General features: G+C 41.5%; 3 protein-coding genes across 15 annotated transcripts in view; 2 read left to right on the top strand and 1 right to left on the bottom strand.

Moving 5' to 3' along the window:
- The window catches only part of LOC125464582 (E3 ubiquitin-protein ligase RNF43), a 341,070-nt gene extending 304,450 nt beyond the window's left edge, over positions 1-36,620 (top strand). For 3 of the 5 annotated variants that reach the window (XM_048557139.1, XM_059655199.1, XM_059655198.1), the window contains exons 3-9: positions 16,330-16,404; positions 19,766-19,906; positions 22,595-22,696; positions 27,261-27,431; positions 27,953-28,055; positions 28,815-30,407; positions 35,786-36,620. In XM_048557139.1, the coding sequence (XP_048413096.1) occupies positions 16,330-16,404; positions 19,766-19,906; positions 22,595-22,696; positions 27,261-27,431; positions 27,953-28,055; positions 28,815-30,407; positions 35,786-35,832 (2,232 nt within the window). In that variant the 3' untranslated portion in view covers positions 35,833-36,620. Of the gene's footprint in view, positions 1-15,375; positions 15,447-16,329; positions 16,405-19,765; positions 19,907-22,594; positions 22,697-27,260; positions 27,432-27,952; positions 28,056-28,814; positions 30,408-35,785 lie in introns of those variants that run through there. The other 2 variants (XM_059655200.1, XM_048557140.1) reach the window with 2 other exon arrangements.
- hpda (4-hydroxyphenylpyruvate dioxygenase a) lies at positions 23,232-77,985 on the bottom strand. Of its 3 annotated transcripts, none has more exons than XM_048557142.2 (15): positions 77,882-77,985; positions 72,945-72,971; positions 72,772-72,834; positions 66,808-66,912; positions 64,356-64,398; positions 60,778-60,860; positions 59,060-59,149; positions 57,725-57,831; positions 57,250-57,327; positions 54,963-55,125; positions 53,307-53,378; positions 51,876-51,998; positions 49,523-49,639; positions 47,400-47,521; positions 23,232-25,675 (listed from the first exon to the last, which is right to left on the bottom strand). In XM_048557142.2, exons 1-14 carry the CDS (start codon positions 77,882-77,884, stop codon positions 47,408-47,410), a joined length of 1,188 nt encoding a protein of 395 aa, XP_048413099.1. In that variant the 5' UTR covers positions 77,885-77,985; the 3' UTR covers positions 23,232-25,675; positions 47,400-47,407. The 3 variants fall into 3 exon arrangements, with proteins under 3 accessions (XP_048413099.1, XP_048413100.1, XP_048413098.1); XM_048557143.2 differs by lacking the exon at positions 23,232-25,675 and adding an exon at positions 43,328-43,531; XM_048557141.2 differs by lacking the exon at positions 23,232-25,675 and having other exon boundaries at positions 47,130-47,521.
- Positions 77,986-90,470: 12,485 nt separating this feature from the next.
- Positions 90,471-262,336, top strand: mtmr4 (myotubularin related protein 4). Of its 7 annotated transcripts, none has more exons than XM_048556834.2 (20): positions 90,471-90,535; positions 146,172-146,243; positions 166,633-166,722; positions 180,899-181,015; positions 182,109-182,141; positions 183,982-184,064; positions 189,319-189,485; positions 189,768-189,864; positions 203,012-203,125; positions 207,505-207,686; positions 209,858-209,986; positions 211,844-211,955; positions 214,640-214,835; positions 216,403-216,588; positions 217,650-217,820; positions 218,215-218,366; positions 223,515-224,928; positions 228,244-228,354; positions 230,679-230,767; positions 233,146-245,452. In XM_048556834.2, the coding sequence occupies exons 2-20, from the start codon at positions 146,229-146,231 to the stop codon at positions 233,321-233,323; spliced, it is 3,636 nt and encodes a 1,211-aa protein (XP_048412791.1). In that variant the 5' UTR covers positions 90,471-90,535; positions 146,172-146,228; the 3' UTR covers positions 233,324-245,452. The 7 variants fall into 7 exon arrangements, 6 of the variants coding, with proteins under 6 accessions (XP_048412791.1, XP_048412793.1, XP_048412792.1 ...); XM_048556836.2 differs by lacking the exon at positions 90,471-90,535 and adding an exon at positions 91,049-91,500; XM_048556835.2 differs by lacking the exon at positions 90,471-90,535 and adding an exon at positions 133,336-133,797.
- The last annotated feature ends 26,022 nt before the right edge of the window (positions 262,337-288,358 follow it).

Raw genomic sequence — 288,358 nt, 5'->3', positions numbered from 1 at the left:
AGTATAGGTAGGGAGGGGATAGGTCAGTCCAGGGAAGACGGACAGGTCAAGGAGGTGGGAGGTTAGTAGGTAGGAGATGGACGTGCAGCTTGGGGTGGGAGGAAGGGATGGGTGAGAGGAAGAACAGGTTAGGGAGGCAGAGACAGGCTGGACTGGTTTTGGGATGCAGTGGGTGGAGGGGAAGAGCTGGGCTGGTTGTGTGGTGCATTGGGGGGAGGGGACGAACTGGGCTGGTTTTGGGATGCGGTGGGGGAAGGGGAGATTTTGAAGCTGGTGAAGCCCACATTGATACCATTGGGCTGCAGGGTTCCCAAGCAGAATATGAGTTGCTGTTCCTGCAACTTTCGGGTGACATCATTGTGGCACTGCAGGAGGCCCATGATGGATGTGTCATCTAAAGAATGGGAGGGGGAGTGGAAATGGTTCGAACCGGGGAGGTGCAGTTGTTTATCGCGAACCGAGCGGAGGTGTTCTGCAAAGCGGTTTCCCCAATGTAACACTTATGTTTAAGAAGTGAGAGAGGCAAAAGACAGGAAATTATAGACTGTGATTAGCCTTATCTCGGTCATTGGTAAGATTTTAGAGTCCATTACTAATGATGAGATTGTGGAATACTTTGAAATACTTGATAAAATAGGGCTGAGTCTGCTTCATCAAGAGAAGGTCATGCCTGATAAGTCTGTTAGAATTCTTTGAGGTAATGAGCAAATTGGACATAGGAGAGTCAGTGTTTGTGATCTATTTGCATTTCCAGAAGGCCTTTGACAAGGTGTTGCACAGGAAGCTGCAAAATAAGATAAGAAAGCGCCCATGTCTTAGGGGCAAGATACTTACATGACTGGCAAAAAACAGGATGGGGCCATTTTCAGGATGACAGCTGGTTACTAGTGGGATTCTGTAAGGGTCAGTGTTGGGACCTCAACTATTCATATTATACATTAACTGTCTAGATTAAGGAATTGAGGGTGTGGGTGCTAAGTTTGTAGATGAAACAAAGATGGAGGGACAAGGAGTGTGAGTAAGTACGGAAGCTGCAGAAGAATTTGGAAAGTCTGGGACACAGAGCAAAGGTGGCAGATGGAAATACAATTTGGGAAAGTGAGAGGCTATGCAGTTTGATAGGAAGAATAGAGGCATTGATTATTTGTAAATGGTTAAAGGCTTTGGAAATCTGAAGCACAAGGGACATGAGAGTCCCTAGTTCAGGATTCCCTTAAAAGCTAACATGCAAGTTCATTTTGGCAGTTGGGAAGGCAAATGCAATGTCAGCATTCATGTCAAAAGGGCGAGAATCCAAGAGCAGAACTGTACCGCAGAGTCTGTTTTAGGCTCTGGTCAGACTGCACTTGGCATATTGTGACCGGTTTTGTGCCCTGTATCGGAGCTGGTGTTGGAGGGGATCCAGAAGATGTTTACAAGAATGATCCCCGGGATGAAGGCTACAAGGGAGGATCTGATTGAAACTTACAGAACACAGAGCCCTGGATAGAGCGGATGAGGAGAAGTTATTTCCACGAGGAGAAGAAACTGGAATCAAGAGCATAATGTCAGAGTGACGGGATGACCCTTTCAAACTGAGTCAAGGAAGGACTTCCTCAGCCAGACGGTGGTTAATTTGTGGAATTCATTATCACAGAAGGCTGTTGAGACCAAGCTATTGAGTGTATTTAAAACAGCGATAGCTGAGTTCTTGATATGTAAGGAGATCAAGGACTAAAGGAAGAAAGCGGGAGAATGGTATTGAGAAACATATTAGGTATGCACGAATGACAGTTCAGACTCAATGGGCCAAATGGCCTAATTCCACTGCTACCTTCTAATCTAAAAATATATATCACTATATTGTCAGTATATTGTTGAACTCTCAGTTAATTGGCACACGGGAGAGGAATGCAGCCAGGCTCACATGACTAGTTTGGTGTTGACTGTCATGGCTTCTAATCAGCAGTTAAGAAGTGAACCAATCCCAGGGTTGCACTGATAGGTAAAGTACACCTGTTGCTTGAAGGCAAATGCTTTAAACTTTTGCACGATAAACACTGCTGCAGTTAACTTGACATGAGTGAAGTTTGTGCCGATGGTAAACCTATTTGCATCTCAGTGGGAAGCTATGTGTAACAAAAAATGTTTAAGGGTCATTTACACACCATTCCTGTTTCCTTGATCATATTTAGAAGGAACCAGATCATGTGAACACCAGTCACTGAGATACAAGTTCATATGAAACAAAAACCGAAAGAACTAAGCCAAAGAAATAAAAACTGAAAGAACTAAAAGTTCTGAGAAAGGTTCACTGGACCTGAAACATTAACCCTGATTGTTTTCTTCAAAGATGTTACCAGACTTGCTGAACTTTTCCAGCAACTTTGTTTTTGCACAAGTACATATTGTTGGATACAGAGGGCAAGTTAATTTTCTCATCTTCTGCTTTCAAAGAAATTCAGTGTAATGACAAGATTTGAAGAAACATTGGATCCAACGCATCATCCTCCGACACTTTCACCATCTGCAATCTGACCCCACCAAGAAAGACATTTTTCCCTCCCCACCCTTGTCTGCTTTCCGGAGGGACCACTCTCTCCGTGACTCCCTTGTCCGCTCCACACTCCCCTCTAGCCCCACCACACCCAGCACTTTTCCCTGCAACCGCAGGAAGTGCTACACCTGCCCCTGCACCTCCTCCCTCACCCCCATCCCAGGACTCAAGAAGACCTTCCACATCAAGCACATGGTCACCTGCACATCTGCCAATGTGGTATACTGCATCTGCTGTACCCGTTGTGGCCCCCTCTACATTGGAGAAACCAAGCAGAGGCTTGGTGACCACTTTGCAGAACACCTACACTTGGTTCGCAATAAACAACTGCACCTCCCAGTCGTGAACCATTTCAACTCCCCCTCCCGTTCCTCAGATGACATGTCCATCCTGGGCCTCCTGCACTACCACAACAATGCCACCCAAAGGCTACAGGAACAGGAACTCATATTCTGCTTGGGAACCCTGCAGCCCAATGGTATCACTGTGGATTTCACAAGTTTCAAAATCTCCCCTCTCCCTACCGCATCCCAAAACCAGCCCAGCTCATCCCTGCCTCCCTAACCTGTTCTTCCTATCACCTATCCCCTCCTCCCATCTCAAGTTGCACCCCCATTTCCTGCCTACTAACCCCATCCCACCCCCTTGACCTGTCCATCCTCCCTGGACTGACCTATCTGCTCCCTCCCTCCCTCCCCCACCTACAGTCAACTTTACCGCCTCCATCCCCGCCTCTTTAACTTGTCTATCTCCTCTCCACCTAACTTCTCCTCTGTCCATCGTCGATCCGCTTCCCCCTCTGTCCCTATTTATTTCAGAATCTCCTTCCCCTCCTCCATTTCTGATGAAGGGTCTAGGCCCGAAACGTCAGCTTTCCTGCTCCTAAGATGCTGCTTGGCCTGCTGTGTTCATCCAGCTCTACACCTTGTTATAATGAAAAATCTCACATACTATGTGATTACTGAAGACTATTTTGCAACTTTAGTTTTTCTACGTTTAAAATATCTCTTTAATAGAACAAAGTGTTGAGGTGTTAAACCAAGTGCTTCTGGTTTTCCTAGCAGCCGCTGCGAATGTGTTTTATGCAGTTTTTTTAAGGCTCTACGTCCTTTCATTCAGCTTCAGTGCCGTTAAATCACATCACTTTTGAAATCCCTACAAAGAATTCTTTTTTTCCCCTTTCTCTGACTTATCTGATCCTGCCCTTTTCCTATTTCTGTTACAATTCAAGCAGTTACTGTGAAGCTGTTGTTTTAACATAACTACCATGGGGTAACATGCAGCCTGTTCTCCTTCAAGCCTTATTCATTAGCCCACCACCTGACACAGAATTTCCAGTTCATTTCTGAAGGATGGAAGATGCAATTATGAACAAGTATTTTGAAATGTGTCTTCCTTTTGCCTTGTCACACTTCAGGCAAGATCACTTATTATCCTGTTATTTGACTGCCACCTTGGGCTGTCAACTTCACCTTCAGGAAAGAGCTGAAGTGAGCTCCTTATGATGGTTTGCAGCTGAGAGTTGACATAGTGGAAATTGCAGGCACACTCCATAATCTTCCCACTGTGATGAGAGATGTGTTCAATGTTGTCACATTCCAGTTCCATTTCAAACTGCTGAGACTGCAACAATGATTTCAGTGAGTGCAACCATAACATTGGAGTGAGGAAATGCATTGTAAAATTAAAACAATGCGTACTGGTATTAAAGAAATTTGTACAACATTGTACACAGCCAAGGACAGTGTATACTTGCAAAACGTTCCATCCTCTGTTCCATGGTCTTGCAGCATCTAAATCAGTGACTGTAGCATGGGTCACATAATTCATAGGAGTATTCAAGACTATTCCACCCAAAATTAGGTGCTTCCTTCAGATCTCAATCCCACTGGATCTGCCATTTCACTTGTTCGTTCTGTTAACACGTGCGTACTTTGCTTTAGCATACTGTTCCACTGCTAATTACCTTCAATCACATTAAACTGCAGGTCACATAAAACTGCCTTGTCATCTAAAATTTTATCTGCATTCCTAACTTGGTGTTTTCCTTTGTCCGTCCCTCATTGCGTCATAGCTATACTCTGTAAATATTTTATCGCAACCCTAACTCAAAGGAAGGGTAGGACTGATCAGGGTCCAAATGTGAAACAACAGACAGTGGATGAGATGCTAATTGAGTACTTTGGCTGTGTTTTCCTCGACCAAGATATGTCTAATTTAGAATGTTAAGTAAGAAATTTAGAGAAATTGAATGGTTAGGAAGAAAGTGCTTTAGAAAAGGCACAGCTACAAGTATGAAATTAATTCATTCTAGACAAAATACATTAGCATCTAGGTTACAAGAAAAGTAATTTGAGAGAAATTTAGGTAGAGGTGATCGAAGAACTGGTCATAACCTTCTAATCCTTAATTCCAGGGAAGACAACAAGACTGAAGGTTGCAAATGTTACATCCCTTTCCAGGACACAGCTGAGAGATAAACAAGTAATTAAAGATCTGGGGAAACTTTGAGGCAATAATCAGGAATAAAATTAATTGGCACTTTTGACGAGTATAGGAAATAAATGAAAAAGAGCATTGATTTGTTAAATGCAAATTGTGCTCCATTGATTGACGGCTTTCTTAGTAATAGTGAGTGTTGAGGAGAGTATTGTTGCTTTGTGTATTGACGTTCAAAAGGCATATAGCTAAGTGCCACAAAATAGAAATTGTTCGCCAAATTATAGATTATTGATCAAAAAGGGCTAGTGGGCACATGGATGTGAAATTGCAGAATGGGCAAAAAACATAGATATGAACAACTGTTTTTCAGAGTTGGCAGGTGACATTGGGAAATGCATTGATGTGGGAGAACAAGTTCAGACTTCAGGAGGACTGAAACATGTCAATGAATGTACACTTCAAATTTGAAATTTGATTGCAGATTAGTGTGAAATGGTGCACTTTAATAGAGACAGTGAGGTGGGAAAATGTGAACTGCTTTTAAAAGGGATTGAGGTACTCAGACCCTGAGGGAGTACTTACTGGATATTTTAAAGGTGGCAGGACATGTTGAAATTTTTGTTTTAAAATGGGACCAGGTACCCCATTGTGTTCAAGAAGCAGGATTATATAGACCAGACATTGCCTTTTTGCATAGGGAAAGGATTTAGATCGATAAACTGGATGCTGTCCTATTGTTAGGAGCAGGGTTAGACAAACAGGGCATTGTCGCTGTGTTAAGAACAAGGTACTGCCTGAATGTGTGCAGTGGCTTTATATACACTGTGGTCACTTTTGTGTGAAAGGAACTTGGTTAGAATACACTTCCCCTGTGTGAGTGGGAAAGCATTAAAACAGACACATGCCACTATTTTTAAGGACCAGGGTTAGATTGCCGAGAATGCTTGAATATGTGCAAGGCAGATACAGAGGGATTTTTGATGTCTCGAGAAATCAGCAGATATGGGGAAGGTGAATTTGCGGCAGAAGCTCAGCCATAAAAGCATTGAATGATGGAGTAGGCTCAAGGGACTTTGTCTGTTTCTATTTCTTAATGTTTCAACTTGTAACCACAGAGCATAGCTTTAAAATTAGACCTGTGCTTCTGAGGGACAATATCAGATAGCACTTCTTCACACACAAGGTTGTGGAAATCTGAATGATTTCACACTGTTCTTCATCTCTCTCTCTCGCTCTCTCACTCTCGCTCTTTCTCTCTCTCACACACGCGCTCACACATCCCTCCCCTTGCGCACACTGCCCCCCCACACACACGCCCTCCCTTCACACAGCCCCCTGCATCTTCCCACTCCCCTCATGCAGCACCTCCCACCCCGCATGCACACCCCACACTCTTTCTCCCCCTCATAGAAACATGTGCATATATACACTTGTTTATTGTAAATTAATTTAAACTGTAAAGCCTGGGAATCATTGCATTTTATCAGACAAAGTTTCTCAGAGTGAAGAAACAGTGGATTTAACTGATTGAAGAGGGTTCGGAGACAATGACCTGTACTTGTTCCTTTGGTGAGCACTGCATCATCCTCTACTGTGTACCCTACAAATCATTTTCTGGATGTCTGTACCCCAGATTCACTAGTGCATTCTGTGGCAGTCACTGGCTACACACTGCTTCCCAAAACTCTGTGCAACAAAGCCTGCTGCTCTGCCATTCATTAACTGCACCCATTCTCTGCAGTTCCCTCTACTTCACTGAAAGGTTTGGAGGGTTGGCTGCACAGAGCAAACATAGTTCAACTTATAGCAAAGCTGCAACTATTCTTTGATAAGAAGCCAAAAGGATCAGCATTGGCTATATTCCAACTACTTTAATTATTGTAGATGAACCTCATTCTTATTTTAAACCCAGGCATCCATACTACCCTCAAAGCATGTTCCAGTCCATGAGATTTTCTCACTTTTTAAAAATGGTTGTTTTAATAATACTAGAAACTTTTCCTACCAGGTCTCTGCACTATTCACTTTTGTTGCTAGTTCATTAGAATTGTCTGCTGCCTTGGTCTTATGTAAATGTTAATTATAGCCTGCAAGTAACCCATAACAACTAACAAAGCGAGGTCAACAAAGACTATGATCCCTTCTTGTCATCATTAGTTAAATATAAACCAAAACAATTTCAGGTAAGTCATTGCAAGCAAAGGGCAAAAGTTAAAAATTCTGAGGGGAGTGTTGGAGATGGCAGTAATAATAATATCATTCTCTTCCGCTGATAGTTCTAACCATCTTATCGGGATTGCCACCTTACACCTTCATCAGAGTTGGATTCTTTATTGTTAGATATGTTATCAACTGGTTTCCATTGCACAATCACTTCTTCCCCTCTACAGTTGCTCAGCTCATCAGAGGCTACCAAGCAACTAGTACCCAGCCGTCCATAATTTACTGCTTTTCTCTGAAAACTTTGCTGTCATCACCTTTTAGCACTTGGTCATCAGCTGAAGGAAAATGCAAAGCCAGTTAATTTTCAGACATGAAGTGCAAGTCATCAGCTGTTGAGTTGGACTAAGACCAATTCAATCATGGGAATAAGAGAAAATAAATGGTGCTGTGCATTTCACCTGTAGAACTTGCATTCAGTTCCAACCCTGAGTGATCCGATGAAAATCCGGCTTGTTGGATGTGATAAATTTGGGCCGTCAAATGCCATATACACATGGGAATGGGCCATAGTAGAAAGACTGCAATTCATTTGGTGTTAACCGGAAACCTCACAGAGCCCACAGAACAGCTGTTTTAGGAAACTGAGAAATCACATTTGGACAAGGTTTTCAAGATTATACTTTCATGACCCACGTAAATTTGCTTCATGGAGTCATGAAGAACGTGTATAATTTAAATCCACATGCCCATATATTTGTAACTATATTGTGCTGATTATGATAGCTGTGCTGTGATTTGAGATTTATCAGCTTATAAGGCAACAGCAAAGAAAGCCAAACTCCCAGATCTACAGAACAGAGCGAGGCAAAAGAGAAATAAGAAAACAAATGGGATGAGTTCCTACAGGATTTGAGTACTGGAACATTCCAACTCTGGACGTGGCATCTGAAACTATTTATACTGGAGTTGAGTGCTCGAGGGTGATGCTGGGTATGTGAAATGTAGAGTGTATCTTCAACACAAATTCCCACAAAACAAGACTCAATGATTTACATTGGAGATAATGGGAACTCCAGATGCTGGAGAATCTGAGTTAACAAAGTGTAGAGCTGGTGTTCATCTAGCTCCACACTTTGTTATCAATGATTTACATTGTTTTGATAATGTTTGTATAGTAGCGTATGAACAGTGAACGACATAAGTACCTTTGTAAAGTGGGTTTTTGTCCGTTTCTGTTATCTCCATTTGTTGGACCTTAGCCGTTTTGGTAAGTGATTTTTGTGAAGCGTTTGCTCTGATTTTGAGCTGAACTACTTTCTAAAGCAAGCCAGCAAACACAGAGAAAGGCCCTGAGGGTCAGGTGTTCAGAGTAAATAAATGTTTAATGTGAAAGGAGAAGCTTAAGCTATGGGATCAAAGGCTGAGATGTGCTGCAGCATGTTTGCAGAGTAACAGTGCTCCAGGTGATCACCTCCCTTGAGATGCCTGCTTTCAACTGGTGTGGAGAGGTCTTGACCTTTTAGCAAAATATGTATGACTGCCCCAATAATAAACAGCAAGAAGCTGCAGCACGAGACACTGGTTTTAAAATAGTAAATGCTGGACAGAACGCAGTAAGGTTTATTGGCATCTGAAGGAGAGAGAATGTAATACAATATCAGGGAGCCCTTTATCAAAATTCATTTTGTAAAAGTGCCCCGCCTCTGTCACCACCTGAAACATCGACCATATTTCTTTTCCTGCAAATGATTAATATTTTGCAATGCATTTTTTAATGTGAATGAGCACTTGGCTGGGTGAGGTGGCACCAGTTAACACTCCTTTTATCCTCCGAGGCCAAAGGGCTCTCTCTCAAACTGGTAAAACTGATCAGTAGTTAGTTTGATAGGTGTTGAGTCATGGTCATTACTGCAAGACTTAGACATGCCTGAGTTCAGAATCATTGACTATGCAGCTCCTTACCACTTTGAAGGAGAAATTGCTGGTGGAACATGAATTTTAAATTGCTTTCTTGAATTTCCCAGGGGAAAACGTTGAGTTTAACTTGCATTTCAACCAATGTTGTCACTCAAATTCCTCTGGCAAAATAGACAGAAGCTCTTGATCACTGTGTCTTTTTTCAGTATCATGCTCCCTGACTTTGTTACTTTACTTGCCCTGATTAATATTTATGATTCCAAGCAAATTCTCCTTTTAGTTGTTTTTGAGTACCTCTCCTGACTTGCATGAGCCAAAAACACAAATAGAGGTCACTGTGGTCTCTAAACATTGGTCTCAGCTGAAGCTTCAAGATCACAAGGAATTAAAATTAACTTAAAGAAATCAATCAGTGAGAATAACCTCCCTCACTGTCCCTAAAGTGAAGTCTTCGATCACGGAAGGATTTGTCTCAGAGTTGAGATTTATTGCATTGTATCTCCTGTGTTACTGTTTGATCTTTGTCTGGAATATTGCTTTCCACTATGGCAGATGCTTTGATGGTTTTTGTGAATGGCACTGATTGCGTATGTCCTTTAAATCCTTTTCTGGAATTCTGACCTCAGTACTTCATGGACAGAGCACACTTAATGAAAATAATGGCCAATAGCATGAGTTTGCAGTGCACTCTTTCCTGATGATAGTCCTGTTGGTGGTCCTCACATCGACGCTCGTTCCTATCTTTTTCAGCCACATTGTTTGAAAGGCCCTGAACAATTTTGATAACTTCAACCCAGGTGGATAGTGGTGTAAATTCACCATCAGATGTTTTACCAACTGTGACAATGCTTTTGTTGTCTCCCTTAATGTAAGAAATTGGCTCTGAAAATTGTAGTATTGATGAATCCAGTAGACATTTACTAAGCTAATTATTCTGTACAAACATTACATTTGTAAGCGCACAATGTCTTGACTAACATTAAGATTTTAAATCGCAACAAACCAGAATTAAGCAGCATGCTTCAAGTGATCCCAATGTAAAATGAAATATGTGAGTACTTTATGCCCTTAGGTCGCATGCTTTGTTACAGCAATAATATTATGATTGTGTCTGTCAACTATATACTGACAAATTCACGGAGACACAATGTAACATTACCCTTTTTCCAAAGATGCACACTTAATTCGAACAGATTTGAATAATTGTCTGTAACTGCATGCCAATCCGTTAATTATACAACAGGGAAAAAGTTAACAAGCCCGATATTACAGAGATCAATATAACACTTTGGAAGTTTGACATTTGTCCTAATTTGATGATCATATACCATCTTGGAATGGTGAACATTGTTCTCTGTTGCATTTGTTTGACAACTCGGTTATCGTGCTGTTGTTTGTTGCCTGTCAACATCATGGTATAATCCTTATTAGGGTTTTATTGTTCACTTTTTCATGTATGATCAGCGTGCTGTAGATTAGTCTGAGCTGCCTTCTGTTCCCTCAATGTAGCACCAGGATCAGTAATCATTTTGGATTATGTGAGCTGGCTGAATATTTTCAAAGTCTTTGCTGGAATACAAATATTTGGATTTCCAACCTGCATTTTTTTTTTCCCAGCCTGTAGTTTTCGAAGTTATCCTCGTCATGTATGTGATCCATTCTCCCTTCAGTCTGAAGAAAGAGCAAGATCATTTGTACTTGCTCTTTGGATGTAAATTGAGCTGGGATGATAATCTTGACCCCGTTGGTGTTGCATAGAGATGCAGCAGTGCAGTATGAAAACCTTGCACTGTTACTTGACAGTTGATAATCATTGATTTGATAGTATCTGCCATACTTGCTGCTGGACCATTGATCGTTGATGGTGGGGTGCAATATCATATGGGACACTCCCTACTTGGTGCACACTTTGAACCAGTTTGCTAGTGTATTGCAAAGCATTATCAGACTCTATCTGATCCACACTACCAAACAAACTGAAAATAATGCTGTTTTGTCCACGATTGTTACGCTTGTTGTGCTGATAAGTCAATGAGTGATGGAAAGTCTGGAGAAATAGCCTGTGACAAAGATGTAATCTTCCCCTTGATTGTGGATAGATGTGTTAACACTTCCATCCAGCAAATGTTTGGAACATTGCGTGAATGTAGAGGCTAATTCTGCTGCTGGAGTTGATTAGTTTGGTATGGCATGGCTCAGATGCGTTGTCATTGAATATCCTGATTCATGTGTTTGCCATCTTGTACGCTGAATACCTATGTGTCCATGATAACATGGACATGATATCTTAAAATAATACTTCAGTTACTATGCCTGGTTTATCCTTAAAAATGACTTATGTGATATAGCAAGTTGAACTCCTGTATGCCCAAAATGAACAAATCATGTTAGGTACCACTATAGTACTCATGCCATCCTGAGATAGTGATGTTTTGCATCACCAGTTGCCAATTACAACAGTTCACTCTGGCATTGGTCAAAGTATAACACATCAACTTTGAACCCAGCTTGCATTAATGTGTAATTCAAGAGTTCACCTTAGTCGTTGTCTGGGTTGGGTAACCTGCACATGTCATACTTAATCATTCTGGTACCTGGTATCTCACTTCAAAGTTATATGCTTGGATCTTGACAAAGGAGGCACTCATCACTGGTTTGTAGCATTTCATTTTGAACTGCTATGATCAGTTTAAATGACAAATTTATTGACAAATAAGTATGTGTGCAACAGTGTGATACCAAATACCAAATTAATATATCATGCTATGTATTGGAATAGTTGGCTTATCCATTGACAGGTTGTTGAACCAAAGAGAATAAGTTCTGCATCAAAAAAGACACGTGCCTGTGACTTTTTACTGTTCCTGCTTTCAGAATCGTAACATCTCTGGTTTTTGCAGTATTATAGTAAGCAAGATTTGTCTAACAAAGCATTTGTTTCACATCTCAACCTTAGCTGGATCAGGACAGGTTTGATGGTTGGAATAAAAGGGCCAAAAGATATTTATCTGGCTAAAGTTTCCCTTGCAGTTTGTGCTGCTATGTGTCAAACCATATTAACACAGTGCTGGCATCAGTAAGTGAAAGTTGTAGTCATGTGCTTTCTTTGTCTTACCCATGGTTGTGATATCGTCAGAATCGCAAATACAATCAGGTAGGTTCTCAATGATCCTACACTTATGCCGCTGGAATGTGTCTTGCCTAACTGAGAATGCAAATGTTAACCATGAGAAATTCTACTGATCAAATGACACCCTATATGTTATAAGCATTTAAGATTAAATGGACAGACCAATGTCCATGTTTCGCATCTAGACTGGAGAAGAATGTTGCCCTGGAAAACTTAGTGTTTAATTCGTCCAGTGCGGTGGTTTGTTTGGATGCCTTTTAAATGAATGTTTGAGGCACTTTAGATCTAAACAAGCCCATATGTTGCCATGAGATAACAGGAGCTGCAGATGCTGGAGAATCCGAGATAACAAGGTGTACAGCTGGATGAACACAGCAGGCCAAGCAGCATCATAAGAGCAGGAAGGCTGACATTTCAGGCCTAGAGCCTTCTTCAGAAATTCAGATTTCTGATGAAGGGTCTAGGCCCAAAACGTCAGCTTTCCTGCTCCTCTGATGCTGCTTGGCCTGCTGTGTTCATCCAGCTGTACACCTTGTTATCCCTTATGTCGCCATCATTGTTTAAAACACCGAGTGGAGCTACACCAATCTGTATGATGGTAAACATTCTGAATTATAACTTTTCACTCCATCTCATTCAATTCCACTCAAAACTTTGCTCAAATGTGCATGCTGCACTTCCTTGGACGATCAGTAAATGTGGTTGTGTCATCTTCAAGATACAGTACTGTGTTAGTCTTAAAATTGTCAATCACATCAAAGTTTGTGATCACTAATTCAATCGTGCTACATGTCTGTTCTGCCACATTGGATGTGATCTGAATTTCAGGAATTGTGACTATATCGAGTTCTGTGCATCCAGGTCGTCTTGAACCACTGCTGCACTGTTGTTATCTCGTGAGTAGAGAATGTCAGGAGGCCAAGATTAGCTTGTGTACTGGCAATGCAATGCACGAAATGGATGATCCATTATATGCTCTGAGATGGTCTCTTACAGGCTATGCTATCTTGTGTCATTTGCTGAAATACATGTCTTTCAGATGTCTATTGGTAATATGTTGGCACTAGCTCCTGTGTTGGTTTTGGCTGTTAGAATGTATTGTTCTGCCTTTCTAGTACACTTTAATTTTCATGATTGTAAAGACTCCGATCATCTTATACAGTCGACATGGTGTTTGATGTTAACATCACGCAAAACTTGATCATATCTTCTGATAAGAGATAATGGGAACTGTACATGCTGGCGAATCCGAGATAACAAAGTGTGGAGCTGGATGAATCATCTGAAGAAGGGTCTAGGCCCAAAACGTCAGCTTTTGTGCTCCTAAGATGCTGCTTGGCCTGCTGTGTTCATCCAGCTCCACACTTTGATGTCTTCTGATATTTGCCTTTTGCTTGGTTGACTCTAAACTTGATGTGTTTGTGTACGTGAACAATTTTTGTTCCGCCAGTGTTGTGCTGTTGTACCATTTTGTTAGTCATTCTGAGCTTTGGCTTGGCTTTTGAAACCAGGTTTCCTGCACATATGCCTAATGGCTTTTTGTGCAACATGCTTTACAGATATCAAGAAAAGCTGATCAGCTTTTGGGTAGATTGATGTTCCCCATTTTGTAACAATTTTGTTGGTTTGATGTGTTTTGTTGACTATAGTAATAATGTTGTCTGTACTTAAAATGTTTAAGTATTGACACGATGGCTTCATACTTGTGTCCATACTCAAGTAATGTGCCAATGGTTAAGACCCTTTCTCTTGCCTAGCAGATCCTTCCGCAAGACTTTAAATAGTGTAGAGGCAATGAGAAACTCAGTGAGTCTCTGATAGTTCCATTTGGGAAAATTGACACTTGCTTGTGACATCTTCTGACAACCTGGTCAATAGATTTTTGAGGTTGCTGTCTGTCTGACGCTGTCTGGAATTGTTAATCCTAAAGTTAACTTGTATATTGTGGTGGTCTCAGAGAACTTTCCTAATCTTTTCTGGGTTATTGTGATTGTCTATAGAAAGAACATCTGTGTAAATTCCCTGAAAGCCCTCTTTGCAAACAGCAAGTAGGATTTTCATAGTTCTTTTCTTGGAATTACCTATTGCTTGATCTGTAAAATATAACTGCACATATATTTGATTAGTTGTAATTCAGTAAATTATGGATACACATCCATAATTAAAGCTCACTTGGAGAGTGGAAACACTTAAAATTTTGTGTTGCACTATGATCTACAGATCTGTACAGCTGTTTCTACATATATACAGATCTTAATAATGGGTGAAAAACTGTTCCTTTGCCCAAATTCTCCGTTCATTTCGTTCATAATTAGTTTTCCAAATATCTGCCATGACAATATTTGGAACTCTTTGACAATGACTACTATGAATAACATGGCATGAGCTTGCTTCCAGCAGGGTATTTGTAACTGATGTAGAAATGCTTATGTTATCTTCTATAAGACACTGGTCAAGGATATTTTGGTACGGAAGAATCCAGCGGACGTTTATGATAACTAACTATTATTGACAAACATTGCATTCACAGGCACCAAAGTTGATATTAAGCTATTAGATTGCAGTAATAAGGCAATACATGGCACTCTGAGATCTGATTACTACTGAGGAATATTTTATTTGGTAATTGTTAAATTGTATTTTGAGATGAAAAGTCTTGAATGTCCAGGGGATGGAATCCCAGCACTTCGGGTGTTTTGAAGTAGGAAAACACATATCAAATGCGCTTACTGAAATTTTTCCATTGTAAATGGATTTGCTAGGACTATTCCCGCCCTTGGTAAAGTTTGATCCTGCTGGGCATGCAGTGTGTAGACTGTAAGATGTACATTGGAACGAAATTGAGTTCCATTGTTTAGAGCATTCCATTCCTTAGGATGCACATTGTGGATCTATTGTGGGGAAACTCAGAAAGTTGAAGAAATGCTGAGAAATTTTACCATTTTAAGGCGCAATACATGAAGGAATGAGAGAAAATGAGAGGATCAGTAAAAGAATTTCAGACTTATTAGATTCATTGTACAGTTGGCTGAGAAGTATTTATCAGTCATGTTTTTGCATTTCTAGATTGAACAACAGTAAGCATCAGCTTACACTTGTGATAGTTTAAAACCATCACACTTAAGAGGATGCCAAGAGTCAGCTTTTTGGCTTGTTATTCAGCTGTTCTGTGAAGATTTGAGCAGATGTTATCACTTTGGAGAGTTGAGGATCTTCTGAATTTTTGCCCTCAATACGTTGTGCCTCAGCAAGGAAAAGGTTGCTTTGCTATGAATAAATTGAAAGCTGTAACTAAAAATCATACACAGTTCATTCTTGGGTAACTGCACATGGATCAAGGGAAGTAGTTATGTTTCCACCAGTGTTGAACTGTGGAGTGCTGTGTGCCTGACCATGTCTCATTGCCAAATTGTGTGTGATTGTATCTATTAATGGTAGAATTCTGTTTGTGTCTAAGCATTGCTGAATTGTAAACTATCTGGAGGTGCTGCAGATGATTTGGATGGATAATCAGCGCCCCCTGCTGAATCGTCGGTTTTCAGTTGCCTGGATGTCTCAATATGGTTTACACGTTCAGCGTAAATTTGAACTTTAGAAATATTTGATGCCGTGGGCATTTACTGTTTAAAGAGTTGATGGGGAATCTGGGGATTAATTAATTCTCTGGAACATGTGAACCTTATAAAATTCAAAACTGAGACAAAAGATTTGTGTAGGAATGTGCAACAATTATTATTTTTTAAGAAACCTCTAGTACAAACCACTGACAATAACTGCGATGTATTTGGTGACCTAATTACTCAGAAACCCACCAGCACACTCAGTTGCTGTTTTTCCCACATGGTGCTGTATCTCTTGTTTTTATAGCGTCTGATCCGATGTTTGTACCTTCATTATTGTGGTGCTAACTCTCACATACAAAGGCATTGTATCGTACTCTTTCACTTCTGAATAATGTATAGCAAAGATGATCAGTGATATTTCCAGTTATTGTCCATCTTTTTTATCTTTATCTGAACACCGATCTGGAGCCTCTTAACTTTATGTAACAGTCACAAATAAGGAAGCTTCTGGTTTGACAATTTTGTGGAGTAGCATGTGTTATATCTATTTTCACTACTTTTGTTTTTGTCTCCTTTAGGCCAAGTTTGCTATTCAGAGAGGTGCCACAGCAGTGATTTTTGATATAACAGATGATGCAACTGCTGTGGGTCAGGTAAGATGTCTTCACTGTCATTAACAGCAACCAACAGGCTGTGCAACCTGGGAATAATTTGGGGAAAATATGATCTTTCATTAAAGTCCATTTTTCTACAACTCAACAAAAGCAACTGATTGTCACCTCTCACCAGAAGTGTGATGTAAGTGCACACCTTTCCAAACATAGATCCTAGTCATCCAATTCATTACTGAGGAGTTCCCATCACTGAACAGACAATATCTCGAATTCTTTGGGAACTTTTATTGAAACCATATTTATTTCCAGTTGAGCATTTAATGACTTCTGTGGAGATGGACATCCCCAACAAGTTTTAACAAGGTCCCAAAACCAGTCATGGGTGCAACAAATGAAGAATGTTAGTTAATTCAGGGGAAACACATCCTGTTATTCTCCAGATTTTGGCACAGACCGTATAACATTGTTCTGAACCTCCAGAACAGGGAAGACAGGACCTCAGTTTATCATGGAGCCTCCCTATTGATGGAGGCATATAAATAATAATAGCAACACCATCCAGGATGAATTTAACCCCTCTTGATTGGCATCCTGCCCATCACATCAAACACTCACTGGTATCACCACCAGTGCATCTTGGCTACAGTGTGTACTATTTTGAAGATATGCTGCAAAATCCACCGAGATTTTACTTTCAGAAGCACCTCCCAAATCTACAACTTGTACCAATTTCAAAGGATAAGGGCAGCAGACACATGGGGACATCACCACTTGCAAATTCCAATCTAAGCCACACGTGATCCTGCATTGGAAATATTTTGTGGTTCCTTCGTTGTAGTTGGGTTGAAGTTCAGAACTTTCTACCTAGTATCTGCATGGGAATGCATTCAGATGAACTGCAGAGGTTCAATAAAGTGGCTCACCACCTTCTCAAGGGCGGTTAGGGATAGGAAAGAACTGATGCCCCAGCCAGCGCTGTCCACATCCCATAACCAAAAACTGAAAAAAAAGCCATACTTACGACAAAGCAGCACATAGTATAAATACCACTGAAGTTTCACCGAGGATTATGGCCTCTGCCCAGAATGCAGATCAAGCTTTCAACCTCCATAGATGCAAGAAGGCTGTGACTGAGCATGTCTACTACAGAAGTAAAAAATCCAAAAACATCAAATATTGCACTTTTGGGACCCTTAGTTTAAGCACACACTGAACTGTACAACTGCTCACAACTTGGACACCGAACACTGACCACTAAGACACACTCATCAGTTCAAGGGTGGATTCTGTTTTGAAGAGGGTAATTGTCAGAAAGTGGCAAATTATGCAATGGCATGTAGGAATAATGGCAAAGATAAGCCCTTTGAACATTGATATGGGGACATGTGTAAGTAAAATGCAGCTTTCCCCAATCTGTTACTTTAGCATCGTGAGGGGTGGTTGGACTGAACAGGAAAATGCAACTAGTTCAAGAGTGTCACATTTATGTAACCAGATATGTGAGATAAACAGGATGAGATGTGTAGATTGGATATTGATACTAATTACAAGTTTGTGTTGTGCCAAGAATTTAAAGCTAAGAGGCATAATTCATACATAATTCAAATTTTATAAAAATAATGTCCAAAGTAGATAAATACTTGTATATTATGGAAGAACTTGCTTATTCATTTGACCTGAGAGCCCACATGCCAACTACTGTAGTTAAATCAGTGAATGGGTGGCACATGTGGTGAGAACTATTCTAAGCTTCACTAGGCATATGACTTTCATACGAGAAACTGAAGTCAGTCTGACTTCAGGACTTTTGTTACACTGAGCAATCAAGTATTAACAGATGGGAAAGATATACAAAAATCCATTTTTTAAAGGAAAAGACCTTTTGGCCAAAATTATTTGTCCTGCTTTCTGAGTTCAACCAGACCTATCTTTCTGAAGAAACTTATAAAACCTCACTGAAATCATTTGCTCAATGTCCTTCTGGAGAGCACAGTGAGGAGATTTGAGGAGTCCAAACCTTGACATTGACATTCTATAAATGTCAATATTTTGGTTACTGTTTCTGTGATTCTCCAAAAATGGGGTCAATCCCTGTTTTTCTGAAAACTGAAGCCTTTACTAAATTGAACCAGTTGTTTGGACATTTTTTTTTCAAATTAATGATAGCACAGAGTAGTCAATTGAAACCCAGTAACAGCTTCGGATTGGAAAGCTACCACAAAGAAACTAGAGATATCACGGAAATGGAGGGACTCACCACTGGGCTTATTAAAGTGAGCTTTGAAAACAAGATCAAGAGTATACCATGAAGGATGCAATGAATATTAACAGTGGGGAATAATGGAAACCTGCTAAAACTTTGAGACAGGAAAGAAAACAAAGAATGTGAAGAATGACACCATAGTCATTGATTTAGGCGATCATAAAAGATGACTGAGAACCTTGTATAAATTGGTTGTAGATGTTTCAAATGTGTTAGAACGTGAAAGGAAAGCTAAAGGTTGATAGTGAGGGGAAATCAAAAGCTTCTAAGTAGCATATGGGATATTCCAGCTCCAACAGACCCTTTGGGTGAACCAACTGATTGTTACATAATGGATCAAGAAATTATGGCTGATGTTCCTTCATCAGGCAGTTTTCATATTAAGTCTGAAGTTGATCATGCAGATCAGGGACATGCATCTTTTGACTAAAGAGGTGTCTCTACGCCACCTGTTAAAAAGCATCATAGACTCTTCAGAGAAATAAGGAAGCATTTTTCAAGGCTGTAGCTCATGCTGATGCAAGTTTCATAAATGCCGGAGCTGTTTGAGAAGAAGACTTCTCATCTAATCCTCAAATTGAAAAGTTAATATGTAGTACTGATAGTAAGGGAAATAATTGGTCATTTAATGAGCAGCGTGTTTGAGCGTACAGTCTGCCAAGCTGTAATCAGTATTGTATTTGGCTGTGGGATTCAGATTCCCTCTCTCTTGCTGTCTCCACGAGTTGTGTGTTCAGTTTCATGGGGACATGCAGAGTTTACCCATAACGTTCAGTGTTCATGGAATCCTTGTAGTCTTATTGTCCTGTCTTTTTCTTGAAGAAACATAGGTAAATTCTGCCTCTCTTACTGTGAAAATGAGTCGAAGTCAATTTATAATCCATCTGTGTTTATATATCATGTATCCCTGAGTGTTGAAGTCCTTTTGCATTTGTAAACACTGCATTTCTTTTGTATTCTTGCCATTGGGGTGGTGAACATTTCAAGGAATGTAAAGCATCAAGTTGTAGACAGTCTCTGTTAATTCTGTATTTAAATTACAAGTGAAATACCTATGAGTATTGCTGAACACAAGATAATTAATCAATCCTCCAATAAGACACTCCGTAACATGGCTTTTCCTTCTCCTCCTGGTAGCTGAAACTGAATCAAGAGGATCTTTTGCCTCGTCCAGTTATCCTGATCCAAGGCCGGGATGCTACCCAGCTGATGAAGGTCATCAACACCAATGGCGAAGCAGTGGTGAGGATTCATGTCAAGAGTGACAGACTGGGTCGGGTAAGTGTAAAGTCAGAAATATGTACCTCCAGCTCAGCTAAAGTCTTGAAGGTCACGGGGGTGTGTTCTCATTAACTATGGATTTGTGTAAGATCCCAAGTCCTGTGTACGCAACCCGACACCAGCACAGAACCATATTCAGCCTGGGGACCCACTCAGCCTTCCTGCTGTTTCATCATTTTTGGCACATTGTTTAATTAGAAGTAGGTTCATAATATTCAAGTACCGAGCTGCCTATACTTGCCTCTTCATTAATGGTTACCTACGGTATCACTTGCAAAGCATTTTTAAGTGACTTATTCAGAATTAATTCCCAACTATTTTTGCAGAGATCGTAAAAATTGGGCCACCAAGTGAGCAGGACGATGTGAGGCTATCTACATAAACTGTATATAAACCTTTTATGAAATACTTGGTTCTAAAGCGTCTAAGACAGATGTGGCTTCAACAAGCTAATTATCCCATAACTAATGTGTGGATGGATGTTTCCTGGGGTCTGCCTTTAAGACAGACCAAAAATAATTCCCCATTGTACATGTTTTTCAATAGAAAGTCTAAAACATTCTAACTAAGTCTGAAAAATCTAAGGTTGAGGTAGGAAATGTGACGACAGGCTGTGAGCACTTTAAGATAAACAAAACCCTTCTCTATTCATTCAACTAAGAGCATTTCCTGAAGCCTTCATTTATTCAGTAGAATCATACTGACCCCCATCAAGCCTACGATACCATCCTCACGTAGTCAAAGCTTTATCAGGTTAAAATATTCCAAGATGTGGAGCTAGATGAACACAGTAGGCCAAGCAGCATCTTACTTTCCTGGTCCTAAAATGCTGCTTGGCCTGCTGTGTTCATCCAGCTCCACACCTTGTTATCTCGGATTCTCCAGCATCTGCAGTTCCTATTATCTCTAAATATTCCAAAATTGGGATAATTCAGGCAAATTATAATCCCAGCTCTGTTGGTTAGATTGGATGGACTCGCAGGTTACATGTTAAGCAGTTGGGGAAAAAAGATGATTTAATAACTCATTCCCTTAACCCATCCACCATTCGTTAAACTTTGAAGTATTTTTGTGTGTTTTAACCTCCTGTCGTGTGGGCTCACTTTAGGGAAGGGAGACCACATCTGAGCCTTGAATATCTGTCACTAAAAGCCAGACCAATGGTTCAGCGTGAAATACTTTCATGCAGGGAATCTGAAATTTGTGAGATCTCGTTAAAAACTAAAATCCATAACTTTCCATGATACACCAGTCTGTCTCTGTAAAGATTAATCCTGATTGATGTTTTCATAAATTACCCCACAGAGACTTTTAGAAACAGAGTTTATCACTTTCCAGTGAGCAATCCCACCGATTACCTTTCCTCTGCAGAAATACATTTAATTGTCTCTATAAGCATTTTATACCAGGTGCCTTAATGTCCTTTCCCTCGCACCTTGTTTCCCCCATTATACTTTGGGTTATTAAGTACCTTCAGCATTCTTCCACCAGCACTCTGAAGTTCTATCCCTTAGAAACTTTGCCCATTTGCCATCTCTTTCCCTCCTGCCCAAAAGATTGTCTTCATTCACTTCTCCTAAATCCTCTATCATGATTGCTCCCTTCCTCTTCACCACTTGTGAAACCTTGTAGAAATATTTTTAACCTAGAATGTAAACCATTCAGCACAGTGAGCAATGTAACTGGAGCAATTTTGCTAATGCCCTTTATTTGAAAAACTTTGTTTCGGTCAGCAGAAAATTACTTTTCCAAAAGAAAACAAATCCAATATCTATAACCTTTCGTTGTATCTTAAATTACCAATATCCAGAATCACATATGTGAACCTTCTTTTCTTTCTGAAAGGCAACAGTACTCTTCTGGTTATTGAGTGCTTTGAACTGCATGTATCAAATGGGGCATGGGAGGGAATTGAAGGCTGGAACACAGAAGTACATTACAAATTCTGACCATTGAAGATTTTCTCATAGATAACCGAGGTGAAGGTCACATTCCAATAACCATGTAGAGAAAAATAGGCTTTAACTGCTACAACTATGAATTGTATCCTTTTCCTTTATTATGATCAGCCTTCAGGCAGCTCAACTGTTGCTACCTTCCATTATACGAGATGAGACTTGCAGCTATATACTTCACATTTGTTTAATTTCTCTTACACAGCAATTCTATCAAGTTGCAAATGTGTAGGTGATGGGGAGTGAGTAACAGACAGCTAGTAACTGCTGGTAATTATCTTTGATAACTCTGTGACACATTCAGTCTGAAAAGTGTTCTTGGAAATGATTCCGTGACTGTGTGCCTACTTGCTGTCATGGTTTTCTGAATTATTCCTCTGATATTTGTCATCCACCCATCTACTAAAAAGGTGATCTGTTGTCCCATGAGAGAAAATTACAAGGGTTGTGATTCCTGTGAAAATTTCTTCAGCACTTAGTCTTGCACACCAGGTAATATTCATTATTGTAATACGCAGAACTGAGTGTTTATACCTTTTCTCCCCACCCTCATTACTTCCTTTGAGCTTTAGTTTTCAAACTGAACCCAAGATGTTTAATGCCATTTTTAACATTTTGTTCACTTAATTAGGCCTTAGTGCTTGTCATGTTTTAACTGAGCCACTGTTATGCCAAATGATAGAATAACTTCTATGTTTCAATCAGTAATATCTCTTTGTCTCCTCATCAGCCCGCCTACGATGTGGGGATCCTCATGACCCTGATTGTGGCTTTCTCAGTAGTTGTCATTATCCTGGCGGTGCGAATCAAGTGCAAGCAGAACCGGACTCGGGTGAGAGTAGTCCCCTCCAATTTATAGCAGTCTCAGCTGTTAGTTTTCTGTTAAACTTTAGTCCAGTCATGTCACTTTGCTTTGGTTTGCATCAGTGAATACTTATTCACGACCACTCAGGATCTATTTTGTTACCATTGTGGTAACAAATCAAATTTAGGTTCTGAATTATGGCCTAATAAGACTTGTGTTTTCTGAAAGGAGACAAAATACAAATCTGCCAGCCTAAGAGTTGTTTAACTGCCTACAATGTGGCTGCAAACTCTCTAGACTCGGCGACTGCTTGGTTTTCGAAATTAAAATTTGATTCTGAATGGGAGTAAGGTATGATAGAGACAATTACAGAATTACAGAATCTCAGGGCTATGAGCAGTGCATACTGTACTAACAGCTCTGGGCTTCAGTTTCATGTTTGACCAAGACCAATGCCATCGGGTTGGGAAAGCTGTAAAAGCCCATATAATTTTTCTATAAGGCGTTGATACACAGTACTGTAAATATTTCATACTCTGATTTGATTTGATTTATTGTAGTCACGTGTACCTTAGTACTGTGAAAAACTTTGTCTTGCCAGCAGTACAGGCAGATCATATTAAGCAAGGACATACAGATCATAGAGTGCTTAGAGTGAGGCATACAGGTTACAGGCACAGGACGTGCACAAAGCAAGATTGAGCATTATTTGAGTTTAGAGAGTTCATTCATTAGTCTAATAGCGGCAGGGAAGAAGCTGTTCTTAAATCTGTTGGCGCATGTGTTCAATCTTCTGTATCTTTCTATCTTACTGAAGAGGTTAGAAGAGAGCATTGTCGGGGTGCAACGGGTCTTTGATGATGTTGGCAGTCTTTCTGCAGCAATGAGATGTGTAAATGGAGTCCATGGTTGGGAGGTTGGATTCCATGATAGTCTGGACTGTGCACACAACCTTATGTAGTTTCAGACATAATGGGAACTGCAGATGCTGGACAATCCAAGATAACAAAGTGTGAAGCTGGATGCTGCTTGGCCTGCTGTGTTCATCCAGCTTCACACTTTGTTATCTTATGTAATTTCACATGCTCCTGAGCAGAGCAGTTGCCATACCAGGCTGTTATGCACCCGGACAGTATGCTTTCTATGCTGCATCTGTAGAAGTTGGTGAGGGATCTTATGGACATGTCGAATTTCTGAAGCCACCCAAGGAAGAAGAGGTGTTGTTGTGCCTTCTTGACTGTTGCATCTACGTGTGAAGTCCAGGACAGGATGTCGGTTATTGTCACTCCGAGGAAGCTGATGCTCCAACCCCCTCTCTGTTGATTTAGATAGAGGCGTCTTCTCCTCCTTTCTTCCTGAAGTTCAGTTACTAACATTGAGAGAGAGGTAGTTATCATTGCACCATAACACCAAGGGCTCTATCTCCTTTCTGTATTCTGACTCATTGTTATTTGATATCCATCCTACCACAGTGGTGTCCTCAGCAAACATGTAGATGGCATTTGTTCGTAGTTTGTCTACACAGTCGTGGATGTACAGGGAGTACAGCAAGGGCTGGACTGCATCCTTGGGGAGGGTTCCAATATTGAGGATTATCGTGGAGGTGGTGTAGATGTCTGTCTTCACTGTTTGCAGTCTGTGGGTCAGGAAGCTGAGTATTTACTTGCAGAGCGTGGAGCCCAGTTCCTTGGTCTCGGAATTTTGAGATCAGTCTGGTGGGAATTATGGTGTTGAAAGCGGAGCTGTAGTTGATGTGCACGGGTCTGACATAGGTGTCCTTGTTGTCCACATGTTTCAGGGATGAGTGCAGGGCTAGAGAAATGTCGTCCGCTCTGGACCTGTTACATTGGCAGCCTCTGAAAGAACTTGATGATAACGGAAGTCAGAGCCACTGGGTGGTAGTCATTAAGGCACATTGCATGTGCTTTCTTTGGTCCTGGGATGAGGGTAGCCTTGAAGCAGGTAGGGACTTTGGCTTGTGGAAGGGACAGGTTGAAGATGTCACTGAATACCTCCGCCAGCTGGTCCACACAGGATCTAAGTGCACAGCCAGGGACTCTGTCTGGGCCTGTCGCTTTCCTCGGGCTCCCGGAAAGGCTGATCTGATGTCTGCTGTGGTGATAGAGGGAACCAGAGCATTCGGGGCTGTCGGGACAGGTGACAGAGTGCCCCTAGCATTCTGCTCAAAGCAAGCAAAGAAAGCATCGAGCACATCAGGGAGGGATGTGTTTTCGTCTGCTATCTTGCTCTGTTTCATTTTGTATCCTGTTATGTTGTTTAGGCCTTGCTGCAGGTGGCGGGTGTCTGTATGGTAGGTTTGGGCCTCTAAGTTGGTCTGGAACTACCTCTTGGCATCTCTGTTGGCTTTGCAGAGTCATATCTAGATTTTCTGTATAGGGTTGGGTCTTCTGACTGGAATGCTGCACGTCTCATCTTCAGTAAGCATTGGATTTCTAGTTCATCCTGAGATTTCCCCCGGGAAGCACCCTGATTGACATCTTTGGCACACAGTCCTCCACACAGTTGCTAATGAAGCCCATGACTGTGGGGATGTACTGGTCCAGGCTTTCTGCTGAGTACTTGAATACGGTTCCAGTCCACCGATTCCAACCAGTCCCGGAGAAGCTCTTCCACTGCCCTAGCCCCGCATTATATTATTTTCTGTGAAGGCTCCTTCCATTTCAGTTTCAGCTCATAAACTGGGAGTAGGAACACAGCGCTGTGATCTGATTTTCTGAATTGTGGACATGGAATGGAGTGGTGGGTGTCTTTGGTTGTGAAGCAGGAGTCCAGGATGTTCGGTCCCTAGTGGGACAGGAGACGTGTTGGTAGTATTTTCGCAGCACCATCTTGGACTGGTTACAATCGCCAGCCACGAAGAATAAGGTCTTGGCGATCTGGAAGTGATAACTTGACCAAGAAGGAGATGCTCCTCTCAGTTTCAGATTAAAGCATGAGGTGCTTTACAGGATCTTTTCAACTTGATGCTTTAAGACTTTCTCGGAACTAAAAGACAGAACAGATGATGAGCATTTAAAAAGGAAAGTGCAAGGAAATGGAAATAGAATCAACCACATGCCTAGAAAAATAAATTGAACGGTTTTTAGCATGCTCAGGTAGAGAATGAGAGACGGTCAAAATGATATTCAGAACAAAAAAAGGGAGGTGTGGTATGAATGAAGCATATGATGAGGCACCGGGTGTGAACAGCTAATGGAAAGGTTAAAAGGGAATTATGCAAACTGGTGAAAAGGAACAGATTGAACTGACCCAGGAGTGGAACAAAACAGTGGTTTTGCGTAAAGGATGCAGATGTGTTGTAACTGGAACATGTCCCGAATGTACAACCTACTCATTCTCCACTCGATGATATAAGCATGCCCTTCCCGTAGTAACTGAAAGTAAACTGGAACTGCAGTGAAGAGAAAAGATTGTTGAAGCCAAAGTTAAAACTAGAAGACTACTTGTATCTGGAGGGAAGATGAGGTCAGTCATAGATTTTCTTTTCCCCATTCAGTTTGGACCCTCAGCAAGCTTGTCATGTTTCCCATGCCCTCTCCCCATTCCCCTTCCCCCTCCCCACTTCCCAATCCCCTTCCCCCTCCCCTTCTCCCCTCACCCCATCCCTGCTTCCTTCCCTCCCACATCTCCTTCCCCCTTCACTCCCCTTGCCCCTCTTCCCTCCTCACCCCTGTCTCCCCTTACCCTTGGCCCATCCCTTTCCCCTTCCCCTTCCCCTCCCACGCAGCCTGCAGCACCCTCTCCCTGTCCTTGCTCCCCAGCTCCCTTCCCCAACACCCTCCCTCGCCATCACCCCTTCCCCTTCTTCCCCCCTTCTCACTCTCTCCCTCTCCTCTCTAGCATAAAATCCCCCATCTCCTCCTCTTCCAACTCGAATTCTCCTCTACTCAAATTGTCACCTAGCTTCAGTTGATCCTGCAGCTAAATTTATCTGGAAATCTCTCATCCCCTTTCATCTGTTATATCCAAAGTTGAGCATATCTGTTGTACCATCAACGTAGTTAGTCATCCCTTGCTAGGTTACATCAAGTGGCATTAGAATGTTTCTCCTACAGCAAAATCACTCACTCAAAAGCAAATGACTCATTTTCTTTATTAAAGGCTGTACTGCTTTTTAAGGCAATCTGTTGCAGCTATTTCTTCCAGCCCTGATACAGTCAATAAAATTCCTCATAGCTATGGAAAGATTTGCACAGCTGTGCTCCAATCTTGACGTTCTAAATGTATGATGATCTTCCCCAACCCTCAATCTCCCACATCCTCATGTGTAAATAAACACCTTTGAAAGCTGTAGGGCCTGTATAATATAGGAACGGTGATAACTCTGAATAATTTATTGCTATTATAAATGAATGACTCTTGCTGATAATAATCTAAGAAATCCATGAGTCCAAGAAGTATGGTGTTGCTGACTGGCTCTCCAATTGTGTTGTGCTATTCAACTGTTCAGGAGAGAACTGTTCCAACTTCTCAAATGATAGGTTGGGGTGCTCGTTGGAGGTTCAGTATAGACTGGCTGGACCAAATAGTCTCTCTCTAGTCTATTCTCAATGTCATCCTTTTTCAACAGAATTCCTTGCAGCAGCAGACTATCAATGCGATTAGCCAACTCGCCACCAGACATTATCAATCACGGCGTCAGTCTCAGGGCCATGAGCAGCAGAACAGCTTGGATTCACAGAGTAGCAATGTTTCGGAGCCAGTCTGTGCTATCTGCCTGGAGGAGTTTGCTGATGGGCAGGTGAGAAGAATCCATTGTAGACTGAACCGGAAAGCCTGAATAACAGAAATCTTCATTGTCATAAATTGGTGTAATTTCTCATCCTGCTATCTTTCAGTGAATGTTTTTCCCCAATTAGATTTTTGATTCTTGTTTATGTTACCAAGTATTTGTATTTAAAAGTTATTCATACAATATTTCGAAACATAGTGAGTTCTGGATTGTCAACGTGCAAACTTCGACCATCTGGAAAGGATCAGATTACTAGTTTGAATTCTGGTATGAGCAGATAGAGATCAAGGAGATTTTGATCTGTCTGGGCTTGAGTTAAAGCTATAATAAACCTTTGGTCATTAAATTCCCATTTTTTTTATATCACCTGTTGATGATGCTCCAGCCTTGCTGAAGCTGATCCAGGATGTTTGGTAAAAGAATCTCACTCACAGTCCGCACTGCTCTGTTGAATACTTGACTCTCACTGTCCATGTGCCTTGAGTTCACTAGAATGTATTGCTTATCCTATGTTTGATTGACCTTTACAGGATCTACGGATAATTTCTTGTTTCCATGAATTCCACAAGGAATGTGTGGATCCCTGGCTTCTTCAGCATCGCACCTGCCCTCTCTGCATGTACAACATTATTGGTAGGTGGAAGTTCAGAGTTTATTTTAGGCATTTTTGAAGGAAACAGATGATGCTGTGGGTTTGGTAAATGATAAGGGCAGAAATGGCTGGAATAAAACAGTCTGATGTAAATTGTAATTTACGTGAAGCATTGTCTGTGCCTCTGAAAGCAGTGACTTTGGTAGACCTAATATAAGTAGTATTTGTTTCATTCTGAGCTGTACTGAGACAGCAAGTGTGATTTTCACCTTACTTGCTGAAGTGATATCAGCACAGATCTGAAATCATGCGGGCAATTTTCAAACAATTGAACGGAGTAAAAATTGCTTTCCTCTCGGTCTTCAACAGCACTGTCTTACGCTGTGGTCAATGTTCACATTTGCTTCACTCTCATATAAAGTTCGAATGAATTTGGAGTAAAAGTGGCAACGTTCAAACCTCTGCTGTTGCTGCTGGTGGACTGTGATTAAAATTACAAATGAATGAATGCTAAATAAGTCCAGTTTTACAGCTTTGGTTTGTTGCACAGCCCAATCTTTGAGAAGCCAAAGTAAATCATCTGCAAGCACATGCAGGGTTAGAATGTGTTCCAGGTCCAGTTGTAATGAAAATTGACAGCTGTGAGTCAATGGCCTACCTTGTACTCATTATTTTATAGACAAGTCCCATTTTGTCGTAAAGCTGTAATGGCCCATGAGCTTTAGGAATGTAATTGAAGATTAAAGGAAATATTTGGCCTCAGTAGTTGCTAATGGTTCATTATTCCATTTTATTTTCAGAAGGTAATTCTTCAATCCCACAACAGGAAACTCACAATCAAGCCAATCCAGCTGCTCAACCAAACCAGCGTATCCATTTGCTGAGGCATTACCCTGGCCATGCACACCTTCACAGGCCAAACACTGCCATTCCTTCTAGGCCTCCTCGCTTGAACATTCCCAGAATCCCAGGATTGCAGATTGCTCCCCCTGACCATTACTTTGTTACTCCAGAAGTCTATCGTGCAGGATTTAATGCTGTGAGATATGTGGCCCCAAGGCCGCAACAATCTTCAAACTTGCATAGGTGCAACTATCGTCATGCTGATGGCCAAGGAGTTTTCTACAGACACCAGAGACCCATTACTGTACGAAAAGGCCCACCATGGCCGGACCAAGTTCTTCATCACCGATGCCTGCATAAACCTCCCTGCTGGCCACAGCAACTTTCAGCATGCAATACCCCACTACCTTCACATCATTCAAAGCCTAACTGTGCTCCTGATCATTCACACATCACCAGCAACCATGACAACCACAGTTTCTCAGGGGACAGTTTTGGTATTAACTGTTCAGTGAAAAGTGGATACTTGGCAGACAGCCCAGGTAGTGATTCCAGCTCAGGTCCTTGCCACTGCTCCTCCAGTGATTCAACACTGGACTGCACAGACATCAGCAACCAGTGTACTTATGGGAGCCAATCAACTTTCCGCAGCTCTCTGAGCAGTGAGTATGATCCCCTTGTATACTGTGGGGTGGGTGGGGAAACTATGAAGAGTTCATCCTTTGAAGTACAGAGACCCAGGTCCATGGACTCAGTTAATGGTCCTCTGGAAGACCGTGCGTTTAGCCATACTCACTACCACCATCATCGGCACCATCACTATGGCAATGCTGACCCAAGTCCTGAAGGAGCGCAATGTATGAACCTTGGCTGGAGCTCAGCAGAGAAGCAGGAAAACAAACAGTTGAAGGAGTTCATGAATGATAATCCACACTGCCAGCCTGAGGCAGAGTTCAGCTGCCAATCCCAGTACCCGGCTCATTCTGTCCAGTGCCCCTACATGGAGCAGCACCTGTTACTTTCCCCTGGACTTTGCCTTCCTGAAACATCCCTGCAAACTGTGGATGGGGAAAGGAGAAAGAGTGAGGTCATTTGTGCCAAACCAGATCAAGTGCCTTCAGAAAATAAATCCAATCGGACCAGCAACAGGAGGAGGCGAAGGAGGAGGAAAAGAAATTTCCAAATGGATCAGCCAATAGTTTACTTCCATCAGGACTGTGATACTCTGGAGGACTGTAGAGTACATATTCATTATGGGAACCGTGGGAGGCAGTGCCGTCTTCCAAATGTTCAGCCATCGGTGTCAATCCCTTTAATCCTTAACAATGGAATCTCTAATGAATGGAGTTTCCCATTTTGTAAGTGCCCTAGCTCCCTCTGTCAGCAACGACTGTGTCAGGTTGGTTCTGAGCCACAGCTGGCAGAAGAGCATTACATGAACAACAATGAGCCACGACACACATTTCAAGAGAGCTATACTGAAGGATATCATGATGGAGTACAATTACAAGACGAGTCCTTCCACTGCCAGACAATCCCTAACAATCCAGGTAGATAAGAGTGCATGTATTCCTTTGGAAGAAAGACAGAACTATTTTTGATTGGCCAAAAATAGATTATTGTCTGTATGACATTTTCAGCTTGTAGTTTCTTTTTTCTGGAAACAGCTTTAGAAGGGTAGTGAACCACAGTAATGAGGCTGTTCTGTAAAAGTGTAGTGCAGTAGTTTCCATGTGGTGTGGAGAGTCCCAGGAAAGTGTAGTAAGGGAGCCCAAGGTGCTAAATGCATTAAGTGGCTGGGGGAGATTTCAGCAAACCGAATAAACATCGTAAGTATTGTCAGTGATTGACAATGCATTTTTAGTACAGTTCAGTACAACACTGGAACAGGCCGTTCATCTCGCTAAGCCTGCACCAATTCTTATTCCTTCCTTAGACCTGCTACATATTGCCCATACATAGTTTCTATCCTTTTGTTTGCCTCCCTTCCACGTGTCTATCAAGATACATCTTAAACATTGCTAACATGTCTGCTTCCACCAGCTTCACTGGCAGTGCACTCCAGACGTCCACCACCCTCTGTACGAAAAACTTTCTCCCGCACTTCTCTCTTAAACTTCTGCCCTCTCCTTGAACTTGTGCCCTCTTGTAATTGAACTTTCCACTGTGAGCAAAAGCCTCCCTGACTATCAACCGTATCTGTGCCTCTAATAATTTCGTAGACCTCTGTCAGGTCACCCCTCAGTCTCCATTTTTCCAGTGAAAACAGTCTCAGTTTATTCAACTTCTCCACATAACTCCAGACTAAGCAAAATCCTGGTAAACCTTCTCTTCACCCTCTCTAAATCATCCACATCCTTCTGGTATCGTGGCAACCAGAACTACACACAATATTCCAAATGTGGCCTAACTAAAGTTTTGTAAAGCTGTAACATAACTTGCCAACTTTTACATTCGATGCTTTGGCTGATGAAGGTAAGCGTGCTGTATGCCTTGACAACCCTTATCTACCAGTATTGCCACTTTCATGGATCTTTGGCCCTGGATGCCGAGATCCCTCTATGTCTTTGCTCCTAAGAGTTCTGCCATTTATTGCCTAATTTGCACCTGAATTTGATCTTTCAAAATGCATCACCACATAGTTGCCCAGATTAAACCCAACCTGCCATTTTGTTGCCGAAATCTGCAATTGATATCCTGCTGTATCCTTTGACAATCCTCCAAACCTACTAATCAGACGACCTACATTTCCCTCCAAATCAGTTATATATTTTACAGACAACAAAGGGTCCAGCACTGATCCCTGCAGAAGTTATTGATTTCTCTTCCAAAAAGCACCCTTCCACCACTCTCTGCTTTCTGGCATTGATTAGAGAAATGCATTATTTGTGTTTGGATTTTTATCCCTTTCAACGACAAGTGATAGCACCTAAGGCGTTACACCAGCAGAGAGCCTCATAGTGGGAGGGAATTCCAGAACCTCATGCCTTAGCAGAAAATAGCACGGCCATATATGGCATGGTGATTAAAAGAACAAAATTCTATGAGTCCTTTGAAGATTGTGGGCTGAATGAGATTACATGATAGGTAAGGGGCCAGATGTTGAAGGAGTTTGAAACCAAGGGTGAGAATCTTAATATTGAAATATCGTTTGCCAAGAACCAGTGTCAGTCAGTAAGCACTAATGCAGTAGGGGTAAATGGCAATTTATTTGATTTAGGACCTGGGCAGCAGAGTTTAGAATGACTTCAACTGTGCAAAGTGTAGAATGTGGGAGACCAACCAAGAGTGCAGGGAATCATCAGGTAACAAGGGGTATCGATGAATGTTCAGATTCAAGGCTGAGAGAGACACGTGTTTAATCAATAAGAGGGTTATGGGGAAAAGGTAGGAAAGCAGAGTTGGGGATTGTCAGATCGGCAATAATTTTATTGAATGGTGGAGTGTACATGATGGGCTGAATGGCCTACTTCTACTTTTGCATCTTATGGTCTTATAGCAGTCCATCTGGTTCTGTAGAATGTGGAAATGCGTGATCATAGTACTGATGCAAAAATTTGGTCAGATGTTCATTTTGGGGTGCAATATGACACCAAGATTGCAAACAAATTGGTTTGATATCTGACTGTTGCTAAGGAGATAAATTGAGTGGATAGTTAGTTTGCTTGGAGGTTGGAACAATGGCAATGGAATTCAGAACATATTTCAGTGAAAAGCCTGAGGGAGAGATTCCTGCAGAAGTCAGGTGGACATTATGCTTAGAAAGCAGCATCTTTCTAGTGTAAAAACAGAGCTTCATTTCAAGTCATTGTAAGGGAGGGATGTTTTGTCATTTTAATGTAATTAATATGTAATATATTGTACAGCTAATTATTTTGTGATCTTACTTTCTCAATTTAGGCTGCTTTCCTCTATTTTAAAACCTTGAGAACATATTAAGATTTCAAAAGGCATTAAAATGGTATTAGGAGTATAGATTACAATTTTCAGCTTGCATTAAACTGAATCACAGCCATGAACCAATCATCATCCGCTCTGGCATCAGATTTTTGAGCTGACAGAAGATTGGTTACGTCTTAATTAGTGGTTGATTGATCCTGCATTGTAACTGGAACTTTGGGTTTACTGTGAACACGTTAAAGTCTAATAAATGACCAATTTTAAGACTGAGCAAGAAAAGGGGCTTGATTGCAATCTGCAATTCTTCATCTCATGAGAGTCATGGTGGGGTAGAGACACCAAAGGAATCTAGGGAAACAAATGATCCATTCTGGGCTTTGTTTGCAAGCTGATTTTTTTGTACCAGTCAGAAAATAGACCACTCTGTTCATGTAAGAGCAATAAATAAAATGTTTTCGAATAAACTTGGTTCTTTGTGGGCACAGGCCCAATTGGAACCAAAGGAATTGCCCATTGTCAGTGCCACTTGACATTGAATTAATCCTGCTTTGATAGCACACCAATGAGGAAGGAGTGATTTCTCATTCTGTTCAATCAACTTTGGAAATGTAGGACAATGTAATGTAGAAGCAGTTTTACTCTGTAGCTCATCTAAAATGATCTCAGGATTTTTAGGGAGCACACCGCAGTATGTGCCTCGTGCTTCAGGTGGTCTGGGAAGAGTTTAAGCTGACACTACATCCTTGAAATGCAAAATGCTTAACCTCCCCGCACTAGACCCCTCATCAAATATGTAAATGCAATTCATATCAAATGTGTATGACAAAAATAATTAGCTGCACCCTGACATTCGTTACACTTTCTTGTGGTATGGTATGGACAATTCTTCAAAAGTATTTAATTCCTGCAAAGCACATTGGAATTGTCCAGTGATGTGGTAGAGTGGCCATTTTAAGCGTGACACCAAGTCAAAAGTGCCATTGTTGGCATACATACCAGAAAGCCACTGGAGAGGGTTCAGAAGATATTTACCAGGATGTTGCTGGATATGGAAGTTTTGAGTTATAAAGAAAGGCTTGGATATTTTCACTATAGTAGAGGAGGTTAAGAGGTGACCTTGTAGAAGTTTATAAAATAATGAGGGTTAATGATAGATAACAAGAGATGGAGTTAATGATAGTTGTCTTTTCCCATGGGATTTCAAGACAAAGGGGGCACAATTTAAGGTGAGAGGGGAAAGATTTAGAAAAGACATGAGAGGCAAATTTTACACAGAGGGTGGTTCACATGTGTAATGAATGTCCTGAGGAAGTGATGTTTGTGGGTTGCAACGTATAAAAGACATTTGGATAAGTATGTGAATAGGAAAGGTTTAAAGGGATACAGGCCGGAAGCAGGCTGGTGAGACTATTTTAGTTTGGGAATATGTTTGGCATGGACTGGTTGGACCGAAGGGTCTGTTTCCATGCTGTATGATTTAATGACCATGGTGAGATAGCTTTTGCCTTCTGGAGTATTTCGTTGCTGTAGTTCACTTCAGAGAACTGGTGGACATAATCGTTACTGCTGCTACTTTCACAATATCTGCTGTGCCCTTCATGATGAAATAGGCAATTATCAGTGACTTCCAAAAATTTCTCATAATGAATGTCCACTTGGGAAAGTACAGAAGAACTTCACTGACCAGGCACTCTACTCCTATTAATCATTAGGGATGGGGGTGGGGACATTGGCAGGGATATGAAGACAGAAAACAATAAATTTATGTCCTAATTTATGTCAAAAAAGATTACCTCACTGAGCAATCAATCTAATATAATTAGTAATCCCTCACACAATTATTTCTTATCCATGGGATCCAAGTTCAAACCGATCCACATGAACAACAACATTAATAAAGCAACTCATATTAAAATGTCTTAAAGTGCTTCATGGAAGACTTATTCAACAAAATTCAAGAAAGCCACATGATGTTAGAGTAAGTGATGAAAAACATGGTCAGGAGTAGGTTTAAGCACATTTTAAAGGAGGAGAGAGAGCTGGAAAGTGAAGATTTTTAGGTAGGGAGTTTCAGAGCTGGCTGAAGATATATTCAAAGTGTGAAGCTGGATGAACGCAGCAGGCCAAGCAGCATCTCCTGCTGTGTTCATCCAGCTTCACACTTTGTTATCTTGGATTCTCCAGCATCTGCAGTTCCCATTTTCTCTGAAGATGTATTCAACAATTTTAGAGCAGTGAACATCCAGTCTGCTACAGAGCATAAACTTTAAGTCTCAGAAGTCTCTCTTCCTAAGACTAGTTGAGTAACTCTCTTCAGCCAACTGGTTGTAAGATTCCTGCTTGTAGGAGGTTTTGGCAGTACAGGTCCATTTCCAGGTGAAAAGGGCCCCCACACAAAATCACCTTCGCAGCAAGAATTTATCTAATGTAGGAAATGGAAACATGACCAGAGTAATCTTATGTTGGATATCTTTAATCTGGACCTAATGTGTGACTGTGTGCATCACTGGCAAGACCCGAATTTGTTACCCATTCTGCTTGTCTTTGAGAAGGTTTTGGGAGCCTTGTTAGAACCTTGATCACTGCAGTGCATTTTGCATGGATACATGAATCATGCATTAGGAATGGAACATGACCTGTGTTATACCTTATCTGGAATACTTGATGCTAACATTGTATCATTGAAATGAATAGTTCTTTGTTCTCTAGAAATTACATACTTGGTCTTTTGAAAATATTTGCAAAACAAAATTTCATCATTTTGGTTAGCATAATGATTATGCTCCATTTCAAATTAATTGTAAATGTGCAGAATCTATCTTTGCTGTGTTTTAACAAGAGGATATTTGCTTGTCTGTGCAAATTTTCCTCGCTTGTTACAAGATTGTTTTTGAGATTGAGGTCAGCAACTCTTAATTCAGGATACATTATCCATGTTACTTAGAGCTTTCAATTCAGCTGAACAGAACAATTCATGTAAAGCACTGAAAGTTTTTCAAATTGCTTGATGATGTTTTTTCTATTCAAGTAGGTTCAGAATCAAATGTGGAAGAGATCTGTGAAGAAGCTGTGTAGCTAACTGGACACCGAAAGCAAGTCTGAAGAAGCGTTATAACTGGTAGGACAAAGGGTACAGGAGTGAAGAAATGGTGAAGCCAATAGGACGAAGGGAGTAGGTGTGAAGAAACACTGAAGCTGGTGGGATAGCAGGGTGAAGATGAAGAAACCAAGTAGCTGGTAGAGTAATGCAGGAAGTGTCAACATGCCGTGTGGCTGGTGAGACGAGGTGTTCAGATGGCACATTAAAGTTTAATGGAAGATGGATCAACATGACAAAGAACAAATTATTTCAAAGTTTGGAATACTCAGTCCAGGAACATGAATCTTCAGAAGCAGCTCTTCATGATATTGGTGCTCATTATTCATTGCCAACTATCTACTTCACCAGAGACATGGGGGTAGCTGTATGCCTTCCATTTGATTGGAGAATTGAAGGGCTTATTGATGGGTCTATTCCAAGTTGTCTTTGTCTTTCAAAATAGCCCAAGGTATAGTGGACTCCCAGTACTTGCGACTCAACCCTGACTGTCAGATAGTAGAAGCACTTAAAGACAAATGTAGCCTTATGGGACCTTGTATTTACCAAGGTTCCTCAGTATATTTTGGGTACTTTGAATTAAGAGCAAAACTTTTTGAAGTGTTGTATTATATTTGTATAGAAAGACATTTCATTATGGTAATATGTTCTTAATATATTTATTTACTAATATATTTATCCTCTGCCAGGGTATGTAATGTAAAGTGCCTTATAAATGATCAGTGCTGTCACTAACTTGATGGTCTGACCCTATTCAGATTATGCTCAAATAAATTATTTTCAATTACAGAGATGTTTGAATGATTTTGTGTGACATGATTGTAACTAGAATGCAAGACTTCACAAATAGGACTTGTATCAGGTCTTTGAGCTTACCAAAGATGGGTTGTATCTTAATTAGTGTTTCATTGATGCTGCATTGTAACTGGAACTCTGGATTTACTACGAGCATGTTAAGAATCTGATAATACATTATTTATTTTCAGAGCATATGAGAAATCAGAGCTGGATGGAAATCCACAGTTCTTCATATTATGAGATAGACTAGCTGGGGTAAAGACACCAAAGGATCTAGGAAACAAATTTAGAAATATAGGAGTTCCAGAATTTGACCCAGTGACAGTGAAAGCTTGGCAATATAGTTCCAAGTCAGCATGAATTGTGACCTACAGGAGGATTTGCAGCTGATGGCATTTTAATGCAGTTGCTGCTGCTCGTGTTCTCGGTGGTGGAAGCCACAAGTTTGAAAGCTGCAGCTGGTTCCGGAGTATAGGTTTTTGGTATCTTTTTGGCAGTGTTGTCAGCAGCCATAGCCTTAGCTGTGCCCAGTGTCTTCAGTTGTTTCTTCATTTCACACTGAGTGAGTTAAATAGTCTGAAAACTTAAAGCTGTAACAGTGTCAACCACAGTGAGACCAAGGTAAATCGTCTACTAAGTGCTTCTGTCTGAAAAAGGTTCCAAATGCTTTAGCCTTTTTTGCACCAACCCTCAGCTACACTATCATTGATGTTGGGGATGTTTTCAGCTGTCCCCTACGGTCAGTTGTTTTGTTGCTTATGACCATCTATGAACATACCAGGATTACAGACCTTTGATCTGATGTGATCTGGGAATACTTATTTTTGTACTGTATGCAGATTCTGCTTTCTAATGTGCTTGTACTGCTATGCTGTACTTCATCAAGTTGGCGTTTTATTTTTCAGGATGCCTGCTATTGCCATTGCCATGCTCTGACATTGAGACTGTATCAGATCTTCAGCTTTACAGTAATGGTAACTGATGAACCATGAAGTTAAAGATGGTGACTGAATTGTGCTGTGATTTTTCAGAAGAAAAGCACAGATTCTGGCTGAGTTCATGAAGGAGAAACTAGAAGGATATATTTATTGTGTTTGATATGGGATCAGTTGTGCATTAGGAAGGTTGCCGGAGAAGAATAGAGGACCAGACTAATGCATTGGAGACATTGGGTCAAATCTTATCAAAAGAACCTGGTGGAAGTTAATTGCAGATATATTAATTGAAGCTAGGAGCTAGACTCAGTGATGGTGACCATGACAGTATTAAATTCTTCACTGATATCCTTCAGAGAAGGAAATACGATGTCCTTCTCTACTTTGTTACTTGTTACTCCAGACGTACCACAATAAGCTTGATCATTAACTGATGCCTAAAATGGCCCAGGAAGCCACCAGTTCTACGAATCACGGACAAATAAAATCAAAAAGGAATAAAGCCAGAAGGACCATTTGTCAACAACCTGGGTGTAAAAACTACAGAGAGCTGATACTGCCAAATCCTCCTCCCTGATAGCGATGGGCCTAAGCCATAATTGGTAGGTGTGCCAAAGAATAGTTGAGCAACTCCACACACAGGTGCTAAGTTTAGAAATTTAAATTTGCTGTTCCTGCCCCTCTCAGCGTGGATTCAGTGAAGGAAAGCAGCAAAGCCCGGAAGGTTGACAGTAACAGAATGGTCACGACTGTAAACCAGCGGGTTTAGAAAGTTAGGAGTGACAGAGAGCAGCCCCATAAAGGCACTGATCAGGTCATGTAGCCCTATGTCAGTCTGGTACAAAGCTACATAAAAACAAAACTCATGATGCTAAACGAGAAAACCATTTAATATCCAACACTAAAGCAAAGCAATGTAAAAGGTGACAACCTAAAATACAGCTGACTGTAATTGTGTTCAAGAATGTTTGTAAAGGACAATTTTTTTTGTTTCTAGAATTTGAATAGTTCAGAAGGGATCAATTTCAATTTTCCTGAATAGTAAGGAATATAGCTTGTGACCTGGATCCCTGAACCTGAAAGCAGTACCAAAAAAGAGGAAGTTAAGACAAATGATGTGAACCTGGCAGACACACAGGAGAGCTGCAGACACAAAAGAGCTAGAGGCTGAAAGCTTCGATGCAGATACAAAGAGAAAGCAGATGGACACAGAAGGAGGAACACTGAATTTGTAATGAGAAGAAGCAAATCACTCAGATTTTTCTATTTTGGCAGACAAGGAGAGGGAGTTCTTGGTAGCGGTGTGTGAGTTGACTTAAAACCATCACCAATCTGGGAAAGCTGAAAATTTATCTTGAAGATGATGCTGGATGTCTTCTTAGAAGTGGCTGAATCAAGCTGTTTTTTATAGATTCATAGAATCCCTACAGTGTGGAAGTCCACACCAACCCTCAAAACATCCTACCCAGACTCATCCCCTATAATCCACCTAATCAACACATCCCTGAACACTAAAGTCAATTTCGCTTGGCCAATCCACCTTTAGACTGTCGGAGGAAACTGGTGCACCCAGAGGAAACCCACGCAGACGTGAGGGGAATGTGCCAACTCCACACAGTCACCTGAGGTTGGAATCGAACCTGGGTCAATGGTGCTATGAGGCAGCAGTACTAAACACTGAGCCATCGTGCCACCCATATGTTATTCCATATCTGTTGAAAGGGAGCTCTGGGAAGCAGCAGCATCAACCTGAGTAGGAGAGGTCACCTAAGTGGGTCTTGCTGATTTATAATCATACGTGTAACATTTCAGAGGTGAAAAGATATTGTTTGATGAGACTCCTGACCCATCCTGAATGACCAGATAATTATGGAACTGCATAGCTACCCAAGGCTATGTTTGTGTAGGGATGCTTGCATTTGCATAAAGCGTATGTTCATTGTGTTAACGATCTAAAATGAAATTTATGGTTAATTGAGATTTTATTTGCCTGTTAACTCACGTGAAATTTGCACTGCTTCTGATTCCCATTAAAGAAAAATTGGCAAAAAGTGAAAACTAGGTCATTTTTTCAGGGCATGTTTAATAAATGTGGTTATTTTTGTTTATGGTTCCATACTTCGATCATACCATCATGCCTAGCACCAGAAAATGGTTGTGGTTGTTGGAAATCTGTTTATTTCAGCTGTAGTGTCCTCAATCCAATCATCCAAACTACATCGTCAGTGACGTTTCCTCCATCATTCAATGGAAATGAGAGAGTTTGCTGCTGATTGCACAATTTTCATTAGACTAATTCAGTATGATGAACTGCTGTGTCCAAATGTAGCTAGACCCAGACAGCATTCAGGCTTAAGTTGACAAGTGTCAAGTAATATTCTCACCATACATGTACCATCACCAAAAAAACAGAAATCTAACCATATGCCCCCGATATTCAACAACATTATCCCTGTCAACATCCTGGGGTTACCACTGACTCTGAACTTAACTGGACTAGGCATAAAGATACTGTGATTTCAAGGGGAGGTCAGATGCTGGAGTTTTGTGGCTAGAGCTTTGTTACCTCTACTCACCAAAGCCTGTCTACCTTTTCCAAGCCACAAATCAGGAATGGGATGAAGTACTCTCCAATTATATAGATCGGTGTAACCCAACAACACTGAAGATGCTTGGCATCATCCAGGTCAAAGCCTGCTTGATTGGCACCCTTCACCATCTACAAGATGCACTTTAGTAACTCAGCAAGCATCCTTCAATGACACTTCCAAACCCATGGCTCTTCCAGCAAAGACAACACATTGGAAGTTTGCTAACTATAGGTGTTTGTCTGAGCCATAAATGTACTAATTTGGAAATAAGTAACTCTTCTTTCATTATCACCGGGTCAAAATCTTGGAACTCCCAACATGCACTGAGGGTGTACCTACACTTAATGGACTGCAGTCTTTCAAAAAGGCACCTCACTGCCATCCCTTCAAGTTTAATGTGAGATGAGCCACAAATCGATGCTGGTCTTAACATTAAAAATCATGAAAAACAAAGTCATGAAATAAGGTGGAAGGTAGCTTATGCAAAATGCATGAATAATGACAAAGGCTAATTGTGTCAGATGGCCTGTCTATGTAAATTCTACGCAAATACCCTGTAATAATTGCACTGGATTGATTGACTAGGTAGATAAAAGCAAGATGCTGCACAAACTCAGCAGGTCTGGCAGCATCTATGGAGGGAGAAACAGAGTTAATGTTTTTGAGTTGGATAAGACTCCAGAACTAAATGGACTGGAAAATTGTACTTTTACAAGTTTATCCAGGAACAGTTCAGACAATGCACAATGTAGTTATAAATACATTATCATCTGGAAGATGTCTTTGTAAGGATGGACAAGAGGAAGACCAAAGAAAGGCCCAATCTGGACTAATATAGAAGGGTAATCAGGGACAAGTAAGTTTTCTTTTCTTTTTGAAGACAAAAGTAGATGGAGAGTGTCGGGTGCTTTAAATCTATCTCATACAAGAATGAAAAGGCATTAGATAAATGGGAAGTAAGACTAGTCCATATTGAAAAGGAATCAAGTGGAAATTGGATTGAAGGAATGAATGGGAATAAAGAGCAATGTTTAAGGTTTGAAGGCAGTCATCAATTTTTCCAAATGTTTATGTGGGATAAGACAAGCTTGATAACCTCACATTATTAGTGCAAGACAGTCTTTGTGCATATGGTTGCTCACTTTGTGAAAATCCACTTGAATGAGTGAAAAGTGTCAGGATTTCCTTGTACTTCAGAGCTTTACGTATCCAAAAACTGTGTACACCAATTAGTCCAGCATGTGGATTTGAATGAAATTTCTTAAAAAGGTTAACCCTTGGTTGAATGCACCACTTTAAAGATCTCTGCGACCCAGTGATGTGATGTTTTTTGTTTCCAGGATTGAATCTCTCTCAAAGAAAGGATTGCATCTCTCTCAAACAAAGGATTGCTTGCACGTTGTACCATGTGTATAGTCAATTACAAACAAATTCAGTTCAGTCAGTGGTAAAACATTGTCTCTTTTCTTCCATCATGACTTCAATATTAACTGATGCAGTTTTCAGAAATAATAGATTGAAGAATTTAATGAAAAAGCCAATGGTGTGGTGACATTTTGATCTCTGGGATTTCTTCAATGTTCCCTAATTCGACATTCAGAATTTTATTTATGCCAGGACTTTAATCAATGGCAACAACAACATTATATTCAACTACCATATGTAACCACATGGCTAGAATAGCCCCAGTACCACCGTTACCAATGAGCTAGGGAAGGAGCAGCATCCGGCATAATTAAAAATGATGTGTCAACTGGATAAGTATCAAGCCAGGATTATTTCTACACTACACAACAGAAAGTGCAATCAGTAGGTCTAAGTGATCGCATAACCAGCAGATCAGATTTAAGCTTTACACTCCTATCCAGTTATGAATGCTGATGAACAATTAAACGGCTCACAACTGTCCTCATTCTCAAAAGATGGGATAGCTTAGCACATCAGTGCACAAGGCATAGCTGAAGCATTAGCATTCAGTTTCAGACAGAAGCACTGCGTGAATGATCCATCTTGGTCTCCTCCTGAGGTCCCCAAGATGCCAGTCTTCAGCCAGTTTGATTCACTCTACATGCTATCACACAATGGCTGAAGGCAATAGATGCTGCAAAAGCTGTGAACCCTCACAACATTCTGGCAATGATACTGAAGACTTAGACTCCAGAACCTGCCATGCTTTCGGCCAGAATATTCCAAAAGAAGTACAACACTGGCATCTACCTATCAATGTGAAAAATTGCCCAAGTGTACTCTGTCCACAAATAAAGGTCAAATCCAACCTGGCTGACGTAAGAGATTATCAACAAAGCTATCAATTAACACTTGCTTAGCAAATACCTGCTCACTGACGCTCAGTTTGGGTTCCATCCAGATCACTTGTCTCCTGATCTCATTAAATCTTTATCCAAACATCAACAAAGGAGCTAACTGATGAAGCAAGAGTGGCTCCCCTTGACATCAAAGTAGTATTTGATCAAGTGCAACATCAAAAAGCCCCATCAAAATAGCTGTCAAGGGGAACCGGGAGCAACACACTGATTGTAGTCACACCTTGCATGATGATTTACACATTCTTTGTACCAATTAGACATATTTTGCTCTTTGAACCTGTCTCTCCAGCTGAAGAGTTTTCTTTTCTTCCCCAATATAAACTGGGTTTCCCACTTACTGCCAGATGGGCAGGGCAAACGACTCTACTGTCTGATTTGCTGATAATGCTTTGAAATATTTAACACTATAATGTGTAAGTGAGGTAAAATTATCTTTTTAAAAGATTTCATATCCAGTTAATATTTTAGGATTTCCTGTTCGGCTTGATTAAAACTGGAAGTTGGCAGCCCTGTTTTAAATATGGCTTTCTTGTTCCTATTTCCAATAAATCCCAGGTAGATACATTTTTGTTAAGCAAGGGTATCAGGAATATAGGCCAAAGGCAGGTATATGGGTTAGGCCACAGATCAGCTATGATTTAATCGATTGAGAATAGACTTAAGGGGCTGAATGTCCAATGAAGCAGTTTATTGACTCTTATCCCATGCAACTTTTCTTGTGTTGTAATTCAGGGGAAAGGCTTGGTTTCTTTGAAGTGCATAAATGTATCTTCTGGAATAGGACAGTCTTCACAGGATCACAGAATTATTACATTGCACCAAGGGATACCAGTCATCCGACTATGCCTGCACAGGTTTATTGTCTTGTATGGCTTTATTATCTATTGTCAATTTCCTGCCTTTTCCCTTGAACTTGGGCTCAGTCCAGTATCCACAATTCTCCAAAGAATAGTCTGCAATAATATCACTGAAGCACCGAAGAACACTGAGTACTCAGAGGACCATTTCCCATTCAAAAGTCAATACCTGGAGATGGGAGCAGATTAGCAAGGTAAAGAAAAACTGCAGATAAAGGGAATGTAAGCATTCAAAAACTTTAAATCATTCATCCCTTTGGCATCTTGAAGGATTTAATGGATCTTGCCACATGTACATAATATCCAAATAGAACTGATCGCATTTTAAATGCTGAAAGATATAAGGATGCTATTCGAGTTTGGTGCATGGGGAATCTTGTGGGCAATTCTTCCCCTCCAAGAAATACTGCTGGTACAGATTGGATTGTGATCCATAGGGACTGTTAAGAGAACCTTGTGGCTTTGTCCAAGTTTCCAGATTGATTCCATTTAGTTTTATTGTAGACGAGTATTTTAGTGGCTAGTGTTTTTTTTTAAGCCATGATTTGATGCTTCATTCATGAAACTTGAAATCTTTACAAATGTCGTCAAATTTTGTATTTTACCCAGACCCTCAACTCCGGATCACAAGATGGGCACAAGAGGAGATAGGAGACATGCTGAATCAATCTGTATTAAAGGAGGAATGCTTGCTATTGACTACTCATTGACTTTGGAAGGAAAAATCAGGAGGGATGTAAAACAGCCATTGATTTGCTGTAACTTGTTTGTCTTAAATTGTATACAGACTTTTGGAAATGAAGATGAAAAGACCAACAGCTTATGGTATAAACTGAAAAATAAGCCAGATTTGGAAAAACACTGAAATTTCTTTTATTTCTCAAGCAACTGTAGTGACTGATACACACTCTCCAACATGCATTCACCTTCTGTGCAAAGATATCTTGGAAACATTCAGGATTTTGACCAGTGGCATTTTGAATGTTGGTAATGAATACATATACACTGTCTCCTTGGGGTGTAGGATTTTTTCATGTAAAAGTGAACTCACAACTGTGATAACTGAGGATTCTTTACATTAGTTATCACTCTTGCAATTATTAAATCATTTCCCAAGAACTCTCATCAATCACCTTGAGAAGGGACAAACATTAACCTTGATTTGGAGAGGAGGTCGTGACCAGAGATCAAATCATATTCCTTATTCTGTATTTGATGGTCGAGGCAATGGATTCAAACACACAGTTGTTTTTTGTAATGAGGGTCACAGCGCCCAAGATCCTCTAAATGATTTATCACAGCTGTGTACTGAAAGCAGGAGCTGAAGGACAGTCATCTATTTTCAACTGCTGCATCTCTGTTATCCCCATCCCTTCTTCCCTGACTACTACCAACAGCCCTTTGTCTCCCTTTCTCTCTCTCTGGGCTTCTTCTCTGCTTATCCATTCCTTTTCACCCCTCCCAGCTTCTTTATTTTCCTTGCTGTTTCTAGTTCTGAAAAAGGGTCACTAGCTCAGAAACATTTACACTATTTTGTCTTCACAGATACTGCCAGAATCTGCTGACTTTCTCTGGGTGTTTCCTTCAGCTACTTCTGGTTTCAATACATATTTCTGTAAGATTTTTTCTTTCCTATCTAGGCATCTAATGAACATATTAAAAAGACATTTGCCAGATAAAAGCTCATTTCTTTATTCAGTTTGGATCTTCCTGCAAACTTCATATTTTCTGTGAGCCTCCAGTACTTTTGATCTGGTCCCTGATAAATATAGGGAACAGTGAGTGACCCTAACACTAATTCCTGGAGGATGTCATTTATGACCAAACCTTGACAAAACAGCCAGTGTCTATATGAATGCAACCAGCTCTTTCTGACCTGAAAACTACCTATGAATTCAACCTTTCTTAGTAGCCTGTTGTTCAGCAACTGGTTGAAAAGATTTTTTTTAAATTAAAATAGATTCAACCAGGACTGACCAAATTGTTCAAATAATTCAATTTGGTGAGACAGTGACCATGTTGGGACTCTAATAGCCATTCTGTGTCGAGTTGTTGGTATTGTGGTCCTTTCCAGCCAATCTGCTAATAATAAAGCATAGCCTCAGATGCCTGCAATAAGAGTTAACAACCAACACTACCTGTCTGACCAGGCCTATATCCATGCCTATATCTATTTTAGCAGCAAATCTACAAATGTGTACCTTGTGACTGCTATAAAAAATGTAATTGGGAACATCTGCCATATCTTGTTCTCAAACCAAGTACTTAATGGTCTCATTTAATTCATAATGAACCTTCCATTTGTAAACCAAAAGGAGATTTTTTTTTCTTAATTAAACCTTTCAAAACACAGGGCATGTCAAAATGTATTAACAATCAATTAAATAGTTTATGCTCCCTGTGTAGGAAACATGGTGGACAATTTATCCACAACAAGCTCCAAAAACCATTGTGACAATGATCAGTTAATCTGTTTCGGTGCTACTTGTGAGATAAGTTGGCATTGAAATCATTAACAAGGACTATGCTGCTGCGTTAAATCTTCATTTAAACTTGTGACGGTGTTCCTGAAAATTACAACTTTTGAGTTAAATGATTTTAAGAGAAGCATTGGTTCCTATTGAAACGAATGTCATAACTGAAGTTGAGTTCTATGAGCCTTCTCTTATGAGAAAAAAGCTACAACATTATTTAAAATGTTTTGCATTATTAACTTCCCTTGCACTGGTAAATTGAGTCATTTAATTTTTTTAAATTACAAATTAAAGAAAGTGATTTTCTGCAATCCCTCTTGTTCACTGCAAATCCTGCTGCCTGATCCCCCTAGTCTCTGCAGATCCTTCCCCTCCAATACTCTCCAGCTTGTGATCTCTCCACTCCCTGACCCTCAGAATGGAGACCGACTCAGCAGTACCTGTGATCTGCACCAGGGAGCCTTCACTCTGTCAGTTTCCAGACTGCCTGCTCGCATTGCCCCTTGTTGCTGGCTACACTGTAGTCGCTGCTGATAGCATTGTTTTGAAACACAGCCCTGTATCTTGCTGGCTGCCACCACTTCCAGGACCAGATCGGACATGTTGGAGCTTCTCCTCTTGACTAGCTGCAGGACCTTGGCCTTCCTCACTGTCCCCTGGCCAGCTAGGCTAGGATAAGCCTCGGGCACATTTCCCAGGGAGTCAGGTACGGGAAGATGCTGCAGATGGAACTGGATTCAAGTCAGATGAGGAGAGACCAATTTGTAAGGAAAGACAAAGGATCGTTATTTTAAATTGTTCGATATCAGAATCTGATTCTTTTCTCAAAGAAGAGTTACTTTTGGCATGGGCTGGTATCTTAGGTGGCAAACACTAGTTTGTTAAACTTTAAGAAGAACTAATTTCTGAGAGTGGGGGGGGGTCGGGCAAAGGGTCATTATCCTCTGTTGGAGGCAGAACATTCAGGACCAGTGTGATCTCCAAGATTAGTCAGAGACAAAGATTACTTTCTCTGCCCCCAACACCAATGACTGGATTCGTAGTGATTTCTACACTCGTCCAAGAGACTGTAGGTTATTGGGTGAAGGTCAATGGGTATATTGTGAATACAAAGTATTACAATTACATGAGACAGGTTGGACAGACCATAGGGTCATTCTAGTATGTTCAAATCATTGAAGTGCCCTGATTCCTCTCTAACTGTTTTGGGGGGGGGGGGGGAAAGTTGGATTCGCCTGATCCTGAGAATTGATCCCTTTTGCGAAAGTTACCAAAATAATGATCACCAGTTAATCAAGTAGGTGGCCACGTTTATTAAATACAGTGATTTCATGCATTAAATTCAGCCATTGTCTGACAGTGAATTCTTGCACTATTTTGATTTTGTCTGATTGTGGATATGGGTGCAAGAACGGTGAATTAAAAACCATGATTAGATAACGCCAGGGTGAGGTTAATGTTCTCGTGTCCGTAGGATGAAGGAAAGGCTAACGAACACAAAGAGTTCTTCACTACAGAGGATGCGGATATATAACTTCTTATCAAATTCTGTGATTTACTAGCCTGTTATGTCAGTAATATCGCTGTTCTTTCCTGTCGGCTGTGTAAACAGTGAGGTTTCCTCTTGCATCCTGATCGTGTTCAATCGCTTCAAACAATGATTTGAAGTTTCCAGCTCCAAAGCCCTTCAAAAAAAAATCAGCTATGAGATATATTTGTTTGTCAAAGATGATGTTTCCAGATGCTAAAATAAAACAACTTCTCATGCTGGGAACCTGCAACAAAAGCAAAAATTGCCAGAGAAACTGAGTAGGCCTGGCATCATATGTGGAGAGAGAAACATTAATGTTTCGGATGTAGTTTCTTGAAAACTGTTTAAAAGAAAGGTCATTGGACCCAAAATGTTAGTTCTGATTTCTCTGCACAGAAACTGCCAGACCAGCATTCTGTTTATATTCCTGTTTGTAGATACATGTGGCTGGATGCCAAATGTTGCTGACCAAGGGTGAGACAGTTGACTCTGCTGAGTTTTCTGTGAATCAATTATTATCATTTGGTATTGAAGGGACTTTTAATAGGCTGGACTATACGATTTCCAGACGGAGTAAAGAGTTAGAAATGCAAGTGTTTGATTTATTTACCTCCTCCATTGCTATCTCAACACAGCTATGATTAGTGATGCAAGGCCAAGTAGAGATTGCCAGGCAGTAGAGTGACCAAGTGGCACTGGGCAGAGACCCCCTCTTTCCAATCAGGCATCAATGACAGGGTATTAGGCTGCTGAGGTTGTGAACTGGAAGTCAGTTACGACCATAAATTTTAAATATTCCCTGTCCTCTCACTCCTTATTTCTGAAATCAGCCTAAAACAAAATTGAAAAGCTGAAATCTACTACCACCCAAAAGCTACCACCTTCATGAGCACACCAGAAACTGCACAACTCATATTGAATACTATGATTACAAGACCAGGTAAAAGTTTAGGAATCCTGCAGCAAATGACTTAGCTCCTGACTCTCCAAAGCCTGTCCACCATCTACAAGGCACAAGTCAGGAGTGTGATGGAATACTCCCCACTTGCCTGGATGAGTGCAGTTCCAACAACACTCAAGAAGCTTAACACCATCCAAGACAAAGCAGCCCACTTGATTGACACCACATCCACAAATATTCCCTCCCACCCATCACCACTGATGCACATTAGTAGCAGTGTGTACCATCTACAAAAAGCACTGCAGAAATTCACTAAGGTACCTTCGACAGCTCCTTCCAAACCAACAATCAGTTCCATCCAGAGGGACCAGAGTGGCTTGAACAGGGGGGAGCACCATCACCTGAAAGTTGCTCTCCAAGCCACGTACCAATCTGATTTGGAAATACTTCACCATTCCTTCCGTGTCATTTGGTCAAAATCCCAGAATTCCTTCCCTATGGGCATTATAGGTCAGTCTAAAGCATATTGACTGCAGCAGTTCAAGAAGGCAACTCACCACTGAGAGGACCTGGCCATGGTGAAGTACTGGGATAGCAGGAACTGCAGATGCTGGAGAATCTGAAATAACAAAGTGCAGAGCTGCATGAACACAGCAGGCCAAGCAGCATCAGAGGAACGGGAATTTCTGAAGAAGGGTGTAGGCCTGAAACATCAGCCTTCCTGCTCCTCTGATGCTGCTTGGCCTGCTGTGCTCATCCAGCTCTACATCTTGTTATCTCAACGTGAAGTTCTAACTGGAGCAAGGGTGGAGTGAGGATCAGTGGTCCATGACTGGGCAAAGGGTGAGCTCAAGAGAGTATTCTGGGCACTGGGACTGGGGCAAATTGGAACTTAAGAAAAGTCTGTGTTTGTAGATGTTTAAGAGAAGGACTGAAATTGCAAAAGTAGACAATTGTTTAGAAATAGAGGTTATAGTCCCATTTATAAAGGTGATTAATTCCCAATGAACCTCTGCATCTTTCACTTTCATGTTTCCCAACTGGCTGGAGATGTATAGAAGCAAGAGAGTGCAATGCTGAGCCCAATATCCATTGAATGCTCATTTTGACAGATAAAGAACTGTAATGTCTTTGTAATGAACCATAAAATACTGGACATAAAGCCATCCAAAAATGCTAAAATGTGGATGGTCTTACATAAAATCAAACAAATGGTCACCTCACATACGCGTGCCTGCTGGGTGCTTTACTCACATTATGGTTATATCTCTGTATGACCTCCAGGAAGAGTGTGGGCCTATCTTGGACAGGTTTGGTGAAGATCTGTAGCAGGTAGCCCTTCTCATCAAAATCCACAAGAATCTTGAGTTCCTGTTACATTACAGACAGTGACACAAAATGAACATTTTCTGACTTGCACACACTCTCTCTCAACACTGGCTACTACAGATAGAAGGAGATGATTTTAATTATTCCATATGCATCCGACTGACTAGGTCATACTGCCCAATAGCAAACTCAGTTCACTTTGAAGGTGCTGCATTAACATTCACCTGATAGATTGTCCTTGGGACACAAGATCCACAGAGCAGTCTATCACAGTTTTCAATGGCAACGCTTCCAGCCTTCAGACATCCAGGGAGCTGGAGAAGTGAAAATGAAGAAGCTGCCAATGTCCCCTGCTGGTTAATTGGATTCACAGACTACTAGTGCTATTTCATTCCCCACAGAAAGAGCAGTAATTCGCCTTTTGGCTCCTTGCTAGCCAAATGACAGACTAATGTCTGCATTCAAACCAGTACTCTCCCAAAATAGCAAAACAAAATGGCTTTCTCATAACTCAGGCTGGCGATTGTATATCATTCTGCTCTTCTTACCTAAAGATCAATACTCTTAACATTTAGGGAGTGAGACAAAGGGTCACCAGTCTGATACCTGGGATAGGTCAATTGTCCTCTGAGGAGAGATCATAGAGACCAGGCCTGGATTCACTAAGATTTATAGGAATGGGAAGTGATCTCATGGAAATATATAAAATTCTTACAGGGCTCAGTCGGGTAGATACAGGGGTGATGTTTCCTCAGCTAGTGGTTGGGCTAAACATGGGGGAATGTTCTAGATTATGTCTCTGAATAAAGGATAGGCCATTTAGAACTGAGGTGCAGCGGCATTTCTGGAGAGTGTGGTGAATGGAATTTTCTACTCCAAGGCATATGAAATTTCACTCATTCTAGGCAGGGATTGATAGATCTCAAGATATTAAAGATATCATGAGAAAAATGGCATTGAGGTAAACCATTGGCCATGAACTAGGTGAATAGTGGAGCAGACCCAATGGACAGAATGGCCTGCTCTTGTTCCTATTCCCTATGTTACTATCTGATAACTCAGTGGTTGGCCTGGGATGCTTTACATGGCCATAGCAATAGCAAAAGGGGGTAGTGTGCCATTTCTGTGAGGCTATCACCCCAGAAAAACAAAACTAAATTCCTCATAAATGGATTAATTTAGGATATCTGGTTAGCATGGATGAGTTGGACCGAAGGGTCTGTTTCCAAGCAGTACAGCTCTGTTAGCACAATCTGCCTCTGTGCCTCCATCGCCCATTGGCCAAAACACTTTTTTCTGCCTTCCCTCTAACCAGATTTCCCAGTGGATTTGTGTCTCAACAGCCAGGACTTCACTTAGATGGGTACACGTTGCCATCGGAGTGGGGCTTTATAAAGAGGAATCATCACCCACTCAAACTGGTATTTTACTGTTTTGGTTAATGAGATAAAGGGCTGTACAAATGGAAACAGAAATGAATCAGAAGGCTTGAGGTGCAAAATGCTCCAGGGCCAGGTTATTTATTTCTTACAGGAATTAGTGACAAATTTGAGCAGACAGTTGCCAGCGTGATTGAGATCTTGGTTAGCAATAGAAGTACAATCTCTGGCAGGTGTCAACAAGCAGCTGGGCATTTCCAGAGACACATAGTCTATACTCCCAGGCCCAGTGGCTCTCCAATGCATAATTTCTTCACCATTGGACTAGAAATTGGGACCTCCAGGCACCAATTCAGCAATGGCATGTGGCCCAGGAAGCTTAAAATAAACATGAGTCTATTTTTATTTATGAACATTCTGGGAACACAATGAACAGTTTAATGTAGTTGGGCCAGAAATCAATGAAATGAAACATGTAAAAGCTTTTAGAGGCAATGTCTGTTATTGTGTGACTGAAGATTTGATGGGAATTAACATCAGTCGTGGATTTTCAGAAGTTGAATTTGTCCCCAAGCAACTGCCAGAGGAAAAAAACATACACCCAGGTGGAAATAAACCATCTCCATTCGTTACAGCTGTGACTGGCATTACTTTGTGAAGGTCACTGTGCTGCATTGTCTATGTCATTGCCTTTTTTTCTGCAATAGGCTTGTCTCCACAGGATAATATAAATACTATTCATGACATGTACTTAACTGAGCACATCATTCCTTTTTGTGAAATTTAGTAGCTTTGTTGTTGCAATAGGAAGTGATTTCCCCATTACTAGGTTTGCCTTGTTACTTGGCTAGTTGTGTGTAATATCTGGTCTCTGCCTATAGGAATCTCTTCAGTTGTACCTGTAACTTCTTAAGGTCTTCTTTAACTTTGATTTTCGCAGTCTTTAATTTTTCTTTCAGCTGATTGTAGTAGGTGTCTGGGGCCATCAGAAACTCAGTTCCACGGCTTTTTAAACTCATGATCTGTCAGCAGATAGGAACAGTAATCAGTCATTCTTGAAACCACAGCTCTCTGCACTTGAGAAGTCGCAATGTCAGCAAAAGATTGTGAGAATGATAACAGAATTGTTGCATTTTAACATGAAGACAGGGACCAGCGCAGGGAGATAGTTACACAGTTCAAAGACCAGGATGGACGACTGCGGGGCAGACTGACAGATCAAGGGATGGACAACAGGGGAAGGGCAATTACACTGCCTCTTGACACAATCAAATAATTTTAAAAGATAATGAGGTTGATAGAAATAAAAGCCTACAGGACTACAGGAATACAGTGATGGCGTGGAATTAACTGGATCTCTCTCCAGGGGCCAGCTTGGACTGTGTGGCTCCCTCCTACGCCATAATAACTGCCTCTGTCAGATAACTAACACCCTCTCCAGATTCACACAGGGGGAAATGGCCCGTGAGACAAGGGACCACCGTGCAATTAACAACGGGTATCCCTGTGACAGGTCTCTGTGAGAAGAATTCATTCTTTACATTTGAAGTAGAGCCGAGTGATGGGTGGCCAGCAGGGCGAGTGTTTTTCTAACTGCTACCAGCAAAGGTCAATGTATTGACTTAGATCGTTACGAAGTGCCTGCACGAAGTACAACGGCGCCACCTGTTGCTATAGATGGAATAGTACTCAGTGAAGCAGAGTGTTCACAGGGACAAGAGGATCAGAAGCTTGGTTGAGACCCTTGTCCATCCGGCAGTGTAAAACTCGTGACTGCAGGACGAATTTAGCTCCTATTGTCTGAAATGCTCCCATTCCCTACAACAGGCAAGGCACGTTAGTGATTGGTAGATCCATAAGTTTCTCAATGATACACCAGCCCTGTGATTCCATCATTCCAGTAACAGCTTTTTGATTAGCAAACAGTATGCATTGGACTTTCTCTAGCTGTTGAACGATGTAATGAGCCGAAGTGTGATGGAGGATTATGAATGATGTGAAGCTGATATCTTTGATATCATGCAGCTTTGTATGGTGTAGTCTATGTTAGCTGATATGGGAATTGAAGAGAGTGGCATATTAATGATTCGTACCTATCCAGAACCAGGAGAATAAGCGCCAGCACACAGTGAAGTCAATCACAAAACCTTAAACTCCTGCCTGATACAAAGGCACGTTGGATCTGTTTTAACCGTACAGTAACTATCAGGGAGGACTACCTTTCATTAATCACGTTTGTCCGTATTTGCTTCAAAATGTACGTGACACAAATGCAATGATTGCGTTGGATAATCTGTGGGCGAAGGAGGAAATATAACCATGTGACTCACGGACTGAATGATATCAGAGGTGTTGAGAGCAATGTGCTGCACCCCGGATCCACCATTGTAATCTACGTACTCCTAGAACAAGAGAAGGTTGGAAAATACGATAAATCAATCAACAACTTGCCAGGCAGTCTCATTTGAAACGATGTGAATGTTGTGTTTCATTGTCTGATACTGATATTCCATACCACTCTGTCTAATCGGTATTTCTATCCCTCACTGTACATTATAAGAGGAGGTCCTGCACGGAAAGCTAGTGAGGCGAGATTTTCTCAGGCCGGGCACAACCCTGTACTGACAGAATGGTGCAGCCAATGCTGTTCGTGACTGCTGCTAAAGTACCAAGCTGAACGTGACCTTGCAGCAAACAGCAGGGCTGAAGATCTGCTGTACTGATCCAGAGGGTGGATACACTTATTCCAAGGGGATATTCCAGAGGCTGCAGAAATGGCTCATTGGCATCTGAACAGATGTAACCAAACAAGTGACACTTGCTCTTGATTGACCTTAATTCAAGACCGCAGTATAGAGTGGTGCCAAAAGCACAGGTCCAATTCCTACACTGCTGGAGGTTACAATGGAGGATACTCTTTCTCCATCTCTCCCCTTGCCCGAGGTGTGGTGATCCTTGGGTTAAACCACTTGTTCAACTACCAGTTGAGTCTCTTTAACGAGCGAGTAGCCCTATGTTCTGCTTGGACTATGACAGTTTTACCACATGCAAAACCCTGGCACAATGGTAAAGTCTTCCAGTGTTACGCTTGGACAAGCATCTGATGATACCTTGCCTCTGGAGTTTCGCTGGTGTAGCCATAATTGGAAAGAAGAGAATTCAGTAGCATCTACTACCATTGAGATACAACACCCCTTTCAGTAAATATTGTGGCTGGGGAATGTGTATGAGTGGGAAGCACAGAATCGCCGACTCCCTTCCCCCCCCCTCCCCCATGCTGATCTTTCCACTGAACACATAACAGCTATGGTCTCATGACTGACAACCCTTCTAGTTCAAACAGAGCAAGGGATAAAATTACCAGTACAATCAAGTGACTGATGAAAAACAAATGCCAGTTGGATAAAGAACGCAAGCAGCCTTTAAAAATGCCCACCATGTTTCCCTTTAAAATCTAAGCTCAAATGCGGATCTGATTGCCTCTGCCCCATCAGGTGTTTCTGGGCATGTTAGGAAACCAGTTCATTGGCACTTCAGAAAATGGTACACACCCATTCATGCTTCCTTTTATATTTGGGAATGAAGCTTCTGCCTGATTTTGGAGGGAGGTTCAATTGCTCATTCCAAACCCATTTGGAAGACGGGATGGAGTTCACATTGAAAGGAAATCCAACAGGCCTGTTTTCTGCCTGCGATGCAACACCGAGAGCTAAGTAGGTGAAAATAGCTCCTTGTAATTCTGATTACAAAACCTAAAAAAGCTCAGCTTTTCCATTTACTACTGTATTTGACATTTGTTGGCATTTCCACATTCTATGTCAGTTACCACTCAAATTGGCTCAACTCACTTTACAGTTCCCATCTCATTTTTTCTACCCCTGTCCAGCCCATTTCCTGGTTTTAAATGTGGCCCCTCTAACTGAAATTTGCTGCTGTTAATGTGTCAAAGCGGAAAATGGTACCAATGCAGTGACTGATGCTCAAACCTGGATTTGGGATTTTTTCTTTCCAGCTGCTGGTTCATTGATGGGCATTTTGATGGTCTCCTCATAGTTGGCCACAACGATGGAGCGCAAGGAGCTGTAATTTGTGTGGATTTGTTTGTCATCCACTGACCAGTATCGGTGAAACAATAGACACTTCTGATACCTGAGGAAAAGATTAAAGCTTGTATTAATGAGTTACATTCGCTGTGGATCACAAGCTTTAACATTACAGCCACTAGGAACTGTGTCTGAAGGAGGGACAAAGTCTTTACTTGCAGCTTCTCCACAAACAAGCATTTATAGGGATTAGAGATAATGGGAACTGCAGATGCTGGAGAATTCCAAGATAATACAATGTGAGGCTGGATGAACACAGCAGGCCAAGCAGCATCTCAGGAGCACAAAAGCTTATCAGAGATAATGGGAACTGCAGATGCTGGAGAATTCCAAGATAATACAATGTGAGGCTGGATGAACACAGCAGGCCAAGCAGTGAGATGCTGCTTGGCCTGCTGTGTTCATCCAGCCTCACATTGTATTATTTATAGGGATTAGTCTATTGTCTTCCTCTGATGTGTAGTTTAGTACACTTACTCTCTAGGTGCTGTTCCTGACTTTGTTTTATAAATCCTCATGTCTTGCTGTATGCCTGTGTATTCTCCCTGTCTTCAAGAGTTTATACTGAAGTGTTTTTTTTAAACCAGAGCCCAACGTGGATTCCATGATTCAAATTGCTCCATGAGTGTGTAACCTAAAGCTTCTTACCCTCACCAGATGAAGATCATAGATTGGATTGACTCACCATCCCCAGTTTATGATCAAGGCTGCCCCATTCCAACCACACTGCATCCAAACCTCACCAAAGTGAAGTTCACATTGTAGACACCCACTGTTCAAAACACTTTAAACTCCTCCAGTAAAATATTGGGAGGATCAAAGCCATCGTCTTTGGCACTGTCACAAACTTCGTGCTCTCAGCCATCAACTTCACTGACCTCAGCCCAGTGTTTCCGGTGCTCAGAGCCGGTTCACAATCTTGTACATTTCCCCTTCCCATTTGCCCCATCATTCACAGCTGTGTCTTGAACAGCCCAGGTTCTTAGGCTCTGGGATTCCCACCCTAAACCCCTGTTGATTTCTTGCTGTGAAACTAACATTAAACCTTATCTCTTTGACCAAAGGTTTGGTCCTATGGTCAGGCAACGCTTATGTGAAGTAATCCATTTTCTACATTAATAACTAGACTTTGTTATTGTTTACAGTGTTGCCCTGAACTGTGTAGAGTTTGTGTTTAGATCTCTCTTTGGTGATCGCAAAGGAACAAGTCCCACAGCACCCTTCTGGTATGGGTATAGATATGAGTATCAATGTAACTTATCTCCTTGTTCGACAGTCACTTGGAATCAATGACTTTCTTCCACTCAGGTTTTGTGGGTGCTGAGGTGGCTACATGTTCCAATTTTCAGTCTGTACATTCCAGCCCAGGTAAGACAAAGGGTGTTGGAAGAGATGGTTGGGTGAGTGGCTTTTCACATACTGTTTGCACTTGGCCTCCACCTGGGCATGTCACAGATGCTGAAAGTGATTGGCACCTTTTGTGGACATTTCTTTTCTGCTTTCAAAGCCTTGATTAAGAGATTCTCACAAGTTGGAAGGAGCGTCGCATTTTTTAAGGAGGCTGAGGATGTTCTTGAACTGTTCCCTCCAGCCTCCTGGTTGCCATAAGTTGTGCCTAAATGCTAGCATGCAGTAATCTTCTTTCGGAAAAGAGCCTCTTGTTATTTTAGTGCCACAAATTTTTTCTCTCTTGCTGTAAAGAAAGCAGATGTTGAAGATTCCCAACAGGAAAGAGGGTGGTGGAAGCAAATCCACAAGATTGATTTTATACCATGATGAGTTATGGAGAAGATAAGGAGATATTATTTTACTCTCAGAGGGGCATTAATCTGTGGATCTCTCTTCCCTAAAGAGCAGTGGAGTCATTTAACATTTTTACAGTTGAATTAAATAGTTAATATCTGATGAAGAATCACCAGACTTGAAATGTGGACTATGGGTTTCTCCTCACAGATGGTACCACACCTGCTGAGTTTTGCCAGCAATCTTTTATTTGTTTTCTATAGTCAATTCACTGACAATGAAGTTAAAATTTATATGGGAAAGACAGGCGAGTAAAGGACTGAATCAAATCACCATAATCTTATCAAATGGCAGAGCAGACCTGAGAGGATGAATAACTTGGCCTGTTCCTATGTTGTGTATGTTTGTATGAGAGACTGGCTCATACCATTCTACCACAGGCACCATCTCATCTTCTGGCTGGTTTCCTACGATGTGGTCAAGGAAATTCAGATTGACTGAGGGCCTGGAACACACATACAAATATCAGCAATGTCAGCTTCAATGCAGATGACGATAATTTCATCAGGTGTGCGGTGCATAAAACACATGCATAACTTATCTAAGTACGTTACATACAAATATCTTCCGAGTACGGTGCACACAACTAACAGTTGCGTCATCACTGTGTTATAATATTCCTGAAAAATGAGGTGCTGGCTGGAAAAATGATCCTGCTCAAAGCATTAGTAGCAACTGCACCCTGTTTCATTTCAGTGTGGTAACCTGCCCTGAATTTGCGTGACCTTTCTCATATCTCTTACAGGCTGTTGGTGTGCTACTTGCTGGTGCCCCAAATTTATTGTTCTAGCCTTTAAATATTTTACCAAAGTAAAAATTTCAGAATACATTGATCCACTTACAGTTTGGAAAGGAGTGGATCCTTGAAGAGAGGTTCCACAAATCCAGGGAGGAAGACACCACAGTATGGCTCCAGGTACTCCACAAAGGTGTGTGTTGTATCCCCATACTGAAAACAAGAGCAGAGCAAAAGGTGTTAGAAGCTCATGGTGCTAGCTGTGACCTAGGCATTCAGAGGCTTTGTAAATTGTTAAGATTCATCATGTGAAATCCATTCATGTTGTAATGGGGTGGAGGAAAAATTGAAAGTGAATCAGGAGGTAGTGATAAGATGGCTCACAGCCTGTGGGCCATAAGGGAAGGGAAAGGCTGTGAAGATGTGAAATTCTGTATCTTTGAATCCTGGAATTGTGAAATGAATATATCTTTCAACATCTGGAAGTTGAAGAGTGTGTAGGACAAGGGATGTGGAGCTGCAGAGGAATAAGACATTATCAGAATGGTTGTTCTATTATAATTGATTGTAACTTTCAAATTATATTAAATAATCCAGGGATTTTAGTTGTAGACCCTACATTTACTGTTCTTCCCAATTTTGCCCATTTGAGTTTCATGGGCTAGGTGCTTTATAAGGACTGCAATTGCAACAGTGGGCACTGAGCAACCCCAATGTGTTCTGGGAATGGTTTCTGACCAGTATGTCAGTGTCACTAGGTTTCAATCAAGCCTAGATTATATCAGCTCAGATCAATGTTGAGGTGGACAAACCTGCTATTGGCTGCCCTCACTCAGCATGACAGCGTGGGTGGCACTGTGGTCAACACTGCTGCCTCACAATTCCAGGGACCCAAGTTCAATTCTACTCTTGGACAATGGTCAGTGTGGAGTTTGCACATTTTCCCCAGATCTGTGGGGACTTCCTCCAGGTGTTCCAGCTTCCTCCCACAGTCCAAAGACGTGCAGGTAAGGTGGTTTGGCCATGCTAAATTGCCCATAGATTGCAGGCTAGGTAGGTTAGCCATGTGAAATGCTGGGTTACAGGGATAGGGTAGGGAGGTGGGTCTGGCTGGGATGCTCTTCGGAGGGTTAGTGTGGACTTGTTGGGTCAAATGGCCTACTTCCACACTGTAGCGATTCTATGATTCTGTTCTATGATTACATAGAATCTTTGATTTTGGAGGGATCACTGCTAAATCACTTCCTGTTCTCACTCCATATGCCCAGCAGGATTCCCTCAATAGTCAGCAAGAATAGGAGCCACAATTGCTTTGATTCCCCTCCTCTGTCCAAGGACCATTGAATCAATTCGGCAGCAGGATAGTGGGAACTTGTGAATATGTTTACTATTGAAACATTATTCTTTCAGGGATTGACCAGGAACTTCCTGCTGTACTAACCGTTTTCAGAACAGCATACTTCACTTTGCCATAGTCATCCTCCTCAATCCATGGCTCCTTCACAATGATAGCTCCCTGTTCCTTAGCTTTCTGCAAATACAGGTAAAACAGAAAACTTAGCCCCTCTCCACTCAGTCAGTGAAAACATCAGTCTCTATCACCTGTAAGCAATCGATTAAAAGGGACAGATTGATGTTGTGATCAAGTTTAAGGGAAATATTGACCTCAACTATTAAGTGTTGTAAACTACAGATTCTAAAGAAAAGATAGAGAGACAAGGACAATTAGACAGAGAGATAGTGTTCTGAACATTAACCACTCTTTCAGACATTGATAGATTTGCTTTACAATTACATTTAGCATCAGGATTGTGACTTATTTTTCTTTCATAGAAAACGTTGATGAGGGCATCTTTTGCAATCTCTATGATTCCAGACCCATTGAGTTGATTATTCTAACCTTCTCAATTCTCCAACATATGCAAAACTCTGAAGATGGTATCATTGTCAAAAGTAAGTTGTATTCATGCAGAATCTTTGCTATTATTAACCTATATCAGTTCCCCACCCTCTTCATGCTCACCTTTACACCTTTAGACATCTTCATCACACTGTTGGCTGAAATCTCTTCCAGTGTTATATCTCCTCCAAGAGACGCCATTCATTCAATAATGGTCTTCGTTCCTCTCACTGCTCCCTTCACCTTCCCCACAACCTGAACCTTCACCAATTTGCATCTTGCACTCTGGGAAATCCTCCCTGAGGCTTGCGAGCTTTCCAAGGACTTTTGAATGTCCAAGTGTTCTGTCATCTCCCTTAACCTTCCCCTTTCTAGCACATTGCCAATACTCATATACAAGTATTTGTGAAATGTTCTGGGATATTTCTTTCCATTGAAAGCATTACATAAATGTAAGCTTTTATAAAGAATCAAAATAATGAGGGCAACATGAGAACGCCTTCTTAGGAACATCCCAGATACCGAGCTCTTTAGTGATCCAGGATATAGGTCCATGGGAAGGATGAATTCTTTGTGATGAATCAGCGCTGAGGTACGCAGCTGCCACTCAGAGCAGCTAACCGCAGTGTGGTGCCAGGAGGTACCTGGCTTGTGGCCAGGAAGAGCAGTTTGCAGCATCAGAAAATTGAAATGTGGACAGACACTGACCTTGAGCTGCACTGGCAAAGATCAAAGTGCACACAATTTACAGCAGCTGTTTGGAGAACGATTGAGAAATAGCCAGTGTGAGGGTGATGAACTAGGTTTCTATAATGCCTGAGCCAGAAGGAAATCATTAACCCACAGTGACTGGGAGAACAGCACATCACCAAGGAGCTGCTGGTAATGGACTCTTGGTGCATCAGATTTAGCCAAGTTCAGAAGTGCACAGAAAGGGGAGTTTTCAAACAGTGCTGTGAATTTGACAGGATCGATCCAGAAAGTCCAAAGAAGCATGCAATTAGATAAGTATTCCCCACTTCTTTTGGAGCGAAACTTCACTGTACCTTTTAATCAGCAAAATTACAGAGCAACAACCCTTAATTCACGGAATCAAGCTCAATCCTGAAAAGGGTGATCACCAAAACAGTGATCTGCTGAAAAGGAAAGTTCACCGTGCCTTCACAGTCCATGTTGTATAAACCAAAGGCAGTGACAGCTGACAACGTTATACTACTGCCCCTGCAGACCCAGTGCTTCACACTCCTTTTTACTCATACCTTCACCAGGAAGTTACAGTCTTCTACTTGGAATGCGATGTCCTTCACACCATCCCCATGTTTCCCTAAATGATCAGTCATTTCTAAAGCAAACATAAAAATATGTCAGAACACATCTCAGTGCAAAGCAAGAAGTACAATAACAAACAGAGCCAGAAAGTTACAGGTATGGATTAAGCTGTCCAGATATGGAGACAGTAACGTCAAAATGGATTGAGTAGCCAGACACGGTCCAAGCAGTACACACCGCGACACATAGAGCCAGCAGTGCCAATCAAAGAGACATAGAATAGAATTGAGAGTGGTTACAGACTTCCAGGCCATCCTGGCTATGCCAGCTCTGTGACAGGAGCTCACCAACTCACATATTCTATGTTTTCTCACCAGCACTTCAGAATTTTCCCCCTCATTGTCCAATTCTCTTCAGAAAACCTCAGTTGAATCTGCCTCCACTACGATCTCAGGCAGTTTTTTCCAGATGTATAACTACTCACTGTATAACAAAATGTTATCATGTTCAACCTTGAATCTGGATCCTTTTGCCAATGGCATGTTTCTCCCAATGCACTCTGTCCAGACCCTTCGTGGTTTCATCCATCAAATCCCACTGAATCTCTTCCAATAGGAATAGCTTAAGCTTCTATAATATCTACATTACCATAGTTCCTCATGCTTGGAACCTTTCTCCTAAATTTATTGTGCATCCTCTCTACTGCCTTCGTATGCTTCCTAATTGATACTCAGAAGAGAAAGCAATACTCCACTTGAGACTAAATCAGTGTTTATGTGGAACTGCAGTGAAGACATGCATAACGGTGTCATTATAGAACACGTGGACCCAGCAGCACTGAGACACTCCCAACAGGGCAGACACAGATCCAGTTGTTCAGACAGACCATTTTCACCAGGAAATACATCTATGCAAATCATCCAGTCCACCAATTTAGATTAATATTGGAGAAGTGCAAGGATCACTCTAAACTAGAGCTTCTAACTCAGAAGAGAGCCAACTTTAATGGCCCCAGAGAGAAACTAACCAGGGTAGAATTGAACCATAAAAACCGAAAGAACTGCAGATGCTGTAAATCAGGAACAAAAAAGTTGCTGGAGAAGCTCAGTGGGTCTGACAGCATCTGTGAAGGAAAAAACAGAGTTGACATTTTGTGTCCAGGTTCTGAGGAAGGGTCACTGGACCCAAAATGTTAACTCTGTTTTAGCCTTCTGAGATGCTGCCAGATCGACTGAACTTCTCCAGCAATAACAAAGTTTGGAGCTTTTCTGATGAAGGGTCTAGGCCCGAAACGTCAGCTTTTGTGCTCCTGAGATGCTGCTTGGCCTGCTGTGTTCATCCAGCTTCACACTTTGTTATCTCGGATTCTCCAGCATCTGCAGTTCCCATTATCTCTGATCTTCTCCAGCAACTTTGTTTTTGTGTAGAATTGGACCATGTCTGGCAGAAAAACATTTTGTTAGAACACTGGGTGATCTTCTGGGAAGGGATGTTTCGGTAAGGGAAAGGTAGATGAAGCAGAGCGAAGGTTCCATATCTGGTGAAGTGAGTTTGACCAGCCTTGCTTCTTTCTTTATATTTCCTATCTGTCTTTAGGTGAAATAAATCCTTCAAGTGAGATACAGGTAAAATACCAAGTTGAGAAAAGAGTGGAGAGGAAGTAAGACTGTCAAAGGGAGAACATGAGAAATCAATAGTCGTCGACACAAAAGAGAGCGCCAACATCTTCTCCTGGTACATATGTAGTAGTAAGAGGTGGTGTAGAGCCTGTTAGAGTGAAAGAAGTTGATGAAGGTTTAGAGGTGCAGGCCAGGGCTAGAAATTTAATCTGTGTTTTCCATCACTGTTCTCAGAGGAAGAGAATGCTGTAAAAAGTCAATAGAAGAGAAGACAGTGGAAGTAATGGATAGGGTAAAAATTGAAACCCTGTATTGAAAAGGCTGGAATTGGCTTGAGTTGATAAATCAGCTTAGATCCTAGATTGAAAAAGGAATTGGAGTGGTGACAGCCAAAGGAGTTGCCATGTTTTTCCAAGTTCCCATTGTACAAGGGAGGTGTCCAAGAATTTGAAAGTGGCAAATGTGACACATTTGTTCAAGGAAGTGTGGAAGAACATTGATGACTGATCAGTGGTGAGGTGTGATGTTTCACAATCAATAATCAGCACAAAATTTAAAAGGTTTTGGAGTGATTTGAATTAATGAATAAGAACCAGAACAGATTTGTAAAAGATACACCGTGTTTAAACCAATTGAATTTTTTAAATGAAGTAACCATTGATGATGGGATGCAATGGATACTATCCAGATATTTCAGTGAACATTTAACAAAGTACCACATAAAAACACTGGTGTTGTTAGAACAGGGGGGTTCATGCAGCTTGGATTAAAACAGAATTTGGCTGAGAACAACAAGTTGTGGCAAATGGATATTTCTGAGGATTGTAAACAATGAGGTTCCCCAATGGCCATGAACAGGACCTTTTTCTTGGAGCTAGAGGTATACAAATGATTTGGACTTTGTACTGCAGAGTAAAATTTCAAAACTTGCCAATGATACATTGGAGACATGGAAAAGTGTATGAATAATACTCATCAACAGGAAATAGACTATCAGAAAGGATAGACAATTGATACATAGCATTTAAAGCAAAACAGTATGAGTTGGTGTATTCTTGCAGAATGGAGAGGGAGAGGCAATTCAGCTTCAATAACACAATTCTACAGAGCGTGCAGGAGCAGAAGATCTGGAATATAGATCTTTGTAGGTCACGAGACATAGTGCGAAAGGAGTTATTAGACCATCTAAGATCAGTTTGGAGTTTTTAAAAAGAGATGCTAAATACAAAAGCACATGTTATTTTGAGCCTATATGTTTTGATAAGGCCACAGCTAGAGCATCTGTTCTGGGCACCACATTTTACAAAGAATGCTAAAATCTTTGGAATAGTACACAGAAGCTTACCACAATGATTCTAAAGATGAGGGATTTTATCTACAAGGTTCGATTGGAGAAACTAGAGTTGTTATCCCAGGAGCACAGATAATGAAGGGAAATTAGGCAGAGATGTACAAGAATATGACAGTTTTAAATAGCATTGAGGAAAACTTCCCATTAACAGAAGGTACGAGGTATCCCAACTAACATTATACTTCTACAAATCATGCCCAAACATTAGCATTGTACATCCACAGGGCATACCCCAACTCACTGATATTGTGTCAACTTGTCTATATCTGAGCTCACCAAACACTGTACTCCAATTATTCATCACTCTCTTACTCTGGCTATAGCCCAGCCCAGAAAGCTACTGTGCCAATTCAGGCTTTTGCTCATCCTACCAATGGGATGTAACAAAGGCACACCTCTTGGGCACTCTTTGGGAATAGACTGTAACACAGCAAAACAGCAAAAGGTCCACTGCCCTGAAATCAACAGGAAGCAAAATTATTTAATGGCGGTAAGTTAGAGTCCTGCCGATGACATAGCTAATATCTAATTACAGGAGCTATTTAATGCACATATTTGCCTATATTAACTTTAGTTTAACACCACCAATACTACTCACCCTGGTCACCAGGATTCAATGCTGACTGGAAAACAAAGAAAATCTGTTGAAAAAAGAAACACGGGATTAAGTTTAAAACCTCTGATCAACAGAAGGGATAACACAAACAACACTATAGAAGCATAGGGACTTATCGCAGGCCACAGAATGGAACACAAGGGGCTCGTGTCATGTAACACATGTTGACCGGAGGTTCCCAGCATCATAAATGTTAGTCTTCAGCCAATTTGATTCAGTCCATGTGATAGTTCGAAATGGCTAAGACACTGAATAGGAAATGAATGCCGTGGGCCCTGACAACCTTCCAGCAACAGTGTTGAAGACATTTGCTCCAGAACTTGCTGCACCCCTAGCCAAGTTGTTCTGGTACCTCTATAAGACTGGCATCTACCTGACAATGCCCTGGTATGTGCTGTACACAAAAAGCAGAACAAATCTAACCCAGTCAATTAATGCTGCATCAGTCTGCTTGCCATTAACAGTAAAGTGATAGAAGTAAAGTGACATCAATGGTGTTAGCAAGCAGCACCGCTTAGCAATAGCCAGCTCAGTGACACTCTTTGGATTCTGCCAGGGCCACTCAGCTCCTGACCTCATTACAACATTAGTTCAAACATGGACAAAAAGCTAAACTCCAGAGGTGAGGTGAGTGTGACAGGTTTTAACACCAAAGCTGCATTTGACAGGAGCCCTAAAGTCAGCAGCAATTAGGTGGAAGATTCTTAGCTGGAGTTGCACCTAGAATAAAGAAAGATGGTTATGTTTGCTGGAGATCAGTTATCTCAGTTCTAGGGCATTGCTGTAGAGATCTTCACAGTCGAGTCCTAGGCCCAGATACCTTCAGATACTTCATCAGTGTCCTTCCCTCCATCATGAGGTCAGTCAGGGGTTTTTGGCTGATGATTGCACAATCTTCAGCACGACTTCCAACTTGCCACATACTAAAACATTCAGCGTTCAAACACAATAATATCCTAACAAGTGGCAATACTCTTTGCACCATGTTAGTGCCAAGTAAAGACTATCTCCAGCAAAAGAGTTTCCCCTTGAACTTCAACAGCATCAGCCATGACCGAATCCTCCCAGATGAAGACCCTGGAGGTTACCATGAACAGAAACTAAGTTCAATCAGCCGTTAAAAAATTACGCCTACAAGAGTGGCACAGACTCCAGAAATGATGCAGTGATTAACTAACCTCCTGATTCCCCAAAGCCCATCCCACCATCTACAAGGTACAAGTCAGGAGTGTGACAGAATACTCCCCACTTGCCTGGATGAATACAGTTCTAACAACAGTGAAGAAGCTTAACATTATCCAGGACAAAGCTGACCACTTGATTAACACCAAATCCACAAATACTTCCTCTCTCCACCACTGACGCTTAGTAGCAGCAACATGTACCATCTTCACAATATCAACTGCAGAAATGGGTGGCACAGCGGCTCAGTGGTTAGCATTGCTGCCTCACAGCACCAAGGTCCCGGGTTCGATTCCAGCCTCCGGCGACTGTCTGTTTGGAGACTGCATGTTCTCCCTGTGTCTGCGTGAGTTCCTGCCAGGTGTTCCAGTTTCCTACCACAGTCCAGAGGTGTGCAGGCTATGTGGACTGGCCATGGTAAAATGCTAAATTGTCCATAGTGTTCAGGGATGTGTAAATTAGGTGTGTTGGCCATGGGAAATGCAAGGTTACAGGGAGGGGATGGGATGCTTTTCAGACAGTCAGTCTGGACTTGTTGGGTACAAGGGCCTGTTTCCACACTGTCAGGATTCTAAAACAAAATTCACCAGGCTCCTTCGGCTGCAGCTTCCAAACCAACTGCCAGCAACCATCTAGAAGGACAAGGGCAGCAAATACATGGGAACTGCTACCAAGCTCCTCTCCAAGCCAGTCACCATTCTGACTTGGAAATATATCCCCGTTCCTGCACTGTTGCTAGGTCAATATCCTGCAATTCCTTCCCTATGGCATTGATGGTTGACATGCACCAAATGGACTACAGCTGTTCACCAGCACTTTCTCAAGGGCTGTTAGGGTTGGGTAATAAATTCAGCCAGTGACATATGCATCCCATGAATGAATAACAAAAAATATTTGGTGTATACAATACAGATACATGCTGAGAATTTCAGACCATCATGCCCCTTCAACATTGGTCTTAGGAATGTTGCATGCCAGGGACTTATTGGTGCAACAAGGCTAAGAGTACAATGAAAGAACTACCCTTCTGATCAATTTTCTCATTTGTATCAGATAATGATATAATCATTCCCCAAGGTGTTGAAATATCTAACAAGATTGGCAAAGGCCTGATACCTACTAGGTCTAAGTTCCACTTTGTTCGGATGTTTTGTTTGGACCTAGCCCCTTTCCAATCCAGAATTTCAAAGCCAAAATATCATGATGCAAAGCCAACTTTTAGTGACGTCTTTCTCAGCAAGCTAGTGCTTACCTTATTCTGCCTAATGACATGTGAGACTCTATCACGATGCCCCGTCTCCAATCCTTTGTAGGCTACAGATTCAAATCCAAATTTGTCGCAGTAATACATTGCAGCCTGCAGTGACAGATAAACATACAGTGCATGATTGACATTTGTTTAGTTGGATTGGTTATCCTCAGTGAGCATATTGTACTGTAAAGAAGGCCATTATTTATAATTTCTGAGTCTCATTCTTCTCCCCAATTCTCATAATAACTTACACCATTAACACACATAGAAAAAGAAATTAGAGATAATAGGAACTGCAGATGCTGGAGAATCCATGATAACAAAGTGTGGGGCTGGATGAACACAGCAGGCCAAGTAGCATCTTAGGAGCACAAAAGCTGACGTTTCGGGCCTAGGCCCTTCATCAGAAGAACTTTTTCTGATGAAGGATATAGGCCCGAAACGTCACCTTTTGTGCTCCTAAGATGCTGCTTGGCCTGCTGTGTTCATCCAGCCCTATACTTTGTTATCTTAGAAAAAGAAATTACTTGCTCTTACTTTGTTGTTAAGTATGTTAACCACTTGAAACTGAATGTAGAAGGCATAATTAGTAAGTTTGCAGATGATGTGAAAGTTGATAGTGAGGAGGATCGTTTCATGCTCCAGTCTGATGTTAATTCGCTGCTAAATTGGGCAGGGGAATGGCAGATGGAATCTAATCCTGATAAGTGTGATGCAATGCATTTTGGGAGGTCAAATAAGGGAAGGATATACACAATGAATGATAGGTCCCTGGGGAGTACTGAGAACTAAAGGGACCTTAGTGTATAAGTCTATTGATCCCTGAACCTGCCATCAATAGCTGACAGGGTGGTGAAGGAGGCATACAGGAAACTTAACTTCATAAGCTGGAAGGTCGTACATGGGAGCAAAGGAGTCTTGTTACAAAGTTATATAACATTGGCTAGGCCACAGATGGAATACTATGTGCAGTTCCAGTCATCAGACTATCAGAAAGACGTGATTGTACGAGAGAGAATGCAGAGGAGATTCAGCAGGAAGTTTTCTGGGTTGAAAATTGTCAGTTATGAGGAAAGACTGGGTAGGCTGGATTTGTTCTTGGAGCAGCGGAGACTGAGGGGGGAATCTGATTGAGGGAATACAATGTTATGGGAGGCATAGACAGAGTAGATCATGAGAATCTCTTCCCCATTACAGACATGCCTCAGACCAGCGGGCTTACGTTTAAGGTGAGGAGTAAGTGGTTCAGAGGAGATCTGAGAAAAGATTTTTTTCACCCAGAGGATGGTAGATATATTGAACGAGGGTAGTACACTTGCAATGTTTAAGAAATGTCTGGATGAGTACTTAAAATGCCAGGGCTTAGTAGGCCATGGGCCAAATGCAGATAAATGGGATGTGTCTTTTGGAGTTTGTTGACTAGCATAGACATGGTGGGCCAAAGGGCCTGTTTCTGTATGTGTGCTGTATGACTCTAAACACTTCATGGCTTAATGTCAGGCTCAACCTATCTGTAGCCGTTTTAGTTTATCACTTCAGCTTGCTACAGCTCACCCCCAACCTTCATTAGCATGAGAGAGACAAAGGCAACTGGTGTATAGAAAGTGACACATCATCCTGATTTGGGAATAAATTGGTGGGCCTTCATCATAGCTGTGTTAACATCAGTCCATCAGTACTGTGGGTGTACCTATTCCACATGGACTCAATGGCTCCTGAAGAAGGTTCACTACCATGTTTTCAACTAGGAATCAAAAATAAATGCTGACCTGCTAGTTCTATCCATATCCCAAGAATGATTTTTTTTAAAGTTTTTCTTTCATTGTACTGAACACAATTCCAACTTTTGAACATTTTGAAAATGTGGAAGTAGCCATGCTGCTAGAGAAATATAGGCTTCTCCCTCATTCAGAGGAAATGACTCGTAGTGAGCTTAACCACAGGAACACACAGCCTACCGTAAGAGGTGAGGTTGAGAAGCTGGGATTGTCATAGTGATCACAGATGGTGCAGAAATTGAACCTGGCTTTTGGAGTTAATTTGCATCTCAAGCCAAAATGACTCTGTACCTATGGACACTTCACTGAAATTAATACTCCAGGAAATCTGATCTTAGGTCTACACCACTGCGATGCCAACAGTTTTTAATTCTCTGTGAAATACTTACCTTCATAATCTTTATATTCCTGACTGCCAACTCAAGCTGTAGAAAAGCTGTTTTGATTGAATATAAATTGCTTTTTTGATGGTCTAGTCTAAGGTCTAGCGCTACAATCTGTCCTTGTATTGGGTTATTGATGATACATTTTATTATCTTTAATTTATACAAGCTCTGTTGATCTGGAAGTAATTTCTGTTGTCCTGTTGTTTTTTTAGAAGTGGGGGGTTGATAACAATTTATGCCTGTATATGTTGGTCAGCATTTTTTTTAATGGGATGCCCATTGCATTTTGTCAACTAACAATAACTTATAAAATGTCTAAAAACATAACTAAAACTTAAATAGAGAAGACATCATTAAGGGCTAAAGAATTACTGAACTTTAAGGGATGAGTTCTGAATGAGGCTAGTCAGAGAGTAGTGAAAAACCAGTGATTTCATAAGGGGAAATAAGTAAAACAAGAACAAATTCAAAGTTGCTGAAAAAGCTCAGCATATCTGGCAGCATTCGTGAAGGAAAAAGCAGTGTTAACATTTTGTGTCCGGTGACCCTTCCAGGGTCTGGAAACTGCACCATGACATAAGAGTTTCATGTTGCAGTCAATTTCACTTCTGGGAGATGACAGTGGTGTTTACCCAAGTTAATCCAAGATACATTGCTATGATCAAATATACAGTAAAATCAAGACTCCATTGTATAATCAAAGTTGACACTTCACGGTTGCACAGAAGGGAGAAAGGTGGCATTGTAGGATGTACTGTCTTCTAGATGAGATGTTGCCTTGTCTATCTGATGAGGCGAGCAAGTAAATTCTGATGCTTTGATCGATATTCACCCCACAATCATTATCGTCAGAATATGTTGTGGATCATTTATCTCAGGACTGGTTGTGATAACTTGTGTTCAAATTGGCAGGCATGTTTGTCTATCTAATAACGGTGACTACATTTCACTGACTCTAAAGCACTTTGGACTATTCAGAGGACATGAAAAGTGCTTTGTAGATACAGTTTAATTTTGATTTGGAAAAAAATCATGAATTGTAATCAAAAGCCTTGCGTATTGTGCAATGTTCATGATGTTGAAAAAATTGCCAGATTGCAGGAGGTTTATAGCTGGTGTTGCAACGTTGTGTGCTGTCTGACATGTTGCACAGTGTACATTCTGTCCTTGATAAGCTTCAAGGTAAAGGAATGTCAGCACCCAGGAGGTGAATGAACTTTTATGCTGAAACCGTCAGATTATCTCAGGTTCAGGATCCTATTGACCTTCTTTTCTGCACTATGTCTGCATCATGACATAGAAGTTTCATAACGCAGTTGATTTCACTTCTGAGAGATGACAGTGGAGGTGATTTCAAGACTAGGAAGCGTATTTTTAAGATGAGAGGAGAAAGACTTAAGAAGGATATGCGAAAGTAACCTTTTTACACAGAGTGTGGTTAATGTGTGGAGTGAACTTCTAGAGGAAGTGTGGGTGCAGGTACAATGTTTAAAAGACATTCGGATAAGTTCATGAAGAAAGGTTTGGAGGGATATGGGCCAATCGCAGACAGGTGGGACTAGTTTAGTTTAGTTTAGGATTATGGACGGCATGGATTGGCTGGACCAAAGGGCCTGTTTTCGTGCTGTACAACTCAATGACTCTATAATCGGATGAAATTTCTGAGAGAGGGCTGAACAGTGTTGGATTGTCAGGTAGCATGCGGTGACACTACCTGATGCCACAAAGAGTTTTATGTTTCTTGATGCCATTATCCTGCGTTTTACCATAACAATATTTCATTTAACAACCCAAATGTCTTGTCTTATAGCCAGTCATCCCTGAGTTAATCCACTTTTTCTCCGGCCTTCTCAAATCTTAATGCGTTGTGTTCCTTTTCTGTTCTGTAGATTTTTTCAGAACAAGAGACAAAAGGTAAAAGTAACAGAAAATGCGAAGAATCCTCAAAAGGCCAATTGACATCTGAAACAGAGACAGACTTACGTTTTAGGCATAAACTCTCCAATAGACCTGACAAATGAAACATTAACTTATTTTCCTCTTTGCAGGTCTTGACAGGTTGATTATCTGTTCTCAGCATTCACAATATTCCCTGGCTATCTCTTGTAACTATGAATTCCTTATCTCCATTCCAGAAACACCCCTTTCTACTATCTCCTTTTGGCGAACATTTCACTTTCCTTCCTTCTTTAAAAATCTCTTTAAAACTCACCTTCTACTTGACGACTATTTTTGTGATTATCTACACTCTCCTTTGCTCCTAAAAATGCCTTTGATATTTTTTCACATTCACTATCACTTATAATAATTTCATCATTTTCGTTTTCTTTCAATTTAGATTTATTTCTAAGATCTTTAGATATCACATAGTGTTCTGGAATTTGAAATAGTCTGGTTTTTACATTTTGTGAAAAAGCTCTGGAACTCAATAAAGTGGAAGGTTGCATAGATTTTGTGTACAAGCATGTGGTGTGTGAAATCAGTTGTTTGGATCTGAATGTTTGCAGATAAAGTTGTGAACAAATGTGGTTGAGTTGATCTCATATCCACACCATGCCTAAAACCACTTATTTTCCTTTCTATAACATCCTGCAACTTCACCCCTGCCTGAATTTCATTTGCTGCAGAAATTCTCATCAATGCCTTTTTTCCCCTTTTGATATGACCTTTCAGTACAATCCTGACCACCTCCACATTCTACACTTTGCAAGCTGAAAGTAATCCAGAACTGTGCTGCTCAATGTCCTAGCTCCACTAAGTTGTCCTTGTGCTCATTAGTTTACACTGTCTCCTGACCAGGCAATAACCGGACCCGAAACATAACTCTGTTTTCTCCACCACAGATGCTGCCAGATTTGCTGAGCTTTTCCAGCAACTCCATTTTTGTAAGCAATAATTTGATTTCAATATTCTCACACTTGTTTTTAAATCCATCCAAACCCTTACCTATTCCTATCTCAATAATCACCTTGAGTCCTACCATTCTGAGACAGGGGGCTAGTGTGGTAAAATGATAATGTACCTACCTCTGAGCCAGTTGACCTGTGTTCAAGTCCTACCTGCTCCACAGGTGCGTGATAACAGTGGGGTAGCACAGTGGCTCACTGGTTAGCACTGCTGCCTCACAGCTCTAGGCACCTGGGTTCATTCCAGTCTTGGGTGACTGTCTGTGTGGAGTTTGCACGTTCTCTTTATGTCTACATGGGTTTCCTCCAGGTGCTCCAGTTTCCTCTCGCAGTCTCAAAGATGCGCAGGTGAGGTGGATCGGCCATGCTAAATTGCCCGTAATGTCCAGTGATATGTTGTCTCGATGGGTTAGCCATGGAAAATGCATGGTCACAGGGGTAGAGTGGGATGTTCTTCAGAGGGTCAGTGTGGATTCAACGGGGCTGAATGGCCTGCTCTCTCACTGTTGGGATTCTATGATATTTGTGCTCCTTTAATTCTGGCTTCTTAAGTATCCTCAATTTTAACAGTAGGTGGCAGCACCTTCAATTCCCTCTGCTACAACCTCTGGAATACCCTCCCAAAGTTCTCTGTCTCCATTTCTAACTTTCTTTCATATGAATGCTCCTTAATACCTAACTCTTTCACCATGTTTTGGAGCATCTATCCTAACATGCCCTTATATAGTTAGGTGTAATATTTTGTTTTTTAATGGTCCTGTGAAATAGCTTAGCATGTTTTATGAGGTCAGAGGTGCTGTACAAATACAATTTCTTGTTGATTGCCGCTGTAGGCACGCCTGGATGCTTCAATGTTTTAGCTGGGATAGGAATAAAACTTGCTCCTCATCTCACCTGTTTAGCATTTCCTACCCAGAAAGTCACATGGTGAAAGCTGACAAATCGACCTTTTTCCGGCTGTAATGGAAAAATTTGGGATTATTTTCTTTGTCTTCATTTAGGCAGAGTGCAGAAAAAACAACAAGCCAATAAATTGTTGAAAACTTTAAGGAGCAGATTTACCGTACCTTCTCCCCTTTATCAGTGTAGGTTGTCTGGAAAAAAAAATCAAAATAAAATAGTCAAATTTTATGATATAACAATAAACAATCCATTTCTCATCATTCGGTAGCTAGTTTGCCACAATTTTACTGTCACCTTGCACAGTATCATAGAACATAGAACAGTACAGCACAGTACAGACCCTTCGGCCCACGATGTTGTGCTGACCTATAATCCGACTTGAAGATCAAACTAACCTGCATTCCCTTTATTTTACTATCATTCATATCCCTATCCAAGAGTCACTTAAAAGTCTCTAAAGTAATCGTCATTTCCACCCTGGAAAAAGTCTCTGGCCACCCACCCTATCTATGCCTCATCATCTTGTCCTTTGATGGACTTAACTGATTGGCCAAGCTCTGACCATAGGTTTCTCTCTATCAACGTCTAAGTTGTTGGTAATTTTATGCTGACCTATCATTGCCCTCTAACTTTAAAATTACCCTGTTCACATTTTCTCTTTGATTCCTTTCAGTTTTATTCCTACTCCAGCGATAATATTAAAGCATCCTGATCATAGTCACCAGAGAATGAAGTCACAACATGTTGTCCCTCCATGTTCTCCTTGACACATCCAGAGGCTTTGATACAATCATCTATATGATCTTTCCCCTGGGAGACCTCTGCAAACTATTCTGCCTAACATAAGCCGTAATGTTGACTACAAATGTATAGAAAACATTAAGTCCCCACAGCACATGGGCTGCAGCAGTTCAAAACAGCAGTTTACCACCACCTTCTCAAGGGCAATTAGGGATGGGCAATAAATGCTGGGCCAACCAGCAATTTCCACATTCTGGTGAAGGAATAAAAAAATGAATAATTTAGAAGAAAAAAAGACCTCCAATGGGAGAGAGCTTAGGCTGTGATCTGGAAGTCAGTCTCAGCTTTTTAGACGCACGCTGGCGCTGAGTGGCTGGAAGCTTCAGGAGAAATCTGAAAATGACAATCCCGAGTGTGCACTGAAACTGTGCAGCAGCAAAGGGAAGTGCATGTTATTTTTTTCTCCCCAGTCAATGAATGATGGTGCTAGCAGTGTCTTATTCTAACCCTTTCCAAGCAGGAAAGAACATTTTTCCTTCCTTTATTCATTGACGGGATGAGGAGCGTCACTGGCCAGGTGGCATTTATTGCCCGTCCCTAATTGCCCAAAGGGCAGTTAAGAATCAACCACATTGCTGTGGGTCTGGAGTCACATGTAGGCCAGACCAGGTAAGGATGGCAGTTTCCTTCCCTAAAGGATGTTAGTGAGCCAGATGGGGTTTCCCCCCCCGGAAATTGACAATGAATTCAAGATCGTCATTAGATTCTTAATTCCAGAGATTTATTGAATTCAACTTCCACCAACTGCCATGGCAGGATTCAACCGCTGGTCCCCAGAACATTATCTGGGTTTCTGGATTAATAGTCCAATGATAACACCACAAGGCCATCCCCTGCCCACATTTCGGTCCCATTAGTAGTAAGAGGTGTTCAGAAGGAAGAGGACATGTACAGCCTTCGAGACATAGTTTTTAACTCTGTCTCTCTGCAGAGGCTAGATGTCTACCGCATTATTTCCAGCACCTTCTGCCTTTATTTCCTTGCCAACTCCTGCAGCTGCCAGACGATGGAGGACGTCAGATGACAGATGGCTCCACAGCTTGCTGAGGACTTCCTGTTTGCCCTCAGTTTCACAGGACTCACCCTCAGAGGAAACAAGGTGCAGAGTTGGATGAAAACAGCATGCCAAGCAGCATCATAGGAGCAGGAAAGCTGACGTTTCAGGCCTAGACCCTTCTTCAGAAAAAAAATTCAGATTTTTTCTGAGGATGGATCTAGGCCTGAAACGTCAGCTTTCCTGCTCCTCTGATGCTGCTTGGCCTGCTGTGTTCATCCAGCTCTACACCTTGTTATTTCGGATTCTTCAGCATCTGCAGATCCTACTATCTCTCGCCCTCAGAGGATGTGACTCAGACCAGTAGATTATCCTCTGCAAGGGTCTTCCATCTCTGGAGTAGTACTTGACTTGATTTCTGGCACCTTGTAGAATCAGCCACCTATGCTAGTAATATGGCACAGGCCACCGTTCAGCACCAGTCCTCCTTTGTCAGCAATGTATCTAGGTTCTGGCTAATTATCAGTGGTAGAGGCTAGAGTCTAAATAGAGGAGGCACTTTCCCTTGTTAACAAGATGGATTAATATATGATTAAGCACAGTTTACATTAATGGTCAGGCTTAATTAGATAAGGTATACAGAATACTTTCCACAAAGGTTAGTATGGCATCATCAGATTGGGTGGATGTAATATAAACATTACCTTTCTAGGTAACATCATCAGTGAGCCTCCGGTGAAGCGCTGGTGTTATGTCCCGCTTTCTATTTATCTGTTTAGGTTTCCTTGGGTTGATTATGTCATTTCCTATGTTGGTGATGTCATTTCTTGTTCTTTTTCTCAGCGGATGGTAGATTGGCTCCAAATCAATGTGTTTGTTGATGGAGTTCTGGTTGGAATGCCATGCTTCTAGGAATTCTCGTGCGTGTCTCTGTTTGGCTTGTCCTAGGATGGATGTGTTGTCCCAATCAAAGTGGTGTCCTTCCTCATCTGTATGTAAGGATACTAGTGATAGTGGGTCATGTCGTTTTGTGGCCAGTTGATGTTCATGTATCCTGGTGGCTAGCTTTCTGCCAGTTTGTCCAATGTAGTGTTTGTCACAGTTCTTGCAAGGTATTTTGTAGATGACGTTTGTTTTGCTTGTTGTCTGTATAGGGTCTTTTAAGTTCATTAGCTGCAAATCTTCTCAAAACTCGCAAACATTAACTTATTCAGAACCATTATCTTATGCAAAAGTCTGCACAATGTTGGCCCTGGAGGATGTATGATCCTCATTTTAATGCATCTCACTCTGTGCATGTGAATTTCCCACCAGGGTATTGAGCTGTCTCTTCATTAAGCATCACAAAGAATCCAACCCACTCATGGCTATGGCAGCCACAATATCCACTGATCCTGGGGGTCCAAAGAATAGGGAGGAGATAGCTGTATGATACCTTGACAATGATCACATACTAGTTGGGTATTCTTGACATGAAACAGTTTCTGACTGATGTCTGGATAATCTTACGGGGCATTGATGGCCATAATTTATCACACTTTGAAGTTTGGGCAATCCAGCCATCCAGGTGAAGCTTCTGGCTCTTTTTGTCTAACTGGTGTCATTGGTGGTGAAAGAAGTTGTCATTAATTCACTTAAACATTCTATCCAAGAATACTTTATGCAGTGATCAACTGAAGATGAGGTATTCCATGAAGGTCTCTGGCTGGTTCCTGGAATGACCCCAATGCATAAATGTTCAAGGCCACAGTCATCTTGAGAGCAATTGGCATAGGATGACACTGATTCAGTTTGAACAAGTCTCCTAGCTAGCAGTTCACAGGGGGAGGAGAGAACAATCTGCAAAGGCAGTGTTGATCTCACAAATGAAGGCAACAGACCCTTTCCCTGTAGAGACTTTGTGTGGGTTATTATCTTCTCCCACTCATTGACCTGTTGTGTTCTGTCTTGCTGTGGCTATTGCAGTAACAGCAGGTCCTTCACCTGTCTGAAGCACATGGTGCCCTTGTCCCTGTGCATTTGGCTTCCTCTATCTCCTTTTCCTCATTTCCTTCTCACAGGGAGAGCCTCTTCCAGAGTATATAATCTCCAAGTGGACAGCAATCTCTGGTTAACAAAGTGTGAAGCTGGATGAACACAGCAGGCCAAGCAGCATCTCAGGAGCACAAAAGCTGACGTTTTGGGCCTAGACCCTTCATCAGAGAGCTCTGATGAAGGGTCTAGGCCCGAAACGTCAACTTTTGTGCTCCTGAGATGCTGCTTGGGCCTGGTGTGTTCATCCAGCTTCACACTTTGTTAGCTTGGATTCTCCAGCATCTGCAGTTCCCATTATCTCTGACAGCAACCTCTGGTTCCTTTGTGAGAATCGTCATTCTCCAGGATAGTCCTACCTCGGGGCTCCCTTCTTTCTCAATCTCCCCTTAGAATGTTAGTCGAACAATTGTGAAGGATTAAAGTCCACCGTCAGCCCTACACTGCCACTGTCAACAGCAAATTCTGCTGCTAACTGCAGCCATTTCCTGCTTAGAAACTGTTTTAATCCACCCTTATCCACCTTGTGTCAATCAGTCCCTACCAAAAGATGGATTGGGTCTTGCAGTCAATACCCCTTTAACAAATTCTGTCTGCTCATTATTTTATTTCCAATTAGTGGGCAGATGTCCAGTATCAGCTCCTGCATTGAGGAAGAAAGAAATGCTTCTCCTGTGCCCAGTTTAAAAAATACCATGATCTGTGACTTGCCTGTTTAACATCTCCCCATCCCTGTCTGTCCTGCAATTACCACTGTGGATGGAACTCAGCCAGTCTGCTACCTTTTCAGAATCGGCAAGTTGCCGTGGGGAGCACACTCAGTGTTCACAGTCTTCTCATGGCTTGTTAATGATTCCTGTCCTTTGAATTGGCTCAGGCCGCTCACTGACACCAATGAACGGATGGAGTTGTCTCTCTGACAATTCAGTGCCTGTTTTGGGATCTACTTCAAAATCATGACCAGTTTTAACTGAGCACAAAAGGATCTCTGAATCCTTTTGCTACTTTCCCTTCGAACCTTTGTCTTTAGTTATGAATTAATCTCTGAGACACAGTCTTAAAAGAGACAGAAAAGTATTCCGCCATGGACTAAATTGAGCATGACAAGGGGCAATGACCATTTCGTTTCAGCTGATGAGATACAGTGTGAAACTACAGCACATTCATTAATATAGGTTACAGTTCACCTCTGTCCTCTTTCCTGTGATAGTCAGCTGCAAAAATATTTAGCTTAACAAGAAGATTTGGACTGCATGTATGACAATGGCTACTCACCATGATGAAAGGGAGTTGATCGAAGCACCTCAGAGAACTTAGAAAGGAACAAAATATTAACCTGCCGCAATCTTATATGTGCAAAAATATTAAGCTGGAAAGCAGAGTTGCCTCTCATTGGCTACTGTGAATCCGCCCCTTGTTCCTCCCTCGATTTCTAAGGAAAAACCCAGTGAAACATACAAATGATGTGCCCTCGTCTGACTCATCTAATGTAGCTCAAAATAGAGCTCCTGTATGACCTGCATGTTCATTTCCAGGCATTATTGTATTTTTACGGGGTTTTTTTTCCCCTTGATTGTGGCACAGATACACACTCTTCGAGTTTGTTCTCTGGTATGTTACTCAGTAATCAGAAATACAGATATGTGTTCCATAATAAGAAAACCCATGTTTCCATGCTGTGCTGGGTCAGGAAGAGCAGAAGTCACAAAAACATTGGTCCCTGGTCTCTGCTGGTTTTCACTGTTACTTTCACTCTGGTTTACCCTCGGTCATCATTGAGGGATCTGGTTTGGCTTCTGTTCCTCACACATTCCCCTTCACCCAGTGAATTAGGATTTTTAAAATATATCTGAACTTGTCAAATTGCATTTTGAGACATCTCAACATCACGATTTCATGTTGTTATTTACTCCGGCACACATTTTGCATACAGCTAAAAAGGATCTTGTAGATATTACATGCTGCTACCACTGTGCATCAGTGGTTAAGGGCTGAGGAATGGGGGCCGGGAAGTCAGCGCCAAGGTAGAAGGAAGAGAGTGAGGGCTGTGGGTTGGGTATTGGGGAATGCCAGGAGGAGCAGGAGATTAAGGATATAGGGTGTGTAAGGAAGAAGTTCCCATATCACAGCCTCCCCTCTGTGTTCCCAGTTCATTGCATTCCTCCCTGCATCCATCTCTCCCTCTCTTCCCTTCCCCAGCAACATCCCCCAGTCCCTCCTCCCATTCGCAGCTGCATCCCATTTAAAAACCTGAACCTGTTTAAATACATATGCAAATATTTTGAGTTGTACATAGCATGCATGCACTGGTGTCAGTGAACGCAGCCTCTGAACAGTAAGTCAGAAACTGTATTATTTCTGAACTAGTTGTTCTGTGACTCCTGTGAAGAAGTGAATGAACTCAAAGGAAATGATCAGAGTACTGAACGATTTGGGAAACTAAAGCAATACCTCATAAAATCCTGAGATGTGGGACTATTGAACTGTTGTTCCCAGCATTTCTCCTTTCCATCAATAACGCCAAATATTTTTCTGTCTATGTTCATCCATATTTGTGTATCGGGGTGTTTTAAAAAAGGGGATTGGAGTTTTAACTGGAACACTTAGATGTCAATAATTCATAGCTGTTTACCTTTCGTTAGATTCTGTTTACTTGTAATAAATAATTATTCTTCTTAATTACGGAAACCTAGTCCAGGTTTTCTGTAAACTTAAATCTATCAGACAGGTAAATTGGGGACTTTGAGAATTTATTTAAAATTCTGTTATTCTTCGGTAACAATGTGTTACACTAGGGAGGTGTAACAACTGGAGTAAATCCCTATATTCCTCTTGTTCCTGCTTGCAACTCCAACTGGCAAAAGCTATAATCACTCTTTTCTGCTCTTGAACCTGTGACAGCACCAGTCCTGGACCAAGAAAACGAGTATTGGTTTCCGGTATGAAATGGAGTTGAAAATTTGGGTAGCCAAAACATGTGATGAGACAGATTCTGTCCTAAAGATGCAAGAGGAATCTTCATATGCTGGGGTCCAAGTCCCTCTGAACATTTTGTGAAGTGTCACACCTTGTATATTCTTTCCCAACTGCTCCTTAAGTATTCTCCAATTTTCTCAGCAAATTATGGAGGGGAATCGACAACTTTGGGTAGCCTAACAGAAACCTCTTACAGGAACCAGCTTGATGACACAGTTCACTTCCTGTCTTCAACCTGGACCACTCCTCTACAGCTTGGATATTGTCATCGTCAGGAATAATGCCTTTCATGGTAATGAAGTGCTCAAGGTGCTGTATTTTTTGCTGTCTGGTTTCAGAAACAAGTCAGAAACAGGAGAAGTTATAATGGGGAACAAAGAGATAATTAAATACATACTTTAGCTATATCTTCACAAAGAGTACACAGTTAACATAATCTTGGGGAACACAGAGTCTGGTAAGAGTGAGGAACTGAAGGACATCAATATTAGTAGGGAAATGGTGTTGTAGAAATTGCTGGGATTAAAGGCCAGTGAATCCCTGGAGTATTTACATAGGTGGTCCTAGAAATTGTAGTTGCATTGGTGGCTGTCTTTCAAGATCCTGTAGACTCTGGAATAGTTCCTCTGGATAGGAGGAGTGTTCCTGTACCTCACTATTTAAAAATGAAGGTAAAGAGAGAACTGGGAATTACAGATTGGTTAGCCTGATATCATTAGTGGGGAAATGAGTCCATTATAAAAGGTCTAAAAGCAATGCACTTGGAATACAATGGCAGTATTGAACAGAGTACTGCAGAGATGTTATTACTTGGACCCCAGTTATTCACAGTACATATTAATGTATATTGTTTGGGTCTCCTTAACTGAGGAAGGATGTTCTGGCTTTACCAGGCTGAGTATGGGATAGCAGGACTGATATGTAAAGGTTGATTAGGATTATATCCGCAATGTTTTGGAAGAATGAGGGGGAAAGCCTTGTAGATACCTATAATTTATAAGGGGAATAGACAGGGTAAACTTAGGGAAGAAATTTCTGATGACCGGGTAATCCAGAATCAGGGTTATAGTTTAAGGGTATGGTATCAGCCAGTTAGAACTGAGGTTAGGAGAAATATCTTCACATCAAGAGTGGTGAACCCTGGAATTCTCTGACACATAAGTTGGTTGAGCTGAAAACATTGAATGGTTTCAAGATGGAGTTAAATATAGTTCTCAGGGGTTAAGGGTTCAGAGGTTTTGAGGAGAAAGTAGGAACAGGCTACTGAGTTGGATGATCAGCCATGATTGTACTGAATGGTAAAACAAATGGCCTTCCCTTACTCCTACTTTTAATGTTTGACTTTCAAACTAAACTGCAACAATTGGTCTAATACGCTGTCTAATCTTTCAAGGGATTCCTTGAATGCTTTCTCCATAACAGTCTTTAGGCTGTGCATCCCAATGACAGGCAGACTGTGGTAAACATTGTGGTGTTCACCATTCACCTTGGGAAACATGGTGTTTGTGTTCATCTAGTCCGTGCCTGTAATCCTCAGATAAGTATGTTTACCAGTAAATGTGATTCTGCTATTGGAATTCATTTATTTAATAACCTGGACTGTACTAAGAGGTACATCAAAAACAAATTGAAGATTGTTTGTCAGGCTCACAGAGAGACGCATGTGTGTGTGTGCTGGAAGCTACACACAAGTACACAGTTTCATAGGCAAATGGAATTTGTACACATTGTGCCTTTTTTCAAAAAAGTGTTCATGCAGACAGCCAATTGCTGCTGCATCACCATGGTGACACCCTAACCAATCAGAAACTACCTGCCTGGTCTAAGAATTAAGATTGACAGTAACTGTTTTTGTTGCTTTTCCATGCCAATGATGGTTCAATCAATGAGCACCCTATTCTCTCACAATCTAAAATATTAACCCTTTTTTCAAGTCTGTTTATTGCATCCTGGTTCCAAGGAGTGCAAGACAAGACTACTTATTGACTGGCAAGGATTTGGTACCTAAGATTGAGAAAGCATTACAAGTTCTCAAAGTTGCAAAATATTTCTGCGGTCTCGATTTAGCCCATGGTTTATAACCAGCTACCCATCATTGAACCAGACATTACGAAGATGGCATTCTGAACAGATACAGGGGGACTTCATGAAGAACTGAGAATACTGTTTGTGTTCTGTGATGTCCTTGCCACCTTCACGTGTGTACTAAATAAACCTTTTTTCAAGTTTAATTTTGAGTTTCTCCTTGTGTAGCTGGACATTGTACTCAACTTCAATTTTCCAAATGCCCTTTTTTTTAAAATAACCTTGATAACCTGCCCATTTTCTTACGATCACATTGGTCTGAGGTTGTCAAAACCATCAGATTTAAATTCAGAGACAGTAGGGGCTGCAGATGCTGGAGAATCTGAGATAACAAGGTGTAGAGCTAGATGAACACAGCAAGCTGAGCAGGAAGGCTAACCTTTCAGGCCTAGATGCTGCTTCAGAAAATAAAGGCCCAAAAAGTCAGCCTTCCTGCTCCTCTGATGCTGCTTGGCCAGATTTAAATTCAATAGGCTTTCAATTGCTAATTGTTTGGTTTAAATTAATTGGCTGAATCCAGCTAATTGCCAAAACATCAAAACAAGCCTCAGGTTTCCAATCACACAGCCAATTGATACATGTTTCCATTTTCCAACGGGCTGTATATCTTCAGCTACATACAGACACAACTTTGGTATAAATCTCTAAGCTTAGAAAAGCACTTTATCTCTGAAAGGGACCACAGAATTTTTTAAAAAACAAGTTCTAGCTACCTGCCGTGAAATTCTACACAACTTCTTAACAATACCTATCATCACATTAGCATTGAAACTCACATCACATTACTCATTTGTGGGAAAGGAATAAAGTATTTTTGGCTTGATGGCAACATGCTGTTAGTGGAGTAAACCACTTGTGAATTTACTGCACAGTTGTCAATAGCAGCTATCCTCATTAGTTGTTCAAATTTTTGAGATATCTTGCCCTTCCAGGATAATCTGCAGTACATTGAGCCAAAGGTCATGAATATGGGCTCTTTCATGAGTTTTCATGATGTACAATAGGTGACAATTGGATCAAGGTATCCGTAAAAATCTGGGGATTGTTTTGATGGGGCCTATTTTATTGGCAATCTTGTGACTGTCCATCCACCCTCTATGTGAGTTTGACATGAAGATTTTACAGCTTGGCTCAATGGGAATCCAAATGCATATATTGACCAGTTTACTGTAGATAGTGTTTGAGAAGCTATTTTCAAACTTAACAATTAATACATTAAGGAAAGGGGCCTTGTTTGATTGCTCCATTTCAAAGTTAAATTTGACTGCAGCATAGATTTTATTAAGCTGTGTGAAGAAATGCTTTCAGGCAGCTACAGATTGAAATATTGTAAACATGTCATCCCCATATTGGATGTAAGATAGGACAAATCCTATCATATGTATCACGAGGCAAGGTTATCACCCTTATGCGAGTTCAACAAGCTTCTCCACAACTTGCCCTCGAGTGTGGCTGTTTGGTCATGTGCACTGGCTGGCCCTCAGGTCCCTTGAAGATAAACCTGGAAACATCATTGAGTGTAGTGTGCGTTTTGTGGCAAACAGATAACATGAGACTTGAACCCACTGTTTTGTTACAAGTTTTGCCTTTCATTCTTTGATTCCAAATTTCCTGGTACAGATCTGTTTTCAACTCATCAAATTGGACCTCCCTAATTTATTTGTTTTACTTTGCATTGCTCCTTCCCCCCTCTCTTTCCTCTTTATACCTAACATTTTAATCCACCTCATTATGTTTGGAATTGTCCTTGCGGCTCACTGTGTGCACTACCCAAGATACTCAAAAACGATGTCCCTTTACGTCCTATTCTATTATGACTCATTCCGCCAAATCACAATTTGCTGTACCTCCTTCTTCATTGTGCCAGAAACAAATAGACCAAGAAAGTAATCCTTGTTACTTTTCTTAAACTCTTCCCCTTCTCAGTTCTGACAAAGCATATAAAGTTATGGTCCAAGCGCTTAAAAAAGGGGAGGCAACGGCCTGATCGTGTTATCACTGGACTGTTAATCCAGAGACCCAGGTAATGGTCTGGGGACCGGGATTTGAATTGTGCCATTGCAGATGGTGGAATTTGAATTCAACGAAAAATCTGGAATACATGTGACTCCAGATGCACAGCAATATGACTTAATCCGAACTGCCCTCTGGGCAATTAGGGATGAGCAATAAATGCTGGCCTCACCAGTGACACCCACATTCCATGAATGAAAAGAGATTAAAATAGTTAACTGATTGCTTTTAACTCGTGCAGACATGATGGGCTGATAAGCCATTTTCTGTGCTGCAGACTTCTAAAACTCTAGGTCTCCTTTAAAATATCAATAGGCTTGACACCATTGATGAAGCAGCTGACGATGGTTGGACCTCAGTCACTACCTTGAGGAATTCCTGCAGTGACCTCCCCAGACTCAGATGAGCGATTTCCAACAACTACAAACTTTTTCCTTGTATGAGATAATCCCAATAAAAGGAAAGTTTCTCATTGTCTTCAATAGTGCTGAGGGTCATTAATGCCATAATCTGTGAAATGCTGCCTTGATGTCTAGCACAGCCTATTTTGCGTCAGCTGCCTCTGGAGATGCTGCAAAAAGACCTGTGGAATATTTCTACAATTTTTAAGTTTCATCTCAGCTTTCCTGTTTAAGATCCATAAAGGCCTGATGATCCAAATGTAGTGACATGTCAGTGGTGAACTTGGCTGAACTACAGAAGATAACAAAGCAAAGTGGCAAGAACTCCCAAATAGTAAGAACAAAGAACAGCTTGCAAAAATTTGGTAGTTGTCAAAACCAAACGTGACAAGTAGTGAGGAGAGCTTTGGCATGAGAAATAGAGCTTGCAGAGAAATAGAGTTTGTATATTGCACATCAGTAACACGATCACTGTCACAGCTTCAACCTGACTGAGCAAATTACAAGCCATCTGTGAGAAGCAGCATGGGGTCAAACTCTCCTCAGACTGTGTAAAGATTACATCTGTTAGTTCCTGGAAAATGGCCACCCAAATTGCTGTACAGCAACACAGCCAGAGTAAGAGGCTACAAATGATACAGAATAAAGCAACAGAAGTTGCAAAATGCCCCACATTTTATCTGCTTAATCTGTCCTAAGAACATTTGTGCACTACAATATAATGGTAGAGGGACTTCTGAACATCTATTGATACTAACTCCAGTGCTGATACTTTCAGAGATAATTGTCACAGAAGGGTGCCACAATGGTTCGCACTGCTGCCTTACAGTGGCAGGGACTAAGGTTCAATTACAGCCTTGGGTGATTGTCTGTGTGGAGTTGGCATGTTTTCCCTGGCTCTGCATGGGTTTCTTTTTGGGTGCTCCTTCCATATTCGAAAGATGTGCAAGTTAGGTGGATTGACCAGGCTAGATTGCCCTTGTTTTGAAGGATGTCCAGGTTAAGTAGGTTTTCCATGATAAATGTGAGGTTATGGGGATAGGGTTGGGGGAGTGACTCCCTTCTGAATGCAAAGCTCTCTGACCATCTGGTATGCTTCAATTAAGTTACCTCTTCCCCTTGTAAACTCCAATGGATACATGCCTGGATGTACAACGGTCTGTAATGGGAGAACCAGCCTGGTTCTCAACACAAGGATCCATTAACAAACACATAGAAAGAGACCCTGTATACAGACCGCTGCTAAAACAACAGAAACGGAAGCAACAAGACCATCACACCAGAGGATCATACAAACCCGGAAAGAAACAGAACACCAAAGCTTCAATTAGAGGTCACGCTGATGATGTTGCCTAGAAATATAACAAAATGTCTGCAACACCACAGAACAACCAGCTCAGTGAGCTAACGAGCAACTGCAGATATCATTGAGGTTAATATATCAAAGATTAAATCAAGCTTTTTGTTTATAGGTTCTGAGCCCAGTGTGTTTCTCAAGAGTTACAAAGAATTTGAACAAAGATGGATGATTATTATAGAAAATAGTTGGATGATATTTTTCTGATGTGCTTTCAAGGGACCTTTCTAAAAGTTTGGTGAAAATGTCTGGCACTATTAAAGCTTTAAACATTCTGAATTGCTGTTTCTGATTTAGCGATTGCACAAAAACTTGGAGAACATTTGTGGAGCTCTTGAAGAAGCACCCAAGTATCTGTTTATAAATACAAATATGTGAAGTAGGAGCATGAGTAGACTATCCTGTCCTTCAAAGCTGCACTGTCACGCAATAAGATCATAGCTGATCTGATTACTCTGCATTCCACCTAAACTTTCCACCTCTTTCTTACCAAGAATCTATCTACCCTTGCCTTAAAAATATTCAAAGACTCTGTTTCCACTGACTTTTCAAGAAGCGAGATCCAAAGAATCCTGGACCTCTGTGAAGAAAAATACTCCTCATCTCTGCCTGAAATTGGTAACCACTCATTTTCAAACATTCTTCTAGATTCTCCCACTAGGGGGAGCTCCCTTTTGAATATCCAGCCTGTCCAAGCCTTTCCATTTGATATGGCTATGTTCATTTGTGGGGTCTCATGTCAGAAGATGGAAGATAGAAGAGTCTTAAGACTTTTATAAAGTCAGTCCACTTATATTTAAAACTGAGTATTTGGTAGAAAGATTTAATAAGGCTAAAGAAATGCAAAGGGTGTCCTTTGTGTTTTGGGCCATGCAAGGTGGAAAAACTTCTCAGCCTGTGAAGAAGTTGGGAGCTTCAATCTTCGCTGCAGAATGTGGGAAAGCCACCAGAAGGCAAGCGCCCACCGGTTTGATTGGTTAGAAAGGCAGGAAAAAATCTCAGGAAGCCGTACAGAGATATGGCATAAGTATTTAACACTATTTGAAGTTTGGAAGAAGTAACATTGGAACCTTTTTCATTGTCTCAATGCCAGTCACGCAGAACAAGCTTTTGATTGTTTGTGAGGGCAGGCCTGCAGTCTAACTGTAGGCTCAGTCTTGATCAAAAGGGCTCCTATAGACACAGCAATCCTGGGAAGAGCATTGTGCTTAAACACGTATCAGAAGTTAACTATTAACAAGGAGGGTATCTAGACATTGGTTCCAGCAAGTCTGGAAGAAACCCTATATTCAAGCAGAAGGCAGGTGTTGAATGGTAATTGAGGCCTTGGGAAAAGATGGACAGTGTCTCAGGGTGGAACCATAAAGTTGGTTTTTGATTTGTGATTTCAGTGGAGATGAGCTTAGCTCCTGATGAAGATTTGAAAGCTCCTTGACTAATCTCCCACACCTACTTTTGGAAGGCCAAAGAGTAGAAATCTGAGTAGAAGTATTACCAACTTTACTTGAGTGAATTGAGAATGTGGCCCTGATCAATGGTTCAAGAAATTCACCCAAGGAATCCACATCAATGCCTGTGAAACAATGTCATGAAAGCTATTAAAGTAACCTGAACTGTTTCGTTAATTTATTTTATTTATTTTTTAATTGTGTGTTTGTGTCTATCTTTTATGTAAATGGGGACTGAAAACAAATGTATTAGTGTTAAAGCATAGACATTAGTTGGATTACCTTGTTCAATTTTTCTCTGCTGAAATTATTGTGTATTTAGTAAATTTTTATGTCTTTTGTTTGAGTTAAAAAACCACTACCTGGAATTAATTATTCACAAATTCTGGGGCTGATTATTCAATAGTCTGGTTAGAAACTATTGGAGGTCTTAATTTTTAATTTTTCTATGTTGCAAATACAGAAAGGCTGATTTAGCTTGGCCATCTGTCTCCATGTCATAGCAATAACATAATACAGTTTTGCTATTTAACTGAAAAGTTTTTTGGAAGAATTTCATGTGGTATTGCCACGATACAACATTTTAAAACTAGCAAAGGAAACACTACAGCATTGTGATATTACGGAAGTATTTAGACTTCAGGATGACTGAATTAAAACAGCATTGATTTGATGCAAGAAAATAAGCTTAAAGACAACAGATTACAAGTAGCACTGAGATGCTATAGATTTAACATTAATAAGAAATTGAAGAAGATATAATACCTCCAAAAAGATTTTATGTCAGAGATGGGCTAAACATAACAGGATTGGACACAATTGGAAACAATTCTTGAGATATAGAATCTCATTAAAAAATCTGAAGCCAAACAAATTCACAAACTATTATATGCAATATGTTATATATTGAACAGGTAACAAAACTTCTTAGGGATGGACCGTCCCCTTCTGTGGCTAATTAGAAAGGTTAAAGGTAATTTTGAATAAAAAGGAAAATCATATAATTGTGCAAACATTGGTGGTAGTTAAATAGATTAGGCAGAATATAAATAAAATGACAACATATTAATGCAGAGGGGGTAGTGGGGTGGACGTAAGAGCAGAATTAGAGTATGAGAGAAAACTATCCATATGAAAGCATATATAGTAAGAGTTTCTGTAGATATTTTAAAAAAGAGTTAACAAAGTGGCCTCAAACAAATTGCATATTGAAAATAAAGCACTGGTAGCGAGTTTTGAGAAGATTTGTAGCTCAGGTTGAGGTTCTGGACGTGAGTTTGCTCGCTGAGCTGGAAGGTTAGTTTTCAGACGTTTCGTCACCATTCTAGGTAACATCATCAGTGAGCCTCTGAGGCTCACTGATGATGTTACCTAGAATGGCGACGAAACGTCTGAAAACTAACCTTCCAGCTCAGCGAGCAAACTCACATCCGTAAAGCACTGGTAGATGAACTGATCAATATTTTCCACAAATTTTCACTATAGAGGATATAAGTGACATCCCATTTGCATCTATAAAACAAATGGAAGGAAGAAAATCACAATCACTGGAGAAGTGAGACGGAGTAAATTGTTGAAGCTGCAGGCTAACAGTGACTAGGATTTGACAGACTTCATCCTAAGGTCATAAAAGTAACATCTAATTAGATAGTTAATGCCAGATCTTCACCTTTCACTTATTTATAATTAATGAATCTTGTTATAATATAATTGTACCTGTGTATGTGTGTGGTAATTTATTGTGCCAGTTCAATAATTATCCAGGATAAAGCAGTAATTTTGTAAAATACCATATTTTTAACTGCCTAGTTTTTTTGAGATTAATTATTAAAAGGAATCGCCCAAAATCTCTGATTTAATTGGATATGTTCAGAGGGATTCATATGAAAAGAAATTACTCATTGGATTCTTCGATTTCCCAGGCAATTCCCTCAGGGTCTGCTACTTCAGGATTCTGCAAAGTCCCAATCGTGATGTGCAACCTGTATCTACACAGTACCTCAGAGCAACACATTAAATGCAAAATGTAAATCATTTCTCTCTCTCTTTGTTCCTGTATCCAGTTTTTATGTTAGGCTGTTGTCATGTCTCTCACTGATGTTTAGACTTATTCCTTGAGATTTATTTACCTGAGCGCCAAGTTCCAATACATGAAAGACAAATTTCTGTGTCTTTGGTGAAGGTAGCTGAACAGTACAAAGAGTGCCTGTCATTTCCACAGATAGTCAAGGAGGAAGATCCAAACTCACACTATATGATTGAACCTTTATTTCCATTTCCAAATTTTTTTTACAGTTAATACTGTGGTAGTGACAGTAACAAGGTCAACCAGCTGGACGCCATAGAATATGGGTTCCCTGTTTGGGGCTGTTATTCTGGTCCAATCAGGGAACCCTGGCCGACAGTTAAAAAGGGTGTCAAAGATGCTGACACCCTCGTGCCTGACTCTGTACGAGGCAGTGTAGTAGTCAGATTGTTCACATATAAAGAAAGAGTGACTGGTGATGAAATACTGGCCTCTGTGAAATTAATTCAAAATGTATGTAAGTGTTCCAATTATTCAAGAAATGCTACATATTTGTTTAGCATTTTTAAAAATCACAGAAACAGACCTTGTAGCACAACAGGTAGAAGAGTCCCGACATAAATTGTCAACTTTCCTGATACTCTGATGCTGTCTGGCCAGCTGCGTTCCTCCAGCTGCACACTTATCTCTGACTCCAGCATGTGCAGTTATTACTATCTCCAGGTTTAGGTCTGTGTTTGTGCTCTACAGGTTCCTCCCCACACCCGACTTTATCTTCCCTGAACGTACTAACTCCCTAACAGGTTACATCATAATAAGTATCATATGTTCCAATCGACAAAGGGAAGGAGGGAGGCATGATGAACGAGGCTAGGAGGGTGAATGCTGGGGGAAGGAGAGGAGTAAAGAAAGGGGGTGGATGGGAAGAGGGAAGGGAAACAAGAAGACAGGAAACGAGATAGGGAGGGAAAGAGTGTGTGGGTGGATAAGAGAATAGGGTCGGGCGAGAGAGTGTGTGGGTGGGGAATAAAGAGGATAGGTGGGTGGAGAGGATGAGGCGGGGAGACAGTGTGTGGGTGGTGGAGAGATTGTAGGGGGAGAAAGAGGGTGGTGGGAGAGGGGGAGAAAGTGGGGGGAAGGTGAGAGGAGAAGTCGAGCTTGGGGAGAGGGTAAATTGAGGGAATGGCATAGCTAATGGACGAAACCGGATTAGAAAGAGGGTAAAGGTTACACAGGGTGAAGATACTACGCATAGGAAAATGGGCAGGTGCAGAATCGCCACCAGATGGAGCACCCGGCATATTTGATTGGTTGCTGCTTGCCGCGCTGTGCATTTTGATTGGGTACAAGTTAAAACACATGATCGTCAATTATATAGGGGTGGCGACCAAATGGGAAAGAAGCGTTTCTGATTGGTTACCAGTGGGATGCTTCCATCCCATTGGTCAACGTGACCAGTCGGCCTCTGCTTGGTATGAGTTGATCTCTGATTCGTTTGATTCCCCAGGAACGTGCGTCTGCGCCCTTCTGATTGGCTGGGGTCCGTCCTGCATCGGATCTTTGTACTGATTGGTAGGCTTGTGCCAGTCGCCATGTTGTGTTGCTGAGGGGAAGGCGGAAGCTGTAAGTAGAGAGTAATAGGAATGGTGTAGACTGGTACGGGAGGCGTATGCTGGAAGAGGGGAAAAGGGAAAGTGAAAAAGCGACGGACGGAAGGGAGGGGCAAAGATGGAGAGAGGGCTTGAGGGTAGAGCGGGGAGAGTAAGGGAGAAGGGACGGGGGTGGGGCGGAGCGGAGGGGGTGGGAACGAGGGAGGAGGTGATTGTGTGAGAAATGTGATTCTGAGGGCTTGGGGTAGCGGGAGGCGGAGAGGATTATATGGAGTGGGGAAATGAGATTGTTTGAGTACTCTGTCGGAGGGGGGTGCAGGGGAGTAGGGAGGGGTAAAAGGGGTTAGAGAGTGGGCAGCAGCGGACGAGACTATATGGTAGGGAGAGGTCAATGGAGTGGAGTGGAGTGGGGTGGTGTGGAGTGGGGAAAAGGGGAGGGTGGAGAGAGGCGTGGGAGGGGTCAGGGGAGGGTTTGGGGAGGTTGTATTGGAAAGATTATACAGAGGATTTCCAGATGATTAGGGGCAGTAGAAAGCAGTGAGGGTAATATGTTGTGGGGAGCGGAGGGAGCATGAGAGATTTTTAGAGTTCTCTCTTGAGTATTTAGGTATAGTGTGCAAGTTGTACGCAAATATCTTTAACACAATGGCTCTGAGTATAACGCAGTGTAGTGTTTGATTATTTTGAACCTATGTTGATAATAACAAAGTGATGATTCTCTCTCAAAGCTCTTACTGCATGTTACTTGGCAGTGAAGGACTTTCTGTGCAACCTGTGCTTCGAAATGCTGGAGGCCTTTTGTTTTGTGAGGTGTTGTCAAAACAATACTGGGGATTTCATGTAGCTGTTATAGTGGTGGTAAATTTTTCAATTTGGCTAAAAGACTGCTGCTGCGCTAATCCAAGCAATTGAAGGGTGTTCAGATCGATTTGTGATCCATACCATTTGGCGGTGATCAGGCATTTTGGAGACTAGGAAGTAAGCACTCTCTCCAGAATACCATTCGTCTCAAGCCTCTATTTTACAAGATGAGGCATTTGTGTGGAATGTTCAATTGAGTGTCTGGTTGGATTGTTCTATTTGGAGGGGAGAAGGGTAAGAGTTAATGTGAAGTCGTTTTCAAATTCATGATGGAGCTGGATTGAGGAGATAGGGAAAGATTGTTCCTGCTCATAAAAGAAGTAAAAATGAGAGGATACTGATTTTAAAGCTGTATGTAAAAGAAACAAGTGATGTGATGGGGGAATAAATACATTCATCTGATTGCTGAGTGGTTTGGATCAATCGACGGCCTGGAAGTATAATAGATATGTGTTAACGTCAGGGCAGGTGGGCCTTGAACCCATACTTGCTGGCCCAGATGTATCGATGCTGCCACTGTGCCACAAGACCTCTACAGAAAATGTGGCAAGGGCAGGCTCACTTGAGGTATTCAAAATGGCATAGAATGTGCAAGGATATGGGGAAGAGCAGGAGAATGCCACCTAAATACGATGCTTGGAAATGGTACACAGGCAATGGGCGAAATAGTATCCTACACCATAATGTTTCTCTGATTTTTGTGAAGTATTGAAATCCATTGTTCAGTCCAAACCTGCATATTTCATGTCTATGTGCTACAAGACCTGGATGCTTAATTATCTCGGATATTGCAAATAGAGCTGAGCACAATGCGCAGTACGCACTTTCTTGATTTCATGGCAAAAGGAATGAAACTCGGAAGGCGGTTGGACCCTGGAAGTTCCTCAGTTAGGAATCTGGGAGTATGTATCTCAAGTTATCAGGATCTGCATGTTAATTTACATTGAACTTCAATGCACATTGTACAAGGCCAATGGCTTTGATGTTTATAAATTACATGATGCTGTTATTAATGTACATTTTGCCTCAATTATTAAGAATATGCAAAATAATAACAGCCAGTAAATGAATAAAATATATAGGATCACGTGACAATGCTTGAGCCCCTTTTTCTGTTAAGTCTGTTTGATGCAACCACATTTTATTTATTTTCTATTCAAATTGGTTATACAGTGAAATATGCTTTAGTTTTCCTTTAATGTTAAACTAGTTGATAGTACTGAGCAACAATCCAGATGAAATGTGGACATATCTTCAACAAGAAAGTGACTGTGTTATGGGATACTTTGGATTTTCAGCAACAGCAATGAAAACAGCTTTGCAAAATTGTAATATTTGGAATGTGCACTTAGTGGTGTATTCATTCAAGCGTTAGCATCAAAATGTCTCCAATGACATTTTCCTGAACTTGGATTTAAGGGAGATGTTGTGAACTCTCTGATTAGCTTTGGGACTGACCTGGCAGTTTAAGCTTTCATGACCAAATTGCTGTTCTGTTAGCTTTGTTCACATGCCAAGAATCAGTGATCAGAAATAAAAACATCTCACTCCTCATGCTCCCTCAATCTCATAGAGGAATAAAGCATCAGATACCTCAAGTGGGTGCGTGAAGCATTGAATGTCCAATTCGTTTAGAAAAATGATGATATTTCTACTTCCTGTGGATATTGACTGACTTGTGTTTCAGTGTGTGTTATCTCTTTTCTGCCTGTTCTGGTTCTCAAATAGAAGTCACAGCCTTGCTGCCTTCATGCAAGATTTTTTGAAAAGTTGCCACGTCTATTTCTGACTGCTGCTATCAGTCTTCGGTTGTCTTAAGACTAGGCACTGACTCTGGAAATCAAAAGTATTGTTATTAATGTCAAGCTGGGGAATGGGTGTGTCTTTAAAGTATGACTTCAGTTGAAGTAACGGGCCCTGAACAACCTAAAGCATATCGAGGAGGGTGATGTTGTGAATCCTTGCAGAAAAATGTATCCCCAAAGGGGCAGTGATGGCTGTTACAAGACATTCAGTTAGAGAAATAAAATGATTTTTGCAAATCATGTTTTCAAATTGAAGATGTATGGATGTTTTTGCTGTAAGTGAATGGCAAGTTCTGTCATTATTGGCTGTATTTTGAGAAGTGTGGTAATTGTTGAAAAAAGGAATGTTTGAGGTTTTTGACTTGCACTTCTCAGGATAGATATAAGAACCAAATCTCAAACAGAGCAACATACTGCACAAGAGAAATGTTGATTTTAGTCTCTGGCCAAAGCTTTGCTATGGAGAGTGCACCAGGGAGCTGTTGCCCCTGTGTTTTGTTTTTAATTGCAGATGTTATGCCATATGCAGAATGTCATATTTTAATTCAATAGCATTCTGTCAATGAAGGGTCTCACCTGTGTTGCTGCTGCATTGCAGCAGTTTGAATTGGTGTCAGGCCTGCGTGTGAGCAAATGGCTGAGCCATATTCACAAAGTTGTTGATGGTCTGATAACAGAGGAGAAGACGGTAAGCTCAGGTGGCTGGACTGCTGGTTTACAATGCAGAGTGACTTCAAAAATATGGGTTTGGTTTCCATCCCAACAGGTTACCATGAAGATACCACCTTCTCAACCTTACCCCGAGCCTGAGATGTGAACCTTCAGGTTAAACCCGCTACCAAATGTCTCTCTAATGAGAGAGCAGCTATTTAGTCCTGTGGGTGTTACGGGACCATGTGGATATTATGTGACTTGTACAGCCGAAGGAATCTTAACACATATATTCACTGATGAAGGGTTTCAATAGACAAGAGACTCCTTTTGGCAATTTTCTCAACTAGTCCATCAAGGAAAGAGAATTGCTTCGATTGTTGTCCACTAAAGGTTAATTTTTAAAGGCTGGAGCCCATTAAAGTTTGAGAAGATTCTATATGGAGCCACAGATTCAAATATAGTAAATGTATCTCTTACATATCAGAAATTTGCAAAGAATGAGAGGTGACCAATCGATTTGCCTTTTTAAATTTCTGTAAACATTTGGTGGGATCATGAAACAAAAACAGAAATTCCTAGAAAATCTGTCGGTCTGACAGCACCTGTGGAGGTTCAGTGACCCTCATTCAGAATGGACAGTAACTAGGAAAAGGACACTTTTCATGCAGAAGACGGAGTGGGAGAGAATAAAGGATAGGTGTAGGTAGAGCCCAAGGACAGAGAGGAAAACGGTTGGTTTGACCTAGCTACTATCGGTTCTGAAGAATGGTCACTGGATCTGAAGCATTAACTCTAACTCTAATTTCTTTCTAGATCTTCAGAGATTTTCCAGCATCCTCAGTTTTTTATTTTGTTTTTTGACTTGGTGGAATCATGTTCACTGGTGCACTGTCAGTGTGTCAATTTGTTAGGGCCCACTTGTTAACCAGTCAGCATCCTTTGTTGTGTGCCGTTAAATATTTGCTTTGAAATTTGATATTCTTGCATCTGCCCTCGCAAAATTGCCAGCACGTCTCTTGTCCGACAAGATTCAAGTTCTTTTCGACCAAACAACTCAATTTTAGCAGCTTTCAAATGTATAGAAGATAACAAGATGTACAGCTGGATGAACACAGAAACCTGATGAATGGTCCAGGCCCGAAACATCAGCTTTCCTGCTCCTCTGATGCTGCTTGGCCTGCTGTGTTCATCCAGCTGTACATCTTGTTATCTATGATTCTCCAGCATCTGCCGTTCCTATTATCTCTGTCAAATGCACGGGAACTGCTGTAATTCATCATGTAGATTTACTAACCTTTGAAATTGTGCTACCAAGAAACCTTTTCAGTTGCCACTATTTAGATGGGTCACTACTGTATTTCCAAAAGATTCCACCACTAAGATATGTGATTAATGGACCAAGACGATAACCCCCATGTTAAACTGTTACAATCAACTATGCTCCAGTTACACATTTGTACAGTTTTTCATTTTAGCAGAATGCAAGAAATTGTTGCTTGAAGCAGCTAGGCTGGATATGCTCGTCAAATCTAAAATGATATTCACTTGGTTGATATTTTAAAGGTCAGAAAGTAGCTTAGCTTGTACAAGTAACTGACCTTTTGTATGGAACTGTGTGCGAACTTTTAAAGGCTATGTTCAGACAAATTTCTAAAGGGGATTTATTTCTTGAGACAATTTGTCTTTGCAGGCTCTATGCTTGGAACTTCAATAGTGCATTTTGTGCCTTTCTGGGAAGCTGTCGGGGGTTTTTTGTAGTATTCAATTGTAGTATTCAATGACATGATCCCCTTAAACCCGTCCTACCATTCAATTTAGCCAATTTGCCATCAGTTAGCACTGCAATTGCCCACGTGGTAGGGGAGGCAGTAAAGGAGTGTGCCCTATTGGCGCATAGCTACAGCTAAACTAAACATCAGAATGATCAGAGGTTTCAATGAACCAAAGTTCACAGGTATTGCTATTAATAATTAACTTGCTGAAACTAGAATGATTAACTTAAAGTTCAGAGAAATTTAAAGTTTGGCAATGTGAATTGTTTCTTCCAGCATTAGGCTTTTATATCATATGAAATTTGTCTATATCTAGGAATTCAAGAATTTTTTCTGTAATCAGTTACTAATCTGTTTGTCATATTCTACTAATTACCTTCTAGACATTGGATGGTAGTCGTTTGTCCCAATTTCCCTGATGAGTTGCATTAAAGGCAATGCACTGCTTGGCGTCAAAGACGTTCAGATCTGTTGACCCTAGTTCTGTTTTCTGATCATTGAGTTGTAGTATTATTATTGATACCAATGTCTATTGTTGAGCATTGGGAAATAACAACAGCTTGGATTTTTGAACCTAAACACTGTCTAAGATATTTTTCTGCAAATTTAATATTGAACATTAGTTGCAGACAGACTCCGATTCATTGTGATGGTTTCCATGATACACACTCTTCAGGTATCTCTGTGAAAAATAGCTTCTTGAGCAAAGTAATTGGCAGGGCTGCAGCTCCAGTGGAACTGTTCTCCAGCAATTGAGATTAATTTTTTTTGCTCTACTTTCTGCTGTGATTTGTTGCTGTGGTACATTTCTAGGTACTAAGTGCCCTCAAAATCGTTATTCATGTGTAAGCTGGTGAATTTAGACTGGCACTTCGGAGACTGGGGAGAAGCATTGTTGTTTAACCTGATTCTTTCCTTGCCCTAAGAATATATGGTCAATTCAAATAAAAGTTACCAGATAATACTCAGAGTCTGAATGCTATTTGATGTTTCTTTCCTTAACTTGGGTCACCTGATACAGAATAATCATTCATTTGATGGATTCTTAACTTAGCTATTTGCACTCTTATTTAATTTAAGGTTTACACATTAACCAGCCTGAACTAGCCATCAGGGCAGAGGCCAATCTAATATTAAGACAGTTTGTTTCTAGTTACGAATTGGAATGCAAGTTTACTCCCGTGTTGTAATCAATATCCAATGTTGGCTGTTCTGAATTAGTTGCTGGTGGCCTGGTTTCTTGGGCAAGCTATTTGGAAGTAGGGAACTGCTGAAATTTGGTGATCTGTGAAACTCTAGAGTAGATAAATGTGTAATAGCATGATAAATTCACTTGGTGCTCCTTCTGTGTGTCTAAACTGAGTGGAAGCATGGTGTGGAGTCTTTTATGCCATAAGCACTGTTGGATGCTGTTCTCATACTTTGTACTTGTAGGCGTCTCCCTCAAATGCTTAGTACCTGAATGTCCCCCCAACAGACTTGTCGCATATTACTAAGCAATTTGTACGTTTCTGTTGATTTAGAATTGTTGCTGTATCCTCAAATCTTTTGAAATTCCTGATGTGAAATGTTAGAGTATAATGTAGCCAGTCAGTGGGTCATTGCTCCAAGATTTTTTTTTAGATTTTTGTTTATTATTTGTTCGTGAAATTTGGGCATTTCTGGTTAGATAAGTATTTGTTTCCCTGGAGAATGTGGTGATGGTCTACAGCTTTGAACTGCAGCAAACGTGCAGGGATACCCACTGTTGGAAGGATGTTCCATGTGAAGGATTTGTAATATAGTTCTAAGTTAGGATGGTATGTGGCTTGGAAGGGAACTTGCAGCTGGAAGTGTTCCCATACATCTCTTCTCCTTGTTCTTCATAGGTTGTTGAGGTTAGGGAATTGCAAGTTGCTATTGGGCGAAGCCTGGGTGAGTTGCTGTGTAACTTGCACAGCGGCAACAGCATATTATTCAGATCACTGGTAAAGGGAGTGATGTTGAAGGTCATGGATTTGATGCCAATCAAGTGAGCTGCTTGGGTGCTGTTGGAGCTGTACCCATCCAAGCAAATGGAGATTATTCCATAATACTCCTGTTGTGTGCCTTGTAGGTGGTGGACAGGAGGTGAAAAATTTGTAGACTTGCAAGTGTCTGACCTGTTCTTAACATTACATTCTTCATGTTGCTGGTATAATGCAGCTTCTGGTCAGTAATAACTGTAGGATGTTGTTGAAGGGAGACATTCAACAATACTAATCCTGTTTGAATGGCAAGAAGCAAAGAAGTTTTTTTTTCATGTTGGAGATTGTCATTGCATTTATGCGAGTGATTCGTGCCCTGTGTCAGTTAGGTCTTGCTGCATGTGAACATGGGCTACTTCAGTATCTGATGAGTGGCAAATGATGCTGAACTTTGTCCAGTCATCCATGAACATCACTTCTGACTTTGGAGGCAATGTCATTGAAACAGGTGGAGATTGCTGGGTGTAGGACCCCACCAATGGGGCTCTTGGGCAGTGGTGGTGCCCCTACCTCTGGGCCAGGAGACTCAGTTCAAGTTCCTACCTGCTTCAGAGGTGAGTAATAACATTTCTGAAGAGACACTACCCTGTTGAACTGTTGCAGTAATGGTTTTGGTGCTGAGATGACTGCTAACAACTCTAAGACAATAAAATGTGAGGCTGGATGAACACAGCAGGCCAAGCAGCATCTCAGGAGCACAAAAGCTGACGTTTCGGGCCTAGACCCTTCATCAGATGATGATGAAGGGTCTAGGCCCGAAACGTCAGCTTTTGTGCTCCTGAGATGCTGCTTGGCCTGCTGTGTTCATCCAGCCTCACATTTTATTATCTTGGAATCTCCAGCATCTGCAGTTCCCATTATCTCTGATGCTAACAACTCTAAGTTGTACTAGAGAGGTTGCGAGAACTGCTGGAGTCAGAGTCAAGACAGTGTGGAGCTGGAGAAACACAGCAGGCCAGGCAGGATCAGAGGAGCAGGAAATTCAACATTGCCTGATCTGTTGTATTCCTCCAGCTCCACAGTACTTTGTACTAGATATGACTTCAAGTGAAATTTGCTTTTTTTTTCCTCCCACTGACTCCAGCTTTGCTAGGACCCTTCTGACCAAACTTGGTCAGATTTTGTCTTGATGTCAAGCACCGTTACTTTCATCTCACCTCTTTTGGACCATGGTTATAATAAGGTCAGGAGCTGGGTTACAATGGCAGATTCCAAATGGAGCAACAATGAGCAGGTTATTATGGAGGAAGTACTACTTGATAGCAATATTGACTAGATCTTCCATTGTTTGGTGATCAAGAGTAGATTATTTTTTGTTCTAAAATCCAACCTGACCAAAGAAAATTACAGCACAGGGACAGGCCCTTTGGCCCTCCAAGCCTGCACCGACATGCTGTCTGTCATTGCTAAAACCCCCTAGCTTTCCAGGAGCCATAATCCTCTATTCCCATCCTAGTCATATTTGTGAAGACGCCCTTTAAAAGTCAGTATTGTTCTGGATGTGAGTTTGCTCGCTGAGCTGGAAGGTTAGTTTTCAGACGTTTCATCACCTTTCTAGATAACATCATCAATGAGCCTCCGACGAAGCGCTGGTGTTATGTCCCGCTTTCTATTTATCTGTTTAGGTTTCCTTGGGTTGGTGATGTCATTTCCTGTTCTTTTTCTCAGGGGACGGTAGATTGGCTCCAAATCAACGTGTTTGTTGATGGAGTTCCAGTTGGAATGCCATGCTTCTAGGAATTCTCGTGCATGTCCCTGTTTGGCTTGCCCCAATCAAATTGGTGTCCTTCCTCATCTGTATGTAAGGATACGAGTGATCGTGGGTCATGTCGTTTTGTGGCTAGTTGATGTTCATGTATTCTGGTGGCTAGCTTTCTACCTAGAATGGTGACGAAATGTCTGAAAACTAACCTTCCAGCTCAGCGAGCAAACTCAGATCCAGAACCTCAACCTGAGCTACAAATCTTCTCAAAACTCGCTAGTCAGTATTGTATCTGCTTCCACTGCTTTCCTTGGCAACAAGTTCCAGGCACCCATCACTCTCTCTTGTCTTTTTAAAAGAAAAAAACAACCTGCTTCGTACGTCACCTTTTAAACCTTGCCCCTCGCACCTTAAACCTATGTTCCCTTGTAACTGACTCTTCCATCCTGGGAAAACGTTTCTGCCTGTCCAGTCTGTCCATGCTCCCTTTAATCTTTGTAGGTATCTATCAGATCACTCCTCAAACTCTGTCATTCCAGTGAGAACAACCCAAGTTTCTCCAACGTCTCCTAGCTAATGCCCTCCAAACCAGGCAACATCCTGGTAGGTCTTTTCTGTACACTCTCCAAATCCTTCTGGTAGTGTGGCGACCAGAATTGAACACAATATTTCAAATGCTGCCTAACTTAAGTTCTATAAAGCTGCAACATTACCTACCAATTTTTAAACTCAATGCCCTGTCTGATAAAGGCATGCATGCAGTATTGCCTTGTTAACTACCTTCTCCACCTGCATTGCCATTTTTGGTGCCCTGTGTACCTGGACATTCAGTCACCTCTGCCTCTCAGTACTCTTCAGGGTTCTGCCACTTACTGTGTATTTTCCATCTGGATTAGACCTTCCAAAATGCATTACCTAATTTTTCCCGATTTTAAACTCCATCTACCATCTGTCTGCTCAAGTCAACAACCGATCTGTATCCTGTGATGGTCCTCATCGCTATCTGCAATGTCACCAACCTTTGTGTTGTCCACAAACTGACTAATCAAACCAGTTACACTTTCCTTCAAATCGTTTGTATATTACAACTAGCAAAGGTTCCAACACTGATCCCTGAGGAACACCACTAGGCACAGCCCTCCAATCAGAAACGCACCCTTCCACTGCTACCCTCTGTCTCCTATGACCTGAGCCAGTTTTTTTAATCCATCTTGCAAGCTCACTTCTGATCCCATGCAACTTTATTTTCTGTATCAGTCTGCGATGAGGGACCTTGTCAAAGGCCTTACTGAAGTCCATGTAGACAACATCCAATGCCCCTACTATCATTGATCATCTTCGTCACTTCCTCAGAAAACTCAATCAAGTTAATTTTGTGAAGGGGAGGTAGTGATTCATGATGTTACCTCTTGCTAATAGGCCCACTTACTCCCACCTGGAAATAAGTCCTGTCCTGTCCTTTTTGTGGATGTGACGTATTTGGGTAATTTTCCATGTTGCTGAGTAGGTGCCAGTAAGTACTGAACTGGCTTGGCTAGAGGAGCACAAGTCTTCATTATTTTTGCTGGAATGTTGCCAGGGCCAGTAGCCTTTGCAGTGTTTAGTATCTTCTTCGCATGTATCAGTTTTCGCATGGAGTGAATTGAAATGGCTGAAGACTGGGGACCTCAGGAGGACTCCAAGATGGATCAGACATTCAGCATTCCTTGTGGGTGGATGCAAAATATTTTAGACTGATCTTTTGTACTGGTGTGCTGGGCAGCCCGATCACTGAGGGTGGGCATATTTCTGGATCAGCCACCTTTTGTTAATTGTTTATCACTGTTCACTGGTTGTGGCAGGGCTGCAGTTTAATCTGTTGGTTATGGAATTCTTTAACCCTGTGTGATGTAAACTGAGAATTGAACATATTTTTTCATATCATTTATTGATATTTTGGATTTTCACGTGAGTTTTGTGTCTGAAGTTAATAATTACCTTTTAAGTATTTTTATAGTCATGGTGACTTCTTTTGAAAGTTTTTTTTTCAAGGCCTGGCTTTAGCATGAATGAGTTGGCATACACCAACAACTGATTGCTGAGTTGCAAAACAATCCAAGATAAACAAAGTAAATAATAAGGTCTGTAGATTTGTTGGAGACTTCTGAAACTACTTTTAAAACTTAAGGGAAACACCTATAACTGGGAAAATAAGACTTGTAGTTTGTTTAACTTCAGAGTTTAGGGCAGTCCTGTGGAGTCCTTGGAATAGGATGACTAGACCAGTGCTCCTGAGAAGGCTTGGCTATCTTGTGAATCAGGGTTCCACCCCCCCACCCCCTCCAAATTGGTGCTCAATATGGAGGAGTATTGATTTCATCAGCTGAAGGGGTACGTTTAGTGCTAAGCAGCAGGCGGTTTCTTTGCCCATGTTTGCCTTAATGGAATGAGGCATCGTGAGCTCTGAACTCAATTTGAAGTCTCCCAGGCTAACTCTAACTGGTCTGTAAGCCATTATACTGTCATCTCCTGTGATCCTTATCACATTGGGCAAGAGAGGAGAAAAATTGTCAAAACGTTTTCATTTCTGAATGCTCTTGCTGAAATAACCTTTGCTAAAAATGTTGCAATTTATTGTTAAATTAAGATCGGATTAGATGTGATTATGATATTATCTGTTGGTGAATGTTCTGTTGGTATTTTTCTGGTTTCAGATCTTCCATCTGTATAATGTTTACTCGTGAGGTACAGGTTGCTGTATGTATCTCCCAGTAAACAATGCGAATCGTGAAAGTTGGAATTTTTAAAAGATCTAGTAGTAGAATCGTGTGCATTTCAAACACTTGAAGTCTACAAATAATCCTGACAAGTGCTAATTAAAGAACCTGTATAGTCTGTCAGGACTGGTTACTATTCTAGATCAACCAGGACCTCCTGTGATTTGTGTAAACATTTTTACAATTGAGTTCATATATGCTGAGAGAATTCAATAAACATGACTAGTATCCAGTACTTTGGTTAAGAATAAGTTTCGTTTTCTTGTCATATAATCCATTTACTGAGAGTAAAGATTTCATTTTTAGTTTAACTCAGATGTATTTTTTAAACTGGAGTGTTTATTCACAATGGCACTGTTGCTGTGATTTCTTTTGCAGCACTTGTATTTGTGTCTTTTGGGATTAATATTAGTTATCCTGATGCAGAATATCAAGACCAAATTCTAACTGTCAGTGTGTTTCATCTAGACCAAGGCCATTTAGCATTTAAAGCCTTCTTAAAGGAAAGATCCAACGGCTTCCACCTCCATGCCTCAAACTCTCATTTCAGAATCCACTTGTTTTTGTTGTCTTTTCAGGGTCTCTAATGTTGCCTGCACTATTTTAGCAAATCTCTTACATATGTTCATCACTGTCCATGTGAAACATAATTTCCTGACGTCAGTCTTGTTTTTTGCTTCACGTAGCTTGAACCTGTTTCTCTACACTTTGGAAGTTAACTTAAATTCTGATTTATTTCCACACTCTCAATTCCCTTCTTAAGATATTTGCATTCCAGCCTATAAAATGTTAGTTTCTCCAGTCTTTCCTCATAAGCAGATCGCATTACAGGAATTAACGTTGTTTTTCTCTGCATTTGTTTCTGGTGCTTTAAACATATGCCTTGTTAACGTTTGTGAAGTGCCTTGGAACCTTTTCCTAGACTAATGGTGCTACTGAATGCAAGTTGTTGTGAACTAGATGCACTGTTAAAATTATTGTCTTGTGCACTACAGTTATACAGTATCATTTCAACATTTGGTTGTTTAGCATTGTGTCTGTTTGAACTCTGTCACTTTTGGTTTCATCCTTGGCCTGCATGTTGCCCATTCATGGAGCTGTATATTATCACTCATTTCTCGTGTATAATTCCTCTTTATATTTGCATTAAATTTTATCTGCCATCCTGGCTACCTTTTACATATTTTCACCAACTACACCAACTCCAGATATGCATGACGTGTCTTTTCTGCTTCCTCTTAGCAGGCCTTGCACATGATACCAGATGTAATCTTGATGTTACTACTCTTGTTAATTTTATTACCTTAAATTTTATGCAATTTTGAGGATTAAACTATGCAGTATAACCTAGAACTGGTTTCTTTCCCTTTTCTGAAGCTTTTAATCTTCCCATTAATCTCTTACCCTGCCACGGGTATTGTGCTTTTCAGGGTTGCTAGCTAAGATGTCCTTTGTTACGCAGAACCCGGGAATGGGACCCGTGGCTGACTTTTGTTTTTGCTGTTCTTGCCTTGATTGGGTGCTCAGACTAATTACAGTACTCCTTCCCTACCACCAAGACCGCAACAGTCAACTCCATACAAACTAGGAATTGATGATCGGAGGTATTTCAGTTTAGTTTATAGTGAGTTTTGAGAAGATTTGTAGCTCAGGTTGAGGTTTTGGATGTGAGTTTGTTTGTTGAGCTGGAAGGTTAGTTTTCAGACGTTTCGTCACCATTCTAGGTAACATCAGTGAGCCTCCGAAGCAGCGCTGGTGTTATGTCCCGCTTTCTATTTATCTGGTTAGCTTTCCTTGGGTTGGTGATGTCACTTCCTGTACTTTTTCTCAGGGGATGGTAGATTGATTTGTGTTTGTTGATGGAGTTCCGGTTGGGATGCCATGCTTCTAGGAATTCTCGTGCGTGTCTCTGTTTGGCTTGTCCTAGGATGGATGTGTTGTCCCAATCCTGAACACTATCAAAGACACCAAGAAAGAAGAGGATGAAATAATGGTCTCCTTTGACATAACAGCCCTGTTCACATCCATCAACATCAACCTGGTCAAAGAAACACTGACTACACTATTAGAAGAACCGAAGACACACACCAGACACCACCAACCTCATCAGCAAGGACAACGTCATCAAGTTAGTGGACCTATGCCTCATCACCCACTTCACTATCAATAACCAAAACCTACAGACAAACCAAAGGTACACCCATGGGATCCCCGATATCAGGGTTCTTAGCAGAGGCAGTAATGCAGAGACTCGAACAAACAGCTCTGCCAATCATCCAACCCAAACTTTGGGTCCGCTACGTGGATGCCACCTTTGTCATCACTAAACAAAACAAATTAGAGGAAACCTTCAAGACCATCAATAATACCCTTTACTGACATAACATTCACAAAAGAGGAGGAAAACAACAACAAACTGCCATTCCTAGATGTCACAGTAGAGCGAACAGCCAATGGGGAACTTCAAACCAGCGTCTACAGGAAAACAACACATACGGACCAAATACTGAACTACAGGAGTAACCATCCCAACACCCACAAACGAAGCTGCACTAGAACATTATTCCAACAAGCCACCACACACTGCAGCACAGAGGAACTACGCAGAGCAGAAGAAAATCACCTATACAGCGTATTCAAAAAGAATGGGTACCCTCTGAACACAGTCCGCCGATTCCTCAGCAATAAACCCAAACAAATAGACAAAATGGGCTCAGAAACCTTTAACCACTCTCCCCTACATCAAAGACATTTCCGAAATGACTGCCAGGCTACTCGGACCCCTTGGCATCAGGGTAGCCCACAAACCCACCAACATACTAAAACAGCAGCTAATGAACTTAAAAGACCCTATACAGATGACAAACAAAACAAACGTCATCTACAAAATACCTTGCAAGAACTGTGACAAACACTACATTGGACAAACAGGCAGAAAGGTAGCCACCAGGATACATGAACATCAACTAGCCGCAAAACGACATGACCCACTATCACTCGTATCCTTACATACAGATGAGGAAGGACACCACTTTGATTGGGACAACACATCCATCCTAGGACAAGCCAAACAGAGAGACGCACGAGAATTCCTAGAAGCATGGCATTCCAACCGGAACTCCATCAACAAACACGTTGATTTGGAGCCAATCTACCATCCCCTGAGAAAAAGAACAGGAAATGACATCACCAACACAGGAAATGACATCACCAACCCAAGGAAAACTAACCAGATAAATAGAGAGCGGGACATAACACCAGCGCTGCTTCGGAGGCTCACTGATGTTACCTCGAATGGTGACGAAACGTCTGAAAACTAACCTTCCAGCTCAGCGAGCAAACTCACATCCAGTTTAGTTTATATTTTCAAAATCCATATATCAGGTATCAGTTTTCACCTGAAGAGAATGGGCATCTCATTGCTCTGCCAGCTTCCACCAATGACCTTTTCAGTCTGGTAATTCTGCTGTAGAAGATCAGGGGAATGAGTGTAACTGGTTTTCTGCTCTGCTGTTTGAAAGGGATTTCATCTATTTCAGCGTCTTCCATAGACTGAAGAGCAAAGACTATATTGTGCATTTGTTGGGTGGGGTCTCAGAGTGATCACTTGGTGTCGCTGTATTTTACTGCGTTGATAAATGCAATTCAGACAACTTTAATGCAAACCATCCAATAGTTTGAAACTATTGCAGTTGTTGCAGTGCAACTGGAGTATACGTCAGACTTTAGAGAATCAGCAACTTGTTTAGTGACCTTGGAAATTACTTTCTAGGTCATTTCATGGTTTTAGAAATGACCAAATTCAGTTTCCTTAGACAGCTGCACTTCATCGCTCTTGGCTACGTGGAGTTTTGGTGTTTCACCATACAGTATATGAAATGTCTAAGTCATAGCAAGTGCTTCAAATTCCAGACATGTAATGGCATGCACATGCAGTGCCACTTGGAGTAGTAGTTATAAATATTTTAAAACCCAATTGGCAATGTTTACAGGAGACTGCAATATAGAGGACAGTGATTTGAGATGTGGAAAGCTGAATGTAAGTCTCATAATCTATGTGTCTGTACTAAGGCCACTTTGAGCAGGATGTTGAAATAACTTGTGTTTTAGAAAAGCATTAGGGCAGTTGGAATTATGTGTGGTTTGTTTGTGTATTCTAAACAAAATGCATAATGCCTAATTATGCATGCTTAGGGAATCAACAGATAAAAGGTGATTACATTGCTGTATCATGAGCTTGGATTATATACAGTAATTCTCAGATTCGGGAAAAGTAAATAGTGGTGAGCTCCCTCTCTGGGTCTAGGCCCGAAACGTCAGCTTTTGTGCTCCTGAGATGCTGCTTGGCCTGCTGTGTTCATCCAGCTTCACACTTTGTTATCTTATTACAGTGGTGAGCTGTTTGGTCGATTAAGCCTTTCAAAGAGCATTGAGTTTACAGACTTTATTTGGACCAGCATAGGGTATCACAATTAACTTTAATTTCTCAGAGGTATGGTAGGGTTGAGGGAAAGGCCAGTGTGAGGTGAGTCAGTTAAAGTTCCTGTTTTGTAGTGACATTGTGAAAGGATATGGGTGTATGTCCAGTACTAATAGGATTAGTTCTGATTCCTATGTCTTCCTACAATCAAAAAGTTTGCAAAGTCTGTTTGAGTTCATGCATGAATAAACATTATCTGTAGCTATGAAGGAGTACCCAGTGATGAATCGTGTGTGAAAAGAGCAGGAACAAACACTGGATGAACTATTTTGTAGGGTAGTGATCAGAAAATATGAATGGCCAGACCCTTTTGCCTATGACACCTTTGTGTTTCTCTTCCATTTTTAAAAAAAACTGTTGCTTATGCCCAACAAAAGTTACTGACAGGTTTATGTTGTCCTCTTTTAACAGACTCCCTCAGTGATACATATAATAATTTTTAACTACTTAGAGTATTCAAAATTGATATCCAGTCACTTCTATATATTTTTCCTGGAAGTACTGAATCAAGGTTGTACATGTAGGGATAACAAGGTGTAGAGCTGGATGAACACAGCAGGCCAAGCATCATCAGAGGAGCAGAAAGGCTGACGTTTCGGGCCTAGGGCATCGAGACCTAGTTTATACTCTTGTTATCTCGGATTCTCCAGAATCTATCTGTGTACACGTAGAGATATGTGATTACTTGTCCTTTGGCTTTTGAGTTACTGCTGTGAACAACTATTCTTCTATTGAGGATGAAAAACCTCTGTTGAAGTAAGGGCAGATGGCATTATTGTCAGCAATGCATTGACGTGTGCCGTATTACGCTTCATGCACTTGGGCGATTGCATGAATGATGTCAAGGACAGTGAATTCCAGAAAAAATGTACTGATTTAAAATAGTGAACAGGAGTAGTGAAGTTTGTTTTTTCAGTTGTGTAGAAGCTTGATGAGACCGCACCTGGAAGTACTGTGCAGTTTTGATCTCATTGCATCAGGAATATGTTTCTTACCTTAGAGTGCAGTGAGAGTTGACCAGACTTGTTCCTGAAATTGCTGGCCTGTATTCTCTAGAGTTTTCATGAGTGAGGATCGAACTGAAGCCTGCAAAATACTTAAAATGATATACAGGGTACAAGATGAGAAGGCTGCTTCACTTGTTTGGGAAAATCAAACGTTGTTTCTACCCAGAGGTCTGTGGAAGCTCAGTCTTTGAGTATCTTTGAAGTGGGGATTGATAGATTTTCTGATAACCCTTCATGCTATTGGTAATGCAGACAGTATGGATGAAAGACATTGAGGTGTTTGATCAACCATGTTTTTTCCAAAATGGTGGATCGGGCATGATGGACCAAATGGCTGGCTGCCTCCTGTTCCTGGGTTCCTATGTTGCTAAGTATTGGTTTGAAAAAAATAAAACTTGCTGAATGATGTCATCCGGCTGTTACTGTAAAGCAGTCAGAGCTTTAAGTAAGCACTTATCTGTCTATGTTAAAGAATATTAGGCTGAAAGCAGAGGTAAATCTTAGTGAAATAACAGCAGAAAGGTGTGAAATTCAAGTCCTTAAGCCTGTGGATAGGTTGTTTAATTCCATTGTCTAGGATGGGTTCCGGTGAATCCATGCAGAAATCCACACCAGGCATTACAGCTGAATATCAAATCTCTTGACAAGGTGTATTGGCACACAACCAAGTAGTGATCACTAATGAAAAGCTATATCCATGACTATCAAGTGAGCTCAATATTCCCAGTGGCCACACCAGTTTTACTTGAATGTGATACAGGCAAACACTATTGAAAGCAAATCAGCATCTCCAAGTGAAGGATGTAATTGGAAGAATAAGTCTGTATGGCATCTGGAGTTGTTGCTGCAGCTGAGCAGTCTGTGTATTTCATTTTCATTGCTCATTGTAGAACATGCAAGACTTCAACCTGACGGGCTTGTTTGTGTAATAGGATCTCTAGTGAGTAAGGTCTGAGTGCATGCTGAAGCTGACACTCCTGGAATGCTGCTGTTGATGTACCAATGATTATGCAGTGCTACATTTATGGGAATGCTAAGTGATTCACTTATGAAATTAAAATAATTGAAGACAAAATGAATGGGAAGCTAGTTTCGTTCACTAAACTGATAAAAGGGCAGTGCACAATATTGTAAGCATGTGTTTTTGCAAGTAACCAATGGCAACTTGGCACTAGTATAATGTCTTAAACCTAATAGAATCTCTCGATACGTTTCTTAGAAATGTCATATAACCCTATTGCCCTATTTTGCTTTATGAAATAGTTTTAAGGCAGGTGATTAAAAGCTTGTTTAAGGTTTTAAAGAGATGCTCAAAGGAAGGGTAAAAGTGTAGGGAGGCAATTTCAGAACAAAAGCCCTTGGGGAAAGAGGTGAGGCCATAGGGACCATTTGAAAACAATGGGGGCATAAAAGCACAAGACATTGTTTGAGTGCAGCACTTCTTCAATGCAAGTGAGGTGAATGGCAGGATAAGGCATGGGTAAGTTTTAGATGATGCCAAGTTTATCAAAACCAGGCAGGGGTACACAAGCAGAGTCACGTAATAAAAGGTTTTTGCAGTACATGAGCTGGGATGTTCAAAGTCAAGGGTGTTACAAAAGTGGTGTTATTAATGACATGAATATGTGATTGGAAGCTCATCTCCACATCAAATCTGACCCCAAAGGATTCACTGGTTGGTCTTGGACTTTTGCCAGGAAGAGAAGGACTTTTAAAAATTGAATCCAATTCTCAAATTTTAACTGGACAGAATTTTTGAACTCTGATCACTTGAGGGTGGATTTGTTGAGACAGACGCTGGTAATGTTGATCTGGGTGTCGTGAATGTGCAGTAGTGAAATTACATGGGGGACAGCAGATATGTTTTCTCTAAATGCCTGGGAAAATTCATTCATGGGGACGGCCAATCAAAAAGTCAACCTTTGTAGGTAGAATGAACAAAATCCTGTGAGGAGTTGCTCTTCCAATCACAGGCTGGCACTCTCCTGTACTTGTTTATGGTAGGTACAGCAAGAGTGGATGGGGGGTGGTGTTGGGGAGAAGGGAGAGAAAGAGTGAGAGAGAAAGCAGTGTGGATGCAAAGAAAATAAATAATCTTAAAACTGTCAGCTGAGTAGGAGCAAGGAAAGCTTTGAAATGAAAAGTTTGAAATTAGTCCCTTGCAATCAACATGGAATTTCTACTTTAAGTTGACACGTAATAGGGAGCTAGTATGTGGGGAAAATTATCATTTGCTTCTGTTGTACTAATGTTGAAACCTAAGATATGAAAATGTGTTGCAAACTTCCAGGTTTGTACATATGTGATGGAAATGCATTAGCTGTGACCTCATCGGCAGAAGGTGAGCATAAGATGATGGCCTTGTACGCGGAAGTGTGTGTCTCGAAATTAGTACTTATCCTGTGTTGTGACTTTAGGTTTTATGGAGGGTTGGTAATTATTAAGGCTGTTGATGATTTCTAATTCCACTTCAGTGCGGGTCCACAGAACAACATACGTCAACACCAGCACGGACTACATTGGACAACATCACCAAATACATGAGAAAAGAGCCCCTGAAATCCTAAATAAAAGTTCCCAGAAGTCAGAACGTAGCCCTTGAGAAAATCTCAAGAATCTTCATATTTTTATTATGTCTACAGTGTACATGTGAAAACTGACACTCTTCTGACATTGCCCCACAGAATGCTTGAATGTGAGAAGTAGGCACTCAAGGGTAAGTGTTTGAGGATTTTACCAGATGAACTGATGTGGTGGAGTCAGATGACGTTACTGAGCTGTAAATAGCCAATGTCTCAGTGGTGTAAATGTGATTGGAATCTCATTTCAGGGTCCAGTATGACACTGGTTGTGAACAATCTCAGCCTTAAAATTCCACTCCCCGATCACTTCCTCTAGCTCTGGATTGGGGTTTGTCATGGGCATGAAAATCAATGACTTTCCTGTTAAAGCAGGAGGCAGTGGTGTAGTAGTATTGTCACTGGAATAATGATGCAGAGATCAAAAGTCAATTCTCCGGCTACCTGGGTTGAATTCCATCACAGCAGATGTAGACTTTGAATTCCAGAATTATTAGTTGAATTCACAGAAAGCTGATCTAGTGGTAACCATGAAACCATTGTCAATTGTTGTAACTACCCATTTGGTTCATTAATATCCTTCGGGGAAGGAGCATGTGAATTCAGACTCTGAATGTGGTTGACACTTGCTTGCTCTCTGAAATGGCCCAGAAAGCCACTCAGTTCAAGGGCAATTACAAATGAGCAGGAAACTTGCTCCGTTCCCAGCAGCACCCACATTGACATGAAAAAATTGCTTGAAAGAAGTTTGAATCACTTGTAGAATAAGATAACTAGGTTATTTGTTCAACAGCACTAGAATGGGGATCTCTTGGCTCAGTTGGCAAGAAAACTCTGCCAGTTCGTTGTCTGTCTTGAATGATGCCCCTCAGGCTGTACATAACCAATTGCTGCTCTCATGACTATGACTTAGCAAATTGTTTACCACCATTCAAAAAAATTAAAGTGCACATTAGAATTATAGTTCCATTTTGTTGTGAGGAAATTCTCCATAAATCAGATCATTATGACGTTGTGATTGACTTGAGGTGTGGTGTGCCACTATTATTACTGAGGAGTAAAACAGAAATTGAAAGAATTCATTGAGTGAGTAGTTTTTAACTATCCTGGGTTGATGTTAGGTATGGATTGGGGTGGTTTCCTGCCTGCCTAATGTTGAGGTGTTAACCTGAGTTTTGGGGAAGTGTTGTTGAGTTCATGCCTCATGTCTGAAGAGTGAAATTAATTTATGTTTAAATGTGTTTGTAAAGGTTGATCAGAACAGGTTGAAGAAATGGCAGAAAGTGAAAATTAATCCCTTTTGACACTTCCAGCAGCTTGTCTGCCCAGATTGCAGGACCTATAAAGGCAATGTGAGTTGCAAGTCTGCTTGCTATTCGCATATTGCTCTGAGTGTTGAACCCTTCCAACATGTGTCCCCCAAAGCTCTGAGCCAGCAGTGTTAAATGTATGGCCATGATATAGCTTCATCCAACAGTATCCCAAAATAAAACATGAATCTCCAGGCACTGCTTCTTGCAACCTGGGAAAAATGTGGCAGTTAAACCTCATACTACAACAGTGCTTCCCAGTGTCAAGATGTCAGTCCCTCAAATGCATAAAGTATTGACACATTTGGAAATAAAGGTGAAAGAATATGCAAATAAAGGACCAGGAGTGGCTCAGGATAGATCCAGAAATAGGATTTGTAACAAGAGGGAATCTTGTTGTACTGCACATGAGGGATGCGAGCTCAGATATGGGGCAATGGGGAGACTGCGGGGTGGTTGGTGGGAAGATGTTGAACTTGGGTGCTCCTGGGGCATAACATTTGCTACACATCCAAAGGCAGGAGCCTGTACAGATCAGTGACTTCTGGGGATCTCACTGTGGATAAATGATTAAAAGATGAGTTCTGCTCGTGGAGAACAAGGAGCCTGTGGATATCGCACTGCTCTAGGATCATGAGAGTAGTGGATAGCAAAGAAGTTTACCTTGGAGTACAACAGGATCATGGTCAGATGGACTGAGAAGTGGCAGATAGGGTTTAATTTAGATAAATGAGAGGTGCTACATTTTGGAAAGGCAAATCAGGGCAGGTCTTAAATGCTCAATCGGAAGGTCCTGGGGAGTGTTGCTGAACAGTGAGACTAGGGTGCAGGTTCATAGTTCATTGAAAGTGGAATCGCATGTAGACAGGGTAGTGAAGAAGGTGTTTAGTATGCTTGCCTTTATTGGTCAGTGCATTGAGTACAGGGGGTTTGGCTATAATGTGATAGATGTGTTCCTGTGAAACAACTTTGTTTTTGTTGGTCTGCCCCTAACCTCCATTTTCCCCATCGGTCCCATTATTTCTATACAATCACTCAAAATGACTCAATCACTCAAGCATAACACAAATGTAATGAAATAACAGTAAATTTAAACGTTGAAAAAATGTCAAGATGACTTGGTGGGGAGGAGGTTCTGAGGTAGCTCTGTTGCACGAGCTGAGGGTTGTCATCATCATCTTTTAGGTGCAGTTTTGTTTGCAGGATCATGGTGAAAATTAGTTAATCTTGAATTAGATGGCTGTGGATCACTGCCTTCTGATTGTTTCTTGGGGTTTTGCTGCTTTGCCCTTTTTCTTCATTCACGACAAAGCAGTTCATAATGTACCAAAGTATGTCTTGCTTCACAAGTTACTAACTTGCTGTGTTCTACATTGTGATCCATTGTTCTCTAAAGGTTCCAACTACTTTTCAATTCCCCTTTTGGATAGAAAACAAAACAGAAGTGGAAAGCTCTTGTGGTGCTGCATCATGGATTACTACTTCATCTCCAACTTCTACTTCTCCCCGTCAGCAACAAATTGATGTAGATCAGCTGTAGAGAGGCCTTCACAGTGGACTCGAGCAGCTCTTCAACAACTTCACTCTGCTTCAAATTCAGCTTACTTCGTAAAATCAACACAATGTTCTTTTGATTCTTGGGAGCTCCTCCGATGAATAAAAGCTTTTTAAATCTTGAAAATTCTGGGAGATGCTTCTGCCAAACTGCATGCAAGCAGTCATTACTGACATAACTCTACGGAAATAGTGCCAGATGACGGGAGGATAGCAAATTTGGTTCCCCTGTTCAAGAAGGGGAATAGAGACAACCCTGGTAATTCTAGACCAGTGAGCCTTACCTCAGTTGTTGGTAAAGTGTTGGAAAAGGTTATAAGGGATAGGATTTATAATAATCTAGAAAAGAATAAATTGATTAGGGATAGTCAGCACGGTTTTGTGAAGGGTAGGTTGTGCCTCACAAACCTTATTGAGTTCTTTGAGAAGATGACCAAACAGGTAGATGAGAGTAAACCGGTTGATGTGGTGTATATGGATTTCAGCAAGGCTTTCGATAAGGTTTCCCACAGTACGCAATTGGTCAAAATGCAGAGGAATGGGATTGTGGGAGATATAGCAGTTTGGGTCGGAAATTGGCTTGCTGAAAGAAGACAGAGGGTGGTAGTTGATGGGAAATGTTCATCCTGGAGACCACTTACTAGTGGTGTACCGCAAGGGTCTGTGTTGGGTCCACTGCTGTTTGTCATTTATAAAAATGACCTGGATGAGGGCGTAGAAGGACGGGTTTGTAAATTTGCAGACGACAGACGACACTAAGGTCGGTGGAGTTGTGGATAGTGACGAAGGATGCTGTAGGTTGCAGAGAGACATAGATAAGCTGCAGAGCTGGGCTGAGAGGTGGCAAATGGAGTTTAATGTGGGCAAGTGTGAGGTGATGCACTTTGGTAGGAGTAACCGGAAGGCAAAGTACAGGACTAATGGTAAGATTCTTGGTAGTGTAGATGAGCAGAGATCTCGGTGTCCATGTACACAGATTCTTGAAAGTTGCCACCCAGATTGACAGGGCAGTTAAGAAGGCATAGTGTTTTAGCTTTTATTAATAGAGGGATCGAGTTCCAGAACCAAGAGGTTATGATGAAGCTGTACAAAACTCTGGTGCGCCCACACTTGGAGTACTGCATACAGTTCTGGTCACCGCATTATAAGAAGGATGTGAAAGCTTTGGAAAGGGTGCAGAGGAGATTTACTAGGATGTTGCCTGGTATGGAGGGAAGGCCTTACGAGGAAAGGCTGAGGGACTTGAGGCTGTTTTCATTAGAGAGAAGAAGGTTGAGAGGTGACTTAATTGAGACATATAAAATAATCAGAGGGTTAGATAGGGTGTATAGGGAGAGCCTTTTTCCTCGGATGGTGACGGCGAGCACGAGGGGGCACGGCTTTAAATTGAGGGGTGAAAGATATAGGACAGATGTTAGAGGTGATTTCTTTACTCAGAGTAGTAAGGGTATGGAACGCTTTGCCTACAACCGTAGTAGATTCGCCAACTTTAAGTACATTTAAGTCATAATTGGACAAGCATGTGGACGTACATGGAACGGTGTAGGTTAGATGGGCTTGAGATTGGTATGACAGGTCGGCACAACATCGAGGGCCGAAGGGCCTGTACTGTGCTGTTACATTCTATGTTCAGGCCTCCGCGATAATGTCAATTGCATTCTTGATGTTAAAGCTGTTCCAAAATTGAAGAACACTCCTTTTCCCCCTCAGTGGCTACAGTCAGCTTCTTACATATACATCTTAAATAATAAGCTTTAAAAGCTGCTACTGCAGCCTGGTCCATGGGTTGAAGCAGAGACCTTGTGTTTGGGGGTAGAAATAGCATAAAATACAATCCCTACCGTGTGGAAACAGTTCCTTCGGCCCAACAAGCCCACGTCGACGCTTAGAGCATCCCACACAGACTCATCCTCTTCTTACCCACCTAATCTACGTATCACTGAACACTATGGGCAATTTAGTATGGTCAATCCACAGACCCTGCACATCTTTGGATTGTGGGAGGAAACTGGAGGAAACCCATGCATACATGGGGACAGTGTGCAATCTCCACACAGAAAATAGGAATTGAACCCAGGTCCCTGGTGCTGTGGGGCAGCAGTGCTAACTGCTGAGCCGTCATGCCGCCCCAGCACTTGGATGTTTTCAGGAAACTCACCAAGGGTCCGAGGATGGCTTGGTGCATTATCTAGGATGAGGAGAATCTTGAAACGCACGTTTTTTTCCATTACTTTTTTAAAAACATCTCTGAAAACATCAGTAATAAGGTTAGAAAAAATTTGCGCAGTCTCCGACCTCTCTCGCTTGACCTGAGGTAGATGTCTAGAGTAGACTTAAGGTAACCTTTCAAGGCTTGTGAGTTGGCAGCATGGTAACCACCACAGTATTAAGCTTTAAGTCTCCATTGGCACCTAGCAGCACATTCATACGATCCTTTGCCCCCTTAAAGCCTGCTTCATTCATGGAAATGTAGGTTCTTGATGGCTTTCACTTCCAGTATAAACCTGTCTTATCCAAATCAAAAATTTGATCTAAGTTGTAGCTACCTTCATCGTTTTAATTTGCTGTGGGAGGAAACGCCATCGCTTGCTCCTTGGCTGTGCTGGCAACCTAGCCACAAACTTTTCATTGTGTAAAGCATAACGGTTCTTGAAACCAGCCACTGCGAGCACCAAAGACAGGCATATCTGCAGGATTTTTGGCTTGTTTTGTTAGATCATCATAAATTGATAAGGATATGTTTGTTTTTCGCGCTGAGGGAAGGGTGGTCCCAGATCACTACTTTGTTTGATCTTCTATCCAAGCACTTAGCCACTCCATTTCCTCAAGTTCCTTTGTCTGTGACCTTTCAGATTTGCTAGCACTCACTTGTTCCAACAATACAGCTTGCTTTAATCGTTTCTGCAGGGTTTCTAATAGTGTGCCAGATAGTCTCCTTCATTCCTGGTTCAGCAGCAATATCACGTTCTCATTACACTCAAAATGCTTTACAAAATCTATTTTCTCTTCCAGCATCAGTCTTTCCTTAATATATACCACTAGGATGCTGCTTGTTATCGTCCTTGCTACTTTGTCTTTGCATTTTGTGGGTGATGCGACAGAATTGTACAGTGCCTCTCAGTGGGAAGATCCTTGATGCCAGCATGGGGATTCTCTTGGCACGTGCTCAGGACAAAGCTCGTGAGCTCATCATGGAATTTTGACATTGGAATCATGTTATAGCCAACACACACAGTTTGCGTTTTACAAATACCATTCTCCAATTTGCCAGTTGTGTTATAGCCAATTTGAGTTGCTAGAACACACGTTATAGGAAAACCCCCTGTGTAGGAGTAGGGAGATTGTGTTGCAGTTGTACAGGGTATTGGTTAGGCCACTGTTGGAATACTGCATTCAGTTCTGGTCTCCCTGCTATAGGAAAGATGTTGTGAAACTTGAAAGGATTCAGAAAAGGTTCTCGAGGACGTTGCCAAGGTTGGTGGGTTTGCGCTACGGGGAGAGGCTGAATTGGCTGTGGCTACTTTCCCTGGCATGTTTATAGTCTGAGGGGTGACCTTCTAGAAGTTTATCAAACCGTGAAGAGCATGGATATAGTGATTAGACAATTTTGGGTGAAGTTCAAAACGAGTAGGCACAAGTTTAAGGTGAGGGGGGAAAGACTTAAAAGGGACCCAAGGGGCAACTTTTTCATGCAGTGGGTGCAGTGCATATGGATGTGGAATGTGCTGCCAGAGCAAATGGTGGAGGCTAGTATAATTATAACATTTAAAAGACATCTGGATGGGGTTATGAATAGGAAGTGTTTAGAGGGATATGGGCCAAATGCTGGCAAATGGGACTAGGTTAATTCAGGATATCTGTTTGGGATGGATGAATTGGACCAAAGGGCCTGTTAACGTGCTGTATATGTCTATGACTCTCTCACTCCATTTTGTGGAAGAGATGGATATGGTCTGAGTGTGCGAATATTCCTTTTGTGGTCAAATGGTCTAACTTTGAATGCTGAAGCCTGTAGCTTGGAGTCATCTTAACTTGATAGGAATCAAGCTTTTCCTTTCCTTTCCTTTCTATCATGTCTTTAGCATATTTGACCTTTTTTTTGGCAGTTGTTTGGCTAGTGTAAACTTGAGAAAAGAGCTGTAGATTTCATTATACATTTAAGAACTTGTTTTTTTTTTACATTTTACAAGAGGGTCCTGGAACATTTGAAGGAAAATTCTTTGCATCTCTAAATTGAACCAGTGCTGATTTTGAGTGACAACTACATGTACTTCAAAACAATACAATCAAATATGTCTGGTGCAGATCTTTCTGCAAGACCTCAAACCCAGAAAGTGGTATACAATGAACCAGTTGTTTTCTCCATTTTGTTTTAGAGAATCAAAGCAAAGTTCTTCCTCAGTATGTCCAGATAAATTGCTGAATGTGGCCAGTGGCAAGTTATTTGACTGATTTGGTATAGGATGTGAAATATTTTAAACTACTGACCTTCTGAGGGTGCTTCATTCTCAATTGTTAAGATACAGTGGTCCATGCAGCTTTTCATGATTGACCTGTCATTTTTCTTCTGGCTGCACCCTGGCTGACTGCTTGCATTTTATTTTACTGAGTGAATATGTTTCCCCAGGGAAGGTCAATGTTCCAAATTAGACTTGAAGCATACATTTGAAGCAGCTGTGCATGTTCAAATGTTCTGTTTGTGACTTAAGAGCAAAATAACTGGCAACGATCTTGCTCTTGGTTGGTTGAATCTCTGTACCTAAATGCAAGCGGATCTATTGTGCAATACAAAGGATGATACCAAGGTGTTGTGGGAGATATTATTGTTTGAATGCAAGCCTGATGTAAAAAGAGGTATTTGTTTTGAGATATTTTCTATTCAATGTTCAGTGATGTTTTACACGCTTCCAGAGTAGTGGGACTTGATCCCAGGCACCCCAGTCCTGGGGAACCACTGTGTCACAAGGTAATTCTTTTTCCCCTACTCAACAAATGCCACCAAAAATGTTTTGCCTTGTTTTCGGATTTTTAGCGCTTTTGGGTATATTGTAACCAGCTTCTGCACTATGACTCGTCTATAGGACATAATTAGAGGTACTGTGCGAAGGCAAGATTTTATTTCTTCTGACCATGCTGAGGTAAATTTTACCCTGTTAATTTTACATAATGTTTTGTTTTATCCACTGGATAACTGGTTGCATTCAGTATTTTTGAGCTCCCACATCTTGGGAGCAGATGTGGTGGAGTCTGAGGAATTGAGTTAGGGTAGAATTTTTGCAGGAGGTTGGTCGAGAGGAGGTGTAGTCGAGGTAATTGTGGGAGTCAGTGAGTTTGAAATGGGTGTCTGCGATGAGTCATTTATTGGAGATGGAAAAGTCCAGTAAGTGGAGGGAGGTGTCGGAAATGGTCCACCTGAATTTGAGGGAAGGGTGGAAGGTGTTAGCAAAGTTTGACTGTTCGAGTTCCTCGCAGGAGCGTGAGGCCGCACTGATACAGTCCTCAATATAGCAGAGAAAGAGGTGGTGGATGCTATCAGTGTAGTTGTTGAAGAGGAGACTTTGTCTCCTCTGAAGACGCAGGCATGGCTTGACCCTTGCGAGTGCCTGTAAAAACCCTTTTTTGGTTTGTAGGAAGTGGGAAGAATCAAAGGAAAATTTGTTTAGGTGAGGGCCAGTTCTGCCAAGAAAATGAGTATTGGTGGAGCGGGACTAGGTGGGCCAGTGGGAGAGGAAGAAGTGAAGGGCCTTTTGGCTGTCCTCGTGGGGGATGCAGGTGTACAGGGACTAAATGACCATGGTGAAGAAGAGGTGTTGGGGACCAGAGAACTGGAAGTTTTGGGAAAAGGTGGAGGGTTCAGGTTGTGTCCTGAATGTAATTAGGGAGTTTCTGGATCGAAGCAGAAAGAACAGAGTCGAAGTATGAGGGGATGAGGTCGGTGGGCCAGAAGCAGGCAGGGACAATGGACTAACTGAGGTAGTTGGGTTTGTGGATCTTGGGTAGGAGATAGAAACAGGCAGTGCAGGTTTAGGGAACTATCACGTTGGAGGCTGTGAACGGGAGATCTCTTGAGCTGATGAGCGAGTTAGTCATCTGGGTGATGATGGCTTGGTGATCGTAAGTGGGGTCATGATCGAGGGGATGGTAGGAGGATGTGTCAGAGAATTGACGTCTGGTCTCAGCGATGTTGAGGTCAGTTTGCTGTACTACCACCAATGCCTCCCCTCACCGCAGGCTTAATAGTGAGGTGTGTTCTGATGGGGAGAGTTTGGAGTAAGTGAGGAGTGGGTCTCTACACCTCCTGTCAGCCACTTCCTGCAAAAATTCTACCTCATACTTTCACTTCCTCTGACTGTCGCATCTGCTGCCAGGATAAGATGTTCTACTTTAGGACTTCCCAGATATCCTCCTACTTCAGAGACCGTAGTTTCCCTCTTGTGTTATTTAAGGATGCCCTCAGCCGCACTGCCCCCATTTCCTACACTTCTGCCCTTGAACCCTCTTCTCCTTCCCCACCCCCCCAAGCAACAAGGTTACAGCCTCCTTAGTCCTCACATATCACCCCATCAACCTCTGTATACAATGTATCATCTGCTGAAATCTCCACCACCTACAATCAGGCCCCACTGCCGAAATCTTCTCCACCTACAATCAGACCCCACCACCAAAGAAATATTTCCTTCCCCACCCCACCTGCTTTATGTAGGGACCATTTGCTCTGCAACTCCTCCCTGGTCAGCTCCATGCTCTCCATCAACCCCTCCACCTCATGTGGTACCTTCCCCTGCAACTGCAGGAGGTGCTACACCTGCCCCTACAGCTCCCCTCTCACATCTGTCCAAGGCTCCAAACAATCCTTTCAAATCCAGCAGAGATTCACCTGGCTTGATCTAACCTCATCTTCTGTGACTGTTGTTCCCAATGTCTCTTCTATATCAGGGACACCAAATGCAGACTTGGGGACTGGTTTGTGGAGCATCTACACTCTGCATGGACCAAACAGCCCAACCATTCGGTTGGGATCCACTTTAACTCTCCCTCCCACTTCCCTAGTGACCTGTCCAATGTTGCGCCCCCCCCCCCCCCCCCCCCCCCCCCACCAAAATGTCAGAGCAAGGCTAAACATAAACTGGAGGAACAACACTTCATAATTCTTCTTAGGAGCTTACAGCTCAATGGCTTGGACATAGGACAGCACGTACAGTACAGGCCCTTCGGCCCAAGATGTTGTCGAAATTTTACTGTAATCCTAAGGTCTATCTAACCTCCACCCATACCTTGTATTATCATCCATATGCCTATCTAATAGCCGCTTAAATGCTCTTCATGAGGCTGACTCCTCTACCCTCTCCAGCAATGCATTCCACGCCCAGACCACTCTCTTGAGTAAAGAGCCTACTTCTGACGTCTTCCCTATGTCAACCTCCACTCACTTTAAAACTATGCCCCCTTGTAATAGCTACCTCCACCCGAGGGGGAAAAAGTCCCTGGCTGTGAACCTCTGATCATTTTGTACACCTCCATCAAGTCACCTCTCATCCTTTGTCATTCTAAAGAGAAAAGCCCTCGCTCTCTCGACCTTTCCTCCAGTCCAGGCAACGTCTGGGTAAATCTCCTCTGAGCCTTTTCCAACACATCCACATCTTTCCTGTAATGAGGCAACACAATACTCCAGATGCGGCCGAATCAGGCTTTTGTATAGCTGGAGCATAACTTCACCGTTCTAGAACTCAGTCGCTCTATTAATGAGAGCTAACACTCTATATGTTCTCTTAAAAACTCTATCCACCTGGGTGGCAGCTTTCAGGGAACTGTGAACATGAACCCCAAGATCCCTCTGCACCTCCACACTGCTAAGAATCTTTCCATTAACCCTGAATTCTACTTTCAAGTCTGTCCTTCCAAAATGAATCACCCCTCACTTTTCAGGGTTAAACCCCATCTGCCACTTCTCCCACGTCTGCATTCTATCAGTGCCCCTTTGTAACCTAGAACAGCTCTCGCACTGTCCACAACGCGACCTACCTGTGTATTGTCTGCGATCTTACTAATCCACCCTTCCACTCCTTCATCCAAATCAGTTACAAAAATCACAAATAAAAGAGCATCCAAGATACATCCTTGTGGCACACCACTCATACCTAAGCACCATGTTGAATATTTTCCATCGAAAGGTCAGCCAATTCTGAATCCAAGCTGCCACATTTCCCCCTATTCCATACCTCCTTACCTTCTGCATGAGCCTACCCTGGGGAACCTTATCAAACGCCTTACTTAAATCCATGTGTGCCACATTCACTGCTCTACCTGTATCCACGTGCTTGGTCACCTCTTCAAAGAATTCAGTAAGGTTTGTGAGGCATGATCTACCCCTCACAAATCCAGGTTGACTATCACGAATCATATTGTACCTTTCCAAGTGATCATAAATCCCATCTGAGTCCTTTCCAATAATTTGCCCACCGCTGATGTAAGCCTTATTTGGCTTCACTAGTTTCAAAATCTTCCCAACCTGTCCATCTTCCAACTCCCCTATCTGCTCCACCCTTCCTGCTGACCAACCACAATAACCGCTTGCATTCACCAATCTCCATCTACCTACCCTTCCCCACAGCCCTACCCCACCCTCCCTCAATTTATTTCTGGGCATCGCTCCTCCTCCCTAGTCCTGACAAATGGTTTTGACTCAAAACGTTGACTTTCCTGTACCTTGGATACTACAAGATGAGTGCTGAAGTTGTTTTGGGCAGTGATAGAGAAAAGGAGTACCTAGTCCTACTTTATTTTGATAGTGTTTGAAATTGAGGTTATTGAATGTTCCATCTGGTGCCAGAGGTGATTATTTTTGTTTCTTTCTTGGTGCTATCACTAAATGCTGCACATAGCCCACGTTTTAAAGTTACACTGATGCAGTTTTTGATTGTGGAAAGGCTACCTCCAAAAGCGTTTAAATGCCAGCATTTCATTGTGTAACCAATTGAGGGATTGGGAATAGATGAAATTCTGGTATAAGGTTGTAGACTTGCTCGCCAAGCTGGTGTGTTTGATTGCAGATTTTTCGTCACCCTACTAGGTAACATTGTCAGTGCACCTCCAATGAAGCAGTCGTGTTCTGTTGTGCTTGTTATTTACGTGCCTTGGTTTGCTGGGATGGTTGGCATCACTTCCAGTTTTGTTCTTTAGTGGTTTGTATATCTAGTCCAGTTCAGTGTGTTTGCTAATGGAGTCCCATTTGGAGTGCCAGGCCTCCAGAAATTCTCTGGCGTGCCTCTGTTTAGCATGTGCTATTATGGATGTGTTGTCCCAGTCAGATTTGTGTCCTTTGTCCATGTGTATTGAGACTAGTGAGAATTAGTCATGTCTCTTGATGGCTAGTTGGTGTTCATGTATCCTTATTGCCAGTTTTCTTCCAGTTTGGCTCATGTAATGTTTGTCACAGTCCTTGCTTGGTATTTTGTATATTACGTTACTTTTGTTGGTTGTGTGTATGGGATCCTTTTACGTTTGTCACAGGGCGATTGTTTATTTATGGGCTACCCTGATACCTAGGGGTCTGCGTAGTCTTATGGTCATCTCTGACATGTCCCTGATGTACAGTAGGATGACTAGTGTGTCTGGCTGTGTTATGTTGTCTTGTTATAGTCTAAATGGAGGTAATGACGGATTGCTTTTTGGCTATCCACTTCTTTTTAAAAGTGCTCTAATTCTGCTTTGCACAATTCCGGGTTGCTGCTGTGTGTTATGGCTCATTTGAATAATGCCCTGATGCATCTCTGTTTATGCATGTTGGGGTGGTTTTTGGTGTAATTAAGTATCTGGTCCATATGTGTTGTCTTTCTGTGTAAGCTAGACTGAAGTTCCTCATTGTTCTTGCATTCCACTATTACAGCAAGGAAGGGTAATCGATTGTTATTCTGATGAGGATGTTATTCATGTCGGCTTTCTTCTAGTCTTGGGTGTTTGATAATGATGCAAGTGTCATCTACACGCTGAACGCAAAGTTTAGTTTGGATAGTGGGGAACGCTATCCAGTCTAAGCTTTGCATTACCACTTCTGTTGTCAGTCCTGATATTGGGGATCTCATTGGTGTTCCATTGATTTGTTTAAATATATGGCCATTGAAGGTGAAGTGGGCTATAAGGCACAGATCCAGTAGTTTCAGGGAGCAGTCCTTGTTGATGCTCTTGGTGTCTTGGGGTGTCTGCCTTCCTGATTTGTCCTGTGCTGTGGCAATTGTTTCTTTGGCTAAGTCGATGTTAATGGATGTAATGGTCTCAATACACATGGACAAAGAAGGGCACAACTTTGACTGGGACACCACAGCCATAATAGCACATGCGAGGGAATTCCTGGAGACCTGGCATTCCAACTGGAACTCCATTAACAAATGCATTGAACAGGACCCTATACCCAAACCACTGAAGAACAAAACTGGAAGTAATACCAACCACTCTTGCAAACCGAGGCGTGTAAATAACAAGCAGGACAGAACACAACACTTCACTGGAGTCGCGCTGACGATGTTACCTAGTCAAGTGATGAAATGTCTGCAAACGCACACATCGGCTCGGTGAGAAAATCTGCAACCTCCTTCACAACCTGAGCTACAAATCTTTTCAAAAACTTGAGATTCTGGTATCTTTGGAATGTTCATTGCCTTGGCGTTTGGCCACTGAATTTCCTGTGAATACACCCTGTGAATCTATTCATCTTAACTGCGAAGGCTTCTCAGTCATTTGCGAGCATAAATTTTAAAGCATAATCTTTTGCAGAATGCATTTTGTGTTACTGTGGCGCACACATTAGAAATGTCTGAGCTGTACGAATTGTACCTGGTAGAGCTTAAGCTTCATTACTGCAATAAAACCAGAGGAATTCTGTGATGTTTTGAAGAGATACAGTATCAACAGTTGTTTCACATTTTTGTCTAATGTCCTTTTTTCATTATTGTATTCTGGCCCCTCAAACCATTCAACAAAATGTTTGTTATAGAAAAGCAGAGCTTTTAACCATCTAAGTTTTTTACTACTTGGAACTGTCTGCTTTGACATATTCCTTTTGTTTGCCCTCCTTTGAACTTGGGTTGAAATAACTGCATTTAATCACCTTGTCTGATTTATTCATGAAAATAAAACATAACTGAAAATGCTGGAAATCTGAAACAATACAAACCAGTGCTGGAGAAACTCAGCAGATCTGACAGCCTCTGTAGAAAGTTAACCTTTTGAAGCTTAGTGAACCATGATCAAAACTGAAAGCAGTTGGGAAAAGGTGGGGGTTCTGATAACATGAAGTGGGGGAGTGGAGTTGGTGATCGAGTGAATAGAATACATGGAGATGGTGCTAACAGGAGGAAAAAAAGGAGAGGCAAACAAAGGGTTTGGTGATATGCTGAACGGTACAAGTATGAATGGTTGGAAATGAGTTGCTTGTGTTGGGAATGACCCATACAAAACAAAATTTTATTTTGCTGGGGTGGTTAACAAATATAGAGGAGGATGTTCACATTCTGAAATTATTAAGCTCTGAGCTGAATCATGAAGGCTGTAAGGTAGCCAGGCAAAAGATGAAGTGTTGTTCATCCAGCTTCTTTGACCTTTGGAGTATTGCAGCATGCTTGAGACAAATGTTGACATGGGTTCAAGTTGTTGTTTGAAGTGGCAAGCAACTGGAAGCTAAGGATCATTCTTACAGAAAGTGTAGGTGTATCACAGAGCAATCACCCAGTCTACCTTTTGTCTCCCCAGTGTGGAGGAGATCACATTGTGAACAGCAAATATAGAATATTAGATTGAATGAAGTGCAACTAAATTATTGCTTCAATTGGAAGGTGTGTGGTGGGGCCTTGGATAGCAAGGGAGGTGGGAAATGGGCAAGTGTTACATCTGTTATGATTGAATGAGAAGGAGGTATGTGGAGGAAGTGTTGTCACGGCTGACCAGGAGGGAATGGTTCCTCCGTAATGCTGATTAGGGTGGGGAGCAGAATCTGTGTCTGGCGATGGAAATCGTAGCTTATGATTTTTTGGATGTGGTGGCTGATGGGTGAAAAAGTGAGGACCAGGGGAGTTCTGTTGTGGAAGGATAGGGAAGGAGTGAGGGCAGAATAATAAGGAATGGGTCAGATATAGCTGAGGACCCTGCCAACCATGGTGATGTACAATTCTTGGTTGAGAAAAGAGGTGGACAGTTTGCAGGCCCCTCTTGCGGAATGTGGCCTTGTCAGAACAGATATGGAGAAATTCGGAGAATGGGCTGGAGTCCTTTCAGGATAATTAAGAGAACTGTGGATCTAGGTGACTTTATAATACAAATCAGTGACCAGCCTGTTCCTAGAAATGGAAACGAAGATGTGGCAGAAAGGGTGGAGTCTGAAATGGAAGGTGACAGCTGAATTGTTCGGGGTATGGTTTGTGTGGTGTATAAAAGTAGTAAAATTTTATCCCTCTTTTATTTTTGGAATCTCTGGCAATCCAGTGGCTGTAAATTGAATTGATTTTTAAATTAGTATGCCTTTTGCAATAAACAGTAAAGCGAAAGTGTAAAAGCTGCAAAAAACTTTAAAGAATAGAATCATAGACTCCCTACAGTGCAGAATCAGGCCAATTAACCTTTGAATCTCACTCACCCTCTTTAGAGCATTCCATTCAGACCCATAACCCTGCAAGGGGTTTTTTCACCATGGCTAACCACCTAATCTGCGCATCCCTGGACACTGTGTGGGCAATTTTTTTGGCATGGCCAATCCACCCAACCAGAATGTATTTGGGCTGTGAAGGAACCTGGAGCTCCTAGAGAAACCCACACAGGCGTGGGAAGACATGCAAACTGCACATACTGTTGTCCAAGGCTGGAATTGAATCCATGTCCATGGAGCTCTGAGGCTAACCATTGTGTCACTGTGCTGCCCACTTAAGTAATTTATGATGGACAACAAGCATTTGATACGTACAGGTTATTAGTTAAAGTTGCTTAAGTTCTTTTCTTTTTCATATAATCCTTACTGTACAGATAGAGGCTGTTTGCCCCATTGAGTCTGCACCAACCCTCTGAAGAGCATTCCACACGGGACTCTCATTCCCACTCCCGCTATCCCAGTAAACCCCGTGTTTACTGTGGTTTGTCCGCCTAGCCCATACAGCACTGGACACTATGGGGAAATTTAGCATGAACAATTCACCTAACCTGCACATCTTTGGGCTATGAGGGGCAACAGTGCGATCTGCAGTGCTGCCTTAATTTATTAATCATTTGATGACTTATTTGTTCTTTTAGATACTTTTCCTGAATGCTAATTTCATTATTTTAAAGTCTTTGTTGTATCTCAATGATAGCAATCTTCTTTCTTGAATCAGGACATCTTTATTCAAGTCCAGCTCCAGGAGTGTGTGCACATAATCTCAAGTTGGAGTTCAGGGCAGATTTGTTAAGCACTGCACTGTTGCAGGTTCACTCTTTCGGGCAAGATTTTAAACTAAAAACCAAAAGAACTGTGGATACTGTAAATCAGAAACAAAAACAAATTGCTGGAAAAGGTCAGATCTGGCAGTGTCTGTGGAAAGAAATCAGTCTTTAACTCAGTTTAATTAACTTTGTTCTTGGGTGAAAGTAGAAGATTCAACTCCTCACTGAGGAAACCCTGGGAAAGTCTAATTTCCTGATCAATTTCATTTCTTCATCCTCACCACCAAAACTGTCTGATCATTTACATCTTTGTGGAACCTTGTTGAATGTACTTTGATTGCCGATTGCCGTATTTGCCTTCATAACGTAACAAAAAAATACCTAATGAGGTGCTGTGGGAGGCCTAGAAAATATCCATGTACATGGGCTAACAAAGTGTGGAGCTGGATGAACACAGCAGGCCAAGCAGCATCAGAGGAGCACAAAAGCTGTCGTTTCAGGCCTAGTCCCGTCTGAATCCAACTTTTCCATCTACTTTTATATAGACCCTTGTACAGGTCATCTGTCTAATTTTAACTGACAAATTTTTTCTCAATCGCTGAATATAAACTCAGTGCTACCTTCTCATTTGGGAATTCAGCTTTTCTTTCTAAAAGCTTCACTTTGATCCTGTTGACCAGTTCTCTTAATGTGGCCAGAATATCTGCCCTTGTTTCAATGCAATACATGCCTGTGTTCTTGAGCGTGTTATCTTGCAGTTGTGTTTGCAATGTTGACAAGATACAAACAATGATGAGAATCCATCACATGAGGAAATCGAAAGCACTTGCCATGCAATTCAAGTCTGACTGTACTGAATGTTTGAAATAACCTACTCTTCTTCTTGTTCAGCCTCATTAGATATTGCTGTCTGTCTGTTTTAGCTGTGATCTAAACTTTCAGTTATTTATTGAGAAAGCGTAAGTCTGGTTGCAGTGTGCTATTTAAGGTTAGGCTCACGTTGCCATTCTGAGGTGATGGGATTTTTCTGTTGTGTGCATCACTATGTACCATACAGATTTGAATATAGTGATGGGAAGGCAATGGCCTAGTGATATTTCACTAGACGACTAATCCAGAATCTCAGCTAATGTTCTGGGGTCCTGGGTTCAAATCCTGCCACGGCAGATGGTGGAATTTGAATTCAGTGCAAAAAGTCTGAAATTAAGAATCCACTGATAACCATGGAACCGCTGACGATTGTCAAAGAAACCCAGGGAAGGAAATCTGCCATCCTCACTTCGTCTGTCCTATGTGTGACTCCATACCTACAGCAATGTGGTTGACTCTCTGTTAGGGTTGGGCAATAATTGGTGGTCTGGCCAGTGGCAGCTACATCCTGTGAACACTTTTTTAAAAGTTCTGCAATGTAAGTATGTTCAAGGTTGTGATAGACTTTCAATCAGTTAGGGAACTAAGGATTACAGGAAAAAGATGAGAAGATCAAGTTCAGTATTATCAGACCAGCCATGTTCTCAGTGAATTGTGGAGAAGACTTGATGGGCTGAATAGCCTGCTTCTTTGTCTTATGATCTTAAAACAATCTACTTGCAGGTTAAATCCTGTGATTATGAAATGAAAGCTGGTGATAGTGGTGATATTATGCATAACATATGCTCTCCTGCTCTTTTGCCTTTCAAATCCAAAGTGAATGAGTTTGATAGACAGTAGGAGATTGATAGCTGGATAACCAGGTGTAGAGCTGGATGAACACAGGCCAAGCAGCAGCAGAGGAGCAGGGAAGGTGACGTTTCAGGCCTAGACCCTTCCTCAGAAAAGGGTAAAGGAGAAGACAAGTAGAGAGGAGACAGGTCAAAGAGGTGGGGGTGGAGCGAGTGAAGGTGAGGAGTTAAGGAGAGGATAGGTCAGTCCAGGGAGGATGGACAGGTCAAGGGGGTGGGATGAGGCTAGTAGGTAGGAGATGGGGGTGGGGCTTGAGGTGGGAGGAAGGACAAGTTTAGGGATGCGGTTAGGGGAGGGGAGATTTTGAAGCTTGATTAATTTCAACTGAAACAGCTACTTAAAATTGACAGGTTTGTTTCATTTGAGATTAATTTGAAAATTTTGCACCTCCCCTCCCAAATCAGGCTGAAAGTGGTATTAAAGTTCTTCATTCTGGCCCTTTTTTAGTGTCAGAGCCCCTCCCCAAATTCAGTAGTACTCTAGTGAAAAAGTATTAGTCGGCACTGAATTCACGAGCACAGTGTGAGTGCTTCGAAGAACTCTGGATATTTTCCAAACTATTGTTCAAATATATAAAGAGCACAGGTAACTGGTTATTCGATGCTTGCTATTGGTCCTGTGTTTTATTGTTTAAAACATTCCCTGAGCTTTGAGCTCAGTTTATAGAATTAATTTTCCAAAGTAAATATAGACTGGACCTTGCAGCATAAGATGTAAAATATAGGTATAGAATTCAGCCCCTGGAGTCTGCTCCACCATTAGATTGACTGTTTCTCAAGCCCATTCTGCACTCCTCTCCCCTCTGTAACCTTTTGATCCCCTTACTAAACAAGAACTTATCCACCTCTGTCTTAAATACACTCTGACTTGGCCTTTACAGCCCTCTGTGCTGAAGACATTTCCCCTACCCTCAGTTCTAAGGGGTCATCTCTGAAACTATGCCCTTATGCCCTAGTCTGTCAGATGTTTCCACAAGTACACTGTATTCAGGCTTCTCAGTATTCTGTACATTTCAATTAATTTCCCCTCATCTATCAATACCGATCCAGGGTCCTCAACAGCTCTTCATATACTGTGTCTTTATCCGCAAGATCGTTATTGTAAAACCACCCCCTTGAAGGTCAGCATATCTCCCCCTAGGTACAGGACACAAAACTGCTCACAATATTCCAGATAGGGTCTTACTATGGCCTTGGCAGTAGATGCCTGCTCTTGTATTTGAGCCCTCTGTGTGAAACATTGCATTTGCCTTCCTGACTGCTAACTGAACCTGCATGTTAACCTTAAGAGAATTCTGAACCAGGACACTGAAGCTTCTGTGCTTCAGATTTCTGAAGCCTTCTCCCATTTAGAAAATAGTTTATGATTCTTTTCTTCTGCCAAAGTGCAAAACATCGCACTTTACCACATTTGTACTCCATCTGCCACATCTTTGCCAACTCTCCTAACCTGTCCTTCTGTAGCCTCCCCACTGCCTCAGCATTACTTGTCATAGAATCTTAGAATCCCTACAGTTTGGATAAAAGTCTGCACAATCCTCTGAAGAGCATCCCACCACTGCCTATCCTTTCCCCATTATCCCACGTTTACCATGGCTAGTCCTCCTACCCTGCACATCTTTGGACACCACAGACAATTTTACATGGCTAATCCATGTCTTTGGGCTGCTATTGCTTCTCTGCTATTGCTTCTCTGCTGTCTTCCCTGCTAGGCTCCCCTTCCAACCAACTTGGGTCAGCTCCTTCCTCATGTCTTTGCAGTTAACTTTACTCAATTGTAGTACTTCATCTGATTCTCCCTTGTGCAAGGTGAATTGTCATATTACAGTCATTGTCTTCTAAGGGTTTCTGCACCTTCAGCTACCTAATCAAGATTACCTCTTTAGACATCACCAAATCCAGAATTGCCTTTTCCCTCGTGGGTGCTATCACAAGCTGCTCCAAATAAAATTTCAAACATTCCCTGAAATACTTTTCTTGGGATCTGCTACCAACCTGATTTTCCTAGTCCACGTGCATATTGAAGTAACTTCCATGACTATTTTAATCGTGCCTTTCTTGTATGCTTCTTCTATCTCCGATTTTATTTTCTACCCCACATCCAGACTACTGTTATGAAGCCTGTACATAACTCACATCAGGGTCTCTTCCTTTTCAGTTCCTCAACTCTACCCGCACAAATTCTATGCTTTCATATCCCATTTTGCTTGCTATTGGTTTGATTTCTTACTAGTGAGGCAAGTCTCTCCCCTCTGCCCACCTGCCTGCCCTTTCAATGGGGCACGAATCCTTGGGTATTGGTAGCCCTGATCTCCCTTGCAGCTACCTCTATGATGCCCACAGCATTGAAACTGACAGCTACAATCCGTGCTGCCAGCTTACTTAACTTGTTTCATATGCTGTGTGCATTGATTTACCTCCATTCTGACAGTAGCCCCCTTATTTGCTGTGCCTGAAGTTAGATTTCTGACCTTTCCCCCCTATTGAGTACAAGAAATATGAATTGAGCAAAAGTATTACGATTTGGAGACAAAAAAAACTGCAGATGCTGGGATCCAAGGTAGGCACATGGGAGGCTGGAAGAACACAACAAGACGGGCAGGATCTGGAGGAAAAGAGAAGTTGATGTTTTGGGTATTGCCCTTCTTCGGGACTGCATGTGGAGGTCGGGGGGTGACTGCAGATGCAGAGGGTTTGGGAGGACAGCGGAATGGTGGTGATACATGGATACTGGTAATAGGTACAACCTGGTTGATCAATGGGAGGGATGAATCAGTTGGTAACTGAAAAGGAGGGTGCTCCCGATATGGTCTTTCCTCCATCGGTGAAACCAAATGTCGACGAGGTGACTGTTTCACCAATCCTCTCTGCCTGGCCTGAAACAGGCAGCCTAACCTCCTGGTTGCCACCCATTTCCTCCAGTGTTGCAGTGAATCAGACTGTGCGCGTTTTGAGGATCAGCACCTTAACTTCTGCCTGGACAGCCTACAGCCCAGGGGACTTAACAACATTAAGTTCTCTAATTTCACATAACCTTCCCACCCCTCCCCTAGCTCGTGTTCCAGCCATGCATCCTCCCTCCTTTCTATTCCACCTACCAAGGCTCCTTTCCAACTACCAACCAGATTGATCCTTCCCATCAACCGATCAGATTGTACGTACTACCAGTGTCCACCTATCACCACCAGTCTGCTACCCATCCTCTCCTCTTTCACCCCCCTGACATTTTATCTGCTGCATCCCTTACCCCCTCATATCCAGCCCTGAGGAAAGATAATGGCTAAAATGCTGACTTCTCCTTTCCTCCAGATGCTGCTTGCCTTACTGTGTTCTTCCAGCCTCCTGTATGCTTACCCAGGTATTCCCGTAGTATGTTCCTACTTAAGTAATTTCAACTGCACAAGCTTAATTGTCAGGTTTTGCAATCAATGCAAATAATTTGTTTGCCACAAGTATTTGTGCTATTCTCAATGCAAATACAGCAGCTATTCTTATCCTTCAGTATTTGCAGTGATTTTTTTCCTTCTAAGATTCACAGCAGTCTTGCGGATGTTTGCAGGGTCCTGTCTTGGGGTACTACAATGATACTCAACAACAGCACCATTCTTGTAGAATGTACAATGTTGTCCATGAATGTAGCAGCGCTCACTGGGATACCTAGTGTACCCCAACCTGAAGCACCTGCTGCATCCTCCCCATGAATCGTGAATGCTGTCCAGTGGAAAGCTTTCTCACCTTTAGTGCCATAGCAACTCCCTGCAGCACTCCCTTTGCCCATCCGTTAAAAATTGTTAACAAAGTGTAAAGCTGGATGAAAAATTGTTACCTTGTTTCTTTTTTCACCGATATTGCCCAAATATTTACAAACTATAGTTGAAGGAATTCTCTTCTGTGAAAACTGAGGCAGAGGAGGGAACTGAGTCATTGTTTCAATAAATTCAGAGTTAAATTTTTTTTATAGACAAGGGAGTCAAATACTATGGAATGCAGACAGGAAAATGATTGTTGAGAACACCAGATCAGATGTGATCATAAATGTTCTGATCAGGCTCGAGGGCTGAATTGCCTACTCCTCCGAATCCATGTTTAGGGTTGGTGTGGTGCCTGGTGCCGCATTGTTAGATGCAGTTTTTTTTAGGGAGAGTGAACAACTATGCAGATTGTAAGGGCTAATTGGACTTGTATTCTGTTCTCCTGTGTGGATTATTATCTTGTTAGAGGAATATTTTAGGATTGACATGGTGCAATGATAGTGTCACTAGCCCAGGTTCGGGTCCCCCCTGTTCCAGACACGTTCCAATTTTTTTTTGTAAACATCTCTAATACAAATTACTCGTTATTCCATCCTCTTTTTGGAGCTGAGCTGGTAATCAATATTTTTTCTCATGTGTAGATAATATGCTTTTAATATTTTTGACATTTATTAGACTGTTCTGGAAATACTACTTTTTCTTGACAGTTTATAAGCTTGTGTTTGAACTATTTCATTTCTATTTGGTCACTTCAACCTTAGTACTCTGAGTGCGCATTCAACACTATTTGATCTGTGCTGTGTTTTTGAATAGAATGTGGCACTGCTCTTTATCTGGAAGATTATAAAATAATACAACTAGTGTTTCCAGTTAAATCATTAGGAATATTTGATTTGCGTAATGGGGAAAAAATCGATCCTGGTTGCTTTAGTTATTATATCTTGCAATCATTTAACCCGAATTTAGCGTGGATCTTTAATGTTAGATCATTGGAAAGAGATGAAGAATGGATGACTCTGTAATTGCCTATAATATGCCTGTAATTTTTAATACGAAAGTCCAAGCCATAAGTGCGGGAGGATGTTGGAAACCTGAAATTAAAATAAGCCCGGCAGCATGTGGAGGAAGATTTTCAGGTCGATCACTTAAGAACTGGAAGAAGTTCATCTAGGATCGAAGGGTGCACCCTCAAAATTAAAGTCTAAATTTGTTTATCGTGTCGCTTTGATCGACATTTTATAGTGCACTCTCCGAGGGACTTCGGAAGGAGACGGTTGTGTTTGACTGTGGAATTTAATACAAGTAGTAAGCGGTTTATGGTTCAATGTGCATGAGGTTTGTACGAGCCATACTTTGCCTCTTGGACTGCAATGCGTGCTCCCGGATTGCTTGTACGTTGATTGACAACAGGCATGGCCTCCTGCCGTACGAAGCGAATATATTGTGGTCTGATGTTTCCGTAACTAATCAAGCTGAGGTTTGTTTTGATCCTATCCGCTGTAAGGGTGGGAGATGAAAGTTGTAAAGTCTCTGAAGCTTGCAAAGTTCAGAGTTCACATTACAGGCAAATATGCCGTGAATTGCTGCGACTTGCAAATACTTGAAGTATTCAGAGTGCTTCCGAAAATAGGACCAAAGCCTCTGCGGTTTGGGAGAAAATTGTATCGTATTTACAGATGGGTATGGGACCTGTACTTCGTTCCCGATTGTTCAACACAACATTCCTATTAAATTGGCCACGTCTTTCACGTTCCGGCTGTGGCTATGGAACACGTTGTACTCTAATCGGAGAGCTGACACGTCTTGCAGTTCCAGGCTACGCCTGCCCACGTTTGTGGGATGGGCAAGTGCAGGCAAAACGTTTAAGAAAGTCGCACTGAGTGGGTTAAATTGCAAACAGTGCACAAACTGTTCGGTGAGTAAAAAATAAGCTAAGGAATGCTATATTTACTTCACAATATATGCAAAGTATAGGTCTTCATTTCATATTTGCATGATCTAAGTGCGAATGCCGTGCAGTCAGAGAGGTGAAAGCAAAGGAAGCATTTCCAGTCGTTCGACATTTGTTCATTTCCACGGACTGGTCGCAGTGCATACCCGACGATTTATGATCTCTTATAAATGGTTTACACAGAATAAACTCACCTCTGTTAACTCATTGTGAAATATTGTCCTTCCGCAGGTTTGGGAAATGCAAGAAGACATTTTAAATAGTGATACTGACTTAAACATGAAGCTGTCCGTGCATGTGGGTCCGCCTGGTGGCCGTCGCAGTGCTGCAGTTTTATTGCATATAAAGAGAATTGTAGTTGTCTTAATGTTATTTTACACAAATGATCTAGTGACGTGAACATTCTCCGTCAGTTTAACAGTCAGCAAATTGGGAAAAGCGGACATTGATTGAAAGTCTTAGATTTATTGTGGAATTTGCATCAAACTGTGGTTCAAGCGTACAGTGTGGTTTTAACTGGGAGTGATACCCGTATCGCGAGACAAAGTTCTGAAAAGTGCTGTTGTACCTGCGTTTTGCTGAATTGTCACGTGTAAATCCCTATTAGTTACCCCAGCCCTTGAGCAATTTACAAGGAAAGGGATTTCCTCACTGCGTTGGTCTGACCCTAATTTCAGTACAAGATATGGACACAAATATATATTTTAAGGATGAGTGTGTGTGTGTATAGTGAGATTTAAGTAATTTTATTTTGACCTTTTTATGCCGCTCTTTGAACACTAAAAGCTATTTAATTGGTTCCAGGAAGGTTCGGTCAGCAGTCATGTCGAGATGGCTTAGAAATGATAACACGGGAAGTTTGCTAATTTCCTCAGAAGGAAATTTAGACAGATTTCAGATGACCTTGTGGAATTGATATCAGGAAAGCATAGAATGGAAGTTTGTATCTAGGCCCGAAACGTCAGCTTTCCTGCTGGAAAAATGCTGCTTGGCCTGCTGTGTTCATACAGCTCTACACTTTGTTATCTCAGCCTTGATATTGTGCCATTGACACCTAAAGGTGTCCTAAGATGCTCCACAGCTAACTACTTTAAAAGGTGTAGTTGTTAAGCCAACGTGATGAACAATTTCTATTCGGAGAATTCCGAAGTTTGAGTAAGATGAGTGATCTTGATTTATTAAAAGATAGTGTTTAATAAGGGAATAATTGAATAACTGGGACAATTTATTCAATTAAATCAAGAGATTATATGCTGTTTCCATTTAGGACTAGGAAAGAAGTTGTTAGAATTTCACATTTCTTGACATTGTTTCAGAAAATGTGTACTTTGGGTGGGGAAAGACTTCTGCATAGCTGAACTATTATATAGCCCACTGCACACCTAAATGGAAATGGGTTACTGATACTAGTTACTGGAACACCACTGGCTTCTAAGGAATGGTGTGCAAATAGGATTGGATGCTTTCAGGAGAAGTGAAAAAAGGGAAGCAAGTTAGATGTAAAATCCATTCAGATGAGGGCTGAGTGTTATCTCAGTCATATAAGAGAAAGCAAGTTTGTTCTGGCCGGTGAGTTTTGGCAAAAAATATACTCCCTGACACCACTATTCAGATCTGTATGGGAATGTTGGATTCACAATTTGTTACTGCGGTACTGAGGCACATTTTTGTAATTTGTTATGGCCAACTAGAAGACGAAAGTAAAAGTTTTATCAAAAGGAAATATTGAATGAGTCTACCCTCAGTATCAGGGAAACATTTGGAAAAAAATTTGAAGGACACAATTAATATCCACTTAATAGAAACCCCAAAGTGTGGAAACAGGCTATGCGACCAAATAAGTCCACACCAACCCTCTGAAGAGCATCCCGTCCAGACCTTTCCCTGTAACCCTGCATTTCCCATGGCTAATGCACCTAATCTACACATCCCTGAACACTGTGGGCAATTTAACAAGGCCAGTCCACCTAACTTGTGCACCTTGAGTGTGGGAGGAAACCGGAGCCACTGGTAGAAAGCCCCACACGGTTGCCTGAGATTGGAATGGAACCCAGGACCCTGAGGCTGTGAGGCAGCAGTGCTAGCCACTATGCCGCTCAACACTTGGAGAAACCGTAATTAACCAAGGGTCGGCAGTATGGCTTTGTCAACGGGAGATCACGGCCATCAAACTTAGGGTTGACAGTGTGTTTGGATGAAAGTACTACAGTCTACATCAACTTCAGTCAGGCTTTTGACAAGTTGGTGAGGGGAAGTAGGTCAAGAGCCCTTGAGACCCAGGGCAATTTGGCAAAATTGATTTAAAATTGGCTTAGCAGCAGGAGGAAAAGAATTGCTGATTGCTTTTCTGGCTGAAAAGCAATTTTCAATGTCATTGGCATTCTGTAGGGATTGAGATTGGGTCCCTTGCTGTTTGTAATGTACATTAGTGATTTAGACAGAAGTGTAAGTTTTTATTGGTAAGGTCACGGGTGATATGAAAACTGTGGTAAATAACAGAGGAAAGCTGTATACTGCAGAAAGATTAGCCAAGTTAGTCATGTGGGCAGAACAGTGGATGGAATTTAATTCTGAAAAAAAAATGACCTGATGCATTTTGGGAGGACTAACCAGGGAAAAGGAGTACATGATGAATTGTAGGACCCAGGGAAGTACTGAGGATCAATGGTGAGTAAGATGATTAGGAGGCATTTAGCGCACTTGCCTTTGTAATGAGACATTGAATACAAGTGCAGAGAGGTTATGATGGAGTTCTACGGAATGTTGGTTAGACCAAAACTAGAGTGGTATGCACAGTTCTGGTTGCCACGCTGTAGGAAGGATGTGATTGCACTGGAGTGGGTGTAGGGGGAGTTCACAAAGATGTTGTCCGGGCAAGAGCCTTTCAGCTACGAAGAGTGAGGAACACAGTGTAATAAACAACACCCTCACTGGGATTAGATTCACCAGAGAAGAAAAGAACAACAAACTGCTCCCATTCCAAGATGTCATGGTTACCGCAGACCAAATGGGGAATTCCTAACAAAGGTACACAGGAAAGCCGCACACACTGACCAAGTACTGAATTTCGACAGCAACCACCCTAACACACACAATTTATAGTTGCATGAGAATACACTGCTGCAGCAGCAGAGCTACACCAGGAAGAAGAAGAGTACCTCTTCCAGGTATTCAAAGACAATGGATATCTGAAAAACTGGGTCAGAAGATGCCGATTACACCAATGATACCAGGAAGATACTACACACCCCAACACACTCATGCTACCTTACATCAGGAACATATCTGAACTGACTACAAGACTCCTATGACCACTGGGCATCCGAGTAGCGCACAAACCCACACCAACCCTGACAGCTGCTCCCCCGACCCAAAGATCCACTACCCACTATGGACAGGCCCAGTGTCCAATACGAGATTCCCATTAGAGACTGTGACAAACACAACATCGGACAAACTGGAAAGAAATTAACAACAAGGGTACATGAACATCATTTGCCTACAAAAAGACACAACCAATTCTCACTCATCTATCCACATGGATAAGCAGAACCACTAACTTTGACTGGGAAAACAACAGGATCTGGAGATGAGCAAAGCAGAGACAAGCATGGGAGTTTCTAGAAGCCTCGTACTTAGGAAGAAAGCCACCGACAGACACAGATTGACCCGTTTACACTTCATTCCAAAGGAAACCGGAAGTGAGAGAATGCAGATCAATGGACACGAGGGTTTAAATAACAACAGCACTTCATTGGAGGCTGCATTGATGTTACCCAGCAGGCAAATGAAACGTCTGCGGAACAAGCCAGGTAACCACAATATCCACAACCTGAGCTACAAATCTGCTCTAAAACCTTAGTGACTACATGGATTAGGATTGGTTTCCTTGAAAACAGAGGTGAGGTATTTGAAAATTGTTTAAGATGTATAAAATTATGTAGGGGCAAAAATAGGAAGAAACTTTTTTCCCCTTTTAGAGGGAACAAATACTCATGGTCATAGATTTAACGTAAGGGCCAGGAGGTTTAGAGGGAATTTAAGGAGAAATCTTTTCAGCCAGAGTGGTTGTTGTCTGGAATTCATTTGCCTGAAAGAGTGGTAGATGCAGGGGCCATTATAACATTGCAAGTTGTACTTAAATGAGTATTTGTAATGGCCAGGCATTCAATTGCTTGGAAATGGAATTAGTGTAGTCAGTTGCTTGGTGAATGTTGTGCACATGATGGACTGGAGGGTCTCTTTGTGCTTTAAAACTGTGATAGTGAAATATTTTTATAATAATGAGCAGAATGGCAACAAAGAATACTCTTGTATACTGAAGTCAGATCCAACAAACTTAGACATATGGTATGATGAGCAAAACCGCTTTGTTTTTTTTCCTCAGTTGTCTCAATTTCCACAGCAATCTCCACAGAGCAGGCAAGAAAACCCACTCCCAAGAGTCAACTGGTTTTCCTGTACCCAGTACAGCTAAGAGTTGTCAAATTAATTCAGACCACTTTCTGCCTGATTTTTTTTTTCCCCCAGTGGTAGTAGTATTCAGTGGTCCTTATGTTACAATATTACTACTATTTAGGAATACTATTGTAAGAATAATCATGGTGGTGATTAAAGACTTGCCTCTGTTTCCTCCTCATCTGTAAATTTACATTTCCTCCTGCCTGCACCGTGTCTCTCCTCAAATCGAGACTCATTATAGTTTTACAATTAATTCATTTCTCAGTATCTTTTGAAGTTTTGAACTTTGTGCATTTTCAATTCCCTTGTTCTTTTGCTTCTGCAGTCTTCATGCTTTACAAAAACCAGGTTTGTTTGCACTTGAACATGGTTTTTAGCCCTTCAACTTGTTTTTAATTTGATTATTGCTTTTCCTTTGACCATTTGCAAGAAAAGTGGGTTCATCACTATTGCCACGAAACCAGAAACATAGCTAGAAATCATGTTTTAGAGACAAAGTAATTTTAGTATTGAATTTCTGTCTTGAATTGTACAAGAATCTGCATCTTTCCAACTGAATAAGAAATAAATGAGAGCAGACTCTGCTGGAGTTCACGTGGCTGTTGAAAGTGGATGATATTACTGGTTTAAACCCTTCTAGTAAAGAGCTTTATTCGGGCAAGAGTGACTAGTAGAGCAAATATGTCATTGTTTAGGGTGATGTAATGTACTGATCTTTTTTTCCTTGAATAGCTTTTCAGGTTTCAGTACCAAGAAGGTCTGCTTTATAACCTCGCTGCATTGGAGTCACATAATGTGCAAACTTCTGTCATGTTGAATCTCAAGTTTTAGTTTAATACAATTCCTCAAAGATTCTACATCTAAATCTAGAACAAAAATACTTTTTTTGATGAAAATCAGAGCCAAATTGTCAAAAGATTTTATAAAAGAACAATTGAGTGAAACGTTTGAGCTACATGAACTGTAAAAGACAGCAAACGGTAATATATTCTGTTCTTCAAACTTAGTCCATACAATTTAATTCATTCCTTAAAAGATAACAACAAGATGAAGAAATGCCAATAGGCCAAATGGGGCTCTTGTTCTGTTTCATATGTAACAAGTTTAGCATTGAGTGTGGTGGGAGCAGTTTGTGGAGATAGCCTAAGGGCATTGCACAATGAAGCATATTGGCTTAATTGTACCTCTTGAGCAAGATTCAATTCAAAACAGCACAAGAAAGGCCCTTTGGTCCACCAAACCTGCACCGATTCCTAATCCCTCATTTTGATCTACTTATTGCCACACAATTTCTATCCCTCTGTTCAACTCCTATTTGTGTCTATCAAGATAGACCTTAAATGTTGCTAATGTGCCTATTTCCACCACCTCTACTGACAGCGCTTTCCACCAACTTTTGAACTTCACGCAATATTTCGAAAGTTTTATACAGCTGCAAAGTAACTTGCCAACTTTTATTTTCAAAGCACCAGCTAATGAAACAAGCGCGTTGTATGCTGTCTTGACCACCATATCCACCTGTGTTGCCTCTTTGAGGGACCTGTACACACAGTTAACTCTGTCACTGCTCCTGAGGGTTCTGCCACTTATTGTACAAGTCACACCTGAATTTATCTTCCAAAATGCATCACCTCCCATTTGCCTGGATTAAACTCTGTCTACCATTTTTTTGCTCAAATCTATCTATATCCTGCTGTATCCTTTGACAATCCTCCTCACTATCTGCAACTGTGCCAATTTTGGTGTCATCCAGTCTAACTAATTAGACCACATACATTTTCCTCTTGATCGTTTTTATATACAAAGATTTGAACACTGATCCCTGCGGAACACCACCTGTTACTGATCTTCACTCTGTTAAGCCAGTTTCCATCTAGCCAGCTCACCCCAGATCCTATGAGATTGTGCTTTCTGTACCAGCATGCGATGAGGTACCTTTTATAAATGCCTTACTAACGTCCATGTAGATAACATCCACGGTAGTCCTCATCAAGCATTCTTGGCACCTCCTCAAAAAACATAATCAGATTGGTGAGACATGATCGTCCCCCCCACAACCCCATGCTGCTTATCTTTAACAAGCGGATTCACTTCCAAATTTGAATTAATCCATTCTCTAGTTATCTTCTCCAACAACTTCCCTACCACTAATATCTGGCTCACTGGTGCGTAATTCCCTTAATTATCTCTCTCTCCCTCCTTAAACAAAGGATCAACATTGGCCACCCTCCAGTCCTTTGGAATCTCACCTGTGGCCAAGGAGGATGCAAAGATATCTTTTAAGGCCCTAGCTATTTCCTCCCTCCCTCCCACTGTCCCTGGGATAGATCCTGTCTGGCCCGGGGACTTATCTACCTTTTTTAATGTATTTCAAAACCCCTAACACTTTGCTCACTCATGATATCGACCTGCCCGAGAGTATTCACACACCTTTCCCCAACCTCATCCTCATGTTCCACTTTTTTTTCTTCAGTGAATACTGATGTAAAGTACTCATTAAGGATCTTCCCCCTTTTTCTCTGTCTCCACACATGGCCAACTCAAGGATAAAGGAGAGAGGTTTTTTCTTTCCCGAGCCATAGTCTTGCTCCTATATGTAGAAAATGCCTTGGGATTCTCCTTTAAACCTGCTGGCCAAGAACATATCATGACCCCTTTTAGCTCTCCTAACTCCGTTTGGCCTCCTTCCTACTTGCTCTATATTCTTTCAAGGACTTTGTTTTTAGTTGCCTAGACCTTGGGTATGCTTCCTATTTTTTTTGACTAAGCTGATAATTTCCCCTGTCATCCATGATTCTTGAATCCTGCCATTCTTGTCCTTGATTTTCACAACATAACAGCTGTGCAGTCTAATCAACTGGTCTTCAAAAGACTCCCATGTCAGATGTGGATTTACCCTCAAAGACCCACTCCCAATCCACATTATCAAGTTCTTGCCTAATTTGGTTATAGTTGGCCTTTCCCCCAGTATAACAGTTTCATCTGGGTCCATTCTTGTCCTTATCCATGAGTATCGGAAAACTTACAGAATTATGGTGACTATTCCCAGAATTCTCCTCCACCAAAACTTTGATCACCTGACTGGACTCACTTTGCAATATCAGGTCCGGTATGGCCCCCTCCCTTGTTGCACTATCCACGTACTGTTTCAAAAAAATTCTCCTGACACCTAACAAATTGCTCCCCATCCAAACCCCTGGCACTAAGGGAGTCCCAGTCAATATCAACCATCACAACAATCCTGTTATTTTCACATCTTTCCAGAATCTGAGTATATATCTGTTCCCCTCTATCCCGTTGGCACCTGGAAGTGTGTAGCACATTCCTAGCATTGATTGCACCCTTCCTCTTCCTGAGCTTTGCCCATAATGCCTTGCTGCAAGATTGATCCAGTAATGCAACTCTGCAAACATTTTCGCTGCTGCCTGTGTCTCATCTAAAACGTCAATATCCAGAATGTTAAGCTGCCAATCCTGTCCCTGTTTCAACCATAATTGCATGCATTAGTCCAGGCTCTAAGTTAATCTGTCTTACCTGTCATACTACCTGTGTTAAAGTAGATACAATCCAAGCCTCCAGTTCTGCTGAGCTCAGCAACCTCTCCCTGATTGCTTCTCCTCTTAGCTACATTTGCCTTAGACTTGAGCTGTTCCCCAGTTTCTACATTTAGTGACTTGCACCCTCTGCCACTCTAGTTTCATCCCTCCCAAGAAACAATATAGAACTTTCCCTGGAAGACATCCCCATGATCCAAATATCTGTAGCACTCCCCCGTACACCTAGCTCTTTATCCACGTTTTCGATTGTTCTGTCTCTTGTTCCTAGCCTCAGCACATCGCACAGGGAGTAATTCTGAGATGAGTACCCTAGAGGTCCCCCCGCCACGACCACCCCAAGAGGATCCCCCTCGTTCTCACATACCACCCCACAAAGCTCCGGATACAGCACATCATCCTCTGACACTTCCGCCATCTACAATCCGACCCCACCACTCAAGACATTTTTCCGTCCCCACCCTTTGCCTTCGGGAGAGGCCACCCTCTCCGTGACTCCCTTGTCTCCTCCATGCTCCCCTCCAACCCCACCACACACGGCACCTTCCCTGCAACCACAGGAAGTGCTACACTTGCCCCCACACCACCTCCCTCACCCCCATCCCAGGCCCCAAGATGACTTTCCATATTAAGCAGATGTTCACCTGCACATCTGCCAATGTGGTATACTGTATCCACTGTACCCGGTGTGGCTACCTCTACATTGGGGAAACCAAGCGGAGGCTTGGGGACCGCTTTGCAGAACACCTCTGCTCGGTTTGCAATAAACAACTGCACCTCCCAGTCGTGAACCATTTTAACTCCCACTCCTATTCCTCAGACGACATGTCCATCATTGGCCTCCTGCAGTGCCACAATGATGCCACCCGAAGGTTGCAGGAACAGCAACTTATATTCCGCTTGGGAACCCTGTGGCCCAATGGTATCAATGTGGACTTCACAAGCTTCAAAATCTCCCCTTCCCCCACTGCATCACTAAACCAGCCTAGCTTGTCCCCTCCCCCACTGCATCCTAAAACCAGCCCAGCCTGTCTCCGCCTCCCTAACCAGTTCTTCCTCTCACCCATCCCTTCCTCCCACCTCAAGCCGCACCCTCCATTTCCTACCTACTAACCTCATCCTGCCTCCTTGACCTGTCTGTCTTCCCTGGACTGACCTATCCCCTCCCTACCTCCCCACCTATACTCTCCTCCCCACCTATGTTCTTCTTTTCTCTCCATCTTCGGTCTGCCTCCCCCTCTCCCTATTTATTCCGGAACCCTCTCCCCATCCCCCTCTCTGATGGGTCCAGGCCTGAAACGTCAGCTTTTGTGCTCCTGAGATGCTGTTTGGCCTGCTGTGTTCATCCAGCTTCACACTTTGTTTTCTTGGATTCTCCAGCACCTGCAGTTCCCATTATCTCTGACCCTAGAGGTCCTGCTTTTTGTGTCTTTGTGCAAATTTGGACAATACTGGTTTGACAGGAGCCATGGTGAAGGGGCTACCTGCAGTGACTGCCTGCCTGTCTAGTGGTCACCCATCTATTTTTGTGTACCTTGGGTGTGGCCATCTTTCTGCCACTGCCATCTATGACACTTTCCACCATTTATGAGCTCCTCATTGTCTCTGGCTGCTCAAGCCAATCCATTTTGTTTGGTGAACAGCTGAAGCTGGATACGCTTCCTGTAATTATCAGAGATGTTCCCCTGGTACACGATTTGACCACATCTCACAGGCAGGACATAAGCTCCACCAACTGACATGACTTACCTGCTGATGGCTGTTAGATTACAAGTTAAATTTTAATTAGCTACATGAAAATGATTTTATTAATCTCTCTCCAAATACTTTTTTTTCCTCCCCACTCCCAACCCCCCAGTATCTGAAGCCCTTGTTCTAACCCTTTAAAAAGACTGAGACATGCTTACCCTGCATTGCAGTCATATTACTTCACCTGTAGCATAAAATGGTCACTGTTCCCCTTTTGCACTGTTTAATATCAAGTTCACGTACTGCACACTGACTGCTTAATGCTGAATTCTGTCCAGTTTATTTCACAGCAAATCTGACTCACTGCACACTGCTCCCAGTCTGCTTCACAGTGGTGCTGACTGCTGTGCAGTCCTTGCAAGATTATGAAAGTTTGATTTCTAATGGCTCTTGTTATATAGGGAATATGGCAGTTGGATGAAGTGACATGAATACCAATGTAGAAACTGTTTTATAAACTGGCTTTTTAAGGTATGAATAGTGAGAAACAGAAAACCAAAAAGTTGTAAGATCTTAGTTTCTTACATTCCTGAGCTGTTTAACTTCCATACTACTCTGCATTCCACAAGATGTATTGACTTTCTAAAACTGGCAATTACCATTACGTGTATAAGAGTATATTCAGTAACAAAAATCGAGCTTGAAATATTACCAAAATAAAGCACCATTAATAGAATGTTTTGTGCCTATGTTTATTAATTCTGCCCTGCAATTGTTTAGTCTGAGGCTGACCTTCATTGTAAATGAATACTGATTTTCATTGTACAGCGGTTGTATTAGTCCATGCAAGCGTACTGCTATGTGGTAATTTCACTTTATTCCTGCAGATCTCAACCTTAGTTGATCCTTGATTGGCAAAATGCAGCCAGTAGTAGAGAAATTGGAATGCAGGCTATTGTGAGCTCGGCTATCGTACTGTCTCCCACAAGAGAGCTCTTTTGAGTGCTTGCAATTAAGCAAAATGATCAAAATTTTAAACAGCATAGGCTGTAATGGTAGAGGTAAGCAAAATTTTACCGAAGCCTGTGGCCTGAGTTTCTGTTTAAAGAACAGTGTAAATTTCAGCAGGTTACTTGTAATAAAGAGGTAAGCACTTGGAAAAGTGGTTTCTTGATGGATGACAAAGGTTTTATGGAAATAAAAACTGCAACACATGGTTGCAAGATAATGAGAGTTAATGTTTAAGTATGACCTGATACCTAGACATAGCTTCTAGTTTGGAAGCTATTGAAAGCTATGGGAGTGAACTGCAAATTCATCTGGCCTTAGAAAATAGGTTGACTGAAGCGCATTTATGATTGAGAGGTACTGTAGTTCATGGTCACTTTCAACATATCATTGAATGCCACAATTTTTCCCTTTTGTTTTCTATCCTTTTCCCTGAATTGCCATCGCAGCTAAGATCAAATTCACATCAGGCCATTGGACTCCTGTCATCAGGAAGCTTCAATGTCAAATAGAAATTGCTAGGAAATTCAATAGGCCTGGCAGCATCTATGGAGAGAAAGCAGAGTTCATTTCTCAGGTCCATTTTCAAGGATTACTGGACCTAAAATGGTAACTCTGCTTCCTTTCTGCAGATGCTGTCAGGTCTGCTGAGTTTTTTCCTCCTAATTTATGTTTCTGATTTCCTGAATCTGCAATTTTTTTAAAACTTCAATGTCAATGGTATTTGAGGCTGAGATGCTAACTTGCGGTTTATCTATTGTTCAGTAGAGTGCTTTGAGATGAAGGAAAGTAGTTTTGTGTTTTGATAGATTATTAATCTTTGTTTATAGGCTTGTTTTGACATTCTGTGAAGAGCCTGAGCTATTGATGCAGTCTTGATCAACTTCACTAGCTTAATGGTTGGTTGAGGCTGTAAACACTGATATAGCTATACTACACCAGGTATAACACCTGGAGAGATCAAGGAAGGAAATATAATATGCCAAAGCCAACAGTAATTTATCTATACAGCATTCTCAATGCAAAACCTCATAAAATTGAGCTGGAATTGGAGAAGTAAATGTGCGTACAAGATAATAGTGGACAGAGACGTATTGAAACATGAGTGAAAGAAAAGTTCCAGAGTGGTGAAGGCTCTGACAAAAATAGATTTGGGAGATAATGTGCAGTCTGCTAAAGTTGGGAAAGCACAAGTTGTCATCAAGCATGGAAGGGATCCAGAAGGATGAAGGCAAGGGGATTGGTTAGATATAGTGAATGATGGTTTTGACTGAAGGACGTGAATGTACCTAGGTTAAAATTTTGAGTAGGATTTTGTGCCAGATCTAATGTGTTTGGCTGAGATGTATTTTTGAAGGTTAGAGGTTGATCAGTAATCTACTGAAAATTTGAGGTCAACCATTTCAAATTCTTTGGACGTTATTTACTTGCTCTTTTGCACTCTGTTAACTTGTTAGTGTCTTGAGATAAGCACAGATGACGAATGAGGAAAAGATTTGCATTGTTCAGAATAGAATTATGGATTTGTATCTTTTTTTTGTTTTCCCCAATTTCTACAAACCAATTGCTTCTGCAGAGCTGAGGATGAACTGCTAACATTGTTTTGCATTGTTTTTATTCACCAAGGTGTTGTTCAGAGTGAACGAAAAACCACTACTATCCTGACGTAACGGGGTTAAGACCATGGGAACAGAGACAGTAAGTTATTAATTCTTTTAATTTTTTTCAATTTTTTTGTTTTTATTTATTTCTGAAATTTGGCTTGATTAGCACATCACTTTTTCTCGGGATGGGTAATGCTTTTCTACTGAACTTGGAAATAGCATTTTGCCTTCACTCTCTCTGGTTTAATACTTCTGTTCACAATGATGTGGGTATGTGATATTACCTTCTCCACCTAGGGTAGAAATTTGCCTATTCTTACCACATGGCTAATTTACTGGGAATACCAGTATTTGTTCTATTCCAGAAAATAAATTGAAAGATAGAACCGGAACCAATTTTTGCACACTCCTATATTAATTTGTACACGTTAGAAGTTTTCTGCTCCTGATCTAAAAATCACTTTTGTCTTGATCTATTAATAAAGCCAACAGTTAATGTCCACCGCCAACAAACAATTAAACAAAATTAATATAGATTAGGAATATCGTTCCCTTCTATCTGCTCCAGCACATTAGATCTATGATGACCAAAACTGACAACACTGTCATCTGACAAGTACTGTGTGACATGGTCATTTGGTTGTACAGAGCTTGCATTGCTGGAAGGAAGAAAAGTGTATTGTTTGTGCAAATTGAAAACGAGAAAACTAAATGGAAAAACCACTCTTATATTGCACAAGAGCAGTGCGCTAATTTGTTGCTGTAGACACGTTACTATGGAGGATACACTTAGCGGTTTTGAATAACCATTAACTTCCAAGCTTTATTTCAATGTTAAACCAGTCAGATTGACTCTGGAGCGTTACCCTGAGAAATGAACCTGTAAATGACTCTGTGAGAATCTGGACGAACACAGCAGGCCAAGCAGCATCTCAGGAGCACAAAAGCTGACGTTTTGGGCCTAGACCCTCCTTCAGAGCCGAAACGTCAGCTTTTGTGCTCCTGAGATGCTGCTTGTCCTGCTGTATTCAGTCAGCTTCACACTTTATTATCTTGGATTCTCCAGCATCTGCAGTTCCCATTATCTCTGTAAATGACTGTCACCTGTTTTGTTGAGTTGAAGCAGGTACACTGCGCATACGTGTTCTTACTGTCTGCAAAGAACAGGGCCATCTATCAGTACATCTGTCCTCCAGTATATGCAATATGACATAACACCAACACTGAAATTCATATCAGATTACTAATTTGTGATAGGCAGAATTTTTTAACACCTTGTTTGTGTGACTTCCACTGACTTGTCTGGTTCTCTGACTACCTATTCCAATGTTCTGTTCGCATTTTAGTTTCCTCAAATTGTCTTGACATTGAATACTGTTCATATGTTAATTTAATTGTGATAATGTACTTGTGGCGCATGTTTTCGCAGCAAAAAATGGTTTATATTTATCAGTAGCAGGATGCCTGAATCTTCAATTCCACAAAACATTGTATTTGAAAAAAAATTCCAGCATAATTTGATTTTCAAGCACTGATTCACAAACCATGTTTATTTGATGGAACAGCTGCAAGATTTGTTGGAGTTTGAATAATGAAATGCTTTAATACAGTTGAGACTGATGAAGGGGATGGATGTTGGAAAATCTGATATAATGGAAAAGTACTCAGTTTGGAAAATAGTTTTTTTATTGTTCACAGATTGAGCGAGTCACTGGCTAGGCAGCATTTATTGCCTGTCCCTAATTGCCCAGAGGGCAACTGACAGTCAACCACATTGCTGTGGCTCTGGAGTCTCATGTAGGCCAGGCTGGATCAAGATGGCACTTTCCTTCCTAAAAGGATATTAGTGACCCAGATGGTTCTTTCCAACAATCAACAATGGTTTCATAGTCTTCATTAGACTCTTAATTCCAGATATTTATTGAATTCAAATTCAATCATCTGCCATGGCAGGATTCAAACCTGGGTCCCCAGAATGTTAACTGGGTCTCCTGATTAACAGTCCCGCGATAATACCACTAGGCATCACCTCTCCCTAAAGTAATCTAAGAATAATTTCAGACCTTAAGTTGAATGAAGGACAGATGTAAATGAAATGCAAGAGCCAATGTTAGATTAAAAAGGCAGAGCAGCAGAAATTGGAAGGTGGATAAAGAACCTAAAGCAAAATTAATTGGATGCTTTCCTACTGAAATTAATAGGCTGGTCAAAAATATTTTTTAAAACGCTAAAGATTCTATGATTAAACTTTTCACAAGTCAAACCTAATTCTTCTGTACTTTTAAATCTATCTAATATTCTTAACTATGACAGTACAAGGAATGCCCATATTATCTCTCTCCTGTTTTATCCTTATGTAGCATTTTACAGCTTTTGGCATTCAACTTCAGTTATCATTGTTCTGCCATTTACATATCGTGTCCAGTTAATTTTGTAACCTGAGATGCTTTGTCTGATTCTACTGTATCTAGTAGTTCAGTAACCATCTGTAAATGTCACTTGTCTAGTAATCCAGAATCTCAGACTAATGCAATGAGGCATTGTTCAAATCTCACTAAGGCAGCAAGTAGAATTTTAAATTGAATCCATTAATAAATGTTTGGAATTGGAAGCTCATTTCAGTTGCATTACTATGTTGCCATCATCAGGTGATGTAAAAGCCTTTGTTTCACTGATGTCCTTTAGATAAGTATATCTGTTGGTTTTGCTGGTCTGGTGCGCAAGAGATGTTACCCATGGGGTTGACTCTTAATTGTGTTCTGAAATGGTTGAATAACCCATTTGGTTGTATCCAACCTCTAGATAAGTCAAAAAGGAAAAAAACTAAATGGACTATCTGCCATCGAAGAAATAGGGACCTGAGAAAAAATTTCATAGGCGAAAACCTAAATAGTTATGGAAAGTAGAAAAGTTGGAAACAAACATGAAAGGAAGCAGAAATGCCAATATCAGCAAGATTCAAAATACAGAATAATGTTAACTCAGAATTGAAGGCGCCCCAACTGCATGGAGGTAGCATTTGCAGCAAGGTAAAATTGATGGCACAAATTGAAATAAACACTCTTGATTTAATTCCCATCACTGAGATATGACTACAGGGTGACCAAAGGTGGAAACTCAGTAATCGTGGATATTTGACATTTAAGACTGATGGCCAAACAGTAAAAGATTGGGCAGTAATGAATGGGATCAGTACATTAGTGAGAGAAGATTTTAAATAACAGCAAGGGGCAGGGAAAAATTTGTAGAAAAATTTTAAAGGCTGCCAGACAATCCTAATTTAGGGCACAGTTTAATCGGGGAAAATTTAGAGGTGTACTTAATGACTTAATGAGAGTGATGCAGTAATCATGGGTGACTTCAATCTAGACACAGACTGGGTAAATCTAATGAGCACCAATGCTGTAGAGGGCAAATAACTAGATTGTGCATGATGTGGTTTTCTACAGCAGGGTTATGAGGAATGAATTCGGAAACTGGCTATATGTTTTTGATCTTGAATTATGCATTGAGAAAGGACATGAATAGAATTATTACAACAGAGGGAGCACAATATGACTTTTAAACGAGCATTGTTTGCAAAGTAGTGATCCAAGGGAGTAGTGAGAATGAGAAACTGGAATAAATTAGTATTTATGAAATAAAAGTAACACTTGCCGAATTAATCTGATACTTGACAAATCTCTGCAATCTGATACTGTACATCTGCAGAACTGAAAGAGGTGGCTGTTTACATAATGGACATATTGCGATCATCTTGTGAAGTTGCATTCATTCTAGAATGGTGTCCACAGATTGTAATGGTGCAAATTAAATCCAGCTCTCTTTAAGGAAGGCGAGAGAAAAGTGGCAACAGTTTCTGATGTCTAATGCGGAAAGTACTAAATGTATTAAAATGGATGTGGAAGCTGGATGCTCAGAAATATAATTAACTAGGCAGCATTAACCTAGATTAATGAAAGGAAAATAATGTTTGACAAACCAGTTTGAGCCAGCCAAGAATGTTTCGAAGGAAAATAAATGGGAGGGAGCCAGTAGATGTGATAGATTTTAATTTTTATTTTAGATGGTTTTGAAACCGTCCCACACCAGTTTACTCCTAACCTACAAGTTAGAGTTGTTATGTACTAGCACAGAAGGAGAAGAATGGTTAACAGAAAGAGAAACAGCTGAAATAAATTGTCCTTCAGATGGGAAGGCTGTGACAAGTGGGGTACCATAAGATCTTGGGGCCTGAGCTATTCACCATCTACCTCGATTGATTTTTGAAGGGCCAAATGTAATGTTTGTACAGGGCACAAACTGGATGGGAACATGTGAGGAGTGTGGAAAGAGCTTTCAAGGAGATGAGGACAGGCTGAGTGAGTAACCAAGAATTTGGCAGATTGAATATAAAGTGGATAGGTTTGAAGTAATCCACTTTGTTAGAAAGCAGAGGTGCAGAATATCTCTTAAATCGTGAGATTGGGAAGCATTGACTCCGAAGTGATTGAGGCACCCTTGTTCACCAGTTACTGAAAGCTAAAATGCAAATGCAGTATGCAATTAGGAGGCAAAATACCAAAAATGATATTTTTGACACGGTGCAAGAGGGTTTATATCCCACAGTAGCAAAGTCTTACTTCAGTTGTATAGACTCTTGGTGTGACTATTTTAGTTTTGGTTTTGGTCCCTTGAGCTGGAGAAGGATATAGTTGCCTTTAAAGGGAGTGCAATAGAGTTTCACCAGATTAATTCCTAGAATGACTGGACTGTTCTGTGAAACTTGTAAAATTCTTAAAGGGCTTGATAAGATGGATGTTTTCTCTAGTCTTGGAGTTTGGGGAAGGTGTCACAAATCAGGAGATGTGGTCTCAGGCAAAAAGCAAACCATCTAAGACTGAGATGAAATTTTCTTCACTCTAAAGATAGTGAATCTTTCTAGCCTGCAGGGCTGTATAAGCTACATTGTGGAGTATGTTCAGGATAGAGATTGATAGATTGCAAGGTACTGATCTGGAGGGAGCATGGGAAAATGCTTTTGAGGTAAGTTATCAGCCATGACTAGAGAGGCCGTGGACTTGAGGGGTAAATGGCCTGCTGCTGTGTTTCTATGCATCCATCTAGGAACTAGAACTACAATCGCACATTCAGCACTGTCAACAAGAGTCATACAATTGAAATAAGACTTTGCTACAGTGGGGAAAAAAAATCATCTTGCACCATATCAAAGTTGTCCTTACTAATTTAAAAGCAAGAAACCACAGATGCTGGAAATTGGAAACTTAGGTCTGGCAGAAACAGTTAACATTTCATGTCCAGTATGACTCTTCAGAACTGTAGGAGAGAGATATCAGATTCAAACTGTCTCTTTCCCCAGATGCTATCTGACTAGCTGAGTTTCTCTAGCACTTTGTTTTTATTTCCTCTTTGCTAATGTCTGGAGACAAAATTGGGAGAGCAATCCCGTAGACTTGACAAAAAAAAAGCCCTACTCAGCAAATTCATTCTTACTCATTCATTCTTACCTTGCAGCCACTGTCCCAGACATCACCATCACTTCCTGTACCATCTCTGCCAATGAGACAGGGGTATACAGGTCTGAGAGAGTTTCTTCACAATTCCTCAATATCTCTCCTGCCACCATTGACGGATGAATGATGGTAGACATTTTAACAACTAGCAGGAGCAGAAGGTTCTATGAATATCGCCATATTCAATTACTGGAATATCAGTCATATCAGTAAAAATGTTGAGGCATTTGCGCCTACCTTCAAGCCGAAGTGCTGAATGAATGATGGACTTGGTGTCCTGCTGAGGTCCTGAGCATTACAGATGCCAATGTAATAACTTTAATATCATGCAACAGTTGAAAGCACTGGATACTGCACAGGCTCTGGGTCCTTACTACATCCTAGGGACTGAAGATTTACATACCTAATCAAGCTATTTCAATGAAGCTACACCTCTGATAATTACCCAAGCATGTCCTGTCCGCAGAAAGCAGAACAAATCTAATCAGTTCAAATCCTGCTCCACCGGTCTCCTGTCAGTCATCGGCAAAGTGATGTAAAGGATTGTCAACAGTTCTATAAAGCAGCACTTAACAAAGAATGATTTCACTTATGCTGAGTATGTATTCCCTTCGTATCACTAAGCTTCTGACTTTATTATAGCCTTGCTATAAAATTGGACAAAGGGACTGAACTTGAAGTGAACAAAAACTGAAGCTGCTGCAAAATCTCAGCAACTCTGGCAGCATCTGTGAAGAAAAATATCAGTTAAAGTTTTGGGTCCAATGATCCTTCCTCAGAATTGAGCTTGAAGTGAGGTTAGATTGACTGTAAGTGCACCATGGACTCTTTTGATCAAGTTTGGTTGTAAGGGCCCTGAGCAAAACTGACTATTAGAATCTGGAAATCTTCATTGGTTACAGTAATACCCAGTACAAAAGTTTTGCTGTAATTAGTGGGGGTTAATCTTCTCGGTTCTAGATCATCACTGCAGGACTACCTCAAAGATATTTTTAAATCAACCTGGTTGATTCTCTGATCATACCTAGAAATGGTATGCGCCATTAAAGCAGGTGTGACATAAATTTAAGCCTCTGAGTTCAGAGGTAGGAACTTGCTCAGACTTTCTTAAATCAATCTGTCCAGGGATCTCATAACACCCTCCGGAGCAGGTGTGTCTTGAATCCGGGCCTCCTAGCTAGAAGTAGGGACACAAACCCAAACTTTCTCAGTGTAATGTCCTAGATTCAACAATCTTGATCAATGATCTTCCTTTCAGTTTAAGGCCTTGTGTGTGTTGATGTTTGCTACTGATTGCATGATGTTCAGTAGCGTGCGCAACTCTTCATATACTGCAGAATTCTCTGAATATATGCAGCAAGACCAGGACAACATCCAAGCTTGCACTGACACATGACAAGTCACATTTTCATGACGCAAGTGACATTCAGTGACCGTCACCAACAAGGGGGAATCTAACAGTCTCCCCATGACAGTGAGTGAGGTTAACATCATTGAATTTCCCTTGATAATCATTCTAGGAGTTACCATTGACAAAAACCTGAACTGAACCAGCATATATATTCTGTGGCTACAGGAACAACAAGTACGAATAAGTTTTATGTGACTGCCCAAAGCCTGTCCACCATCTACAAGGGACATATCACTTGCCTGGGTGAGTACATCTCTCACATTCAGGCCAAGGTTTCTGTCCCATTTTCAGTTTAAAATCTTAAGTGCTGTTTGTATTATACTGTCGCTAGAATTTTTGTTGTTTACTTTGCCTTCTACAAACAATTCCAGGATATTCTACAGTTTACTTGATGTCATCTCATGCAAGTGGTTCAATCCTTGACTGTTCTCTGGCTCTTCCTGGATCGATATGGATCAAATCCTCACCTGCATTCAATAACAGAGCTGTTGGGAGTCACATGATTCCATGTTGGAGAACGTATCAAAATTGGCAGAATGGCAAAAGAGAAGAAAGTATTTGACAGTGCAGAGGCAAGGTTAACTATTGGCAGAACAACAAAGGAGAAGTAACTGACAATGGAAGTAGATGGAAATGGTGACATTGGGTCTGTGCTGCACAATATTGACTGAACCTGATGCGTATCTTTGCATTTGGTACTTTCTGGAAAAGGTATGCATTGTTAAATTTAAATGTATTAGTCATAATAATCATTGGAAACTTTCATTTCCAAACAGTGAATATCTGTTGAGGTAATAAAATGAGGCTGGATGAACACAGGCCCAGCAGCATCTCAGGAGCACAAAACCTGACGTTTCGGGCCTAGACCCTCCTTCAGAGAGGGGGATGGGGTGAGGGTTCTGGAATAAATAGGGAGAGAGGGGGAGGTGGACCGAAGATGGAGAGAAAAGAAGATAGGTGGAGAGGAGAGTATAGGTGGGGAGGGGATAGGTCAGTCCAGTCCACTCCCCCTCCCATTCTTTAGATGGTATACTGCATCCATTGTACCCAGTGTGGCTGCCTCTACATTGGGGAAACCAAGCGGAGGCTTGGGAACCGCTTTGCAGAACACCTCCGCTCGGTTCGCAATAAACAACTGCACCTCCCAGTCGCAAACCATTTCCACTCCCCCTCCCATTCTTTAGATGACATGTCCATCATGGGCCTCCTGCAGTGCCACAATGATGCCACCCGAAGGTTGCAGGAACAGCAACTCATATTCCGCTTGGGAACCCTGCAGCCCAATGGTATCAATGTGGACTTCACCAGCTTCAAAATCTCCCCTTCCCCCACCGCATCCCAAAACCAGCCCAGTTCGTCCCCTCCCCCCACTGCACCACACAACCAGCCCAGCTCTTCCCCTCCACCCACTGCATCCCAAAACCAGTCCAGCCTGTCTCTGCCTCCCTAACTAGTTCTTCCTCTCACCCATCCCTTCCTCCCACCCCAAGCCGCACCTCCATCTCCTACCTACTAACCTCATCCCACCTCCTTGACCTGTCCGTCTTCCCTGGACTGATCTATCCTCTCCCCACCTCCCCACCTATACTCTCCTCTCCACCTATCTTCTTTTCTCTCCATCTTCAGTCCGCCTCCCCCCTCTCCCTATTTATTCCAGAACCCTCACCCCATCCCCCTCTCTGATGAAGGGTCTAGGCCCGAAACGTCAGCTTTTGTGCTCCTGAGATGCTGTTTGGCCTGCTGTGTTCATCCAGCCTCACATTTTATTATCTTGAATTCTCCAGCATCTGCAGTTCCCATTATCACCAATATCTCTTGAGGCCCTGGATACGTGCCATGGGCATTTTCTCTTAACTTACCCAACTTAATTTTCACACGCTTGAAAAATGATTTTGAACATTGATCGAACAATTCAACAAATACTGCAAAAATGACCATAGTGTGAAAGTTGCAATTTTGACCCCCAAACCTCTGCACCCAGGTTGACTATTGGTTGACTAGGTAACTGGTGACTGTCATGAAAAAATTTAATCTTTTAAATATCAGTGAAAGTTATATTGAGAGGACGATTACTTATTTACTTAAGTACACTGCATTTTTCATTTTATGGGATGAGAGTTGCCAACAAGACAAGCATTCATTGCTAGTTCCTAGGTGCCCTTTGAACAGAATGGCTTGTGAGGTCATTGCAGAGGGCAGGTCGGAGTCAACACACAACTGGCCTAGATTCACTTGTACACTAGATTGAGTAAGGATGTGGATTTCCTTCCCTAAAGAACATTAGTGAATGGGTTTTTATGACCACCAGTAATTGTGATGGTGACCATGATGCTGAAACTAAATTCAGTTTAAGAATTATTAATTGATTTTTAAATTACACCAGCTGCCTTTGGTAGGATTTGAACCCACATCCACCGAGCACTAGCCTAGGTCTTTGGATTACAAATCCAGTGATGTTACCATTATGCCACCAACTCACCTGATTTATCCTGTACATTCCAGTTATCCATAGTTATAATGCTGGATGACTGTTGGCAAAGTTTGAGTTACTCCACTGCATGGGAACAATACTTGGCTCCAAACCTGTGTTTGTTGGATATTAGGTGAAAGCTATTGCCATATTAATCTTTGGATGAGTTCAGGCTCTATACTTGGTGAAGCATAGATACTGAGCATTGCTTTGTTGGGGTGAGATTATGTCTGACAAGTTTGATTGAGTTTGTCAAGTTGGTGACCAGGTGTGCACATGAGGGTAGTGGATTCAATCTATTCTCTGTAGCCTTTAGTAAGGGTTTTGACAAGGTGTCACATATGAGACTGTTAAGAATGCAAGAACCCATGGGATCCATAGCACTTTGGTAAATTGGATCCAAAATTGGTTTCATGACAGGAGACAAAGGGTGATGGTTGAAGGTTATTTTTGTGATTGGAGGCTTGCGTGTAGTGGTGTGTCACATGGAGTTTAAACCTGAACAGTTTGAGGTGATGCATTTTGGGAACATGAGAAATACGTTCCTAAGATGTAAGAGAATTTAAGAGATCATAATTCATATGTCCACAGATGCTTGAAGGCAACAAGGCAGCTAGGATGTTTATCATTTGAGGCACTGAATACAAGACTATGAAGGTTAAGATGGAGCTGTATAGGATTTTATTTAAGCCACAGCTGAAGAATGGTATGCAGCTCAGGTTGCCGTGCTCAAGAAAGGGTGTGATTGCAATAGAGAGTTGCAGAAGAGGTTGACCATAGTGCATCCTGGTCTTGAACATTTCAAATATAAGAGACTAGACAGGTTGGAGTTGCTCATCTTGGAGCAAAGACCAAGGGGAACTTGATTAGAGTGTAAAAAATTGAGGTGACTAGATAAAAATTTTCTTCGATAGAGAGGTTAATGTATTGGAGGAATATATGTAAGGTAAAGGATAGAAAGTGTCAAGAGCATTTAAGGAAAAATTCTTTCACCAAGGCTGGTAAGTATCTCAAACTTACTGTGTGAAAGAATGGAAGAGGTGGAAACCGTCACCATGTAATTTTTTAGATGATTGCTTGACACACTCTGAAGGGCCAGGTACTGGAAAATGGGACTCGAGTAGGTAGTTGCTTGATAATACCAGGATGGACACAATGGGTCTTAAGAGCCTCTTGTGCTGTGAAACTCTGACTCTAGGCATACTGCTATCCCCGAGTATGCCTCTGCTCTGCTTACATACTGATGCTTCAAACATTGCTGTTCAAAAAACTGATCATATTGCTATCCTTTGTAGTTTAATGCTATCTCTACAGTGCTGCACCCTACTGGAATATGCCCTTGGGATAGAATTCGCCAGCAGAATATTAATGACTAATCCTGCCATTGCAGCACTCCTGCAAATTATCTTAAACAGCAAATCGAAGTGAGAAGGAACAGTTTCAGTCAACCCCTCCTATCATATTGGTAAACCCTACTTGCTAAATACTTTGGTTAATGTACATTTCCTTTTAGGAACTTGAAGCCCCTTGTGTCCTGTACAACTCCACTTTTCACTGAAGGTGAATTCACATACCTGTTAAAGTATAGAAACAGGCCATTCAGCCCATTCTGTTTGCATTGGCTGGGTATTATTTTAGTTTTTAATCAACTGTTCAGATTGACAATATATGACTCTCTGATACAGATGAAATTTGAGGTGAGGATGTTACCGCTTTGCCCAAGAGTCTCTTCTGAACACTATTAGCTTAATGCCATCTCCTGCCTCTTCCCCATCGCCCTGCAGTATTAATATCTGATATCTTCTTGAATGTCTCATCTGAATCTGCCTCCACTGTACTTTGAGGCAGTGCATTCTGTATTCAAACTACTTGTTCTGTGAAGTATTATTCCCCCCCCCCCACCAGACATTCAGTTCTTTTGCAAAATTAGCTAAAGCTGTGCTCTAATTCTCAATCCATTTATGAATGGGAATAATTTGTCCTCTTATATTCTCTGGCAGACTCTTCATGATTTTTAAATCTTTGATCAAATATGCTCTTAACCTTCTCCTTTTCAAGAAAAACAGTCCCAACTCTTGCACTCTTTGCTCATAACTGAATTGTCTCATCTCTGGAGTGATTTCTGCACTGTGCCCAATACATTAACATCCTTCCTATAGTTCACACCTGAAGCTGTGTACGGTACTCCAGCTGAGGTGTAACCACTGTCAGTTATAAGTTCAGCATCACCTTCCTACTGTTATACCCTATGGTCTCTGTTTTATGAGGCTTTTTGTTATTCGAATGTTTTCTTTTAAATATTTTCACAACGAAATTGCGATCATCTTTAAACGCAATGTGTTGTGAGGGAGGGGAGTGGGACTTGGATTGTAAAGGAAAAGTGAAGTAAAAAGAATAGTTCTGTGCTCATGAGCACCAATTGATCCTTCAAAAACGTGATTATAGCCTAATTCAAACGCTGGTTAGTGGGAGGTATCGACCAAGCTTTTAAAAAAAAATCATAAGAACGCACAGCCTGTATCCAGCATTGCCCAATATGATTCTATTGTTATGTGAGTCATTACATGCAGCATTACTATACAGAGTCTGAGTCACCAGCGGGGTGGGGCACGGAGAGGACGGTGATCGATGTGCTGTTTAATTAGTTCACCATTTGCTGATTTGTAGGCGTCTTCAGCTCCCGACGAAATGCACAGTAGGGAGATGGAACATGGTAAATTTAACGATGACAAAAAAAGGCACTATATTGTTTGAGACAGTTGAAACATCGGCTTTTGTCGAATGTAAGCCTCTGTCGGGCTTTTTATAGCAGCATGTCTCCTCATTGGTCGTTAATGTCTAGTGCTGAGAAAATTATCGTGGCATGTTTTGTTTCGAACTTGTTTTCAGACTTAGTTTAGGTTTGTTTCTTGTGGAAATAGCAATTTCTCGAAGTTGGTGTTTTAGGATAAATGTTTAAGAGCCTTATTAGACTGGCCTGTCTCAAACCGCCTTTGCTCCGCCCCTTTCCTTCTTTGGGTTTGTCTGGCTCTGTCTCTCCAAGTTTTTATCGCCATCTGTCTGTTTCTTCCTTTTCAAGATTCGGATGTGTGGATTTATCTCCTTTCTCCCCACTTTTAAGAGTCATGATCTGTCACAGTCTCTTTAGTCCCCACTTGTTAGCAGCATCCATCTATTATTCTTTTCAGCCTTGTACTGTATCCAGTCTTTTTGTGTTCCTCTCATCACCACTATCATTCTTCATTATGAGAAAGCACCCAGCCCTCTTTATTGGGAATGCGTTTAATTTTTGTCATGAGAGGGAGATATCAAACTGTGAAAATAGTGACAATGGGACATAGTGAATGTTAGACACTGCTGATATTAGGTCCTGATCATTATTTTGACTGAGTCCAAACTGGATTTTCTATGTTTGCATCTTTTGATTGCATGCCATTCATTCTGCAATCACTGATTACTAGTAACTGTATGTTCTTAAAAAAAAAATCCTTGTAAATTCAACTGTGCAGACACTCGAATTTGAAACCATCTTTAAAGTTCTCGTGGAAATGGTTAAATCTTTCAAGGAACCATTTTTATATATCAGAGAACTCTCACTGCTCCAATTGAATACAGGTACTTTTTTTTGCAGCCTGTGTCTTGTACAATAGCTGACTGCAGAGAGCTGCAGTGGGTGCTTCCCTGATGCAGTACAGTTTACACAGTACTGACATGCTCTGTAGGAGGAGCTACAACCCCATTTCATCCTGTTTCTTGAGCGGTAGTACAGCAATATGCACCTGCTGCAGGGAGTGAGCTGATTGGATAAAGCCTGAGAAATGCTTCCTTACATTATTCAGTTTCTAGACATTGTGGATTCATCGTTTTCTATTTGATAGCAGAGAGACAGCAATGAAGAGGTTTGTGCCAGAGTTGAATCCACCCACTATATTTCTGTCTAAGCTCCATGTACTGCAGGATCAGACTGGCCTTCATTGAACATGAGTCTGGCTGCTCACGTCAGCTGTTCCATGCTGAATTGCTTTGTGAGTCTCCGCTTTTTTTTTCCCTTCTGTCAGCTTTGAGGCCTGTGCAGGTATGGGTTGCTGGATTATTCTTGATATGCAATGTGTCAGTGGGACCAGGGGAGAAAATCTCATTGAACCAATTGATATGTTAGGGAGGAGAGGCCGACTGGTGACTAAGCATATTCTGTTCCAGAGGGCCGAGGCAGTCACTGCTTTTAGGTGATTTCATTGATACGTTGGTTCGGCATTAATTAAAAGAAAATTAATTGTGATATTTCTATTTATTCTGAAAATTGTTCTGTTGGTAATTAAACGTCATTCTTTAATATTCGGTTCCAAGCAATTTTTGCATTTTCCATTGTGGATTGAGATTATTATCTGGCTCTTGAATTTTCAGTATATTTAAAGGATATCATACTTGTTAATTCAAGAGGAAGCCAAAGAAAGGCTGGTATTTGTGAATTGTACTTATTTGAAATGTATTTACTGACCTTGATAGCTAGTCAGTTGTGCTGTTGTATCCAGAGCCAAGATAAGCTGTCTTTTGATGCTCTTTTAAAGAAATTATGCTGTTATTTCCAACGGAAGATGTGGCTTTTTAGGAAGGAGTAACTATTGTGAGTTTATAGTTATATCAATTGAACTAATTATATGAAAGCTCCCAGCCTGTTTTCCTGGGTTTGGTTTTCACAGCTCAATTCATGTGAATACTGTGAGATTTTCATCTCTTGGAACCTTTTGTTATACATCTAATGTACTTACGAACACAGTTCCACATTTAGTCCAGTGGTTATGTTTGCTCGCGATTTTCTGCTAGTTGAATTTTTAATCAGTAGTGCTGTATGGATTGTTTGCGGTGGCCCAGAGTGGGCTGTAGAATACTGTGGGGATTAGAAGGTGAAGATCCAAATTATCTAACACTAGAGCACAGGAAGGTTTTGCTGCAGAGCTCCTGGATTAACAGGATTTAAACAACAGTAGAAATTTAAACACTACAGAGCAGAGTTGAGAGTTTAGTTTAATGTGCTCTGGAATATTCTGGACGATTTGTTGGTGAGGATTCAGATTGATAGTTTATAAACCACAGGAACTATTGGGAGAGATTCTTGTTTTTCTGGCCCATTGATTCCGGACATTGTTCTACAGTTCATTATTTTGGATCTTTTAACAAAGTCTAGATGAATGGACAGAGACCTGGGATGCTGTCCTAAGATATAGGAAGCAGCAGAAGTGGAGCTGGGCAACCAATTGTATACTACTTTCAAAAATTGTTGCAGGAAATTGATTTAAAAGTGCATGTCATATTAATTTCAGAAGTTAATTGCAAGCATACGAAGTTAAAGGTGTACCTAGATGTTGTGAATGTGACTTCCTGTCCTAATCAATTTAAGCATGGACTAACATCTTTTCCAAATGCTCCATGTGATTCCAAGTAACTCTCCAGCTTCCTTTTTCCTGAAGCCAGTACAATTTGTGCGATGGGACATAGTCATATTCTTATCAGAGCAAGGAAAAAATACCACATGTTGCATAGAAGCTGCATTGTAGATTCCCACAGGCTATTTAATTACTACAGCATCAGCAATGATTGCAGCCTGCACTCGGACAGATTCCAACTGTAACCTCAAGATCAACCAGTTCAAGGAAATTGAGTAACACAGCATCCAGAAGGACCAGCAGTTATGGATACTGTATATAATTCATAAAACAACTGTAATTACATATGTTTATGTATTTGGAATCTATAAAACACATTCCTGATCCTTTGTCTACAGTGCACATACGGTTATAACTTCTGTTCTTCCATTTTGTTCGTTCAGTTTTTGTCTGAAGCTTCAGCTACTATAATACATGTTTTGTTGCATCTGCCATGTGCTGAAATCCTGTCAGTTCTTGGTTATCTGAGCTACGTAGATTGTCCTGGTTGATAGCTGCTTGTACAGTATTTTTCATAGTTACTTTATCCATACCTCACTTACAATTAGATTCAGTTCTGTATTCTCATTTGTGCTTTCTAGAATGTCAGAAATCTTGGGAAGTGATTCAGACTGTAATACTGTTCAGATAATTTTGCAGAACATACCTACTTCTAACAACTTCGATTTCATCAAGCCTTGGCCACTGAGTCAAATGTATTCTGCCCATGAACTCTTCTGATTTTGGACCCTCTCAAGGCTTTCCCCTTTCATGTTAAATCAGCTCTTTTTGGAGAGGAGGGTATTCTTGTAGTCAGGGATCCCAACAAATACAGTATATTTTAAATTGCACCAAGTGCACTGAACAGAAATACACTGTGGTAATGATCCCATGCACCTTCAATTTCAACATCAGCCTCATGAACTTATGTGCAATAAAGGCACGAGTGTTTACCAAATGTAAACGTTTAGATCTGTTGATACAACTGAAAAACATTCTTCTGCATACAGCATTGTGTATAAGGTGGCAACATAGTTTGGAGTCAGAAATGGAAGTGTGGAAACAGACCCTTTGGCCCACCTCGTCCATGCTGACCAGATATCCTAAATTAATCTGGTTGCCTTTACCAGCATTTGGCCCATATCCTTTTAAACTCTTCCTATTCACATACCTATCCAGATGCCTTTTAAATGTTGTAATTGTACCAGCATTCTCCACCACCACCACCTCGAGCAGCTCATTCCATACACATGCCACCATCTGCATGAAAAGGTTGCCCCTTCAGTCCCTTTTAAATCTTTTCCCCGCTGACTTAAACCTGTGCCTCTAGTTTTCGACTCCCCTATCCTCTATTCCCCCTATCCATACCTGTCGTGATTTTATAAACTTCTATGAGGTCACCCCTCTGTTGTACTGGGAAAAATAGTCCTAGTGTATTCAGCATCTGTCTGTAGCTCAAACTCTCTAACCCTGGCAACATCCTTGTAAATCATTTCTGAACCCTTTCAAGTTTTGCAGCATCCTGTAGCAGGGAGACCAGAACTGAATGCAGTAATCCAGAAGTGGCCTAGCCAGTGTCCTGTGTCCTATGTCCTATGCAGCTGCAACATGACCTCCCAACTCCTATACTCAATGCACTGACCAATAAAGGCAAGTGTACCAAATGCCTACTTCACTACACTGTCTACGTGCAACCCCACTTTCAAGGAAATATGAACCTGCACCCCAAGGCATCTTTGTTCTTACGAAGTACTGAATTAAAGCATACCATGTGGATTCTGAAGTAGTGCCATTTAAATCCCTGTATTCTCGAATAAACAGTACACCGCTGAGCTTCTGTGCTGCTCTCTGGAGAGATTGCATCAGCACTTCCAAAGGATGTCAAATCAGATTGAGATTGAAGAAGAGTATTCCAACTGACGTTTCTGGAGCTAATTCCTCAAACGTACTATTCCATAATATGGAAATTAGGCAGGAATGATAATGCCTGCTTTATTTTAGAAGTTGGACCATGATGTGTTCTTTTTGTCAGTGGTTCACATTACAAATGAATGAAATGCGCAGTCTAATGCATTGCTCACTCTAACGTCTTTGCATCACTTGGTTTTACACCTGCTTTTACCAGAAAGTGATAAGGGTACCAGAGCGTATGAAGTTTATGCAGATACTAATTAAGGAGTAAGCCGTTCACCCCTGTTGTCTTGTTCCTCCTTAAAACAAATTAGGCAACTTCAACCAGAATGTTATGAATGAATTTGCCCAGATGTCCCACAATATTGAAACGGTCAATTCACTACGAACATAAGGCTGTATCAATGCAAAACTGTCCCAACTTTATTAGGAAACAAGTTACAGTAGCTTTTGCCACAAAAATGTGCTATCTCTAATCCTATTAAGCCCCTTGGGCTTACAGTTCTTCCTGAGTATCATGTAGATTTTCATAGCTGCTCTTTTTTTCTACAAAGCTGTTTTCTTTCTTCCTTCTCACTCCAAACATCAGGTTTCTGCCTTTTCAAAATTTCAAAAATATATTTTATACATAAAGATATCCTTGTACATCGTCACTGAAGCAGTTTGTTTCTCTAAAGTAGCATATGAAGGAACAAACATTGGACTTTGATTCTATGCAACAAAGGCATTACCTGTGCGGAGGTTATATTGACATATATATGAAGCACTGTGAGCATCTGATTACTTAATGCAGCCATATGGTATCAATGTGGACTTCACCAGTTTCAAAATCTCCCCTTCCCCTACTGCATCCCTCAACCAGCCCAGTTCGTCCCCTCCCCCCACTGCACCACACAACCAGCCCAGCTCTTCCCCCCCACCCACTGCATCCCAAAACCAGTCCAACCGGTCTCTGCCTCCCTAACCGGTTCTTCCTCTCACCCATCCCTTCCTCCCACCCCAAGCCGCACCCCCAGCTACCTACTAACCTCATCCCACCTCCTTGACCTGTCCGTCTTCCCTGGACTGACCTATCCCCTCCCTACCTCCCCACCTACACTCTCTCCACCTATCTTCTTTACTCTCCATCTTCGGTCCGCCTCCCCCTCTCTCCCTATTTATTCCAGTTCCCTCCCCCCATTCCCCTCTCTGATGAAGGGTCTAGGCCCGAAACGTCAGCTTTTGTGCTCCTGAGATGCTGCTTGGCCTGCTGTGTTCATCCAGCCTCACATTTTATTATCTTGGAATCTCCAGCATCTGCAGTTCCCATTATCTCTGACTTAATGGACCCTAGTTAACTACAGAAAAATCTCAGCAGGATTCTGCCTTTTGCCATGTCAGTAGGTCCAAAAGATTGGTCTGCAGGAAAACCCTGTTTTTATACGTTTATGGGAGATTTTCTGAAACTTTCTTTAGCAGTTCTGGCCAATCGGGGATAAATGTGTAATAATTGAAACATTGCCAGTCATTTGGATGGCTTGCTACTGTTTACTTCTTTTGTGCAGCAGGCCCTATTTCCTTTCTGTCTGAGCTCTCTTTTGTTTGGTGGACAAGTTGTTAGGGATATGTCTCTCCAGGATAATTTTTTTTACGTTATGCTAATTTCAGTAACATCTGACTGCTTTGTTTGCACTGTCTGGTGTGTGGCTGTTATGACTTCAGAGTTTTACTTGGCCAGTGTACCCAGCATCCCTTGCTGTTTGACCAAGTTAGCAAACTCTGTGTTTTAGCAGCCAGGAGGCTGCTACACCTCAAACCTTCTGCTCAATTTGATAAGATCATGACTGATTTGATCGTGGTCTCAAGTCCACTTTCCTGTCTATCCCTGCTACCCTTCAACTCCTTTGTAAGCCGAGAATTTGTCTACTTCTAAGCTATAAAGTGTTCAGTGCTTCTCCTGTCTCCTCTCTCCGGGTAAGACAGTTCCACAGACTCGGACACTCAAAAGAAAATCTCATCCTAAAATGAGAGATCCCTTAATTCTAAACAATTATTCCGAGTTGTTGAGTATCTAGGTAAGTCCCCTCAGAATCTTGTATTTCTCAATAAGATAACCTTTAATTCTTAAATCCATTGGGTACACACCACATCTGTTTAGCCTTTCTTCAAGGTAACCTGTCATCCCAGGAATCAGTTGAATGAACCTTCTCTGTATTGCTCCTAATGCAGTTATGTTCTTTCTTAAATAGGCAACCAAAACTGTTTGCAGTACCAGATCCTTTGTAACATTTTGCTAACCTAAATGACCCATTTATGCTTGTTCTCTTGTTAACTAACTAGTCTTCTGTTTATGCTAATAAGTTATTCTCTTAGACCGAGTCTTTTTTCGCAATAACCTGGGATGAGGCACGTTGGGGTAAATGCAGTCGATCTGCAAGTTCCCCTGTATCCACATTATAGAATATGATTTTTTTAATGTAGAGTGTAGGCCCATCAGCCCAACAAGTTCTCACTGACAGTCAGAGCATCCCACCCAGACTCATCCCCCTTTCTCCCACCTAATCTACATATCCCTGAGCACTATGGGCAATTTAGCATGGTCAATCCACCTAGCCATCACGTCTTTGGACTGTGGGAGGAAGCCGGAGCACCCAGAAGAAACCCACACAGACATGTGGAGACTGTGCACACTGCACACAGACAAGTCACCTGAAGGTGGAATTGAACCCGGGTCCCTGACTCTGTGAGGCAACAGTGCTAACCACTAAGCTACGGTGTCTCCCGAACTACTCATTACTATCTCAAAAGAATTCTTAACACATTTGTCAGGCATGATTTCTCTTTCACAAAACCACATTGATACTGCTTATCTGCAATGAGTTTTTATTTCAAGTGCCCTGCTATAACAAGAGATTTCAGCATTTTATCCATGGCTGATGTTAAGCTAACTGGCCTCTATTTTCCTGCTGTCTGAAACTCTTCTTTTGAATAGAAGAGCGATATACTGATCGGGCTTTTCCACAATTTTTGGAGAACATGGGATGGAGTTGGCCAGAATCTGAGGAATTTGTTAGTTTTTAGTTCTACAAATGCAGACCAGTAGTCTGAGCTTTGACTTCCATTCTATGCTGATTTGGATTAAAGTATCACTAGGATTGCTGCAATTTACCTCAGCGCTTCTGTGCAACAAAGTGAAGCAATCACCTTGGACTACTGTTTTTTTCATAGTCATTTGTGGAGCAGGCTTGAGAGTCTGACTGGCTACATTATGCTTGTATTTTGTACGACCATATTAAAGAGCCTTATGTCTGTTTGAAAAGCTAAGGTTCACAATGCAAGACAGCAGCAATATTGAAGTGATTGTTAGACTGTGGATTTCAACAATGGTAAGTTGTACTCCTGATTGGCTGGAAGGTACAGATAGTAATGTGTTCAATTTGCACATTCTGAATTCCATTTAGGGTTTACATATCCTTTATAATTTGTGATCTTCCTACCACAAGCCTTGATGTGAGGATGCACTGGGCTAGTCATTTTTTTTACAACATTATAAGCCAAGCTCCCTTGTTTTTTTTTGCAAGTACTATACTGTCAATGAATGGGAGGTTTAGGTAAGTGTTCCTGCTCAGAATGCATCCAGCCTCTCTAACCTCCATGGAAGTTGCTCTGCAAGTTAATGTATTGTACCTGTTGTAATTTCTCCAGTTCTGAACATACCGCGCATGTTCTGTGTTTGATATGTGCTGTTCTGAATCCATGTATATTTTTGTTGTCAGGGTGAGGAGGGGCCACCCAGTTTGGAGTACATTCAGGCTAAGGATTTATTCCCACGGAAAGAGCTGGTGAAAGAAGACGACGACTTGCAGGTAGCAACTCAGACTGATAATTTCTTTTCCCTCAGAAATGTGCCTTGCTGTACGGTATTGTACAGTCTGCCTAGTTTTTGCTCCCCATTTCCCATTTCATCCATAGTTAAGTTCCATGTGCTGGTGTTTTCCTTCCACACTTGATGGTGACATACTACTTTGGACCTTTTTCCCCACAGCATGGCACAACACGCTGCATTGTGCGTATTGAATATTCCATTAGCGTTACATGCCATACAAATAATGTTAATAATCTGCTGGTTTCTTGAATAGATATCTGCAAACTGTAGGAAAATATTCTGGTACTATTTGCTTGTCTTTTCTGCCTTAATTCTGTATATCCCAAGTGACAGATTTTGAATTGGAGCACTTAAGTGAGCTGAATTTCTTTGCTCCTGTTATGGGTGCTTTGTACAGTTTAAGTACCTATTATAAATGTTAAAAGTAGATGCTATGTATCTTTGTCCACATTCTGAGCAAAACTGCCTGTAATTCTTAAAGCTTTGTGTGTGTGTGTGCAGAATTATCACTACATTTGACTCTTCTGGGTAGGTAGGGATTTGTGGTTGTGGTGTAATGGATTCTGTTTGTAGTCCTTTTGTTCTGCACTTTGCTACTGAAAAAAAGCTCAAAATGAAAGAACCATTCATCATACAATTGCAGCAGACTAACTCCTTTTGTAGCTGCCCTAGGGCTGATTATGCATGGTCTACTATTTGCATTAATACTTCATGCTTTTCAAATGACACAAAGCATTTTAAATGTTACAGGAGAGTTTGAGGGCTTGGTTTCTGGTGGATTGCTCCAGTTAAGGAGGCAGCAGATAAACAGCTGGTTTTTTTTAAAAGTAGTCATTTGGGGGATGTGGAAAATTCCAACATGTATTGTCCATCCCTTTGTGGTCTCTGAGAAGGTGGTGGTGAGCTGCATTCGTGAACTACTGCAGTTCAGGTGGTGTAGGCAGAGCCACAATGCTGTTTAAGGAAGGAATTCCAGGATCTTGACCCAGTAACACCAAAGGAACAGTAATATACTTCCAAATCCGGATAGAGAATAGCTTGGAGAGGAACTTGCAGGTGTTTCCACATACTAAATACTGTAATCCTTGGAGATGGTAGCGGTCATGGTTTTGAAAGGTGCAGTCCGAGGAGCCGTAGTGAGTTTCTGCAGTGCGAATTAGAGATGGTGCAGAACATTGGTGATTGCAAAAATAAGTGTTTCCACTGCTGACCTGATAATGAAGAGAAGGTCACTGAAGCAGCTGCAGATGATTTGGCCTAGGATGTTACCCAGAAGAATTTCTATGAAGATGTCCTAGAGTTGAAATGATTGACCTCGAACAGCCTGGTATGACTTCATAAGCAGAGACCCTCTTTATTTATTTCAGTTTCGCAAGGGATCCTTGATGCCACTCTTGGTCAAATTTGGCCTTGATGCGTGAACAGTCAATCACATCACTCCAGTGGAATTCACCTCTCTTGCCCACACTTGAATCTACTGTAATGAGGTGAGGGAGAAAATGACCCTTGCATAACCCAAACTGAAAATCAGTTTGCAGGTTATTGCTTTGCAAAGATGCCTTGATAAGTGTTGATGACTGTTCTGTCATCTTACTAATATTTGAGAGTGGTGGAATTCTAATTGGCTGGATTGGGTTGGATTGGATTTGTCCTATTTTGAATGTAGAGCACTCCTACGCAACGTTATGCATTTTCAGTTAGATGTCAGTGTTGTAGCTGCGCTGGAACAGTTTGACTAGGGATGTCAAGACTTGGTCCACAGATCTTTGGTACTATGTTGGAATGTCATTAGGGCCCAGAGTCTTGGCAAGTATCCACTGTTTTCATTCTTGATTTGGAGAAGGCTGAGATGGATCATGGACTTCGCATTTCTGGCTGAAGATTATTGCAAATGCTTCTGCCCTTTCTTGTACACTGATGTGTTTTGGGCTTCTCCGTCATTGAGGATGGTGATATTTGAGGAGCTTCATCTGACAGTCCATTCTGCTCTACTGTAGCAGCATTACAAAGCTGATACATTGATTGTGGAATTGCTTAACCCTGTTTGTCACTTGCTCCTTAAGCTGTTTGGCACATGAGTAGTCTTGAATTGGTAGATCTGTTTGAAATCTATCCCATTTAGTATAATAGTAGTGCCAGCGTAGTGGAAAATATCCACAATCTGAAGACGGGTCTTTGTCTCCATAACACCTGTGAGGAGGTCACTCCTAATGATATTGTCATGGAGAGATTGTGACGCTGGGAACGTGGAGATACGTTGTAATCTGCAGGAGGTTTCCTTGCCCATGTTTGATCTGATGCCATTAGACATTAAGGGCTCCCAGGACAATTCCCTTTTGACCTTGTACTACTGTGCCGCTACCCCTCTCGGGTCTGTCCTGGCAGGATGGTTCTATTATAGATAACAAAGTGTGAAGCTGGATGAACACAGCAAATCAAGCAGCATCTCACGAACTCAAAAGCTGACGTTTTGGGCCTAGACCCTTCATCGGAGAGGGGGATGGGGAGAGGGATCTGGAATAAATAGGGAGAGAGGGGGAGGCGGAGGCGGACTGAAGATGGAGAGAAAAGAAGATTGGTAGGGAGGGGATAGGTCAGTCCAGGGAAGACTGACAGGTCAAGGAGGTGGGATGAGGTTAGTAGGCGGGAAATGGAGGTGCGGCTTGACGTGGGAGGAAGGGATGGGCGAGAGGAAGAACTGGTTAGGGAGGTGGAGACAGGCTGGGTTGGTTTTGGGATGCAGTGGGGGGAGGGGACGAACTGGGCTGGTTTTGCGATACAGTGGGGGAAGGGGAGATTTTGAAGCTTGTGAAGTCCACGTTGATACCATTGGGCCGCAGGGTTCCCAAGCGGAAAGAGTCGCTGTTCCTGCAACCTTCGGGTGGCATCATTGTGGCGCTGCAGGAGGCCAATGATGGACATGTCATCTGCGGAGTGGGAGGGGGAGTTAAAATGGTTCGCGACTGGGAGGTGCAGTTGTTTATTGCGAAATGAGTGGAGGTGTTCTGCAAAGCGGTCCCCAAGCCTCTGCTTGGTTTCCCCAATGTAGAGGAAGCCACACCAGGTACAATGGATACAGTAAACCACATTGGCAGATGTGCAGGTGAACATCTGCTTGATATGGAAAGTCATCTTGGGGCCTGGGATGGGGGTGAGGGAGAAGGTGTGGGGACAACTGTAGCACTTCCTGTGGTTGCAGGGGAGTGTGGAGCGGACAAGGGAGTCGCGTAGAGAGTGGTCTGTCCGGAAGGCAGACAGGGGTGGGATTGAAAAATGTTTTGGATGGTCCCCTCCCCACACTGCATCACAAAACCAGCCCAGCTCATCCCCTCCCCCCACTGCATCCCCAAACCAGCCCAGCCTGTCTCCGCCTCCCTAACCTGTTCTTCCTCTCGCCCATCCCTTCCTCCCACCTCAAGCCGCACCTCCGTTTTCATACCTACTAACCTCATCCCGCCTCCTTGACCTGTCCATCTTCCCTGGACTGACCTATCCCCTCCCTACCTCCCCACCTATACTCTCCTGTCCACCTGTCGTCTTCTCTTCTCTCCATCTTCGGTCTGCCTCCCTCTCTCTCCCTATTTATTCCAGAACCCTCTCCCCATCCCCCTTGCTGATGAAGGGTCTAGGCCTGAAACGTCAGCTTTTGTGCTCATGAGATGCTGCTTGACCTGCTGTGTTCACCTAGCTTCACACTTTATTATCTCGGATTCTCCAGCATCTGCAGTTCCTATTATCACAGGATGGTGCTATTGTTGTGTGGAACTTTGTGTAAGGTATGATTCTGAGAGTGTAACTATCAGGCGGTTGCTTGACTAGTCTGAGAGCTTTCCCAGTTTTGGCAGGGAAGACTGCAGAATATCAGAAGGGTGGCTTACTGTTGTTATTCCTGGTTCTTAAATAAAGTGCACAGTCGTCTGTATGACTTCATTCCTTTTAATGAAACAACATTTTTTTGAGCTTTGATACAAAATAGCTTGTTAGGTCATTTCAGAGTAGAGGTGACCATCAACCATATTGCTGTGGGTTGCAGTCAACATGTAAGCTAGACTGGGTAAGGATAGCAAATTGCTTTCCATAAAAGTCATCAGTGAAGCAGATAGGGTTTTTTTAACAAATATCAACACTGGTTTTGTAGTCCCTATTAGATGATTAATTCTAGACTTTATTGAAATCAATTTCCACCATCTGTCATGGTGGAATTTAAACTGTAGACCCAGACCATGATTTAGACTGCTAGTCCAGAATAGTTCAGGCCTGGCAGCATCTGTGAAGGAAAAAACCAAGTTAATGGCTCCAGTCCAGTGACCTTCCCCCAGAGTTCTGAGGAAGGGTCACTGGACCTGAAACATTAACTCCTGTTTTTCCCTTCACAGATGCTACCAGACCTGCTGAGATTTTCCAGCAACTTTGTTTTTGTCCCTGATTTGCAGCATCCACAGTTCGTTTTTTTTTTGAAAGTCCGGAACAGTGGTTGGTTTATGTCTTTAAATTTGTTCATGAGATGTTTGTCCAGTTGGTGCTTTCATTATTTATTCCTAATTGCCCTTGGTGGTGAGCTCTGTTCCTGAACTGCTGCAGTTTATGCTGGGCCTTTTGGTTGAACTGTTAGGAAGTGTGTACCAGGACTTTCGTGAAGGAGTGGTACGATAATGCCAAGTATAGAGGAGAACTTGGAGGCTCTATTTCTCTGTAACTTTGTCTTTCTGGTGATTGAGGTTGTTGAGTTGGGCAATTCTGTTGCAGGAGTCTCGGTGAGTTTATTACAGTGCATCTTGTAGATGGTATGCACTACTGTCACTGTTAGTGGTGGCAGGAGTACGTGTTTAAGGTGGATTCTGTGCCAGTCAAGCTTTATTCCGGAGTAGAGCCCAATCACCCTTCAATATTGATTGCCTCCCCAACCGACAAGTGGATGCTTTTTGTGCATTGTTGGGCTGGGCTATGTTTGCTGTCCTGTTGCAATAAATCTGGATCATCTCTGATGAGTTAAAGTTGTTGATAAGCATAACACTATTTCAAATTTTTTTAATCCACAACTAGTCAAGTCAACAGAATGATGTATTAGATTTGGATCTTGCTGAAAATTTATGATGGTTAAGGAACACACTGTTGCTACATTGCAAATTGGGGAGAAAGAGAATTCCTATGAATCACCACATAGTACTGATCAATTTGCACCATTCTGCATTTAGATGTTAAGTGCACTTGTGCTTAGCACAAAATTAAATCTATAAATGAATGTGAAGGTGTATGAGTTGTTAATTTTCAATATAACTGCCAATTAGCTTCTTCCCAGAAAGCAAATGCTTCTGAGTGTGGAGGTTTTTCTTGTGAAATATTCATGGGAGAGGTCATCTCTAATCTTTGGTTTGAAAATCCAAGGTTGCATTTATTGTGAATGACCCCACCAGGTGGCGCAAACAGTGGGCATATATTCTGCAATGAACTGACTGAAAGTGTAAGTATTCGGAGGAGGAGCTCAACTTGGTATATGACAGACAAATGAGGTGGTGGCTGGAAAAGGCAGGCTCTCCTACCCCCATTCTTTGCCCTGCTCCCATGAGGACCCAACTTTGACCTCACTATCAGCAGCACACGTGCTGATGTCTTTGTACACAAATTGGTGATGTCATAATTGCATGCGCAGATGCTTCCTGTGAGTCTTCCCTGTAGCAGCTAGGTGACGTCACTGGCTGTGCCTACGCAATGCAACAGCCGTGGTGTGTTTTGCATGATAACTTTGAAAATACAAAACTTTCTTGTTTAATAGAGAGCAGCAGCTGAGAGTCTCACTGGGAGAAGTGGAATTAAAATAAGCTTTCCATGTTAAAATAGTATCAGGAAATAATGGGAACTGCAGATGCTGGAGAACTCCAAGACAACAAAATGTGAGGCTGGACGAACACAGCAGGCCAAGCAGCATCTCAGGAGCACAAAAGCTGACGTTTCGGGCCTAGACCCTTCATCAGAGAGGGGGATGGGGTGAGGGTTCTGGAATAAATAGGGAGAGAGGGGGAGGCGGACCGAAGATGGAGTGCAATGGGAGAGATTCCCTGAGGTTGGTCCGGAGGGAGGAGGGTAACTTCTTCAGGTTAGGCACTCCCCCTCCCATTCTTTAGATGACATGTCCATCATGGGCCTCCTGCAGTGCCACAATGATGCCACCCGAAGGTTGCAGGAACAGCAACTCATGTTCCGCCTGGGAACCCTGCAGCCTAATGGTATCAATGTGGACTTCACCAGTTTCAAAATCTCCCCTTCCCCAACTGCATCCCTAAACCAGCCCAGTTCGTCCCCTCCCCCCACTACACCACACAACCAGCCCAGCTCTTCCCCTCCACCCACTGCATCCCAAAACCAGTCCAACCTGTTTCTGCCTCCCTAACCTGTTCTTCCTCTCACCCCTCCCTTCCTCCCAACCCTAGCTGCACCCCCGTCTACCTACTAACCTCATCCCACCTCCTTGACCTGTCCGTCTTCCCTGGACTGACCTATCCCCTCCCCACCTATAGTCTCTCCACCTATCTTCTTTTCTCTCCATCTTCGGTCCGCCTCCCCCCCTCTCCCTATTTATTCCAGAACCTTCACCTCATCCCCCCTCTCTGATGAAAGGTCTAGGCCCGAAACGTCAGCTTTTGTGCTCCTGAGATGCTGCTTGGCCTGCTGTGTTCGTCCAGCCTCACATTTTGTTGTCTTGAAGCTTTCCATGTTCTCTGCTTTAGTGTTCCGCATCCAACTTCCACTGCAAAGGTCAGAATATCTGCTTTTCTCCAGTTCACTGCATTTTACAATTTTAAAATGGAAACTATAATTAATTTGCGCTGATAATTAGGTTAAATTAAACTTTAGGAAGTTAGATCTGGGATCTTGCCGATTGTAAAAGAGAAATATTAAATTCCCCTTTGTGGAACTTCTGTCAAATTCTCAATCAGATATTACAGGAATGGTCTGAATGAAATTGTTGTAACCTTAGGATGATCAGAACTTCTCAGCAGTTTGATGGACATACTGGAGAAGATTCGCAATACTGTGGCGTTCCTCTTGATCCAGTTGTAATCGATTAGGTTTTTGACTATATTACCAAGATTTTAGCACTTGTCCAGCAGCAGCTGAAAAAAAAATTGCACTTTCAACAACTTGCAAATAAAAATACAGACTTTCTACCACATTGGTAGGGTTGAGAGAAGGCAGCTTTATTGACATCCATATCTCCTCCAGTGCTGAGGCAATGTACGTCTATTCAGTTTTTTTTTTTCTCAACCATTCATCTTTGGAAGCAAGAGAGAACACGAATGAAGGCATAGTCCTAGCAGGAAAGGCTGGAATGAAGGCTGATCACTGCTATGTTAAAAAGGTGACGATATTTCATAAATAATTCATTGACTTTAAACTGCTTTGGAGTTTTTTGAGATCTTGGAAATTGTTACCTAAATATAAGTATGTATATCTTCATTAAACAGTTGATACAAGAGATTGACAATAAATGTGATTTTGCATATGAGACCATGGGTACTATCGAAGTCCAGAGGTAATTTATTAACTATTTTTGTTCCCACAGAATCCTGGCTCTTAAAAATTGTATTTCTTCTTAAAAAGAGAAGTGATTCTACTATTTGAGTTTGGAAAATACTCAATTGTCATCTGTTGCAAAATTTGTGTGGTTTCAGAACTTGTAAATCTGGTATGGATTACATCTGTTAAATTGAAATGCGAACATTTCATCTTCCTGATATTTTTACAGTGCACATGATTTTAGATGCATTTCTGTAATAACTTCGTTTTCTGTTGGGATGCTCATTCCTACAGTTGTTCAGCTGCTGCAGATTCTTTGATATTTCTGCTATGGTATTGAAGGATTCCAGAATTTTAGTCCATCAGTGAATAACAAGTGATGCTATAAGACCGAGTCAGGATTATTTCTGACTTGAAAGGGAACTTGGAGGTGATGGTATTTTCTTGAATTTGACTACTCTGATCCTGTTCTTCCACGACACTGCAGGGCTAGGTTTTGCAGTTACTGTAAATTTTTAGACGTAGGATCAACTAAAGTGTATTGCTTTTAATTCCATATTGTGTTGACTGCTGATGTCGGTGTGCCATACAGCTAATAGGATACTCAAACATCACACCTGAATTATACAGCTGTGGTGTGCGTGTTTAGCAATGCTCGGAGGCACAAAATGTAGGCTTGGACTTGCTATGGGTAAGACAAAGCGAGTTAGAACTTCGTCAGTGCACCAGTGACCCATAGACTGTAGATTATACAGGACCCTGTCATAATTTTTGGCAGAGCTTTTATAGGATTTTTTAACCTGTAACCTCAGTTTAAACTGATAATAGTAAAATGAGTCCTAAATTTATAGTGACTAGGTAAAGTCTATCATAGAACCATAGACAATAGCTAAATAATATGCTAAACCTGGATAACTAATTATTATGTAAAATAAAGGTGGTCAGATAGAGGATCACAGTTGCAGCATGTAAGAACTTGTGGAAATCTGTGCACTTTGTGGCAGCCAGTAAGTGTCTGCAGCTTTGAGCAACTTCAGCTCTGAGTTGATGGAGCTGGAGCCAAAATTTAGACATTGTAATACATTGTGGAGGGGCAAAGTTACCTGGCCATTCTGCCCTAGGAGAAAGTAACACTCCTTAAAGTAGAAACTTCTCATTTAGTTTAAATTCAGGAAAAGTTGGAGATAACTGTAAGCAAGGCAGGTATGGGGCTCCAGAACGTAGCAATGGAGAGACCTCATCAGCTGAACTTATCCAACAGGTTAAAAGCATTTTGCAACTTCTGTGGACAAGGAGGGGCATTGTGGAAGATGAACATACTGTAGCATCATGATGCAGGAACCAATTCAAGTGGGAGAAACAGTAAGGAATGTACTTCTAGTCAAGAACAGTATGATTCAGGGAATAAACACTGATCTTCTTAACTGAGAGCACAGTTTGTGTTCCCTGCCAGTACCACAATCAACAGTTCTGAAGAAGAGTCAAATTGGACTCGTAATGTTAACTCTGTATCTCTCTCCACTGATACTGCCGAGTATTTGCTTGGGTATTTCTCGATTTCTGTTTTTTTCTGTTTTGATTTCATGGTTCATTTAAGAGATTACATCAGAGCTGGAAAGGAACTTTATGTAGGAGGGGAAGGATCCAGTTCTAGTGGCCCACATAGGTACAACATGGATTGGACTAAGAAGGAGATTATGCTAAAGGAGTATGAGCAGCCTAAGTAACACTTGTAATAGTTTAAATTATAGAGCTAGCACACAGGAGGTGGGTTGTGGTGATCAATAATCATGGACACAGCCTCGCTACAGGAGCTCCTCTGTGTTGTCTTAGTTCCACCAACTTCAATTATTGTGCCTGTTTCATGAGGTCAGAAGTGGGATGTTTGCTAATGATTGCGTCTTACTCTTAGTGCACAGTAAGACTGGTACAACATTAGGGTCACTCTGTCTTTGTGGGCAGCTTGGTAGTTCAGTGGTTAGCACTGCTGCCTCACAGCACCAGAAACCTGGGTTTGATTCCAGCTTCTGGTGACTGTGCAAAGTCCGCACACATTTTCTCCCTGTGTCAGCGTGAGTTTGCTTTCAGTCCAAAGATGTGCAGGTGAGGTGGATTGGCCACGCAGGGTTATAGGAATAGGGAGGGTGGGGTTGTGGATCTAGTGGAATGCTCTTTGGAGGGACTCAATGAGCCAAATGGCCTGCTTCCACCCTGTAGGGATTCTGAGATTCTGGAGTATTTGTTATGTACTTACAAAGCACATTTTTATGAACATTAACATTTGAATCAAGTTATTAGCCCATGTTCTTGGAAATCCAATTAGAAAGCCTACACTGATGATTTTCCACCCACAGAATTTTACATCTATTGATAGTTGTTAGACATTGTTTTAAGTATTGTTTTAAGTGGTCGGCACAACATTGTGGGCTGAAGGGCCTGTTCTGTGCTGTACTGTTCTATGTTCTATGTTCTATGTTCTAACACTGGGCAAATAGCTTCCAGTTCAGAGAAATTTTCTGTTGATGTTTTAGGACTCAAAAATGAGCACATTTGCCATAAAATCACTGTCAAAACTAGATTTTTTTAACTTTTTTTCAATTTTTGACCTGTAAAGAATGTAAATTTTAATTTTTATCCTTCTGATTGTGGACTGAAATGTGAAAATGACTTTTTAAAACCGAAGGTTGTGTAAAGGTTTACTACACTTTTCAAAGCAAACTGTTTGACACTTGAACGTAAGTGCTGTTTCCACTGCTGTTTGCTCAGCAGTCAGTGAGTCTAGTTGCACACAAAGTGGAGCAAATGGATAAGAATGGAGATTTAGCCAGCAGCAAGTAGCTCATTGGTCTGGGGAATGGTGACCAGTTGTCGGTAATAAAGGCCTTCTCTCTGCCAGCAACTGTGATTAACTCCTAGCTAACTGTACAGTTTACAGGCAGATCCATTGTACCTCTGGAAAGCAAAGAACTGTCTTCTCTTTTCAGTGAGAACAGCTTCAGCCTAAAGAAAGCCAGTTTATTTCCCCCCTCCAGTTGTTGTAATCTGTGACTTCTAACCAACAGTTGAGATGTTGTAAGTGTGAACTAGCTCCCCTGTACCTCTTAAGCAAGTTAAAGTACCTGGAGAAGGAATATCAAGGAGCACCCAGTTACGAAAAGGCAAAAAGATCTTCTGAGCAAGAATTATGAATTGGGACCATTGGACTGTCTTCCTGATCTTTCCCCAACCATGACACCATGTATTTTTTACCCTTCTGCACATGCATGCGTGTAGACGAAGTTTTATGAAGAAATATCAAAGAAAAATTAGTGTTTTACTTGGAGAATTATGTTGACAGTTCAGAATTGTTTACCAGTAGCTAGAATTCACTTGCTTGCAAAAAATGATCATTACTGAGTGTTTGCCATGTAAAGTGATTTGATTTATTGTAGTCGCAGGCACCTAAGCACAGTGAAAAGCTTTGCTTTGTGAGCAGTACAAGCTTGTAAACAAGAACATACAGATCATAGGGTTACAAGCAATATTCGAATAAGATCAGCTGTCGGGAGCTTGCAAAGAGCCTCTGTGTCGGCGCCATCTTGAATCCAAAGTGATGGTATGTTTATCAGTTTGTTACGCTGGAAGCTCTGTACACAAATGTGTGTAAAACAGCATTGTCTTGCTATTTCAGGTAGAAATCTAGTCTTAGTGAAAATCTGTCAGAACAAGAAACAAGCGTAGAACAGTAGGAAATTTGCAGCAGCAGAAGAGGTAATTGGGGTTCATTGTGTCCATGCTGTATGAGAGCAACTCCTGTAGGCATGATGTATGTTGATTTAAATTAGTTGTATATGATGATAAGCCACTGTAATAAACATATTTGTCAAACTGGCAGTGTTTTTAATCGCAGGCCAAGCAGCATCTTAGGAGCAGGAAAGCTGCTCCTCTGATGCTGCTTGCCCTGCTGTGTTCATCCAGCTCCACACCTGGTTATCTCAGATTCTCGAGCATCTGCAGGTCCTATTATCTCTAGCATTTTTAATCAACCTGATCAGGGATGTTATGACACACCTCTGGAGATGGTGGGACATGAACCTGGGTTTCCTCGCTCAGGTGGGGACTCAAGTGCCACAGAAGACCCCGTGGACGTCATCTACAGAATACTGCCTGTTCAGATATGTTATTGCATGCCCATGGAGCAGATGGGACTTGAACCTGGGCCTTCTACCTCAGAGGTAGGGACACTACCACTGCACCAGCAAGCCCCCTAGAGGTGGTGTTATAGATGTTTACTAATCGACCTGTTCAGAGATGTTATCATTCCTTTGGAACAGGTGAGACCCGAACCTACCTAAATGGTACCTTGCTAGCTCAGATAGCAGTACCATCATTGTGCCTCAAGAAGGCCCCAGCGCTGGTATCATTAAATATCCCTGGTTGTTAAGATTCTGATGGACTTTATTAAGTGGGATAGATTGAGAAGATCTATTGATATCTTATTCTTCTGGAACCATGTTGTACAGGCTTATTTTTCCACGTTTGCCAGCACAGCAACAGTGATTGGACTTTTAAAGAATTGAATTGGCTGATAAGTACTTTAAAAATACTGTGTGTATGTGGAAAGATTGAATTGATCGTAACATGTATAATCCATGAAATTGTAGTTAAGCTGTTGCATATTGTTTCAAAATCTGAAGCTGTACGTGAAGGGAACTCTTGATGATTCTCGCTGGTAGTCAGTTACTGAGCTCAAGCGCTGGTGCTGGTAAAACTCACAACTCACTTGAAGCTTATTGTAAATAAACGATTTTTTGAAAATTCTCAAGTCATTTTTCTTGCCCAAGTTGTGCTGAAAATATAAACGTCCTCACTTTAATCTGATCATGTTTGTTCTAATTAAGAAGAAAACATCTGACTGGCAGAATATCAGAATTTCTAATGACTATCTTAATTGTTACTGTACAAGATTGCTGCAGCATGGAACTCCTCAACCTTATTGATGCAAATACAAGTCACATATCATTTTCCTGTGCTGTAGATTTTTAGGATTATTTGTTTAGTGGATTTGGAGCTTCGTGGATGTGCGGCTCAGTGGCTATGCCAGGATTTATCTGCTGTTCCCCTTGTCCTTTGGAGGTGTTGGTTAGCTGCTGCCTTGAATTGAAGCAGTCCCTTTGGTGTAGGCAGATCCACAATGTCATTAGGGAGTAAATTCCAGGATTTTGACCCAGCAACGTTGGAAGAACAGTGATACATTCCCAAGTTGGAATGTTGAGTGGCTTGAGAAGGACCTTGCAGATGTGATGTTCACTTGTATCTGCTGTCCTTTTCTTTCTAAATAGAAATGGTCATGGTTTTGGAAGGTGTTATCTAAGGATCCTTTGTGAATTTCTGTGGTGTGTGTTGTAGGCAGTGTGTACTACTTCCACATAGTGTCAGTGAGGGAGGGAATAATGTTTTTTGCATGTGGTGGTGCTAGTAAAGTGTTCTGTCCTGGATGGCATTAAACCTACTTAAGCAGACATGGAGAGCATTTTTAATTTTTCAGTTGAAACTGAACACAATGAAACTGCTTATTGTTTTGCACTTGTCACATAATGCACATAGATTTACAGGTAGGTGTCAGGTCTGTCAGTTCCATATTGCAACAAATTTCATTTATGTAGAGCTTCTATATATAATAAAATATTTCAGTGTTGTGTCAAACGTAATTCCACTTGCTCAGTCTTTGCCTGTTACCCCTGCATTTCCATGTTTCATGCAATACTTGTGTGCTTTTTGTATATAAAATATGTAATTAAGATATTTTGTTTTAATTGAATGAGTAAAAAAATCAGCACATGATCTTGTATGATGAATTTTGCTTGTAGTAGAAACTTTGAATCAGAGCTTTGATTGTCCACTAGTTTCTTCATTCAAAAAATTGAAGTTGATCCTTTCTATGCATTCAGTTTATCAGAAGACAAAGTACTGATTGGCTACATTTGACAGTATAGCATTGATTCTGTCCCTGCACCACCAGCATACCACCACCACTACGTAGTCATAGAGTCATACAACATAGAAACAGACCGAGTAGTCCATGCCAACCATAATCCCAAACTAAACTGCCTGAGCTGGGCCCATGTCCCTCCAAACATTTCTTATTCACTTACGTCTTTTACATATTGTAACTATATCTGCATCAACCACTTGCTCTGGAAGTTCATTCCACTCACAAGGCACTCTGTGTTACAAGAAAAAAAAATTCCCCCCATTTCTTTTTTAAATCTTTCTCCTCTCACCTTAAAAATATGCCTCCTAGTCTTGAAATCCCCCATCTTAAGGAAAAGACACCAGCCATTCACTTTATCGATACCTTCACTATTTTATAAACCTCCTGAAGTCATCTCTCAACCTCCAATGCTCCAATGAAAAAATGAAAAAACCTACAGCCTGTTCAGTTTCTCCTTTTAACTCAAACTCTCTATTTCTGGCAACAATCTCTTCTAAACCCTCTCCCTGGGCACAGTGAGGCAATTCTGTGGAGTGTTCTAGAAGATAGCGTTCTTCGTTTCTTAAAGCAATCAAGCTGTCCTCTTGCAGTGTTCTAGTCTTATGTTCGTATATTGTGCTGTGAACGACTTGTCAAGTTTTGCTTCCTCATGGTTTACCTTTTATAGGTGCCTTTTCCAGTCCTCCAAGGGGAAGGTGTGGAATACCTGGGACGTGCAGATGATGCTGTGATTGCTATCTCTAATTACAGACTCCACATTAAATACAAAGATTCTTTAATCAATGTAAGTATCATTTTCTGGATACTGTTGTTACTTTCTGGCAAAGTTACAGAAGATTATGTTGATGAATTTTAAATTAACCACTTGCTGTCAAATTAAGCGATTAGTTTTCTGTTTCCAGTTCCGCCCTCTTCACTCACTTGATTAACAAAAAAGGATCAGTCCTCCTTTGTTAAGCATTTATAAATTCAGTCACTTCCTGAAAGATGAAAGGCTAGAGAGAAAACAAGGTTGAGGAGAGGCATTTCACAAATGAATGATTGAAATGGACTAATTCAGTTATGGGAATTGAACTAAATTTCCTTTCAACTAAATGACAGTTTAGTAACATGTCTAATAAAGTGATCTGTGGTATTGCCACAGTCGTAAGGAAAGGTCACTGGATTTGTGACATTAACTTTGCTTTTTCTTCGCAGATGCTGCCAGACTTGCTGAATTTTTCCAGCAATTTCTGTTTTTGTTTCAGATCTTCAGCATCCACAGTTTTGTTTTTTGGCTTAGAAGGGAAATTGGGCTGTCAGTTGTTTAGTGGGAATTGTGTTGAGACAGTGTGAAAATGGTCACTTAGATGAGATGATTTTGGAGAGGGCCGCAGCAGAGATAATAAAGAATTATAAAGATAAGATAAAGAATGCATAATCTGGAAATCTGAAGTGTTACTTTTTGGGGAAGATGTTTAACTGTCTGAAATAGAAGATTCTGTTTCACTGTGGAAAGAAAAACAGAAGGGTTTTTATATCTTGGTCAGCATTTATCCCTCAGCTAAGACTCAATACAGAACCAATAATTTTTATAAAATCCTGTTTGAGTTCACTGTGCGCACGTTGGCTGCCATGTTCCCCACATCAAAATAGTGACCGCATTGTACAAATATTAAGTAAGTTGTAAAGCACTGTGGCACACCTAAGATCATGAGTGGAGCCTGGTTGATATGAAGTACGTTTAGTTTGCTCTGGTTCTGCTTACATTGTGTGTTGACTGCTGTGTCTTAACATTAGAACACAGCAAGTGTTTTCCATGTGTAAGGTTCCTGCCTTTCTTTCATCTATTATTTTGATTTCATTTTCCCCTTCTCTTTCCTTTTGTTCTGCTTTAGACGTTTCTGCAGGGTGTGGACAGTGACGTCTCAGTAAGTACTGTGTGTGTGTGTACTTCACTTCTGGTTACGCATACAACAGTGTATCCAACACAATTTATGTGAACAGTCCTGGTCAGAGATGTAGGTTTTTAAAGTTCCACCACAATGTGATGTCGCCAAGTACGTAGACATGAATAAAGTGTACCCAAAACAACATAAAGAAGCTTCAGGTGTACTCCTCTTTATCCTTATCTTCATGTGGACATAAGAAAGACATGTCATGTGGATACTGTCTCGGTATATACATGTACAAGAACTTGGTACTTCTAGCAGTTTCTTCACATGTCTTCACTCGCTTATGATTTTGTGCACTGTCAGGTTAACACCAACCAAACAGTTTGCTGATAATCATAGGTAAAATATGTAGCTGTGTGGAATGATTTGATCCCAGTGTGCGCCTGAAGCTATCGATCAAAGCTTTTAGTAACGTTGACTGTTGGAATGCCGGAGTGACAGTCATGTTTTATTGCTAAACATTCATAGAAAACACAAACATGTAGAGCACTTGAATTAACCTAATCTGCATGAATCCCTGTGCTGTACAGTCATTCACTCATTGGTGTTTGGCGTCAGTGGTGTTTTGTACAACACTGATAATTGGACCATGAATCAATTTCCTACTTAAGGTTCAGTCACAAGAATTGACATAGTTCTATCAGCTTGAGAAGTGCCATTGTTAAATATATTGTCAGGGAAATAAATTAATTCCTGTAGAGATTACAGTAAAAGTAGGAATGTTGGAAATACTTCAGTATTTGAAATACATCAGTTAGAATTTTGTAGAAGACTTTATCAGACTTGTGCGGATTCTAATTTTATTGTATGCTGTTGCAGTGTTAAGTTGACTGGGCCTTGTGCAAAAAGTCCTGTAATGATTTTCCCTGGGCACAGCTCTGATTTGGAAAAGGTTATGTTATGAACAGAATTTTTGAAGTTTTGGATTGTAACAAGTTTGCAGAGTGAATCTCAGAATTTGACCGGAATGGCTGATGTGGCTTCTGCCAGAGCTGGCACTGCTCTTGTGTTCCTATTGTTGCAGCCTGCTTGAATTATTTTGCAGAATTTGTAACTTAAATATATTTAACTTGTGGTGTTCTCTTCCCTGTTCCAACAAGAAGCCACCTCAGTTTGTTAGAGATGCAGATGTTAGTTAAAGGCTCGGGAAATTACCAACTTCTGGCAGCTCCGTAGTAAACTGAAGAACTCTGCTCAGCCAGCAGTTTGGTCGTAGTTGTCTATTGAATGCCCACTTATGATGATGGGAGAGAAAAATAAATTTGGGAATTTGCATTCTCACTTGACTTTGCAAACCTTAAAATATGGATTCTTAAAATGTAAAATAAAACTAAGGACTGCAGATGCTGAAAATCTGAAACAAAATCAGAAATTACTGGAGAAACTCAGCAAGTCTGGCAGCATCTATCCAGAAAAAGCTTTCTTTCCATAGATGCTGTCAGTCTCACTGAGTTTTGTCAGCAAATTCTGTTTTTCACTCTTAAATTTTTGGATTTAGAAACGTTCCACCGATACTGACAAACAGGAACTGAATTGTAGCTTAATTTCATTCAATCTTTGCTGTTATAAATGAGGTGATGTCATTGCCAGCACTGCATGGAGTGTTCACTTTTCACTCATGAGATCCATGTGGACTTAATATATATGCCAGACTCGGTAAATGAACCCAGCTTTTTTGATGTGAAACTGTGCCAATGCAATACTGGTTACTGTAGTGTACATTATGGCTGTTTAAGACTGCTATTAAAAGTAATATTTCTTAGCAGCGTTTGTTATTGGTTTCTCTGATAACTGACGTACTTGTGTCTTATTATAGGTGCCTATACGGCTTATTGAAACTGTTGAGAGTCGGGACATGTTTCAACTTCACATTGTATGCAAAGATTCCAAGGTTGTCAGGTATGTTGTACCTCATCGATTGATATGGAATATGGCATTGAAAGTGAGCCTCTCCAGCACAGCACATTGTACTGGTAGAATTCTTAACACAAAGGCACATAATGTATCTTATCTCTAATCATGCCGAGACAGATTCAAGCCCCCAGCAATATAGTCCTGAGCTCTCATGCTGAAACCAGTGCTGGTGGACACTAATGGCTGCCACACAGATGGATCTCTCAGATGGGATGCTGTTGTAAACATGGTGCACCAGATATAAATGAGAATGTCAAGAAAAGATGTAATTCATGTGTATTTGAGGAGTCTTGTGATGTGTTGTATACAGACATACCAGGAGAATACACTATTTTCAGAACTATGCCCAGCTCATGCCTAGAAGCTGCCATTCATTGATTTGGATATCATGCAAGTGGCTTATCAAAAAATATATTTCTTCAAAGCAGAAAGCTTCGTTCTGTTGATAAATGTCTAATTTTTAGAGCTTTCCTATTTGTGGTAACAGACAATGCGACACATATGGATTAAGTAAAAGAAACTGTGCGCTCCAGACTGGTTTCCTTCAGTGTTTTAGGAATTGTTCCTTTTCTTTAGAGTGATCACAAGAAATGCTGGGAAAAGATATGTTTTACTTTATGAAGGAGAAGGCCAGGCATTCGTGGATCCTGTTTTTGCTTTTAAATCTCTCTTTGTCAATTGAATGGTACTGGAGATTTTGTTTATTATGTGGTTATCAAATTAAACTGTGCAATGGCTGGCTATTCACCAACATTGAACATGCTTTCATTTGAACATGGTTCAGCCCTGCATTTTATGCTTTTCATAGAACATAGAACAGTACAGCACAGAACAGGCCCTTCAGCCCACAATGTTGTGCCGACCATCGATCCTCATGTATGCACCCTCAAATTTCTGTGACCATATGCATGTCCACCAGTCTCTCAAATGTCCCCAATGACCTTGCTTCCACAACTGCTGCTGGAAACGCATTCCATGCTCTCTCAACTCTGTAAAGAACCTGCCACTGACATCCCCTGTATTCTTTCCTCCAACCAGCTTAAAACTAAGACCCCTTGTGTTAGCCTTTTCTGCCCTGGGAAATAGTCTCTGGCTATCAACTCTATCTATGCCTCTCATTATCTTGTATACCTCAATTAGGTCCCCTCTCCTCCTCCTTTTCTCCAATGAAAAGAGTCCGAGCTCAGTCAACTTCTCTTCATAAGATAAGCCCTCCAGTCCAGGCAGCATCCTGGTAAACCTCCTCTGAACTCTCTCCAAAGCATCCACATCTTTCCTATAATAGGGCGACCAGAATTGGACGCAGTATTCCAAGTGCGGTCTAACCGAAGTTTTATAGAGCTGCAACAAGATCGCACGACTCTTAAACTCAATCCCCCTGTTAATGAAAGCCAAAACACCATATGCTTTCTTAACAACCCTGTCCACTTGGGTGGCCATTTTAAGGGATCTGTGTATCTGCACGCCAAGATCCCTCTGTTCCTCCACGCTGCCAAGAATCCTATCCTTAATCCTGTACTCAGCTTTCAAATTCGACCTTCCAAAATGCATCACCTCGCATTTATCCAGGTTGAACTCCATCTGCCACCTCTCAGCCCATCTCTGCATCCTGTCAATGTCCCGCTGCAGCCTACAACAGTCCTCTACACTGTCAACGACACCTCCAACCTTTGTGTCGTCTGCAAACTTGCTGACCCATCCTTCAATCCCCTCATCCAAGCCATTAATAAAAATTACAAACAGTAAAGGCCCAAGGACAGAGCCCTGTGGAACACCACTCACCACTGACTTCCAGGCAGAATATTTTCCTTCTACTACCACTCGCTGTCTTCTGTTGGCCAGCCAATTCTGCATCAGACAGCTAAGTTCCCCTGTATCCCATTCCTCCTGACCTTCTGAATGAGCCTTATCAAATGCCTTGCTGAAGTCCATATACACCACATCCACAGCTCGACCCTCATCAACTTTTCTAGTCACATCCTCAAAGAACTCGATAAGGTTTGTGAGGCATGACCTGCCCCCCTCAAAGCCGTATTGACTGCATTTAATCAAGCCATGCTCTTCCAGATGGTCATAAATCCTATCGCTCTGAATCCTTTCTAACACCTTGCAGACGACAGACGTGAGACTGACTGGTCTGTAATTGCTGGGGATTTCCCTATTTCCTTTCTTGAAGAGAGGAATTACATTTGCCTCTCTCCAGTCCTCAGGTACGACTCCAGTGGAGAGCGAGGATGCAAAGATCTTCGCAAGTGGCGAAGCAGTTGCATTTCTCGTTTCCCAAAGCAGCCGAGGACAAATCTGGTCCGAGCCTGGCGACTTGTCAATCTTAATGTTTGACAAAATTTTCAGCACGTCAGCTTCCTCTATCTCTATCCATTCCAGCATGCGCACCTGCTCTTCAAAGGTTTCATTCACTACAAAGTTCATTTCTTTCATAAAGTAACTTTTTGGGAAATAATTGTGTAGCAAAAAATCTAGCATTTTTCCTGAATTAGCTTGTCAATATCTCTTGTCTACTGTTGTGTCCTTGGCTTAATTACCAACATGGTGTCAGTAATTGGAGTATAATTTGAATTCAAATACATTCACATCTTGGACACTGAACAGGAGGACTGAACTTTAAGATATAGGCAATAAATCTTTGAAACTCTCATTATTTAAGTAAATATGCAATCATATCCGCTTTATTGCAATTATATCGATTGCTGTTAATCAGATGGTGCTATTCTTGGATTTCAGAATTGCAATTATGCTAGTGCAGGAGACCATTTGGCCAATTGATTCTGTGCCAGCTCTCCAAATAATCATCTCACCTAGTGCCTTTCTCCTGTCATGTCCCCGTAATCCCGAATACCTTGAATCAACCTGCCTTCAGAACACTCTCAGGCAGTGCATTTGTTTCTTGTACTAATTACTTTAAATCTGAGAGGTCTAGCTCTCAATCCTTTCACAACTGGTGGAGAAGTTGATTTTTCTTGATGAGTTGTGCTTTGTATCCCTGATAAGTGTCTTTTTTTTTTAAATGAGAGATTGTAAAGGGGACCAAATTAAGTTTTACATCAGAGATAATGGGAACTGCAGATGCTGGAGACTCCAAGATAATAAAATGTGAGGCTGGATGAGCACAGCAGGCCAAGCAGCATCTCAGGAGCACAAAAGCTGACGTTTCGGGCCTAGACCCTTCATCAGAGAGGGGGATGGGGGGAGGGAACTGGAATAAATAGGGAGAGAGGGGGAGGCGGACCGAAGATGGAGAGTAGAGAAGATAGGTGGAGAGAGTGTAGGTGGGGAGGTAGGGAGGGGATAGGTCAGTCCAGGGAAGATGGACAGGTCAAGGAGGTGGGATGAGGTTAGTAGGTAGCGGGGGGTGCGGCTTGGGGTGGGAGGAAGGGATGGGTGAGAGGAAGAACCGGTTAGGGAGGCAGAGACAGGTTGGACTGGTTTTGGGATGCAGTGGGTGGGGGGGAAAGAGCTGGGCTGGTTGTGTGGTCCGTCTTCCCTGGACTGACCTATCCCCTCCCTACCTCACCACCTATACTCTCTCCACCTATCTTCTTTTCTCTCCATCTTCGGTCCGCCTCCCCCTCTCTCCCTATTTATTCCAGTTCCCTCCCCCCATCCCCCTCTCTGATGAAGGGTCTAGGTCCGAAATGTCAGCTTTTGTGCTCCTGAGATGCTGCTTGGCCTGCTGTGTTCATCCAGCCTCACATTTTATTAAGTTTTACATCCTTCAGTCTTAGCTCTGCTTTGTCACTTTCATTAAACAGTGAGACATTTGTGGTCTTCCTTCACTCAAATACATTTATATGGCAACAAATACATGAGCTCAACTGACAGGATATTGTGATATTCGGGTGGTCCATGAAGTCTGTGTTGCCTAGTAGTGTCATTCCAGAGGCTGTTTTTATCCTTGGTTAATGGATGATTTTGAAACCATAAGGTAAACATTCTATTGTGGTCTTTGAATTCAGAATGTCTGTTTTGTCTTTGACTTTGCTGATTTGCAACATGAGGGAAGTGGAAAGTTTTGGTTCTGAGGGTTTCCTTGGACCTCAGTTGAACAAGTTGGGAAATAGAGTTAATGCATCTCTTTAACTTAACTGGAAACAGTATTCAGTTTTTATGCTCTTAGAAAGAACTGATCCAACTATTTTAATTCAGAACATAAACAACACAGTAAAATTGAAATATTATGCATTAAAGTTAGTGTCAGATTATTTAATTGACTTTGAATTATGGAATCACAATCCTATTTGATCCAGAACAATCCTGCTGACCCCACCACCTCTCTTTCATAATACTGTCCATCCCTATGCTTACCACACCTCTATATTGAAATATTACACTGCTCTTGTAGGAATATCAGTCAACCAATCAGCCCATTGCATCTGCTCCTCCATTCAGTTAGACCACGGCTGATCATATACCTCAGTGCCTCCTTTCCTCACTATCCCCAAACCACCTTAATATAATTTCTTTTCCTTCCTTTCCTACTTTTCATACATTCTCACACTTTACCTAGATTTTGATCACCTACTAATACCTCCATCCTTGATGGAAAATTTGTTCAATTTCAGTGATGGACTTTGGGTCAGATGATCTCTCTTTGCTAGCTAGCATCCGAATGCTTCCTTTAGGTGCAAGTGTACCTTTTCTGCACACTTGCCTTTTGCGAATTAACAATATGGATTGATTCATTTTGGACTATTGTGGCACAGTAGTCACCAGCCAGTAGACCTGGGTTGTTACAGTTGTGTAGTTTTAAACTCCGAGAGAGAGAGACATACTGTTCTTAAGGATCCTAGCAATCTCACCCTTGAAGACCAAGAATTTTCATCTTTTTGCTTTATTCATTCTGTGTTTCACCTACTACATTCCAAACGATGCATAGTGGTGTGCAGTGGAATGTATCTGATGATAAAAATAACTTTTAGTACCAACAACTGGTGGAAAATGGCTTTGCAAGATGAATTTCAGAACAGTATCCTTACATTTGCAGATTATGATTTCAAAAAGTGGATACTACTAGAATGGTGTTTATATTTTGTATTCTGTTAATTTAAGACTGATATCTAATTGAGATCATATCTTGACTGTTTTTGAAAGTTAATCCTAAATATTTGGGTGCCTAACATATAGGTTTGAATAAGAATATTTACGCATCTGGCTGTTTGTATTAGCATGTGAATTTTGTCTTCAGGTGTGCTCTATTTTCTAATGGCTTACTGTTCCACAGGTGTCATTTTTCTACATTTAAACAATGTCAGGAATGGCTGAAGAGATTAAATAAAGTGATTGCCCAGCCAACAAGACTGGAGGATTTGTTTGCCTTCGCATATCATGCTTGGTGTCTGGGAATCTGTGCTGATGAGGAAGATCAGCATGTACACCTCTGTCGTCCTGGTGAGTGGAGAGTGGTAATCCCTCGGTTAGGGAAGTCTGTGCCATAGATTGGTGAGCAGTGTTTGAGTTTGGCAGTTCTTGATATGCAATCCGAGAATTATTCTTGTCTGTGGTAGCACCTTTATGAAATTGGGTGGGTTGTGTAATTGCACGTATACCACTGTCCTGGCTAATAAGTCAAATCAGGAACACAAAGAAAACGTTGAAGTAAACTCTTCATATTAGGTAGCTATTTTGTGCTATAATTAAACCTGACTGTTAGTTCTTCCTGTATTTCTGTAGGAGATCACGTTTGTCATCGCTTCGAAATGGAAGTAGAAAGAATGCGTTTTGATCTGCAAAATGTCTGGAGAGTCAGTGAGGTCAACAGCAATTACAAGTGAGTTAATTCTTATAGGTAAAGATAGTGAGATGATTAACATATGACAGACCTGAACGGTTGAGGCCAGGAAGCCAGGAATTTTTTTTAATTAACCTGCTCGTTGATGTTATGATATCTCTGGAGCATGTGGTACTTGAATCCAGGCTTTCTGGTCCAGAAGTAGAGACACTGCCACTAGTGTTGTGAAAGATGGCTAATGATTAAAATAAAGGAAAATTTTGTGTAAACAAAAATACAAGACTAAAAATACCAAGATCTAGGCTGGGTCACCAGATATGACCGAGCAAATAAGCATGCACAAAAGGATAATTGGAGAGGTTTTAAAAGCAGATTGCATCAATCCCCTTTGGTTTTGTTACCTAAAGACGTCCCTAGTGAGCTTCCTGTTATTGACACCCCCAATGAACTATCAACCTCTCCTACTAAGCATCACCCTGAAAAGTCTCTGCACAACCGCAATAAGATGATGGACTTCGTCCATGATCTTTGTATTGAAGGTCATTTGAAGCTTGACAGAATCCTGACTGAGTGGCTTTGACCTGTTATTATGATTTGGCTTTATAGACTAAAATATCCAATCATCAATTTGTCACTCTGACAGCATATGTGGTCTCCCAACCATTCTCACTTTATCCTTTTGCTTTTCCATTTCCTTCACCTCTCACCCTTCCTCCTCCCCCGGCAAACTTATTTTAACTTATTTCAGCCTTCGTATTCTATTTGTGTTTTGAATAACAACTTGTTCTGTTACCTTAATCTTGACTATCCAACCTTTTGTTTAAACACTCCATGCATTACTCTCACTGTATAAATAAAATTGTGAAGAGTTCAGATATAACTCCAGAATTTGTAGCACAAAAGTTAAGGCTGATACTTAAACCTAGTCCAGAGGAAGAGTTGCATTGTCTAAATTATTTCATTGACTGGTAGAACAGGCTTGAAGGGCTACATGGCCTACTTCTCTCTCATGCTGTAGAGTCTTTTTGATGAGAAATTAAATCAGTATCCCGTCTGTGTTCTCAGGTTGGTGGAGAGGATCACATACTACTTCGCCCTACGTGGCACTTGTCCCTGTTTCCAGGCCAATATTTATGCTGAGCTGCGAATTAAAGCTATCTGTTAGATTGAGGATCCGTTCTCATTAGGTGTGAGAACAGTGGCATCTACATTGCAAGGGTGGCTGAGATTGTTGCTATGCTTAAACTGTGAAGTTATTCCTGCATCATGGATGCATCAGTGCAATATGTACTAGTTTAAATTGCATAGGCACCTTGTTTTTATTCATGTAATAGGAGGAATGTATCGCTGACTGGGCAGTTTTTATTGCCCTCCTTAATTGCCCAGAGTGCAGTTGAGAGTCAAACACATTGCTGTTGGCCTGGAGTCACGTGTAAGCCAGACCAGGTAAGGCTGGCAGTTTCCTTCCCTACAGGACATTTGTGAACCAGATGGGTTTTTCCAACAATCAACAATGGATTTATGGTTGTCATTAGATTCTTAATTCCAGATATTTTGTTTTGAATTCACATTCCACCATCTGCCGTGGCAGGATTCGAACCCTGGGTCCCCAGAATTTTATCTGGGTCTCTGGATTAACAGTTCTGCCATCGCCTCCCCTACAAATAGTTTTGGAGTGTGGGGCAAGGGAGGACCCAGGAAGAGGTGGGGAGTGGGAAATAGGGGAAGGGGTAATTAGGGAAGAAGTGTTGGGGATGGGCAACCATGAGGGACGTGTGAAACGGGTAGGGATTTGGGAGTGGGGAGAGAGATAGGGACCTGGGAGAGAACTAGAGGGGATGTGAGAAAGAAGAATGTTACCATGGAGGAACTGAGCAAGAGTGGAGAGGGCCTCTTGGGTCCTGGCCCTTCCTTGTTCACCTTTTTCACTGAAGTGCTGTACTGTCGGTGGGCGTTGCCTCCCCACCTCCTCCAAACAACATTCCCTCTCCGCCACCACTGCCATTTCTAAATCGTATGCACTTCCTTGTGCTGGCACAGCTCTACATGTATGCATGACATTACGTGTAAAATCTCTGTGGTGGCTTGTTTGGAATTATGTACAGAAGTGCTCCTGAATGAGTGCAAAGGCATAGTTGCCCACATTTGCAGGTGTCAATGAACACTGCCTTGATTAAACTAATTTGTTATGCAAGATGTGCCACTTGTGAGATGACTATATATCTTGTTTTGTTTGAAGTCTTTTTAGTGACTATTTTTGACTGTCTTCATGTGAAATTAAGTTAACTTGATAATATAGTTTATTACATAAAGTAATTCAAAACTGCCTTTCCCCCCCCCCATGAATAGTTATAAAATTCGCCAATGTTGATGCAATTTATTTGAGTCCCAGTCTTTAAACCGTGATCCCATTCCTTGATAACTCCAGTCTCTCACTCCTCTTGTACATCTGTTGCCCAGAGCTTATCCCTTTATTCTCACTTATTGTCTTTGTTCTTAAAAAAAAACTAGTTTCCTGAAAGTTTATTTTAAAATACTAACCTTATATTGGATATATCTTACTTAGAATTGACCTAGCTTCGACCTTTATCGCCACCTCCCCGCTGACCTTTTCTTCAGCTGCTTCTTGTATGTCACCCTAAAACTCTTTGTATTTCTTCCATTCAAAACCTTCAAGTTCATTTATTTTTAAAATAATGTACATCACCTTCATTCCCTTGTACCTTATCCTAATGAGATTGTGACTCTGAGCTCTTCAAATGTTTGGATGCGTGATCTTTAAGTGTGTGTTGGAAATTGGTCTTTGAACACATTGCATTCACTATATCTTTCTGAATGACAACATGACCACTCTACCCCATTAGGTGACTATTTGTTAGTATTATCTGCTTTTTACAGTTGGCATTTCCTAAATACAGTCATGAGAGAATTAGAATACTCGGTGCATCAATGTGTTTCTTAATGTGACAAACAAGTCTTTAAAGAAGTTCTGTGCTTTGCAAAGTCAGCGCACTGCACATCATAGCAAGAGAAGATTCTACAATAGCATGCAAATTTCAGTGTGCCCTTGTGCACTGGTGATATTACATCTATGTATTCCTGAAATACAAGCCAAACCAATGCAGTTGCCAAAAGTCATTGAACATGTGGTTTGAAGCTGAAAGAGACATAAGGTCTCATAAGATAAGCAATGTTCGTCCCTTGCTAGTAAATCCCGAAACGTGGATCAAGTGACAACATTTAGATATCCTTGCAGTGATTCCTTCTAAATGGAAATTGTTGCTTGGTGTGAAATAGCAACTTTTTTTACACAGTACGAATGAAAAGATATTCAGGGACAGATCCAAGTTATAAAATTTTACATTAACTAGCATTAAAGTAAAAATACATCAGGAAAGATGAAATGCACACAGTTGCTGTAGCGAGGATCATTCGGCAGTGTTCCTGTGAAGGGTACGGCAGATTTTGGGGTGCATGAGTGATCTGTGTCAAAAAGTGGAGTTGTGTGTGTACATTTTGTATGGCTGTAAAAATATACTGCTACATAAATACTGTACAGATGTGAAAGTGGGTACTGTAAGCACCTTCAGAAGCAGCCATGCCAGAGAAACACTAGATCTAGTGATGACATATCTAATTCTGCATTGACTGTAACTTAATTAGTGAATAAATATTACAGCACTGCCAAACGTGTACAGTGACTTCTCATTTCTCTGGATGAATAGTATTCATATGCAATAGCCCGATTCTTTATCACAATAATCTTGGAAAGTGGCCTGTTCTATCCTGTTCTGCTATAGCATTCAATATCTGTTCAATGATGTTCTCTTTTCCCTGCTGTGAAATCTATGGCTTTCCAGCTTTTTGTTTTAAACAGTGAACTACTCTTTGTACAATATCTGTATTGTGTCCCCTTCTCATTCTGACTGCAATATTTCTGATGATTCTCATATTGTCTGTAATTGTATTTTTACAATGCTTTGGCACTTGAGCTATGTGATGTCTACAGTGGTCCTGCTCTTTTCTGAATATGACTGTTTGAAAACATAGAAAAAAAAAACTATTTCTTACTCCTGATTTGTTGTAAAATGAGAAAGATTGATGATGTCACACCCATCTTGTCAGGTGTCATGGAGGTGTGGCTATGTGCTGCCAAAACAACACACATCTCTCTCACTTATGTTAATTTAAGACTAATTGCACCCTACAGTTTATAACAAGGGACAGCAGGCAACGACTAGGAAGTTGGTCAGGGAAAATAACTTCGAATATGAGAGGAAGCCAGCTAGAATGTTTTTTACAAGCAGTTAGTTTCTACATGGATCTAAAAGGAAAAGAGTTACCCCTCAAGAGAATAAGAATAAGGAGTTAATAGAAGATAGAAAAATGGCAGATGCAATGAATGAATACTTTGCTTCCATGTTAATAAGAGGAGGTAAAAACATCTCCTATTCCTGGAAATAATGAGATTGAAGGAAGGGAGGACCTTGGGTGAATTTGTAACACTAGGGAAACTTTTTAAGGTTTTTGCAAAGATTTATAGCTTGGGTTGTTGGTGAGGTTGTTGATTTGCTCACCAAGCTGGCTTGCTCTCGTTCAGACATTTTGTCACCGTGCTAGGTATCACCATCAGTGAGGCCTCTGATGAAGCGATGTTGTTCTCCTCTGCTTGAAACTTACACTGTCTGGTCTGTTATCGTGAGTTGTCATTTCCGGTTCTGTCCTGTATGGATTTGTCCAATTCTATATGTTTGTTGACTGCATTATGGATTGAGAATCATTCCTCTAGGAATTCCGTGTATGTCTATGTTTGGCCTGGGCTACTATGGTTATGTTGTCCCAGTTAAACAGATGGTCTTCATAGTCCAAGTGTACTGATATTAGGGAAAGTTTGTCGTGTCATTTTGCTGCTGGTTGAAGTTCGTGTATTCTGATGGCTAGTTTCCTTCCTGACCGATGTAATATTTGTGGCAGTCCTTATATTAAATTTTGCAAACTGCATTGGTTCTGCATGTCGTGGGTGTGGGGTCTTTAATCCCTGTGAGTGTTTGACGTAGTGTTGCTGTGGGTTTGTGTGCTACCATGATTCCTCATGGTCTTATGAGCCTTGTCACTTCTGATATGTTCTTGATGTAGGCAATGTGGCCAGTGTGTTAGGGCGTACTGTGTCCTCTTGGTATTTCCTATTTATTAGGCACCTGCAGATGAAGTTGCGGGGATATCCGTTCATAGCGAAGATTTTGTATAGGTGCCCTTCTTTCTTGTGTAGTTCTGGCATGTTACAGTGAGTATATAATTAAATAGATGGCAAAGCAGAAAACCTCAACGTAAAACATGACAGTACATCCAGTCGAACTCATTGGTACTTTTCATTTTCCAGGAGCTAGTTCCATCATTACTGGCGCTATCTTAAACAGAACACTATTCATCACAGAGCTGCCCTTGCATGTATCTTGCCCTGCTGTATCCAGTGAAGTTGTCCTGAGAGCGGGTTGAATGCAGTGTGTTTAAAAGTTGAACGCACTGTGTTGAAATATGAAGCCATTAGTGTGCTTAAGTCTCAATCTACAATGTGCTGAGAGGCTGAATTTCGAGTTGCTGCTCTAGGTGGTATACAGTTCTCAGAAGAATTAGCAACCTGAACCTGTTTTGCTTGCTTGGCATCTTTGCACACCAGTGCTTTTCTTGATGGTTTTTAATGCTGAAATGTCCCTTTAAACTTAAATGGTTGAGACTGACAGACTGGTGAATGATGGCTTGAGAGTCTACATTCCTGATGGCCAAAAAGGTAACAGATGAGGCTTTGGTGAATGGATGAATTCATTGGAAGTGTGTTGACTGATATGATCGATTGTGGGATTCACAAGTCTCTGATGCATTCATCAGTATCATCACCAGTGTTGTTCTTACTGTTATTCTCCACTAGAAGTTGCTGTTAGATTTGATCATCATTATGTACAGATCTAAATTGTTCTGTTAGTGGTTTATAGAGTACAGGTTACTGTGTATATCATTTGACTTTGTAGAAACAAGAGGTTAATTTTTGAGCAAATTTACTTCATAAAGAAAGTCAAAGATATTTTATATTGCAGAGAGGACAGCAAGATGGATGGGATCTTAGTGAGTAATTGATTAGAATATCTCCTTAACCACTGAAGTTTAAGGATTGAGAAATTTAAAGGGATTGGAGTGAGTGAATTTAGTGTTTGAAGGTCAGGTACAGGTCAGAAGCGGAGAAGAGGAGAGAGAATGGATTATTTTAGAAATTTATAAAAGACAAAGAAAATGGTGGAATTTAGAGCTTTTAAAATCTTCTCCAACAAGTCTTTGCCTCCAAAGTCATTCACTTTCAGAGCCAAGGAGAATGATCATGACTACCTGGCAGTTGTGGCATTATTCAGAATAGTTAGGACCTTTGATCAGATGGACGAGTGGATCAAGGAGTGGCAGGTGGTGTTTAATTTAGGTAAATGTGAGGTGTTGAATTTTAGAAATGCAAATGCAGGATGCACACACTCAGGGTAATGTCCTGGGGAGGGTTAGTGAACAAAGAGACCTTGGAGCGCAGGTCCATAGTTCCTTGAAAGTAGAGTTGCAGGTAGACAGGATAGTGAAGGAGGTGTTTGGTATGCTTGCCTCTATTGTTCAGTGCATTGAGTATAAGTTGAGAGGTCATGTTGCGGCTATACGGGACATTGGTTAGGCCACTTTTGGAATAATGCATGTAATTCTGGTCTCCCTGCTATAGGAACAATGTTGTGAGACTTGTAAGAGTCTAGAAAATATTTACAAGGATGTTACCAGGGTTGGAGGGTTTGAACTTATATGGAAAGGCTGAATAGGCTGGGGCTATTTTTCCTGGATTGCCGGATGCTGAAGGGGTGACCTTGATAGAGGTTTACAGAATTATGAAGAACATGAATAGAGTGAATAGCCAAGGTGTTTACCCTGGGTGTGGGAGTCTGAAACTAGAGGCCATAGATTTAAGATGAGAGGAGAATGATTTAAAAGAGACCTAAGGGGCAATGTTTTCATGCTGAGGGTGGTGTGTGTATAGAATGAGCTGCCAGAGGAAGTGGTGGAGGCTGGTACAATTATAACGTTTTAAAAGACATCTGAATAGGAAGAGTTGAGAGGGATATGGGCTAAATGCTAGAAAATGGGACGAGATTTAATTTAGGATATCTGGTCAGCATGGATAAGTAGGACCGAAGTATCTGTTTCCAAGCTGTACAGTTCTGTCTCTAAATTGTTAGACTTAATTCTGGGGTTAATTAAATGTACATGAAGTTGCTGTATTTGCATGTTTAGCAAAAATCTAGCTAAAGCTAAGGACAAGATTCTATTTTTACAAAGCTAGCAAAGACACGCATCATCCGGGTATATATGACAGTTTATGCTTGGGAATCTCTTCCTCATCACAGTTTCAGATTATAAATAGTATTATAATAGAATATTATACGGATCTTTTCCATACTTATTTTTGCAGCAGCTTTGTGCCCATAAACTCAAAGCCAAAGTGTGATACACACACCATGTCCAAACCACTGTTTCTGTTTTTGAATTACACAGTTAACAACCCAGTTTGCTGGAATGGACTGATTCCTTCCCTTGACCCATTCTTCTACTTACCATGAAGTAAATCCACAGCAACATGGTATTATAAATTATAAGTTAGACTGTAGAAAGGAAGTCTCAGGTAAACCTGCCCTTAAATAACAAATAAACAAGTAGTTTATTGCAAAAGAACTTGCTCGAGCAGACATTATTAACAAAAGGTTTTAACATGTGAAAATATCCAACTGCACCTTATTGGGATTGTATTATAAACCTCCCCAGTTGTCAGTAAGAAACTGAGAAACAAATTTTTAAGGAGACCTCAGTTATCTGGAAGAATAATAGGTGGTTATGATAGGGATTTTAACATTCCAAGCATAGACTGGGACTGCCATAGTGTTGAAGGTTTGGATGGAGAGGAATTTAAGTGTGTACAAGGAAATTTTCTGATTCAGTATGTGGATGTACGTACTAGAGGCAGTGCAAAACTTGACCTGCTCGTGAGAGTAAAGGTAGGGCAAGTTACTGAGGTATCAGTGGGGGAGCATTTTGGGGCCAGTGACCATAATTCTAATTAGTTTTAAAATATTGATGGAAAAGGATGGATCAGATCTAAACCTGAAAGTTCTAAATTGGAACAGGCCAGCTTTGACAATATTAGGCAAGAACTTTCAAAACTTGATTGGGGGGTGGGGGGTGCGGATATTTGCAAGTAAAGGGATGGCTGGAAAATGGGAAGCCTCCAAAAATGACATAGTCCAGAGACAGTGTGTTCCTGTAATGGTGAAGGAGAAGGCTGGTAGGTGTAGGTAATGCTGGATGCCTGGAGAAATTGAGGTTTTTGTCAAGAAAAGGAGGAAGCATATGTCACGTATAGGCGGTAGAGCTAGAGTGAATCCCTAGAAGAGTATAAAGGCAGGAGTATACTTGAGAGGGAAATCAGGAGGGCAAAAAGGGGTAAAGAGGTTGCCTTGGCAAAATGTTTTAAGGACGATCCAAAAGGGATTTTACAAAAACATTCAAGGATAAGAGTAACTATGGAGAGAATAGGGCCCTTTTAAAGATCAACAGAAGCTCCAATCTGTGGAACCTCGTAAGATGGAGGAGAAACTTGACCAGTATTTTGCATCAGTGTTTACTGTGGAGAAGGATATGAAAGATCGAGATCATGGGGAAATGGATAGCAACATCTTGAAAAATTCCACATTAGAGAGGAGGTGGTGCTGGACATCTTAAAATGCATAAGGGTGGATAAATCCCTGTGACCTGATTAGGTGTACCCTACAACTCTGTTCTAGGCTGTATGGGACATTGGTTAGACCACTTTTGGTATACCTTGTGTAATTCTGCTCATAGAAGCTATGAAGTGATTGCTGGGCCCCTTGCTGAGATATTTGCATCATTGATAGCCACAGCTGAGGAGCCAGAAGACTGGAAGTTGGCAAACGTGGTGCCACTGTTTTAACAAGGCAGCCTTAAGCAAGTTAAGAAGGTAAGGAAAAGCCAGGTAAGCCTGACATCGGTGGTGGGTAAGTTGTTGGAGGAGATCCTGAGACACGGGATTTACATGTATTTGTAAATACATGTAGGATGATTAAGGATGTCAGCCTGGGCTTAGTACATGGGAAATTGTGAATCATTAACTTGATTGAGTTTTTTGAAGTAGAAACAAAAAGGATTGAGGAAGGCAGAGTGGTGGATGTGATCCATATGGACTTCAGTAAGGCATTTGACAAGGTTCGTCGTGATAGACTGGTTAACAAAGTTAGATCACATGGAATACTATGTATTTCGATAGAGAACTGGCTCAAAGGTGGAAGACAGAGGGTGGTGGTGGAGGGTTGCTTTTTAAGCTGGAGGCCTGTGACCAGTGGTGTGTCATAAGGATTGGTGTTGGATCCACTGTTTTTCATCATTTTTATATGAATGATTTGGAAATGAATATGGGACATTTGGGTAATAAGTTTGCAGATGGCACCAAAATTGGAGGCGTTGTGGACAGTGAAGAAGGTTTCCTCCGAGTACAGCAGATCTTGATCAGATGGGTCAGTGGGCTGAGGAGTGGCAGATGGAATTTAATTTAGCTAACTGAAGTGTTGCATTTTGGAAAGGCATATCAGGGCAGGACTTGTACTCTAATGGTGAGGTCCTGGGGAGTACTGCTGAACAGAGACCTTGGAGTGCAGGTTCATAGTCCCTTGAAAGTGGAGTCACAGATAGTATAGTGAAGAAGGCGTCTGGTATGTTTGCCTTACTTGGACAGTGCATTGAGTGTAGGAGCTGGGCAATCTGTGGTGGCTGTATAGGACATTCATTCGGCCACTTTTGAAATACTGCATGCAATTCTGATCACCCTGCTATAGAAAGGATGTTGTGAAACTAGAAAGGGTTCAGAAAAGATTTTCAAGGATGTTGCCATGGTTGGAGGGTTGCAGGGAGAAGTTGAATAGGCTGGGGCTATTTTATCCACAAAGTTGGAGGCTGAGCAGTGATCTTTTTGAGGTTTATAAAATCTGAGGGATGTGGATAAAGTAAATAGCCAAGTTCATTTTACTGGGGTGGCACAGGATTTGGAAGGGACCTAGGGAACAACTTTTTCATGCAGAGGGCCATGCATGTGTGGAATTTGCTGCCAGAGGAAGTGACGGAGGCTGGTATATAACATTTAAAAGACACATGGATGGGTATATGAATAGGAAGGGTTTAGAGGGATATGAGCCAAATCGTGGCAAATGGGGCTAGATTCATCTTGGATATCTGGTCGGCGTGGATAAGTTAGACTGAAGGGTTTGTTTCCATGTTGTACATCTGTGACTTACTCTACCTTTCATGAAAAATCATACAATGCCCCCCAAGCATGATAAAATTTAAAACTCTGCAGAATACTTCCTTGAGCGTATTTTGGCCAAGTGACAGTTACATTCATTTTCATATATATAATATGTTTTTGTAGTAATATTCTTTTTCTTAACTTGTCGAATGCATGTAGTACTTACTGTCCACCCTGAAATGCCTTGCAGTAGGTTATAGTGAGCGCTCTTTTTGAACTGCTGTAGTTTTCAGACACCCACGATGCAGCTAAGAAGGGAGCTTCAGGGTTTTAACTGAGGAAAAAGTGAAGAAACAGTAATATCGTTCCAAGTCAGCATGGTTTGTGACTTAGTGAACTTGCAAGTGATGATGTTCCCATGCATCTGGTGCTTGTACTTTTTGGTAATATGTCATTGCTTTGGTGCTGTCAGAGAAATCTTACTGTGTTACTAAGTGTATCTTATAAATAGTTCACACATTTGTGCTTTGGCGAAGGGTGTGAATGCTGAACATAGTGGATGGCTTTGCCAGTTAAGAATGTTGCTTTGCATTGTCTTGGATGTGACGAGTTTTGTGTTGTTGGAGCTGCATTAATCCAGGCAGGTGGAGAATACTCTGTCTGACTTTGTGCTGTGTGGACAGGCTTTGAATGTCAGGAGGTGAGTAATTTGCTACAGAATTCTTAGCCTCTGACCTGTTCTTGTAGCCACAATATTTATATGGCTAGTCTAGTTTATGACCCGTGGTAACCCACTAGGATGTTGATGTTGGAATTCGGCAATGGTGCTTCCATTGGACATCAGGGGGCGATAGTTAGCCTTTCTATGTTTTATAGATGGTCTTTGCCTTGTAGTTGCATGGCGGAAATATTACTTGTCACTTGTCCCGGTTCTCTTTGCATATGGAATGGACCGCTAATGTTGTAAAATCATCAGTGAAATTCCCATTGATGTTTTGAAAGATGGAAGGGCATTAATGTAGCAGCTGAACATCATTGAACCTGGGATGTTACCTGAAGGAACTTCTGCACTGGTGTTGTGAAGCAGAGATGGCTGACCTCATAACAATCATCTTTGTGTTGGTATGATTCCAAGCAGAATTGTCCTTTGATTGCTATTGCTGTTTTGCTAGGGCTCCTTGAAATTGCACTCTGCCAAATGTTGCTTTAATATCAAAGGCAATTGCTGTTATCTCACATCTGGAGTTCAGCTCTTTTATCCATGTTTGGACAAAGCTTGTAATTGAAGTCAGAAGTCAGGTGGTCCTGGCACAACCCAAACCGAACATCAGTGAGTGGATTACTCATTTGCAAGCAGTGCTGCATCACTTTACTGATGATCAAGAGACAATTGATAGGACTGTATTGACTGGGTAGATTTATCCATCCTTTTGTGTACAGGGCATGCCTGGGCAAGCTTTCACATTTTTGAGTAGATGACAGTTTTGTTGCTGTGCTGGAACAGCTTGGCGAGGGATACAGCGAGTTTGGAGTTCAAGTCTTCAATATGTTGTTAGACCTATACCCTTTTCAGTATCCAGTGGCTTCAGCTGTTTCTCAATGTGAAATGAGTTAAGTAAGTTTAAAAACTGGCATCTGTGATATGGTGGCCCTTAGGAGAGTGGTAAGATGGGTCAGCCACTCATCACTTGAAATGTTTCAGCCATGTTTTGCATTGATGCACTGGGTTCCTTCATCATTGAGTTTGGGGATACTTGTCAAATCTCCACCGTCTGTTAGTTGTTTAGTTGTTCCCCATCATTTGCAGCTGGATGCGTCAGAACTGCAGAGCTTAAATCTGATCTCTTAGTTGTGGGATACAGTGGAACTTCAGCTTTCAAAAATCAGAGAATGAGGGCAGCAGTGGCTGTTTTTCCCTGTAAAGTGTTCTGTCTATCTGTACTCAAAACACCTACAAACTGAGTGGTGTGACCTTTCTGTGAAAATGCTGTTGGCTCTGCTATAACGTGATAGTTCCATTCTTGTGCAATCTAGCAGTGCCATTTAAACTAATGAGGTTGGAATCTTGATATAGCTAATACATGTAAAGAAAGTTCACGTGCTACAAGTCTACATTCTTCAATCGACTTAAAACCAATTTGCATGGAGGAAACTCGGGTTACAGCAGAGCTGCCGTTTTTGTAGACTTAGTAACTTCTGAGGTTGGTTGGCTCATTGAATTGGTTTGTTGTTCCACAGACGTTTTGTTACCATGCTTGGTAACATGCTCAGTGCAGCCTCTGATGAAGCGTCCATGTTTTCCCACCTGGCTTTTAAACTCTGGGGCCCGTTGCGATGGATTGCCTCACTTCCGGGTTTCCTCCGTAGTGGAATGTATATGGGGTCGAGTTCAATGTGTTTATTAATAGCCTGGATGAGCTCATGTGTCTGATAACTTTGTGCATCATCACCTGGAACCATTTCACATTGGGATTCTAGTATAGTGTATGTAAAGTTTGTGTGGTTCAATGAGCACATGGAAAATTAGAACTAATGTGTCCAGATATGACGGATACACAGGGAAACTGAAGCTCCAAAGTATTTGTTGTGTACTGCATGTATAGGGTGCTAAAAATGTAATGCGTGTAACATAATGTATGTATTTACTCTGGAATTATTGTGCATGAATTGCACAGACACAATGTTCACAGTATCAGTTGCAACGTTGTGGACTAAATTGCAGGGGTTTAACAAGTGTTGATACTTTATTCCAAAGTTGTTTTCTGTCTTCATATTGATCATTTATTGTCTATGTTTCAAGCATTAGGCAGTGTTGAAACAAACTCAATTTCCTAACACTTTGTTGTATTTAATTTGCAGGTTGTGTGCTAGTTACCCCCAAAAACTGCTAGTTCCGGTATGGATCACGGATAAAGAATTGGAAAGTGTAGGGACCTTCAGATCTTGGAAAAGGATTCCTGTAGTTGTTTACAGGTGACCTGCTTAAATCTTAATGATGACTTCTATATTACCTGTAAAAAGCTGTTTGGAGGCATTTATATTCCAACATGACCAAACTAGACGGATTTATTAGTTTTCTACGACTTAAATGCACCATGTTAATAAATTCAATTTATTGATAGTCTCAAAAGGTAATTGAATAAAAAAAACCAACAACTGTATTCCTTGGGGAACTTGCAAGTCACTAATAAAATTTAAGTTTTTTTCAGAAATTCATGGTTCTAGAATCCATTTAAGCTCCAGAAAGCAGCCAAATGTTTAATCTGTCTGTGTGAAGACTAATGAGTTCTCCAAGTATTCTGATAACATATCTCCCTCAGCATCTGTTTTTCTTAAAGAAGAGTACATGGGGTCCCCAATTTACAAACGTCTGACTTAGGAATACTGTTACAACAAACTACAATTTCACCACCTTTATGAACTGGAACGCTTGATTAACTGGCAAAATTATATACCTCAAATCCTGCAAAGTTTGCTGTATTATTCTCATCCATTATTATAGTTTTTAAACTTATTTACCTCAATGTAAATATACTTGTTCAATCGAAATATCAACAGTTGATTTAATTTTAAATCCATTTTTCCTTGTATAACGTGATCTACCACAAGGAAAATGTGTGACGGGATTCAGTAACACGGATCATACTTTGTAAGGAGAATTGATGTTTTAAAATTTTACTCTTGCTTGAAATGTGAGCATCCTGGTGAGCAGACCATTTATTGCCTGTCCCTATTTGTCCTTGAACTGAGTAGCTGGCTAGTTGAGAATCAAACAGTCTGATAGGTGCCTTATTATGACCAGGTGAGGACAAGTGAACTGTCTCCCTTTTTAACCCTAACTGCAACAAAGATTTTCATGTATTTTTAACATGCCACTTCAATAAAATATAATGTAATAGTTCACCACAATTGAATAAGTAGCCATTTACAAAGTCTTACTGAGTTAAAGGAAGAGTTTTCTGAGCTTCCTTTACATACTTGTGTTGCCTTTTTGTGCTTTGCCGTCTCAGCCCCAGGTAGCAGGTTCATATTACTACTGAGATAACAAAATGTAGAGCTGAATGACACAGCAGGCCAAGCAGCATCAGAGGAGCAGGAAGGCTGATGTTTCGGGCCTGTACCCTCCTTCAGGGAAAAAAAAATCATTAGTCTGGTCTTGCTTTGTCATTTAGCACATTGACAAAGTCAAGCGCTTTGATCAGTTTCTCTTTAGGCCTCGGTTAAGTCAAGGTGGATGTTCGGGAATCCTGGCAAAGTAAGTTAAGACAGCTTGTAATATTAGACCAGGCCTGCTGGGGGCATTCAGAGTCAAGAGAAGATACTCATCAGGAATGATAACTTGAATGGCAGACAGCACATCATCAGACTTGGCTATTTATGCCCTATTGTGGGCTATTTCCATCTGGAATGAAGAGGAGCTGGTATAAGGAATATGCAAGCGAGTGGTAGAAAGTCGGGACGAGCCCTGGATGAGTGAATAGGCAATGCAAAAAGCATGCAGGGTTAATGGTGTCCGATTGAGGTGGTTGAGAGCGAGTGGGGAGCACCCAATGGGCAATAGTGGAAGTGATAGAAAATAAACCTTGGTGGAGGTGGGTATGTAGCAGAAAAAGAATGAGGTGTTGGAAAGAAGATTGTGGCATCTATACAGGAGGAGTGGAGAAGGACATTGACCTTTTTGCAGTGTAGTGCGTTCCTCCAGATGACTGAGACTGCTTTAACTCGGATGCCAACTTCAGACCAGGCTGGTGTTGATGCCTGTACTGCTGGTCCTGGGGAGTAGCGAGTTCTTCTTTGGCACCACCCCATCCAGGGCCCTGCTGACACAGCAGGACCATGATTTCCCCCTTTACGCAATGTCCTGGGCCATGTCAGGAACAATGCAAGACAGCTCAAGACTGACAGTGTTTGCATGGGCACACAACAGGCTTTTAAAGATGATGTGGGCACAAGGGATGGTAGTAACACCTTTGATATTAGCTAAATGGTGACTTGTCTTGGGAACTGCTCACATTAAGTTGAAGGGGGAATAGGACGTGAAAGATGCCATAGAGTCATTGTAGGAAATCAGTGGTGATTTTAGCATGATTGGATGAGAGAACTTGCTAGGCCTCGCTGTGACAAATCCTTGATGACTCTTGAAGAAATTGACACTGGTTCAAAAAAGCATAACGTTAAGTCCAATGTCTTTTTTCTGCCTGTCAAGATGACTTCCTGGAAAGGAGCTTGTTTTACTGTCCTTGCTGAATTGCAACCTTTCTGTGATGGTTCAGATAGCAAGGTCCATAAACTAAATTAGTAATTTATAAGTAAAGAGGTCAGTATTTTAAACTAAGGCTAACAGAACTGTGAAATAAATCATGAGGAAGACACAATAGAAACACCTTTTTCTGATGAAGGGTCTCGGCCCGAAACGTTAACTTTTGTACTCCTAAGATGCTGCTTGGCCTGCTGTGTTCATCCAGCCCCACACTTTGTTATCTTGGATTCTCCAGCGTCTGTAGTTCCCATTATCTCTGATCACCTTTTGCAACAACCTGCCTTAGACCTGGTAGCATTTCTGAAGAAGGGTCCTGACCCGAAATGTCAACTTTCCTACTCTTCTGATGCTACCTGGCCTGCTGTGTTCCTTCAGCTCCATACTGTATTATCTCGACCTGGTAGAATTTCCTTAACCGCTTATAAAATGCCCACCGTTTACTTTTAAAGACATGTCAATGTTGGAAATAAACTTCAACACTACGCAGTGCTATGCTATCAGTATTCTTTCGATTTTACCTGTTGTGTTTGGGGAAAAAGTGATGATATCTGTTGTTTTTGAAATATATTCCAGGAGCAGGAACCAGAAAGTATGGAAAATATTGACCATGAACAACATCTCACTGCCCACAGCCCATTCAGTGCATCTTAAACTCAAACTCTAATCCTAATCCATCTCTATCCTTGTAGTTAGACCATTGCTTAATTTAGTATTGAGTTTAATAGATGCAAGGATACCAGGTCTACGTCCTAATCTCTACATTGTTACACCATGCCTGACTTTAATCTTGCTGACCTAGCATGGAGCAAAATAATCGATGTTTGTTCAGCTGAGACCTGCCCAGTGACCTATTGAAAATCATACTAGATGAAAAAATTGTTATCGATGAAGTCCTATGGTTGAGTAACCTGTATGTATTATGTAAACAATATAGAGAGAAATAGTTTTTGGCATTGAAGGGAATCCTAGTTCCAAAAGACTGTAGAAGAAGGATAAACTGACATTGGCTTGCATCACTGCAATTAGGTAGAGACAAAACAGTTGCATTGGTTGTTTGTACTACAGCTTATTGCTGAAACTAGTATATCTTAAATAATTTACCTTTTCATGAATTTGATTGCTCATTACCAGATATGTGTTCATTCATTAAGAATGGCCATGACCACTGGATCCTGCCCTTCCTGCTGCAAACTCTTCTCCAGCCCATAGCAGATATTCCCATAGCCTAGCACAGGACAGAATAAGGGACACTGTTTTAAAGTTTGGGGTTGCTCTTTTAGGACAGAGATGAGAATTTGTTTCTTGAGGGTTGTCCAGCTTTGGAATTCTCAGCGTCAAGGCAGTGGACGTAAGTTTGAGTATTTTTTAAGGCAGGTCCAGATAGATTTTTCATCTGGTAAGGAATCAGAGCTTATCAAAGATAAATGGGTACAGCCATGATCTTTCTGAATGTCCGAATAGGCTGAAAGTGTCAAATTGCCTGCTTCTGTTCTTAATTCATACGTTTATATGTCGTGACCACTTAAGCACAATACCAGAAGCTAGCTAGTATCTGTGCAACAACGTGGCATCAAGTGATTCCATGAGTGAGAGAATTTTTAAAAAGGGAGTAAAGGAACAAAGGTGGATATCTTCAAATATTTGGATAATTTTGAAATACGAGTACTCATGGCTACGTTTTCGGTTTTCCGCCCATGATTTTTCAACCACTTCAATAAAAACAGAAAATTGCATGTGCACAGTTATTCAATATACAGTTTGTTGGTGAGGCTCCATATTAGGATGTAGAAGCAGAAATACTGTTAGTCATAGTCCATTAACAAAATTTCTGGATTTTAAAGTGAAGTTTTTTGTTTGCATTCAGTTACAGAAGCAGTCCTGCTATTGCCAGTCATGCAAGTGCAATACCATGTGTTTCTTTCTGGTTGACTTGCCCAGGGAGTGCTCAGCATGATTTCATGTGTACAAGACTTTTACTGAAGGACACAATTTTGAATGTTGTGAATGGAAAATGTTCTGAAATATTTGACATCTTTCTGGTGGGCTTGTTTGCAATGTCTCCACACACTAACAATGTTAAATTTTTCTCCAGGCACCTGCGGAATGGTGCTGTGATATCACGTTGCAGTCAGCCCGAAATCAGTTGGTGGGGCTGGAGGAACGCGGACGATGAATATTTGGTGACATCCATTGCTAAAGCCTGCATTTTAGACCGAGGGAAGCTCAGTGGAAAGAACAGAAATGAGGGAACTTGTTTGTCCGACACTGACTTTGGTGAGATTGCAGACCAGAGACCTATCTTATACCTAAATGAGAAACTTGAGCAATTTATGATCCAAATCACTTTGTATCTCCTCTCCTAAGGGTACTAATTGATGGTAGAATAAATCACCTCGTCAAGTGGTCATTTAGTGTCATTTAACCTAGGCGATATGTAGAGACATCACAGCAGTGTTGATACTTTCCCAATAGATGGAATTATACAGCTAGAAAGTAGGATTCTCTTCACATACTTAAGACTGCAGATGCAATATGAATAATTGAGCATACAGCCCTGGCTTTCAAGTCCACAATTATTTAAAATTTTGGGTCCATAAGATGACATCAAAATTTAATGTACGTCCGCTGTAGCGGTGAGACCTACAAGGTATTTGCATTTTTCACCTGCAGATGAATAGGAAGTCTTAAATGGAATTTAAATGGAAAGAAAGGAAATAAAATAGATGTTTTGGAGATTTGATGAACCAGAAAGCAGTGCTGTTCACTGATGGAAAACTGCACCCATGGTCTTCCACAATTTAGAAAATATCCCAGCTGCATCATTGAAGATTATAGGTATTTTGTTGCAGGAAGGATGTGATAGCTGGAGCACTCAGCTGCCAGCAAGTTTGTCAGTTCTGAAAAGCTGGTGTATTATTGTAAAGCTACACTTCCAAGATTCTTCTGAACTTTCTGCTACCACCTATGTCTGGTGGATAGTCTTGCCAACAAGGATTGAGGAAACAAGTGGGGACAGTTTGATCCTTCAAAAAAACAGAACAGGTTACAAGCACTAATGGATGGAACTTCCGTTGTTACAGGGATTGACAGGGTAGATGCAGCCAGGCTGTTTGCTCCACCTGCAGGACGGTTTGGAACCAGAGTTTGTGTTTTCAGAACAGGCGATAGGCCATTTAAGTCTGAGATGAGCAGGAATTCCCTCACTCAGAGGGTGAGTCCTTGAAATTATCTATCCCAAAGGGCTATGGAGCCTCAGTCATTGTGTATGTCTAAGACAGAATTTGACATAATTTCAGATATTAAAGATGTGAAAGAAAATGGGAATAATGCGAGAAATGATGTTAAGGTGGAAGATTAGCAAAGATCTAGTTTAATGGCAGAGCAGATTTGATAGTCTGAATGAATGGCTTCCTCCTCCTGTTCCTCTTTCCTATGTTCTGTCAGTTTGTGCATTTCTGCAAAAGCAACAAATGGGGTCATAGGCCAGTTTTGTCAAGTCTACAATCCATATTAAATTATTGGTAATTCCAAGACTGAAATTTCTTCTTGGACCCCAGCCTGCTCTGATAAAGTTTTTAGGCTCCTCCCATGAGATCAACGTGTATCTCCCCTGCTCAGTGTGGAGTGAGTACTTTAGTCAATTAAGATCTCAGTTGAGAATCTAAATGGTGTTGATTCCCAAAATACTTACTAAAGATTGCTGATCAGTTAACTGTGACTGAAATTTCTTTCTTACTTGACCTTGGAAAACCAGTGTGTCAGTCTGCACTCTGTCACTTCAGACGTGGAGTACCTCTGATGCACAACTGTAGATGGAGGAAAGGGAAGTGTAATCTTCAGCAAATTTTTAAAATGACCTTTTTGTCAAAATGTTAGGTACTGAGTCATAGAATCTCTTTTTTTTAAAATTCACTTGTGGGGTGTATATGTTGCTGGCTAGTATTTATTGCCTGACCTTAGCTGCCCTTGAGAAGGTGATGATGAGCTGCCTTCCTGAACCACTGCAGCCCATGTTCTGTAGGTGGACCCAAAGTGCCTTTAGGAAGGAAGTTCCAGAATTTTGCCCCAGTGATGTGAAGGAACGGTGATTATATCTCCAAGTCAGAAAGTTGGGGGGCTTGGAGGGCACCTTGTAGGTGGTGATGTTCCTATGTAGTTGTTGCCGTTGTCCTTCTAGATGGAATTGGTCATGAATTTCAAAAGTGCTGTCTAAGGATCGTTGATGAATTTCTACAGCGCATCTTGTGAATAGTACATGCTGCTGCCTCCGAGCATACAGGCCTGCCATAATTTTCCTTGCGAATGTCAGTTTGTTCTTCCAATGGTGGAATTATTCATGTTATGGGTTACAGTTGGAAATGATAGCTGATGTTACAGGCCACTAAGTATTGAGCTGATCACTGGAATGAAGTTAGAAATTAAAATGTAACAATCTCTTCTTCTAGATTCATCCATGTCTTCTGGGTCTGTGGCGGAGGGTGGAGGGGCACCACAGAAATTACTTATTTTGGATGCAAGATCATACACTGCCGCTGTAGCCAACCGAGCGAAGGGTGGAGGTTGTGAGTGTGAAGGTATGCATTACATGTGAACACAGCTTGTGCTCCTGATTCTGAGAGAGACCTCCAATCCTTTGCTCCATTGATTTGTATTGAACAAGCTTTAAGCAGAATGTGGTAGGAGAGTTTTTGTTTGCCTCTATAGGCAATCAAGGATAAGGCCGGAGCAAGCGCGGCCACGGTGTAACTGTCCAGAAGAGGAAACCTGGGGTAAGCTTGGCCTAGGTGGGTCTCATTCCATAAGGACTGTTCCTTTCAACTTGTTTATCCATCTGCGAGGAACACGCAACAGTGGGTTCTTCTGAGGTTAGTAGATCAGACTTCCAAGTGCAAACTGCAGTTAGCGATAGAGAAAATTGGCAGCCATCTTCCTGGAAGTAGTAACAAAGGATTTTGGCCTGAAATATTGATTTTCCAGCTCCACATTTATTGATTCTAGCTTCCAGCATCCAATATCCTTACTGCCTTCACCTTCCTGGAAGCGCCATGTAGATGAAGCTTGCTTAATTTTCAACTATTTAAAAGTTACTTTTAGTAATAAAGCTGCCATTGAATGTGACTTTCAAAATTAAACTGGCCCTGCAAGTATTTATGTGCTCATAGCAGTCTCCTCCTCGAGACTAGATGATCCACTAGCGGGGACGTCAAAAGCATGTTTTGCTGATCTATAACATTGGAAAACATGTTACTTAATGAACAATGCAAAAGCCATGCAGAAAAAAGTTCGAAGACCCCATAAGATATTGTTTAGATAGCACCAGCTCCTGGGATCGCTGTTTGAAGCATAGGGTCCAAAAAAAATCAGAAAATCTACATCCTGAGTTATGTTTGTAAGTGCATATTAAATGAATTTAATTGAAATAAATTTAATATGTCTTTTAATTTATTTTTGGTGTTAATTTAATTCATTTTTCGTAGACAAAGTATAAACTTGAATGTCTTATTTACAGCTGAGTGCCATGAATGAGAGGGACTGGATCTTTCAGAGGAAAGATGTTAGCATTCATTACTCTTTTGGATTTTTTGGATTTCTGATTTTAGATGTGCCTTGGGGACTGTGGGCATGAGTGAAATGTGAAAAGACATTTTAATGCTTGAAGATAACTTGATTTTGGTTTGTTCGGCGCAATCCTGTTTAGTGCCTTGAAATCCATAGATAATGTTGTAACACACCCCTTGTCCACTAAACTGTCATGAAATGATGGGAATGGAGTTTGAAAAGAAGGGCCATAATTGAACCACTGATGTCACGCACATTCTGCTCATTAGAAAATTGTCTCTCCAGTTCAATAGTGGGAGCCAATTGTTTGTGCTCATTTAATAACCATTTAAAGCTGCATTGGAGTGTCTTTAGAATAATTTTGGATAAATTTAAGATTGGTCGTACAGCTGTCATCTGTCAAATTATGACAGGAATTAATGATTATTTTCCTTGTTTTGCAATACATTGGAACTGGATACCAGCTTCCTCAGGAGATTGTATTATAATGTGGCAAACTGGTTATCTAGGCTTTATTTCATGTTCAACTTGTTAACGTATTGCTGAGCACCTCTGTGGAGTAAACAAATCACTTGAACGCTCGTTAGGTGCTGCACTGGTGGGGATAATAGGCTTTCATGAATGAGTGAACTTGTTGGGCTGAATAATTCTCTTACCAGTGTGTATCTTTGTGAGCTGTGATTTCCTGATACATTGAACCTATTAATTGTTGAGTCAAGATTTGTCTAGCCACTTTTTTTCTGTATACCTGGATGTGGTCTGCACTATAATATCTATCACAGGCAATATGTAAAGGTTCCCTGCATCCTAGACAGTACCACTGAATTACTGCATACTCCACCTTGATTTACTGACTTTTCTGTTTACTGCAGAATATTATCCAAACTGTGAAGTGATGTTTATGGGGATGGCGAACATTCACTCAATCAGGAACAGCTTCCATTCACTCCGAGCTGTCTGCAGTCAGATGCCAGATCCTGGAAAGTGAGTGCCACATTTCTACCAGTGTGAGCAGTTTCGGGACAACGTTTCATATCCACCTATCTTGCTACGTCCTGTGTTTTTCCTCTACAGAACGTACAACCTTTGACTAATAAATATACAGTTTTAGAAAGCATGTTCTGTCTGAATTGTGCATGTACATACAAATGAGCAATTTCTTAGTATCTTTGTAGAGGAAAAAACCTCCCACAGGGAGAAAGAAAAGTAAATGGTAAAACAAAAGAGATGATAAATGTTACTTTTACTGAAATAGGTTACTTAAGGAAGGTCTTAAAAGATGAGAAGAAATCAATGGGAAGAAGATCCTAAGGAGAGAGTTTGTGCATAGGGGGTTGTAAATGGATGTATTAGTTTTGAGTGGCAGACCATGTTGTTTGAGCTATGTGTAATGTAAGAATGTGATGACAGCTCTTTCGAGTGAAGTTTTACAGACTTTATTAAACATGCCTATTTACAAGACACAGTAAAAGAGGACATGCTGCTGCAGCCTAACATAATTGGTCTTCATTCCTTTTGAGATCTGGCATCATGATGACTTAGCTCCTTTTGCACGTGCTCACTGACAATCCTTAGAGTAATGGTACAATTCCATTTAGGTCTCCTTGAAGTTCTTTTTACGGTATCCCAATTAACTGCAGTCATGTTGACATGTACCATTGACACCACTTGCCCAATTACCCCCATCCACCCTCTATAAGTCTCTTTGATTTGAAGCCTTAATCTCTAGCAGAATTCTCAGCAGTTTTGGAGGGCGTGCAGGATGCATGGGCCTTTTGTCTGCAAGGGTGCGCAGGGGAATGACCGATGCACTGCAGCTAAGAGGATTTCTGGAATTCCCTCAAAGAAAATTACACGATCGTTGGTGAGGAGAGATTCTTGTGGATGAGGGTTTATGTGAGTTTCCTGCCAGGCACTGTTATCTGCAGGCATGATGCCAAATTTAGTTCACTCCCCCATATAATTTTAGTCTCTCTCTTTTTTCGGAAGATCATCTTTATACTACAGATGAACTTCATCCTTAACAATGTGTCACCTGATAGCCTTGTGCAAACTGAAATTACTTTTCTACTGAGCATGTCTTTTCAAAATGCAGTATTGTCATTTAATTGCAAGTGAAATTTTCATTAGCTAATGGTGCATAGTGATTTTTGGGCTTTGACCATCTCCATAAACCCGAGACATTTGCCTCCTTCACGATATCTCTTTGCTGCGCCACTTATGAGAGAATATTGGCCAACTCTGCAAGTAATTTCTGGAAGCATGCTTTAAGTTTTCCTTTTGTAGTCTGTAAGGTTTGGTTACATTGTGTGCCTGCTAATAGATAGACTTTTAGGTCAACTATCTGTTTTAAATTAATCCGACTACAACCATTCATATTAAATTTTGATCTGTTCAAACTCTTTGATGCTGTAATCGAAGCTTTGTCAAAGGTATTCCATGCTTTTTGTAGCTCTAAATTTAGATCCCCAGGTAAAGCATCTCAACGGAGTATGATGCGTGTCATATGTTGCATTGGCACACAATGCAGCTTATCAATTTCACTTACTTCCATTGGTGATTGAACTAACGTACGGTTTTTGCTTTTGCTTCTGTTTCCCTGTAGAGATTTGACCTGTTAGGCAGGGAGAAATTTCTTGTAACTGTGGCTGTCATTGCTGTTTCTACACCTTGGCAGACTCTCTAAAAAAGGGAAAACAGCTTCACTTCTTTACTTCCTTCATGAAAGGGATGATTCTCTTTTTGTAAGAGACAGCTGAGGCTTCAGGAATTGTCAGCTGAATCCATGGTTTCAAACCCCATTAAATGAATGATGTTGATGCCTGCAGCTGTATCCTGAAAGAAAAAGCCAGTATCTTCTGGTGGCTAGTCACCATCTTTGGTGCTTTTGTACCCTCACTTTTGTAGTTTTCCCATGAAAGTTATTATTGGAGAAACTGCTTTTGTAGTCCTAAGGCTGGAGTGTTTGCAATGGAAAGTAATACTTGGCACATTGAATCAACTTCAGTGCTTCCAATGTTTTCTTAAGAAAGAATATTTAAAACAATGTATGCAACTCCACTTGATGATAAAGCATAACGTCTAGGAATGATGTACAAAGTCTCTGTAATCTCTCCTCCATTGTAGCAAAGTGGTATGCATCTGCCCTTTCATTTTGATTTTAATACCTTTGGTGCCCCCAAATTGAATAGAGGATGGTCCAAGATATTTTTTTCCTTAACCACAGCATTGCCTCCAGAAAAGTGGCTGCATTTATCCCTGTACTAATTGGAAGTTTTCCTGACAGATGCCATTATTTGTTGCAGTGGACTTGCAGGAGAAAGACTTTACTCTGCCTCACTGTGTTCCTTACAGTTTGGATACAACCACTGTTGTTGGTGTTTAATTTGCTGCTGTTTAGCTATAATGTGATTTCTCTCAAGAACTGGGGAGACACTTTTTCTTTAAAAAAATGAACTGCATGGTTGGGTTCCTATCAGGTGGGGTTTCTTAATGATATCAACTGTGCCCAGTTTCTTCATGTGCTTGCTTTGGTGACATTTGAGTGTTTGTTCCTTCCACATCCCTGCAAGTGTCTTTGATTAACTGTAATAATTTATTCACTGCAGCTGACTTTGTTTTTTTTTCCCCTGTTATTATTGATGTGTTCCATTGTCTTTTGTTGACAGTTGGCTTTCAGCTCTGGAGAGCACCAAGTGGCTGCAGCATTTATCTGTGATGTTGAAGGCAGCTATGCTGGTTGCAAATGTGGTGGACAGGGAAGGGAGGCCAGTCCTTGTACATTGCTCTGATGGATGGGATCGCACTCCACAGATAGTAGCACTGGCCAAGATTTTGCTAGATCCTTATTATAGGACAATTGAGGTATGATCAAACCTCCTGTTTTACTGATACTGATCTCTTTATGGTGCAATTTGCTACACGTTTTGTGTTACGATTTAAAATACTCCAAACTGACTCAACACAGTCCAGATTTGCTCAATGTTTGAAGCCCTTTGCAGAGCTCATTTCTGTCCAAGAGTGAGTTGCAGCTTTTGAAAGTGAAAGATATTGTGTTTAGGGAACTTCTCTGACTTGACGGAGAGACAATATGTTAGGAAGAGCAATACACTAACTGAAATGAGCAATGCTTCTGTTCTCTTTGATAGTTTGAGAGTAAGCTTTAACTGAGAAACCGGTCTTCAACATTTTGCTCTTGCTGTGTAATTTGTTCAGAATTCTGAGCTGGAGCAGCACTAAAAGTTGATAAATAGGACTAAAACTATGAATAGCTTATTCCGAAACAGGCATCCAAAGGTGGGAAAAGGCAAAGAAATTGAAGCCAGGCAAGTAATTTAAACTACAACAATCTTCTCAGCAAAAGACACATTCAAGTAATGTAACAAATCTGTGCTGTTCTTTAGAAACCCTGTCCTGAAGTTGTCCAGCTGGACTAAATTGGTCACTGTTGCTCAGCCTTTATATAGGAGACTTAGTTCTATTAATTTTTATCAAATTTAAGCCGTTACTAATGTCTGGATCACCTACACCCATATAACATGCTCATAACTTTGTTTAAAAAAAAAACTGATCAAAACTACCCCTCGAATTATGTCTCAACGTACAAAACCCACACCTTGCCTTTTACACATTTTTTGTGAACTTCATGTTCGTCAAAGATACTTGGTTTGTATTGAAGACCTTGATGTACCACCAATGCAAAATTTTGTGTTCACACCAGCAAACTTATGACCCTTCGCATTGTCAAGTAGTGGTATTAGCATTTTGGGTCAGAGCATCCTCAGTTCAGTTGAGGTTGCTCAGACTCATTTCACAAAGGATCATGACATTCATAAGGCCAGAGATTTTCAACCCATTGATGGGTTGGATTTGGACAGGCGTTTGACTTGTCTATCGTAAATATAGGCGTTGTTGCAACTGCAGTTATTATGCTATTTATTATGATAACTTATTATCATTGCTCAGATATTCATTTTGAAGTAATGCCATTTGTTCAGAGTGAATGAGTTAGGTTTGTGATTATCATCTAGAAAAGAAGTGGTATAAAAATAGAGGATTTCTTTTCACCATAACCAAGATACAATAAGTAACTTGGGACAATATGATCTCTCTGACTTCAATATGTATTTTTCAATGGGAGTGTGATCACAAGACCACGAATCCTTCATTGAGTCTATGGGAAGCTAATAGAATCAGAAACTAGTATTAATCTGAAACATTAGAAGGAAATAGATCCGTGAACATCTATGACAGGAATGGCTATTGAAATGAAGTCCCAACATCAAAAGTGACCCCCAAAATGAAGAATTCTTTCTCTTTAATTTCCTAATGGAAGTTTTACAAGTTTTAAATTTGGTGTACAATATTGTCATTTTACTGTCATGCTGTCACTAGATCTTTGAATACAATAATACTGTTTCTTATTTTACAGGGATTCCAGGTTCTGGTGGAAACAGAGTGGCTGGATTTTGGTCATAAGTTTGGTGACCGATGTGGCCACTCTGAAAACCTGGATGACTTGAGTGAGCAATGCCCTGTATTTCTGCAGTGGCTGGACTGTGTTCATCAGCTTTTGAAGCAGTTCCCTTGTCTCTTTGAGTTTAGTGATGCATTCCTTGTAAGTACTTTTAAGTAACAAGAATGTGTGTTTAATCAATAAACAGCTCCACTTTTATAGCTAAACCATCTTGCAATTGTGTAGTAGTTGTAACCTAATAAAATCTCTTGAAGCTTTTCACAAAAGCACTTATAAACAAACTGTGTAAAGTACAATTAGGACAGATGGCCAAAAGCCTAAATGGAGAAATGTGATTTAAGCTCATCTGAATGGAGGGAAGAGAGTTAACCAGCTGCTGATATTTAGACAGGGAATTATTGAGTTTAGAGTCTAAATAGCTGAAGGTATATTTATTGGTGGGGCAGTCGCAGAATCTCAAGTGGCTAAAGTTAGATGTGTGCAATTATTTTGGAGGGTTGTGGACCTGGAGGAGATTAAAATGAGAGGCTCAGGCCTTAGACGGACTTGAAAATTAAACTTCAGAATTGACATATTGCTTGACCAAGTGACTGAGTTCCAATGTAAGTTGTCAAGTGTTTATTTTGGGGAAGGAATAAAAGCAACTGAGCACCATATACCCTTGTAACGTGCTAATAACTATAGATAATCTCCCAGAAAAATACTTGGCTCTCTGTAAAGCTCACTTGTAAGGCAAGGGTATCACTTCCATATCCTGCAGAAACTGTTCTCACTCTTGGGCAAGATGCAAGGAAAGAATTGTTTAACATACAATCACAGTGTCACTGATAGTCAGTCTTTATTTCTGGATTTCTTTTGGTCTCAATCAATCCTACTGTAGTAATTTGTTCTTGCAAACTTCTTTCAGTGCTGCAAATACACCATCCAACATATTCCTTGCTTTTCCTAATTATTTGTTAAGCTGTTACAACCTTTGACTCCTTCAGATTTGCTACATTCATGACAGTTCCAAAACCCAAACTTTGGTATTGTTAGCTCCTTTACATTTTGAATCTCGATGGCCTACTGTTTGGTCGTGGACCCTTCAAATTTATTTCTCACTATTAATAGTGTACTGTTAAATATTTATTATTAATATGGAAATATTTCGGTGGAATTTTATGCCTATGCCTAAGCCTAATGTCCTGTTTATTTCTCGATAGGTAAAGCTGGTGCAACATACATATTCATGTCTGTATGGAACATTCTTGTGTAACAATAGCAGAGACCGAGAGGCACGCAACATCAATAAGCGCACATGCTCAGTCTGGTCTCTGCTACGAAGTGGCAACAAAAACTTCCAAAACTACCTGTACATCCCCAGTGGTGAAACGGTGAGCAACATTCAAATCTGTCTTAGTCAAGGCCATCCTAAATGTAAAAGGCTAGACACTTGAAATTTAAGCATAAACTATTGGAAATACTCAATAAGCAGTCATGTAGCATCTGTAGAGAGAAACAGTTTACATTTTAGGTTGTGATGACCCTTCATCAGAATTGATACTGCTTGACCTATTGAGTATTTCCAGCACTTTGTTTTTATGATCCTAAACATAAGTTTGTTCAGAGTTATCCCCACATAGGGTATATCAAGAATAGTATGCATGACTTACTATTACAATGGATGATTCTTTTATTTCAGTGGTAATCTTTAATACTGTTATGCTGTGACAGAGAAGAATGAGAAATTGTGCTAAAAATAATAAAAGCTGTAATTTCTCTTGACAGGTTTTACACCCAGTGTGTCACGTTCGGGCACTTCATGTGTGGACAGCTGTGTATCTGCCAATTTCATCCCCATGTGTGCCAGCTGGCAGTGCTGACCTGTGCCTCTCCCGAAGTGGAGCAGCAGAGGAACGAACTGGGAAGTCATTGGACAGGTGGGTAGACTGTGTTCACTATTCCTATCGGTTGTTTTGAAATGCAGTTAATCTAATTTGGGCCTTTACAACTCAGCTTATTGCAATAGCTTTTAATAGGATTTGGTTGCATTGAGAAAGCAAACATGTAATCCATTGAGCTTTTGATGGCTTCATGGAATCCATCCGCTTCAGATCCGCATCCTATCTCAGCAAGTCATATTTAGGTCTTTCAAAGAATAATTTAGTTAGTTCCACTCATTTCTTTATCCCATATTTGTACATTTGTTTTTCTGTCAAGTATTCATCCATTTTCATTTTGAAGGCTACCTTTGAATCTGTATACAAGAGTCTGTTCAATGGTATGTTCTAAACTCTAACCAGTCGTGCAAAAGTTTTATTATCATGGCTGCTGGTTACTCTCCCAATCTGAATTTGTCATCTCTAGTTAGCAATGTTTCATCCATTGGAAACAATTTCATTATTTGCTCTATCTAAACACTTAAACCCCTCTATCAACTCCCTTACCCATCTCTTGTAAGAGAAACAACCTCAGCTTCTCCAACCTATCTACATAACTGTAATCTCTCGCCTTTATTGCCCAACATTTCACCATCTTATGATGTCCCTCTTGAACGTCAACCCCATAGTTTCTCCTTACCGAACACTCAACAGATGAGTGTTGCAAAACTACTGTAGTTCATTTGGAAAAGAGATCAGTATCAGTGAAAAATTCAGTTTCTAGTGGCAATGTAGAGCAGCAGTAGTTGAGCATTGACCAACATTTGCATTCACTGCCACTAGGGGAGAGAGAGAATTAAGCATAGTTGATGCAGTGGGTAAATCTTTTAAGAGACCTAACGGGTCATTTTCTTGTTAAAATATGACAGAAAAAGTTATTGGCTTGCAGAAGAATCTATTCTGAGTCCCCATGAAGAATCTTAAGATCTGGTTTTGTGATGATCAAAATTTGTGCCATTATAACTTCATGTAACCTTCAAGAAATGCAGGGTTAAACTTTCCATTAATCTTAATCCTGACAATTCAGAATGCAGGATTTTAACCAAATGTGATTATAGCATACAAAGCTACACTCTGCATCTTTATCGTGAAAGACTATTTCTGAAGAATAACTTTGACAGACCTGAACTAAACTGAGAGCCCACGCAAGAGTTCTTTGTCAGAAGGATCACTAGACTTAAATCATTAACTCTACTTTCTTTCCATAAATGCTGCCAGACCTGCTGAGTTTTCCAGTAACTTCTGTTTTTGTTAGTAATTGTCTACCTGTAGCTGTAGACTGTCTCTTTGTAAGAAATACTAATTCTTGTTCAGGGGAGAAACCTGGTCCATGCTGTGTTAACCTGGAGCTGAAAGTCAGACAAATTGGGGAATTCTGCATATTTTTAGAAAGCGTTTGCTTTTATGATAACTCCGGAAAAGTTGGAGCTTTATTTCCAGTGTGCTACCCTGGTGAAGTAACCTATATGAACGAACTCCATACTTGCCTTATGAAAGTCCTTCTATGTGACATTGTCCATTTCCTCTGATCTACTTTCCTGGTTGCACCTTTTAAAAACTTAATAGTCAAATATGATTGCCTTTAAAACAGTGATACTAACCTATTGTGTGCCTAACCATTTAATGTTTTCAGAAGTGCTGTACTGCCGTGATCTCAGTAATAGATTCTATCATTTATCCCTACCATTTATGTCTAACTAAATAATATAGCTCCTTGTTTTCTCGAATATGTCTGATATCTCCCTGTCCAAAACAGAAATTCCATAATTTAGGGAACTGTGGGAGACCAGGAGCAATGTATTCACTAGAGTAAGTATGCACTTCTTTTCAAACAATATATGTATGCCATCAGGTCCAGGAGATTTGTCAACTGTTAGTTCCATTTAATTTTTCCAGTACTTTTCTGGTAGAAGCTACTTTGTTTCTCACTCATTAGATCGTTAGTCCCTTGTCATTTACTGTTCGCTTTTGTTTCGCATTGTAAAGACAGATGGTAAATGTGTTTGAGATAGTAGGAACTGCAGATACTGGAGAATCTGAGATGGCAAGGTGTGGAGCTGGATGAACACAGCAGGCCAAGCAGCATCAGAGGACCAGGAAAGCTGACGTTTCAGGCCTAGACCCTTCAGAAATGGGAGAGGGGGAGGAGCAGGAGCAGGAGGTTCTGAAATAAATAGGGAGAGAGGGGGAGGCGGATAGAAGATGAATAGAGGAGAAATTAGGTGGAGAGGAGACAGACCGGTCTAAGAGGCGGGGATCGCGCCAGTAAAGGTGAGTATAGGTAGGGAGGAGATGGGTCAGTCCAGGGAGGACAAACAGGTCAAGGGGGCGGAATGAGGTTAGTAGGTAGATGTGGGGATGGAGCTTGAGGTGGGGATTAGTGGTAGGACAGGTTAGGAAGGCTGGGACGAGCTGGGCTGGTTTTGGGATGCGGTGGGGGGAGGGGAGATTTTGAAACTTGTGAAATCCACATTGATACCATTGGACTGCTGGACTTCCGAGTGGAATATGAGTTGCTTTATTGTTTGGTCCACAACACTGCTACCCGAAGGTTGCAGGAACAGCAGCTCATTTCGCTTGGGAACTCCGCAGTCTAATGGTATCAATGTGGACTTCACAAGCTTCAAAATCTCTCCTCCCCACACCACATCCCAAAACCAGCCCAGCTAGTCCCCGCCTCCCTAACCTGTCCTTCCATGTAACCTGTCCTCTGACCTCAAGCCCCACCCCCATCTCCTACCTACAAACCTTATCTTGCTCCCTTGACCAGTTCTCTCTCCCCGCCCCCCCCCCCCCCCCCCCCCCCGCCTTCCTGGACTGACCTATCTCCTCCCTACCTCCCCACCTACACTCAGCTTTCTTGGCTCCATCCCCGCCACTTTGACCGGTCTGTCTCCTGTCCACCTATCTTCTCTCTTCGCCTTCTATCTGCCTCCCCCTCTCTCCCTGTTTATTTCAGAACCTCTCCCCCTCCCCCATTTCTGAAGAAGGGCCTAGGCTTGAAACGTCAGCTTTTCCACCCCTATGATGCTGCTTGGCCTGCTGTGTTCATCCAGCTCCACACTTTTTGTCAGGTCTGGTAAATATGTGTCTTGTGATTTTCTTGTTCTCCATTATAAGTTTCTGTCTTTCCCTCTGAGGAATGCATATTGGGCTTTTACAACTCTTCCTTTTTATATACTTACAGAAGCCCTTTCAATACATTTATGTTTCTTTACTAGATTATTCTTGTATACAATATTTTCCCTCCAAGTTCTTCGTTGTCTTTTGTTGATTTTTAAAACCCTCTTTTACTATTTTAATAATTGATAACTTGTAAATCTCCATGCAAATCCAGTGACAGTCCTTGACAGTCTGTCCTGGAAATCCTATGATGAGATCTGGGCTTTAAATGAGACATTATCCATGAAGTAATTGGAATGAGAACAATTAGCTGGAAGGACCTAAATTTGCCAAAAATTATTAGGTGGCTGTGGAGGGTGAAGTTATAAATGGCAAATTCTTCTTTTAGGTGGTGTGAATAGTGGTAGTCAGTGCTTTTCGTCCCTGTCATGTCCATTATGATCGTAAGCATGTTTTAAACTGCTGATGTCTTTTCTTTCCCTACTATCTTCTGTGTTAAATGGTAGAACAAGGTCTTCCATCAGTTCTCATTCATGTGATCTGACTAATATTTGTCCTTCAATCAACATAAATGAAAACAACTAGGTCATTATTACGTTGTTAAATATAAATTGACTGATTTTCCTAGGCCATAGCAGTGGCTGAACTTGAGAAATATTTAATTCCCTCAAAGTTGCTTAGATAGTTGTGGAAGGTGGTATAAAATGCAGGGCTTATTTGCCTGTGCAGTTTCTAATCAGTTGTCAGCAGTTGACTTGCCACTGATTAAAATTAGAATTTGAATGGCAGTGCGAATAAACGGAATGAGATGAAGTATTCTAATAAAGAACAACTATTACAGTAATCGGGCACCTTGTGTCTGGTCAGTGCTGCTGATAAAATATTGTGTGTAGGTGAAGCAAAAATCTAGTTGTTTGAAACAATAAAATTATTCCCGAAAATTAACATTACTAATCAACACATTTTGGAAACTTGTGCTGAAATCGGAAAAACAAGACTTCAAAGAACTTCGTATAAGCTGTTTAATTTCAAGAATTTCCTTTCTGTATTCAGTGTCCATCTTTTGAAGTTGAATTGAAACTTGCTATATTTGACGTGGAGTAGACATCTTCAGAGCAAACAAGTATTTGGAAAGCCTGGATTAAAATATTTAACTGAATTATATTGAAGTTTCTTTATTATTAGTTTGGACTTCCACTGCAGACACAGGACTGTCAATTTAATTGATCCTGCTTTATTAAAGCTGCCTACTTTGAGTCCACCTGCATTAGGCATTGTTGTCCCCTTTATAGACTTCAACTGTTTGACTGTCTATTGTTTTACTGCCTTAATCTCTTCTCTCCCCCCCACCACCCCCCCCCCCCCAACAAAGTGGGAGTAAAATCAGTTGCTGTAACTCTCTCTTGCTTCACTTTCTATTCTGATCACAGCATTTGACTATGCTCCCTGTTAACCTGTCGTTCAATTGCTCCTACATGAGATGACAGAGATCCAATCTCCTCTTCCGCTGCTGCACATTGAGAAATGGAAACTTGGCAAATCTGAAATTGACACAGATACCAAACATCATCCTGGAGATAATGGTGTCATGGTAATCTCACTGGATTAATAATCCGGAGGCCCAGGTTAATTTTCATGGACACAGGTTCAAATCCCACCATAGCAGTTTGTGGACTTGGATTTCAACCAATAACTTTAGAATTGAAACCTCTAATTTGAAACTTTTTAAACCCTGAAACTATCATTGGTTGTTGATTCTTCCAAAAAAAGCATCCAACATCCTCCAGGGCAGGATCAACCTTATTTGGTCCAGCCTCCATATGACTTCAACTCCACAGCAGTGTGGTTGACTCTTAATTGTCTTCTGGAATGACCTAGTAAACCACTCAAAGGGCAATTAATGATGGACAATGACCAATGCTCACATTCCACCTAAAGAGTAAAAAAAACCTGGAGTTTGAATTTTGGGTTTATTTTGTAAATTCTGTTGACTCTTCAAACAATTAGCTCTTTATTTCTTTTTAGATTACCAAAAGCCCGCTCTGTGGACAATCTTCCTTTGGCTTGTGACAGTGGGGCTCCATTGACAAGAACATCCAGTGATCCGAACATAAACCAACATTGTCAGGAAGGATGTCTCACTCCGGAGTCTAAAAACATGCCTATGCTGGCTGCACCTGATGGCCCTGATGCAACTGACATTTCTGAAAGTGAGACTGGAGCGTTACTGTCTGAACAAGAAGTAGTTGGCTTAATAGATCCAGTAGAAACAGCAGAGGAAGCTAGAGAGGAAAATCTGTTCCGTAGCTTTCCTGTCCCTCAAGAGGAGGAAGAATTGGCTGATAGCAGAAATCCAAATGAAAGGACAGAGTACTACAGAAACCTCAACCCATTAACTCACCCCAAAGACACTCAACAGCATGACTCTTTACATGATCTCAACGTTAATGCAATAGCAAACAAAGAGACTGAGGGGAAAGCACTTAAGGTTACTGCAAAGGATGAAGTAACTCTGGATAAACCAAAAGAATGTAGGATTTCTGAAAATCTTCCAGGTCATTGTGAGCCATTTATATCAAACCTATCTGCAAAGAACATGACAGCCACCAGCCAGTCCTCAGGAAATGAGGGCAATCCTTCTGCTTTACAACCCTACCTCCATTCTGTGGCAGATGTACTTAATCGCGAGGAGAACATGTCAGCTATGCAGAGCTCCACAGAGATGGTGACTGAGGAGAGGGCAAAAGCAGATGGTTTTTCTTTCCCCAAGGACTTGAGCTTTGGGAAGAATGGTATCCTGCTTGCAAATGGACTTCAAAATGAAGCAGAGCAATGTAGGTTTGGGAGAACAGCAATAGAGAATGTGAGGACTATCAGAAAACACATTTGTCAGAGTCAGTTCAGTGACTTCTCATTATTGGCTTCTAACTGGGACAGTGTACAGGGTTTGGTAAAATCTGCCTATGGCGGAGAGGCAGGTCACCGGAAAGCCAAGCTGAATGGTTGTCATTATAAAAGATTAAATAATAAGCATCTGAGAGTGGGTTCTGCCATGAGTGGACACTACTTGCTTAAAGAAGAACAATTAGGAGCATTTAAAAGTCTCCGACAATCCCATCAGATCCATTCCAGCCTTTATTCGTTAGGATCAAATGTGAAGAATTGTGGTTTTTTCACTCACTCATCTCAATGGAAACAACTTCAACCAGTTGGACAAATTGCTCCCACAACTTTAGAGATGTCACCGAGCTATGTAGATGATGATGGATTACCATTTCCTGTGGATGCTGTTCAACAAAGATTACGACAGATTGAAGCAACTTACAAGCAGGAGGTTGAATTGCTTCGTCGACAGGTTCATGAACTTCAGATGCGACTAGATAGTCGACAGTACTGTGCATCCCCGGTGGAGTTGGATATTGACTATGGGGATGACTTTGTAAGTGAAGAAAATCTTTCGCAGCTTATGACAATGATTGTTCAGGCTAACAAAAGAACATGCACTATGTAACAACTTTAAATTCTCAAAGTCCCAAAAGACGACTTTGCCTATGATGTGTCGTGACTGTAATGTAGTGAAATACAGCAGCAATTTGCACACAGGCTGGCTTCATAAATGGCAATGATATGACTTTCACTTTGTTGTTTGAGAGATGAATATTGACAAGAAAACTGAACTCCTCTGATCACCATTTAAAAGTGCTGTGGGATCTTTTGAATTACAGACGATCTAAAAAGCAGTAACTCAAATAACACAGCATTCCCTGAAGTTTCACCTTACATGGTGAAATCTCTGAACTAGCACTTAAATTTAGATTCCTTTAACTTGGACAAGGGTTCCAACACTACCCACAGCTGCAGACTGATACTTAGAATGACTAACTTCATTTAATATGATGTCTCAAAATTCAGCAAGTAAATCAATTTCTTTTTACTTTGCCCTTTTTCTCTTCATCTCAGTTACATTCCAGCAGAAGTCAAGAAATTTATTTCCAAGTTAATAGCTTTACATTCCACGTTTGTCAAACGGCTATTCTTCCAACGTAAAGTTGCACATCTTTCAAACCCACTTATTTTAGAAAGTGCCTCAACCATGTCTAACCTTGTTTATTCCAGAGTTTTATTTTAAGGAATCAGATGAGAGGTAATAAGTCAAGAGAGTTTAGAAAGGGAATTTCAAAGTGTGGAGGCAATCTGGTTCAATGGTCATGTACCAATACCAGGATGATGGGAGCAGAATCTATGAACCTTGAAGGTTTAGAGGTGTGTTGAATCAAGGTTGTAACATCAATAAGCTGAAGTAGGCTTTTGACCGTTTTTATTATTCAACCAGATTGCAGCTAATTTTGTATCTCAAAACCACTTCGCACGTTATTCCCTTATCCCTTAATTCTCTGAGTACCCAAAATATTGAGTATACTCAATGATTGAGCACCCACGGCTCTAGGGTGTAGAAATTTCCAAAGCTTCATAACCCTTTGAATAAATAGACTTTTCATCTCATAAACAAATTGTCAGTCCCTTATTCTGGGAACGTGACCAATGTTCTAGATACCCTAGCCAGGCCAAAGATTTTCTCATCATTTGACATGTCCAACCCTGCCACCTCCAATTTTATATGTTTCAGTTAAATTATCTGTCATCCTTTTAAATTCCGGGGAATGCCAGCTTGTTTTACTCATTGACTCACAGAGGGCAATCCTGCATTGTGGGAATTAGTCCAGTGAACCTTTGTTGCACTGTCTCACAGGAAGGTATATCGTTCCGTGGCTGTAGAGATCTGACTGCACACAATATTCCAGATATAGCCCCACCAATGCCCTGTATTATTGAAGTAAGCTATGTTTGTTCTTGTATTGCAATTAATGTTGTAGAGAATTTAGCGTAGCTGTACTGTCACTTGATTGGCAATCAAGAGACCCAGGCTAATACTTTGCGGTAGGGGTCATGACTAAGTGGGACTGTTATGGAATACAGACAACTGATGTTAACTATTCTCGCTGTTACGTTGGAGTAAGCAGTGGCTTATCCAAGGCAGTGTTTTGCACAAGATGTTTAATACGTCTTAGTGGAAATGAGTGAAATGATAGATCGATGATGAGATCTCATCCAATGCTATTAAAAGAGATTGCTAAGAAACAGCATGTAGCACAGGAAAGAAGACCAAAATGGGTAATTGCAAGGTCAAGGGGAAGCTTTGTTGGAAATGCTGTGAATATGATCATGTGATTGCTAAGTGGTTGTTCACTGATATAACTGGCAAAGGAGGGTGGTCTGACTGTCAAACCCTATAGAGATCAACTGTAGTTACTACATCATATTCACCGAGATGTCATTTGTGTCATACCCCATGCATAAGTATCACTGTTAACAGTGAGGCATGGCCAAATATTTTTCGCTTCCTGTTCCAAGATTACTGAAGTGACGTATAGTGATAGCTAACTGTGATCTGATAACTAAATGCAGACTAAGGACCTTCTAACCTATTTGGCTTGGTGCTACAGCAAGTTGGTGCTTTTATTGCTGAACTGTTGAGAAGCCCACACTTCCATTTTATAACACTTGGGATAGAGCTCAGTGCCGGTCTGTTTCTTGGGCACAAAGCTCCATGTTTTCAGTGTGTAAATGCAATACTAATTCTCCCTCTCCTTTTAAGAATATTGTTGGTAGATTCTTTTAATTTTCAGTTAGAATTAGTCGTCTTAGTGTCCTGTTCAATGTTGTATGTGCGAGATTAAGTTGTAATGCAGAAACAAATTCTGAGCTGCACTTTGCTTGCTGTAACCTAATAATATGTTCAATAGGATGAAACCATTTTCTAGGTTACAATGGATATCGCATCCAGTTGTCTATACTAAATAGCTGTTTGAAATCAAGAGTGTGAGTCAATGTGGGACTCTTGAGCATGATACTCTTCTTTGTTGTTTTGCCTCCTCTCACAATGTCTGTGCTTAAAATGTTCCCCCTGGCCAAATATAGCAATTCTTATTGAAAATTACAGAAAATTCTATTCCAAAGTCTAAAACTTCAACTTGGAGTTTGCATACCCTAAGTCACTGCCACTGCAGGGGAATTATGCTCGTATCTCCACTGATGTTCAACCTTGTTGCTTAGCAATAAAAGTTGTAGTTAAGACCCTATCCTTTGATCTGACCTTTAACTGCTGACCTTTAGAGGATAATATGTGCCCTTCAGTGCACAACAAACTCCTCTTCTAGGTGCTTGTGCCCTTTAAAATCCCTCATTGTCATCTCCAAAACTTTCCCACAACAATTTTTTTTCCTTGCTCTTCCACTGACAATGTCCCTTGTTTTAGCAGAAATCCCTCCTGGTTTGTGGTGCTCTTCCTGAACAATCCCCGATACGGTGAATGTGTCAGGTCCAGATGGGAGTGCAGAATTTCTAATCTACCAGAAATCTTGTAGCTATGTCCAAGACCTTGTAGATGAAATTAATCTGTGGTTTCCACAGTGGAACTTGCTGCAACATGAAATGTAACTGATGCACATTTGGTAACTTGTGATGTTAAAGTTGTCTGTTTTGCTGTGTGTGTGTGTGTGTGTGTGTGTGTGTGTATAAACAGCATGGGGTTCAATGTGGTGTATGGTATGAACAGCAGGGTTTGAATGTGGTGTATGGTATGAACAGCAGGGTTTGGTACGGTGTGGGCGTTATGGATTGTAGTTCACCACCTTTTGTTATTGATAAATCTGTGCTGTTATATGGTAAATGTTTCACCGCCTCTGATTTGCAGACCTGCTTGAGAGAGTCCGATGACAGTGATATTGAAGAATCTCTGTCCGTTCACAGTGACGAGCAGCGCTCAGAAGCAAGTTGGGAGCCTGTGGATAGAAAGGAGACTGAGGTAAGAACATAGGTTGTTCATCACTCTTTGTACAACAGAACTGTAAAGTGGAGTGCTTGAGTCAGGAAAATTCATGCAAAACCATCCTTTCAAACCTATGTGAAGAATTTGCATTGCTTTCTAATTTTGCATTGTACTCTGCAGGTACTATTAAGTACCTTGGACTCCGACAAGAAGCCCCTCGGTTACCCAGTATCCTGTTGCAATGGAAGCCTATTCTTTATTTCCCTTGCTTGACTGCCTTGCCTTTTCCCCGTACCAGTGTGAGGTTGGGTTTATGTTAGCATGGATTGAGGAATGGTTAATGGACAGAAAAAAATGCAGGAGTAGTTGGGTTCTTTTTTGGGTGAGTAAGCTATTACAAATGGCATACCAGCCAATCATTGCTTGACCTTCAACTGTTTGCAGTCTCGTAAATAGTTTGGATGAGTCAACAAAGTGTGGAGTCTTCAGATTTATTGACTATACAAAATTGCTTGAGAGAATAAATCGAGGGGAATGTAAAACTTAACACCAGTGGTAGGGAAAATAATGGAATATTTTTAGTAAAAGAGATTTTGCAAATATGTACTGGATTTGAAGGCATGCCAGAGAAGATTCAGTTGATTAATTCCAGTTATGGAGGGAATTTCTGATGACGTTATGTTGAGTCTTAGGCTTGTACTAAATGGAGTTTATAAGAAGAAAAGGAAACAGGTTGTTTTCCCATGTGTGAAGAATCTGTGGCCAGAGGACAACATTTGAGTAAGGGATCATCCATTTAAGTCATCTGAAATTTTCTTTTCTCAGAGGATGGTGAATCTGTGAAATGCTTTACTGCAGAGAGCTGAAAACGGTGTCACTAAAGTCTGTCTCAATCTTGTATATTTTTAGCCAGCAGGGGAATCCAAGTTATGGGGAAAAGGCAAGAAAATGGAACTAAGGATTATTAGATCAGCCAAGATTTCATTGAACAGTAAGCAGACAAGATGGGCTGGATCGTCTATTTTAGATCATATCTAATGGTATTAGAGAGCATTGAATGCCATCACTGTCATCAGAAGGCAGCATGGATTTCGAAATTGAAATCTTGTTCAACCAACTTGGACTTTTTGAAGAGGTAACAGAAAGTATGCAGTGGTAATAGAGTAGATGTAATTATATGGATTTCCAAAAAGCTTGCCAATGAGATGTCCCATAATAAACTAAGATTGGGACAAATGGTGCAATAGATTGCTTGCTAGCTAAATTCAAGACAAAAAGAATGGGAATGAAGGGTAGCTATTCAACAGTAGCAGCAGATGGGCAATAATGTTCAATAAGGCTGGACCTATTACTATTCACAACTTGAGTGATTTGGAATTAAAACAACATTGGCTGGATCTTCCTGGCAGCAGTACTGATGGTCAAATTGCTGCTGCCCTTGGAAAATTCTCCTGACTTGACACCGCTGTGTATTTCTCCCACTACCTTTCAACCTAACTTTCATAGAAGTGTGCACTGTTGGAGGAGTCCAAGGGAATTATGATGTCAGAAACGGAGGTAAATTGCAAATTGTTGGAATTCTCTAAGTTGTAGGTGCATAGTTGTTGAGATTTTTCAAGACAGTGATTGATAGATTTTTGGCTGCTAAGAGAATGAAGGGATTGTATGGGAAAATGGAGTTGAAGCAGATCATCTATGACTTCCCTGAATGATGGTGCAGTTTTGACAGATCACAGGGCATTCATTTTGCTATTTCTTAAATTATTATTTTAGCCCTCTATCCCTGCTGTTACACTTCCCTTCCACTCTCCATTGCCCACTGTCTATATCTAATCTTTTCTCCCTGGTACCTTGAACAACTCCTATTCCAGTTTCCCACAACTACTTTCAGCACAATTTTCTCCTGACCAGGAGCAGTCCACAACTTGGAACTCTAGGATTCCAAGTAATGATCAGAAGATTCTGAAATTATTTACAAAAATTAAAGATGAATCATTGGAATATTTAAACACATCTGTAATAGTTGTATGGTATCAGTTCCCAGGAAAGGCAATGAAAACAACTAGTATGAGAGTTTATGTTGGTTCGGAAAAACCATCACAGTTCATTTGCAGACAGATTTGGGAACAGGGTGTTGGAAGATAGGTATGTAGGAAATCATCAGTTTTTCTTTCGGTACTAACCTCTCTCACTAGCAGGTCTTGATTTCTGTTCTTAAGCACAGATATATTCAAACAATACAGAGTTTTCTCAAATCTGTAGTTTAATATATATTAGCGTTGGTTGACATGGATATTGGTTATTTGATGTATGCATCCATCTTAAAGGAGGTTATTTTCAAAATGATTTATTTATTGCAGGTGACACGGTGGGTCCCCGACCACATGGCATCACATTGTTTTAACTGTGACTCAGAATTCTGGTTAGCCAAAAGGAGACACCATTGCAGGTGAGATACCAAGAAAGATGTAGAAAAACCCGGAAGTGATTTGGCTTGGTATTTGCATTTAGTGCTTTCGCCCTGCTGCATGCTAGAAGTTAGCCATCTGGGGGCTGTTATCAAAATAGGTTTGCCTTATTGCTGTGATGCACACTGCCACAGGTATTGAGGAGGGTGTGAAAGCTTAAGGGAATATTATTCATTATTGTGTTTATTTTTGTTTGTTGGGACCTGGGTGATGCTGGCAACGCCAACATTTATGCTCACCCCAATTGCCCTTGAACTGAGTTACTTGCTAGGTTATTTCATCCGGCTGTGAAGAGTCAACCAAATTGCTGAGAGTCTGGAATCTCATGTAGGCCAGACCAGGTAAGGACAGCCAATTTCTTCTAAAGGATATTAGTAAGTCGGGTGGGTACTTATGGCAATTAATAAGCGTTAATTCCAGATTCTTACTGAATTCAGATTTCACGGTCTGCCATAGTGAAATTCAGTCCCGTGTCCTGAGAGTGTTAGACTGGGACTTTGGGTTACTGTTCCAGTGACATCGCCATTGCAACATAGCCTCCATGTGCAATAAGTACTGATCAAGTAGGCTGCCTTGTTCTGGATGTTGTTAAGCTTCTTGAGTGCTGTTGGACCCACACTCTTTCAGGCAAGTAGAGTGTGTTCAATCACACTTCTCCTTGTACATTATAGTTAATGGCTGAGCTCTGGGGAGTCAGCAGGTGAGTTACTCACTGCAGAATTCCAGTCTGCTCTTGCAAGCACAATACTGTCTGCTTGTACCCGATATGTTAAAGCCTATTACCCATGAACTTGAAGGAATGAAAATGGGTTTACTCCAGGGGAGTGGATATGACTTGAGAGTTTACATGGAGGAAACGGTTAGGGGCAGTCAGGAGATTGACGAAACCAAAGGAGAAAGGGCAAATGGAATAGCCTGGAGATTTAATTTACTGATGAAGTTTCTCAATGTAGAGACCTAAAGTGCGAAACTTGAAGTAGGTTTAGGGGTTATAGATTGTGGGGATTTCAAATTAAGGTTAAAAGAACATGCAGTGCTCAAAGGGCCAGAGGATGATTTGGTAAAAGGGTTGACATTGTGTCAGCAGGTTGATTGCGGCACGTAAATATAGCCAGGCTTTCTTAATGGGCATGGTGTCATGACCTGTCCAGTCATCCATAAACGAGTAAATCATTTGATCATGATTAAGGCATTCAGTAAAATGGAAAATAAGTCAGTGAGATAAATCTAGCCCTGTAATGTAATAAATATTTCATGTGGCTTATCAGGAGCATTATAAAGCAAAGTTGGACTCAAGGCAGTATAACGCAAATGGCCAGATGCTGTTTAAGTAGGGTTAAAGGATATCTGAAAGGGAAAAGAGGCTCAGAAATTTGGGGAAGTAAGGCACTAGTGGTAGAGAGATTAAAACCAGTGTTTTGAAGAGGTCAGAATTAGATGAACGCTGGTACTTGAGTTTATTGAGCTGGCAAAGATTAGAGATCCAGATATGCAAGGTCATGGAAGAACATGAAAGCAAAGATGCAATTTTAAAATTGATAATTGGTTTAACTATGATTAGTGTGGGTCTGAACAAGACTTGGCACAAGTAAGGATATAGTCTATAGAGTTTTGAATTACCTCCAGTTTATGGATGACAGCTAGCCTGCCATATTCTATGGCTGCATTGCAACCGGCAAGTCAAGGTAAAAAGGCACGAATAAAGGTTTTAACAGAAGATAAGCTGCTGCAGCAGTTGAGTTGTCAACCAGTGCTGATTCTCACTTCAGTACTGTCTCAACACTAGCCCACACTACCAAAATTCATTACTCAGGCCTGAAAAACTGATGAAACAATATATAATTAAACATTCTTTCAACTAACAATCACTGAATGTGTCTGAATTAAACTAATTTAAAAATTGGGTCTGCCATCCAGCCCAAATAGCACTGCTGATATTATTGTTCTACTGTAGAAAAAATGTGCATGTTTTGAGGAATATGAATTTAATATTCTGAAATTAGTCAGTTTATATTCTGGGCATTTTCTTTGCAGTCTGATTTTGGTGTTAGTTTTGTATGAAACTAATACACTGGGTTTGGGAAGGAAAAATAAACTGGCTTCCTTCAACTGGCTGCTACTATCCTGGGATGAAAATTATGTGTATGTTGGGAAAAACTAATTATGCTCAGTTTCCACCATCAAATGTCATAGTGATGTATTTAAAGAATAGTAATTTTTGGTGACAACCTGATAGGCTATAGACTCCCTATAGGTTACTTTAAGAGATGGCAGAAAATAGGATTTGAGTGTGAAATGCAACTCTTAACAGTCCCATTTCCCTCAGTAAGCGTATTAATGTATTCCGTTTTATTTCTAGGAACTGTGGGAATGTGTTTTGTGCCAACTGCTGCCACCTGAAACTACCCATTCCAGATCAACAGTTATATGATCCTGTCCTGGTTTGTAACTCCTGCTATGATCAGATTCAAGCGTGCCGCACCCGGGAGATCATGAATCAGCAACTGAAGAAGCCCATCGCTACTGCATCTAGTTAAAGTGGCACTCTGCCTTCCCCAACTTGTGCCGTGAAGCTTCTGTTATCCTGGAAACTTGACACTTGAAGGTTAGCTGGGTTCCACATAAAAAAGCAAATCCCAGCTGGAGAGGTGTTTGAAAGATTTTAAAGAACTGATACAAAAATGCTGCTACAACAAGCTTTTGACCTGTGCACTACGAACTTTGGGGTGGGGGTGGGGAAGGGTAGGTGGGGAGAGAGTAGGAAAAATAACCAAAATGTTAATTGAAAAGAAACAAATTCATCTCTAACTGATGAGCTACTTAGATTTGAAAAGAAATTCTATTCCTGTGTAAAGAGCTTCTGAGATATAAAGTGGAGACTATGTGGTGACCTGTTACTCAATTGCTTGACCAGCCATTACAAGAATGAGCAGCTTCTGTGCCTCAGTAAAGAATGTGATAGAGGTAGAATTGTGTAAAATCTATTTGTACAATGCAAGCTATAGACCTCTTAATTCTAACTACTTTGCAACCTGCTTTAGAAGTTGTAAAGAGAATGTTTGAGGAACTGTAGCAGTTGCTTGTTTAATCGACACAAGCAACTTAAATTTTATTTCTTGAGTTCTCCTGAGATGTGTGATATTGATTCTGAAATATGCTTCTGAAAAAAGCATTTCTCCAACTGTTGTTTTCACTGACTAATTTTTTTTAATTTTGATGGAAAATGGGAATGTAGATGTGTAATCTGTATGATGTGTGTGGTGGGGGTGGGGGAAGGGAGTTGTGTGGGTCTGCTAGTGGGGGAATCCCACAATATAATCACTCCCGTTAGCCTAATGTGTTGGGAAGGACAAGGATTTCAGTTTAAATCTTGCAATTATCTTTCTCTCTTCCTCTCCTTTTCCTTGCCAAAAATAATTACAAACAGGAAAAAGCCATGAGGCCCAAAAAGCTTAAACCTTTTCTTAGGTCAGCTGCACCACTTCTGAAAGTTTTCATTGTACCTCTTGTCTCTCCAAGCATTCATGTAATTGTCTTCTGGCCACCTATGCTGTCTACTTCAATGCCTTTACCTGGTAATATTGATTATTGTCTAGATGAACTCATTTAGCCCAGCTTTTCCATTGTTGACTCTTCTGTTGGAACTCAGTTAATATGTAAATTGTAAATGGGCAGATCCAATTGTACCTGTCAAGTAGGTTGAAATATGTCCATGTAGGAATTTGGATTAAGAGGACGATAAGTCTGTTTTCTTGTGTGTCACTTCTCGCTTTCCTCACCTTTCCCTTTTGGGCCTCTGTTCTCGTTTTTCTTTCTCCCCTTATGATGCATGTACTGGGTCCAGGATAGAGAAGCTTTTCTATCACACTGAAATGTGCATCTGTTGTCTGTGGTTTGAAGTGTCATTAGGACAACATATTGCTGGAGACAGATGTTGTGGTGGCCTGCACTTGGTGCACCATGGATTATCGCAACAGAACAACTTCGTGTGAGGAACTTTGCAGGCATTGGTAATCTGAAGATCTACAAGACTGTTTACTTCCACATTCTGAGAAATTGGTAGGTATTATGATTTTAAAAATGCATCTTTAAAACAGTACTGATTGAGGAATTGTGATTAACACCTTTTTGCGTCCACATTGCGATGGAACAATTTTGGGAGTCTTCACTGAACTGACAAGTGAGTCCTTGAATGATTTCCTTTTACTGTCTTTCCCGGACCTCTAACGGTATCTCCTTTTTACTGGTCTGATAGACCACTTATTTCTGTCCATTTCCCAAACGTAATGAAGTTCACCGACTGGAATAAAACTGGCTGGGAAGGAATTTTGCTGCTGATCATAAATGTCTGTGGCAGATTTAATTCTCTAATTTTTGATTCATTTATTAGGCATTGAGCAGTTGAATCAATGCAGGTGGACTTGTCATAAAACTTGTAATGGGAGGCGTTTGTGGTGTAGAGGTCGTGTCCCTACCTCTGAGCCAGGAATCCTGGGTTCAAGTCCCACCTTCAGAGTTGTGTAATAACTGAACAGGTTGATTAGAAAAAAAAAAATTAGACTTTACCAAATTGGAGGTAGTGGCATAGTTTAGTTAACACCTGTACACACTGGAGATTCATGGAGGGAGTTTCCTTTGCCTGTAAAGTTGTTTTTAAGATCAAGTTATGAGCGCTAGGCTGGGAAAATTGGGCGGGGGCGGGGGTGATAAAATGACCCTGGTCTGGTAATCCAGTGTGATTCTTCCTTCCATTCTGTCCAGGAACTGGTAGGGAGTGAAATTGGAAATCCATGTAACTGAAGTGGAAATTTGATTAAAATTGTTAAATGGGCAGTTGAGTAAATTTGGTGAATAGATTCCCTTTCCCAACTGGAATCAGTCCAACCTTTATAGCTCCTAACAGCAAGTTGGCGAAGATGAGAGAACAGCAGAAGGCACTTCCTCAATGCAGCTAACAAACTGTAAGAGTTAATCGTTTCTGCTCAAAAGCTGTAGATCTGGCCAGACTGAGAGGCACCAGTGTTAAAAATGCTATTGAAGCATAAATGGAGAGTGCCAGTTCCTTGGGAGGACTTTTCTTGACAAACTTTCCACCAAGCTTCAGCTACCTTTTGCTTGCAAAACCTTCATAACAGCACAGGAACAGCCTGTGCAGCTCCACTGTCCAACTTTTCCACTGCAGCTACAGGTTTCAGTTGCACCATCACCATCATCAATACAAGCACCATCTGCCTGCCTTCTCAGCTGCATTTACCTCCACAGGGAAAAGAGGATAGTAAGGTGCAGCTGGAAGTAGTTGAGGCCACAGCAGTGTGTCCATAGGCAGAACCCCATCTATTATTCTGAGATATGTCACTGCCTTAAGCTCTAATTGCAGCTGGAAGCTGCATCCTCAAGACCGGTTGACTTCCCAGTGAATTTGCAGGGCATTTGTCACCTGTGGCTGAAAAAGTGCACACACTAGACGCCGACCTCCTGAAACATCTCCCAACCAACCATTAAACTCTGCCTTAAGTTAAGTGCTATCGTGTTCCATGAGGAAGTAAGACAGGCTGAGGTGAATGATTGTAATGGAAGTGTTGGATGATGGGTGAAGGGAAGATTTTGAACAGATGGCTTCAGACTTGTATTTCCAACATGTTCCTCCTGCTTCTCTCTTTCTCAGGGTGTGTATGTGAGGAGCAACAATTTGTGAAGCGTAGTTAAAACATGGTTCAGAAGGGCATTAAGCTGTAAATATGAGGTACCTAAAGAGTGAAAACACTCATTTGTTGATCTGAGGTGTATTATGCAGGTTAGATTTATCTTTCATCTTAACATTTGAAGAGCTCACCTGCAATTGCAGATCAGAGTCAGGACTGTTAAGGACCAGCCTCCCTAATTTCCTTTCCATTATAACTGGGGCTGAAAGAGTGTACTGTCACTTTAACCCCACTACTATATGGGGGTCATGATCTTAAAAAAAAATTGCTTTTTAGATGCCAGGATGACCACTTAAATAACTTGTTTAAATCTGATGTGAATCTATCAACTGGGCTTCTTAATAAACACAGTTATTGGTTTGGACACATGTTGTGTGTTTCTATGCTTTGAGGAGTAGGCCATTTCGGCCCATGATGCATGGTGGAGCAGACATAATGATCTTGGTGGATCCTTTGTCTCGATGCTGTTTCCCACCTTCTCCCCAGACCACTTGATGCCTTCAGAATCTAAAAATGTACGGATAAGCTTCTTGAATATATTCAGTGACTTGGCCTCCACAGCCTTCTAAAAGTAGAGAATTCCAGAGGTTTACTACCTCTTGAATGAAGAAATTCTTCCCCCGCTCACATCTGACCCATTCACTGTACCTATGTACAAGTGACAATGTTGAAGAAATCTAAATCTAAATCTAAATCTAAATCTCCTGAGAATATGCCCCCTAGTCTTAAAATCCCCCATCCTAGGGTAAAAACATTAACCCGATCTATGGGTCTCACTATTTTATAAATTTCTACCAGGTCACCTGTCAACCTCCTACACTCCAGTGGGGGGAAAATATCACAGCATATCCTGTTTTAACAAACTTTGTCCCAAATCAACATCTATTTAGCAAAGGATCTTCAACCTCAACTTGTTCTCAGCATGTTTTCCTCCAACTTGGTTTGCCCTTAGGGTTCCCTCTAACTTAACTTGTTCTTAACAGACTCACCTCTAATTGAGTCGGACAATAAGAGCCTCTTCAAACCAGACACAGTTCAAAAACAGTCCCAGCAGAGGCCTACTGAAAAGCAAGCAATTATCAATGTCATGTGATTTACAGGGAGTCTTTTAAAAATAAAAACCTTAAGTCCACAATGAGCTTTCAATTACTACTTCCTTAAAAAAAAAAGCTACTCAAAATGTTTTCTCCAAACTTAAAATAAATCCCATTTTCCACATTCTTTCAAAACTTATATTCTATTTAGTATTGCTTGGAGGATTTGTGGGAGGTGTAGTCTTAAAATAGATCAGCAAGCTTCTCTGAAGTGTGCTGTAGTTCTCTCAGCCGAAAGTATTCCTGATGAAACGAATCTGACATTGCTTCTAATCGTTGTGCTTTGTAAGGATGGCCTCAAGTGGAACTTCAGTGTTTTGTCTTGGGTAAGGAAAACCAAAAGCCCTCTCTTCAGTCAGTTGTCTGACTTGAAGATCATCTCACTGCTGCAGCTAAACCTAAGGTTGTATGCTTTTGCTGTCCATGTTTCATTGGCATCTCTTGTCTCAATGGCTAGGTATCAATGTAATTGCCATTAAACCTCAAAAGGATTCAGCTGAGTGGACATATACCTTCATTTTTCTCTGATTTTAGAATCTATTACAAGTATTTCAGATCGTAAAATCAGAACTTATCTATCTTGGAGTGAAATGAGTGAAACAGAAATTATGTCCCCTGCAAACTGATCCTTCAACCATTTAAGATAATAAAATGTGAGGCTGGATGAACACAGCAGGCCAAGCAGCATCTCAGGAGCACAAGCTGACGTTTCGGGCCTAGACCCTTCATCAGAGAGGGGGATGGGGTGAGGGTTCTGGAATAAATAGGGAGAGAGGGGGAGGCGGACCTTCAACCATTTACCTTGTTTTCACTAGTCAACCTATCTGTTGTAAGCACGGGAGAGAAGCACAATGTGATTGGAGGAGCAGGACTTATTGTTTTAAGGACAAAGCTGTTCTCTAATCTGTTGCCCATGTGAATAAATTTTTTCCGGGCAATTTGAGGACATTGTATGCAGATTTTATACTGCCCCGGTATATTTTGAGTACCATCAGTGCTACTGTTTGAGTTTGCAGAGTCCAGCCCATTGTTTTTGGTGAGGATAAAAGCAACCTTGCTTCTTGCCATCAAAGTTTGTCAAGTCATAGGGCTGACTACCAGAAAATAGGAAAACGAGTGATTCGTGCTTTAGCATGCAAACCTTTTAACTCCCAAACTTGGCATCTTGAAGTGATGTCAGTGCGTGTGATACTTGTAGTATTTCAGTAAAGGGGGCTCAAATCTAGACCCATTTGTTCTAACAAAGATGCGGAATATGCTTTTCTAATTGGATTACAGCATATAAACAACATTTAGACGGATTAATCTGACAATAGAGTCAAAATTTCTACTCTTATTTTTCCATCAAAGCTCTGTTAAAGGAACTTAATAACGCTCTTAATCTTAAATTGGAATTGACTCATAAATAAAACATGCACTCAGTCATGAATCAGTAACAGTTTTAAATCATAGTTGTGGGTTTGTATTCCACTCCAGGAGGTAAGCACAAAGATCAAGTCTGATAGTACAGTGCAGGGAATATATTGTCAACTGTCAGAGTTGTCCTTCAGGGTAAGACATTAAACAGAAGCCCCGTTTGCAATCTTAGTTGAATGGAAAAGAATATATGATGCTGCTTTGAAGGAAAGTGCTGGCCAGTTGACATTCCCTTAGTTGACAAAACAAAAACGGGTGTTCTAGTTCTTGCAATATTACTGTTCGTGGAAGCTTGCTGTACAAAAATTGGCTGCTGCATTTCAAAAGCACTTGATTGACCGACAAAACATTTTTGACATATCCTGTTGTGAAATGCTGTACATAAATGCCAAGTCTTTTTTTCCCCTTTCTACTGACATCTCTTTGATCAAAGGCATGTGATACAATATCTAACATTTGGTAAAATGATCTTGGTCATGTATTCATCGTTTGTGTTCCTGAAGTCTCACTTTTTTTTCCAGTCAGATCCAGGCAGTAGAGCCTCATTATGCCAGAAGAGTTCCTAAACGTAATGTATTGTGGGTTAGTGATCAAATGAGTAATTTATTCAGTATACTACAATTTTAGGCTGCATTTTGAGTACTTCCTTTGCATTTTGTTTGTAAAACACTAAATCTGCTAGATTAGGGATGCAAAGGCTGGTTTGAAAGTGATGTATGTGACTGTTCAGTTGCCATGAGATTTCTTTCACGGTGCAAGTGTTTAATTGCTGTAGGAAAAAAAAACTTGTGACCTCAGAAATAGTGACTGTTTAATCACCTAAATTTTCCCAGGATCAATGCTTCAATAATGGTTAATTGTTCAACAAAGTTGGAGTTCTCCTGGTTACTTTCGTGTGGATTCTTCCACTTCAACATAGCTGTGTGTGTGAGAAGTTTTCATTCGGACAAAAGTTAGTTGAGAATTCAAAGGCTTGCTATCTGTTTGCAAGTCAAACTTCTCCCTCATTTTATCACTTGCCACTCTCACATCAGTTCACTCTGTAGAACTCATAAGGTTTTTCTGACGTGAAAACATTGCATTGCTCAAATTAATGAATAATTCAACGTAAACAACTCTAAAATGGAGTTTCGTGCAGTGGAAAATGGAATGATCAGACCATTCAGAAGGCATTGTTAAATTCAAAGTCTCAATTTGAGTAGCATATCAGTAAAAGTCTTAATTACTGGAGCAGTGTTGACCTATTGAGCATCCTTAACGATTACCTACTTTTTAAATCCCTGCATTAATTCTGGATTTATGATAACCTAACCTAGTTTATGTGCTCACAGCTGAATTTTTCTTTTGAATTTGCTTCCCAATTGGCTGTCTGGTTTCCTACGCCTTCGCCACGTGTATTACGATTATTCTTAATCTTATTCTTGTCTTTATTATTCAGACTCCTCTTTTAAAATCTGCCATCATCAGCTATGTCTTCAAAAATAAATCAGTTCGGCCTTGCAAGCTGTCATCTTGTCTTCAACCAGCCTTTTCTTCCAGAAATCCATGTTGTATTGTCATTTTTCTTTCCCAGAACTCCATGTTTCAATTTTTTTCAATCTGGTTTCGTCATTGCCACAGTACTGAAGTGGCACTTATCCTAAATGAATTTCTGTCCTCATTCCTATTGAGTTTTGTCAGGACTTCTTGGTGCCATGTTCATTCCAGTGCTGCCTTGATGTCAAGAGCAGTCACTCACCTCACCTTTGTAATTATGCTGTTCTCTCCACATTTGTTTAAAACTTTGGTATGGTCTGGGTAGAGCAGCTGTGGTGGAACCCAGCTGCATTGGTGAGCAGGGTGTCACTGAATACGTGCTACTTGATATCACTGTCAATAACGCCTTCAAGCGCACTGCTCATGATTTGAGAGTAGACTGCTAATGCAATAATTAGCTGGATTGGCCATGTCCTTTTTTCTGACCAGTCCGTACACATCGTAAATGGCATCTTCCAAAAAATGTGACCATGGGTGAACTAGCCATCCTCACTCCTCTTTACTGATAGTCAAATGAACTGTTTTGAAGCATAGTCCATGTTGTTAACTGGCAAACAACAAGCACAGCAAGCTTGCACACCCAGCAGCGTGATAATGACGAGCTGTTTTATGTTTGAAGGATAAATACTGGCCAGGCCACAGGGGTTAAGTCCCTGCTGCTCTGCAAAGTAATGCTAGGTGGTACCTTGGCTTAATAGCTCATCTGAAAACCTGCTCCTTTTAGGATTTGCAGCATTCTGTTTTTGCTGCACTGGAGTGTTAGTCTTGATGTTGGCTTCAAAAGCTGAAGTGGGATTTGAATATTATAACTCCAAGGAAATGTGCTACTAATTGAGCCAGAGCTGCCGCATGCTTTGGTCTGTTTCAAGCTTCGCGGAAGTTGCAAGGTTTTTAAAAGAGGTGAGTTAAGTGCTGCGGAAGTCCATCTCTTTTGTCTGCTTTCTGTACAATGCTATTAAGTAGTGGTAATGCATTAAATATCAAGAGAAGGTTCAATTCTCTGTATGGTTGTTGCGTGGGACTTGTGTGATGTGAATGTTACTTCAGCTTAAGCCAGTTCCATCTTTTGTTCTTGCCGCATATGGACACTGACTGCTTCAATAATTGAGGTTTTAGGCATTAGGTGTGGAACATTACACAGTCATCAGTGATCGTTCCCATTTCTGACATTCTAGTGATGCAGCAACAAAAGTTGAAAGATATTGGATATAGGGCATTACCCTGAGGAACTTCTGAAATGAAGTTCTGGTGTTGAAGCAATAGACGATTTGCAGCCTCAAATGCAATCTCTTTTTATTTGTGCACAGTATGGTTCCAGTGAATGGAGTGGAGAATTTTCCTTCTGATTCCCATTGGTTTCAGTTTTGCTATGACTTCTTGGTGCCACATTCATTCCGGTGTGCCTTGACATTGAATAGTCAGTCACCTCACCTTTTGTAATTTTGCTCTTTTCTCCAGATTTGTTTGGAATGGTCCGGGCTGGTGCAGCTCTGGTGGAACCCAGCTGCATTGGTGAGCAGGGTATTACTGAATAAGTGCTGCTTGATATCACTGTCAATAACTCCTTCGAGCACTCTGCTCATGATTAAGAGTAGATTACTGAGCCCGTAATTAGATGGGTTGGATCTATCCTTTTTCTGAGCAGTCCATACCTGAGCAATTGTTCATTGTCAGGTAAATGCCAGTTTTCAAACTGTCCTGGAACTTCTTCAATGACACCACCTTTGGCAGGGGGAAAAGACGACTACTGCAGTTGGGATGTTGTGAAGGCCCATAACATTTATTGCACCTTGCGCCTTCAGCAATATCCTGATTCATAAACATTCATGACTTATCACAATGCCTATTCTATTCCATCTTGTTTTTGTTGATAATATTTGTCTCCATTGGTATGGCTGCAAAATCAGAAATCAAAAGTGTTGAAAATAAGAGGAGTGGCTACTGTTGCAGTTTAGAGCCTAGCCTGCCAAATGGATTCAGTTCAGTTTCTAATTTTCATGGGCATCATTTTAAAAACATTCATTCAAGACTGAATTGTAAACTCAGAAGTTGTGCGGGAAGGCTAGTGTAAAAGTGGGAAAATATTGTATACATGCTAAAGGGGTCACCTTTCTCGGTTTGAGATACATTGTTTGGACAAAGAAACATCAGCTTTTGCTGGAACAATCGTATGCTGTACACAGCCTGAGCCAATGATAGGACAGTGTGTGTCTATTATCTAATATGGAAGTGCTCATATGTTTGAGTTCACTCCACACAATGAACCTAACTCACATCATAACATTTACTTGATGCTGACGCCACATGGCAAAATTTGAAATGTTCATTCTCCATCATAGAAAAAAAGACTATATCTTTAAAAAAAACGTAAAATAAAAGCCTAGGAAAGGAAAATGTTAGAAGCAAACACATGCTCGGGCCAGTGAATACCTGACATGCTATGTTAATTTTTTTTATATAGTCATGCAGCACTTTACTACTTGGCTGCTCTGTAACTACAAAGCTGAGAAAGAAATATTTCTATTAAGAGTTTATATTCCACATCCAATAACACTTCACATTTTTATAACTGGCAAATTTCAGTACGGCAATTGAGAATCCACTGCATTCCTTTTCTGAACCTTTTCTGAATGAAACAACCCACAATGTTAGTCAATTCACTCTATCTGCCAATGTTTAAAAGGTTTTCTGGATACACATCTTTGCTAAAAACTATTTAGTTTGTCCTAGAGTCATACCTTTTAATTGAAATTTGCCCCGTAAACATTATTTACAGTCTAACAAACAAGGAGTAACTTCGTCACCTTCAGCGGTGATGATCAAAGTGTCACCCTTAGCTTTCTAGTAAGATTCAAATTGCTAAGCAGATACTTCTGGAACGTAGAGCCATAGAATGCCTACAGTATAGAAAGAAGTCATTCAGCCCATTGAGCCTGCACCGACCCTCCTGAAGAGAATCCCACCACACCCAATTTCCCCAGTCAACATTTATCCTTCAACTAACACCAAAACAGATGATTAGTCCCTTATTTAACTGCTGCTAGTGGGAGTTTAGCTCTCCATTGTTTGGCTGTTTTATTTGCTTCATTAAAATAGTGATAGACCAAAGTGCATTCCTCCCATCAAAATCATAACAGGGTTAAAATTAGCTTTAAATAGCAATTCATGCACGTGGCTAATACTATCCATGAAACTGCAGAAATTCACACAGGCGATGGTCGAGAACAAAGAAAATTACAGCACAGGTACAGGCTATTCAGCCTTCCAAGCCTGTGCCGATCCAGATCCTCTATCTAAACCTGTCACCTATTTTCCAAGGATTTGCATCCCTCTGCTCCCTGCCCATTCATGTATCTGTCTAGATACATCTAAAATGACGCTATTGTGCCTGCTTCTACCACCACCACTGGCAACCCGTTCCAGGCACCCACCACCCTCTGTGTAAAGAACCTTCTGCGCATATTTCCCTTAAACTTTCCTCCTCTTACCTTGAACTCATGACCCTAGTAATTGAGTCCCCCACTCTTGGGGGGGTGGGGGGGGGAATGGGGAGCTTCTTGCTATCCACCCTGTCTATACTCATGATTTTGTAGACCTCAATCAGGTTCCCCCTCAACCTTTGTGTTTCTAATGTAAATAATTCTAATCTACTCAACTTCACTTCATAGCTAATGCTCTCCATGCCAGGCCACATCCTAGTAAACCTCCTCTGCATCCCCTCCAAAGCATCCACATCCTTTTGGTAATGTGGCATAAGAACAGTACGTAGTATTCCAGGTGTGGTTGAACCAAAATTCTGTAACATGACCTGCCAACTCTTGTGCTCAATACCCTATCCGATGAATGAAAGCATGCCATATGCCACCCTGACTACTCCATTGACCTGCATTGCCACCTTCAGGTACAGTACACCTGAATGCTCAGATCTTTCTCTGCATCAGTTCTCCTCAGGACTCTACCTTTGATCTAGTGATATTGTCACTGGATTGTTAATCCAGAGACCTAGATAACATCCTGGGGACCTGGGTTTGAATCTCAGATGGTGGAGTTTGAATTCAATTTTTAAAAAATCTGGAATTAAAAGTCTAATGATGATCATGAATCCATTGTCAATAGTTGGAAAAATGTATCTGCCTCATTGAATGCCTTTTAGAGAAGGAAACTGCCATCCCTACCTGGTGTGGCCTACGTGTGATTCTTGACCCACAGCAATGTGGTTGATTCTTAACTGCGTTCTGGCCAATTAAAGATGGGCAATAAATGCTGCCCTAGCCAATGATGTCCTCACCTGTGAATGAATGAATAAATATTTGTTTTGAAAAGGTGGGCTGTAAGGTGTTTCAGGACTTGGACATTGTGAAAAATAAAAATACAAGTAATGTTTAAAAATATTCACCAAGTTCTAGTATTCCATCTCAGTCATATTCTCTTTTAATCTTTGTCAGTAAGAAATCCAAATTTAATTGTCAGGTGTAACCTACTATGCCATTCCTGCACATGTTGCAATTTTTAATAATTCATTTGGTGACTTTGGCCTCATTGACTAGGCCAGCATTTATGGTCCATCCCTAACTGGCCTTGAGAAGGTGATGTTCTGCCTTGTTGATTAGCTGCAATCAGTGCAGCGTGGCGATGCCCACAATGCCATTAGGGAGGGAGCTTAATGATTTTGACCCAGTGACTGAAGAAATGGTGATATATTTCCAAGACAGGATGGTGAGTGGCTTGGAGAGGAAATTGTAGGTGATGGTATAGAGATAATGGGAACTGCAGATGTTGGAGAATCCGAGATAACAATTGTGTGCGGCTGGATGAACACAGCAGGCCAAGCAGCATCTTAGGAGCACAAATTATATAACCATGTATCTGTTACTCTTGTCCTTCTAAATGGTAGTGCTTGTTGGTTTGGAAGGTGTTGTTGAGGGAGCTTTGGTGAATTTATGCAGTTTCATGAATAGTATTAGACATGCACCAAGTGCTATCTCAAGTTAATTTCAAAGCTGTCATGATTTTGATGGGAGGAGTGCACTGATTGTCAGGCTCCACTGTGCCTCCAATTTCACGCTGAGTATAAACCTGTTGATTCAGTTACCAAAATTGACAATTGCTTCTGTTTTCTGCTGCTACTCAAGACTAAAAGAAAACTCTAGACTTCCCAAATTAGCTGAAAATAATCTTTTTTTTTAAAGCACCAAGGATTTTTAAAACCAGTGGTAAATACTCGGTAACGTCTAATATATAATCTGGAATTAAAGCTACATCTTAATCCCAAACACCAACACTCAGATGACACAAAAAGACAACAGTCTCTGCAGTGACAATATTCAAGTAAAAGGAAAAAGAGAAAAAAGTTTCCCTGTGGACCAAGTATAAAACATGATGACGTCTCTCATGCCAGAGATTCCTGATGTTGATGATGAAATGCCGACAGCCACAGACTAATGGAAAATGTTAAAGTCACCCTGGCTTCAGATCTTTGGAAAGTACTCAGTCAATCGTTTCAGGTTACGTAAAGGTTGTCAACAATATTGGTGTTTGGAAATGTTACCAGGTTCCTGCGAACTTCTACAGAGAAAGACGTGCAGATTTTTGGGTGATGTGCTGACTACAAAGTTATGTTAAAATAGAAAACTGAATCTCAGAAGGATTATTGGTAACCATTAGCATGGAGGACCACTACTCTTTCAAAACCGTCTTTTCCGATGATTAAAGGCTATAACCCCATCTGTCCTCTCCTTGAAAGCTTTGCTTGCCGTTCTCCAAAGTCACTTGATGTTTTTGTGAATGGCATGTGTTCCGTAGCACATGTAAGATTTTTGATAAAACCATTTGCCAGATCGTTTTTAATTCATAAAATATATCCAAGCCATTTTATATCTTCCGTTCTTCTACTTAGTCCTTAAATATATCAGCTCCTAAGTAACCCAATACTTGTTCATTAATTTTTAATCTTAAGTCTCTTGTGCAGTTTATCTAAGCAGCAATTCAGTGACAGCAAAGGAATCAGTTTGGATTATAGTTGGACTCTAATGATGGAAATGAAATTTGTTATTTAGTGTACTATACCACCACATTTCATGATTTACTATTGTCTTTCATGTTACCCACTATTTAATGACTGGTTATTTAAATATTAATAACCAAAGTGCCAGATCTATTGGATGGGCTGGCTGAATCCCTATTGTTGATTTGATTTCTGAAGAAGGATCTAGCCCTGAAACATCAGCCTTCCTGCTCCTCTGATGCTGCTTGACCTGCTGTGTTCATCCACCTCTACACTTTGTTATTGTTGATTCTGTTGACTTTAGTTTCCAATGCACTAACCTTAGAGGTGTCATTAGACACAACCTGAGGCAGACGATGGGTTTTTTGAAATAACTCCACACAGGCTGGTGTCCCATCACTAAGGCATCCTTTATTTACATGCAGACAAGACTGTGACATAGATCCAACACCCTCAGAGCCAGCTCTCGGAGTGAACGGAATGTCTAGTGCTCCTGTTCTTATCCGTCAGCCAGAACTCTGGATCAAATGAATAATCATTCATTTGAAGTCCACCTTGTTACAATCACCAAATTCCTCCCCCTCTGAGTCGAAAGACATAGTCTGGTTCTTTTCTGTGTAGCTCCTCCTGGCGGGTTTTAGCACCAGGTCACTCCTCCAACTCTGCCTCTGATATAGGCAATGTGTAACACACTGGCTTACCTCGTGCATTGGGAGTGTCTCAGAAGAAATTTGTTCTCTTCTGGTGACAAACAGAGCAACTTGTACGTGTCAATCTCAGATTCTGAGGTATCTTCAACACTTGATGGAGAGGGAGATCCCACAAGTTCTGGAACAGTCAGAAAGGCTGTGGAGGAGCTAGGTGTGTTTTGCTCCTGTACCGTTTGTGAGTTTGCAACTTTCATGTGGTCTGTGTTTGTTCAGAACTGTTGCACCTACCCAAATTTTAAAGGTCAGTGAACGTGACCTCGCATCGACCATACCTCTTACCTCTGTAGGGCCATTCCTGTGTTGCCTACTCCAAACTTGATCCCCTGAAGTAAATTGTCCCTCTCACTTAAAGGAATCCTGTGATGGTATTCCTGATGCCCTCCCCGCTCACCCCTTTTACTTAAATTCTGTGTCTGATGCTATCTCTCTCACTCACTAAAACCTGAAGAAGGTACGAAGCTCCAAAGCTTGTGTTTTCAAACAGCCATGTTGGACTATAGCCTGGTTCACGTGATTTCTGACCTTGTCCACCCCGGTCCAACACTAGCACCCCCACGTCATGTGTACAAAAAGCTTTGAGTTCTGGTTGTGATGACCCTTTGGTTTCCCCATCACTGGCTGTTTCAGTTTTGCCAGGACTGGATCTTTCTATGTCCAAAGTCGGATATTGCTAGCTATAACTAGAAGTGTGTCCAGAAAATTTAAACCTGTTACGGACTCTCCAGTGGCAGTACCGCTGGAAGTGTATCTGATAGTGGGAGGTGGCTCAGTCCATTCATATTTGCTATTTGGTCTTTAATACTGTGTTCCAACTTGTAATTATACACACTTAGAATTCAGCCAGAAGCTATGGGTGGCACTGCCATGACCTGTTCAAGTAGACCTAACTGTGGTCCATTATTACAAATTTGTCTGTAAAGGTGTTGGTGAGACTTCCTGACTCCAAATGTGACCACTAAACTTGTCTAGGTGTATTTATGCTCTGCATTAGCCAAAGTCCTGGGTACATAAGCTGTTGGGTGTTCCCCTCCATTGTGCCACCTATGAGCTAATACCCCAATGCCATATGGGAAGCATTGCACATAAGTGCCAGATCTTGCTTGGGATCATAGTGTGCCAACATGTTAGGATGATAGATACTTCCTCACTTCCCTGAAAGCCCCTGTTTGGCTATGTGACCATTTGCCAAGTCATGACCTTTTGTTAAGAGTTGATGCAAATCTATATCAGCTGGAGCTGAGGTAATGTATGAGTTATCTGTAATAATTTACCAGCCCAAGGAAAGACCTAAATTTCAGGGTGGATGTAGGAGCTGGGTCATTTTTGATCGCCCTCACTTTGTCTTCCGATATGTGTAACCCAGTCTTGTTAACTCCAGCCTGAGTAGGCAGCACCATGGCTCAGTGATTAACACTGCTGCCTCACAGCGCCAGGGACCCAGGTTCCACCTTTGGACAACCGTCTATGTGGAGTTTGCAGTTTCTCCCAGTGTCTGCATGGGTTTCCTCCCACGGTCCAAAGATGTGCAGGCTAGGTGGATTGGCCGTGCTAAATTGCCTGTAGTGTTCAGGTATGTGGAGCTTAGGTGGGTTATAGGAGGATGGATCGTACGGACTTGCTGGGCCGAAGGGCCTGTTTCCACATTGTCAGGATTCTACGATTCTAGGTCATTTGTGGTGCCTAGAATATGTATGCTTAAAAGGGAAAAACACCTGCCTGGGAGCAACATCGAAGGACTATGTCCAAGCTCTCTCAGTGCTCCTTATTGGTCTTCCCTATTGTTAGCATGTCATCCAAATTAATGGTTACCTGGGGACCTTGTAGAATGTTCTCCATCATTCGTTGAAAAGTGCACAGGCTGATCCCCCAAAAGGCAATCTTATGTATTGGTACAAACCCTTACGGGTATTAATTGTGGCATATTTCTGGGAATCCTCATCTGACTGCAATTGCAAGTATGTGTGGCTTATGTCTAGCTTTGTATAGGACAGTCATCCTGCCAGCTTTACCTATAAATTCTCTATGCAAGAAATTGAGTATTTATCCAGCTGCAAAACGTGATTTACCATTTTTTTAAAAATCCCACAAAGGCAAGCGAATCTGTTGGGCTTCACAATCAATATGATGAGAACTGCCTGACCCACAAGTTAGACTGGTTTGATAATTCCTTCACTTTCCAGCCTTCTGATTTCTGCCTCTACTTTTGCCTGCAAGGTAAATGGCACTGGGAGGGCCTTGCAGTGTCATGGAATTGCTTCCTAGTCACCATGCAAGGTGGCCTTGGCTCGTAGACCAGGTCTGTAGACCTTGCTGAAAAACTTTCAGGTGTTTAATTAGGACTTCACTAGACGGGCATTTTTTAATAAAAAAAATGTTGAGCCAATTTAGATTAATCTTTCTCAACCAATTTTGCCTTTTGCTGTGGTCAGTAATAACTGAACTAGTTCTTCTCATAAACTGGAACCATCCCCAGTATAAGTTCTCGGTCTAGCCAAGACCAAACACAAACATAAGGGTTGGAGTCCAGAACGAATTTTGCTAAAGATGGGTTTTGAGATCACTGAAACGGCCATGCTGGAATCGATGTCTGTTAGAACTGGGTGACTGTTTAACCAGATGTTTATTTTGGTTCTGGTTTGAATCTTGCTCAGCAATTTTAACTCTTCCAAACCAGATGTAGGTGGACTTTCCAGGGTGTGCATACTCTTTGATACCAACCAATGGGTTTATTACTCAATTTCGGTCGAGGGACACTCTTTTGCTGTCGAGTCCACATAGGGCAGCAACTACACTGGCTTGCCAACTCAGGTTCTGAAGCAAATTTTAAATGTTTGGTTTTGTTTTGCTGTGGGCTGACCAAGGGTCCGTCTGTTCAGGAAATGTCCCAGTGTGCCCCAAGCCCAGTCAACCTGGTGAGGGTATCCACTTCCGTCAGAGTACCCTGCAACTCAAATGCTTCATTTGCTGCATTTTCAATGACAAAGCCAGTTGTAGTGCCTGTTTGAAGTCTAGTTGAAATTTGTAATAATGGACCACAAATCGGTTAGGTCTACTTGAAGAGGTCATGGCAGTGCCACCCATCGCTTCTGGCTGAATTCAGCAGGGGGTTCTAAGTTCAGCTGGTAGGTGCTTTTGCATGGTTACATCATTGTTCCCACATACCAAATAGTGTCTCAGCAACTCATTAAGGGTTAAACAAAAGAGATGTGCCTTTGCTAGTTGGTTTAGTCTTGTTAAAAATCCTGACACAGTTTCCTCTAGTTCTCAACTGCTGAGTAAAACTGATACTGTCTCAGAATTAGAGGAGGCTTGAGGTCATTTTATTCCTTCATTCGATCTGTGAGCTCTTGAAAGGTCTTAATATCTGGTGCCTCAGGAACAGTTAGACTCTGAATAACTGAAAAAGCTGCAGATGCACAAGCTGTCAGGAGAATTACTCATTGCTTTTCATCTGCCTCAATGTCATTTGCCTGGAAATAAAAACCACATTCTTTCCATATACTGGACCTAGTCTTTTCCACCTTTGAATGAGTTAAGCTTCCTAAATGATGCCTGAAATGCATACCCTTACTCAAAGACAACTGTTGCAAGCAATTTCTTAAGGACCGTGCTTCTCTCGACAGAGGGAATGAAATAACTCCAGAGAGGCCAGTATCCCATTATCAAGTCACATTTTATTTGCACATGGAAAATCATTGATACTGATCCAGCTCAGAGTGACCAGGATCTCTAGCCTTCCTGTTTATATGTCAGCCAGGGATCTCTGATTGGACCAGATCAACAGCTGCAATCAGGGATCTCTTTTATTCAGTGAGGTCCACCGGGCTGCTTTGTTACAATTATTACATTATTTTCCTTGCAGATTCTTATGTTTACTGTAGTTTTGGCTTTCATAGAACTGGCCCCCGGTTGGCTTTGTTAGACCAACTTATCCTTGTTGTCGCACTGATTTCTGATTTCCATCAAGCTGTGTTCACCTGTTTCTTTTTTTTCTATCCCTTCCTATTTTGTTTCTTCCTTGACTAATCTTGCTGAAGTATCCTACAACCTATTCTCTGCTGTCTATCTATTCCTTCACCTCTACCTTTTTCCTACCTCAAAGTAAAATACGACTCAACAAGTGACATTAACGTTCAAATTCTCAACTTGTTCTGTAATCCTTCACCCTGCAGCGCTACAGCCTCATTCTGTGGCTTTTTTCTTTCTAAGAACACAGGTGCAATGGTGGTGCAGTGATTAGTCCAGAAAGTTGTTTAAGAAGGAACAAAAGTTCTGTTTATTGCAGAACACTGTTCAGTAAGTGAGAGATAATGGGAACTGCAGATGCTGGAGAATCCAAGATAACAAAGTGTGAAGCTGGACCAACACAGCAGGAAAGGCAGCATCTCAGGAGCATAAAAGCTGACGTTTTGGGCCTAGACCCTTCATCAGAGAGGGGTATGGGGTGAGGGTTCTGGAATAAATAGGGAGAGAGGGGGAGGCGGACTGAAGATGGAGAGAAAAGAAGATAGATGGAGAGGATAGTATAGGTGGGGAGGGGATAGGTCAGTCCAGTCCCCGTCCCCTCCCCCTCCCATTCTTTCGATCTGTTTCCACTCCTCCTCCCATTCTTTAGATGGTATACTGCATCCATTCTACCCGGTGTGGCTATTTCTACACTGGGGAAACCAAGCGGAGGCTTGGGAACCGCTTTGCAGAACACCTCCGCTCGGGTCGCAATAAACAACTGCACCTCCCAGTCGCAAACCGTTTCCACTCCCCCTCCCATTCTTTAGATGACACATCTATCATGGGCCTCCTGCAGTGCCACGATGATGCCACCCGAAGGTTGCAGGAACAGCAACTCATATTCCGTTTGGGAACCCTGCAGCCCAATGGTATCAATGTGAACTTCACCAGCTTCAAAATCTCCCCTTCCCCCACCGCATCCCAAAACTAGCCCAGTTCGTCCCCTCCCCCCACTGCACCACACAACCAGCCCAGCTCTTCCCCTCCACCCACTGCATCCCAAAACCAGTCCAGCCTGTCTCTGCCTCCCTAACCTGTTCTTCCTCTCACCCATCCCTTCCTCCCACCCCAAGCCGCACCTCCCATCTCCTACCTACTAACCTCATCCCATCTCCTTGACCTGTCTGTCTTCCCTGGACTGACCTATCCCCTCCCCACCTATACTCTCCTCTCCACCTATCTTCTTTTCTCTCCATCTTCAGTCCGCCTCCCCCCTCTCTCCCTATTTATTCCAGAACCCTCACCCCATCCCCCTCTCTGACGAAGGGTTTAGGCCCGAAACGTCAGCTTTTGTGCTCCTGAGATGCTGCCTGGCCTGCTGTGTTCATCCAGATTCACACTTTAATATCACTGTTCATTAAGTGTTGACTACTTACTGAAGCAGTACAGTAGAGGTTTTGACTTGAGGAGACAGATCCCTTAACAGAACAATATACCACGTGGGGTATATTGCCTTTCTGAAGAAGGGACCAAACCGGAAATGTCAGTTTTCCTATTCCTCTGATGCTGCTTGCCTGCTAGGTTCATCCAGCTCGACATGTTGTTATCTTGTTATAGATGTGGTCACATCAGCAAAGGCAAAACTGTCTAGCCTTACTCCAAAGAGGTGACTTTTCAAAGGTCTGCTACAACCTAAAGGTACCACATTTGAACCAAGTTGTTTCTGACCCATTCTGTGTATTCTGGAACAGAGCTTTGAAAAACGGATCAAACATGCAATGCAAAGAATTCCTTATATAGTATCACAAAATATTACTTATGAAAAGCTAATGCTATCCTTCCCTTGGTGAAATTAAAATGTCACCTACTGTTGATTGGGCAGACATTACCTAACATAAATCATTACCGAAGCAAATTTAAGCCAAACACTGGTGCCACCATTATGGTTTTCTTGGGTGAGATTCTAAGGCTAGCTAAGCTTACCGTACGAACTCCTGATGTAAAGGTATGTGCAACTGGAGACCTAAAACCTGTCAAACGATATACAAAGATTAGATATGTATGGAGAAAGAATAAATTATCACTACAAGAAAAATTCACTTCAAAGTTAGTAGGTATGCTTTGCTCTCAATCTTACACATTGAGTACAAGAAATCATAAACAGTGCGAACTGCATCTTTCACTGTCAATATCCTACATTGCTTACAGCACCGGCAGAGCTCGCAACACTACTAATTTATTTCAAAAGTTAACACTAAATTACAATGATAACAAAGTGTGGACCTGGATGAACACAGCAGGGCAAGCAGCATCTTAGGAGTGCAAAAGCTGACGTTTTAGGCCTAGATCATTATTCAGAAAAGGGGGAGGAGGAGGGGTAAGGCAGATCGAAGATGGATAGTGGAGAAGGTAGGTGGAGAGGAGACAGACAAGTTGGAGGCAGGGATGGAGCTAGTAGAGGTGAGTGTAGGTCGGGGAGCAGGGAGGGGATGGGTCAGTCCGTGGAGGATGGACAGGTCAAGTCTAGGGGGTGGGATGAGGTTAGCAGGTAGGAAATAGGGGTGCAGCTTGAGGTGGGAGGAGGCGATAGGTGAGAGGAAGAAGAGGTGAGGGAAGCGGGAACAAGCTGGGCTGGTTTTGGGATGCAGTGGCGGGGGGGGGAAGATTTTTGAAGCTTGTGAAATCTCAGATGTCCTCACTTTTTTCAAGGACCGCAACTTCCCTTCTCACCGCCCCCCCCCCCCCCCAACAGTGGTCGAGAACGCCCTCGACCGTGTTTCCCGCAACTCATCCCTCACACCCTGTCCCCACAATAACCGCCAAAAGAGAATCCCCCTCATCCTCACGTACCACCCTACCAACCTCCGCATCCAATGTATCATCCTCCGACACTTTCGCCATCTGCAATCCAACCCCACCACCAAAGACATTTTTCCACCTCCACCCTTGTCTGCTTTCCTGAGGGACCACTCTCTCCGTGACTCCCTTGTCTGCTCCGCACTCCCCTCCAACCCCACCACACCTGTCACTTTCCCCTACAACCGCAGGAAGTGCTACACCTGTCCCCATCCCAGGCTCCAAGAACACTTTCCTCATCAAGCAGATGTTCATCTGCACATCCGCCAATGTATAGTGTATCTGCTGTACCCGTTTTGGCCCCTCTACATTGGGGAAACCAAGCGGAGACTTGGGGACCGCTTTGCAGAACACCTACGGTCGGTTCACAGTAAACAACTGCACCTCCCAGTTGCGATCCATTTCAACTCCCCCCTCCCATTCCTTAAATGACATGTCCATCCTGGGTCTCCTGCAGTGCCATGATGTCACCTGAAGGTTGCAGGAACATCAACTTATACTCCCCTTAGGAACTCTGCTGCCCAATGGTATCAATGTGGATTTCACAAGCTTCAAAATCTCCCCTCCCCCCCACTGCATCCCAAAACCAGGCCAGTTCGCCCCCATCTCCCTAACCTGTTCCTCCCACCTCAAGCTGCACCCCCATTTCCTACCTACTAACCTCATCCCGCCCCCTTGACCTGTCCCCTCTCTACCTACACTCACCTCTACTGGCTACATCCCCACCCCTTTAACTTGTCTGTCTCCTCTCCAACTATCTTCTCTATTCATCTTCAATCCACATCCCCCTCTCCCTATTTATTTCAGAACCCTCTCCCCCTCACCCTTTTCTGAAGAAGGGTCCAGGCCCGAAACGTCAGCTTTTGTGCTCCTAAGACGCTGCTTGGCCTGCTGTGTTCATCCAGCTCCACACTTTGTTATCTTGGATTCTCCAACATCTGCAGTTCCCATTACCACTAAATTACAATGTCTCTTTTTCACCTTGGGAAATACCACATCCAATCACAGGAAAGAAACAATTGGATGACATGGTCAATATGGGATTCATCTCACTGATGACTGCACCAGATGCTCAGGTGAGGTAACAATTCTCAAGTTCAGTGGGTCAATATTAATTTGTGTGGAATTCAATAATGCACCTGCTGGAGAAATCATCCAATGTCAATAGTTGAGGGAAGTTTGGCACAGCTTTTCAGCAGTAGAATGTTTCCAAAACTGGATCCCAATCTGGTCCCTCTGAATGAGATGTCTAAACTCCTACTACTTTCATCACCCCTTTTGGTCGATACCATTTGAATAGATAACCCCTTTGGTATTGCTTCTGGCCTGGAAAGTTTCTAATGTGCCATGTCCACTATTTTACAGTGATTTGATGGCTTCAGTTGCATTTTGATAATAGCCTAATAAGTGCTCTATTAAAGCAGGTTATGTCATGTCTTGAAATATTTACAAACAGCAGGTCTTATGCTGAAAGACGAAAGTGTAGTTCCCGGGTATGGTGAACCAATTGACGAAGATTTTACCACACTGCTCCTCTGTTACAGAACACTTGAGAAATCTCTCAAGACACAAGCATGGTATTAAATGTACATTAATAGATGGCCTTTCAGAAGGTTAAGGATATGCTCACCTCTACTCCACTGACATCTTAGCCCAATGCAACTCACCACATCCAATGATTATTGTTGCCAGTTCCTCAGCCTTATGTATATTTTGCTTCAAGAGTGCTGTCGGATCTGGGAACTCAACGCCATTATCGAGAAAGATGCTTTTGTGGTTACGTGGCCCTGTGGTCTGATTGAATTTTGGACCTAAGAGTCAACATTGAGACCAACCATGAATGTTTGTTCTCCTTACTGGATGTAAAAGCATAATCAAAAATGCACCTCTTGTCTACAACAATTTGGCCTCACATTCTCATATGAGACTCAACATATTTAAAGCAAGTATCAGACACCAGCTCATGCCTTTTCCGCAGCTATGGTTGATATTCACTGGCATCTGATCACAATGATATTGGAGCTGAAGTACACTCTGATGCGAAGACTGGACTGGCCTCGTGAAATAAACTTAACATCATCAGGAAAGAACAAAAAGAAAGATCCTGCACCCAAGGAAGGTCTGCATCTTTAGTTCACAGACGATATTATGAATTGGATTGAATTGAACAGAATTAGTGATATTGTCAAGTGCACTCGAACAGCCCCTAGTCTGGGCCTTACCACCCCCATGCCCTGCAACAGCCCCTAGCCTGAGCCTCAACCCCCCTCCGTCAACCCACAACAGCCTCTAGTCTGGGGTTCACCCCCTTGTAATCGCCTGTAGTCTGGTACTCGCCCTCGCCCCCCCCCCCCCCCAACTCACTTCCCTGCGGTGGCCTCTGGGAGTCGCTTCCTCCATTCCCCTCCTGAGGAAGTTTAAAAAGTTAAAAGTTTTTATCTTTTTTCTTGTGTGTGGTTATTTAAAAAAAACAAATGGAGCCATCAAGCTCCAACATGGGGGCTCTACTCTGCTGCCATGAGTAGCATGTTACACCTAATGCCTTTGTAGATTTACTTTGAATACAGATAATGTTTCTCTTATTATTGAGCAATTCCTGTTTTTTGATAATGTAATTCCTTCATTTGAAAATAATATTGTTCAAAGGATTCAGCAATGACTTAAGCATAATCAAATGCAGACAAAAGAGCTTGTGGGGCTGTTTGGTGGCCAGGCATCTCAAATAGTTGGAGGACCTTGTTGGTAGTTGTAATATGTGTGCCATGCGTAGACATGATAGAAATAACTTCTCATTCCTGAAGAATCCCCTGTGAGATGTTGGGCCCATTCGGACATGAACTCTTTAATGTTTGACGACCATTCTTACCTTATTGTGGTCGATTGCTACTGCAGTGTATGTTGACTGTTACTACAGTTGTGATATCCCTACATTCCAAATGGTATTGTTTCCAACAACAGCCCAAAGTTTACTAAGAAGATGTTCAAAGTATTTGTAAAGACACCAAGATTTCAAAAAGTCACAGGTTGACTTAATAACCTCGCTTTTGCAGTTCTGTCTTTCTATCATGTGCAAAAACAAAGTTGCTGGAAAAGCTCAGCAGGTCTGGCAGCATCTGTGAAGTCAAAAACAGTTTCAGTTACAAAAGGCACGAGTGAAACTCCCAGGTGGACTGCTGAGAACAGTATTAGTCGCTATATTTATGAAAGGGTATAGATGCATTGGAAACAGATCAGAGAAAGTTTACCAGTCTAGTATCTGAAATGGGCAGTTCACCTTATGAGGCAAGATTGAACAGGTTAGGTTTGTATCCACTGTTGTTTAGAAGAAAAGATTACTTGATTGGAACATTTAAGACTGTGAGGGTCCTGCCAGGTTGGATATGGCCTGCTGTTTTGTCTTATGGGAGAATTTAGAACTAGTGCTTGCTGTTTAAAAACAAGAGCCATCCCTTTAAAATATGGATAAGGAGAAATAGATGGTCTGAGAGGGTTGTGAATCTTTGGAACTCTCATCGTGAAGGGATGGTGGAAGCTGAGTCTTTGACTACTTAACAGCAGACTTGGATAGATTCATGTTTAGCAAGACCAATAAGGGAAACAAAAAAGTTTTTAGAATGTCTTAATGCATCAACTCCAAGCTTCGAACACACAGCTCCCCCCCATCCTTCCCCCTCTCCATTTTGTTTGCTATTGGCCAGCAGCACCGAATTATCCCTTTGTAATTGGCTGTCTGGTACAGCATTTTATATAGTTCAGGCTTGCCTCAGCAATTCCAATGTATTTCTAATTAATGTAATCATATCACTGAGTGACAACGAGATGAACAGGCTTGTGGTCCACCCCCTGGTTCTTCAAGAAGTTTCTCAAATTCTTAACTCCCTTCTTGGGGCATTTCACAATGGATACTGTATTCAAGTAATGTTTGCCAGCTGCACCATGTTAACTGCCAATTAATTGGATGTTTGCCTAACATTTAAGGACCTTTTAAATTACTTATTAACCTCATTGCAGGAAAAACAAAAGAATATTGGTTATTACTAACTGTTATAATATCAGTTCCAAAAAAGCCTAATGTTAGAATTCTTTAGCTAACAAGTTGTCTTAATCTGCTCATTCAATCCACATTCCAATGTCTGCTAATTTCTGTGCCTCTAATTTATTTCTCCCAGTGATGATATAGGGGCTGCTTTTATTGTCTGAAACTAGTTTGAATCTTTTCCTCTAATGCTTTTAGTAATTTTTTTCCATATATTTGGATGCATAACTACTTGGAATCTACATCTATGATTATTTGAAGAATTTTAACCAAAACCTACTCTTAATATCGTAACTGATTGATTAATTCAAGAGAATCAACTTTATTAGTGTGAAATGTTTTTATCTCTGTCTTATGCATAAGCAACAGCAGCTGCACATCCTATTTCAATCCAGTAACCTTGATTATACAGAGCTACTGTTGTTCTACTTATGAAGACTAATTAAGCAATTTTTTTCTCAAGCACTCTAACTACGGTCAGCCATGTTCTGCCTGCATTAGATTTGGCCAGCTGTTGGCCATTTTGTGCTGTTCAGACATGGGCAGCCTCAGCAAGATGCTATACGGTTACAATCAGATCAGCCATAACACTAACCTAAACCTAAATCTGTCGCAGGAAAATACTGGCTAGTATTTGACATATATGGGACAATATTCCTACCCCTGTCGTTGAAAGCTGGGATTAAAACAAAATTATCCAAACAGCGAAATTGGGCAGCTTAAAATTACTAGAGCAAGGTTATTTACAGGAAACATAGAGTCATAGAGTCTTAATAGAAACAGACTCTTAGGTCCAACCAGTCCATGCCAAACATAATGCTAAACTAAACTAGTCCCACCTGCTTGCTCCTGGCTACATCCCTTCAAATCTTTCCTATTCATATACTTATTCGAATGTCTTTTAAATGTTGACCCATACCCACCACTTCCTCAAAGTTCACTCCACACACGAACCACCTTCTGTTTAAAAAAAAAATTGCCTCATGTCTTTTTTAAATCTCTCTCCTCTCGCCTTAAAAATGTATCCCCAGTCTTGAAATCCCCCAAGCTTGGGAAAAGAAATCCCATCAACTCTATCTATACCCCTTGTTATTTTATAAACTTCTGCCAGATTGCTTCTCAACTGCCTACACTCCAGTGAAAAACGTTCCAGCCTATCCAGGCTTTCTTCATAATTCAAAACTTCTATACCCAGCAATAGCTTGGTAAATATTTTCTGAACCCTCTCCAGCTTGATAATATCCTTTCTATAACTGGGTGATCAGAACTGGACGCACTCTTCCGGAAGAGGACTCACCAATGCCTGGTATAACCTCAATATGACTTCTGAACGCTTATACTCAAAGGACTTTCCCTGAAGCATCAGAGGCTGAGGGGTGGCCTTAAAGTTGTTTAATAAATCATGAGGGACATGAATAAACAGGCAAAGTCTTTTCCCTGGGGTGGGGGCATCCAAAACTACAGGGCATAGGTTTAAGGTGAGAGGGGAAAAATATAAAAGGGAACTAAGGGCCAACTTTTTCACACAGACGGTGGTGTATATGTATGGAATGAGCTGCCAGAGGAAGTGGTGGAGGCTGGTATGATGACTACATTTAAAAGACATCTGATGGGTAGATGAATAGGAAGGGTTTAGAGGGATATGGGCCAAATGCTGGCAAATGGAACTGGATTTATACAGGATATCTGTTTGGCATGGATGAGTTGAACCAAAGGGTCTGTTTCTGTGCCTAATATCTCTGTCTACGACTGAGCAATGAAAGCAAGCATGCCAAATGCTTTTTCAACCACCCTGTCTATTTGTGATGCAAACTTCATCCCTAGGTCCATCTGTTCTACAACATTACCGAAGGCTCTACCATTAATTTTATAAGCCCTACCCTTGTTTGTTGCACCAAAATGCAATACCTCGCATTTATCCAGATTGAACTCCATCTGCCATTTTTCAGCCCATTGACCCATGTGATTAATATCCCTTTGTAATCTTAGAAAACATTCACAGTCTACTATGTCATCAGTTTTGGTTGGATTCACAAACTTACGAACTGTGCCTTCTCTATATTCTCATCCAAATCATTTATATAAATGACAAACAGAAGAAGGCCAAGAACTGATCCCTGTGGAACACTGCTGGTTACAGACCTCCAGCCCAAAAAGTAACTCTCCACTACTCCTCTTTTTGTCTCCTGCCGTTAAGCCAATTATGTATGCAATTGGCAAACCTACCCAGAATCCTAACTTTACTAATTAGTCTACCATGAGGATCCTTGTCAAACGCTTTACTAAAATCCAAATAAGCTATGTCTACTGCTCGGCCATCGACAATCTGTTTGGTAACTTCCTCAAAAATGTTTATCAAGTTTGTGAGTTATGATTTTCCTTGCACAAAACTGTGCGGACTATCTGTAACAAGGTGTAGAGCTGGATGAACACAGCAGGCCAAGCAGCATCAGAGGAGCAGAAAAGCTGCCGTTTCCGGTTGAGACCCTTCTTCAGAAAAAAACTGAAGGAGGGTCTCGACCGAAACGTCAGCTTTCCTGTTCCTCTGATGTTGCTTGGCCTGCTGTGTTTATCCAGCTCCACACCTTGTTATCTTAGCAGGAACTGCTGATGCTGGAGAATCTAAGTGTAATCAATTTTTGCCTCTCCAAATGTCCATAAATCCAATCTTTTATAATCACCTCCAACAATTTATCAACAACCAAAGCCAGACTAGGCACAAGTCTTCTGCAAACCACCTGTCACTATTTGGAATGTCCTTCTGCTCAAATATTTTGTCCAACTCTGACACCGCTCTTTATTTGTTCCTAGATCTTAGGAATCTGGCTGTTTCATCAATGTAAAGCACAATCTGTAATGTCAGGCAGAAGACTGGACACATCCTCTTTCTATGGCAGTAGCTACCATATGGCAAGTATAAATCTCCAATGTGAACATTAGTGAATGAATGAATGAAAGGATAGGGTAGGTGGTTGGATGAGGTAAGTAGATATGGTGGCAAGTCAATAGGATAAGTGCGGTGGGTAGATGAGAAGGAGGTACAGTCAAGTCTGCCTTGTCGGGTCTGATCAGAGGTCAGTGTGGTTGAGGAAAGGGATAATTAGAATATGTGGGGGCACTGGAGAAATCAAAGAATGAGCAGGGGTTCATGTCAGTGTGAGTGATTGTGAGTCCGTTCAATCATTACCCTGGGGTTAGACTATAATTTTTCTGCCTAGCCCTTCCTGAGTAACTATCCACATAAGTAATTTGGAACTATCCATAGTCTCCAACTCTAACTTGGCTTTGGATACTTTTGCAGATGTTTCTGGGGAGCAAGAAATTGCTTGTTACAAGTTCAAACATCCTGATCAATTTTTAAGGAAGTCATGGTGTGCACTTTGGAGCTTACATCCAGTTTATGACAATTATAGAGACATGACAATCTGAGCCATAATGTAGATAGTAAAAAACGGATTAGCAAACTGAGTAGCAACAAGTAAAATATTAAATTAGAATTAATTCACAAAAAATCATACATAAAGAGAAAAAAAATAGATCTAGCAGTAAAGTTTGTAGGTGGCTTTCAATGCATGGACAATTGATGTTGACATCACTCAGTGGGGTGCTTGGGTTTCATGGGTGAAACAACTTTGGAAAAAAGGAAGAGAGCTCTACTGCAAAATTTCCCATTGTTTTGCGTGTGATGTAAAATTTTGGGGAGACAAGTGAGGGAAGGTTCAGTACAATATTTATATGAGAGTCCTGAATCACAACCACAAACATTACCATAAGCAGACAAACCTTATCAATCAGTAATCATACTTTGAGTTTTTATGGTGATTCAACAAACATTGCCCAGAGAACTGTTACAGCATGAAGGAATGGTGATCACCGTCAGTATACCAGTCATGGTCCCGTGCCCGTGAAGACACATAGAATCCCAATCAGTTTGTAACTTGATACGTTTGCTTGGTGCCAGAATGGAGTTGACCCCAACCGAGTGTGGCAGACCGGCACATTCCAAGGTCTAGGACTACGTGCTGAGGGATGCACTAAAGCTTGGGGCAACTGCTGCCAAGGTGCAGTGGGGAAAGACCACGATCTGAGGGTTCCCTGCTGAAGGTAAATGGGGGTCTGTTTAGTTATTGGACTCAGCTCATGCCTCAAATATATGTAAATATTAGCATTGTATGTATAAAAGAAATCTTTGGTTTTTTGGATAGAGTCAAAGTCCAGTGTTCATGCTTGATACGCAACTGTGTAGAATCAAACTGCTTTTGTGACAATGTGTACGTATAAAGAGAATAAAGTATATTTTGAAATAAAATCTAAGCTTGTTTGACGCCTGCAGTCAGTGACATCCAATAGCATTGAAAGAGGGTGCAATGTGTCGACGCTGATGCTTATTTTGCAAGCTTATCTCTGGGAAGAGGGAATGAAGGAAAGCTTTCTCTTTCCACGGAAAGCCTGAGTGACCACCCTTGTGCAGTAGTTTACTGCAAACAGTGAGATTTTCCTTATACCTCCAGCATCTTTTCTATTACTTTCCCATAATTGAACAAATTGTGGTGTGTTGTACATTGGATTACATAAATAAATTTGCATGACTGAATGGAATTGAGTGGTCTCCACTTGAACCATTGCACACTGTTGGAGTCTCAAGTCCCAAGACTCCCTGTCAATGTGCAATGTTTCTATTCCTGACACCAAATATTCTATGTATTCTTTGACAGAGATTATCAATTTCATGTCAACAGGAAAGAACACACTTGTTTTAATGACTAGATTTTAGCTGTAATCCTTCCTTGTATTCCAGTCCCAGAGAAAATTGCATTCAAACAATCAACAAATATTGGAGTAGATTTTATTGTAATCAGAAGCATTTTAGTTATTTTTAAACACAGAATGAACACAATTTTTGAAAATAGCCAGGCATGTAGCTCTTGTTACATTTTTGCATATTATTTGTAATCTTCAATCCAGAGTCTTACTCCTGTCATTTATGGTGACAAAAATAAATAAAGTAACAGAGCATTTCAAATGTGTTAAAACATTGTTATAAATGTGTAAGAAAAATCTGTAACTTCTCAGAAAATATCAAAAGTTGTATGACAACAGGTTTATTTGAAATCACAAGCTTTCAGAGTGCTGCTCCTTCATTAGGCGAGGACGACTTGGAGTAAAACCTGGTTTCATAAGAATTCTAACTTTGTCCACCCCAATCCAACACCGGCATTCCCACATCTCAGAATATGGATCTAGACTGGTCGAAACCTGAGAGTAACCTTTGGCATCAGAGATAATGGGAACTGCAGATGCTGGAGATTCCAAGATAATAAAATGTGAGGCTGGATGAACACAGCAGGCCAAGCAGCATCTCAGGAGCACAAAAGCTGACGTTTCGGGCCTAGACCCTTCATCAGAGAGGGGGATGGGGGGAGGGAACTGGAATAAATAGGGAGAGAGGGGGAGGCGGACCGAAGATGGAGAGTAAAGAAGATAGGTGGAGAGGGTGTAGGTAGGGAGGGGAGAGGTCAGTCCAGGGAAGACGGACAGGTCAAGGAGGTGGGATGAGGTTAGTAGGTAGCTGGGGGTGCGGCTTGGGGTGGGAGGAAGGGATGGGTGAGAGGAAGAACCGGTTAGGGAGGCAGAGACAGGTTGGACTGGTTTTGGGATGCAGTGGGTGGGGGGGAAGAGCTGGGCTGGTTGTGTGGTGCAGTGGGGGGAGGGGATGAACTGGGCTGGTTTAGGGATGCAGTAGGGGAAGGGGAGATTTTGAAACTGGTGAAGTCCACATTGATACCATATGGCTGCAGGGTTCCCAGGCGGAATATGAGTTGCTGTTCCTGCAACCTTCGGGTGGCATCATTGTGGCAGTGCAGGAGGCCCATGATGGACATGTCATCAAGAGAATGGGAGGGGGAGTGGAAATGGTTTGCGACTGGGAGGTGCAGTTGTTTGTTGCGAACTGAGCGGAGGTGTTCTGCAAAGCGGTCCCCAAGCCTCCGCTTGGTTTCCCCAATGTAGAGGAAGCTGCACCGGGTACAGTGGATGCAGTATACCACATTGGCAGATGTGCAGGTGAACCTCTGCTTAATGTGGAATGTCATCTTGGGGCCTGGGATGGGGGTGAGGGAGGAGGTGTGGGGACAAGTGTAGCATTTCCTGCGGTTGCAGGGGAAGGTGCCGGGTGTGGTGGGGTTGGAGGGCAGTGTGGAGCGAACAAGGGAGTCACGGAGAGAGTGGTCTCTCCGGAAAGCAGACAGGGGAGGGGATGGAAAAATGTCTTGGGTGGTGGGGTCGGATTGTAAATGGCGGAAGTGTCGGAGGATAATGCGTTGTATCCGGAGGTTGGTAGGGTGGTGTGTGAGAACGAGGGGGATCCTCTTGGGGCGGGGGCGGGGTGTTAGGGAAGTGTCGCGGGAAATGCGGGAGACGCGGTCAAGGGCGTTTTCCCCCCACCCACTGCATCCCAAAACCAGTCCAACCTGTCTCTGCCTCCCTAACCGGTTCTTCCTCTCACCCATCCCTTCCTCCCACCCCAAGCCGCACCCCCAGCTACCTACTAACCTCATCCCACCTCCTTGACCTGTCCGTCTTCCCTGGACTGACCTATCCCCTCCCTACCTCCCCACCTACACCCTCTCCACCTATCTTCTTTACTCTCCATCTTCGGTCCGCCTCCCCCTCTCTCCCTATTTATTCCAGTTCCCTCCCCCCATCCCCCTCTCTGATGAAGGGTCTAGGCCCGAAACGTCAGCTTTTGTGCTCCTGAGATGCTGCTTGGCCTGCTGTGTTCATCCAGCCTCACATTTTATTATCTAGTAACCTTTGGCATATTTGTTTGTGACAATTTCTACACGTTTAATCAATATAGTTATAGTCAAGTGCCAGTTCACAGGTTTAGATTCACTTTACTGTGAAGCTGGCATTTCACACACAAACTCAGCTCCCCAAAAGAAAATACAGATCAATACCAATCCGCAAGAAACATCTATCCCAAGCTGAAGGATCACCAGGAATGTGTTACCTTTCATCTACTTGTGTACGTATGCCTGCCTACACAGATCGTTAGGTTTGATGAGAATCTGAGAAGACTTGCAGTTATTGGTGCACAAGCCGTACCAATAAATAGAACGTGCATTCAAGTTAACCTGGTAATAGCCATTATACCAGAAGGCTCCATTGCTATTTTTTTGCACAGTTTTATCTTGACCTATCCTGGTCTCAGTCAAATGTTGAAAACTTCATGTTATCATGAACAATAGTGCTCCCAGTTAATACCATAGAATTGCCTGCATTCCCTGTGTATCTACCTAAATTCAGCCTGTAACCACTTGTTTCATTCCCTATAGATCCAGGTAATTTTAGAAGGATTTTAGTATAACTGTGTCTTTGAGGTCAATATTTTTTCTTATGACCATAAGCTCTGTGAAGAGCTTTTTACTCAGTAGACTCAAGCCCTGTCCCTGGCAGCAATCAAAGCTGAAGTCAGTGTGTTTGCAACATTAATGTCACATCTGACTTTGATACGAGATTGCAATCTTATATTCATGCTCATGGCACTAAGATTGCCTATTTACACTTCAGTAACTTTGTCTGATCTGGTCTCTGTCTCTACTGATCTGCAGTGGAAATCCATATTCATGTTTTTTACCTGAGAGTTGATGGTTGCAATGCACTCCTGGCTGCTGCATCCACCATAAATTGGAAGCTATCCAAAACTCCGCTGTCCCTTTCTTAACATGCACCAAGTCTTGATTTTAAAATTTGCATCAATGTTCCCTTTAATTTGGCCTCTTGGGCAGTCTTTGTTTTAATAGTGCCAAGATCTGGAATTTCCTCCCTACAGCTGTCTGCCTCGTCGTCCTCATTTGAGGCAAACCTCTTCCACGTTTTGGTTCTTTTTCTCATCTTCTGCCCTACTTTGTCTTTTTTCTCCTTCATACATTTTGCCTGTCATTTCCAGCTTCACATTTCAATCCATTCCACTACTCTTTCTTACCACTCCCTTTCACTCTTTCCTCTTGACTCCTAGCTCCTTACTTGACCCATTCTTTCTGTTCCTTTCATTAATCCCATCCACATTTTGTTCTTTTCTCTCTTTGATAGTTTCCTTCTTTTTTCTCCATCTCTTTTCCTCTTTACTCATCTATTTTCCTCCTGCGTTCATCCACTTTCCTTTGCCCTGACCTTCTATACACTAATTCCTTAATTGTCATCTCATGATCAAATCAACAAAACAATCTTCCATATTGCAGGTTATCCTAAGGATTGCAGCAATGTCAGAGGCTTGGGAACTGCATTGCAGAACACTTATACTAACCAAATATGGGTCTTCTTGCGACCCTTTCTTCTGAATCTAACATATGCAGGTTCCCAATTGTAGCTTCACAGTTCACAGCATCCAATGTTAAAAAAAGATTGCAGTCAAGACAGAACCTAAAGATTTATAAAACAAATAGCAGTAAAAATAATAAGACAGTTGCAAAAACAAAAAGAAGACGCAAAGTAGAAGATTAATGAGAAGGCAAGAAGTTAGGGGGTGACAATGCGAACGTTAACGAGAGGCACAATGCAAGAAACAGGAAAATATGGCAGTAGTGCAAATGTGAGTGAGAAAGTCAAAGCAAGAGAGTGAGACAAACATTACAAAAGTCATAAAGGATATGAAAGTGTAACAGACCAAGAGGGAAAGACACACTTCAAAAGTCAGAGAGAGCCAGGCAATATATATTAGAGACCACATGGGGTGAATTTTCGACTCCAGTAGATATGAATTTAGTGAGATAAGTACAATTGAAATTGCAAACATGACCCCAGCCCTTCTCATCTGCCCATTTTCAGCTTAAACGGAATACAGAAAAGGTGCAACCAACTAACTTGCTTCTTTCAGACAGGGTGGTTACATAATAATTATAAAAAGGGCATAGACCTTGTTTTAAACTTGGCTAACTGACTTAACGGTAACTAGCTGCGTTTCTTAGGAACCCAACAGCACATTGGAGAGAAAGACAGCCCTGGAGAAAACTTTCCCTGAACTCCTTGTGGGCTAGGAGCAGGAAGAGTACTACATCTTGGCCCACAGTATCTTGTTACCTAGAACAAACTTCCCTTATGCCTATAGGGCATGTAGATCCTGGATGTCAGACCGCTCTCTCCATGATTCCCTTGTCCGCTCCACACTCCCCTCCAGCCCCACCACCCCCGGCACTTTTCCCTGCAACCGAAGCAAATGCTACCCCTCCCCCTATACCTACCCCCTCACCCCCATCCCAGGCCCTGAGAAGACCTTCCTCATCAAACAGATGTTCACCTGCACATGTGTTAATGTGGTATACCATATCCGCTATTCCCGTTGTGGCCTCATCTACATCCGGGAAACCACTTGGGGACCGCTTTTGCAGAACACCTACGCTCAGTTCGCAACAAACAACTACACCACCCAGTCGTGAATCATTTCAACTCCACCCCCCCCCCCCCAACCACCAACTCCTTAGACGACATGTCCAGCCTGGGCCTCCTGCATTGCCATGATGACGCCACCCGATAGATGCAGGAACAGGAACTCAAATTTCGCTTGGAAACCGTGCAGCCCAAGGGTATCAATGTGGACTTCACAAGCTTCAAAATCTCCCGTCCCCCGACCATATCCCAAAACCAGCCCAGCTAGTCCCCACTTCCCTAACCATTCCTCCCACCTCAAGCCCCACCCCCATCTCCTACCCACTGACCTCATCCCACCCCCTTGACCTGTCCGTCCTCCCTGAACCGACCCATCTTCTCATTAACTCCCCACCTACATTCACCTTCACTGGCTCTAACCCCGCCTCTTTGACCTGTCTGTCTCCTCTCCACCTATCTTCTCCTTTATCCATCTTCTATCTGCTTCCCCCTCCCTCCCTATTTATTTCAGAATCCCCTTCCCCTCCCCCATTTCTGAAGAAGGGTCTCGACCTGCAACATCAAACTTTCCTGCTCCTCTGATGCTGCTTGGCCTGCTATGTTCGTCCAGCTTCACACCGTGTTACCTTAGATTGGAGATTGACTCCCCTAAAAGAGTCATGAGCAGCTACAGGCTACATTCCTCCAACTGTGACTTGCTCTGTAGGTTTCTCTGTATTAGAACGTTCTTTTTGAGTCTGAGTGAGACATACTCTGGATTGACAAGTGAGTGAAAGTGTTGTGTGGTTGACAGCTGATTCGAGGCTATATTCAGATCAGTCATGATCTTATCACATAGCAGAGAAGGCATACAGCACTGAATGTCCTAACTCACATATGAACACTGCAGTTAAGATTAATGTTCATATTAGCCCATCAATCAGACTGACTTCCCAAGTGGAAATCCTATCAAAAGGATATTCAAACACAGGCTGGAGGAACACAGCAAGCCAGGCAGCAAATGGAGGAAAGGAGCAGCCAACCTTTTGGGTATTAACCTTCTTCAGATCTTTCAAAGAATGTTCATGTTGTGAATACCATACTTTGTAGTTTCTGGGGTAACCTGAATTTCCAGTTTAAAAAACCTGCATTCACTAATTATCAAATCGTTGAGGTCCTATTGTTTTCCTTGCTTGCAGCCAAGTCAGGGCATTGGTAGTAAGTATTGTACAACAGGCTCAAGTCGTTGACTCTTCAAGAATTTACCACATGTGCATACGTTCATAATATGCAACAGCAGTGTTGGTATCCAAACATTTGGCTCAAAGTTTCCAAAGGGATATAGTTACGTTAAGTGAATGGGCAAAAAATTGGCAAATGGAGTAGAATATTGGAGAGTGACAAGTATATGCAGTGCTGAATGATTTAGATGGCCATGCATTTGAAATATAAGTTACTTAAGAAGGTTCAGTAAATATTGAGGAAGCTAAATTAATGTTGTCCTTCAGTCCAAACAGGATGAAATATATAAGTGGGATAGGTATGGTCATGACTGTGGGACAACACCTGGACTACTATGTACAGTTTTATTTATGAGAGGATATAATTACATCGGAGTTTAGAAAAATGAGCAATGATTTATTAAAACATGCCAGATTCTGAGGAGACTTGACAGAATGGATGTGGAAAAGATGTTTCCCTTTTTGGTCAAATCTAGAGCTAGAGGGCATAATTTCAAAGTTGCCTATTGTTCCTTTAAAAAAGAAATGCTGAAGAATTTCTTCTACAATCTCATGAATCTTTAGAATCTTTTTTATTCAGAGCGCTGAGGGATAAATTAATGAATATATTCAGTATATATGCTGAGTTGAACAAAATTTTAATTTACAGGGAAGCCTAAAGCTAAGGGGTACACGCAGGAGAGTGGATTTGAGACTATGCTCATATTGACTAGTACAGTAGTTTCAAGAGACCCTATGAGCTACTGCTGTTTCTGTTTGTTGCAGTCTAAGGTAACCTGCAACCCCACCCTAACTGTGATCTCCTCCATGACCTAACTCTCCCTGATCTTACCATCTCTACGTGATCTTTTCTGCCTATGACCCCCACCCACACCCAATGATCCTTTCCCCAGCATCTCCTTCCTCCATGACCGCTTTTGATCATGTTCTATTCCCATTTCCTTCAATCTCTACGTTACTGATGCACTTAACAGTTTGGCTGCTGAATTCCTGTTTCCTGTCAGTCAGGCTGCTGTGAGTGACAAAATCTGAAGAATCAAATTAAAACAGGACCTGAACCGAAACCTCCGTGGCTTTTCAGAAACGTGCTCTTTCAGGTTTCCCAACTCCTCTCACAGATTCAAACTTGTGCTTGGGTGCCTAAAGGCCCTAAACGTGAGAGTGAAGGAGATACTGTATGTCTGAAAAAGAGAAAGCAATGCAGGCTGAAAGAATGAAACAAGAAAGGAAGATAGAGCAAGACAATGAAAGTAGACATAAGGCAATCTGAGAGAGTTGAAGTCTAAATAATAGGTTAATAGAATAACATGTTAAACTTCATATGTAGTTTAAACATTTTTTTTGCTTAAGCAATCATTAAATTTAAACACAGATATTGTCTCTCATATAGAAAAACTTTCTTCGGACTTCGGCAGTTTCATTCTGGGATATAGTCGTAGCAATTTCCCTGTTCTCGTCTTTTCACAATTTGAGATGATGTCCTTTATTTTTGCACTGCTTTGTTCCCTTTCTGCTCTCCTGAAAGTGTATCCACTCGCACATGCCTTTCAATTTATCATCTCGCCTAAGTGGTCATCTTATCCAAGCCTGGAGAAAGACTCCAAAGGGTCAATTACTGTGGAAAAATAATTCCTTCCCATTTCCATCCCTGATGAAATTTGAACTTACCAGTTGGATCACATGTGTAGGTGCAACTGATTATGACCTTAATAACCGAAATGACATTTTGATCAATTAACAGCTCCAGTTGCCACCTAGAGTTCCTGCTTGTTATTATATTTCAAAATGCTTCTCTTCAGCAATGTTGGGATGATTATTGACTGATGTCATGTACAATCAAATAGCCTGGTGTCAATTGATACATCAACTGACATGGGAAAAATGACCCTTTGAGTTAAGTACTAAACAGCGCTCAACCAGCGGAAATGAACACCACAAGAATCAGAACTTTGGGAGAAGAGAAAGGTTGGGACAAAATAAATTCAATTTTGAGCATGTTTTTGTTGTGCTGAAAGCATTGAAATTTGGACTCACCTACTTTGGTTGCCATTCTGCCGCAAACAGCGCAGATTAAACTCAGCGTTGCAACCTCTACATTTATACTGATTGAAACTCATGTATTTGCATAGACACGTCTAGACAGGAGTTTCAGCAGCCTGCTCAGTGCAGACACTTGAGATTCTTGGTAATTTGATATTGGTGCTAAGACAGAAGTGACTAAACATTTTATTTTTCGAATTGCTATTAACCCTTTAAGTTCTGCAATGATGATTGTTTCCACTGAGGGCAAAACACCGATGATGTGAATGGGCAAAAGGAAGTGAAGGAATGTCTGAGTGTTGACAGTGAACAAAGAAATGGTCACCTTCCAATAGACAAGGGTTAAAGAGATAAGGCAGGGTTAAATTGCATGTGTGTAAATATACAGAGTATCGTGAGCAAAATTCCTGGAAGCCGGAATTGTTCTTGGGGATATGGCAAAGTAGCACTGACAGAAATACAGCTAAAGCCAGAACAGGGCTGGATACTTAATGATCGCCCCCTCGATCATGACCCCACACCCGAGCACCAAACCATCATCTCCAACACCATTCATGACCTCATCACCTCAGGGGACCTCCCACCTATTAGCCTCCAACCTCATTGTTCCCCAACCCCGCACGGCCCGTTTCTATCTCCTTCCCAAAATCCACAAACCTGCCTGCCCTGGTCAACCAATCTTCTCAGCCTGCTCCTGCCCTACCGAACTCATCTCCACCTATCTGGACTCCATCTTCTCCCCTTTGGTCCAGGAACTCCCTACCTACGTCCGTGACACCACCCACGCCCTCCACCTCCTCCAGGACTTCCAATTCCCTGGCCCCCAACACCTCATCTTCACCATGGACGTCCAGTCCCTATACACCTACATTCCGCATGCAGATGGCCTCAAGGCCCTCCGCTTCTTCCTGTCCCGCAGGCCCGACCAGTCCCTCTCCACCGACACCCTCATCCGCCTAGCCGAACTCGTCCTCACCCTCAACAACTTCTCTTTTGACTCCTCCCACTTCCTACAGACTAAGGGGGTGGCCATGGGCACCCGCATGGGCCCCAGCTATGCCTGCGTCTTTGTAGGTTACGTGGAACAGTCCCTCTTCCGCACCTACACAGGCCCCAAACCCCACCTCTTCCTCCGGTACATTGATGACTGTATTGGCACCGCCTCTTGCTCCCCAGACGAGCTCGAACAGTTCATCCACTTCACCAACACCTTCCACCCCAACCTTCAGTTCACCTGGGCCATCTCCAACACATCCCTCACCTTCCTGGACATCTCAGTCTCCATCTCAGGCAACCAGCTTGTAACTGATGTCCATTTCAAGCCCACCGACTCCCACAGCTACCTAGAGTAGACCTCCTCCCACCCACCCTCCTGCAAAAATTCCATCCCCTATTCCCAATTCCTCCGCCTCTGCCGCATCTGCTCCCACGATAAGACATTCCACTCCCGCACATCCCAGATGTCCAAGTTCTTCCAGGACCGCAACTTTCCCCCCACAGTGATCGAGAACGCCCTTGACCGCGTCTCCCGTATTTCCTGCAACATGTCCCTCACACCCCGCACCCGCCACAACCACCCAAAGAGGATCCCCCTCGTTCTCACACACCACCCCACCAACCTCCGGATACAACGCATCATCCTCCGACACTTCCGCCATTTACAATCTGACCCCACCACCCAAGACATTTTTCCATCCCCACCCCTGTCTGCTTTCCGGAGAGACCACTCTCTCCGTGACTCCCTTGTTCGCTCCACACTGCCCTCCAACCCCACCACACCCGGCACCTTCCCCTACAACCGCAGGAAATGCTACACTTGCCCCCACACCTCCCCCCTCACCCCCATCCCAGGCCCCAAAATGACATTCCACATTAAGCAGAGGTTCACCTGCACATCTGCCAATGTGGTATACTGCATCCACTGTACCCAGTGTGGCTTCCTCTACATTGGGGAAACTAAGTGGAGGCTTGGAGACCGCTTTGCAGAACACCTCTGCTCAGTTCGCAACAAACTACTGCACCTCCCAGTCGCAAACCATTTCCACTCCCCCTCCCATTCTTTAGATGACATGTCCATCATGGGCCTCCTGCAGTGCCACAATGAAGCCACGAAGGTTGCAGGAACAGCAACTCATATTCCGCCTGGGAACCCTGCAGCCATATGGTATCAATGTGGACTTCACCAGTTTCAAAATCTCCCCTTCCCCAACTGCATCCCTAAACCAGCTCAGTTCGTCCCCTCCCCCCACTGCACCACACAACCAGCCCAGCTCTTCCCCTCCACCCACTGCATCCCAAAACCAGTCCAACCTGTCTCTGCCTCCCTCACCTGTTCTTCCTCTCACCCATCCCTTCCTCCCACCCCAAGCCGCACCCCCATCTACCTACTAACCTCATCCCACCTCCTTGACCTGTCCGTCTTCCCTGGACTGACCTATCCCCTCCCTACCTCCCCACCTATACTCTCTCCGCCTATCTTCTTTTCTCTCCATCTTCGGTCTGCCTCCCCCTCTCTCCCTATTTATTCCAGAACCCTCACCCCATCCCCCTCTCTGATGAAGGGTCTAGGCCCAAAATGTCAGCTTTTGTGCTCCTGAGATGCTGCTTGGCCTGCTGTGTTCATCCAGCCTCACATTTTGTTGTCTTGGATTCTCCAGCATCTGCAGTTCCCATTATCCCTGGATACTTAACATCCTGGATTATAATGTTTCCAGTAGAAACAGGGTAGATAGAAGGGAAGGAGGTATAGCAGGCTTGGTCAAAGCTAATATCATTGCCCTTGACCGAGATGCAGTTCCTGAATTAAAATCTATATGAGAACCAGGAAGGAAGTAGTGACCTTCCTGTGTATTTGTTACAGACCTCCAAGTAGTGGGGAGAAGTAGAAGACAGCATTTATTGGTAGATTATGGAAACATGAAGGACAAGAACAGTTGTGACAGTAGTTATCTGAATAATCATAGGGTATGTGGGGAAAAAAAGGTAGACAGTGGGATACAGAAGGGGAAGAATTCCTGCATTTTGTGCAGAAGAACTATCGGCAACATTAAATTCCCAGTCCTAAAAGAAATGAGGGAAGAGGGAAAGGAGCTCTGAAATAAATAGAGAGGAGGAGGGGAAGGGCTGGGGAAGGTAGATGAAATGGTAATAAGTGAGTGCAGGTCAGGAGTGGTGGGAATTGGTCAGTGAGGTGGGAAGAGTGGACAGGTGGGAGAATATGGACAGGTTGTGTCAGGTCAGGGAGGCAGGAATAAGAGGGAAAGTTGGTCATGGGATGAGGACAAGGGCGGGGAGATTTTGAAACTGGTAAAATCCACATGAGACCATTGGGTTGTAGGCTCCCAAGTTGGAATGTGAGGTACTGCTCCTCCAGTTTCTGGGTGGCGTCGTTGTGACACTGGAGGATGCCTAGCTTGGACATGTCGCCCGGGAGTGGGAGAGGGAGTTGCAATGGTTCAGGACGGGAAGGTGTTGTTGTTTGTCATGAACAGAGCACAGGTACTCTACAAAATTGTCTCCGAACCTGCGCTTGGTCCCACTGATGTAAAGGAGGACACATCGGGAGCAGCGGATGCAACAGGCCACATTGACAGATGTGCAGGTAAACCTCAGTTGAACGTGAAAGGTTAGTTTCGTGCCTTGAATAGAGGTGAGGGGGTTGGTGTAGGGGCAGGTGTAGCGCATCCTGCGTTTGCAGGGAAAGGTGCCGGGGGTGGGGGCTAGTGGGGAGTGTGGAGTGGATGAGGGAATCACGGAGAGAGCGGTCCCTATGGAAGGCAGATAGGGGTGGGGAGGGAAATTTATCTTTGGTTGTAGGGTCAGATTGTAGGTGGTGGAAATGATATGTTGGATACGGAGATTAGTGGGGTGTTGTGTGAGGACAGGAGGGAATGTGAGGGCAGAGGTACGGGAAGTGGAAGAGATGCAGTCGAGAGCTTTACGACGACTGAAGGGGGAGTTTGCTGTCCTTGAAATAAGAGGTCATCTGGGATGTTCAGGAGTGGAACATCCCATCTTGTGAGCAGACGTGGCAGAGGCAGAGGAATTGGGAGGAGGGTATTGAGAGTAGAGTATCCTTGGATAGTGAATAGAGGCATAGAGGATAAAAGCAAGGAAGTGACACTATAAATCAGTAGTCAGACCACATTGGGAGTATTGTGTTTGTTTCTGGTCATCTTATTTAAAGAAAGATGTTAAAGACCAGGACAGAGTGCAAAGGAGATTTACAAGAATGATGGATTTTAGATACATGAAAAGATTAGAGAAAGTTTGCTTATTCTCCTTTGAGCAGAGACGATTAGGTAGTGACTTCATTAAAGTGTTCAAAATTATGAACAATTTTAACAGGATAAAGAAGGATGTTCTGTTTCCATTCAGTCCTATGTCAGTAACTTGGGATCACAATTTTAACATTGTCAGCAAGAGACTTAGAAGTGAGAGGAGGAGAAATTTCTTCACTCAGAGTTGTTACGATTTGGAATAAGCTGCCTGGGAGAGTGGTAGAGGTGGATTCATAGGAGGCTTCAAAAGAGAGCTGGGTGTAAATTTGTAAGTGATAAATCTAGAAGGCTTCAGAGATTGAACTGAAGAATGGGATTAGCTGACCAGCTCTTTCAGGAACTGATACAGAGACAATGGGTCAAATGGCTTCTTCGGTTCTGTAAAACTAAAATTCTATGATTCTATTTTTTTTTGAGTCCTTTCATTTTCTTATGCTTATGTTGTGCTCTAGATTCAGGGACAATCACAAATGTAAATAAGAAATATGTCACTGGAATAAGAGATAACAAAATGTGAAGCTGGATGAACACAGCAGGCCAAGCAGCATCTCCGGAGCACAAAAACTGACATTTCGGGCCTAGACCCTAATTGTTTTGGAAGAGAATGCTTGGAACAATGGTAGGAAATTTTTACTCACTACATTTGGAACTAAGGAAGTAACGAGGGGTCTAAGATGGAATTTTGACTTAAACTGCTGGTTTAGCTCTTGTTTAGCACAAGGTACCATCAAGGAACTGAAACTGTCGGCGCCTAGAGAGGAGATGACAGACACTTGCTTTCTCCCATTGCCCGAAATGACCATGATGAATTATTGGACAACCAGTGATGTGATTATGTGATTGTATGGGGTATCGTGAGAAATTTACCATTTCTTGTCAATAGTAACCTCCAGGGTGTTGTTGTGGGGAGTCAATAATGAAAATGCAACTGAATGACAAGAATGACAAGAAGCAATGGGTCTATTCTCTCTTGTTTGACATGATCATTGCCTGACACTTATATGGCACAAATGTCAGTAGTAGCATGTATGTCACCATAAGCCTGGATGTTGGCCCTTTGGACGCAAGTTGCTTCACAATCTGAGGAATTGCTAATTGTGCTGAACATTGCACAATCACCGGTAAACATCCCCATTTTGACCTTATGATGGAGGGAAGGTCATCAATGAAGCAGCTGAAGTTGGTTGGGCCCATGACACTACCCTGAGGAACTCCTGTGGAAAGGTGCTGGAGCATTGATCACAATGATCTTCCTTTATACTGGTTATAAATCCCAACATTCCCTGGTACTCTCTCATGGTGTGCTTAGTAAAATGCTCTCTTGATGTCAAGGGTAGTCACCCTCACCTCACCTCTGGAGCTAAGCATTTTTTGTCTGTGTTTGGACCAGGGCTGTAATGAGGTCAGGAGCTGAATGGCCCTGAAGAAACTTAAATTGAGGATAAGTAAGTAGATTATTGCTGAACAAGTGCTGCTTGAAAGCGTTGTTGATGACCTCTTCTATCACTTTGCCAATGAAATAATGTTAGACAACCAACAGTACTCCCTATCATTTGTATCACAACACTCCCTTTTGTTCAACATGTTCTCCCATATACCTATCCATATCTAATTAGTGGTTGATGCAATGCCCACTTTTAGATTAGATTCCCTACAGTGTGGAAACAGGCCCTTCGGCCCAACAAGTCCACACCACCCCTTAGAGCATCCCACCCAGACCCATCCCTCTGTAACGCACACACCCCTGAACACTAGCCTGCACATCTTTGGACTGTGGGAGGAAACTGGAACACCCGAAGAAAACCCACACAGACACGGGGAGAATGTGCAAACTCCACACAGACAGTTGCCCAAGGCTGGAATCAAACCTGGGTCCCTGGCGATGTGAGGCTGCAGTGCTAACCACTGAGCCACCGTGCCGCCCTGTATTTGTATGATTGCATCCCATTATTGCTAGGCTCTGTGTTTACACAGGATGCTCTTTGATGTTAAATGTGAGTATTTATTGTTTCCTCATTAAGAAATACATTGCAAACCCCCATCAACAATTTTCCCAATCTGTGTTCCCACTACGAACACTTTAATTTTTTGGCTTAACATGCTGTGTTTGTCCTATTCATAGTGTATTATTCTGCATGAAAATGCTGTTGAAAAGCAAATAACTGCAATGTCAATAGCTGAACATTAACTCTTAATGCATCTACTGATTACTGTGTTACAGAAGGGCAATATTGGAGTCCATATTCCTTGAAGACAATGTGCAAAATGCTGGCTTTGCTGTTAGGTTTTAAAGGATATAACTTACGCTGAGGGAAATGTTTGTGCAGTGATAATACAATGCAGACAAAGTCATAGAGTCACAGGGTCATGGAATTATACAGCACAGAGAGCCCCTTCATTTCAAATTGTCTATGTTGACTAGGTATCCAAAGTTAATGTAGTTAAATTTGGCCCATATCCTTCTAAACCTTTTCTATTAATATACCCATCCAGACACCTTTTAAATGTTGTAATTGTACCAGCCTCCACCACTTCCTCTGGCAGCTCATTCCACACACACACCACCTGTGGCATGAAAAAGTTTTCCCCTTGAGTCCCTTTTAAATCTTTCCTCTCTCACCTTGAAACCAAGCCCTCCAGTTTTGGACTCCACAACCCGGGGAAAAGATCTTGGTTATTCACTCTCTCCATGCCCCTCATAAGTTTATATACCTCTAAGGCCACCGCTCATCCTTCAAGGCTCCAGGGAGAACAGCCCCAGCCTATTCAGCCTCTCCCAATTGCACAAATCCTGGCAACATCCTTCTAAATCTTTCCTGAACCGTTTAAGTTTCACAACATCCTTCCTGTAGCATGGAGACCAGACTGAATGTACTATTCCAATAGGGGCCTGACCAATGTCCTGTACAGCCGCAACTCCCAACTCTTATACTCAACACACTGACCAACAGAGGCAAGCATACCGAATATCTGCTTCACTATCCTGTCTACCTGGGACTCCACTTCCAGGAAACAATGAACCTGCACTCCAAGGTTTCTTCATTCAGCGACACTCCCCAGGACCTTACCATTAAGGGCTGAAGATCTTGTCCTGATTTGCTATTCTAAAATGCAGCACCTCACATTTATCTAAATTAAACTCCATCTGCTACTCCTCAACGCATTGGCCCATCTGCTCAAGATCCCGTTATACCCTGAGGAAACCTCCTTCGCTGTCCACTACACCTTCAATTTTAGAGTCACCTGCAAATTTACTAACCATACCTTCTATGTTCTCATCCAATTCAATGTCAGTTCACCAGGGCCAGGCAGTGGCGGGCCCTTGCCCAGATAACTCATGTGGCATTCTTAAAAGAAGTCAATTGAGTTGGCCATGTGATTGGAGATGGGAACAATGTCTGTGATAATACTGAAGGTCAATGATCATATTGAATGGCATAGGGAATTGCCTAAAGTCTGCTTAGTGCTGCTGGAAAATGAATGCTTCCCTTTTATGTTGAAATCTGGGTAATTGTTTATACCGGCAAAAGAGAATTGACATTTGTGTTCATGTTACTGTCATAAATCATGAGTTACGTCACAAAGTTAATAACAGGTTGGTGCGCCTTTCATGGCCATCTCTCAAATTAATAAATATAGCTGACTGAAGTTCATGATTTATATTGTCATTTATATGATTGACATGTCACTGATACAGGTTGTTCACCCTAAATTCTTTGGTTAAAGAACATTCTGCTAACTGGAAAGGGAATTGTTTTGTGGTTATCTGATATGTCAAGGATGAAGTTTTTAAATGACTCATTTATCCTCAGGCAAAGAGATTTGCATACCAGTTTGGATTATTTTCCCCAGTGCAAGTCCAGATAAATGCGCACAAATCTATTGGTCCATACATTAACAAGAATATTCCCTGTCCCAGTTTTGTCCATGAAAGATAATGTGAAATTGCTGCAGAAACTCAGCAAGTCTGGCAGAGCCTGTGTTGAGATAAACAGCATTATATCCAACATGAGTCTTCTTCAGAAAGAGATAACAAGGTGTAGAGCTGGACGAACACAGCAGGCCAAGCAGCATCAGAAGAACAGGAAGGCTGACGTTAGGAAAATTCAGAAAATTTTCTGACGAAGCATCTAGGCCTGAAACGTCAGCCTTCCTGCTCCTGTGAAGCTGCTAGGCCTGCTGTGTTCATTCAGCTCTACACCTTGTTACCTCAGATTCTCCAGCATCTGCAGCTCCTACTATCTCTCCTTCAGAAACGTGTGGTTCTAGTGTTCTGACTGAGCCTTGGTTTCAGACCCACTTCCCCAAAAAGAGAAAACATAGTCAATTATTATCTAACTATATGTCAACCACCCAGTCATGATAATCAGTGATTTCAATAGCTACCACTACACGCAGGACTCTCGAAAAGTAGATTGTGTAGGTAGGTAACCAGAATACATTGCCGTGCCCTCTGATGTCCAACTCAGCTACAATGCCAAAACACTCAGCACCCTTTTCTCTGGCCAGTGGTCAAAGGAAGACTCACAAGGTCTCTATTCCACCATGATGACAGTGACCTGTTCCGGGAAGATCCTTTAATAACTTTCCCCACTACACCTCTGTCCCAACATGTTATTCATGGTCATTTTGGTCCTGAAGCCAAGATACAGCTTTCATTAGACTTCACACCAATCTTCACTAGCACTGCTGAATGCACAATCCACAGAATATTTACATACCCAAATAACTGTGATCATTTTGCTCAATTGCTGAAGTTGGTTCACTAGAATGAATGAACGATGGGAAAAAGATGATTGTTATGCTGGTCCAAGCAGAGTGAGACATTGCACATAGAATTTAATGTTGTGCAAGACCCAGTTACAGCAAATGCTCCCCACAAAAGGCAGAAAAATCAGTGAACATCTAAATATCTTGTGTCCTAGCAGAAATTATTGGAATAAAAACAATCTCCTGCAGCTGCTAGAGATCTGAAATGACAATAGAATGTGCTTAGGAAATTCACGGTCTTAGCAGTACCTGTGGAGGGAGAAACAAAGTTAATACTCTAGTCTGATATATTTTTTAAAGGGTCATTTTAGACTCAGAATATTAACTGTCTGTCTCTTGATCCATAGATGGTGCCATATCTGCTGAGTTTCTCCAGCATTTTCTGTGTTTATTTCAGATCTGCAGCCAGTTCTCTTCCAGGTATGCCGACCTTGACACAATTCTGCTCTTCTTTCCAATGCAATTTCTATTTGAACCATTTCAGTTTGTTCAACTACATTGTTTTCTGTTTCCTCCCTACTTTTTGAGAAGGTGATTACTGGGTCTGGCGTTGGGGTCAGGACTGGCAGCAAAACGATGGGGTCAGATGCGGAGATGGGGAAGGGAGGTCTGGGTGCAGATTGAAATGTGGGTGTCATGGTTCTGCAGTTGTTCTACAGTCTGGTCAGACTATGGTGACTTTACCTTACATTGTGGGTGCTCTGGCTGTGCTTTTCGGACAAAGGAACGAAGGAGTGTTGTACTGGTAGTGCTTGGAAAAACTTTAGTCCAAACCAGATTCATGGTTTTTGCCTCAAAGTGTTTGTGGCTGACACTGCAAATGAAACAAAGAAAAGTACTTTCTTCCTCTATGCTGATGTTCCAGAATTGAGCACTGATCAACAGCCTTATTTATTCCTTCAACACTTCTCTAAACCTAAGAATGAATGACAGATGGCCATATACTACATGGAGCCAATTGTGATTGCGATATGGCCGTCAACTGAAATTTTGAAAGTTGAGAGAGATGGAAAATGAATTGGTGATTCACTAGCCAGAAAAGTAAGCTTACTCAGTACAAGATAAAAGAAAAAATGTCTTATGAAAGTGCACTGGATGCATTTTATGGCTCCCAGCTTGCTTTCTTGGTCTCACTTTGCACTGATTCACAGACTACCAGCTTCTGTTCACTTCACATTTCTATTCGAGTGCACAGGCACTGATTTCAGCCCTGACTCAGAGGCTGCCAATCTCAGTGGTTTATCTTTATTTTTGCTACAAAGGTAGAGACAGGTTTCTTGCTACAGTGGGGAACAGCGAACAGTCAGGGCAGTGGATATGTCATTGTTTGGTGCTGTGCCAATTTGATGGCACACCTGCACATGCTAGCAGTTCATGCAGCAAACATGCTGCATGACAGCAAGCAAATGTCCATATTGTAAGAGTAAAGGGAGCAGTCCTCAGTGAAATGAAGGAGTTCATGATCAGAAGTACCACCACAGCCCAGCAAGGGGCTTGTCTGATTCCACTACAGGATTTGGCACAGTCAGTCAGCTATTTGGTCACATCAGAGTCTGGGTATCGAACTCCTTGCAGTCTGAGGCTTGCATCATGGTCACTCCTTCACCATTCTTGTGCTGCACAAGCCTTTATTCAGCTTCTCCAAATAATTCACTTTTTTCTGTGAGTCAGGGAGTCATACAGCTTGGAAACAGACACCTTGATTCAGCCAATCCACACCAATCAAACTAAACAAGTTCTACTTTCCTGTAGTTGGTCTGTATCCCTCCAAACCTTTCCTATTCATGTACTTATCCTAATGTCTTTTAGGCGTTGTAATGGTACCTGCATCTATCAGTTCCTGTGGCAGTTCATTTTACTCACGATCAATTCTCTCTGTAAAAAAGCTGCCCCGCATGCCCTCTTTAAATCTTTTTTCTCTCACCTTGCAAGTATACCCCCCAGTTTTGAAGTTTCCCAACCTTGGGAAAAGACACCTGCTATTCACCTTAGTGATAATGGGAACTGCAGATGCTGGAGAATCCAAGATAATAAAGTGTGAAGCCAGATGAACACAGCAGGCCCAGCAGCATCTCAGGAGCACAAAAGCTGACGTTTCGGGCCTAGACCCTTCATCAGATTTTGTGCTCCTGAGATGCTGCTGGGCCTGCTGTGTTCATCCAGCCTCACATTTCATTATCCTGCTATTCACCTTAGCTATGTCCCTCATGATTTTATAAACTTCTGTAAGATCACACCTCAACCTCCTACACTTCAGTGAAAGACATCCTAATCTATCCAGCCTATTTTTATAAGTAATTAATTGTATAAGTGTTGCCCTTGTGTGTTTTACCAAAATGTAATTCCTCGCATTTATCCAAATTAAACCCTGTCTGCCATTCCTCAACCCATTGATCCAATTCTCAGGACATCTCAAAAGTGCCCAAGCCCTCACCTAACATGTCCCTGTGATTGCAAAGCTTGCAGCCAGCACAAACAAAGGCAGGTAAACCTGCAACCCACTGCATCTCAACTCTCTGTCTTCAATTAGTCAACCAATCCTCTATCCATGCTAATATACTATTACCAACACCATGGGCATTTATTTAATAGTCTAATGTATCGCACTTTGTCAAATGCCTTTTGAAAATCTAAACATATCCACTACTTCCCCTTTATCTATTCTGCTTGTGACTTCTTTAAACAATTGTAGTAAATTTGTCAGGCATGACTCCTGCTTGAGCATATTATGTATTTCTAAGTGCCCTGCCTTTGTAACAGACTCTAAATTTTCCCAATAACAGACATTAAGCTATTTGGCCCACAGTGACTTTTTTTTTTGTCTCCTTTGCGTCTTAAACAAAACTCTTACATTGGTAGCTTTCCAATTCTCAGGGACTTTTCCAGAATCTAAGGATTCCAGAAAGAATACTACTGGTGCATCCACTATCTGTAGCTATTTCCTTCCACATCCTAAGATGCACAACATCAGGTCGAGAGGATTTATTAGTCCTTTGCCCAATTCATTTCCTTAGCTTGTTTTCTCCAGTGTCAGTTAATGAACTTATTTTCTCCCCACCTTCTGTCGTTTGAATCTTTTGTTATCTTAGGGTGCTGTTTGTGTCTTCTACTGTGAGGATTGAAGCAAAGTGTTTATTCAATCTCTCTGTCATTTTCTTGTTCCACATTATTATTCAGCCAGCTTCATTCTCCAAGGAACTATAGTTCAGCTTGGCTTCTCTTTTCCTTTTTATACATAGTAAGAAGCTCTAAATATTTGTTTTGATATTCCTTAGAAGTTTACATTTGAAGTTTATTTTTATTCCTCTTTTGTTTTGGTTGCCTTTTGTTGTTGTTAAAACTTTCCCAATCCACTGGTTTACAGTGTTTACATTACATCTTTTCTCTTTCAATTTGATGGTATCTTTAATTGCCTTGGTTGACCATGGTTTGCTTATCCCCTTTCTAGATTCCTTCTTCCTCACTGCAATATGTCTTCACTGTGAGCCATTGTTCCTCAACAATCTTTGCTGCTAAACTCCTTCCCGAGTCCACAGCAACAAACTATGTAAATTCTTTTGTAATTACCATTAGCACAGTTGTTTCCAACACAAGTTTCTCACTCTCCAACTGAATGCTAAATTTTACTATGATATTGTCATTATTTCTGATGGTATCTTTTACTCTGTCGACATTTGTTATATGTACTTCATTATATGTCAATACATCCAAAATAGACTGATCCCTGATTGGCTCCACAACATATTGTTCCAGGAAACTGTCTTGAATACACGCTATGAATTCTTCTTCTTGGCTTCATCTGTCAATCTGACAATCCCTAGCTACATGAAGATTAAAGTCACCCATGATTAATGTACTCCATTTTTACACAACCTCATTATCACCTGATTTATTGCTTGTCCTGCCATATAGCTGCTGTTATGGAGCCTGCAGATTGCTCCTACCAGAGTGTCTTCTTTCAATTTTTGTTTCTTATCTTCACCCATATGGTTTCTACATCTTCACTTTAATATGATTTCTTGCTAGCACACCTATTCCATCTTGTTAAACTCCACCACTCTTTCCTGCTTGGCCTGTCAAAAAGTCACATATCCCTGAATATCTACTTCCCAGCCTTGATCTCGTTATAACCATGTTTTCGTGATGGCTATAAGATCATACCCATTAACCCATTTTTGAGTGATGAATTAATCATATACTACACACATTCAAGTTAATGGCTGTTAATTATGCATTTTTACTGTTCCATCACCTTTTGACCCTATTTACTGCTGTTTTTCTATGTTTGTACACTGTACCCTTTTCTATCATACTCTGAGTATTGTTATCCAAGCAGATACCCTTTAATTCTGCCACATTCTCTTGTTTTGTCAGCCTGAATTTCCCTTCTTCGAAATCTTAATGCAATAGAGCACAAATTCTCCAAACACATAAACTCAGTAATCTTATTTATTTAGCAGTTTTCCCAGTGCTGAAGTGTTACAAGGAGTATTTGTGGTGGAAATTTCTGTTATTATTCTTTGTTGCATCGCCTGTTGGACAGGGTGACCGGTAAAGACCACTGTTCTTTGCCATTCAGACGTTGCATGGATCAGCTGTCACCTGGATACTGAACTAGAGAAATTCGAGTTTTTCCAGTATTATAGATAATGATAATGAATGGAAATATGTAAAATAGACGCCCAATTAACTACTATCATTTTGACTTCATACAAAATGTCAAAAAAAATCATTAGATTCTATTCAATCCTGGTAAGATTGAACATTTCTTTCTCGGAAAGATTTTTGAAATTTTCTTCCTTATATAACTAATTGGTACAAGTGATAATTATTGAACCAAGCATATGAATTCAAACATTCCTTCCTGGAACCACTGAAAAGTCACAAGATAAAACAATAAATCATATCTTTCCATCAAAGGCTTGTCAAAGGAATGTGTCACAGTGAGATTTTTAAACAGGTCTTTTACTTTGCCCTCATTGAGGAACATGCCTTGTATTTTTGTGACAATGAGACAAATCAATGAGGAGGAATTTACTAATATTTGAATGTCTACCTCAAAAGCCTCCATGTGAGTGGACTACGAATTGAAATTCATCAAATGAGGGAATCTCAATTTATGTCTGAACATTTTCAGGATATAATCAACATGGCACGGTGGCTCAGTGGTTAGCACTGCAGCCTCACAGCGCCAGGGACCCGGGTTCAATTCCAACCTCAGGCGACTGTCTGTGTGGAGGTTGCACATTCTTGCCGTGTCTGCGTGGGTTTCCTCTGGGTGCTCTGGTTTCCTCCCACAGTCCAAAGATGTGCAAGCATGGATTGGCCATGCTAAATTGTCCATAGTGTTCAGGGCTGTGTGGGTTATATGGGGAATGGGTCTGGGTGGGATGCTTCAAGGGGCAGGCTGAAGGGCCTGTTTCCACACTGTAGGGAATCTAGTCTAATCTGGGTATAACACAGTTGAAGATGGCCATCTATCATGTGCAAATACAGGAAGCTTTGGAGAGGTACTTTGAGACCTCCAGAATTATGTTTAATAACTGCTATCATGAATACCCACTGGACTTGGAAAAATGGTTAGCTTTTTTGCCTTTGTCATAGAGTTTGCTGAAATGAATATGCAGGAGTTCGCCATTTTGAATTGCTCTGTGGCCAATCCACAGATGCTGTTTGGAGGAATGCATGCTTTTTCATCACTCCTTTTATACATGCAGTATATAAGAGAAAGAAGAAGGCGTATTGAGGGCATTATAGTGGCACGAGTGTGGCAGCATACAAACGGTCGTTTTCATCAATATGCTTTCACTTGCGTAGTCATGCTGTCTGCTGTTGCATAGTTCTCACTTTCAGACCTGGTTAAATCACAACCACGTGGGAGATACAGCACATCCTGCAGCACCATCATGGATGACTACAGGATTGCAAATATGACACCATTGTTTAAGAAAGAGGCAAAGGAGAACTCAGGAAACTACAGACCTCTCTGAAGGGTCTAGGCCCGAAACGTCAGCTTTTGTGCTCCTGAGATGGTGCTGGGCCTGCTGTGTTCATCCAGCCTCACACTTTGTTATCTTGGATTCTCCAGCATCTGCAGTTCCCATTATCACTCAAACTACAGACCTGTCAGCTTGACATCAATAGTGGGAAAAATGATGGAGGGCACAATAAGCAATAAGGTAAACATTCACTTAAAGAAAAGTGAGCTAACACTGGACTGTTCAGACGTTTTATCTGAAAAATTTAATTGAGTTCTTTGATGAGGTGACACAGGCAATGGATACAGGTAGTCCTGCAGATTTTGTTCATTTGGATTTCAGAAAGCGTTTGACACGGTGCCACAAAGCAGGCTGGTTATCAAATTAGAAATCTTTGGCATGGATGGGTCCTTGGCAGCATGTTCACTAAAGATAGAAAGCATAAAGCAGGTATAGATGGGCATTTCTCAGACACGGGACAAGTTGGAACTATTGTTACCAGGAATCGAGTCAGGACCCTTGCTTTTACTGATCTATATACATGATTTGAGGGCAAAATATTGAGGGCAAAATCTCTAAATTTGAACATAATGCAAAGTTAGAGAGAATGGGGAATTGCAAAGATGATGCTGAGTGACTTCAGAGGGACATTGACAAGTTGGCCAAATGGGCAAACACCTGGCAAATGAATTTCAATGCAATGAAATATAAAATATTACATAAATGTAAGAAACACAATACAGGCTCAATGGTACAACTTTGAGGACATTACAAGACCAGAGAGACCTCAGGGTTCAAGTACATAATTCTCTGAAGGTGACCAGGAAAGTTCAAACAGTTGCTAAGAAGGCTTATTTTCTTGGGTTGAGAATAGATGAATAAACGATAAACGCAAGGAAGTGATGGTACAAATCAGTAGTCAGACCACATTGGGAGTATTGTGTTCGATTCTGGGCACCTTATTTCAGGAAAGATGTTAAAGCCCAGGACATACTGCAAAGGAGATTTACTAGAATGTGGGATTTTGGATACATGAAAAGATTAGAGAAATTTTTGCTTATTCTCCTTTGAGCAGAGAAGATTAGGTAGTGACTTCATTGAAGTGTTCAAAATTATAAACCATTTAAACAGGGTAAAGAAGGATATTCTGTTTCCATTCGGTCATATGTCAGTAACTGGGGATCACAATTTTAACATTGCCAGCAAGAGACTTAGAAGTGCGATGAGGAGAAATTTCTTTACTCAGAGAGTTGTTAGGATTTGGAATAAGCTGTCTGGGAGAGTGGTAGGGGTAGATTCATGGGAGGTTTGAAAAGAGAGCTGGGTGTAAATTTGAAAGTGATAAATCTAAAAGGCTACAGAGATTGAAGAATGGGATTAGCTGACCAGCTCTTTCGGGAACCGGTATGACATGTTGTGTCAAATGGCTTCTTCGGTCCTGTAAAACTAAAATTCTATGATTCTATTTTGATTTTCGAGTCCTTTTGTTTTCTTATGCTTTTGTTGTGGTCTAGATTCAGGGGCCATCACAAGTGTAAATAAGAGATGTGTCACTGGAATAAATTGTTTTAGAAGAGAATGCCTGGAACCATGGTAGGAATTTTTTACTCACTACATTTGGAATTAAGGAAGTAACGAGGGGTCTAAGATGGAATTTTGACCTAAACTGCTGGTTTAGCTCTCGTTTAGAACAAAGAACAAAGAAAATTACAGCACAGGAGCAGGCCCTTCGGCCCTCCAAGCCTGCACCGATCGAGATCCTCTGTTTAAACCTGTCATCTATTTTCTAAGGGTCTGTATCCCTTTGCTCCCTGCCCATCCATGTACCTGTCTAGATACATCTTAAAAGACACTATCATATCTCCGTCTATCAGCTCCACTGGCAACCCGTTCCAGGCACCCACCACCCTCTGCGTAAAGAACTTTCCACGCATTCCTCCCATAAACTTTTCTCCTCTCACTTTGAACTCATGACCCCTAGTAATTGAGTCCCCCCACTCTGGGAAAAAGCTTCTTGATATCCACCTTGTCTATACCTTGTTTAGCACAAGGTGCCATCAAGAAACTGAAACTATAGGTGCCCAGAGAGGAGATGACAGACACTTGCTTTTGCCCATTGCCCAAAATGACCATGATGAATAATTGGACAACCAGTGATGTGATTATGTGATTGTATGGGGTATCATGAGAACTTTACCATTTTAGACTGACACACTGTTGCCATTGTCAATTGTGGTGAAGTGAGTAAATGTTCAGGATGGTGAATGTGGTGCCAATGAAGGGGACTGGTGGGTGTCGAGCTTCTTGAGTGTTGTTGGAGCAGCATTCATCCAGGCAAGTGGAAAGCATTTCACCAAATTCCTTGGAGTCCGCATCTTTGTTGTTATTGCGGGGAGTGGGTGTGAGGGCTGAGGTACGGGAAATGGGAGTGGTGCGGTCGAGGGTGTTTTCGACCACTGTGGAGGCCTCTTACCCTCCCTGTTCATCTTCAACTGCCATCGTGACATCAATTGCCTCAACCTTTCCACCCCTCTCCTCCCACAGTCCAAAGATGTGCAGGCTAGGTGGATCGGCCATGCTAAGTTGCCTGTAGTG

This window comes from Stegostoma tigrinum, chromosome 27 (genome assembly GCF_030684315.1).
Source record: "Stegostoma tigrinum isolate sSteTig4 chromosome 27, sSteTig4.hap1, whole genome shotgun sequence".
NCBI classification, from domain to species: domain Eukaryota; kingdom Metazoa; phylum Chordata; class Chondrichthyes; order Orectolobiformes; family Stegostomatidae; genus Stegostoma; species Stegostoma tigrinum.
The sequence above is the reverse complement of the archived record's forward strand: the minus strand, read 5'-3'. Positions and strand labels throughout refer to the sequence as shown.

Bases quoted from the DNA above. Each gene is read 5' to 3' on its own strand.
- mtmr4 (XM_048556832.2), top strand. From the start codon at position 159,524: ATGAGTCTGGCTGCTCACGTCAGCTGTTCCATGCTGAATTGCTTT. The intron at 166,723-180,898 runs GTAGCAACTCAG...TACCTTTTATAG, and splicing joins AAGAAGACGACGACTTGCAG to GTGCCTTTTCCAGTCCTCCA. The intron at 218,367-223,514 runs GTGGGTAGACTG...ATTTCTTTTTAG, and splicing joins ACTGGGAAGTCATTGGACAG to ATTACCAAAAGCCCGCTCTG.
- hpda (XM_048557142.2), bottom strand. The intron at 64,399-66,807 runs GTAAGCACTAGC...TTTTTTCAACAG, and splicing joins ATGTCATTAGGCAGAATAAG to ATTTTCTTTGTTTTCCAGTC. The intron at 57,328-57,724 runs GTAAGTGGATCA...TGTGTGTTCCAG, and splicing joins GATCCACTCCTTTCCAAACT to GCCCTCAGTCAATCTGAATT.